This window comes from Symphalangus syndactylus, chromosome 5 (assembly GCF_028878055.3).
Source record: "Symphalangus syndactylus isolate Jambi chromosome 5, NHGRI_mSymSyn1-v2.1_pri, whole genome shotgun sequence".
NCBI lineage: Eukaryota > Metazoa > Chordata > Mammalia > Primates > Hylobatidae > Symphalangus > Symphalangus syndactylus.
Genome location: NC_072427.2, coordinates 146,831,977 through 147,109,012, shown reverse-complemented (window position 1 = coordinate 147,109,012; position 277,036 = coordinate 146,831,977). Strand labels below are relative to the sequence as shown.

General features: G+C 42.7%; 7 protein-coding genes, 1 non-coding gene and 3 pseudogenes across 27 annotated transcripts in view; 6 read left to right on the top strand and 5 right to left on the bottom strand.

Annotated features, from left to right (window-relative positions):
- Positions 1 to 79,368: 79,368 nt before the first annotated feature.
- FOXJ2 (forkhead box J2) lies at positions 79,369 to 102,876 on the top strand. Of its 4 annotated transcripts, none has more exons than XM_063639696.1 (12): positions 79,373 to 80,528; positions 80,762 to 80,872; positions 86,500 to 86,846; positions 89,972 to 90,046; positions 90,999 to 91,067; positions 91,248 to 91,388; positions 92,088 to 92,286; positions 95,205 to 95,612; positions 96,019 to 96,120; positions 96,684 to 96,893; positions 97,846 to 97,944; positions 98,510 to 100,094. In XM_063639696.1, the coding sequence occupies exons 3-12, from the start codon at positions 86,514 to 86,516 to the stop codon at positions 98,587 to 98,589; spliced, it is 1,716 nt and encodes a 571-aa protein (XP_063495766.1). In that variant the 5' UTR covers positions 79,373 to 80,528; positions 80,762 to 80,872; positions 86,500 to 86,513; the 3' UTR covers positions 98,590 to 100,094. The 4 variants fall into 4 exon arrangements, with proteins under 4 accessions (XP_055136730.1, XP_063495766.1, XP_063495765.1 ...); XM_055280756.2 differs by lacking the exon at positions 98,510 to 100,094 and adding an exon at positions 100,115 to 102,876 and having other exon boundaries at positions 79,429 to 80,528; XM_055280755.2 differs by lacking the exons at positions 80,762 to 80,872; positions 98,510 to 100,094 and adding an exon at positions 100,115 to 102,876 and having other exon boundaries at positions 79,369 to 80,528.
- A 1,243-nt stretch (positions 102,877 to 104,119) lies between these two features.
- Positions 104,120 to 113,755, bottom strand: C3AR1 (complement C3a receptor 1). The gene is made up of 2 exons (XM_055280764.2): positions 113,613 to 113,755; positions 104,120 to 107,561 (listed from the first exon to the last, which is right to left on the bottom strand). Exon 2 carries the CDS (start codon positions 107,549 to 107,551, stop codon positions 106,103 to 106,105), a length of 1,449 nt encoding a protein of 482 aa, XP_055136739.2. The 5' UTR covers positions 107,552 to 107,561; positions 113,613 to 113,755; the 3' UTR covers positions 104,120 to 106,102.
- Positions 113,756 to 130,096: 16,341 nt separating this feature from the next.
- NECAP1 (NECAP endocytosis associated 1) lies at positions 130,097 to 169,635 on the top strand. Of its 5 annotated transcripts, none has more exons than XM_063639702.1 (10): positions 130,145 to 130,277; positions 137,720 to 137,820; positions 137,980 to 138,084; positions 139,581 to 139,662; positions 140,484 to 140,592; positions 140,680 to 140,863; positions 143,093 to 143,195; positions 153,216 to 153,338; positions 160,765 to 161,100; positions 167,758 to 169,297. In XM_063639702.1, exons 1-9 carry the CDS (start codon positions 130,183 to 130,185, stop codon positions 161,081 to 161,083), a joined length of 1,221 nt encoding a protein of 406 aa, XP_063495772.1. In that variant the 5' UTR covers positions 130,145 to 130,182; the 3' UTR covers positions 161,084 to 161,100; positions 167,758 to 169,297. The 5 variants fall into 5 exon arrangements, with proteins under 5 accessions (XP_055136743.1, XP_063495772.1, XP_063495773.1 ...); XM_063639703.1 differs by having other exon boundaries at positions 160,765 to 161,103; positions 167,758 to 167,782; XM_063639705.1 differs by lacking the exon at positions 160,765 to 161,100 and having other exon boundaries at positions 167,758 to 169,635.
- Positions 157,615 to 158,556, top strand: LOC129483416 (large ribosomal subunit protein eL6-like; annotated as a pseudogene).
- Positions 169,636 to 170,772: 1,137 nt separating the features above from the next.
- CLEC4A (C-type lectin domain family 4 member A) lies at positions 170,773 to 188,938 on the top strand. Of its 7 annotated transcripts, none has more exons than XM_063639708.1 (7): positions 170,988 to 171,116; positions 172,728 to 172,844; positions 176,122 to 176,220; positions 181,105 to 181,256; positions 182,294 to 182,409; positions 183,632 to 183,751; positions 186,598 to 188,938. In XM_063639708.1, the coding sequence occupies exons 1-7, from the start codon at positions 171,035 to 171,037 to the stop codon at positions 186,650 to 186,652; spliced, it is 741 nt and encodes a 246-aa protein (XP_063495778.1). In that variant the 5' UTR covers positions 170,988 to 171,034; the 3' UTR covers positions 186,653 to 188,938. The 7 variants fall into 7 exon arrangements, with proteins under 7 accessions (XP_055136751.1, XP_055136752.1, XP_063495778.1 ...); XM_063639709.1 differs by having other exon boundaries at positions 185,963 to 188,938; XM_063639710.1 differs by having other exon boundaries at positions 186,552 to 186,731.
- A 1,598-nt stretch (positions 188,939 to 190,536) lies between these two features.
- LOC129483409 (double-strand-break repair protein rad21 homolog) lies at positions 190,537 to 192,823 on the bottom strand (annotated as a pseudogene).
- Positions 192,824 to 193,398: 575 nt separating this feature from the next.
- CLEC4D (C-type lectin domain family 4 member D) lies at positions 193,399 to 219,912 on the top strand. Of its 4 annotated transcripts, none has more exons than XM_055280779.2 (8): positions 193,399 to 193,777; positions 208,542 to 208,602; positions 210,811 to 210,911; positions 212,404 to 212,496; positions 215,130 to 215,240; positions 215,962 to 216,113; positions 217,169 to 217,284; positions 218,067 to 219,912. In XM_055280779.2, exons 3-8 carry the CDS (start codon positions 210,884 to 210,886, stop codon positions 218,212 to 218,214), a joined length of 648 nt encoding a protein of 215 aa, XP_055136754.2. In that variant the 5' UTR covers positions 193,399 to 193,777; positions 208,542 to 208,602; positions 210,811 to 210,883; the 3' UTR covers positions 218,215 to 219,912. The 4 variants fall into 4 exon arrangements, with proteins under 4 accessions (XP_055136754.2, XP_055136756.2, XP_063495782.1 ...); XM_055280781.2 differs by lacking the exon at positions 208,542 to 208,602 and adding an exon at positions 202,157 to 202,235; XM_063639712.1 differs by lacking the exon at positions 193,399 to 193,777 and having other exon boundaries at positions 208,365 to 208,602.
- Positions 209,527 to 209,881, bottom strand: LOC129483431 (transcription elongation factor SPT4-B-like; annotated as a pseudogene).
- Positions 219,913 to 232,396: 12,484 nt separating the features above from the next.
- On the bottom strand, positions 232,397 to 237,598 carry CLEC4E (C-type lectin domain family 4 member E). 2 transcript variants are annotated; one of them, XM_055280782.2, is made up of 6 exons: positions 237,562 to 237,598; positions 236,656 to 236,748; positions 236,016 to 236,105; positions 234,928 to 235,079; positions 233,901 to 234,016; positions 232,397 to 232,623 (listed from the first exon to the last, which is right to left on the bottom strand). In XM_055280782.2, exons 1-6 carry the CDS (start codon positions 237,596 to 237,598, stop codon positions 232,464 to 232,466), a joined length of 648 nt encoding a protein of 215 aa, XP_055136757.1. In that variant the 3' UTR covers positions 232,397 to 232,463. The 2 variants fall into 2 exon arrangements, with proteins under 2 accessions (XP_055136757.1, XP_063495785.1); XM_063639715.1 differs by lacking the exon at positions 234,928 to 235,079 and having other exon boundaries at positions 235,999 to 236,105.
- A 31,699-nt stretch (positions 237,599 to 269,297) lies between these two features.
- On the top strand, positions 269,298 to 269,429 carry LOC129483772 (small Cajal body-specific RNA 11). The gene has a single exon (XR_008658268.1). It is a non-coding gene; the product is annotated as a small Cajal body-specific RNA 11 (non-coding RNA).
- A 4,522-nt stretch (positions 269,430 to 273,951) lies between these two features.
- Positions 273,952 to 277,036, bottom strand: part of AICDA (activation induced cytidine deaminase) — an 11,952-nt gene continuing 8,867 nt past the window's right edge. The window contains exons 4-6 of one of the 3 annotated variants that reach the window (XM_055280772.2): positions 277,017 to 277,036; positions 276,600 to 276,715; positions 273,952 to 276,124 (exon numbers count right to left, since the gene is read on the bottom strand). The exon at positions 277,017 to 277,036 is cut by the window's right edge and continues 251 nt beyond it. In XM_055280772.2, the coding sequence (XP_055136747.2) occupies positions 276,071 to 276,124; positions 276,600 to 276,715; positions 277,017 to 277,036 (190 nt within the window). In that variant the 3' untranslated portion in view covers positions 273,952 to 276,070. The other 2 variants (XM_055280773.2, XM_055280770.2) reach the window with 2 other exon arrangements.

Sequence of the window (277,036 nt, the reverse complement as noted above, 5' to 3'; positions counted from 1 at the left end):
AAAAAATAAATCCCTTTCATTCCTGCTCATACAAATCTTTCCCATCCTTTATGGGTCAATTCTAATGCAAGATCCTTCTGGCCAAAGGACATACATTTGAAGATTATGCGTATCTTTTTTTTTTTTTTTTTTTTTTGAAGCAGTCTCACTGTATTGCCCAGGCTAAAGTACAGTGGTGTGATCTTGGCTCACTGCAACCTCTGCCTTCCGGGATCGAGCGATTCTTCTGTCTCGGCCTCCTGACTAGCTGGGATTATAGGCATGTGGCATCACACCCAAGCAAATTTTTGTAGAGAGGGGGTTTTAACATGTTGGCCAGGCTGGTCTCAAACTCCTGACCTCAGGTGATCCACCCACCTTGGCCTCCCAAAGTGCTAGGATTACCGGTGTGAGCCACTGTGCCCAGCCAAAGATTATGCATGTCTTATAATGCTATATTTTATCTTGAGTTTTAGGTATCTAGGTTGGAACTCCATGGGAGCATGATCTGGCTTAGTTGTTTTGAGCAGGCCTAGAATAGAATGGAAATCCACTACATGTTAGTTGAATCAATGAATGGTTGTATGTAGAAGTTGTAGAAGTATGTGGAAGTTGGAGGGTAGTGAAAAACCTGATGAAGACCTTCAAGGTTTTTTTTTTTTTCTTTTTTTTTGAGATGGAGTCTCGCTCTGTCGCCCAGGCTGGAGTGCAGTGGCACGATCTCAGCTCACTGCAACCTCCGCCTCCCAGGTTCATGCCATTCTCCTGCCTCAGCCTCCCGAGTAGCTGGGATTACAGGTGCCCACCAGCACGCCTGGATAATTTTTTAAATTTTTTTAGTAGAGACGGGGTTTCACCGTGTTAGCCAGGATGGTCTCAATCTCCTCACCTCGTGATCTGCCTGCCTCGGCCTCCCAAAGTGCTGGGATTACAGGCCTGAGACACCGCGCCGGGCGACCTTCAAGTTTTAAATGAAACATCATCTCTTCCAGGAACTTGATCCCTCACAACCTGTTTCTATGTCTTTTAATTTTTTTCTTTCTTGTTTTTTTTTTTGAGATGGAGTTTTGCTCTTGTTGCCTAGGCTGGAGTGCAATGGCGCACTCACTGCAACTCCCTATCCCGGGTTCAAGTGATTCTCCTGCCTCAGCCCCACAAGTAGCTGGGATTACAGCCTCCCACCACCACACTCAGCTGATTTTTTTCTATTTTTAGTAGAGTTGGGGTTTTGCCATGTTGGCCAGGCTCTCAAACTCCTGTCTTCAGGTGATCTGCCCGCCTTGGCCTCCCAAAGTGTTGGGATTACAGGCATGAGCCACCGTGCCTGGCCAGTGTCTTAATTTTCTTCTTCTTTTTAATTTAAGAGACAGCATCTAGCTATGTTACCCCAGGCTGGACTATAACTCCTGGGCTCCAGCGATTCTCCTGGGAGCTGGAACTACAGGCACACTCCATGCTCCTCAGAGTCTCACCTTAATTGTCTTCTTCATCACCCTAATTCACATGTGAATCCAAGAGCAGGGATTTTGTGTCTTCTTTCTATTCACAGGGACTTCACATAGTCCTGGACATATGCATGAATGAACTGTTGACGGAATGACATGTCGGCCTAAAGAAAGAAACTGAGGCAAATTAATATAGGTAGAGGGGTGTATTTGGGCCAAGGTTGAGGACTGTATCCTAGAAGTCACTAGGAAGTGCTCCAGAGAACAAAAGAGAGCTTGGAGATTTTAAAGAAAAAAGGATTAATCAGGAGAAGGGTGAAAACAAAACTTGCGTTTCAGGAATTCTCACGGGTTTACAGAAATAACATTGATCGGCCAGGCTCTGTGGCTCACGCCTGTAATCTTAGCACTTTCGGAGGCCGAGGCAGGCGGCTCACCTGAGGTCAAGAGTTTAAGACCAGGCCAGGTGCGCTGGCTCACGCCTGTAATCGCAACACTTTGGGAGGCTGAGGTGGGTGGATCACCTGAGGTCAAGAGTTTAAGACCAGCCTGGCCAACATGGTGAAACTCTGTCTCTACTAAAAATGCAAAAATTAGCTGGGCACGGTGGTGCGTGCCTGTAGTCCCAGCTACTCGGGAGGCTGAGGCAGGAGAATGGCTTGAAATCGGGAGGCGGAGGTTGCAGTGAGCCGAGATCATACCACTGTACTCCAGCCTGGCAACAGAGTGAAACTCTGTCTCAAAAAAAAAAAAAAAAATTGATCAGTGATTGGTTATACCTAGTTGAACTACAGGATATGAGTTATAGTGTTCAATGTACTGTATCATTCAATTAATTTTTTTTTTCTTCTAGACGGGGTCTTTCTATGTCACCCCAATCTCAAGTGATCCTCCTACATTAGACTCCTGAGTAGCTGGGATTACAGGCATGCACCACCATGCCCATGTTAATTTATAGCTGTTGATGCTGACACTCAATCTGGAGTTCATATAGAAGGCCACTTCAAAATAATTATTTGGTTCAAGCGGGGATGGGAAGTGACCGCAGTCTTATTTCAATGCCTCTCTGGACCTGGTAATTGAAAAGGGATTCAGATTCCTCAGATAAAAAAGTTTATTGTTGGCCAGGCACAGTGACTCACACCTGTAATCCCAGCACTTTGGGAGGCCAAGGCGGATGGATCACCTGAGGTCAGGAGTTGGAGACCAGCCTGGCCAACATGGGGAAACCCCATCCCTACTCAAAATACAAAAATAAGCTGGGCGTGGTGACGCATGCCTGTAATTCTATCTATCTGGGAGGCTGAAGCAGGGGAATCGCTGGAACCTGGGAGGGAGAGGTTGCAGTGAGCCTAAATCGTGCCACTGCACTCCAGCCTGGGCAACAGAGCAAGACTCCCTCTCAAAAAAAAAAAAAAGTTTCCTGTGTTTCTCAGAACAAATGAACAAACTAAAACTTATAAACACTTCAGTTCCCCCTAAAGCATTTGGTTTAGGAAGGTCATACTGTCATGCTTGCAGGCCACACAAACAGGGCATAGCTGACAGTGAAACCAAGGTTAGTGAGTACATTATTTTTATTTTTAAATTATAGAGACAGGGACTCACTATGTAGCCCATGCTGGTCTCAAACTCCTGGCCTCAAGCTATCCCCCTGTCTCAGCCTCCTGGATTGCTCAGATTATAGGTGTGAGTCACCACACTTGGCCAAGGAGTACATTAACGCATAACCAAGAATGTGAAGTTTACTTTTACTCTATTTTGTATGGTAGCCTTGAATACATAATATAGGACTTTTGGAAAACTCAAACAACAAATTCATCATGCTCATAACTGACATATTTATATCATTCCACACAGTCTGAAACTGGGACAAAATACTGAAACCAGGACTGCCTTGGAAAATCTGGGCATCTGGTCATTGTATTAATGTAGTATTCTCATCAACTCTCTGGGTAATTTTTAAACTTTTGAAATGTGTAAGTTCCTCGCACATAGAAAGGCTTAATCATTGTTGAATTAATTCCAGAGGGTATAGAAACAATCTGGATCTTTCTTCCTTTTTATAATAAATTGCAATAGGACTTCAATTCTGCCAGCCATAGGTCCTTTTGTTTTACAGTAGCCATCTTTGTCACTCATAGGTATTAAAACACGGCTTGGGGAGGCCTAGGTGGGAGCATTGCTTGAGCCCAGGAGTTCAAGACCAGCCTGGGTGATATAGTGAGACCTTGTCTCTACAAAAAATTTAAAAATTAGCTGAGCGTGGTGGTGTGTGCCTGTAGTCCTAGCTACTTGAGAGGCTGAGGTGGGAGACTTTCGAGCCCAGAAGGTCAAGGCTTGCAGTGAGCTGTGATCATGCCACTGCACTGCAGCCTGGGCAACAGAGCAAGGCCCTGTCTCAAAAAACGAAAAGAAAAACAAAAAAATCCCAAAACAAACAAAAAACCCATGGCCTGAATTTGTTAAAGTAGATACCTATTTTAATGTTGAGCAGGCTGGGCACGTTGGCTCACTCCTGTTATCTCACCACTTTGGGAGGCCAAGGCTGGTGGATCACCTGAGGTCAGGAGTTCGAAACCAGCCTGATCAACATGGCGAAATCCCATCTCTACTAAAAATACAAAATTTGCTGGGCCTGGTGGCACATGCCCATAATCCCAGCTACTTGGGAGGCTGAGGCAGGAGAATCGCTTGCTTGAACCTGGGAGGAGGAGGTTGCAGTGAGCCGAGATGGTGCCATTGCACTCCAGCCTGGGCAACAAGAGCGAAACTCCATCTCAAAAAAAAGAAGTTATCTCTTTAAATGAAATAACACCTTTAAATAAAATTTAAGAGGCTGAAATTTAAGAGACTAAAATTTAATATTACTAGTCTCTAAGACCAGGATTTGTAGTGAACTCTATTCCCAGAATAGGGCAGCAGTATTGAATTTGGGGGACACGATTCAGTCCATAACACCATGTTATTGGAGATTCACTCCTTTGTATTCTTCCATCTGGAATATTCTTTCCAATCAGCTAACTCCTGATCATACTTCAATAACCAGCATTTCTTCTCATTTGTGAAACTTTCCCAGAGAAACCTAAGATCTCATTTCTTTTGTGCCACCAACCATCTCAAACATACCCATAATTTAGTACCTATTGAATCCCATGGCGAATATTTGCTGACCTCTCTAAGCTGTGAGCACTCTAGGGGCAGAGACTTGATTTTACCTATCTCTGTATTCAGAGCGCCTAATAAATAGGTGATCAAAATGTCAAATTAGGGGAATAAAACATGTCCAAAGTATATCTTTAGGACCGCTAATATCTAAATAAGCTACAACCTAATTAGATAACATAATTATAGAAGAGATTCATTAATAAAATTATTTTTATAAGTCTCAAAAATGTCCCTTAGATAAGTAAATCCTTCTAGGAATGTAGGTAGATGGGGCATGATAACCCAATTAAGATAATACTCTTTCTTCCTTTCCTTTCCTTTTTCCTTCCCTTCCCTCCCCTCCCCCCCCTTCCTCCTTCCCTCCCCTCCCCTCCCCTCTCTTCCTTTCCTCTCCTTTCCTTTCCTCTCCTTTCCTTCTTTCCTTTCCTTTCCTTTCTTTTTGAGATAGGGTCTAACTCTGTCTCCCAGGCTGGAGTGCAGTTGTGTGGTCTCAGCTCACTGTAACCTCTGCCTCCTGGGCCCAAGCAATCATCCCACCTCAGCCTCCTGAGTAGCTTGGGCCACAGGTGTGCACCACCACACCCAGCTAATTTTTTGTAGAGACAGGCATTTACCATGTTGCCCAGGCTGGTCTGGAACTCCTGAGCTCAAGTCATCCACCCGCATCGGCCTCCCAAAGTTCTGGGATTACAGACATGAGCCACTGAGCCTAGCCATTTTATTTCCCACACATTCTTTCGTCTTTTTATTTTATTTTATTTTATTTATTTATTTTTGAGTCACAGTCTTGCTCTGTCACCCAGACTGGAGTGATCTTAGCTCACTGCCACCTCTCCCTCCCCGGTGAAGCAATTCTTGAGCCTCCACCTCCCCAGTAGTTGGGCTTACAGGCCCATGCCACCAAGCCCGGCTAATTTTTGTATTTCTAGTAGAGACGGGTTTCACCACGTTGGCCACGCTGGTCTCAAACTCCTGACCTCAAGCTATCCGCTCACCTCGGTCTTCCAAAGTCCTGGGATTACAGGTGTGAGCCACCACACCTGGCCTGGCTTGTTACTTCTAAGTAATTATTTTTATTTTTCTTTAAACAAGTACTTTTTATTTTTAGACGGAGTCTCGCTGCAGTGACGGGATCTCAGCTCACCGCAACCTGCGCCTCCCAGGTTCAAGCGATTCTCCTGCCTCAGCCTCCCGAGTAGCTGGGACTAAAGGTGAGCACCACCACACCCAGCTAATTTTTGCATTTTTAGTAGAGACGGGGTTTCACCATGTTGGCCAGGATTGTCTTGGTTTCTTGACCTCGTGATCTGCCCGCCTTGGCCTTCCAAAATGCTGGGATTATAGGCGTGAGCCACCTTTCCTGGCACAAGTACTTTTTTTTTTTTTTTGAGACTGAGTCTCGCTCTGTTGCCCAGGCTGGAGTGCAGTGGTGTGATCTTGGCTCACTGCAAGCTCTGCCTCCCGGGTTCAAGCCATTCTCCTGCCTCAGCCTCCCAAATAGCTGGGACTACAAGCACCTGCCACCATGCCCAGCTAATTTTTTGTATTTTTAGTAGAGACGGGGTTTTAATGTATTAGCCAGGATGGTCTCAATCTCCCGACCTCATCATCCACCTGCCTCAGCCTCCCAAAGTGCTGGGATTACAGGCGTGAGCCACCACACCTGGCCACAAGTACTTTTTCATACTTAGCAGAGATTAAAATGGTTCTACCACACTATAACATCACATATACTTATTGTTAAGAATCAATAATGTCTGAATATGCTCTAGTCAATATCTAGAAAGATAAGTCGATCATTATACTTGATAAAGGAAGACCTGAGAAAAAAAGGAAGAACCAGTTTACTAAAGGGGGAAGTGAATATTTATGTCACAATTACCATACAAAAAAACCACTACCTTATACAACAGCTGCCCACAATTTAGCCCCCAAATCTCCCCAATCCCTATATGCCAAACTAATTCTGAAAGACTTGCAGTGCAAAGCAAAATCTTTGTGTGTATAGACTCTCCAGTGTTTTAATAACAGTTTTTTCCCCAGGATTGGAGAAACAAGTGACACTACTTGCAGAGTATTTCAGTGCTTCCCTGAAATGACCATCTACTCTAAAGCAGAAGCTCTTTCTCTGACACCTCCCCTTGCCGATCACAACTGCCTATAACCTTGGGCAGGGCTGCACAAATATTCCCCTTACTCATTGTATATCCTCTTTAACACCCAGCAGAATGTAAAAGGTATGAGACAATCTGAGACTTGACATTATTACTTTATCTACTCCCTCTTATTGTCAATACTACAAAAAAATACGTAGGAGAGAGAATTTTTACAGTTTGGTGTAGTTGACTAAGCAGAGGTTTGGACATCAGAACAGAAAAATGTGGGCCGGGCGCGGTGGCTCACGCTTGTAATCCCAGCACTTTGGGAGGCCGAGGCGGGCGGATCACGAGGTCAGGAGATCGAGACCACGGTGAAACCCTGTCTCTACTAAAAAATACAAAAAATTAGCCGGGCGCGGTGGCGGGCGCCTGTAGTCCCAGCTACTCGGAGGCTGAGGCAGGAGAATGGCGTGAACCCGGGAGGCGGAGCTTGCAGTGAGCCGAGATTGCGCCACTGCACTCCAGCCCGGGCGACAGAGCGAGACTCTGTCTCAAAAAAAAAAAAAAAAAAAAAAGCCCAGCTCTGGAGCATGAACTACAGTTTAGATATTCAAACAAGTTTCTCTTTCTTTCTTTCTCTTTCTTTCTTTCTTTCTTTCTCTTTCTTTCTTTTTCTTTCTTTCTTTCTTTCTTTCTTTCTTTTTCTTTCTTTCTTTCTTTCTCTTTCTTTCTTTCTTTCTTTTTCTTTCTTTTCCTTCTTTCCTTCTTTCCTTTCTTTTCTTTCCTTCTTTCCTCTTTTCTTCTATCCTTCTCTCTTTCTCTCTTTCTTTGAGACAGAACCTCACTCCGTCGCCAGAGCTGAAATGCAATGGCACTATCTCGGCTCACTGCAACCTCCACCTCCAGGGTTCAAGCGATTCTCCTGCCTCAGCCTCCTGAGTAGCCAGGATTACAGGCGCCTGCCACCATGCCCAGCTAATTTTTGTATTTTTAGTACAGACGGGGTTTCTCCACGTTGGTCAGGCTGGTCTTGAACTCCTGACCTAGTGATATTTTTCATCAACTATTTATTGAATACCTACTGTTTGCTAGATACACTACTAGGCACAGACAATATAGGTTGCAGTGAGCTGAGACTGGCCATTGCCCTCCAGCCTGGGCAACAGAGCAAGACTCTGTCTCAAAAAACAAAATAAAATACTCACCTCAAAGGCCAGGCATGGTGAATCCTAGCACTTTAGGAGGCTGAGGCAGGAGGATTGCTTGAGCCCAGGAGTTTGAGACCAGCCTAGGCAACATAGTGAGATCCCATCTGTGTAAAAAATAAATAAATGAAAAAAATGCATAATGACTGACTGAAGAAATGAATATTTGTTTGGACTATAGAGTGTATCTGCCTTTTTTCCACTTACATTGTCTCATTTAATTTTTCCAATAATTTTGTGAGATGGGTATTCAAACCTCCAATTTAAATACTGAAATTGAGATTTAGAGAAAGTGACTTGTTTGAGGCTGGGCGCGGTGGCTCACGTCTGTAATCCCAGCACTTTGGGAGGCTGAGGCGGGCGGATCACCTGAGGTCAGGAATTCAAGACCAGCCTGGCTAACATGGTAAAAGCCCGTCTCTACTAAAAATACAAAAATTAGCCAGGCGTGGTGGTGTGCCCCTGTAGTCCCGGCTACTCAGGAGGCTGAGGCAGGAGAATTGCTTGAACCCGGGAGGCAGAACTTGCAGTGAGCTGAGATCGCGCCACTGCACTCCAGCCTGGGCGACAGAGCAAGACGCGGTCTCAAAAAAAAAAAAAAAAGAAAAAAGAAAATCATTTGATAAAGAAATAATGGGCTGGGCGTGGTGGCTTAGGCCTGTAATCCCAGCACTTTGGGAGGCCAAATTGGGTGGATTACCTGAGGTCAGGAGTTCAAGACCAGCCTGGCCAACATGGTGAAACCCTGTCTTTACTAAAAATACAAAAATTAGCTGGGTGTGGTGGCACGAGCCTGTAATCCCAGCTACGTGGGAGGCTGAGGCAGGAGAATCTCATGAACCTAGGAGGCAGAGGTTGCAGTGAGCCGAGATTGCGCCACTGCACCCCAGCCTGGGCAACACAGTGATACTCTGTCTCAAAAAACAAAAACAAAAAAAAATGGAATTTGCCTTGCTAGAATTTTGATTTTGAAGACCCAGGTACCCCTTTCTTCTTTCTTATTTCCCCCATTTCCCCCTTTTGCAATGGGAATGTCTAGCCTATACCTGTCCCACCATTATATTATGGAAGCACATAACTTGTCTGGTTTCCCAGGCTCAGATTGGAAAAACAAATTTGCCTTGGGATTAATCATACCTTGAGTCTCACCCATACCAAATTTAAATGATATTCAGATGAGATTTTGGATTTGGAACTGATGCTGGAATGGGTTAAGACTTTAGGGCCACCGGGCGCGGTGGCTCACGCTTGTAATCCCAGCACTTTGGGAGGCTGAGGCGGGTGGATCACGAGGTCAGGAGATCGAGACCACGGTGAAACCCCGTCTCTACTAAAAATACAAAAAAATTAGCCGGGCGTGGTGGCGGGCGCCTGTAGTCCCAGCTACTCGGAGAGGCTGAGGCAGGAGAATGGCATGAACCCGGGAGGTGGAGCTTGCAGTGAGCCGAGATCACGCTACTGCACTCCAGCCTGGGCAACAGAGCGAGACTCTGTCTCAAAAAAAAAAAAAAAAAAAAAAAAAAGACTTTAGGGCCTGCCAGGCGCGGTGGCTCAAGCCTGTAATCCCAGCACTTTGGGAGGCCGAGGGGGGTGGATCAGGAGGTCAGGAGATCGAGACCATCCTGGCTAACATAGTGAAATCCCATCTTTACTAAAAATACAAAAAAAATTATCCAGGCATGGTGGCAGGCCCCTGTAGTCCCGGCTACTCGGGAGGCTGAGACAGGAAAATGGCTTGAACCCAGGAGGCGGAGCTTGCAGTGAGCCGAGATTGCGCCACTGCATTCCAGCCTGGTCGACAGAGCGAGACTCCATCTCAAAAAAAAAAAAAAAAAAAGACTTTAGGTCCTGCTGGGATAGAGATAAATGTATTTTGGATGTGAGGACATACATTTTGGGGGGCCAGAGGGCAAAGTGTCATGGACTAAATTGTGTCCTAAAATTCATATGTTGAAGCCCTAACCCCTAGTAACTTAGAATGGAACTGTATTTGGAGATGGGGCCTTTAAGGAGGTAATTAAGGTTACATGAGGTCACTAGAGTGGGGCTCTAGTCCAATAGGACAGGTGTCCTTCTGAGAAGAGGAAGAGGCATTAGGACTGTGAATAGAGAAAAGGCCATGTGAGGACACTAAGAAGATAGCCATCTGCTACTGAAGGGGAGAGGTCTCAGGAGAAACTAACCCTGCTGGCACCTTGATCTTGGATGTCCAGCATCTACAACTATGAGAAAACAAACTCCTGTTGTTTAAGCCACCTGTTTGTGGTATTTTGTTATGGCAGCTTTAGCAGACAATAAATATATAATGTCAAGTAATAAGGGAGCATTTTGAAGAATAAAATATCAAGACAAAGTGATAAAGGGTTGGGGCTGGGGAAGATTAAGATAGAGTGGTTAGGGTTCTTCTCTCAGTAGAGATGATACTTGAACAGAAACCTGAATCACACGAGGAAGTCGCCCTTGGGAGTATCTGAAAACAGCATTTCAAACAGAAGGCGTTCCAAACGCAGACACCAAAAGAAGGACTCGTGCTTGGCAGGGTGTCAAAAGGCGGATTTGGCAGGAGTGGAGTGAAGCAGGGGCAGAATGGCAGGAGAAATGATATTGAAGACAGCTAGGAGTCTGCTCATGCAGGACGCTGTAAGCAGTCACGAACGTTCTGGTTTATATTCCGAATGTGACAGCCAGCCAGGAAGCTATGAAGCCATTTTCGTTTTTTGAGCAGAAGCATGACTTGAGTTGATTCGTGTTTTTTTTTTTTTTTCTTTTTTTTTTTTTGAGACGGAGTCTCGCTCTGTCGCCCAGGCTGGAGTGCAGTGGCACAATCTCGGCTCACTGCAAGCTCCGCCTCCTGGGTTCACGCCATTCTCCTGCCTCAGCCTCTCCAAGTAGCTGGGACTACAGGCGCCCGCCACCACGCCCGGCTAATTTTTTGTATTTTTAGTAGAGACGGGGTTTCACCATGGTCTCGATCTCCTGACCTCGTGATCCGCCCGCCTTGGCCTCCCAAAGTGCTGGGATTACAAGCGTGAGCCACCGCGCCCGGCCGATTCGTGTTTTTAAAAAAGCACGTGCTGTTGAATGGAGAAGATGCTGAAGGAGGGTGCTGTGGTTTAAATGTGTGTTCCCTCCAAAATTCACGCAGAAACTTAATCCTAATTGTGGCGATATTAAGAGGCTGGACCTTGGCCGGGCGCAGTGGCTCACGCCTGTAATCGCAGCACGTTGAGAGGACGAGGCGGGAGGATCACCTGAGGTTGGGAGTTTGCGACCAGCCTGACCAACATGGAGAAACTCCGTCTCTACTAAAAATACAAAATTGGCTGGGCGTGGTGGCACATGCCTGTAATCCCAGCTCCTCGGGAGGCTGAGGCAGGAGAATCGCTTGAACCCAGGAGGCGGAGGTTGTGGTGAGCCGAGACCGCGCCATTGCACTCCAGCCTGGGCAACAAGAGGGAAACTCCGTCTCAAAAAAAAATAAATAAATAAAGAGGTCTGACCTTTTGGGAAGTGACTGAATCATGAGGAGTCTGTCTCCATGGATGGATTCATCCCCATATAAAAGGGCTTCAGAGGCCAGGCACGGTGGCTCATGCCTGTAATCTTAACTTTCCGAGGCCAAGGCGGGCGGATTGCTTGAATGCAAAGGTGCTTATTTCCTCCTTTTGGACCAGCCTGGGAAACACGTGGAGACCCTGTCTCTACCAAAAAAAATACAAAAAATTAGCCGGGCATGGTGGTTTGCGCCTGTAGTCCCAGCTACTCGGGTGGCTGAAGTGGGAGGACCACTTGAGCCCAGGAGGTCAAGCCAGCAGTGAGTGAGCCGAGATCGCGCCACTGCACTCTAGCCTGGGTGAAAGAGCGAGACTCCGTCTCAAAAAAAAAAAAAAAAAAAAAGTCATCTTCACTTGATCTTAGCCAAAAGGCCGAGAAGGGAGAAAAGTCTTCTCTATACAAGTGCCAATATATAGGCAACACAGATAATTGCTTGCATGAAGTGAAGACAGTTGAGTTCCTTTTCTCTAGCAGTGCTCTAAAGCTATAAATGCCCTTCTTTCTCTGTGTAGCTATTAGTGGGACACTATCACCAGGCTACACCCCCCTCCCCCCACTCACAGGAAAACAGCTACGTGATGACTGAAGTGCTTAGCTGACTGACATCTACGCTTTCAAAACCAGAAGCATATGCCTGGTTTTGAATCTATGGGCACTTTTTTTTTTTTTTTTAAATTTCTTTTGAGATAGAGTTTCGCTCTGTCACCCAGGCAATGGCGTGATGTCAGCTCACAGCAACCTCCACCTCCTGGATTCCAGTGATTCTCCTGGATTACAGATGCCCACCACCACACCTGGCTAATTTTTGTATTTTTAGTAGAGATGGGGTTTCATCATGTTGGCCAGGCTGGTCTCAAACTCCTGACCTCAAGTGATTGATCCAACCACCTCGACCTCCCAAAGTGCTGGGATTACAGGCTCGAGCCACTGTGCCTGACCTATGGATACTTTTCAATACAAGGTTTCGTAATTAAAGGTCTATATTCTTTTAACAGGGCTTTTCCCTAACTTTGGTAACCCTCCAGTGCAGCAGAGCCTAACTCCCTGGAAAAGATTCACCAAGTGAATCTAGGAGGAGGAAAAAGACTACTGAAGCTCCAGGATGCTGTTTATCAAATGGGGTTCTAAAATGGACTAGGAGGTGTGGTGGCTTATGCCTATAATTACCTTGCTTTAGGAGGCTGAGATGGGAGGATGGCTTGAGGTCAGAAGTTTGAGACCAGCCTGGGGAACATAGCAAGACTTCATCTCTACAAAAAAAAAAAAACTTCAAAAATGAGCCAGGTGTGGTGGTGCCATGCCTGTAGTTCCAGCTACACGGGAGGCTGAGTAGGCAGGATCCCCGAACCCAGGAGTGCAGTGAGCCACTACCCTCCAGCCTGGGGAGCAGAGTCAGACCCTGTTCCCCCTTCATCTGCCACCCCAGCCCCCCAAGAAGGAAAGAAAAAATAACATAGACTAGGCGAATACCCCCTGAAAGTGAATGCAAATGTGTTTTAGTGTACTCTTGAGGGGCAGTGAGGTGCAAAAATCTCTTACCACAGTCTCAAAAAGGAGTACAAGACTCAGAATACAGCCAGATTGGCCTCCAGGCATTGAATGTGGTAGGAAGTGGGGGAAGTATCCACTGCAGAGGAGCCTTAGTGTGGAAACATCAGGTGTGGTCTGCTTTCAACAGAGGTTCTCCTCCCACTTTTAGGGATGGCTCCCGGTGGAATCACAAAGAGCAAGCTCTTTTCAAGCCTGAGGCCCCAATTCCTTTCTGGCAAGGTGAAGTTAAGAGAAAGTGCAGGTAACATTAGTGCCTGATTAAGGTACTTAAGCAAAATAGCACTATAATCCTCAGAACACGCCACAGTCTGAAGAGACAAAAACTCTTCACCCTCTCTTGTATAAGGGGTCACTGTAATATTTTAGCATTTGTCTTTAGCAACTTGAAGAGGAAGAGATGTGAAGTAGCAGAGGCAAAGCTCTCTTAAGTGAAAAAGACTCGTGTATTTTCCTTGTCCATACATTTCACACCACATGCATTTAACACATTTTTAACATTCAGTGGCTGTTACATACTATACAGTGTTCTAGCTATTATACTTGCAGTAATTATATGACCTGATGCAGAGTCTACTATACATACTTCATTTACAAGTGCCACACAATCTTTCTGTGTAGTGAAAAATCAGCTTCCGGGCCGGGCGCGGTGGCTCACGCCTGTAATCCCAGCACTTTGGGAGGCCGAGGCGGGCGGATCACAAGGTCAGGAAATCGAGACCGTCCTGGCTAACACGGTGAAACCCCGTCTCTACTAAAAACACAAAATATTAGCTGGGCGTGGTGGCAGGCGCCTGTAGTCCCAGCTACTCGGGAGGCTGAGGCAGGAGAATGGCGTGAACCCGGGAGGCGGAGCTTGTAGTGAGCCGAGATTGCGCCACTGCACTCCAGCCTGGGCGACAGAGGGACAATCCGTCTCAAAAAAAAAAAAAAATTAGCTTCCCTAATTTATGCATTTTTCTCACAAATAACACAGGCTGTTGACCTCTTATTTTTAGCTTCCCAGCTGAATAGGGCAGTCACAGAAATAATTGGATGAGGCGGGCCCAGAAACCAAAGAATTTCTAAATGTCTGTATCTACCCTGTAGGTTAGCCCCGCCTGCTTGCGTTTTGCTTTTGTAAAAGGCTGCGTAAGCAAGTGCAGACGTGAGTTGCAGATCGTCTTGAATCTCCGGAGCGACAAGCTCCATCACTCAAAGCGGATCAAATACTCTGGTCCCTTCTTTGTTCTTCTGTTTCTCTTCTCCTCCTATGGAATTTATCTTCCTGTTGATGCTACCGAGGGATACAGACAACATCTTTATCTCCCTCAGTGTCCTGTTTTTCTTCATCCTCTTTGGTTCTTGGTCTGTTTGGCATGAATCTGCACAATCTCATGGGAATGCAAAATCTCAAGTCCTTCTTGCATGATTCAATGCAAATTTATTGCAGCAATACTGTACCTGTTTTTAAAATGTCTGCAACAAGTGTTGACTTCAGTGGCCTGACCCTATAATCCTGTAACTGTTTAAGTGTTCGAACATGGGAAGTTGCTTTGATTACAACCACAATATTCAAAAATTAGATTCCATGTAGATTTATTTATTTTATTTATTTTTTGGAGACAGGGTCTTTCTCTGTTGCAAAAAGGAGCTGGCTGGAGTGCAGTGTCACGATCTCAGCTCACTGCAGCCTCGACCTCCTGGGCCCAAGCGATCCTCCTGCCTCAGCCTCCTGAGTAGCAGAGACTATAAGCACATGCCACCATGTTCAGCTAATGTTTGTATCATTTGTAGTGACAAGGTTTCACCATGTTCCCCAGGCTGGTCTCGAACTCCTGGGCTCAACTGATCCACCCTGGCCTCCCAAAGTGCTGGGATTAGAGGCGTGAGTGAACCCCAGGTAAATTTTAAAATCCAACTTAATTCCAATTACATGTAAGTGGCTGCCTAAGCTAATGGAAAATAAGCAAGTTTATAATTTTTAAAAAATAAAATTCAAAGTTAAGAGATAACCCATGAAATCTTATACCCTGACAAGTGGCCCTTTAAAGGCTGTGGACCTTACCCTGATATTCTCTGGCCTTCTTCCCCTAGATACTATTAATAAACAGCAGCAGCTCTCTCTCTCTCTCTCTCTCTCTCTCTCTCTCTTTCTTTCTTTCTTTCCCTCTCTGGCCCAGGCTACAATCTACTCGGCTTGCTGCTGCCCGCGCCGCGGACTGCCTGGGAGTGCCGGCGCGCGCCACCGCTGCCTGCCTTTTCTCCTTTGGATGCAGGCACGCGTTCGCCATCTTGGCCACGCTGGTCGCCAGCTCCTGACGCCCAGTGCTCTCCCCGCCTCAGCCTCCCGAGGTACTGGGACTACAGACGGAGTCTCGCTCACCCAGTGCTCGGTGTTGCCCGGGCTGGAGTGCGGTGGCGTGGTCTGGCCTCGCGGCAGCCTCTACCCCCCGGCCGCCTGCCTTGGCCTGCCAGGGTGCTGGGATTGCAGCCCCTGCCCGGCCGCCGCCCCATCTGGGAGGTGGGGAGCGCCTCTGCCCGGCCGCCCCGTCTGGGAGGTGAGGAGCACCTCTGCCTGGCCGCCCCGTCTGGGAAGTGAGGAGCGCCTCTGCCTGGCCACCCATCGTCTGGGAAGTGAGGAGCGCCTCTGCCCGGCCTCCCATCGTCTGGGAGGTGAGGAGCGCCTCTGCCCGGCCGCCCCGTCCGGGAGGAAGTGAGGAGCGCCTCTGCCCGGCCGCCCCGTCCGGGAAGAAGTGAGGAGCGCCTCTTCCCGGCCGCCCCGTCGGGAAGAAGTGAGGAGCGCCTCTGCCCGGCCGCCCCGTCCGGGAAGAAGTGAGGAGCGCCTCTGCCCGGCCGCCCCGTCCGGGAGGTGAGGAGCGCCTCTGCCCGGCCACCCATCGTCTGGGAGGTGAGGAGCGCCTCTGCCCGGCCACCCATCGTCTGGGAGGTGAGGAGCGCCTCTGCCCGGCCACCCATCGTCTGGGAAGTGGGGAGCGCCTCTGCCCGACCACCCATCGTCTGGGAAGTGAGGAGCACCTCTGCCCGGCCACCTATCGTCTGGGAAGAAGTGAGGAGCGTCTCTGCCTGGCCGCCCCGTCTGGGAAGTGAGGAGCCCCTCTGCCCGGCCGCCCCGTGTCTGGGTAGAAGTGAGGAGCTCCTCTGCCTGGCCGCTCCGTCTGGGAGGTCTACCACGGAGGCCAGAAGCAATGTGGGGGCTCGACGTGGTGGCTCACGCCTGTGGTCCCGGCACTCTGGGGGGCGAGGCGGGTTGATCACTTCAGGCTAGGAGTTCGAGACCAGTCTGGCCAACTTGGCGAAACACGAAGAATACAACAGACAAACCAACCAACCAACTCAATGACAACAAAACAGGTCTACCCTGGAGTCATACTCTAATTTTTTTCTATTTTCCTCCCTTTCTGATCCTTTATCCCACTTTCTTTTTCTTCCTCTTCCTTCTCCCTCTTCTTTGTCAAATAGAGGATTGAGTTATTATCACTGATCCATATAAAGTCCCTCTCTCATTTATTTTAACTCCCACCCCCATTTCTATTCCCCGACTTCCCATGTGCAACCTTCCTAATATGTTTGATACGCATCTTTTTGTTTGTATGTATTTTTAGAAAATGTTTATTGTTTTTGTATGCAAAAAAAATTAATAAAAATAAATAAATAAATAAATAAACAGCAGCAGACTAACATAGTGACAACAAGAGTGAATAAGAAAGACAAACGGCCTGAAAAATCCACAAGGGGATATAAGTCTGGGTTCATTTATTTATACAGATCTACTATGTTGCCAAACCCACTTTTATATTCTGAGGATACTGTGGTGTGGTAGGGGAACTCCATTTCCTGTTTGCATAGAACTGAAATTCTACCGGGATGAGGTTATGTATTCATTTTTACCTTTTATTTCTTTGTTGTTGTTGTTGTTGAGACGAAGCCTTGCTCTGTCGCTCAGGCTGGAGTGCAATGGCGCAATCTCAGTTCACTGCAACCTCCACCTCCTGGGTTCAAGGGATTCTCCTGCCTCAGCCTCCCGAGTAGCTGGGATTACAGGCGTGCACCACCATGCCCAAGTAAATTTTGTATTTTTAGTAGAGACAGGGTTTCTCCATGTTGGTCAGGCTGGTCTCAAACTCCCGACCTCAGGTGATCCACCTGCCTCAGCCTCCCAAAGTGCTGGGATTACAGGTGTGAGACACCGAGCCCCCGCCCCGCCCCGCCCCCACCACCATTCTTCTTAACGATCTAAATTTAGACTTTCCAAACATTCTCTAAGTAGGTGTGAGGAGTTAAATCATCACAGAAACATTCTTCTCTGTAGTGGTAGAAATAGGTACTTGATAAATCAAAGTGTCAGTTTCTTCTGTTACCTCATTTATAATTCATAACAATATTTAAAATTTGCTATTGTCATCCTCATTTACACCAAGAAATCTCTAAGTAATTTGCTCAAGGACCCACAGTTTGGAGCAGAACTAGTTGTCCACACTATACTATAATATACTACATTGTTGTAGATTAGGAGAAATATATCCAATGTATGTTAAGAAGAAAGAATTCGGGGCTGGGCGCGGTGGCTCAGGCATGTAATCCCACCACTTTGGGAGTCCGAGATCAGCCTGGCCAATAGGGTGAAACGCCTTCTCTACTAAAAATACAAAAATTAGCCGGGTGTGGTGGTGCGCGCTTGTAGTCCCAGCTACTCAGGAGGCAGGAGAATCGCTTGAACCCGGGAGGCGGAGGTTGCAGTGAGCCGACATGGCGCCGCCACTGCACTCCAGCCTGGACGACAAAGCGAGACTCCATCTCAAAAAAAAGAAAAGAAAAAAGAATCCGGGATAGCCACTCTTTCTCCATCCATGTCTCTCCTACCCATTTACGCCTAGAAATGGAGCCTGTTCTTGCCCCTTCTTAGGCAGCTTATCATAAACAGGAAGCATGTGTCCTGGGTGCAAGAAATCTGGAGACTGACGATAAGTGGCTGTTCAAGGGTTGTAGGAAAAGGGAGACATCCTCCCCCCGCGAGTTTAGTGAAGATTCTATTCTTGGGCTCGAGAGAGAAGGTGAAAGGAAGATGAGGATGCCAGGCAGGGAGGCTGGATAAGGGAAAGAAAGCTCTTGCTACTTATCAGTGTTTTCTCTGCCAAGAAGAAATGTCGAAGGGAAAAAAGGGGGAGTCTCCTTCAGTAATAATGGCTTTGAAGAGCTGATTACCTTTCAGTTCAGTTAGACCAGGGGTCTGAAACTATGGCACTGGGTCCAAATCCAGCCCAACACCTGTTTATCACCACACATAAACTAAGAATGATTTTTACATTTTTTTCTTTTCTTTTTTTTTTTTTTTTGAGACGGAGTCTTGCTCTGTCACCCAGGCTGGAGTACAGTGGCACGATCTCGGCTCACTGCAACCTCCGCCTCCCAGGTTCAAGCCATTCTCCTGCCTCAGCTTCCCGAGTAGCTGGGACTACAGGCGCCCGCCATCAAGCACGGCTTTTTTTTTTTTTTTTTGAAACGGAGTCTTGCTCTGTCCCCCAGGCTGGAGTGCAGTGGTGCGATCTCAGCTCACTGAAAGCTCCGCCTCCCGGGTTCATGCCATTCTCCTGCCTCAGCCTCCCGAGTAGCTGGGACTACAGGCGCCTGCCAACACGCCCGGCTAATTTTTTTTGTATTTTTAGTAGAGACGGGGTTTCACCGTGTTAGCCAGGATGGTCTCGATCTCCTGACCTCGTGATCCGCCCGCCTCGGCCTCCCAAAGTGCTGGGATTACAGGCTTGAGCCACCGCACCCGGCTGATTTTTACATTTTTAAATGATTGAGGGTGGGGGAGAATCAAAATAATTATTTTGTGGCTTGTGAAAATGATATAAAATTCAAATTTCAGTGTCCACAAATAAAGCTTTATTGAAATACATTCACATTCATTCATTTATATATTGTCAAGGGCTGCTTTTGCACTATATATCGTCAGAGTGGGTAGTTATGACAGATTGTATGGCCCACAAAGCCCAAACTATTTGCTATCTGATCCCTTACAGTAAGTAAACTTAGCCAACTTGTGATTTAGACAGCAGAGGAATCAAATGAAATAGCATCAAAAAGTTGTGGGATCATTGGGCCATTCTAACCTCAAGTCAGACGAAGAAATGGAATGGGGAGTAGAGAGTGAACAGAAAGAACAGAATACATCTGAGTGGGATGCACACACGTTGAGTAGTAAAAATCTCTGAGGACTTCTTGTTAGGGGATGCCAAAGAGTGGGCCTACCAAGAAGATATAAAAAGGCTGAGATTAGGGTGGGGTGCGGTAGCTCACACTTGTAATCCCAGCACTTGGAGAGGCTGAGGCGGGTGGATAACCTGAGATCAGGAGTTCGAGACCAGCCTGGCCAACATGGGGAAACCCCGTCTCTACTAAAATACAAAATCAGCCATGCATGATGGCGCATACCTGTAATCCCAGCTATTCAGGAGGCTGAGGAAGGAGAACCACTTAGAACCCGGGAGGCAGAGGTTGCAGTGAGCCGAGATCGTGCCATTGCACTTCAGCCTGGGCAACAGAGGGATACTCTATCTCAAAAAAAAAAAAAAAAAAAAGCTGAGATTAGGAAATAGAAATTTTTTCTCCAAATTTCTCTCATTCCATGATATAGGGAAGGGGAGATAAACTTACTGATGTTGAGAATGTCCTCTGCTTAAGGGCACTAGTTCAATAAACTGTTCCCCAGGTTCACTGAGGGCTGATAAATTCACCTGGTTCTTTTACTTATCTAGAAACATAGTACAGATATTATAATACCGAAATCCTCAGTGACGGCTTTGAACATAGTGTTACATATTACTAGAAAGAGGAAAATTCAAGACTGGATTAGAGAAATGGCTAATGAAAGATGGGCTGATGGCTAATCTTAAATTCAACTCTCCCTATCTTCCATAGCTTCATGGTCATTTTCTGTGATCCAAAAAGGTGGTGAAAGACTGCATTTGGCCGGGTGTGGTGGCTAATGCCTGTGATCCCAGCACTTTGGGAGGATGAGGCGGGTAGATCACTTGAGGTCAGGACTTCGAGACCAGCCTGGCCAACATGGTGAAATCCCATCTCTATTAAAATACAATATTAGCCGGGCATGGTGATGCATGCCTGTAATCCAAGCTACTCAGGAAGAGGCTGAGGCAGGAGAATTACTTAAACCCAGGAGGCAGAGGTTTCAGTGAGCTGAGATCAGGCCACTATACTCCAGCCTGGCAACAAGAGCGAAACTCCGTCTGAAAAAAGAAAAACAAAAAAACAAAAATTACCACCATTGTCACCCATCTACCTAATGAAGTGATGGGTGAAGAAAACAGATGTGGAGAACAGCACAGGAATAACAGTCCCTGAATAAACCATTATAAATAGAATACATTTAGCTGGGCATGGTGGCATGCACCTGTAGTCCCAGCTATTCGGGAGGCTGAGGCAGGAGAATCGCTTGAATCTGGGAGGCGGAGGTTGCAGTGAGCTGAGATCGTGCCACTGTACTCCAGCCTGGGCAACAGAGCGAGACTCCGTCTCAAAAAATAAAATAAATAGAATGCATTATTAAACATAAATTATTAACTTGTTTATTCTATACTGACTGTTATCATGGATAGATCCTGAGTCGTATTTCTAAATACATTATGGGAGCCTGTAATAAAACTCACATCCTACATGACATTTTAAAGCCCTGTGTAATTTTATAATATGATTGTTTTAGTTCGTTTATTCACGAATTCAGATTTTAGTGTGGCACAATAGGTGTGTTTAAAGCAGAACATGCTTGAACTTTGTAACGACTGTCTTTCTACAAAATGCCAGACGCTGTTCTAAAGACACATATGTCATATGGTAAACACGTCTAGGCCGGGCGCGGTGGCTCACGCTTGTAATCCCAGCACTTTGGGAGGCCGAGGCGGGCGGATCACGAGGTCAGGCGATTGAGACCACAGTGAAACCCCGTCTCTACTAAAAATACAAAAAAAATTAGCCGGGTGTGGTGGCGGGCGCCTGTAGTCCCAGCTACTCGGAGAGGCTGAGGCAGGAGAATGGCGCGAACCCGGGAGGCGGAACTTGCAGTGAGCCGAGATCGCGCCACTGCACTCCAGCCTGGGTGACAGAGCAAGACTCCGTCTCAAAAAAAAAAAAAAAAAAAAAAAAAATGTCTAAACAAAGTCCTACAAAGTTTATTTATTTATTTTTAAAATAAATATGTCTTTTGCTTTGTTTTTTTGAGACAGGGTCTCACTTTGTCACCCAGGCTGGAGTGCAGTGGTGCAATCACGGCTCACGGCAGCCTCACCTCCTGGCCTCAGGTGATCCTCCTGCCTCAGCCTCTGTATTACTCCATTTTCACACTGTTATAAAGAACTACCTGAGGCCGGCCGGGCACGGTGGCTCACACTTGTAATCCCAGCACTTTGGGAGGCCGAGGTGGGCAGATCACCTGAGGTCAGGAGTTTGAGACCAGCGTGGCCAACATGGTGAAACCCCATCTCTACTTAAAATACAAAAATTAGCCAGGCATGGTGGCAGGTGCCTATAATCCCAGCTACTCGGGAGGCTGAGGCAGGAGAATTGCTTGAACCCGGGAGGTGGAGGTTGCAGTGAGCTGAGATCGCACCATTGTACTCCAGCTTGGGGGACAAGAGCGAGACTTCGTCTGGAAAAAAAAACAACAACAAAACAACAACAACAAAGAACTACCTGAGGCCGGGTGCAGTGGCTCATGCCTGTAATCCCAGCAGTTTGGGAGGTCAAGGTGGGTGGATCACCTGAGGTCAGTTCAACACCAATCTGTCCAACACGGTAAATGAAACTCCATCTCTACTAAATATACAAAAATTAGCTGGACGTGGTGGCGCATGCTTGTAATCCTAGCTACTTGGGAGGCTGAGGCAGGAGAATAGCTTGAATCTAGGAAGTGGAGGTTGCAGTGAGCCGAGATCATGCCATGGCACTCCAGCCTGGGCAACAGAGCAAGACTCTGTCGCAAAAAAAAAAAAAATTATAATAACTACCTGAGACTGGGTAATTTATAAAGGAAAAAGCTTGGTAGGGTGTGGTGGCTCACGCCTATAATCCCAGCGATTTGGGAGGCCGAGTTGGAATGATCACGAGGTCAGGAGTTCGAGACCAGCCTGGCTAACGTGGTGAAACCCCATCTCTACTAAAAACACAAAAATTGGTGGCAAGCGTGTGTAATCACAGCTACTCTGGAGGCTGAGGCAGGAGAATTGCTTAAACCCGGGGGTGGAGGTTGCAGTGAGCTGAGATCACGCCACTGCACTCCAGCCTGGGCGACAGAGAGAGACTCTGGAAAAAAAAAAAAAAAAGCTTTAATTGACTCACAGTTCCACATGGGTGGGGATGCCTCAGGAAACTTATAATCATGGTGAAATGGGAAGCAAGGCACGCCTTACATTGCAGCAGGAGAGGTGGCAGAGGGCAGGGGGGAGACCACCATACACCCTTCAACCATCATATCTTGGCCGGGCGCGGTGGCTCACGCTTGTAATCCCAGCACTTTGGGAGGCCGAGGCGGGCGGATCACGAGGTCAGGAGATCGAGGCCATCCTGGCTAACACAGTGAAACCCCGTCTCTACCAAAAAATACAAAAAATTAGCCGGGCGTGCTGGCGGGCGCCTGTAGTCCCAGCTACTGGGGGGGCTGAGGCAGGAGAATGGCATGAACCTGGGAGGCGGAGCTTGCAGCGAGCCGAGATCATGCCACTGCACTCCAGCCTGGGCAACAGAGTAAGACTCTGTCTCAAAAAAAAAAAAAAAAAAAAAAACAACAATAAAAAAAAAAAACCATCATATCTTTTTTTTTCTTTTTTTTTTTTGAGACGGAGTCTCGCTCTGTCGGCCAGGCTGCAATGCCCGGCCGAACCATCAGATCTTGTTAGAACTCACTCATTATCACGAGAACAGCATGGAGGAAACTGTCCAAATGATCCAATCACTATCCACCATGTCCCTCCCTCAACAGGTGGGGATTACAATTTGGGATGACATTTGTGTGGGGAAATGGAGCCAAACCATATCAGCCTCCCAAGTAGCTGGGACCACAGGCCTATGCCACTTATGCCCCACTAATAATTTTTAACATTATTTGGGCTGGGCGCGGTGGCTCACGCTTGTAATCCCAGCACTTTGGGAGGCCGAGGCGGGCGGATCACGAGGTCAGGAGATCGAGGCCATCCTGGCTAACACGGTGAAACCCCATCTCTAGTAAAAATACAAAAAAATTAGCCGGGCGTGGTGGCGGGCGCCTGTAGTCCCAGCTACTTGGGAGGCTGAGGCAGGAGAATGGCGTGAACCCGGGAGGCGGAGCTTGCTGTGAGCCGAGATTGCGCCACTGCACTCCAGCTTGGGCAACAGAGCAAGACTCAGTCTCAAAAATAAAAAAAAAAAAAAAAAAAACATTATTTGTAGAGATGAGGTCTTGATACATTGTCCAGGATAGACTCGAGTTTTTTTTTTTGTTTGTTTTTTTTTTTTGAGACGGAGTCTCGCTCTGTCACCCAGGCTGGAATGCAGTGGCGCGATCTCGGCTCACTGCAAGCTCCGCCTCCCGGGTTCACGCCATTCTCCTGCCTCAGCCTCTCCGAGTAGCTGGGACTACAGGCGCCCGCCACCACGCCCGGCTAATTTTTTTGTATTTTTAGTAGAGACGGGGTTTCACCGTGGTCTCGATCTCCTGACCTCGTGATCCGCCCGCCTCGGCCTCCCAAAGTGCTGGGATTACAAGCGTGAGCCACCACGCCCAGCCCAAGACTCGAGTTCTTGAGCTCAAGTGATCCTTCCATCTCGGCCTCCCAAAGTGCTGAGATTAGAGGCTTGAGCCACCAGGCCTGGCCTATTTAATGTTTTAGTGTGGTGGCACGTGCCTGTAGTCTCAGCTGCTCGGGAGGGTGAGGCAGGACAATCGGTTGAACCCGTGAGGCGGAGGGTGCAGTGAGCCGAGATGGTGCCACTGCACTCCAGCCTGGGCAACAGAGCAAGATTCCGTCTCAAAAAAAAAAATAAATAAATAAGCCAGGAGTGGTGGTGCATGCCTGCAGTCCCAGCGACTCCGGAGGCTGAGGCAGGATAATCGATTGAACCCGGGAGGCGTAGGTTGCAGTAAGCCTAGATCGCGCTATTGCACTCCAGCCTGGGCAATAAGAGTGAAACTCCGTCTCTAAAAAATAAAAATAAAATCAAATAAAATACAAATTTAGCCCCAAGACAGTTGCGTCCATAGTCCCAGCTATTGTCCCAGGTATTCAGGAAGCTGGGACAATAGCTGGTATTCAGGAAGGTGGGAGGGTTGTTTCAACCCAGGAGTCTGAGGCTGCAGTGAAGCCCTGATCGCTCTGCTGCACTCCAGTCTGGGCAACAGGGTGAGACCCTGTGTCAAAAGAAAAAAAAACTACATAATACATAAATACAACGCCATGATATATAAATCACGTTGTTTTTTGTTTTGTTTTGCTTTTGAGACGGAGTCTCACTCTGTCTCCCAGGCTGGAGTGCAATGATGCGATCTCGGCTCACTGCAACCTCCACCTCCTGGGTTCAAGCGATTCTCCTGCCTTAGACTCCCGAGTAGCTGGGACTACAGTCGCCTGCCACCACACCCAGCTAATTTTTGTATTTTTAGTAGAGACAGGGTTTCACCATGTTGACCAGGCTGGTCTTTGAACTCGTAATCTCAAGTGATCCGCCTGCCTTGGCCTCCCAAAGTGCTGGGATTACAGGTGTGAGCCACCATGCCCAGCCAAATCACCTGTTTTTAAGCCATAGAAAAAGGAGAAGACAAATGTCAAAGCAGGACTGTATTTACAACTCAACAGTAAGGAAAATAAAGTCCTTGATTTAGACTTCCCCCTCTTTGCAGTTTTCCACTTCTTTCTCCTCTCAAGCACCTCTTCTGCCTGGCAAGAAGCGTGCAAAACAAACTCCCCATTTGCTTTTCTTCTTCTTCTTTTTTTTTTTTTTTTTTGGAAACAAAGTCTCACTCTGTCGCCCAGCCTGAAATGCAGTGGCTCGATTAACTGCAACCTCCACCTCCCGGGTTCAAGCTATTCTCCTGACTCAGCCTCCTCGGTAGCTGGGATTACAGGCGCGCGCCACCATGCCCGGCTAATTTCTGTATTTTTTAGTAGAGATGGGCTTTCGCCATTTGGACAGGTTGGTCTCGAACTCCTGACCTCAGGTGATCCACTAACCTCAGCCTCCCAAAGTGCTGGGATTACAGGCATGAGCCACCGCGCCCGACTTACAATTCTTGGACGCCTCCATTAATTCTTACTGCTCTTCCATTCCCAATCTTGTCTTTCTCGGTGTCTTGATTACTTCAAAACATCCCTTCGTCTGTTTCTCGAGAAGTGCCCCTTCCGCAACAGTATGCGCCCTCCTTTTTTTTTTTTTTCTTTTGAGGCAGCGTCTCACTCTGTTGCCCAGGCTGGAATGCAGTGACGCGATCTCGGCTCACTGCAACCTCCGCCTCCCGGGTTCAAGCGATTCTCCCGCCTCAGCCTCCCGAGTAGCTGGCATTACAGCCGCCCGCCACCAGGTCCGGCTAATTTTTTTGTATTTTTAGTAGAGACGGGGTTTCACCATGTTGGCCAGGCTGGTGTTGAACTCCTGACCTCAAGTGATCCGACCTCCTAGGCCTCCCAAAGTGCTGGGATGACAGGCGTGAGCCACCGCGGCCGGCCGCGCTCCCCCTTTCTTGCACTCGTCTTTTTCTTCTAAGCCCTCCACATGCCTTTAAACTGTCAGTCTTTTCATTTTTATTTCTTCCTCCTGGACGAATTTACCCAAATTGGCCCGAGAGAAGCTGAGAGAGCAGATACGAAAGAAAAATGTGTGTATGCGTGAGTCTTTGGGTGGGGAAGAAGGAGGAGGAGGAATGTAGCTCGGGACTCGGCCCCCGTGCTGGGATTCCGAGGGCGGGGGACAGGATGCGCTCGCGGCGGGTAGCGTGCCACACGGCACGTCCCGGCTGCTGCAGGAAGGCGGGGCTCAGGTCCCGCTGACTCCCACATGCTGGGGGACACCGGGAACGCCTCCCACTCCCACCCTGCCAGAGAGCGTTGCAATTCTCCGGAATGGGCGTCTTCTCTGGAAAGCCGCCAAAGGTTTTAAGAGGGTTTCGCCTTAAGGGCAGGTGTTTTGTGCTAGGCCAGTAATTCTCAAACGTCCGTTTTAGCCCCACTCAGCTGTGTGAGTCTCCATCCCCATCTCCTCCTCTCACCCGACCACGTTGCCTCTTTAGCTGCGGGTCTTTTTTTTTCCTCTTCTTTCCCACGTACACTCCACCTTTCACATTTCACGCTTCCACACAGCCTCCTATGTTTACAAACTCTCCCTTCATTATGCCCGAGCAGCACGCTGAGTCTTTTTTAAAGTCAATTTTTGTGTATAAAATGTACACAGTACAATTCAAACCTTTTAGGTGTGCAGGTGGACGACTTTTCTCACACACACACACCAGTGTTGCCACTACCCCAATCGGCACAGAAATTTTCATCATCTTAGAAAGCTCAGCATCCTGAATCTTGCGGCAGTTAGCCTGTCATTTTTCAGTCACGACTTACAGGTTTTCTCCCTCACGCATTCACTTTTTCATATATTGGTGAAATATTTATGTAAGTACCATGTATGAACCAAACACTACGGAAACAGAAATAACGAGGAAACTAGAGCAACTCAATGTAAAAGGGAAGGCGCATATAAGACACATACTTTTGTTTCCCCTTCACCTATGGTATTTCTGCTAATCCTTCCCCTTCATCTTTAAAAACAATTAAAAAAATTTTTTTTGTGAGTATATAGTAGGTGTGTATATTAATGGGGTCCATGATGTTTTAATGCAAGCATGCAATGGAAAATAATCACCTCATGGAGAATGGGGTATCCATCCCCTCAAGCATTTATCCTTTGAGTTACCCCCTCATCTTTTTAGACCCTCAGACAACTCAGTCAGCTGACCAATCCTTCCTGAGAAATAAATGTTCTTTTTTACCCTTTTTTATGTCTTCCTGAGGAAGGCTGAGGGTGAAAGAAGCACATTAGACTCAGAATAGCTGCTGAGTAAGAAAGCCGGTGGGAAAACGGAGAATTTCCTGGAGGCATGGGAGGGGCATGCTGTAATGAGTGGGAATGTCACAGGCACTGTTTCAAAAAGAGTGGATAAAAGCCTGAGAATGCGGCTGTAAGGGTTACTGGAAGGCTCCTCCCGCAGGGGACAGGATGTGAGCCCCTGGAATGGACTCATAAAAGAAAATGTTAGCACATGCCATTGAATTCGCTGCGACACATGAGAAAATATGGGAAAGCAGGAGAGTGGAAGAAAATGTAAAGACCCCTCTCCTCCCCAGACAGTATGCTGTGTAGTGGGGGAGAGTGGAAAATCAGTCCAAGAAAAGTAGGCAAACGGACCCAAAGATGAAGAGGAAGAAAAGAAACAGCAACACGGAAAAAAAAAAAGCCACCAGATTTGTTGCAACGTTGATGTAAACCTGGCCCTCTTCCTGAGCCAGTGACCCAGGGTTTCCACTTCCCTTTACTGTCATCTTGCTCAAGTCTAGAAGCTGAAATACCATCATCAACTCGACATGAGGGGATAAGCTCTGGGTCCACTCATCAGATGCTCATCAGACGTTCCAATTACAAAACTGCACCTCTTCGTAGTGCTGGGGCGGTTAGAATGGAAACATTTCAAGAAAAAAAACATTGTTTTCTAGTGGTGATAGAATTGAGGGTGAGTTCTTCCGTCCTTTATTTTTGTCTTTTTTTTTCTTCTTTACTGAAGTACATATACAATAAACCAGATAAAAATGCACTAATATGGAGTTTACAGTTGGGTGAATATTTATATCTGTATTCACAGGCATAACCATTAACCAGATCAAGATCTAGATTTTTTTTTTTTTTTTTCACCACCATGCCCAGCTCATTTTTTTTTTTTTTTTTGAGATGGAGTCTTGCACTGTCGCCCAGGCTGGAGTGCAATGGCGCCATCAGCTCACCGCAACCTCCGCCTCCCGGGTTCAAGTGATTGTCCTGCCTCAGCCTCCCGAGTAGCTGGGATTACAGGCACGCACCACTACGCCTGGCTAATTTTGTATTTTTAGCAGAGATGGGGGTTTCTCCATATTAGTCAGGCTGGTCTCGAACTCCTAACCTCAGGTCATCCGCCCCCCTCGGCCTCCTGAAGTGCTGGGATTACAGCTCACTCGGTGAGCCACCGAGCCTGGCAAAATCTAGATTGTTTAACATTTCTTGCTCCTCAAAAAGGCTCCTTGTGCCGGTTCCAGTCTACAGCCGCCCTTGCCAGAAGAAACCAAGATTTTTTTTTTTATTTTTCGAGACGGAGTCTTGCTCTGTCCACCCAGGCTGGAGTGCACTGGTGTGATCTCAGCTCATTACAACCTCCGCCTCCCGGGTTCAAGCCATTCTCCTGCCTCAGCCTCCCAAGCAGCTGGGATTACAGGTATGAGCCACCACTCCCAGCTAGAAATCACGATTTTAATTTCTGTCATCATCAATGAATTTTGTTGTTCTTGACCTTTAAGTGGAACCATACAGTATGTACTCTTGTGCTCAGATGTTTTTTTCACTGAGCATAGTGTCTATGAGTACTATGTAGTTGTGTTGGTCGTTCATTCCTTCTTACCGCTGAGTAGTATTCCACCTTTGGCTATGCCAGCATTTATTTGTCTATTCTCCCGCTGATGTACGCATCATTGTTTTCAGTTTTGAGCTATTATAAACATTCCTGTCATTTGCTTAATGTATGAATATTTTTCTCTTGGGTGTAAAATTAAGAATGAGATTGCTGGTTGGCCGGGCGCGGTGGCTCACGCTTGTAATCCCAGCACTTTGGGAGGCCGAGGCGGGCGGATCACGAGGTCAGGAGATCGAGACCACGGTGAAACCCCGTCTCTACTAACAATACCAAAAAAAAAATTAGCCGGGCGTGGTGGCGGGCGCCTGTAGTCCCAGCTACTCGGAGAGGCTGAGGCAGGAGAATGGTGTGAACCCAGGAGGCGGAGCTTGCAGTGAGCCGAGATTGCGCCACTGCACTCCAGCCTGGGCGACAGAGGGAGACTCCGTCTCAAAAAAAAAAAAAAATAAAAAAAAAGAATGAGATTGCTGGGCCTTTTTTTTTTTTTTTTTTTTTGAGACAGAGTCTTGCTCTGTCACCCAGGCTGGAGTGCAGTGGTGCCCATCTCAGCTCACTGCAACCTCCGCCTCCTGGGATCAAGCAATTCTTGTGCCTCAGTCTCCCAAGTAGCTGGGATTACAGGCGTCCACCACCATGCTTGGCTAATGTTTTTGAATTTTTAGTAGAGATGGGGTTTCACCATGTTGGCCAGGCTGGTGCTGAACTCCCGACCTCAGATGATCCACCAACCTCGGCCTCCCAAAGCACTGGGATTACAGGCATGAGCCACCGCGCCTGGCCTGGGTTGTTATTTTTTGGCAGTAAATAGTAAATTCTAAACAGAAACAGGTGGGCTACATCTTTGTCTTAATATGTGTACGGTATTTTAATAAAAATCTTTTAAATACATTATTTAAGTTGATCTTCAAACTTCAGTGTGAAGTAAAGTAGATAATATTATCGCCATTTTACAGGTGTAAAAACTGAAAGATAATTTAAATGGCCAATTTAAGGTCATAATATCTTGTTTTTTTTTTTCGAGATGGAGTCTCACTCTGTCACCCAGGCTGGAGTGCAGTGACACGATCTTGGCTCACTGCAAGCTCTGCCTCCTGGGTTCATGCCATTCTCCTGCCTCGGCCTCCCGAGTAGCTGGGACTACAGGTGCCCGCCACCATGCCTGGCTAATTTTTTGTATTTTTAGTAGAGACGGAGTTTTAATGTATTAGCCAGTATGGTCTCGATCTCCTGACCTCATGATCCACCTGCCTCGGCCTCCCAAAGTGCTGGGATTACAGGCATGAGCCACCGCGCCTGGCCAAGGTCATAATATTAATAAGTTGTGAATTAGGACTAGAAACTGCATTTCCTAATTCCTAGCCAAGTTCATTTATGCTCACATATTCCTTTGATTTCACTGGCCTCGATGAGTGAAGAGGTCACCCAATCATCCCGTTTGCCCAGAACTATCTCAGTTTTAGCACTGAAAGGCTCTGGACAAACCTGGAAGGTTGGTCATTTTACAAAACAAAGAAAGGGGTCAGATAGCTATCACAGCTTGGAAATGGGAGAGAAAAACAAAACCAACTTGATTTAGCTCATTCCTGCTCCTCCATTCCCAAAGGAAAGTTTTCGTTTTTTTTTTCAGACAGAGTCTTGCTTTGTCACCCAGGCTGGAGTGCTACCATATGATCTCCGCTCGTCGCAACCTCCGCCTCTGGATTCAAGCGATTCTCCTGCCTCAGCCTCCCGAGTAGCCGGGATTGCAGGCGCTCACCAACACTCCCTGCTAATTTTTTGTATTTTTAGTAGAGACAGGGTTTCACCATGTTGGCCAAGCAGGTCTCGAACTCCTGACCTCGTGATCCGCCCGCCTTGGCCTCCCAAAGTGGTGGGATTACAGGCGTGAGCCACCATGCGCAGCAGGAAAGTTATTTTTAATCAATGAACAACAAAATATCCACATATTTATGCACTATGTTTATCAACTGTATTGCTTGACTTGGAGATCATCTAGAGTAGTGCTACTGAAATTGTGGTCCATGGACCAGCAGCATCAGCATCTCCTAGGATCCTGTTAGAAATGCAAACTCGCCAGGCACGGTGGCTCACGCCTGTAATCCCAGCACTTTGGGAAGCTGAGGCGGGCGGATCAGGAGGTCAGAAGTTCAAGACCAGCTTGGCCAACATGGTGAAACCCCGTCTCTACTAAAAATACAAAAATTAGCCGGGCGTGGTAGCACACACCTGTGTTCCCAGCTACTCAGGAGGCTGAGGCAGGAGAATCGCTTGAACCCAGGAGGCGGAGGTTGCAGTGAGCCAAGATCGTGTCACTGCATTCCAGCCTGGGTGACAGAGCGAGACTCCATCTCAAAAAATAAAATAAAATAAAATAAACAGATTTCTGAACAGAATTTTTCCGTTGCTGGCCGGGCACAGTGGCTCACGCCTGTAATCCCAGCACTTTGGTAGGCTAAGGTGGGTGGATCACCTGAGGTCAGCAGTTCAGACCAGCCTGGCCAACATGGTGAAATCCCATCTCTACTAAAGGAATACAAAAATTAGCCAAGCGTGGTGGTGTGCACCTGTAATTCCAGCTACTCGGGAGGGTAGGCAGGAGAACTGCATGAACCCAGGGGGCGGAGGTGGCAGTAACCAAGATCTAGCCACTGCATTCCGCCTGGGTGACAGAGCAAGATTCCGTCTCAAAAAAAAAATTTTTTTTCCATTGCTTCAACTCATTCAGTAACCTTTCCCTACATGGAACAAATCCCATTGTTGGTAAAAAAAAAAAAAAAAAAAAAAAAAAAAGAAAAGAAAAAAAGAAAAAATAATCCTTATGAAATTATGAAATCTCTTATCTAACATTCTGATCCTAAATGAAAGTGGATAATATCATTTCACGTTGGTTTTTTTCCTTATTGTCTTTTCCTAAGGCCATTCCAAGTGTATTTCATGTACCACTCAAAGTATGGTGTCCAGAACTAATCTTAGTGAAAAAACTATAGTACATCAAAAGAAAGACCTTGTGGTTACAATGTGAATATTCATAAGTTTTAAAAGAAAATATACATGTGGCTGGTCTGAGTACAGTGGCGTTTACAACCAACTGACCACAACCAGTTATGAATTTCTTCATTCCTTTTCCACTCACACTGCTTCACTTGACCAGCTTTAAAAAGAAAAAAAGAACTATACATGCTTAAGAATCATGAGATCTGGCTGGGCACAGTGGCTCATGCCTGTAATCCCAGCACTTTGGGAGGCCGAGGCAGGTGGATGACCCGAGGTCAGGAGTTCGAGACCAGCCTGACCCACGTGGAGAAACTCTGTCTCTACTAAAAATATGAAATAAGCCAAGCATGGTGGCGCATGCTTATAATCCCAGCTACTTGGGAGGCTGAGGCAGGAGAATTGCTTGAACCTGGGAGGTGGAGGTTGCGGTGAGCCGAGATCACGCCATTGCACTCCAGCCTGGGCAACAAGAGCAAAACTCTGTCTCAAAAAAAAAAAAAAAAAATCATGAGATCTAAAAACAGAAAGAAAGAATAATCTGAATCACAGAGAAGGGGAAAATAGATGACAGGTTAATTTACAAGAGAAAGGATTTGCTGAATGAGTTTTGCCAGCAGGGACTGGATTTGGGCTCCTAATTTGTGTTTTCTTAGGGTTTTGTGTAACTTGGCTGGTATCAGTCTTCATAGTTTCTCTGTACTCTGTTCTAGGACTCAATCCAAAAGGTCACCTTCCAACTCCAATCTGGCTTCTCTTAGCCCATCTATTCTAGCTCTCTCTTTTCCTTCCCCTCATTCTTCCCCAGAGAGAGGTTGCTATGGGGATGGCATCATCATAGAAAGCCAGCTGGTAGAGAGAAGCAGTGACAGAAGCAGAAACAAAAGTGTGCAGAAAGAAAAAAGACGAAGGTAAAAACAATAGGCACAGACATAGGTGAGAACTGAGACGGTCAAGGCCAGGCGCGGTGGCTCACGCCTGTAATCCCAGCACTTTGGGAGGCCGAGGTGGGTGGATCACGAGGTCAGGAGATTGAGACCATCCTGGCTAACAGTGAAACCCCGTGTCTACTAAAAAAAAAAAAATACAAAAAATTAGCCGGGCGTGGTGGTGGGCGCCTGTAGTCCCAGCTACTTGGGAGGCTGAGGCAGGAGAATGGCATGAACCCAGGAGGCAGAGCTTGCCACCATGCACAGCTGAGATCGCGCCACTGCACTGCAGCCTGGGCATTAGAGCGAGACTCCGTCTCGAAAAAAAAAAAAAAAAGAGAATTGAGACAGTCGAAAGAGGAACTACACAGGTGATAAAATGCCATCAACACATTTACTTCTGGAAATGGATGGAGGCATTGCCCACAGTTAGAGGAACACAGCAGAAGAACCAAGGCAACAGACATGAGCAAACCCAGGGACCTGAAATAGATGTGGAGACACAGGAGGAGAGAGACACGGTCAGATGACAAACCCAATTTGCAGGATTCTGCAGAAAGCAGCTGCAGACAGAATCTAGCTAAGCATAGAGACTATTTCAAGGCAGCGTTTATTTATCCTCTTCTGCCTCCCTGAGTCATTTCTATTTCCAAGGAGTGAACCAGTGGGAGGTTATAAAGGGGTTACCTTCACTTCCTTATTGTTTTCCACTTTGTTTTCTTGCCTGTCATCTTCTGACATGCACAGAAAGGAACCTCCCTAGGACAACTAAAAGCCAGGAATATGTCCCTTAGACACAACTCTTTTTTTTTTTTTTTGAGATGGAGTCTCGCTGTGTCACCCAGTTGGAGTGCAGTGGCCCCATCTCGGCTCACTGCAAGCTCCGCCTCCCAGGTTCATGCCATTCTCCTTCCTCAGCCTCCCGAGTAGCTGGGACCACAGGCGCCCACCACCACACCCAGCTAATTTTTTGTATTTTTAGTAAAGACAAGGTTTCACCGTGTTAGCCAGGATGGTCTCCATCTCCTGATCTTGAGATCCGCCTGCCTCGGCCTCCCAAAGTGCTGGGATTACAGGCACGAGCCACTGCGCCTGGCCTAGACACAACTCTTATATCTTTTTTTTTTTTTTTTTTTTGAGACGGAGTCTTGCTCTGTCGCCCAGGTTGGAGTGCAGTGGCGCGATCTCGGCTCACTGCAAGCTCCGCCTCCCAGGTTTACGCCATTCTCCTGCCTCAGCCTCTCCGAGTAGCTGGGACTACAGGCGCCCGCCACGACGCCTGGCTAATTTTTTGTATTTTTTAGTAGAGACAGGGTTTCACCGTGGTCTCAATCTCCTGACCTTGTGATCTGCCCGCCTCGGCCTCCCAAAGTGCTAGGATCACAAGCGTGAGCCACCGTGCCCGGCCAACTGATATCTTGACTGTTCTCCTTCAATATTTGTCTTTTTGTCTTTTTTTTTTTTTTTTTTACAATTCCCTTTCTTGTTCTTTTTTTTTTCTTTTTCCATTTGCCCCAGGTAGCCACCAACTTAATGCTCCTTATGTCTATCCCATTCTCTTTTCCAGTCTCTATTACCTAGGCATCCTTATCCCTACCCCTCCTAGCCAAAAATTTTGCTTCTTCCAATTCCATTCTTTAACCGAGTTCTTACTTGGGCCTCTCAATCTTTGGACAAGACAACATCTTGATAAAAACATCCAGAGGCCAGGCGTGGTGGCTCATGTCTGTGATCGCAGCACTTTGGGAAACCAAGGTGGGAGGATTGCTTGAGTCCAGAAGTTCAAGACCAGCCTGGGCAACATGGCAAAACTTCATCTCTACAAGTAATACAAATAATTAACGAGGCATGGGGTCACCCACCTGTGGTCCTGGCTACTTGGGAGGCTGACATGGAAGTATCAGTCAAGCCCTGGAGGTCGAGGTTGCAGTGAGCTGTGATCATGCCTCTACACTCCAGCCTGGGCAAGAGAGCAAGACTGTTACATACATACACATAAATCAATCAAGAAATAAGAGCGGCTGGGCGTGGTGGCTCACACTTGTAATCCCAGCACTTTGGGAGGCCAAGGCGGGCAGATCACGAGGTCAGGAGATCGAGACCACGGTGAAACCCCGTCTCTACTAAAAATATAAAAAAATTAGCCAGGCGTGGTGGTGGGCGCCTGTAGTCCCTAGCTACTCGGAGAGGCTGAGGCAGGAGAATGGCCACTGCACTCCAGCCTGGGTGACAGAGCGAGACTCCGTCTCAAAAAAAAAGAAAAGAAAAGCTTTCGCAGATCACGAGGTCAGGAGATCGAGCCCATCCTGGCTAACACGGTGAAACCCCGTCTCTACTAAAAAAAAATACAAAAAATTAGCCGGGCGTGTTGGCGGGCGCCTGTAGTCCCAGCTACTCGGGAGGCTGAGGCAGGAGAATGGCGTGAACCCGGGAGGCGGAGCTTGCAGTGAGCCGAGATCGCGCCACTGCACTCCAGCCTGGGGGACAAAGAAAGACTCCGTCTCAAAAAAAAAAAAAAAAAAAAAAAGAAAAGCTTTCTTTTTCTTTCTTTTTATTTTTTATTTTTTTGAGACGGAGTTTTTGCTCTTCTCGCCCAGGCTGGAGTGCAGTGATGCAATCTCGGCTCACTGCAACCTCCGCCTCCTGGGTTCAAGTGATTCTCCTGCCTCAGCCTCCCGAGTAGCTGGGACTACAGGCACCCACCACCATGCCCAACTGGTTTTTGTATTTTTAGTAGATACGGGGTTTCACTGTGTTAGCCAAGATGCTCTGGATCTCCTGATCTCGTGATCCGCCCGCCTCAGCCTCCCAAAGTGCTGGGATTACAGGCGTGCGCCACCACGCCCGGCCGAAATAACAGCTTTCCAAATCCAGAAAGATTTGAATGAGACTTTTTTTTTTTTTTTTTTTTTTGAGACGGAGTCTTGCGCTGTCCCCCAGGCTAGAGTGCAGTGGCGTGATCTCGGCTCACTGCAAGCTCCGCCTCCCGGGGTTCACACCATTCTCCTGCCTCAGCCTCCCGAGTAGCTGGGACTACAGGCACCCGCCAACATGCCCGGCTAATTTTTTGTATTTTTAGTAGAGACGGGGTTTCACCGTGTTAGCCAGGATGGTCTCGATCTCCTGACCTCGTGATCCGCCCGCCTCGGCCTCCCAAAGTGCTGGGATTACAGGCTTGAGCCACCGTGCCTGGCCTGAATGAGACTTTTTTTAAAGGTGATATTGAAAAAAATTAAAATGTATATGCATACATATTGAGAAAGCCTACAAAATGCACAACGCTCTGCTGTACTAGGCAGGAAACTCAAAGTCCCTACCCTCAAGTTATAATCTGGTGCTGGGGGGCACAAGATAAGAAAATGCTAAAAAAAAAAAAAAAAAAAAAAAGCCAAGAATCATGAGATTTTATTCATGTGGAAACACCCAGAAAGGCTTCTTTTTTTTTTTTTTTTTTTTGAGACAGAGTCTTGCTCTGTCGCCCAGGCTGGAGTGAAGTGGCGCAATCTCGGCTCACTGCAAGCTCCGCCTCCCGGGTTCATGCCATTCTCCTGCCTCAGCCTCTCCGAGTAGCTGGGACTACAGGCGCCCGCCACCACGCCCGGCTAATTTTTTTTTTGTATTTTTAGTAGAGACGGGGTTTCATCGTGGTCTCGATCTCCTGACCTCGTGATCCGCCCGCCTCGGCCTCCCAAAGTGCTGGGATTACAAGCGTGAGCCACCGCGCCCGGCCCAGAAAGGCTTCTTGAAGCTAGTATTTAGAATGGATCTTGAAACATGGGTAGACTCAGAGATAAGAGATAAAGATTAGAGGGTGGGGCACGGTGGGCTCACGCCTGTAATCCCAGCACTTTGGGAGGCTGAGGTGGGTGGATCATGAGGTCAGGAGATCGAGATCATCCTGGCTAACAGGGTGAAACCCCATCTCTACTAAAAATACAAAAAAACATTAGCCGGGTGTTGTGGTGGGTGCCTGTAGTCCCAGGAGGCTGAGGCAGGAGAATGGCGTGAACGTGGGAGGCAGAGGTTGCAGTGAGCCGAGATCGCGCCACTGTACTCCAGCCTGGGTGACAGAGCGAGACTCCGTCTCAAAAAAAAAAAAAAAAAAAAATTAGAAAAGAGTATTTCGGCTGGGCGTGGTGGCTCACGCCTTTAATCCCAGCACTTTGGGATGCCAAGGCAGGCGGATTACCTGAGGTCAGGGGTTCAAGACCAGCCTGGCCAACATGGGGAAACATGTCTCTACTAAAAATATAAAAATTAGCCGGACGTGGAGGCATGGACCTGTAATCCCAGCAACTGGGAAGGCTGAGGCAGGAGAATCGCTTGAACCTGGGAAGCAGAGGTTGCAGTGAGCTGAGATCACGCCATTGTACTCCAGTCTGGGCAACAAGAGCTGAAACTACATCTCAGGAAAAAAAAAAAAAAAAAAGAGCATTTCAGTAAGGTGGAATGGCCTGGGCACATGTCTGGTGGTAGGCAGTTTGTGGGAAGGCTGGGGAATGGTGCTTAGATCAGTTTAGCTGAGGAATAAGGCACTTACAGAAGTCTAGTAAAAGACAATGCTGGAAAAGCAAGTTTGGGTATGCTGCAGCAGTCTTCGAATACCACTGGTGCTAGTTCAAGTGTAAGCCCTCAGGTGAGGAATGAACTAAATTATTTATTATTTATTTTGCATTATTATTTATTTATTTATTTATTTATTTTGAGACAGAGTCTCACTCTGTCGCCCAGGCTGGAGTGCAGTGGTGCAATCTCAGTTCACTGCAACTTCCGCCTCCTGGGTTCAAGCGATTCTCCTGCCTCAGTCTCCTGAGTAGCTGGGATTACAGGCACCCGCCACCATGCACAGCTAATTTTTGTATTATTAATAGAGATGGGGTTTCACCATGTTGGCCATGGCTGATCTCGAACTCCTGACCCATTATCAGCCCGCCTTGGCCTCCCAAAGTGCTGGGATTACAGGCATAAGCCACCACTCCTGGCCTTAGTTTTTGTATTTTGGGTAGAAACGGGGTTTCACCATGTTGGTCAGGCTGATCTCGAACTCCTGACATCAGGTGATCATCCACCTCAGCCTCCCAAGTGCTGGGATACAGGTATGAGCCACCGCACCAAGCATTCTGTGCTTTTTAAATCTCGCCTTTCTATTGCTTTCCTCGATCCCAACCCTGAATCCCAACTTGGTTGCTTCAGAGGCTTTCTTGATAGAAATGCACTTGGTACAATGGCGGAAAGCGTTTTCTGCAAGCAATCTTCTCTCACCTCTGTTTTTAGAACAAAGACAAAGTTGGAAGTTAGAAAACCTAGGTATCAGCAAAGACTGTGGTACAGACTGTGTTACAGACTTTGCAAAAACTTAAGTCATTAAACATGTGTCTCAGTTTTCTCATTCTAGAAGGTGGACTTATGGCTGAAGAAGAAGAATGCTAGCTATTTTATTCTGTGCAATCTCAAGGGTTCTACAAATGTATTGCCCAAACAAATACTTCCTGATCCATGCATGTGAAGTAGTCATTACCCCAGTAGAAAGGTGAAAAATTATATAATTGTTCTTTTTTTTTCTTTGAGATGGAGTTACACGCTTGTTGCCCAGGTTAGAGTGCAATGGCGCAATATTGGCTCACTGCAACCTCCATTTCCCGGATTCAAGTGATTCTCCTGCCTCAGCCTCTAGAGTAGCTGGGATTACAGGCACCCGCCACCATGCCCAGCTACTTTTTTATATTTTTAGTAGAGATGGGGGTTTCACCATATTGGCCAGGCTGGACTTGAACTCCCGACCTCAGGTGATCCACCCACCTCGGCTTCCCAAAGTGCTGGGATTACAGGCATGAGCCACCACGCCTGGCCAAATTATATAACATTTCAACTACTAATCAGATATTCACTTATCAGTCCTCTTTCAAATATATACTTGAAACTGCCAAGTTTTTGGAGCCTTTCCTTGGTTCATGTTTGGGTCTGGAACATATAGACATAGTGAATATATAATTGAATAAATGACTGGCTGACTGAATAAACCTCTAGCTCTAAATATAAAAGCATTGAGATCAGGAAACATCACTGTTCTCTATCTTAAACATAATGAAAACGTAATAAGTAAAAAAGCATTAGGAAAAGGTTATTTTTGCCACTAGATTCTAAGTGGTAACATAGAATTTGAAGAATCAGAAGCATGTGAAAAGAGTGACTTAGTTGTATCTGGGTATGGCTGAGAAAGAATTTTTCTCCCCTTTCATCTTTTAATCTCCATCAGACATTGCTCCTCTCAGGTAGCCTGAGAATGAAGCTATTTACTTTTGTCTCATTAGTTCTTCTTTGATCCTGACAGCTGCAGTCAATACAAAAGAAATACCACAGCCCCAGGAAAAGATTCCAATGTCCTCACGTGGAAGACGTGCAGAGAACAGCATCATTCTTTGTCTCCCACATTCTTATCTACCTGGTGACAGGACAGTGACTTCTGCCCCCATCTCTCTCACTAATAAGTAGCTAGTCAACATGATTAGTATAGCCTCATTCCAAAATAGCTACATGTCTCACTAGGGGTCCTAAAAGATAAGAACAGAGCTTCTAGTTTAAGTTGTATTGTATTTACTTGGTTTTTAGAGATGATGGAAGAAAAGCAGGATTACTTACCTCCTCAAGAGAAACCTTACAACTGTAACAAATGAATAAACGTGGGGAAGAGAAACAAAAGGCCAAAAAAGGCAATGGGATATGGTGAGAATATAATTTTTCTTTAAATAACAGTATATGAACATTGTGTCCAAATTTAATCATTGGGCACTGTTAATATTAAAAAAATTATGGAGATTGAGAATGATGACAGAAAAATATAAAGTTTTCCATTTTAAAAAGTGGAGAAAAACAGTGCTTCATTATTTTCCTACTAAAGTCTAGAAAGATTATTAACAGATGATTTGTATGCAATAAGAGAGCAGTGATAGGCCGGGCACGGTGGCTCACACCTCTAATCCCAGCAATTTGGGAGGCCGAGGCAGGCAGATCACCTGAGCAATGGAGTTCGAGACCAGCCTGAGCAACATGGAGAAACCCCATCTCTACTAAAAATACAAAATTAACTGGGTGTGGTGGCACATGCCTGTAATCCCAGCTATTTGGGAGGCTGAGGCAGGAGAATTGCTTGAACCCGGGAGGCAGAGGTTGCGGTGAGCTGAGATGGTTCCATTGCACTCCAGCCTGGGCAACAAGAGCAAAACTCTGTCTCAAAAAAAAAAAAAAAAAAAAAGAGAGAGAGCAGTGATTAGTTGGAAGCAAAATTATTTCATTAAGTTTAAAACTTTTCTAACTTTTTCCCATAAAGTTAATAAAATCAGAGAAATACCATAGTCCTAAATATGGATATTACTGACATATGGGGCCAGACAATTATTTGTTACAGAGGCTTATCCCATGCATTACAGAATGTTTAGCAGAATCCCTGGCTTCTCTCCACTAGAAGCATGTAATCCCTTTCCTGAAATCATGACAACAAAAATATCTCCAGATAGTGCCAAATGTCCACTGGGAGCAAATCACCACTGTTTGAGAACCACTGTCTTAGACAGACACCATGCACCTTGATTTCAGCAAGACATCTCAGAAAATCTCCAGTAAGATCCTGTGCAAAAGGCTGAAATACCTCACCCATCTGACACTCAACTGTTTGGGAAACTCATTTATTTTGAATATAGGCAGGAGGAAACAAGGAAAGAAAACAGGATTTTTTCTTAGAATTCAAAGCTGGAATTCAAAGCATAATTCATAGGAAGACTTTGGTTCCTCTCAGGAAGCACTTTCTGTCTCCTTTTTTTTTTTGAGATGGAGTGTTTTTTGATAAGGAGCTCTTGTCTCCCAGGCCGGAGTACAATGGCACAATCTTGGCTTACTGCACCCGCTGCCTCCGGGATTCAAGCAATTCTCCTGCCTCAGCCTCCCTTGAAGCTGGGATTACAGATGCCTGCCACCACGCCCGGCTAATTTTTGTATTTTTAGTAGAGACAGGGTTTCACCGTGTTGGCCAGTCTATTCTCCAACTCCTGACCTCAGGTGATCTCCCTGCCTCGGCCTCCCAAAGTGCTGGGATTACAGGCGTGAGCCACTGGGTCCTGCCTCTCCTTTTAAATTATTACAAAATCTCTCAAACATATAAAGCAAAATGTTAACATCGGATAGCTTAAATTGGCTATTTAATTTCCAAATCCAACAACGGATAAGAAGAGACATTGTGGCCAGGCGTGGCCTGGCGGCCAATGCCCATAATTCCAGCACATTGGGAGGCTGAGGCGGGTGGATCACCTGAGGTCAGGAGTTCAAGACCAGCCTGGCCAACATGGTGAAACCCTGTCTGTACTAAAAATACAAAAATTAGCCGGGCGTGGTGGCATATGCCAGGAATCCCAGGGACTTGGGAGGTTGAGACAGGAGAATCGCTTGAACCCCGGAGGCAGAGGTTGCAGTGAGCCAGGATTGTGCCATTGCACTCCAGCCTGGGCAACAAGAGCAAAACTCCATTAAAAAAAAAGGAGAAGAAGAGACTTTGTATGCCACAGGTAGGAACTCTGACACAATCATGAAAATAAGAAAGAAAATAGGGCCGGGCAAGGTGGCTCATGCCTGTAATCCCAGTACTTCGGGAGGCCAAGATTGGCGGAACACTGGAGGTCAGAAGTTTGAGACCAGCCTGGCCAACATGGTAAAATCCTGTCTCTATTAAAAATACAAAAATTAGCCGGGCAAGGTGGCGTGTCTCCAAAAAAGAAAAGAAAACATAAATTATAAAAGTCAACCATATTTCTGAAGGAATGGCAAATCCGAGGGATGATACTCCTACATTTTGTGTATTATTTGGCTCATGTTAGTCCTTGGCATCCTACCTGAAAAGGCATATGACCAGCCAGGATGATGACATGTCTGGAAACAGGTCCTGAAGGACAGCTGAAGAAACTAAGATTGGTTAGATTAGAAAATATAAGATATGGCCGGGCGCGGTGGCTCACGCTTGTAATCCCAGCACTTTGGGAGGCCGAGGCGGGCGGATCATGAGGTCAGGAGATCGAGACCACGGTGAAACCCTGTCTCTACTAAAAATACAAAAAATTAGCCGGGCGTGGTGGCGGGCGCCTGTAGTCCCAGCTACTCGGAGAGGCTGAGGCAGGAGAATGGCGTGAACCCGGGAGGCGGAGCTTGCAGTGAGCCGAGATCGTGCCACTGCACTCCAGCCTGGGTGAGAGAGCGAGACTCTGTCTCAAAAAAAAAAAAAAAAAAAAAAAAAAGAAAATATAAGATGTAGGCTGGGTGCGGTGGCTCACGCCTGTAATCCCAGCACTTTGGGAGGCTGACGGGGGCAGATCACCTGAGGTCGGGAGTTTGAGACCAGCCTGACCAGCATGGAGAAACCCATCTCCACTAAAAATACAAAATTAGCCGAGTGTGGTGGTGCACGCCTGTAATCCCAGCTACTCGGGAGGCTGAGGCAGGAGAATCACTTGAACCCGAGAGGCAGAAGTTGTGGTAAGCCAAGATCGCGCCATTGTACTCCAGCCTAGGCAAAAAGTGCGAAACTCCGTCTCAAAATAAATAAATAAATAAAAGATGCTGGGAGAAAATGTGATAACTCTCTTCCAATATTTGATGTGCTTAGAAAAATATGTACTTTTCAGGAACCACAGATGGAAATGGGCATCAAATTTATATAACATTTATAGTCACCTTAGTATAATGGCAAGAACTTTCTGATAACTAGAGCTATCGAAAATATAATGGGCTGTCTTGTAAGTTAAGTTTTTCACTGATGGCTTTCCGCCTGACTTCCAGAGTCATATGTCACTTGATCTTGGCCAAAAGGCTGAGAAGCGATCAGAGTCATATATATATATAGCCTGTGTTATTTGTACATGGGTGGTCAAAAAGCCTCTCAAATTAATCATAGCCAAAGGAGAAGTCCTGTTTATTTTTCAAACTCCCAAACCTTTTCCTTCTCTAGTTTTTTACATCTCAGTAAATGTCATCACTATTCACTCAATTCCAAAAGCTAGGAGTTATTTAGGATTTTTCTCTTTCCCACTCTTTCCATATCCAATCCATCAACAAAAACTGTTGTCTTGGCCGGGTGTGGTGGCTCATGCCTGTAATCCTAGCACTTTGGGAGGCTGATGCGGGTGGATCACCTGAGGTCAGGAATTTGAGACCAGCCTGGCCAACATGGTGAAAACTCGTCTCTATTAAAAAAAAAAAAAAAAAATTAGCTGGGCATTGGTGGTGGGCATCTGTAATCCCAGCTACTTGGCAGGCTAAGGCAGGAGAATTCTTTGAACCCAGGAGGCAGAGGTTACAGTGAGTTGAGATTGCGGCACTGCACTCCAGCTTGGGAAACAGAGCAAGACTTCGTCTCAAAAAAAAAAAAAAATGTAGAATAAATCAATGGTGTTGTCATACAATAAAATATTCTGTAGCCATTAAAAATAATGAAATATCACAATATGTATTGATTTGAAAACATCAAGCCAGGCATGGTGGCTCATGCCTGTAATCCCAGCACTTTGGGAGGCCGAGACAGGCAGATCACCTGAGGTCAGGAGTTCCAGACCAGCCTGACCAACATGATGAAACCCCATCTCTACTAATAATACAAAATTAGCTGGGCATGGTGGCACATGCCTGTAATCCCAGCTACTTGGGAGGCTGAGGAAGGAGAATCACTTGAACCCAGCAGGCGGAGGTTGCAGTGAGTCAAGATGGAGCCATTGTACTCCAGCCTGGGCAACAAGAGCAAAACTCTGTCTCAAAAAACAAACAAACAAAAAAACAATGTCAAGTTTTATTGTGGCTAAATATTTTGAGAATGGGCTGCGCACAGTGACTCACACCTGTAATCCCAGAATTTTGGGAGGCTGAGGCAGGAGGATCACCTGAGGCCAGGAGTTCAAGAACAGCCTGGGCAACAAAGCAAAATCTCATCTTGGGCATGGTGGAACCAGAGCTACTAGGGAGGCTGCTAGGGACGCTACTAGGGAGGATTGCTTGAGCCTTTGAGTTTGAGGTTGCAGTAAGCCATGATTGCACCACTGTACTCCACCCTAGGCAACAGAGAAAGATCTTATCTCAAATCAAAACAAAAGCAAAGGGCAGGTGTGGTGGCTCAGGCCTGTAATCCCAGCACTTTGGGAAGCCGAGGCGGGCGGATCACAAGGTCAGGAGATCGAGACCATCCTGCCTAGCACGGTTAAACCCCGTCTCTACTAAAAATACAAAAAATTAGCTGGGCGTGGTGGCAGGCGCCTGTAGTCCCAGCTACGCAGGAGGCTGAGGCAGTAGCATGCCGTGAACCCGGGAGGTGGAGCTTGCAGTGAGCCAAGACTGCGCCACTGCACTCCAGCCTGAGCGACAGAGTGAGACTCCCTCTCAAAAAAAAAAAAGCAAAAACGAAAAAACCTTTTGAGTATGTGTATACATTAGCACACATATTATGTACACACATTGTAGATGAATATAGACACATTCTATTTGACTACATGTATAATTTTACAAAAATGGCATCATATCAACACATATATCATTTCAGCATTTTGATATTTTTCTCACCCAACAATATATCATGGAAATTATTTACATCAGTACATTCAGATATGCTGCACAATGGTATGTAATATGTCTGGGAACCCCATAATTTACTGTCCTTTTAGGTTGCTTTGCTATTACAAATAATGCTGCAATAAACATACTTGTCCATTTATCCTTGTGAATTCCTTTTTGTTTATTTATTTATTTATTTACTTAGAGATGGAGTCTCACTCTGTAACCCAGGATGGAGTACAATGCTGTAATCTTGGCTCACTGCAACCTCCACCTCCCAAGTTCAAGTGATTCTCCTGCCTCAGCCTCCTGAGTAGCTGGGATTACACGTGTGCGTCACCATGCTTAGCTAATTTTTTTATTTTTAGTAGAGGCAGGGTCTCACTATGTTGCCCAGGCTAGTCTCAAACTTTCAGGCTCAAGCGATCCTCCCATGTCAGCCTCCCAAAACACTGGGATTACAGGTGTGAGCCAGTGTTCCTAGCCTCCATTTCTTTGTGAATTTCTGAGGGTATTTTGTAGAAAAAACTTGTAGATATGAAATTGCTAGTTTAAAGTTACATGTATTTTAAATTTCAAAAAGAATTGCTAAATTGACCTCTCTTGAATAACTAATTTTTATTCCTGCTATTATAATTACATAAAGAGTACCTTTTTGTTAGAGCCGCGCCCAAACTGATATTCATCTCTTTTTAATTATGCAAGCTCATAGGTGAAACAGAATACCATTTCTGTGTTGATTGTTAGCAAAGTATATTCACACACATTCATGTTTTTACTGTGGTTGATGAGATTTGCGTGGTTTGCTTTCTCATACAAGATAGCCACCATTACTTCAAAAAAGGCAGTGGCAAAAAGTACCTTTAGAATGATCTAATTTTTTTTTTTTTTTTTTTTTTTTTTTGAGATGGAGTCTCGCTTTGTTGCCCAGGCTGGAGTGCAGTGGCCCGATCTCGGCTCACTGCAAGCTCCGCCTCCCGGGCTCACACCATTCTCCTGCCTTAGCCTCCCGAGTAGCTGGGACTACAGGCGCCCGCCACCAGTCCCGGCTAATTTTTTTAGTAGATGGGGTTTCGCCGTGTTAGCCAGGATGGTCTGGATCTCCTGACCCTGTGATCCGCCCGCCTCGGCCTCCCAAAGTGCTGGATTACAGGCGTGAGCCACCGCGCCCGGACAGTTTTTTTTTTTGAGACAGGGTCTTGCTGTTACCCAGGCTGGAGTGCAGTTGCACGATCTCAGCTCACTGCAGCCTCAACTTCTTGAGCTCAAGTGATTCGCCCACCTCAGCCTCCCCAGTAGCTAGGACTACAGGTGCTCACCCTGGTCTTGAAGTGTGTGTTTTTTGTAGAGACAGTGTTTCGCTTTATTGCCCAGACTGGTCCCGAACTCTTGAGATCAAGCGATTCACCTGCCCCCGTCTTCCAAAGTGCTGGGATTATAGGCATGAGCCACTGTGCCCAGACTTAATTCCTTTTTTTTTTTCCTGAGACAGAGTCTTGCTCTATCATGCAGGCTGGAGTGCAATGGCAGGATCTCAGCTCACTGCAACCTCCACCTCCCAGTTCCAGCAATTCTAGTGCCTCTGCCTCTAAAGTAGCTGGGACTACAGATGCACACCACCACGCCTGGCTAATTTTTGTATATTTTGTAGAGATGGGGTTTTGCCGTGTTGGTCAGGCTGCTCTCAAACTCCTGATGTCAGGGGATCTGCCCACCTTGGCCTCCCAAAGTGCTGAGATTACAGGTGTGAGCCACCACACCTGGTCCCTTAATTCTTATAAATAAATGAATTATACAGAAACACATACACACACCGGGTGCGGTGGCTCACGCCTGTAATCCAACACCTTGGGAGGCTGAGGCGGGTGGATCACCTGAGGTCAAGAGTTGGAGATCAGCCTGATTAACATGGAGAAACCCTGACTCTACTAAAAATATAAAAAATTAGCTGGGCATGGTGGCGCATACGTGTAATCCCAGCTACTCGGGAGGATGAGGCAGGAGAATCGCTTGAACTCGGGAGGTGGAGGTTGCGGTGAGCCAAGATCACTCCATTGCACTCCAGCCTGGGCAATAGGAGCGAAACTCTGTCTCAAAACAAACAAAGGAACAAAAAACAGAAACACATACACACACGCACATGTGCTGCATAGGAAAAAAAAAATAGAGCATTATACCAAACTATTAATAGTGGTTAACTCTAATGAGTAGTATCATAGTAACCTTTCACTTATCTGATTTTTCTTTGAAATAATAAAAATTTAAAAATAAGCATGCTTTGTTTTATAGCAAAAAATAACACTCAGGAGAAAATACATTTAAACAGACTGGATTATGTCATTGTAGTGCTCAAAACTCTTGAATGGCTTTCTGCCAATAGACTAAAAAATTCATATTCATTAATGTAGTACTCAGAGCTTTACACAATTTATCTTAATTTCCATTTACTTATTCCTATCTAATCTGGTCACACCAGACTACCTCTGCATTCTTTTTCTTGTAATTTTCTCTGCTTGAAATATGTTATTTACCTTTTCTGTCTGTTGACACACCCTTCAAGGTCCAGCTTAAATGTTCCTCTGCTCTTGTTCTTTCCAACCCTGAGAAATAACCATGCTTTCCTGAGTATTTACTGTCCATTAGAGAGGAAGCATAGGAAACTTGTAAGACTCATAACTTCCTGTGGGGACACTGCATATGACTGTGCAGATTGCGTCTGACTGCGTGCACATTGGGGTTTATGGAACTGGTGCCGCCCAGGGTCAGGCGGTGCACAACTTCTGGTCTTGAAGCAGGGACGTGGGGAGAGACACATAATTCAGGCAAGAGGTAGTATGGGTGTGAAAGTGTCTAGGCAGACTTCCTCTTTAAGTAGTAATCACTCTAACAAAGTCAGACGGAGAGAGATAAAATTAAATAGTGTGATAGGTTGAGGGTACAGTGTAAGCATGGGCTTGAAGGAGAGTATGGTGTGTTTGTGATTTCAGCACGACTGCAGTGGAGAGTGCCAAGGGGTGAGAAGAGGCTAGGAGAGCAGGGATAATATCACAAATATCCAAGCATGCCAGGTATGACAGGTCAAGGAGTTTGGACTTTTTTTTTTTTTTTTTAAGACAGAGTCTTGCTCTCTCTGGAATGCAGTGGCATGGTCTCAGCTCACTGCAACCTCCGCCTCCCAGGTTCAAGCGATTCTCCTGCCTCAGCCTCCCAAGCAGCTGGGATTACAGGCACCTGCCACCATGCCCAGCTAATTTTTGTATTTTTAGTAGAGACGGGGTTTCACCCTATTGGCCAGGCTGGTCTTGAGCTCCTGACCTCAGGTGATCCGACCGCCTTGGCCTCCCAAAGTGTTGTGATTACAGGCCTGAGCCACCGCACCCAGCCTGGACTTTCTTCTGAGTACCCCAGAGAGCTGGTAGGTTATGCACAGTAATAACATGACTGAATTTGGATTTTAAAGAGATTACTGACTACACTATAGAAACTAGTAAGGAGGCTGTTATACAAAGAGATGACGAGTACTGAAACTGAAGTACTGGCAGTGGCTCAGAATCTCAGGTATCAAAAGTACATCTAACGCAAACTTCAGCTTCCCAGTACACTTCCTTGAGAGGCAGATCTCATGATTTCTTGTTTTATTTCATTTTTACTCAACACAGATGGGAAAAATAGGACATAGGTACAGTTATGCCAAAAAAAAAAAAAAAAAGAAGAAAGAAATAGCTATGACAAAGCAAGAAAAGTAACACAGAATCTGACCTTGGAGTTTTCATTCAACAAACATCTAATGATCAACCACCATATATTGGGCCCTCCTGGCACTGTTCTCTGTATACTCATAGAGAGATACCACATTCTTAGGTCTTAAAGCCATTGCTGCATTTCTAGATACGTGCTATCTGCTTGTATGGAAGAGCCTTTCTGAAGTCTGGTTGCCCTCGTTGTAGGAGCAAGTCTTCTAAAAAATATTTCAGCTAGTCTACGTTTCTTGCTTCACAACAGAGGCAAGAGTACGTATTCACTACAAGATCAAGTGCTGACAACTTGGCATTTGCTCCTTCTTCTTTAGCATTTGTAACCTTGAATCCTACTGGTCTTGGGATAACTATGAATAACTTTATGTCCATCCCCTGCAAGAAGGCTGTCTTGCCTTTCCCTCTTTCTGCCATGTTGGAATGAACTGTTGTTCCCCAAGCCTTTCACAGTTTTCACCAAGGGGATTTCCCCATGTCTGGGGCATGTTTATATTCATCTCTAATTGATCCATATCACTCTCCCTCTTCTGTTTGACTTTTATTGCAGACACTTTGGAGCCATAGATAAGATTTAAAGCCTAAGAAAAACAGAAGAGGTATCTGGAAGGGAGGATAGGGAAGACAAGGGGAAAACTGAAGCACGTTGACAACCCCCAGGCAGTAGGTAACAAGAATCCCTGTCTACAAAGTCCTCTATTGCCTAGAGACACCAGTTCATGCTTAAGTTTCAGAGTTAGTTTCTGGGAACACTAAGAACTAGCGATCTCTGCAAGTTCTTTCTAGTTCTATATCTAGTTCTAAAATTTTACAATTCCCATTGTAAGATATCACCAACATATCTATTCACAAGGTTCATTTGTAAAGAGACCTAAGCAATTCTTTTTTTCGTAAACAATTCTTAATTAAAATTAGGATTGAGGATTTGAGACTCATAGATACATTTGGGAATAGTAGAAGTTAAACTCCTGGAATTTATCCTATAGTTCCTTCAGTAGATTCCTATAAAAGCTATCGGGGGCCGGGCGCGGTGGCTCACGCCTGTAATCCCAGCACTTTGGGAGGCCGAGGCGGGCGGATCACGAGGTCAGGAGATCGAGACCATCCTGGCCAACATGGTGAAACCCCTTCTCTACTAAAAATAGAAAAAATTAGCCGGGCGTGGTAGCGGGCGCCTGTAGTCCCAGGTACTCGGAGAGGCTGAGGCAGGAGAATGGCGTGAACCCGGGAGGTGGAGTTTGCAGTGAGCCGAGATTGCGCCACTGCACTCCAGCCTGGGCGACAGCGAGACTCCATCTCAAAAAAAAAAAAAAAAAAAAAAGCTATCGGGGCTGGGCGCAGTGGCTCATGCCTGTAATCCCAGCACTTTGGGAGGCCGAGGTGGGCGGATCACGAGGTCAAGGGATTGAGACCATCCTGGCCAACATGGTGAAACCCTGTCTCTACTAAAATAAAATACAAAAATTAGCTGGGCATGGTGGAACGTGCCTGCAGTCCCAGTTACTCAGGAGGCCGAGGCAGGAGAATGCCTTGAATCTGGGAGGCGGAGGTTGCAGTGAGTCAATATCGCGCCACTGAACTCCAGCATGAGCAACAGAGCGAAACTCCGTCTCAAAAAAACAAAAACAAAAACAAAAACAAAAAAAACCTATCTAAAACATTGGTTCCTTTTGGTTTCTCTGACAATCTGAACATCATTAGCAAGACAAAATAATATTAGCTAGAAAATTAAAGTTGTGCGATATGTTTTGAAGGAAAGTAATTTCTTAAGATAATGGATAAAAGAAATAGGTAGAGTTACCAGATTTAGCACAAACAAACAAACAGGAGGTCCAGTTAAATCTGAATTTCAGATCAAAGATGAATACTTTTTAATGCATAAATATGTCCCATATAATGTTCGAGACATAGCTATACTAAAAAGCAAACAAACAAAACACTATTTTATCCAACAATCTTAAGCAGAGGTTGCTAAAGTTCTGTTCCACCCAATAGGCTGTTAGGAGGATTAAATTAGATAAAGTGCTACCGGGCGCGGTGGCTCACCCCTGTAATCTCAGCACTTTGGGGGGCTGAGGCGGGCGGATCATGAGGTCGGGAGATCAAGACCATCCTGGCAACACAGTGAAACCCCGTCTCTACTAAAAATACAAAAAATTAGCCAGGCGTGGTGGCGGGTGCCTGTAGTCCCAGCTACTCGGGAGGCTGAGGCAGGAGAATGGTGTGAACCTGGAGGAGGAGCTTGCAGTGAGCCAAGATTGTGTCACTGCACTCCAGCCTGGACGACACAGCGAGACTGTATCTCAAAAAAAAAAAAAAAAAAAAAAAAATAGATAAAGTGAAGAAAGTATCTAATACAATATTAATAAGTAAAAGTTTTTTTTGCCTTCTCCTCGGGCTGAGGAATATAACATTGATAATTTTCTTTTTTTTTTTTTGAGACGGAGTCTCACTCTGTTGCCCAGGCTGGAGTGCAATGGTGTGATCTCAGCTCACTGCAACCTCTGCCTCCTGGGTTCAAGCGATTCTCCTGCCTTAGCCTCCTGAATAGCTGAGATTACAGGTGCTTGCCACCATGCCTGGCTAATTTTTGTATTTTTAGTAGAGACGGGATTTCACCAAGTTGGTCAGGCTGGTCTCGAACCCCTGACCTGGTGATCCACCCGTCTTAGCCTCCTAAAGTGCAGGGATTAGAGGCGTGAGCCACCGCGCCCAGCCTGTCAATTTCAATTTCTTTTGAGGGAGGGCAGGTGAAACAGAAGTGTGCTTTTTCCATTTTTTTTTTTTTTTATTTCTTGGAGATGGGGTCTCCCTATGTTGCCCATAGGCTGGTCTCGAACTCCTGAACTCAAATGATCTTCCTGTCTCAGCCTCCCAAAGTGCTGGAATTACTAGCATGAGCCACTGTACCCAACCCTCTATTTGTTTTTTGATGACCAAACCCTTGTTCCTCAAAAGGCTGTATCAGCAATATTGGGAGCTTAAGAAGAAATCGAAACAGGTCATTACTACCCCTGCAGCTGCATATTCTCCTCAACCAGTGTGATGCCGCCCTTAACCTTGAATATTTACACATTTACTGCTGCTTCTTCCACAAATGCTCCTTCCTTTTTTTTTTTTTTTTTTTTTTGAGATGGTCTCACTCTGTTGCCAAGGTTGGAGTGCAGTGGGATGATCCTGGCTTACTGCAACCTCCGCCTCCCAGGTTCAAGCGACTACCCTGCCTCAGCCTCCGAAGTAACTGATATTACAGGCATGGACCACCATGCCCGACTAATTTTGTATTTTTAGTAGAGACAGGGTTTAGCCATGTTGTCCAGGCTGGTTTTGAACTCCTGACCTCAAGTGATCCACTCGCCTCGGCCTCCCAAAGTGCTGGGATTACAGGCATGAGCCATCGTGCCTGGCCCACAAACGCTTCCCTTCCTTCCTTCCTTCCCTTCCTTCTCTTTCTCTTTCCTTCCTTCCGTTCTTTCTTTTTCTTTCTTCTCTTTTCTTTCTTTCCTTCTTTCTTTCTCTCCCTCCCTCCTTTCTTCTTTCTCTCTTTCCTTCCTTCCCTCCCTCCCTTCTTCTCTTTCTCTCTCTCTCTTTTTTTTTTTTTTTTTTTTACTGGAGACTCACTCTGTCCCCAGGCTGGAGTGTAGCACAATGCGATCGCAGCTAACTGCAACCTCCACCTGCCGGGTTCAAGCGATTCTCCTGCCTCAGCCTCCAGAGTAGCTGGGACTACAGGCGACCGTCACCATGCCCAACTAATTTTTGTATTTTTAGCAGAGAGGGGGTCTCACCATGTTGGCCAAGATGGTCTCTGTCTCTTGGCCTCGTGATCCACCCACCTCGGCCTCCCAAACTGCTGGGATTACAGGCGTGAGCCACCACGCCTGGCCAACATGAAGTAGACTTTTAAAAAAGTTTCATAATTATTATTATTTTTGAAACGGAGTCTCGCTCTGTCGCCCAAGCTGGAGTGCAGTGGCGCGATCTCGGCTCACTGCAAGCTCCGCCTCCCGGGTTCACGCCATTCTCCTGCCTCAGCCTCCTGAATAGCTGGTGAGAGGTAACAGCTTGCTGGCAGTCCTCAGTGCGCTCGCTTGCTCTCGGTGCCTCCTCTGCCTGGGCTCCCACTTTGGCGGCACTTGAGGAGCCCTTCAGCCCACCGCTGCACTGTGGGAACCCCTTTCTGGCCTGGCCAAGGCGGGAGCCGGCTCCTTCGGCTTGCAGGGAGGTGTGGAGGGAGAGGCGTTAGCGGCAACCGCGGCTGCGCGGTGCTTGCGGGCCAGCTGGAGTTCCGGGTGGGCGTGGGTTTGGCGGGCCCCGCACTCGGAGCAGCCGGCCGGCCCTGCCGGCCCCGGGCAATGAGGGGCTTAGCACCTGGACCAGCGGCTGGGGAGGGTGTACTGGGTCCCCCAGCAGTGCCAGCCCACCGGCGCTGCGCTCAATTTCTCACCGGGCCTTAGCTACCTTCCCGCGGGGCAGGGCTCGGGACCTGCAGCCCTCCATGCCTGAGCCTCCCACCCGCTCCATGGGCTCCTATGCGGCCCAAGCCTCCCCGACGAGCACCACCCCCTGCTCCAGGACGCCCAGTCCCATCGACCACCCAAGGGCTGAAGAGTGCCAGCGCGCGGCGCAGGACTGGCGGGCAGCTCCACCTGCAGCCCGGGTGCAGGATCCACTGGGTGAAGCCAGCTGGGCTCCTGAGTCTGGTGGAGATGTGGAGAACCTTTATGTCTAGCTCAGGGATTGTAAACACACCAATCAGCACCCTGTGTCTAGCTCGAGGTTTATGGATGCACCGATCAACACTCTGTGTCTGGCTGCTCTGGCGTAGCCTTGGAAAACCTTTGTGTGGATACTCTGTATCTAACTGATCTGACGAGACGTGGCGGACTTTTTTTTTTTTTTTTTTTTTTGAGACGGAGTCTCGCTCTGTCGCCCAGGCTGGAGTGCAGTGGCATAATCTCGGCTCACTGCAAGCTCCACCTCCCGGGTTCACGCCATTCTCCTGCCTCAGCCTCTCCGAGTAGCTGGGACTACAGGCGCCCGCCACCACGCCCGGCTAATTTTTTTGTATTTTTAGTAGAGACGGGGTTTCACCATGGTCTCGATCTCCTGACCTCATGATCCACCCGCCTCGGCCTCCCAAAGTGCTGGGATTACAAGCGTGAGCCACCGCGCCCGGCCCATGGCGGACTTTTATGTCTAGCTCAGGGATGGTAAACGCACCAATCAGCGCCCTGTCAAAACAGACCACTGGGCTCTACCAATCCGCAGGATGTGGGTGGGGCCAGATAAGAGAATAAAAGCAGGCTGCGGGAGCCAGAACTGGCAACCGGCTCGGGTCGGCTTCCCCATCGTGGGAGGCTTATGCTTTCGCTTTTTGGGTCCACACTGCTTTTATGAGCTGTGACACTCACCATAAAGGTCTGTAGCTTCATTCCTGAAGCCAGTGTAGACCACGAACCCACCAGAAGGAAGAAACTCCGAACGCATCTGGACATCACAAGGAACAAACTCCACACACGCCGCGTTTAGAACTGTAACACTCACCGTGAGGGTCCGCGGCTTCATTCTTGAAGTCAGTGAGACTGAGAACCCACCAATTCTGAACACACTGGGACTACAGGCGCCCACCACCACGTCTGGCTAATTTTTTTTGTATTTTTCATAGAAACGGGGTTTCACTGTGTTAGCCAGGATGGTCTTGATCTCCTGACCTCGTAATCCACCCGCCTCAGCTATCCAAAGTGCTGGGACTACAGGCATGAGCCACTGTGCCCGGCCTTGTTTCACAATTATAAGGAGTCACCCCACATTTTGCACATTCTTACTTTTTTTTTTTTTTTTTTTTTTTTTTTTTTTTTTTGAGACAGAGTCTCGCTGTCGCCCAGGCTGGAGTGCAATGGCGTGATCTCGGCTCACTGCAGGCTCCGCCCCCCGGGGTTTACGCCATTCTCCTGCCTCAGCCTCCCGAGTAACTGGGACTACAGGCACCCACCACCTCGCCCGGCTAATTTTTTGTATTTTTAGTAGAGACGGGGTTTCACTGTGTTAGCCAGGATGGTCTCGATCTCCTGACCTCGTGATCCGCCCGCCTCGGCCTTCCAAAGTGCTGGGATTACAGGCGTGAGCCACCGCGCCCGGCACATTCTTAATATAAAACGTGATATGTAAAATTCTCACTACTTTGGTCACACGTTTTTAACAAAGTTATTTTCCAAATCTTCAGATTTTATGGGGTTTGTTTCCTAAAAACTGCGTTTTTAAGAATGTGCGTGGCCAGTCAGAGTGGTGCGTGTCTGTAATCCCAGCTAGTTGGGAAGCTGAGGGGGGAGGATCACTTGACACCAGTAGTTCTGGGCTGTAGTGCGCTTTGCCCATCAGGTTCGCACACTAAGTTTGGCATCAATATGATAATCTCCTGTGAGCGGGGCGGGGGGGGGGGCGGAGCGGGCATAGGGTTACCTAAGGAGAGGTGAACTAGCTTCTCCGCAGAGCATGGCCGATATAAGTCCCGTGCTGATCCGTAGTGGGATGGCACCTTTGAATAGCCAGTTATTGCACTCCAGCCAGAACAACATAGCAAGATCCTGTTTCAAAAAAATAATTTGCTTGGTTTGCTCATTTTTCTTTTTTACTTTTCACTACTTTCTCCTACTTTGCAAAAGAAAAACTATCTAGGCCAGGTGCGGTGGCTCATGCCTGTAATCCCAGCACTTTGGGAGGCTGAGGCAGGCGGATCACGAGGTCAGGAGATTGAGATTATCCTGACTAACACGGTGAAACCCCGTCTCTACTAAAAACACAAAAATTAGCCAGGCATTGTGGTGGGCGCCTGTAGTCCCAGCTACTCGGGAGGCTGAGGCAGGAGAATGGTGCGAACCCGGGAGGCGAAGCTTGCAGTGAGCCAAGATGGCGCCACTGCACTGCAGCCTGGGCGACAGAGAGAGACTCCGTCTTAAAAAAAAAAAAAAAAAGAAAGAAAAACTATCTCTAACGCGTCTTAAACTTTTACTAGGGTGCAAGAGGAACAATTTAAGAGTGCATAGCTGCTGAGGAAGAGCACTGTGACAGCATCGATGGAAATTATTAAATGGAGCAGAATCTTATACTCTGGAACTTTGCTTAGGGTTTGCTTACCAATTGATGCTTCTAAAATTTTAGCAGTCATTAAGAGTCACTTCAAAGGCTTCTTAATACAGATTTTCTGATCCCATTCTGCCGAGATTCTGACTCAGCAGGTCTGGGGTGGAGCTGTTAACAGCCTCCCTGATGTCATTCATCCATAGATAACCACCACACTTGAAGTAGTACTGGATTTATTTGTTTTCGAATGTTGAGGTGGCCCACGCCTGTAATCCCATCACTTTGGGAGGCCAAGGCGGGCGGATCACCTGAGGTCAGGAGTTTGAGACCAGCCTGGCCAACATGTCGAGACCCCATCTGTACTAAAAATACAAAAAGTAGCCCGGCGTGGTGGCAGCTACTTGGGAGGCTGAGACAGGAGAATCCCTTGAACCCAGGAGGCGGAGGGTGCAGTGAACTGAGATTGCACCATTGAGCTCCAGCCTGGGCAACAAGAGCAAAACTCTGTCTCAAAAAAAAAAAAAAAAAAATTAAAAAGATAATTGATATAGGGACATATATTAACATTTTTATTTGAAATAAGAAAAGAAGTCAGGCTTTTTGCTTTCAAAGCCAAAAGATTTGGCCACAGGTTTGCCCACAAACAGTAGCTTTGTCATTTAGTTTATATTTCCATAAACTGAATGATCTATGTCTGTATTCCAAGCTTTTTGTTTGTTTTTTAAGTTAAAATCTACAAAGCTTTTGTGTATGGTTTGTACAGTTTTGGGCACAAGTGAAGGGCTGAAACTTAGTTGTGCAGTTTTGTGGGATACGTAGAGGCTGAAATACAGCCTGCAATGCACTGGCCAAGCTCTCCTCCTCATCCAGGGGAATGAGCACATTTTTCTTTACACAAGAGTACTGTTCCTAGAAAACCTACTTTTTCCCAGAAGGGCACCTTTGCCTAACTTGCAGAAAGGCACTGGAAAAGCTAGCAATGGCCCTGAAAGCATGTATACCAAATACTGGACAGCAGAAATTCATCTCTGGAAGCTACTTAAACATAAAAAAAATTTTCTTAGATGTCACTTAAAAACATGTAGAAGGAATCGCTTGAACTTGGAAGGCAGAGGTTGCAGTGAGCTGCGATCGCGCCCGTGCACTCCAGCTTGGGTGACAGAGCGAGATTTCGTCCCACCCACCCCCCCCCCAAAAAAACAAACAGTGTAGAGGAAATACATAGTTTTTTTTTTTTTTAATTATTACATGAGTAAACAAACCAAAAGAAGAAGAAGACCATTGCTCCAAACTCTCTTTCAGTGTTGCTCTAGTGCCTATTCTTCACCTTGCACTGCCAATCTGCACATCTCCCCTCTCTGGTTCTTCTTTTTGGCTGCTTCTTTCTTTAAACAACTAATATTTATGAAAATAGTTGACAAGTAAGTGCAGTGGTGAGCAGTCTAAATTCCTGACTCAATACTGATGGAAGCAATCTGTTTAACAACCTTAGAAAGACTGTGTGAGTCATTTGTGGATTCTCATCTGGAAATGATCCTAAATCCTAGAACCTTCACCACAGGCGTTTTTCTTGCAGTGATTCTTGGAGTCTTGACATTCAAACTGGTCCTTCCAGCTGGGATTCTTTCCCTTAGAGCCTCTGATCCAATCAGCACACACCTTCTCCAAGGATTTCACGCTGTGGCTGGTTGGGGTAATCCTCATTCAGTGAATTGTCACCTCTGGTTCCAAGAGTGTATTTCTGGAGTTTTGTAAAGCCTAGGGCGGCGCACGTATCCCAACCAGTTCCTCAAGGAATGGCCAGGAGGACATGGCTCTCCCTCCAAGAGCCCTCTGCTGCTTTTTAGACCTCATTATACTCTTGCCCTGAGGCAATTTCCTTTCCTTTTATCTTCTCCCTGGTCTTCTCCCTAAATGTTCCCAAATTTATCCTCTTCTCTGAGGGCTTTGCTTCTTCAGGCCTAACTAAATACACAATCCAGAAGCCACTGATCTCACCTCAGCTGTACCTGTGCTAATTCTCACTTCCAGTTTTTCTCCAGGGCGGGTACTGGGAGGGATGACGCAAAGATATACACTGCCACCTGGTGGCCAACTGCTAACCAGCTCTGGTAATACCAAGGATGCGGCCGGGCGCGGTGGCTCACGCCTGTAATCCCAGCACTTTGGGAGGCAGAGGCGGGCGGATCACGAGGTCAGGAGATCGAGACCATCCTGGCTAACATGGTGAAACCCCGTCTCTACTAAAAATACAAAAAAATTAGCCGGGCGTGGTGGCGGGCGCCTGTAGTCCCAGCTACTCAGAGAGGCTGAGGCAGGAGAATGGCGTGAACCCGGGAGGCGGAGCTTGCAGTGAGCCGAGACTGAGCCACTGCACTTCAGCCTGGGCGACAGAGCGAGACTCCGTCTCAAAAAAAAAAAAAAAAAAAACCAAGGATGCTATTAGCACCACAGCAACGGGCTCTGGAGGCGGATTTGCAAAAGCACCAGGCGTGGGCAGAACAGTGTCAGCTCCTTCTTTGGTAGTAGCATCTCTCTGCCTGGAATTATCTTTCCAAATCTATTTCTCACAAAATTCTTTTCATCTTTTAAAGTGCATATAAATGCCACTTTTACCATGATCCTCTTCCTGATCCTTCAGGTTAGCGGATCTCACTTCTCCAAAAGTACTACAGGGGAGGTTCAGCATTTTGCTTGTAACTCTTATGATACTGCTCTTTGCCTACTTCAAACTGTTGCTCATCCCCTAAAAACTCAGCTCCTTTTAAGTGCATGCCATCAGGATATTGTAATAATCTGATCTCCTGGGTCACTTCCCCCACATTCCCTGAAAATTTAGAAGCTTGATTCATTCTCTTAGTTTACACCATTCCTACTGTCTCAGTCCTGGCTATTCCATGATGCATGGAGACAATTCATGGAATAGGCTGGCCCTCAGTTTCTTGTCCACTCATTTCCAATCATCTTGTTTTCTAGTACACCTCAGTCATTTATTCCCATGGTTAATACCCTAGCCCTGGTTATTTAAAATAAATGGGCTTGGCTGGGTGTGGTGGCTCATGCCTGTAATCCCAGCACTTTGGGAGGCTGAGGTGGGTGGATCAGGAAGTCAGGAGTTCAAGACCAGCCTGGCCTGGATGGTGAAATCCCATCTCTACTAAAAATAGAAAAATTAGCCGGGTGTGGTGGCGGGTGCCTGTAATCCCAGCTACTCAGGAGGCTGAGGCATAGAATTGCTTGAACCCGGGAGGCGGAGGTTGCAGTGAGCTGAGATCACACCAGTGCACTCCAGCCTGGGCAACAGAGCGAGAGTCCATCTCAAAAAAAAAAAAAAAAGGGCTGCTTGCAAAACCTGTATTATTTTGCATCTCACATTGACCTTCATTTCCTCTCTAACCATTTCTTGATAGAAGCAGAATCTCTAAACTATTAACCCTCTCAATTTTTCACTGCCCATCACTCTTCTGTTTTTACTTTCCACATCACCCGACTTAAATTCTTTGATTCATCAACCCTATACACTTCCTTGCATAAACGAGCAACTCCTGGGCACTCCTTTCCCCTGTCACATTCTCTGGTAAGAACTCAACCTTTGGCCAGGTGAGGTGGCTCACACATGAAGTCCCAGCACTTTGGGAGGTGAAGGTGGGCATATCACTTGAGGCCAGGAGATCAAGACCATCCTTGTCAACGTGGTAAAACCTCGCCTCTACTAAAAAAAGAAAAGAAAAAAATGGCATGAAAATCGCTTGAACCCAGGAGGCGGAGGTTGCAGTGAGTCGAAATCATGCCATTGGACTCCAGCCTGGGCAACAGAGTGAGACTCTATCTCAAGGTGTGCTACACTTGAAAAGAACTGTTTGAGTTCTTTAATTTATATAAACAGCCATCTGGAGAAGAGGCATGGGAACGGATATTAAGGGTATAGGATAATGGTGGAAGCAACATAGAGTTGGATCAGGCTGAATTTATTGATTTGGGCCCACTAAGTATGGACTCTGCTTTTAATGTTGCAGCTTGGAAAGTTACAAAACCTTCTAATGTTTATTTGCTTGGTTAGCTGAAACATGGATTAAAAGATGGCCCACTCTGAGCGAGCTGGAAATGCCTGATCTCCCTTGGTTTAATGTAGAGGAAGGGATCCAAAGGCTTAGGGAGATTGGGATGGTGGAGTGGGTTAGTCAGTTTAGACCTACTCATCCCAGCTGGGAAGGTCCAGAAGATACACCCTCGACCAATGCCGTGTGAAATAGATTTGCGAGGGCACTACCTGCATCTTTGAGGAGCCCTGTAATTGCTCTTCTCTGTATGTCAGATCTTTTTTTTTTTTTTTTTGAGACAGAGTCTCACTCTATCGCCCGGGCTAAGAGTACAGTGGTGCAATCTCAGCTTACTGCAACCTCAGCCTCTCAGGTTCAGGTGATTCTCCTGCTTCGGCCTCCTGAGTAGCTGGGATTACAGGCCTCCCTCCCACCACTATGCCCAGCTAATTTTTTTTTTTTTTTTGTATTTTTAGTAGAGACAGGGTTTCACCATGTTGGCCAGGCTGCTCTTGAACTCCTGACCCCGTGATTCACCTGCCTCAGCCTCCCAAAGTGCTGGGATTACAGGCATGAGCCCCCACGCCTGGCCTGTATGTCAGATCTAACAGTGGGAACCACAGTCACTCAATTACACGAATTAAACACAATGGGAATAATTGGATGCCAAGGTGGCAGGAGCCAAGCGGCAGCACTCAACCATCAAAGACAAGGTAGGTGTAGCTACTGTAACGGACAGCAGAGGCAAAGTGGCAATCAGAATAGTCTGACTCTTGTAGAGCTCTGGCATTGGCTAATTAATCGCGGTGTTCCTATAAGTGAAATTGATAGGAAGCCTACTGCATTCTTACTTAATTCATATAAGCAGAAAACTTCTAGATTGAGTGGACAAAAGATGAATTTGAATTATAAAATCAGAGAATCACTGCCACTCAATTGATTTCCAGACCTGAGCCAGTTTACAGACCCAGAACCCCTTGAATGAAGGGGAGACCAGGTCCCCTTGAGGAAGGACCCCATTACATTACCGATCATTTATGTAATGAATCTTTCTCCCATCCTTCCCCAAGGAGAACTCTGTCCTTTTTTTTTGTTTGTTTTGTTTTGTTTTCTGAGATGGAGTCTCACTCTGTCATCCAGGCTGGAGTGCAGTGGTGCGATCTTGGCTCACTGCAACCTCCGCCTCCTGAGTTCAAGCGATTCTCCTGCCTCAGTCTCCTGAGCAGCTGGGATTACAGGCATGTGCCACCACGCCCGGCTAATTTTTGTATTTTTAGTAGAGGTGGGGTTTCACCTTGTTGGTCAGGCTGGTCTCGAACTCCTGACCTTGTGATCCACCTGCCTCGGCCTCCCAAAGTGTTGGGATTACAGGTGTAAGCCACCGCGCCTGGCCAACCTCTGTCGTTTTACCAGGGTAATTGTGCACTGGGGAAGGGGAAATGATCAGACATTTTGAAGACTACTGGTCACTGGCTCTGAGCTGATTTTGATTCCAGGGGACCTAAAACATTGTGGTCCTCCGGTTAAAGTAGGGGCTTATGGAGATCAGGTAATTAATGGAGTTTTAGCTCAGGTCTGACTTACAGTGAGTCCAATGGGTCTCCGGACTCATCCTGTGGTCATTTCCTCAGTGCCAGCATGCATAATTGGCATAGACATACTTAGCAGCTGGCAGAACTCCCACAGTGGCTCCCTGACTGGTAGGGTGAGGGCTATTATGGTGGGAAAGGCCAAATGGAAGCCAACAGAGCTGTCTCTACCTAGAAAAATAGTAAATCAAAAACAATATCGCATCCCTGGAGGGATTGTGGAGATTAGTGCTATCATCAAGGACTTGAAAGACACAGAGGTGGTGATTCTCAGCACATCCCCATTCAACTCTCCCATTTGGTCTGTGCAGAAGACAGGTGGAACTTGGAGAATGACAGTGGATTATCGTACGCTTAGCCAAGTGGTGACTCCAATTGCAGCTGCTGTACCAGATGTGGTTTCATTGCTTGAGCAAATTAACACATCTCCTGGTACCTGGTATACAACCACTGACTTGGCAGATGCCTTTTTCTCCATTCCTGTCCATAAGGCCCACCAGAAGCAATTAGCCTTCAGCTGTCAAGGCCATTAATATACTTTTACTGTCCTACCTCAGGGGTTTATCAACTCTCTGGCTTTGTGTCATAATCTTATTCGGGGAGATCTTGATCACTTTTTGCTTCCACCAGATATCACACTGTTCCATTACATTGATGACATTATGCCAATTGAATCCAGTGAACAAAAAGTAGCAAACACTCTGGACTTATTGGTGAGACATTTGTATGCCAGAGGATGGGAAATAAATCTGACTAAAATTCAGGGACCTTCTACCTCAGTAACATTTCCAGGGGTCCCGTGGTGTGGGGCCTATCGAGATATTCCAATTTTTTTTTTTTTTTTTTTTTTTTTTGAGATGGAGTTTTGCTCTGTCGCCCAGGCTGGAGTGCAATGGCGTGATCTCGGGTCACTGCAACCTCTGCCTCCCAGGTTCCAGCGATTCTCCTGCCCCAGCCTCCCAGCTGGGATTACAGGCTACAGGCTACACCATGCCCGGCTAATTTTTTTATTTTTATTTTTTGAGACGGAGTTTCACTCTTGTTGCCCAGGCTGGAGTGCAATGGTACAATCTCGGCTCACTGCAACCTCTGCCTCCTAGGTTCAAGCAATTCTCCTGCCTCTGCCTCCTGAGTAGTTGAGATTACAGGAATGCAGGGCCGGGCGTGGTGGCTCACGCTTGTAATCCCAGCACTTTGGGAGGCCGAGGTGGGCGGATCATGAGGTCAGGAGATCGAGACCACGGTGAAACCCCGTCTCTACTAAAAAAAAAAAATACAAAAAAAAAATTAGCCGGGCGTGGTGGCGGGCGCCTGTAGTCCCAGCTACTTGGAGAGGCTGAGGCAGGAGAATGGCTTCAACCCGCGAGGCGGAGCTTGCAGTGAGCCGAGATCGCGCCACTGCACTCCAGCCTGGGTGACAGAGCGAGACTCCGTCTCAAAAAAAAAAAAAAATTTGCCGGGCGCGGTGGCTCACGCTTGTAATCCCAGCACTTTGGGAGGCCGAGGCGGGCGGATCACGAGGTCAGGAGATCGAGACCACGGTGAAACCCCGTCTCTACTAAAAATACCAAAAAAAATCAGCCTGGCGTGATGGCGGGCGCCTGTAGTCCTAGCTACTAGCGGAGGCTGAGGCAGGAGAATGGCGTGAACCCGGGAGGCGGAGCTTGCAGTGAGCCGAAATTGCGCCACTGCACTCCAGCCTGGGCGACAGAGCGAGACTCCGTCTCAAAAAAAAAAAAAAAAAAAAAGAGATTACAGGAATGTGCCACCATGCTTGGCTAATTTTGCATTTTTAGTAGAGATGGGGTTTCTCCATGTTGGTTAGGCTGGTCTCAAACTTCTGACCTCAAGTGTTCCACCCGCCTCGGCCTCCCAAAGTGCTCTGATTACAGGCGTGAGCCACCGCGCCTGGCCCCTTATGCCCGGCTGATTTTTGTATTTTTTAGTAGAGACAGGGTTTTGCAATAGTTGGCCAGGCTGGTCTCGAACTCCTGACCTTGTGATCCACCCATCTCGGCCTCCCAAAATGCTGGGATTACAGATGAGCCACTGCTCCCGGCTCAGATTAACTCTTCTTAAAAAAATCAATGAAGGGCCGAGCCCCGTGGCTCATGCCTGTAACCACAGCACTTTGGGAGGCCAAGGCAGGTGGATCATGAGGTCAGCAGTTCAAGACCAGCCTGGCCAAGATGGTGAAACCCCGTCTTTACTAAAAATACAAAAATCAGCCAGGCGTGGTGGCGGGCGCCTGTAATCCCAGCTACTTGGGAGGCTGAGGCAGAGAATTGCTTGAACCCGGGAGGTGGAGGTTGCAGTGAGCGGAGATCGCACCACTGCACTCCAGCCTGGGCGACAGGGCGAGACTCTGTCTCAGAAAAAACAAACAAACAAACAAAAAACAATAGAAATTCTAAATTTAGTCTCTGTGTTAAACTGGGACAAAACTAATAACAGTATTTTACCAAGGGCACTTGGCCTTACTCCCATTCTCTCACACTTCAGACATAAATCACTGAATGAATCCAGCACTGAATAAATGAATGATCCATAATTTCCTAAGACAATTCCAATTTTCATCTTGCACAAATCTGGCCCCAGGCCGCCGCCGCGCCCGGCAATGACAGCGACCGCGCCGCCGCGCTCCTGCCGGCCCTGCCCGCAGCCGCTGGGACCCACTAACTGCCTCGAAAAGCCTAGGATTCGACTTTGAATGGTCCGTTAATGCGGTCGCAAAACGTGACTCGGTTTATCGGGCGCCCTCCGTAAGCAAGACAAGCACCCACCTGGGGTCGGAGCAGGGGTCCCTCTCGCGGTCGGGGTTGCCCGGCCCCTCCCGGCTTCTCACCTGCGCACCGCACGGTCCGGCCCTGCGGGCTGCTGGGGATCCCTCCGAGCGCCCCCTCAGGCGTCTTCCTGCGACCGGAGAGAGGAACCCTTTATGGAGAAACAGGGTCCCACCACCCTTGGCGCCGCTGTTAGGAGGGTGTGAACATTTCTGCTTTAAGAGATACCCGAGCCCCTCACCGCCTGCGGCAGGGAGGTGGTGCCCCGTCTATCGCCGCGAGCTGGCCGGCTGGGCTGGGAAGAAGGCCCAGGGCGAGATCTGGTAAAAAGTTCTTTCGGACTCACGAGCTCTTTTTGGATGAAAAGCACCGCAGTTCTCTCCACCTCCTGGAAAAGACTCTCTAGAGTTTTGGGGTTTGGAGTAATAAAGATCATCCCCTGCTGCCCTATTGGTGCCATCCAGAGTAAGGCCCCTGCAGAGAGCACGAAGGTGTTTTGGAGAGATTGTTCTCTCCCGACCCAAGGGTAAGGCTTACCTTGGAATTACCTGGAGCCTCACCATGACAGCGTCGCCTTCAGTAAAGGGTTGGTAAGTCAATAGCAAACAAGGGCTATTGAAAGGGTCTATGCACTTCTCAAATGAGGATATTCCAGTCAACAATGAACACGTCAAAAACATGCAACTGAATTGGTCATCAGGGAACTTCAAATTAAAACTACATGAGATACCAGTTCTTGCCCACTAGAATGGCTAAAACAAAGGTGGGGGGGTGTGGAGAAAAAAGGAAGTGAATGCTAAACCTGAGGAATGTGGAATATTCAGAACTCTCACACATTTGTTAATGGGATATAAATTCATAAATTGTTTGGCAATATTTATTAGAACATATGCCTACTCCATGATCCAAGAATTCCACTCCTAGGTATACCCTCAACAGAAATGCATACATATGTTCACCAGAAAGTAGGTGCTAAAATGTTCATCTCAGCAGTATTCATAACAGCTCCAAACTGGAAATAATCCAAATGTCCATTAACAGGAGAAAGGAGAAATATGTTGTGGTACATTCATACAATGGACTATTTATTATGTAGCAATGAGTGAAGACGCAACTGTCGTCCCAGCTACCTGGAAGGCTAAGGTAGGAGTAACGCTTGAGCCCCAGAAATTGAGGCTACAGTGAGCTATGATCATGCCACTACACTCTAGCCCGGGCAACACAGTGAGACCCTGTCTTTATAAAATAAAATAGGCTGAGTGCGGTGGCACACGCCTCTAATCCCAGCACTTTGCGGGGCAGAGGTGGGCGGATCACAAAGTCAGGAGTTCAAGACCAGCCTGGCCAACATGGTGAAACCCTGTCTCTACTAAAATAATAAGAATTACCCAGGTGTGGTGGTGGGCACCTGTAATTCCAGTTACTTGGGAAGCTGAGGCATGAGAATTGCTTGAACCAGGAGGCAGAGGTTGCCGTGAGCTGAGATTGCGCCATTGCACTCCAGCCTGGGCGGTAGAGCGAGACTCCATCTCAAAAAATAATAATAAAATAAAATAATAAAATAGTGAGTATACTACGGCCACATGTAACCATGTGAAGAAGTCTCACAAAGTTGAAAGAAACCAGTTGCGAAAGAGAACATACTGATTTAATTTATAGAAAGGTCAAAAATAGGCACAACCGACCTATGGTGTCATAAATCTAGATTGTGATCACCTTTTCGGAGGCTGTGATGGAAAGGATGCAAGGGCTTATGGGATGTGTCGTGTGATCTGTTTGGATGCTTGTTCACTTTGTAAAAACAATCATTCAATTGAACATTTTTTGGCATATGATTTAGTTTTTTGATTAAGAAAAAAAGGCCTGAAGTGTTAATTTGTGCAAGTTTCCCCTCAATTCAACTCAACATACATTCATTTTATAATCACTGTAGGAGGAGGCACTATGGAGACTTGGAAAGATGTCTCTGCCTTCTAGGACAAGGTGGCACAAACCTAAAACCCATCAATTGGGAATAGTCTTTGATCCTATTGTGTCCAGAATTGGTGGGTTCTTGGTCTCACTGACTTCAAGAATGAAGCCACAGACCCTAGCGGTGAGTGTTACTTTTTTTTTTTTTTTTTTTTTTTTGAGACGGAGTCTCGCTCTGTCACCCAGGCTGGGGTGCAGTGGCACAATCTCGGCTCACTGCAAGCTCCACCTCCCGGGTTCACGCCATTCTCCTGCCTCAGCCTCTCCGAGTAGCTGGGACTACATGCACGTGCCACCACGCCTGGCTAATTCTTTGTATTTTTAGTAGAGACGGGGTTTCACTGTGGTCTCGATCTCCTGACCTCGGGATCCACCTGCCTCGGCCTCCCAAAGTGCTGGGATTACAAGCGTGAGCCACCGGGCCCGGCCGAGTGTTACAGTTCTAAAGACAGCGTGTCTGGGGTTTGTTCCTTCCAATGTTCAGATGTGTTTGGAGTTTCTTTCTCCTGGGGGGTTCATGGTCTCGCTGGAGTGAAGCTGCAGACCTTCGCGGTGAGTGTTGCAGCTCATAAAAGCAGTGTGGACCCAAAGGGTGAACAGTAACAAGGCTTATTACAAGGAGCAAAAGAATAAAGCCTCCACGCTGGGAAAGCGGACCGGAGCAGGTTGCCAGTGCTGACTTGGGCAGCCTGCTTTTATTCTCTTATCTGGCCACACCCACGTCCTGCTGATTGGTAGAGTCGAGTGGTCTGTTCTGACAGGGCGCTGATTGGTGCGTTTACCATCCCTGAGCTAGACATAAAAGTTCTCCACGTCAGGCCAGGCGCGGTGGCTCACACTTGTAATCCCAGCACTTTGGGAGGTCGAGGCGGGCGGATCACGAGGTCAGGAGATTGAGACCACGGTGAAACCCCGTCTCTACTAAAAATACAAAAAATTAGCCGGGCGAGGTGGCAGGCGCCTGTATTCCCAGCTACTTGGGAGGCTGAGGCAGGAGAATGGTGTGAACCCCGGGGGGCGGAGCCTGCAGTGAGCCGAGATCGCGCCACTACACTCCAGCCTGGGCAACAGCGAGACTGTCTCAAAAAAAAAAAAAAAAAAAGTTCTCCACGTCCCCATCAGATCAGTTAGATACAGAGTATCGACATAAAGGTTCTCCAAGGCCCCACCAGAGCAGCTAGATACAGAGTGTCGATTGGTGCATTCACAGGCCCTGAGCTAGACACAGGGTGTTGATTGGTGTATTTACAATCCCTGAGCTAGACATAAAGGTTCTCCACATCCCCACCAGACTCAGGAGCCCAGCTGGCTTCACCCAGTGGATCCCGCACCAGGGCTGCAGGTGGAGCTGCCCAGCAGTCCTGCACCACGCGCACCACGCGCTCGCACTCCTCAGCCCTTGGGTGGTCGATGGGACTGGGCGCCGTGGAGCAGGGGGCGGCCCTTGTCAGGGAGGCTCGGGCGGCACAGGAGCCCATGGAGGGGGTGGGAGGCTCAGGCATGGTGGGCTTCAGGTCCCGAGCCCTGCCTCGCGGGAAGGCAGCTAAGGCCCTGTGAGAAATCCAGCGCAGCGCCAGTGGGCTGGCACTGCTGGGGGACCCAGTACACCCTCTGCAGCCGCTGGCCTGGGTGCTAAGCCCCTCACTGCCCGGGGCCGGCAGGGCGGGCCGGCTGCTCTGAGTGAGGGGCCCGCCAAGCCCACGCCCACCTGGAACTCCAGCCGGCCCGCAAGCGCCGGGCGCAGCCCCGGTTCCCGCTCGCGCCTCTCCCTCCACACCTCCCCGCAAGCCGAGGGAGCCGGCTCCCGCCTTAGCCAGGCCAGAAAGGGGCTCCCACAGTGCAGCGGTGGGCTGAAGGGCTCCTCAAGTGCCGCCAAAGTGGGAGCTCAGGCAGAGGAGGCACTGAGAGCAAGCGAGGGCTGTGAGGACTGCCAGCAAGCGGTCACCTCTCACTATGCTAATTATTAGAGAAGCCCAAAAACTTATCTTGGGAGAAAGTTGTGGAAAAAAGGTATGCATCTGGCATAATTTTTTTTTTTTTTTTCTGGGACGGATTCTTGCTCTGTCGCCCAGCCTGGAGTGCAGTGGTGCGATCTCGGCTCACTACAACCTCTCCCTCCGGGATTCAAGCGATTCTCCTGCTTCAGCCTCCGGAGTAGCTGGGATTACAGACGTGCGCCACCATGCTCAGCTAATTTTTGTATTTTTTAGTAGAGACAGGGTTTCACCATGTTTGCCAGGCTGGTCTTGAACTCCTGACCTCGTGATCTGCCCGCTTCAGCCTCCCAAAGTGCTGGGATTACAGTCGTAAGCCACCGTGCCCGGCCCATAATTTCTTTGTTTGTTTGTTTGTTTGAGCGGAGTCTCGCTCTGTCACCCAGGCTGGAGTACAATGGCGTGGTCTCGGCTCACTGCACTCTCCACCTCCCGGGTTCAAGCGACTTTCCAGCCTCAGCCTCACGAGTAGCTGGGATTACAGGCGCTGCCACCACACCCGGCTTATTTTTGTATTTTTGGTAAAGACGAGGTTTCACCATCATGATCAGGCTGGACTTGAACTCCTGACCTCAGGTGATCCACCCACCTTGGCCTCCCAAAGTGCTGGGATTACAGGCATGAGCCACTGTGCCTGGCCCCTTCCCTCTTAAATACCAATATTTACTTGTAGTACTAATTTTAATTAGTTACAAATGAAGGCCCAATGGTCAAGTGACTTGTTCAAAATTGTTCAGTAAGTCCGAAGCAGGCTGGACAAGAAGCTAAGCTTTCTCTTTACTATGGCAGAGATCTCACATTACCTCAGTGGCTTCAGAACCCTGTCATACTGGCCAAAGTGTTCACTCAGAAAGGACAGGACAAAGTAGTACTTTTCTTGATGTTAAATGTATTTAGTTATTAAATGCTGAGACTGAAACTTTCCTTTTTTAATTTTAAATTTTTCTGGGGGGCGGTATGGTTCTGTCGCCCAGGCTGGAGTGCAGTGGTGTGAACTTCTGGGCTGAAGCGATCCTCCTACCCAGGTTGGCCAAGTAGCCGGAACGACAGGCATCACCACCACACCTAGCTAATTTTTTTGTTAAATTGTATTTTTTTGTAAAGACAAGTCTCGCCATGTTTCTTAGGCTGGTCTCGAATTGCTGAGCTCAAGCAATCCTCACCCTCCCAAAGTGCTGGGATTATGGGCATGAGCCACTGCACCCAGCCCTGAGACTATAACCTTCCTATCTTTCTGGTGGAAGGTTTTAATTAACATTAAAATGTTGATTCTTTTATAAAATGATGGGCATAGTAGACTGTAGTTAGTAATTAATGTCTTTACCTGAAAATATAAAAAGTTCTGTGCTCTCTCGTACTTCCCCACTGGTTTATAAAATGAAAAAGTTTAGAACAGACTTTTGCTTCATTCTTATGCTGCTTCTAGTTCAACATCCTTTTGTTTCATTCTACATTCTATTTGTTACTAAGAAAATCTGTGGGTTTTTTTTTTTTGAGACAAGACCTTGCTCTGTTGCCCAGGCTGGAGTGCAGTAGTGATCCTCCCACCTCAGCCTCCTGTGTAGCTGGGACCACACCGCTGTAAGCCACCCAGCCCGGCTTATTTATTTATTGACACAGGGTCCACTTTGTCACCCAGGGTGGAGTGCAGTGGAACATACACAGCTCCACTGCAGACTCAACCTCCCAGGCTCAAGTGATCTTCCCACTTCAGTCTTCTGAGTAGCTAGGACTACAGACATGAGCCACCATGCCCTGGAGGGAAATCTTTGGAATGCAGATCCATACATTCTTGTAGTGGATATGGGTGACCCATGTTCTATTTCCTTTATATACCTTCCTCTGCAGAGACTGGAAAACCAAAAACTATATTTTCCAGATTTTTTCACAACTAGGATTCTAGTTGTAAATTGTGGATCTATCAATAATTTGCAAACATAAGAAACTTGAAAAGTGGAAGCCAGGCTGGGGTCAGCTCTGGCCGCTTTGGCTGTTGCTGCTGGTCAGCAGAGTCATGGGATCTTGGGTTTTTCTGCAGCAGTGTTCCAATGTCTATTCACTGTTTTTTGAATGGCTGTTTTTTTTTTTTTTTTGGAGAAGGAGTCTTGCTTTGTCACCCAGGCTGGGGTGTGGAGTGCAGGGACATGATCTCGGCTCACTGCAACCTCTGCCTCTCAGGTTCAAGCGATCCTCCTGCCTCAGCCTCCCAAGTAGCTGGGATTACAGGTGCCCGCCACCACACTCAGCTAATTTTTGTATTTTTAGTGGAGACGAGGTTTTACCATGTTGGCCAGGCTGGTCTCGAACTCCTGACCTCAGGTGATCCACCTGCCTCGGCCTCCCAAAGTGCTGGGATTACAGGCGTGAGCCACTGTGCCCGGCGTTTCATGGCTGTTGAAAGGTGCCGAGGCTGTGTTAGCAACAGTAGCTGCCCAATTCCATGATCACAACTACGGCAGTAAGTTCTCCTTTTTTCTTTATTTTTAATTTTTTTTCTTTCCATACTTACGTCAGTGCAGGGGCATGTGTTCCTGAACTCAACAGCTGCAGCAATACAGCCTTGATTTCTCATCCTTCTAAAGCTTTCCTGGTGGGTGAATTTAGCAGCCTCATTCTTGGAGCCATTTCTGATATACAGCAGAAACCCCCTTTCTCCAGTACTTCCAATGATTTTGTAAGCACATTAAGCCCCAGTATTAAAGCCTTTCCTACTTAAGTGGTTTCTATTTACTGCAGCCAGCCCTGACAGATGTAATACCTGACTGAGCAGTAGCCCACTGCCCATTCCTTCTTCTTCTTCTTCTTTCCACAAATGCCAAAGGCAGTGCAACCTGGTGCTTTCATCCCTGGTCTTTTTTTTTTTTTTTTTTTTTTTTTTTTTTTTTTTTGAGACGGAGTCTTTCTCTGTCCCCCAGGCTGGAGTGCGGTGGCGCGATCTCGGCTCACTGCAACCTCCACCTCCTGGGTTCACGCCATTCTCCTGCCTCAGCCTCCCGAGTAGCTGGGACCACAGGCGCCTGCCAGCACGCCCGGCTAATTTTTTGTATTTTTTAGTAGAGACGGGGTTTCACCGTGTTAGCCGGGATGGTCTTGATCTCCTGACCTCGTGATCCACCCGCCTCGGCCTCCCAAAGTGCTGGGATTACAGGCTTGAGCCACCGCGCCCGGCATCATCCCTGGTCTTTTTGAGGCCTTGTGTTTGTTTCTTGGGCTTCCAGGGACGAAAGAAACTCATGATTACTATGTTTAAGAAGGGCAGACAGCCAGGCTTCAGGAGGAATCACAAACTGAGGATTTTTCTAAGGCCTCAGGTTCTATGTAACTCAGTATGTCATGTTCTTACCAATCAAGGTACCACCCCTTTACAAATTGGAGGGCTTACATCTATGGTTAGGAACAATACCAGTTCCTTCCTTCTTTAGACTTGGTGTGGGGCTCTAGGTTCCCCTTACTAAAAAAAATTTCTGCTTTTGCTTATTGCCCATCATCAGGGGGAAAGTGACAGTGCTGTAAGTGTATGAATTATTAGCCTAAAAATAATTTTTTGTATGTTTTTCATGATTTATTTAATATTACTAGGAACAAAGTGCACTTTTCCCTCAAACACAATTCTTGGAAATATTAACATCTCCCCTCTCTTTTGGCATAGGTAATATACACTTTATTATGCCAGAATTATTTACAGCCCAGTAATAATTTTTCCATGGCATTTTTGTTATTGCAAATATAGCTGCCTCCTGCTCCTTTCCTTGTTCCTAAACTATTGCCACAATGATACTAAACAGCCAGTATGGTGTACTCTTTTGTAAATCACCTGACCTAGAAGACCCTAGAGAATCATAAGATAGGATCTCTTTGGATAAGCAGAAAATACCTGCTGCAGAATCTTGACCAATAGCTCCTGCAGAGTCTTGGGGTGGGGATAGTTGTAATATGAAAGGGAAATTCTTGTCCTCAAGTTTAGAGCAGTTTTTAGACAATGTTAAAGCATCGCTGAGCTCTAACTATAAGAAAAACTCTGGACTAGGCTGGGTGCGGTGGCTCATGCCTGTTATCTCAGCACTTTGGGAGGCCAAGGCGGGTGGATCACGATGTCAAGAGATCGAGACTATCCTGGCCAACATGGTGAAAACCCGTCTCTACTAAAGATACAAAAAAATTAGTTGGGTGTGGTGGCGTACCCCTGTAGTCCCAGCTACTTGGGAGGCTGAGGCAGGAGAATCGCTTGAACCCGGGAGGCAGAGGTTGCAGTGAGCCAAGATCACGCCACTGCACTCCAGACAGAGCAAGACTCTGTCTGAAAAGAAAAGAAAAACTCTGGACTAGAAAAAAAGTGTACATCATGCTAAGGAAGCAAATGATTCCATAACTAACATAGTATAGATGATAACTCTCAAGCTCTCAAATAATTTCTTCCTAGTCACTTACCTCAGATTGTAGGTTAAACACTTTATGTTCCATTCACTGAATGTCGAGGACATCTTTTCACTAATCCCACCTATCTTTTCAATTTTTCCAGGAAGGTAGGTTGAGGGGAAATCTACCTAAAAATTGAAAGTATTCAAATTTTAAAGCCCTCAAAGTGTTAGGAGGAAAATAGCATTTTCCCAGGGAGGTAGCATCTCAGGTAGGTTTGTGAAGCAGATCTACTTCAAGTCTGGCATTTTTAGGATTTTTCCAGCATTATTCTTTTATTTATGAGACGGAGTCTTGCTCTGTTGCCCAGGCTGGAATGCAGTGGCACGATCTCCGCTCACCGCCCAGGCTGGAATGCAGTGGCACGATCTCCGCTCACCGCAACCTCGCCTCCCTAGTTTAAGCGATTTCCGGCTAATTTTTGCATTTTTAGCAGAGACTGGGTTTCACCATGTTGGACAGGCTGGTCTCGAAATCCTGACCTCAGGTGATCCGCCCGCCTTGGCCTCCCAAAGTGCTAGGATTACAGGCGTGAGCCACCATGCCCAGCAGTGTACTTTATAAAGGTCTTCTCCCTCTGGTTTGGTTCACATCATCAGTTGACTACCTACTATGTATCCGACACTGCCGGGCACCAGAGATAAGATGTAGTTCTGGGCAAGACGCGGTGGCTCACACCTGTAATCCTAGCATTTTGGGAGGCCGCGGTGGGCGGATCATCTGAGGTCAGGAGTTCGATACCAGCCTGGCCAACATGGTGAAACCCCGTCTCTACTAAAAATACAAAAAACATTAGCCGGGCATGGTGGCGGGCGTCTGTAGTCCCAGCTACTCAGGAGGCTGAGGCAGGAGAATCGTTTGAATCCCGGAGAGTGCAGTGAGCCGAAATCACGCTTCAGCCTGGGCAATGGAGTGAGACCCTGTCTAAAGGGGGAAAAAAAAAAAAGATGTAGTTCTCTATCAAGGAAGGCTTCTGTATGTGATTAATGCCCTTCCTTCAGAGAAATCTTTACAGCTCTCTTCACCTGCATCTACTCTCTCCAACTATTATTATACGAATGGTTTCTTTAGTAACCCAACTGCTTGAATACTGTGATCCAGGGTCAGTCTTCAGCTTTCTAGTATTAGAGAACCTCGGTTTTCCCTGTCCTTATCTAAAGGCAGGGTGAAACCCTTTTCCTTTCCTCCGTGTCATTCATTCTCTTAGGTAACGTAAACAAATGGGAAGTCTGGGACCAAAGGCTCATAAGAATTTAATGATCATGCAGATTCCAGAAAGCCAGCGTACACGCAGACTTCGGAGGCAGTAAACAGGAAACCATCGATCCCGTGCAGGAAATGACCTTGTTTGAAGGCAACGAAGGTGCCGCGGATTTCCCTCGTTTTCCTTCAGTTCCTTTCTAAACTCATTTCCACGTTTCAATCAGTTTGTTCCTTCTCTACATTAACAGAGTTCCCCCCGCCCCGAGAGAATGGCAAACAGACCCTTCCTTTTAGTGGACATTTTTATGCCTTGTTTTACATCACTGCAAATCTCAGCCAATCAGTAGTTGGGGTAGGAGGTACCAAAATAATCCTCACTTCCTCCCCGAAATACCACCCCTCGCGTGCGTCACCCTGTGATAGATTACCAATGCAGCCAATCAACAAGCGACCTTGGGCCGGGCCTACCCGAACCCCAGCCAATTAAGAGGAAGATGAGGAATTGGGGCGGAGGATGGAAAACTTGCCACCTCTTTTGGAAATGATTTGAAGAGGTGCGTCCGGAACGAAGGAAACTTACGACTTTTGCTAACGATCGCGGCTTGCTGTGTATCTCCTGTGCCAGTTCTGTCTCCCCAAGACCCCACCCCAAGATGGGCCCCATGGCCCACGTACCCGGCCCCCGGTTTCAGTAGGACGTGTCCTCATCCCTGAGGTCCTCCAGAAAGGAACCCAACCCCAATGGCCCGTGCTTCACACGCTCCTCCCCGCGCCGGTGGAGTAGGGGGAAGGAGAGACCTGCTGCCTCTGGCGCCAATCTTTCCATTCAGTGCGTCTTTCCTGCCTAGCCCACGTTCCCGGGCCGGAGCTGACACGGGGGTGGGAGGAGCCGAGTGCTTGCTCGTCTTGGGCAGAGGCGAAAGCTTCTTAAGGTGGAACAGGAATGTTGGGCTGCTGGGCCTCTACCGCTGGGATGTGCCGGCCCCTGCTTCCCAACCTCGCCTCCCAGTTTTTCATCTCTGGTTCCCTGGCTCCAGTCTAATTTTTAGGGAGTGGAAATCAAACAGGTTGGGTAGAGGATAGAAAATTAACGTAGAAAAGCCGGGCGCGGTGGCTCACGCCTGTAATCCCAGCACTTTGGGAGGCCAAGACGGGCGGATCACGAGGTCAGGAGATCGAGACCACCCTGGCTAACACGGTGAAAACCCGTCTCTACTAAAAATACAAAAAATTAGCCGGGCGTGGTGGCAGGCGCCTGTAGTCCCAGCTACTCGGGAGGCTGAGGCAGGAGAATGGCGTGAACCCGGGCGGCGGAGCTTGCAGTGAGTCGCGATCGCGCCACTGCACTCCAACCTGGGCGACAAGAGCAAAAACTCCGTCTCAAAAAAAAAAAAAGTTAACGTAGAAAACTGTAAATAATAAACAGTTATGTAAAGGAAATACAAACTATACAGATAACTTCACCTGTATGATTTAATATCTTGCGTTCTATTCCCCCCATTACTTTTTATTTATTTTTTCAATTCCCATAGAGTCAATGGTGACCCCATTATCTTTTAAAGTAGCAGTTAGAATTTTTCTGATGGTGCAAATGTAAGCTCATATTTTGTCTGATAAATATTACTAAATGAATCGTTTCTATGTTGGTTTAGTTTCTCTCTAATAGACCTGACTAGAGCCATTAAAAGAGGTCAGAACTCTGTGTCTAGTGGCTGCAGGCTACCCCCTATTCCGTTGATCACAGGTCCCCAGGAATCTGGAAAGAGTGGAGATGTGGTCTTGGCTGTGGTTCAGTTGTCTCGTTTGTAAATCGGAATAACATTTCCCCACCTCCTAGGTTTAGTGTCAATACTAAAAGACCTAGTGTAAATGAAAACATTGTAATCTGAAAGGTGTAAACAGACATTAGGTAATATTATATATATAAAGCATATAATAATAGTAAACACATGGTCCTAGCTATGTTCCAGCATTTTTAAACAGTACTTTAAATTTAATTTTTATTTTTTTAATTTTTACTTTTTGAGATGGAGTCTCCGATCTGTCGCCCAGGCTGGAGTGCAGTAGCGCGATCTCAGCTTACTGCAACCTCCGCCTCCCGGGCTCAAGCGATTCTTCTTCCTCAGCCACCCGAGTAGCTGGGGCTACAGGTGCATGCCACCACACCTGACTAATTTTTGCATTTTTAGTGAAGACAGGGGTATCACCATATTGGCCAGGCTGGTCTCGAACTCCTGACCTTGTGATCTGCCAGCCTCAGACTCCCAAAGTGTTGGGATTACAGGCGTGAACAACCACGCTCGGCTAAACAGTACTTTTTAAAAAATTGTTTATCTTGTAATAATTCAAATACATACAAAAGTAGAGAAAATGAGATTTTTTTTTTTTTTTTTGAGACAGTCTCATTCTGTCACTCAGGCTGGAGTGCAATGGCACGATCTCAGCTCACTGCAACCTCCACCTCCCGGGTTCAAGCAATTTTCCTGCCTCAGCCTCCCGAGTAGCTGGGATTGCAGGCACCCGCTATCACGCCCAACTAATTTTCATATTTTTGTAGAGACGGGGTTTCTCCATGTTGGTCAGGGTGGTCTTGAACTCCTGACCTCAGGTGATCCGCCTGCCTTGGCCTCCCAAAGTGCTGGGATTACAGGCGTGAGCCACCACGTCTGGCCCAGAGAATAGCATTTTAAAAAAACTGTTGTAAAAAGCAACATTTGTTCAATCTTTCATCTATCATCTGTACCCCTCTCCCCCATTACTTGATTATTTTGAAGCAAATTTCAGGCATTTCATGTCTAAATACTTTAGTATTCATAAATATTCATAAAATGGTAATTCCATTAGCACCTAAAGTATACAATAATTGTTTGATATCGCCCTCAGTATTGGAATTTTACCAGTTGTCTCATAATACTCATAATATTTTTTCCAGTTGCTTTGTTCTAATCAGGATCCTCCAAAAGGTCTACATATTGTATTTGATGGACATGCCTCTTGGTCCACATATATTGCATTTGGTTGATAAGCCTCTCAGTCTCTAGGTCCTTCCTCCTTCAGGCATTTAACTAAATATATTACATGTATGAAGGCACATTATCCCTTCACAACATTATGAAATAGGTACTATTATTACCCCCCTTTTACTGATGAGGAAACTGAGTCACAAAGCAGTTAAATGACTTACCTAAATTCTCACAATTATTAGGACTCAAAGTTGAGAACCACTATTTTTGTTTCATGTAATACATAGTCTCTAATAAATGCTTCCAAAATGTGCGTTGTAGCATATTAGTCACCAATTTTATAAAGAAGAGTTTTGCTCAAGGTAAATTAACACTCATGAATAATTATATAACATGTTTTATTACAAAGAAGAGTGGATCCTTACATTTTAATTTCTGCATATTTCAGTGACTTAAAAAATCCTTCTCCATATTACCGTCCTTAATAGAAAGTAAAGTGAGAATGAATGTAAGTGCTTCCCCCTGATCTTAGGGCAAAATCAGACCAAACCAGCCTTGTCAGTTTCTTTTAATTTTAAAAATTACATAAGCAAATCTACACAAACACTAATTATACATACATTAAAAAATGAAGTAAATTAAAATAATTCATAAACTCACATCTTTGGTGTGTATCCATCTTCTATGTGTCTATTGGTATGCACACAAATATATGCATGAACATATATATATTTTAAAAAGCAACTATATGATTGCATTATACAAATTTTAAAATGTTATTTTCTCACTCAAATAAGTCAGATATATGAAACAATGGTTCTTTAAAATAATGTATGCCTACTGCAAAATATCTAAATGATAAAGAACATTATAAAAATAAAACAACTCCACTCACTACCTTTCAGAGATAAATACAATTATTCTTCTAAATGCTAAATAGTACTCTGTTGTACAGATGTGCCATAATATATTTAAAATTACCCTATTTTGGATATTTAGGTCTTTTCTAATTTTCCAGTTACAAAAAATACTGCAGCTAATGTCTTGTAAAAACCAAATAATTTCTTGAGCTTTTTATTTTTCCAAATTGCCAGGAAGATTCTAATCGTTCCCTCATGTTTCCATTTTTAGTACTTCTGCCTGTCACTCAAGCCCTCCAATTTCCATACATAGGAAATGTCAAAAACGGTTGAAACATAACAAAACATCCAACACATAGCAAGAAAGATTTGCCGCCAAATTATCTGCATGTGAGAGAATTATTTAATGCCTCAAAGAGGGGAAAAATACATCTTTAAACCTGAATATAGCAAGCGTGAGGAGGAAGAACAGGCTTGGTTTGGTTTACTGCCTTTAATTTTGAGGATGACTTTAAATTGTGATCGCTCCGGACAATGGTATAGATGTCAAGAGCTGGGCACTGGAGTCATTTGGATTTAAGTCCTGACTTTGCTACTTACTAATTAAGTGAACTCACACATAGTATCTGTAAGTCACAATTTTCTCATCGGTAAAAGAAGTATAATAATAGTGTCTTAGGGAATTGCTAGAATCATCAATGTGACAACACATGCAGAATGCTCAGTGCAATGCCTGGCATATTATAAATATAATTATTAATATAATATATACATATAACTTAAGTATGTAGTCTTTTGGGGGCAATTCAAATATTTTGCAAGCAATATTTTTGTATTCGTATTATCTTTTTTTTTTTTTTTTTTTGAGACGGAGTCTTGCTCTGTCGCCCAGGCTGGAGTGCAGTGGCAAGATCTGGGCTCACTGCAACCTCCGTTTCCCGGTTTCAAGTGGTTCTCCTGCCTCAGCCTCCCAAGTAGCTGGGATCACAGGCACGCACCACCACGCCTGGCTAATTCTTTTTTTTTTTTTTTAGATGGAATCTGGCTCTGTCGCCCAGGCTGGAGTGGAGTGGCGCGGTCTTGGCTCACTGCAACCACCGCTTTCCGGGTTCAAGCGATTCTCCTGCCTTAGACAGCACTACAGCGTCTGCCACCGCGCCGGGCTAATTTTTGTATTTTTAGTAGAGACAGAGGTTTCACCACGTTGGCCAGGCTGGTCTCCAATTCCTGACTTCAAGTGATCCCCCCGCCTGGGCCTCCCAAACTGTTGGGATTACAGGCGTGAGCCACTGCGCCTGGCCTATTATCTTATGTGATATAAAGTAGAGAGTAGGCCGGGCCGCGTTTCCTGCTTGTAATCCCAGCACTTTGGAGGCCTAAAACGGGAGAATAGTTTAAACCCAGGAATTAAAGACCAGCCTGGGCAGCATACTGAGACCCCGTCTCTACTTTTAAAAAAAGAAAAAGAAAGAAAGGAAAGAAAGTAGGGTAGTTTGATAAAAGTTTAAAAAGCTGGAGTATGGGCCAGGCGCGGTGGCTCACGCCTGTAATCCCAGCACTTTGGGAGGCTGAGGAAGGCGGATCACAAGGTCAGGAGTTCGAGACCAGCCGGGCCAACATGGTGAAACCCCATCTCTACTAAAAATACAAAAATTAGCTGGGCGTGGTGGCGCGCACCTGTAATCCCACCTACTAGGGAGGCTGAGGCTGGAGAATCGCTTGAACCCGGGAGGCGTAGGTTGCAGTGGGCCGAGATCGTGCCATTGCACTCCAGCCTGGGCAATAAGAGTGAAACTCCGTCTCAGAAAAAAAAAAAAAAAAAGCCAAAATATGAAATATATAAGAATTTGCAGCAGAATAATATGACTCCAGGATGTGACAGCCGTAAAGGGTAAGCAGGCCGAGTATCAAGGTCCCTTCTTCGCTGAGCAAGATTGCAGAGAACAAGGGCCATGCACAAGTTTACGAAGCTGGAACAAGGAACAGGACCCAGATCTTCTGATGTTTATTTCACCGTTACACGCTCATTTATCATGTATCCACCCAATCAAGGAGCATTTACTGAATTCCAGGATGATATAAGGGTAACATATAAACTTCACCCCAATCTTCACCTCAATGCTCATGACCCTTTATAAATCATCTCGAGGGAAAGAGAAGCCCATCAAAGACAGTCCTGAGAAAGCTAGGGCTGTTCATCTGTATACGGAGTTTAACAGAATGAAACGCCGGAGTTGGGGTGTCAGCTGGAATTGACGGTATACGGTGCGCACGAGGGAATCTCCCGACGGGGAGCAGTGAGTTGTCATCCCGGGTAGACGGCGAGCTCCCGGAGCCACGCGGCCGCAGGTGGGCGAGGGCGGCGAGACCCCTCGCCGGAGTGAGAGCGGCCGTGGCTCTCCAGGCGGAGCGCACACCGGGCAGCGCGGCTCGCGGCTCGGCGCCGCCCGCGGCTCGGCGTCGCCCGGCTCCTCCTTAACCCGCGCCGGGAGGCGGTGGCGGCAGCGGCCGGCGGGCGGGGGAGGGGGAGGGGCGCGGAGCGCGGCGCGGAGGCCGGGGAGGAGCCGGGGCCTGCAGCGGAGCCGAGCCGAGCCCGAGCCCGCGCCGAGCCCTGACACTGTCCGTCCGCCTTCTGGCTCCCCGGGAGCCCGGACTGGTCGGAGCACGAGTGGTGGCAGCGCGGGGAGCCCCACGCGCCGAAGGGAGCGGACCGGACAGGACGGCCCTAGAGGAGGTGCTGCCGCCACAGTAGCAGGGACCGGAGTCTCGAGCCGCGGCCTCCCGGACCGTGCTGCCCAGGCCAGCTCAGGGAGAGCCGGGAGTACGAAAGCCCCACCCTCTGGAGCACCCCGGGAGCGGAGGCGGGAGCGGGGACGCGAGCAACCTCTCCCCCTGTTGGAGAGAAAAGACCCTGAGCACTCGGATGAGGGAAAGAAGAGACCCCTGGAGGGGACGCCTCTCTCCTGCCTAGAGGCGAGGAAGACCCCTGTACTGGCCGGGGAGGAGACCCCCAGAAGTGGAAAGAAGGGAGCTTTCCGTAGGGAAGCAGAGTGAGACCACCCTAGCGCGCCCCCGCCCCTCCAAACACACACTCTCAACAGTTGAGGACTTTCGAGGCAAAGAGAGACGGGGCTGTGCCTATGGAGTAGGCACCCTCGGCCCACCAGTATTCACAGGGGACAGAAGTCCTTACGTTCAGAAGCCACTCCAGGGAAAGAAGAGGAATCGGCTTTCAGCCTTCTGGAGAGGGGAAGACCTCCCCTCAACTTCCTCGTGCCTAGACAGTGGAACGGGGTAGAGCCCCTCCGCTCATATCTCCAGCAGACGGAAAGAGCCCTCCACCTCAGAAAGATCCAGTTTGGGGGGGAGGGGAACTCCCCCAAGGGGGAGGAGACAACTCCTGGTTGGGAGAGGCTCCTCCCCTCCTCCCCAGGGTGACAAGCAGGGTGTGGGGGGTGTGCCACCTTCCCCAAGTAGGACCTCCTTCTCCTCCGCCTCCCCCTCCTCCGCCCTTGACTCCTCATCCTCAGGGGACCCAGTTCCCCTCACCAACTTGGGAGGCTCAGCCAAGCACAGGAAGAGCCACTGAGGATGAGAGCCGTCACCTGCCTCTGAAGAGGGGAATCCTTCCAACCCCAAACTCCAGCACCAGGTGGTTCCCTCCCTTTGCCGGAGGAACCTTGGAGACAGGTTAGTGCTTTCTTTCATCTTCTCTCTGTCGTTGTCTGGCACTAGTGGGTGTAGGGGGTTGAGCTGGTGGATCGTGGGTTTCACTACCGGGGAAGATACAGCGGTGACTCAGAAAATCCAATGGGAACTGTGAGCCAAGGGAGCTCCTGGATTTGAACCCACATCTTGCTGCAGAAGCTCTGAGAAATGGGTTTCTTCGTGTTTGGGGACTAAAGGGATGGGATTCATTTTAGGTCCCTTGGGGAAGTGGATGTTTTCATGCTGAGGAAAAGGGTTATCAGAAAACGGCTGCATTTTGAGAACATGCATACTGTGTAGCAGTGATTTACACAACCCAACCAGTGGTAAGACTCCATACCACCCTTCACCCTTGGGCCTTTTCACCTGGAGAGTGGGCTGTCATGAAAATCACGGTGGCATCTGGGGTCCTGGCCTTGCCCAGGGCATGCCGCGGTCAGCTTAGTGTTCACCAGAGGTGTTCCCTCCAGCTTACTGCACTTACCGCTCCCTTGACAAGAAAAGCAATCTGTTCCTGCTCATCCTATCTCAGATACCAAGAGGCCTCCTCTCCTGACATTTGCATTCCTAGCTGCCCATAAAATCCAAAGGGAAAATGGGAATCCCACATGTTCTGAGGCGAGAAGAAAGTGTGCAGGGGAATGCCAACTCCTGGGTTGAAGTGCTTCCTTGATGCTGGCCCTGTACCACTGCCCCAGTCCCCTTCTCGACTCCTGTTTTTTGCTCACAATTCTTCAGGGAAAATCAGATCCTGGATACGAAGGGAGGAGGGCTGCTGCTCCGCTTCTGTCCAGACTTCCAGCTAAACAAGTTGACCACTGGAGAGATTTCACTTCTGAGGAGTATATAAAGTTTCCTTCCAGAAAAGTACCTAATAGTCTCATCCTCTCCCTTCCTGTTTCTTGTTCAGTTCTGAGTCCCCGGAACCTTGTGTGAAAGTTTTCCTTCATAAGCTAGGGAATTATCAAAGTCCAGAATCTTCAGAAAAGGCAGGAAAAGGGTTCCAGGAAATCCTTCCCTGAAACCTAGGCTGTTTTTAGGAGAGGTCACTAGCTGCTGTTTGCTTTCCTGCCTCGCCATTAGCAGATACCTTATCTTCTGTCTCACAGCAAGGACAAGTGGTGAAGGAGTCTTCATCTGACCTGGCCTTTCATATTTCCTCCTCTCTCTGGGGCATGGGTGAGGTGTACCTAAGTTCCTGAGCACATTCACTTGTCCTGGCAGCTACTGGTGGTATGTGAGATAGGGCACAGGTTTGTGTGGCTGTGCTGTAGGACAACATGTATATACTTCTTAATTCAGGTGAGTGTGGCTCTCTCTGTTTCAAGTGGGTATGTGTGTGGAGACAGGTACTTATGTGCTTTTCAAACTATACTCCAGTTACCTAGAATTGTATGTTTCTGGTGGGCCCCTAGAAGCAGGTGCCTCTGTACAAGGACATGGATAGGTGGTGGTAAGGATGCACACCTGAGGGGAAGGGCTTGGCCTCCCCCCCAGTCAGTGGGAGCCCTCGTGACAGTCTACAGGACAGTCCTTTAAGCAGCAGGGCAGCCCAGTCTCAGGTTGGGATAATATCTTCTAGGACTAATAAGAGAGCTTCATTGCGGATACCTCTGGTCTCAGAAGGATGAGGATCCTTGACTTCTAACTCCAGAACTCCCCCACCTTTTACAAAAGAGGCCACGCTGGTTAACAGCAGCCTGTTTCTTATAAAGTGCTTCACCAGATGCTGGCCTGCACCTGCCTGAATGGCTCAGGGTGAACTATATCACAACATCTCCCAGTACACCACCGCCACGCAGTTTAACTGGCCCTGCTTGGACTGAGTTCCCTAACCCTGCTTGCTTCTCTGGAATCAGTTAGAAGCAGGTGGCTACTGAGTGGGATTAACTGTGGTTTAGAGAGTGTGCTTTCCCAGACCATGTCTTATGACTACAACTAGTTCCCCCTGGAAGATAAGAGATGATAGTTCCTCATTGCTTCATCCTTGGAGTCTTCCTGATCCTAGCATTAGCCAGTACTGGGTGATATTATCTCCAAAGGAAAAGTTTGAGATTCTGACATCCTGAAAACTATTGCAGACGCAGTGCAGGCTTTGTAATGCAAACCACTGCAGGCTTGCTGCTTCCACTCCTATCTCTATAGTCTGTCAGTTTGCTAATTTTTAATTTCTAGTATTCTCTTTTTTCCCCATTTAAAAACAATAGCTACACTTATTTAGCACTTACTAAGTGCTCTAAAAATATTAACTCAAGGTAATCCTTACAACAATCAAAATAGTGGAGCTGGGATTGAAACTCAGGCAGCCTAACTCATGTGCTACACCTAGCCACTGTGCTCTTTGTTCTGGCATTCTGTATGGGGCAGGAAGTTATCACACCTTATTACCTGACATTGGCATTAGAACAAGTAGTGGCCTTTCAGATAAAATGGGAAGAAAACTGAGCCTGTTACTGTGGATCTTACATGTTTCATCCAGGATCGGTCTTTCACGCCCAGAATGTCTATGTGTCTGTTTTTCCCTGCCTTTCTCCCAGTTCTGTAGTCTTCATTAGACGTCGTGTGGATGTGATGGAGCCTGCCCTTTGGCTGCCTTTCCCAGCTTCTATGGGTATTTCCTTTCAGTCTTCCAGCACACAGAGAAGAATGTGGCCTGACTCAGGTTCTGCCCAAGCCCTGTGGCACAAGGCCCACCTGGAGAGAGAGGTCTGGGTAACTAGGTTGGTTGGACTGAGAAATGGAAGTACCTCTTGTTTGCCTTTCTAATAATAGCCCTGAACATTAGCCTCGTGCCATTATTTTGGGGAGCGTGGAATGTGTGGCAGCCACGAGCTCATTAAGTTTCATTCACTTCGCTCCAGGGACGATGCTTTGGCAGGGTTTATGGGTTCATCTCTTTTATTGAAGGGGAAAACTGAGGCATCAAGACTTCACCGGGGGCCAGGCATGGTGGCTGACACCTGTAATCCCAGCACTTTGGGAGACTGAGATGGGTAGATCACCTGAGGTGAGGAGTTCAAGACCAGCCAGGCCAACATGGTGAAACCCCACCTCTACTAAAAATACAAAAATTAGCCGGGCGTGGTGGCGTGTGCCTATAATCCCAGCTACTAGGGAGTCTGAGAAACGAAAATCGCTTGAACCTAGGAGATGGAGGTTGCAGTGAGCCGAGATCGCACCACTGTACTCTAGCCTCGGCCAAAGAGCAAGGCTTCGTCTCCAAAAAAAAAAAAAAACACTTCATCAGAGAGGCAAGGGATGGTTAGGGGGTTAGGGACAGTCCAGGAGGATTTGGAATAGAACCAAGGAACCTCAGTCTCCGAGGCTCTACATGCTGGGCTGCCCTTCACAAATGGAGAAGTGAAGAGGGTGAGGAAGTGGGATGGGTCAAAGGAGAACGGTGCTGAAAGATCAAAAGGATCAGATGCTACAAGCTGCTTGTAGCTGGTGAGATTTGAATATATTTTGAGTGCTGGGGGCTGTATTTGGAGGGCTGACTGGAAGGGGGCTGGAGAAAGGTTAAATTTAACCTCAGTGTCCTAACCTGGTGCTGGGGTAAGGGTAGGGAAGGGCGTAGAACAACTTGCAAAAGGCTGAGAGTGCTTCCCTTTCAGGAGCTCACTGTGATTGGCATGTGCCAAATGGGTTCTTCTGTAAGCCCTCTAAACACTTTAAATCCACTCTCATGCCCCTGTCCAGTGTTGGAAAAGTTGTTTCAAATGAACATCAACTGAAGGCCTCTGTGCTCTTAAGATGAAATTTCCTAGGGATCTTTAGAAGGAGATAAATAGGGAATAGGGCAGAACTACTTTAGGGACCTCCCCATCTGGGGAGGACCCAGGAGGACCCTGGTCATTGGAAACCTGCTCATTGGCATGCCACTCTTCAGCTCGGATGACCCAGCTACAAGACTGTGATCCTGCTACAAGTATACAAGTATATATGTGATCTGCTATGGCCCAGGGACTGGGGTGTTTTGACTTAGTAGTATTGGAAGGTGTGAGGTTCCTGGAATGATTAAGTGTTCCTATTAGTTTCCAAGTTTCCATGGTTAGGGCAAGGTGGTAGTGGGATGAAGAGGAAGATAGTGTGAGAGAAGCTAAGGATAAAGGGGAAACCCTTCATGACACTATTTATAAACATGCCATCCCCCGTCCCTCCGCCCCTTTTCTCCTGTCAAACAATTCTTGGGTTCCAGTTGGGTCTCTTGCTGCCCCGGCGCCTGAGGCACTAAGGTGTTTCCTTCAGCCTTGTGGAGTGAGTGTGTTGCTGGTTAGGAGCACAGGGCTGGGTACTTGTGCACACATGCAGATTGCCATCTGCGTGGGTGGGACCTTGGGGAGAGGGGAGTAAGTGAGAATGCTGACCCCTAGGAGAAAGGCTTAAGGGTCAAGGGCAGAAGAATCACTACCTAGGATAGAAGAGGGAGCTGAGACCCTGAAAGATGTGTTGGGGTCAGGAGAGAGGGGGACATGGTCCTATCTGCTGTTGAGCTTTGGCCTGCAAAGTGTGTGGATCTGTTGTATTTTATGGATACGCTTGCGCATGTATCTGGCTGTGGATTTAGAGATCACTTACATCATACTTTTCTGTTCAGGATTCTGAACTTTGAGGCAATCTAGTCCTGGCTTCTCAGGAGAAATGCCCTGGTGAGACTGAGGAAGACAATGTTAGCTGGAATCTGGCGGCTGTGCAGGCACAAACCTGTTAGGCAGCAAGTGCTTAGGGGGTTGCTGGCATCAGCTCTAGGGGAGTGCCAAATGGCTACCTAGTGGTTCCTGCCAGCCTTTCTAGACCCTGCAATACAGATATCACCCATCGTTCTTCACCTTCCCTCAGCAAGATGTCACTGTAGCTATACCTCTCTGCTGGCAAGAGCGCCCAGGCAGTGTGGGTGGCAGCAGGGCGTGCAAACATCAGGCGTAGGCGGTCTGGCAGCTCCAGGAGTTTGCATGGAGGTGCTGCGAGCGTGCCTGCCTGGCTGGGAAGGAAGGAGGGAGGAGGAGGGCGGAGAAGGGGAGCCAGCTCCGAGCCCCAGAGTGGCTATTTTTAGCCAGGCTATCTGATTGTTATCGGTAGGCACACAGCTGAGTGTCTCCCTGGCTCGGTGAAGCCCAGCAGGCTGAGAGGTGGGAGGTCCTTGTGGATGACTTCTTCCTGGTGTTGGTGTCTGTGGGTGGGAGCATGCAAGGGGTAGCTTAAAAAGTGTGAGGGCAGCTGTGTACTCAGGATGTGTTGCTTCTGTGTGTGACTTTGTGCTCTGGTGGTAATGTATGCTGTATATGTAATCGTGATCTCTGTGTATGTGCTTCACTGTTTATGTGTCTGTCTGCTGGTTGTCATATATAATTTATGCCTGGGATATATCTAATATGCCTCAGGTGCACATGTGTGTGGGATAAAAAGGGCAAGTGCTCATAATGTATCTAGTAGGAAGCATCTTTAAAAGTGTTGGTGTGTGCTTCATCTGTGTATGTTTGTATTTAGGTAGACTTTTTCTTTATATGTGCGTTCATGCCGTCCATCTGTGGATGTTGTATGAAAATATAACAGGTGTCACGTGATTGGAGAATGGACTTTAATTTTACCTGCTATCTAAGTGGGGTTTTTCTTTTTTCAAACTCATTCCTACATAGTTTAAAAATACTATGTTGTAGGGCCATAAGTAAGGTGAATTGAGGAAATAGCTCAATTTGGTGTGAAGTTTGATCTCTTTTAGTCCTACATGGAGAGGCCTCTTGGCCTTGCTCCGCAATCAGATGTAGGGTAACTAGCAGTCCATCATCTGGTAGATAGATCTGCTTGGGGATTCTGGGAACACCTGGTGGAAGGCCATGCCATGGGTGTCTTATGGGAATGAGAGTAGGAAGAAACTCTACTTCCCTCAAACAAAAGGATTTGAGTATTACTTGCCCCTAGTATTTTCGTCTCCTCTCTGTCTTCTTCTCTGCAGAACCCAGAAGTACTATGGCTTCTGACCTAGAGAGTAGCCTCACCTCCATAGACTGGCTCCCCCAGCTGACCCTCCGAGCTACCATTGAGAAGCTTGGAAGTGCCTCCCAGGCTGGGCCTCCCGGGAGCAGCCGCAAGTGTTCACCGGGCTCACCCACAGATCCTAATGCCACCCTGAGCAAAGACGAGGCAGCAGTTCACCAGGACGGCAAGCCACGATACAGCTATGCCACTCTCATCACCTATGCCATCAACTCCTCTCCAGCCAAGAAGATGACCCTCAGCGAGATTTACCGCTGGATCTGTGATAACTTCCCCTATTACAAGAATGCTGGCATTGGTTGGAAGGTGGGAATGCTTCTATAATCTTGGCTTAGGTTTAGCCTTCAACAGCCTTTTTAGAGAAAAAGGTTTTGTTTCTTCCTGTAACCTGTTCAGTTTACTCTGGTTTGTCTCAGAGATGTGAAAACTTAAAATCTCATATGTTCTGCCCTCTACTTTTTTTCAGAGTTGAACAACTTTTATAAGGTATATTAGGGAAACTCCAAGCCATTAAGTATAGTGATGGGGATGGCAGGATGCTGTTGCTCATCACACCCTCTTATCTGTTTTTTTGAGACAGAGTCTCGCACTGTCGCCCGGGCTGGAGTGCAATTCCATGGTCTCGGCTCACTGAAACCTCTACCTCCCAGGTTCAAGCGATTTTCCTGCCTCAGCTTCCTGAGTAGCTGGGATTACAGGTGCCCGCCACCGTGCCCAGCTGGTTTTTTGTATTTTTAGTAGAGACAGGGTTTTGCTATGTTGGCCAGGCTAGTCTTGAACTCCAGATTTCATGATCCACCCCCCTCAGCCTCCCAAAGTGCTGAGATTACAGGCATGAGCCACAGCACCCGGCCCACATCCTCTTGTCTTCTGATCCCTCAAAGAGGATATTCATTCATTTCACAAATGTTTATTGCCATTCTACGATGTTCAAGTCACTGTGCAAGGCATGGCATCACTCCTTCCTACCTAGAGGTAGGAGTCTAATCTAGAGCATCAGATTTCCATAACTCCATTGCACAGTCATCATCTTTTGAAAAGTTGCATTCCAAGAAAAATAATAATATAATTAGGTTCTTTTTTTTTTTTTTTTTTGAGACGGAGTCTCGCTCTGCCGCCCAGGCTGGAGTGCAGTGGCGCGATCTCGGCTCACTGTAAGCTCCGCCTCCCGGGTTCACGCCATTCTCCTGCCTCAGCCTCTCCGAGTAGCTGGGACTACAGGCGCCCGCCACCACGCCCGGCTAATTTTTTATATTTTTTTTTTTAGTAGAGACGGAGTTTCACCGTGGTCTCGATCTCCTGACCTCGTGATTCACCCGCCTCGGCCTCCCAAAGTGCTGGGATTACAAGCATGAGCCACCGCGCCCGGCCTATAATTAGGTTCTTTACCAACAGCTGGCTACCAAGCAAGTAATGAGAAGTTAAGTTGTTTGGCTGGAGATGAAGAAAGAAGGGCCTCCTCTCCCAAGCAAAGAAGGAAGGCTGATATGCTCAATTTTTTGGAGCAGTAGCTCATTTGTCAATTGTTGAGTAGGAATGGGAACTTAATATGTAGTTCTCTCACTCTATAAACCCCTAGTTGACATACAAACCATGTAGTGAGTTGGAGACGATTGAAAGCACTCAGCTTTCTTTTCTTTTCTTTTTTTTTTTTTTTTTTCGGGGGTGGGGGACAGGGTCTCACTGTCCCCAGACTGGAGTTTAGTGGCGTGATATTGGCTCACCATAACCTCCGCCTCCCAGGTGCAAGCGATTCTCCTGCCTCAGCCTCCCGAGTAGCTGGGATTACAGGTGCGCGCCACTGCTGCCTGGCTAATTTTTGTATTTTTAGTAGAGGTGGGGTTTCACCATGTTGGCCAGGCTGGTCTTGAACTCCTGACCTCAAATGATCCACCCACCTCGGCCTCCCAAAGTGCTGGCTGGGATTACAGGTGTGAGCCACTGCACCTGGCCTCTTTTTTTTTTTTTTTTTTTTTTTTTTGAGACGGAGTCTTGCTCTGTCGCCCAGGCTAGAGTGCAGTGGCGCAATCTTGGCTCACTGCAACCTCTGCCTCCCAGGTTCAAGCGATTCTCCTGCCTCAGCCTCCCTAGTAGCTGGGATTACAGGCGCCTGCCACTGCAACCAGCTAATTTTTTTTGTATTTTTAGTAGAGACGGGCTTTCACCATGTTAGCTGGGCTGGTCTCAAACTCCTGACCTCAAATGATCCACCTCCTGCCTCGGTCTCCCAAAGTGCTGGGATTATAGGTGTGAGCCACTGTACCCGGCCTTTTTTTTTTTTTTTTTTTTTTTTTTAAGACAGGGTCTTGCTCTGTCACCCAGGCTGGATTGTAGTGGTACAATCACAGCTCACTGCAGCTTGAACCTGGGCTCAAGCAATCCTCCCACCTCAGCCTCCTGAGTAGCTGGGACTACAGGCATGCACCACCATGCACAGGAACTTTTTTTTATTTTGTAGAAATGAGGTCTCACTGTGTTGCCCAGGCTGGCCTCAGGTTCCTAGACTCAAGTGATCCTCCCATCTCGGCCTCCCAAGATGCTGGAATTACAGGCGTGAGCCATTGTGCCTGGCCCATTGAGCTTTCCCTTTGTAAATATGTCCCTGCTAGCTACCATAACCCCCAATCCAATACCACCTAGCACACACGTTTTTTTTTTTTTTTTTTGAGACAGAGTTTCGCTCTTGTTGTCTAGGCTGGAGTGCAGTGGCACAATCTGGGCTCACTGCCATCTCTGCCTCCTGGGTTCAAGCGATTCTCTTGTCTCAGCCTCCTGAGTAGCTGGGATTACAGGCATGTGCCACCACGCCCGGCTAATTTTTTGTATTTTTAGCAGAGATGGGGTTTCACCATGTCGGCTAGGCTGGTGTCGAACTCCTGACCTTAGGTGATCAGCACACCTTGGCCTCCCAAAGTGTTGGGATTATAGGCGTGAGCCACCACGCCCAACCCCAACACACTTATACAGCATTTCTTTCCTCCAAATGTGAACATTCTATGGGCTATTGAGAAAATGAAGGTGATCTGTGTTTTTCTTTCACTCATAATTTGTATAAAAAGTTTTAAAACATTGTTCTTTTGCTATCAGTCGGGTAGATTGAGGAACTGGGCAGATGTGATCGTGAGGCATTTATATACTTGTCACTTGGCTGGAAAGACTGAAAAACTATATAATCAGTTTTTCAGAAGCATTAGTAATCAAATTTATAGCCATTCCCTCCCATCAGTTTAATCTCTGCATTTTTCTTATCTCATTGCTATTGCTATTTGATGCATAATTCCCTCCATCAGCGTAGTTAAGAGGTACTAAGCTTACCCTGATACTTCAACTCCATGGTGTATTACGTTTTTTTGTGTGTCCCTCTGTGTTCTATTGGAAAATTTTCTGCTCTGCATAATGCTCAGGCCTAACTTGCTTCTCTGCATCTCCAGAATTCAATACGGCACAACCTTTCTCTCAACAAGTGTTTCCGGAAGGTGCCCAGACCTCGGGATGACCCTGGGAAGGTAAGATACTACTGTAAGCATTGAAAGGAGGAGCAGGAAGGAGAGTGAAGTAGTTGACAGTCCAGAGTCTTCTGGCTGCTTTAATTACCCAGAAGAGGAAATCATGCTAATTAGAGAAGCATCTTTATTTTTCCTCAGAGGAAGCTTGGTTGTCAAGCTTGTGGGCCCCCAGTAGAATGGGTGACTAAGAAAGACTGTGAGGCTGGGCGCGTTGGCTAATGCCTGTAATCCCAACACTTTAGGAGCCTGAGGCGGGCGGATCAACTGAGGTCAGGAGTTCAAACCAGCCTAGTCAACACGGCGAAACCCCGTCTGTACTAAAAATACAAAAAATTAGCCGGGCGTGGTAGTGCATGCCTGTAATCCCAGCTACTCGGGAGGCTGAGGCAGGAGAATTGCTTGAACCTGGGAGGCAGAGGTTGCGGTGAGCTGAGATTGCGCCATTGCACTCCAGCCTGGGCAACAAGAGTGAAACTCCATCTCAAAAAAAAAAGACTGAAATCTTTTCTTTTAAAAAATAGAAATACTTAGGGTAAAGTTGACTTTCATGCTCCCCCTTTTTTGTGTGGCGCTCTTTTTTCCTAGATGTAAAAGGTAGACTTAATAACCTTTGTACAAACATCTCTATACAAAAGTCCCTGGTGTTTCCCCCATAAAAGAGAAGGGATGGATCATTCTCTCCATTTGACAGATGTGGATGCTAAAGTCCAAGCAAGTTTTGCCTCAGGTCAGAAGGGAAGGGAGAGGCTGTGTCTGGACATCTCCAGCTCTTTGAGCTAGATGCCATTGTTCTGTCCCTCCAGAACAATCGAGGCCTGTGTGTGGACCACAGGATTCCCTCTGGCATACTCCGTGAGTTTCTAGGACAGTTTGCTCTTCATTAATACCCAGAACCCTGGGAGGTTCTGAATGTAACAATTTTGTTTTCTGTGGGAATGGGATCTCCTTCCAGGGTTCCTATTGGACAATTGACACCTGCCCTGACATTTCCCGAAAGAGAAGACACCCTCCAGATGATGACGTAAGTTCCCAGCTCATGAGGAGATGCCATATCTGAGCCAGCTGCTCCTTCCACCTCCTCTTGTGGATGTTCAGTCCTTCCAGAGGCAGAGGTGGAAGGAATACAGCAGAGGGGAAACCATGGGTCTTGGGAGGATGTTGTGCCTCTGCTTATAGATTTCTTTTTCTTCACAACCCTCAGCTGTCCCAAGACTCACCAGAACAGGAGGCAAGCAAGAGCCCACGGGGAGGCGTTCCAGGGAGTGGAGAAGCCTCACTGCCTCCTGAGGGGAATCCGCAGATGTCACTTCAGAGCTCCACATCTATTGCTAGCTACAGCCAGGTAGGAAGCAGATACGGCAGGGGTCATGGGATGGGTGGTGAATAGATTCAGATGTCTCCCTGTTTATTCACAATTATGTATTGAGTATCTGTGATATATGAGGCAGATAAATTGAGAAAGAAGGGGAAAGCAAAAGAGGGAAATATAGAGATAGAGAAATAGAAAGGCATAGCAGAACTTTGAGAAACATTAGGAAAGAAAAGCTAGGCACAGTGGCTCATGCCTGTAATCTCAGCACTTTGGGAGGTCGAGGCAGGCGGATCACATGAGTCCAGGAGCTTGAGACCCGCCTATCCAACGTGCCAAAACCCCATCTCTACTAAAAATACAAAATTAGCTGGGCGTGGTGGCATACGCCTATAGTTCCTCCTACTCGGGAGGCTGAGGCATGAGAATCACTTGAACCGGGGAGGTGGAGGTTGCTGTAAGGTGAGATCACGCCACCACACTCCAGCCTGGGTGACAGAGCCAGACCCTGCCTCAGAAACAAACAAAGAAAAGAAGAAATGGAGACTGTTGAGAGAAAGAGGGTAGATTCAAGATAAGAACAAATGAGAAAAGAAGGAGAAAATGATGCTGGGTCATTGAAGAGCTAGGCGAGGATGAAGAGGACAGACAGGAGAGCCTGGTGACCATTGAAGGGTTTTATTGGTCCCTCAGCTGGGACACTGATCAGGAATTTCTTACCTGTTTTTGCAGGGCACAGGATCTGTGGATGGTGGAGCAGTGGCAGCAGGGGCTTCAGGCCGAGAAAGTGCTGAGGGTCCCCCTCCCCTCTATAACACCAACCATGACTTTAAATTCTCCTACTCAGAGATCAACTTTCAGGATCTAAGCTGGTCCTTCCGCAACCTCTATAAGTCCATGCTGGAGAAGTCCTCTTCCTCCTCTCAGCATGGTGAGTCTGGAGTTGGGATGGGTGCATAGAGACTTTTTTATCTTGTTGAACAAGTGGGGTGACATTTTCTTTTTTCCCTTTTTTTAAATTTATTTATTTTTTTGAGACAGGGTCTCACTCTGTTATCCAAGCTGGAGTGCAGTGGTGCGATCTCGGCTCACTGCAACCTCCGCCTCACGGGTTCAAGCGATTCTGTCATCTCAACTTCTCAAGTAGCTGGGAGTACAGGCACGTGCTACCACGCTTGGCTAATTTTTGTATTTTTATTTTTGTTTTTTTTTGAGACGGAGTCTCGCTCTTGTCACCCAGGCTGGTGTGTAGTGGCGCAATCTCAGCTCACTGCAACCTCCGCCTCCCGGGTTCAAGCAATTCTCCTGCCTCAGCCTCCCGAGTAGCTCGGACTACAGGCGCACGCTGCCACACCCAGCTAATTTTTGTACTTTTAGTAGAGACAGGGTTTCGCCATGTTGGCCGGGCTGGTCTTGAACTCCTGACCTCAGGTGATCCGCCTGCCTCAGCCTCCCGAAGTGTCGGGATTACAGACGTGAGTCACTGTGCCTGGCTTAAGTTTTGTATTTTTAGTAGAGACAGGGTTTCACCACGTTGGCTGGGCTGGTCTCGAACTCCTGGCCTCAAGTGATCCACCCGCCTCGGCCTTCCAAAGTGCTGGGATTACAGGTGTGAGCCACCGTGCCCGACCATATTTCTTTCTTTATTTTTTTGAGGCAGAGTTTCGTTCTTTGTTTGTCAGGCGAGAGAGCAGTGTCGCAATCTCGGCTCACTGCAACCTCCGCCTCCCAGGTTCAAGCAATTCTTCTGTCTCAGCCTCCCAATTAGCTGGGATTACAGGCTCCTGCCACCACGCCTGGCTAATTTTTATATTTTTTAGTAGAGACGGGGTTTCACCACGTTGGCCAAGCTGCTCTTGAACTCCTGACCTCAGGTGATCCACTTACCTCAGCCTCCCAAAGTGCTGGGATTACAGGCGTGAGCCACTGCGCCTGACCCATATTTCTTATTTTTAACACGAAGAGAGGTATCACTACTCAGAGGAAATATCTCATGAACTAAAACTGTTTGGAGTCAAGTGAGCTCATCCTTGTGCAAATACAGCTGTTTTAGGAGGCAAGCTAGGTTAATAGTTTCAGAAAGTGAGTTGGAGGATTGCCCCTTCCAGGACTAAGGGCAGTGATTTTAGGGCTGCAAGCGAGTCATTTGGAGGATGACCACGAGGGGGCAGCAGCAGTACCCTCTCGCGAAGAATCCCTGTGTTTCATTGTGAGAACAGTTTCTTTTTAGTGTATTTATATTTATGTTACTTTTATTGTGAAAAATTGCAAACAGATGCAAAAGTGTGGAGAATATAATAAACCCCTGTGTTCCATCACCCAACTTTAACAGTTATCAGTATTTTAGGCTTGTTTTGTTTACCACTAAGCCTTCTAAAAATTGGAGTAATTTAATGGAATTCACATATACCATGTCATTCCACTCACAAATACAACTTTGATATACATCCCTAAATGATGACTTTCTTCTGGTTATCTACCATGACATTATCATTCCTAACATAATTGATAATACATCCTTAATATCAGCTGGTATCTTGTCTGTGCACATTTTCCTGATTATCATGTGAGAATGACTTAAAGTTTTTGTTGGGAGGCGCCTTGAGAGAACATCTGGTTCGGCCCTCTGCAATATCTGTGTGTTTGTTTTTTAAATAACTTAGAGACAGTGGTGAAGTTGATTTCAGGTGAGGCATTAGACCTTCTCGTTCTGTGCAGTGGCCCTATGTTGGCAGCAGGGGCTGAATGGAATGATAAAAACTGGTTAGGAGTCACTTTTTGGAAAACTTATATTAATTTCCATGAATTTCTTCTTGTATATCCCAGGGGATCAGTTCCTAGAGTTGTGTCCAAGACTGTAGCATTTGCTCAAGAAATGAATCCAACTCAGGTGGTTGGTTGATTGGAGGTGGGAACATGAGAAACTGTCAGAAATAAAGTAAAAAATTAGATTGGGTGAGGACAGCCTAGAGTTCACTCAAGTTTTATTGTGACCAAAAGCCTCTAGCCTCAGACTTTTGTTCTTCCTGGCCTAGTCTGCTTGAGAAATAACTCCATCCTGTCTCTGCTCCTCACCCAAGCTACATTTGTTTACAGAGGATACAGGAATGACTTGGCAGTAGCAGAGTGTAGAGAAAATAAGGGGCCGGTCATGGTATCTCATGCCTGTAGTCCCAGCACTTTGGGAGGCCAAGGTGGGCGGATCTCCTGAAGTCAGGAGTTTGAGACCAACCTCAACATGGAGAAACCCCGTCTCTACTAAAAATACAAAATTAGCCAGGTGTGGTGGTACACGCCTGTAGTCTCAGCTACTCGGGAGGCTGAGGCAGGAGAATTGCTTGAACTTGGGAGGCGGAGGTTGCAGTGAGCCGAGATCGCACCATTGCACTCCAGCCTGGACAACAAGAGTGAAACTCCATCTCAAAAAAAAAGAAAGAAGAGGAGATAGTAGACAACTGATGGCTTTGTTTTGTTTCTGATTAACTTTTTTTTTTTTTCCCTAAACACTAGATGACCAGGGATGGTTTCCTTTTTAAAGTTCACCTGCTGGGAAACTGTGATTTCAGGCCTTCAGCCAAATCCCTAAAAACTAGCATTAAACGCTACACACTGACCTTTTTAGTAAGATTTCAGTGGTCTCCACACTGTCAGGGCCCTCCTCTAACCTCAGTGTCTTCCTGTCTCTTGTACCTGCCAGGAGGGCCACAGAGATCTTTGCTGCCCTAGAATGTTCTTACCCTTTTAACTCCACAGTTTTGGTCTGAGGCTTCCCATCTCAACCCAGGGAAAATCCCATTTTGTGAAAAATGCATTGCTTAAGTCACTTGCCTGCTTCCTCCCCACCTGCAGGCTTTTCTTCTCTCCTGGGGGACATCCCACCCTCGAACAACTACTACATGTATCAGCAGCAGCAGCCACCGCCACCTCAACAGCAGCAGCAGCAGCAGCAGCCGCCACAGCCACCTCCCCAGCAGTCCCAGCCACAGCAGCAGCAGGCACCTGCCCAGGGCCCCTCCGCTGTAGGGGGTGCTCCTCCACTGCACACCCCAAGCCCGGATGGTTGTACCCCACCAGGGGGAAAGCAAGCTGGGGCGGAAGGCTATGGGCCTCCCCCTGTAATGGCCATGCATCCACCCCCGCTGCAGCATGGAGGCTACCACCCTCATCAGCACCATCCCCACTCCCACCCTGCCCAGCAGCCACCGCCTCCACAGCCACAGGCACAAGGCCAGGCTCCCATCAACAACACTGGCTTTGGTGAGTAAGGAGGGTGCAGAGTGATCTAGAGGAGGGTGGGGTGATGTCCTTGTCCTAACTCCGGCATGGAGGTGCAGTTAGTTAGGAAGTTAATGATGGGTCTTTTAGGCTTCGCTCCTTCATGTGAACTAATCTGAACAAAGTTACTACTTAGAGCTCTGTCTTATAGAATTCTTGGATCAATTGAGATTGTTTTACATATTCTCCTGACTATGAGCCTGGCTGTACTTAAAGCATAGCTAGCTTTTCCAGTCCTAAACCCCCAGGGAGGGAAAGTCCAAAACTTGGAAGTGCAACTGATAATCTGTATAGATGCAAGAATCTTGCATGTAGTCAGCCTGGTGTCAGTTGACTGCTGTCTCACGCTTCACTCTATCTTATTATCCACTTTCCTTCCTCTTTACAGCCTTTCCTTCTGACTGGTGCTCTAATATTGACTCTTTAAAGGAAAGCTTCAAGATGGTGAATCGGCTCAATTGGTCCAGCATTGAGCAGTCACAATTCTCAGGTTAGTGATCAAAGGATGAAGGAAGAGAGGGATACACTGTAAGGGAAAACCCAGTAGAAACTGGAACCGGAAGGGGGTGGTTAAATGAAGTTGCAGAATTGAGGATTTCATTGTTTTTCTTTCTTTTTACACAAGATGGATAATATTTACATTACTTTCAAATTAACTCAAATTAATCTTGTCTTAACTGAAAATATGGCAGTGAATAATCCTAGTCCATTCTGTCTCTGGGAGGGAGAAGGCCCTCAGGAATTTAGAAGCCGTGGACCACTATTTTGTAGTTTTGTCACCACTTACTGACAGTGTGACCTTGGCTGAGTCACTCAGTCACATTGAAAGTTTATCTTACTCATCGGTAAGATGGAAATTATAAGAATTTGGTAAGGGATCAAATAGAATGAGAGTTTGAAAATGCAGAGCTCTGAAAGATGTAAATTGTTATTGTTAGTGCCTGTTATCAGTGGGGGTGATTGATGGTGTGTTTGAAACAGTGAGATAGGGCTGGGTCTGTTAGGGGCTTCCTACCTCTGCAAGATTTGCATTGCTCGCTTCCCTCTTTGTAGAACTGATGGAGAGTCTACGACAGGCAGAGCAGAAGAACTGGACCCTCGACCAGCATCACATTGCCAATCTGTGTGACTCCCTCAACCACTTCCTTACTCAGACTGGTCACGTGCCCCCTCAAGGGGGTACCCACCGCCCACCAGCCCCTGCCCGTATTGCTGACTCCTGTGCCCTCACCAGTGGCAAACAGGAGTCAGCCATGAGCCAAGGTACTGCACCAAGCCAGTTGCCATGGAGGTGGAGACTATGTTGAAAAGGAAGCATAGGAGAAAGGCAAAAGAGAACTGAGAGACAGGATTTTATGGGGCAGTGACCCAAATTGAGCAGTGGAACTAGTTTATCAGTTGACTGGATATCTGTTGAATCAGTGAAGTCCTAAACTGAAAAATGCAAAAGAAATAGACTGTATGATTCCTTTTTAGACCTCAGTTTGGAAGATCAGAATTACTTAAGAAAAGGGAGGAGATTTGTTAGAGAAAGGCTCTATTTTAAATTTGCGTCTCAGTAATCCCTACCGCCTGGGTGATACCAGATGAAATGGTGGTTCTATACTTACATGATGTTCAAACTAGTGAAATGAGAGAGATGTCATGATTATGTTCCTGTTTTTTGCTTTTTTTTTTTTTTTTTGGGGTCTCGCTCTGTCGCCCAGGCTCTGGAATGCAGTGGTGTGATCACAGCTCACTGCAACCTTGATCCCCTGGAGCTCAGGTGATCCTCCCACTTCAGCCTCCCGAGTAGCTGGGACTACAGGTGTGTACCACCATGCCCAGCTAATTTTTTTTTGTATTTTGTATATGGCTGGGGTTTCACCATGTCGCCCAGGCTATCTTCAAACTCTTGGACTCAAGGGATCTGTCCACCTCGGCCGCCCAAAGTGTTGGGATTACAGGCATGAGCCACCATACCTGGCCCTGTGTTTCTATATTTTTCATCCTTATATCTTTCCTATTTCACAATTGTACTATCCATTTCATTTTACCCTCAGTGGTGAGGACTGACAGCTTCTGCAGAAAGCCTTCTTGCCTGCAGGAGCTACAGAACAGGGCAGGGAAGAGAGAAAGAGGATGGGAACAAGGGTATATTTTTTTCTTCCCTGCTTTGTTGAGTACAGTAACCCCCTCCCCCCACACTCAAGTAACTCTTGTCTTGCTTTGGCAGTGAACTCTTATGGGCACCCACAAGCTCCCCACCTCTACCCTGGCCCATCACCAATGTACCCAATCCCCACCCAGGACTCAGCAGGATACAATCGCCCAGGTAAGAGCTAGGAAGCTCGTTTCAAAAGTGTTGCACTCTGGTGAGTTGTTTTGCTTTCCTTTCACTCTGAGCTGGCATTCTGTGCATTTTTACATGCATCTCACTGGAGGGAATGAGCCTTTATAATTCCCAAGGCTGGAGGATGGGCTACCTGCTAAGGAGGTATATGTCAGGGGAGACTAACGAAGACAGATGTCCCTTCCCTTTCCCTTCCCTTTTCCTTCCCTTCCCTTCCCCTTCCCTTCCCCTTCCCTTCCCCTTCCCTTTCCCTTCCCTTCCCTTTCCCTTCCCCTTCCCTTTCCCTTCCCTTCCCTTTCCCTTCCCTTTCCCCTTCTCTTCCCCTTCCACTTCCCTTCCCTTTCCCCTTCTCTTCCCCTTCCCCTCCCTTTCCCTTCCCTTTCCCTTCCCTTCCCCTTCCCTTTCCCTTCCCTTCCCCTTCCCTTCCGCTTCCCTTCTGCTTCCCTTCCCTTCCCCTTCCCCTTCCCCTTCCTCTTCCCTTCCCTTCCCTTCCCTTCCCCTTCCTTTCCCCTTCCCTTCCCTTCCCCTTTTCTTTTCTTTTCGACAGAGTCTCGCTCTGTTGCCCAGGCTGGAGTACAGTGGTGTGATCTCAGCTCCCTACAACCTCCACCTCCTGGGTTGAAATGATTCTCCTGTTTGAGCCTCTCAAGTAGCTGGGACTACAGACCCACACCACCATGCCTGGCTAATTTTTGTATTTTTAGTAGAGATGGGGTTTTGCCACGTTGGCTAGGCTTGTCTTGAACTCCTGACCACAAGTGATCCGCCTGCCTCTGCCTCCCAAAGTGCTGGGATTACAGGCATGATCCATTGCCCCCGGCTAGATGTACTTTAAAATTAGCAACTGCAATAGTAAAAGGAAGTGAAAGCATACATATAAGCAAAAGATAGCTATGTGCAACATTTATGTGTGGCTTTGGAATCTAGATGGAAGATGTGCTCAGGCAAATAAAATGAATTTGTTATCCACACATACTTGCTTTGTGCCCATGTCTGCTTTCCTATCACCTGATCTCTAGAATCAGGGGTCTGGGATTGAACTATCTCTGATAGTGGGGGTGGGTCGGGGAGACACTAAATTGCCATAGACAGAACAAAATGAACAGATCCTTCACATTTAGACACATATAGAAAAATCACTGTTATTCTGCCTAACCACACGTGTTTTCAATTTGGGGGTGAGATCTGACTCTCTCTGTTCTTTGTCCATATAATATAAATACAGATTTCTCTACTGCTATTTCATGTGACATTATCTTCTGTTTGTTTGTTTGAGTCAGAGTCTTGTTCTGTTGCCCAGGCTGGAGGGCAGTAGGCAATGGTGTGATCCTGGCTCACTGCAACCTCCGCCTCCCAGGTTCAAGTGATTCTTGAGCCTCAGCCACCCGAGCAGCTGGGATTACAGGCGCCCACCACTGTGCCTGGCTAATTTTTATTTTTTAGTAGAGACAGGGTTTCACCATGTTGGCCAGTCTGGTCTAGAACTCCTGACCTCAAGTGATTCACCCATCTCGGCCTCTCAAAGTGCTGGGATTATAGGCATGAGCCACCGTGCCCAGCCATATGATATTATCTTCTGTATGTTATCATTATCGTATGTTTTCAGAAGTATAATTTTTTTTTTTTTGAGACGGAGTCTCGCTCTGTTGCCCAGGCGACAGAGCAATGGCACAGTCTTGGCTCACTGCAACCTCCACCTCCCAGGTTCACGCCATTCTCTTGCTTCAGCCTCCCGAGTAGCTGGGACTACAGGCACATGCCACCACACCTGGCTAATTTTTTGTATTTTTAGTAGAGACGGGGTTTCTCCATGTTGGCCAGGCTGGTCTCGAACTCCTGACCTCATGATCCGCCTGCCTTGGCCTCCCAAAGTGCTGGGATAACAGGTGTGAGCAACTGTGCCTGGTGTCAGAAGTATAATTTTTAACGGCAGCATAATATTTAATTGCTGTGGAATGTAATTTACTCTAGTTTATTTCCTGAGACCTCACTGAAGTGGTGACCTGCAACCGAAATTAACTCCAGCTGATAAGGGCGATAGCTTCACAAGGCCTTCTTCATGGTGTTAGCTGGGGCTGAGCACAGTCCTTCTAAATTGAGGGAACAGCTTCCCATCCACTCTCCTTTTACTCTCTTTCTTTCTTTCTAACAGCACACCATATGGTCCCTCGGCCACCAGTGCCACCTCCTGGTGCCAATGAGGAGATCCCTGATGACTTCGACTGGGACTTGATCACTTAGTGCATCACAGAGTGTGGACATCAGCCCAGGGCCACGTGGTGAAGTCTGGCAGTGGGGAAAGAGCAACCCCAGCCCGTCCCTTCCCCCCTGTCTGTATATAGACATATATCCTCTTTTTGTTCTTTCTCTGTCAGAGAAGCCACTGCAAGATGCTGCCGAAGATAACCCCCTCTTTCCTGCCTCATTCTTCTCTCTTCCTTCCTGTTTTTTCCTAGTTCTTTTATTATTATTCTTATATTATTATTATTATTATTGGTTATATACTGTCCATAGTCTCCTGTCCCTACATCATGGATCATGTCCACCTTTTGCTAATTTAAAATCATCAGGCTGGAAGATGAAGCCATGATAGCTACAGAGAAAGGTTTTAGACTCCAGTTTACCTTTCTCTTGGAGAAACTCAATGCTAATCCTACTTTTTGGCCCTAAATTGTTTTTTGTTCCCGTCAGTTTCAGGCCAGGACTGGAGAGGCCACATTACCAAGTAGAAAGGGTCTGAAACATTACTTGGCAGCCAAAAATTTGGAGGTTTTAAAATGGTGCTAATTCTGTCCTCTGAGGTCTTCCTTGTCCCTTTATACCTTCAATCCTTACTTCTGCCAGTCTGCATTTCCTATCAAGGGTAAAAGTGATGATGGTGGTGCAGGAGGGTGACAATAAAATCCTAGTGGAATTGGAGACCATTGGAAGGGATGGAATATAAGTCAGTGTGAAACTGAGTGTACACTGCCATGTTACATCAGTGTCCATTGGCTTGTTTCGAGCCCATTCTCTAAGAAGATAGGATTGGTTTTAGCCCAAACTCTGCTTCTATGGTAGGGCATGAGGACAACTATTCAGCCTAGTTTTAGCTTCTTGGAGATGATTCCAACTTAACTATTTTGGCTTTTTAAACATAATTTTCTCTGAAAATTAACTATGGCTCTTATTTGCATTTACGAATTACCTTCCCATCCCTTTTTCCCATTCAGCAAATATTAGTTTGTCCTCCTTTAATTGTTTGCCCAAATCTTCCACCCATCTTTTTTCTTCCCCCATTTTCTGGGATTCTCAGGAAAGAAAAAGGAACCCATTATCACTCTGAGTTTCGTTGTGTCCTAAGACATGATGGGAATCTCATTCCCACCTCTCATAGCAGAACCAAACCTTTAGTGATGGTGGTAGGAGGATGGGGAGAGGAAAAGGGAGCTGGCAAAGAAATGGATAGGGAATATTTTAGTTCTTTAAATACATAGGCAGATGCTTCTCTTGGAATCCAGATCATCTGGCTGAAGCTTTTGCAAGTAGGCTTTGAGGGGTGAAGGAGATTGGTGGAGGAGAATACATAATCTAGAGGCAAGAGTTCAGTGAGGGCCAAGGGGGACCCCCAGAAAAAGGTATAGAGCTAACTCATCTCTTTTACAAGGGGTGGCCATGACTTACTGTTGCAAAGTATTCAGTGTATATTTAATGTTAATTGTTGAATTTTAGTTACGAGAGGGAAGAACAATTTTACTTCTGTCCTTATTTCACTTGCTGAAAAGCTGTGGGACAAAATGTATGGAATAGACAAGGCCACTTTCTTGGTGATTTCTGCTTTTCATGCCTATTATTTTATTTACCCATAATTTCCAAGAGATTTGGCTTTCTACTCTCCTGCTTTTTTCTTTCATTCACCCCTTTCCTTTTTTTGGAAGGGGGTTATATATGAGAGTTTATTGAAGAAGTCCAGTGAGGCTGAAGTAAAGGGGCAAGATAGGGCAGTTAACTAAAGAGCACTTTATTTCTTTGAAGCCTTCCTAAGAAAGAAATGGGGGTGTGAGTGGCTTGAATCTCCCATGATGTTGGAGGGCACTTAGTGGGGTTGAAGTATGACGTAATATTTCCCGCTGGGGAAAGGAGAATTGCTCTTAGAGGATGGCAAAATGCCTTTGCCCAGCGTCCCTACTTTAGGCATCTTTTCCTTCCTTATTCCTTCCAGTCAGGGTGTGTGCTACACAGAACTTCCCGTCAGTTCTCCTCCATATGCCCCATTTGTAAATGATCACTTCTCTTTTCTAAACCCTTTTCCTGTTCAGATCCATACAGGATTTGCAAGGGCAGGATTATACATGCAAGTGCCCCTTGTTCATCTGTGTCTTCTGCAAACTAGTCTCACGAAGAATTCTGGTGTGCAGCCAGGGTAGCTGAAGTTTGGGTCTGGGACTGGAGATTGGCCATTAGGCCTCCTGAGATTCCAGCTCCCTTCCACCAAGCCCAGTCTTGCTACATGGCACAGGGCAAACCTGACTCCCTTTGGGCCTCAGTTTCCCCTCCCCTTCATGAAATGAAAAGAATACTACTTTTTCTTGTTGGTCTAGCATTGCTGGACACAAAGTGTAGTCATTATTGTTGTATTGGGTGATGTGTGCAAAACTGCAGAAGCTCACTGCCTATAAGAGGAAATAAGAGAGAAAGTGGAGGAGAGGGACAAAAGGAGTAATTATTTGGTATAGATCTACCCATCCCAACCTTTCTCTCCTCAGTCCCTGCTCCTCATGTTTCTGGTTTGGTGAGTCCTTTGTGCCACCACCCATAATGCTTTGCATTGCTGCATCCTGAGAAGGGGGTATATGGTCTCACAAGTTGTTGTCATTGTTTTTTTGCATGCTTTCTTAATAAAAAAAAAAAAAGAATGTTTACAGTTTTATCTTACTGGTAGTGGTCTTAAGTTTCTTTTGGCCAGGGAAGGAAAAGAGAAATGTGAAAGAATTTAGTTTCAGTTGGTCTTTATTCCTCTTCCACCTTCCACCACTGGGTTGAATTAGTTGACACCGACATGTTTTGTGACCTTGGTGGGAAAGAAGAATCAAAGGTACGTCCTTAACATTCCTCTTTTCAGATGCTATCAAGTGTGATGACATATTGCGAGAGAGTCAGTCACCCCTTGTAGGTTGGTGTATGGAGTAGGCCCACCTTGCTTGCATCTTAGGATAGCTTAAAGATTTAAGATATTATACTTTGGGGCTGGGCGTGGTGGCTCATGCCTGTAATCCCAGCACTTTGGGAGGCCGAGGCAGGCAGATCACCTGAGGTCAGGAGTTCGAGGTCAGCCTGACCAACATGGTAAAACCCTGTCTCTACTAAAAACACAAAATTAGCCAGACGTGGTGGCGCATGCCTATAATCCCAGCTACTCTGGAGGCTGAGGCAGGAGAATCGCTTGAACCTGGGAGGCGGAGGTTGTAGTAAGCCAAGACTGCACCGTTGCACTCCAGCCTAGGTGACAAGAATGAAATTCTCTCTAAAAAAAAAAAAAGATATTGGTTGGGCGCGGTGGCTCACACCTGTAATCCCAGCACTTTGGGAGGCCGAGGTGGGCGGATCACAAGGTCAGCAGTTCGAGACCAGCCTGGCCAGCATGGTGAAACCTCGTCTCTACTATAAATACAAAAATTAGCCAGGTGTGGTGGCAGGCGCCTGTAATCCCAGCTACTTGGGAGGCTGAGGCAGAAGACTTGCTTGAACCCGAGAGGTGGAGGTTGCGGTGAGCTGAGATCGTGCCAAGCGTGCCACTGCGCTCTAGCCTGGGCTACAGAGTGAGACTTCATCTCAGAAAAAAAAAAAAAAGATACTATACTTTGGACAGAAGCTGTGTTCCCATCTGGGACTTCCTGGAGAAGATATGGTACAAAATAGTTACAGGTACTCACCAGGTTTTCATCAGAAATGAGGGGGCTCTAATTGTAGGAATTTCTTCAGAATACATTTCCAAAGTAAATGGAAAAGAAAAGGAGTCCAGAAATGCTGATTACTCGTTGTACATTAAATCTTTATAACTGTGTCAAGATTATTCACCTTGATATCCTATACACTAACCCCAGGAGTTTAGGTCTTATTCCCAGGGTCTTATGGGATGTGCTGGGGTTTCTGGAAGCCTGGCTAATTGCTATTATAGCAAGTCTATAGTCACTCACTAGGAGATTTATTTGCTGCATATTTAGAGATTGTGATATATTCTGAATATGAAACAAAAGGATTCATAAATCTCTGAGCCTTGCAAGGACCCATGAGAAAAAAAAGCATTCATATCAAATATATAAGCAAATTAATATATAAGCTGGAAAGGTAGCACTTCATATCTTATGTCAGACATTCTTCACAACTGAAAGAATTCCTAGTGATTTGTAATTTTTCTGCATATACTTTATAAAAAATCTGTAGTCCAGACCCTCACCTCAACCATTGAACAGATAATATCTTGCAAGTCTAAAACACATCTCATTTTCTGTTTTTAGACAACATCATTGTATTTGGTTTAGATGAGGCCATGTTGTGATACAAACAAGCCTGAAATTTCAGACGTTAAACATTTATATACACAGAAAAATGAGAAGGTGGTAGGGAGTTAGGTAATTTTGTTTTAAATGAAAGAGGGACAGAAGGAAAGCTATATAAATGGTTGGAGTGTACAGACAAAGTAGAAGAAAAATATGTGGTCATGAATGAATTAAAATATGGTTATTAATGAATGTTGGGATGCTGGATAAACAAATTAAAAATATGGGGTGCTTGGATAAACATCTTCATCTTTCAAAACAAGAAGTCATTTTATGTCTCCAGAAAAGAGCAGCATAAGCACATGATTTAGAAACATCATGATAATTATCAAAGGAAACATCTAAAATTGTGCAAGGGTTATCTCTGGGAAATGAGAGCGGGAGGAGGGAACTTCTGGGCACAGTGAAGTAGGAGACCTCGTATTTCATTATATACCTTATTAAATTCTTTTAAAACTATGTGCATGTATTACTTTGGCAAAGAAAAGGATTTAAAAAACCCAGAAGATATATTTGGTAATTTTGGCATGAAAGTTGCCTGTCGTCATGTTTTAAAATGTGATGGCAAGCCTGGTAGGGTAGTCAGTTGCAGAGAGTAGAAGTGCTGCTCCATCCTCCACCCTCTTTCTCCTTCCACTTGAAATACTTTCTTAGAAAGTATTCATTTGGAGCAAGAGGAAAGGAGTAACTAGAATCTTATGAAATTAGAGGTTGTTTGAGGCACAAAGTCTGATGTGGAAGATTTGGAGGCTGGGCAGTAATAAGGAAATTAAGGAGCTTAAGAAGAGGAGTGGAAAATAGGTGCCCAACCGGTAGGCAGTTACAATAAACAGAACGCCCCAAACCACAGCTTTCACAACATTTCATGAGTCAGTTTTTAGATGTGTTAGTCTGTTTTCACGCAATAGATGCTTATTTAGTTGTAATAGTGGAAACTCTATGTAATAGTGGAAATTTCTATGTCCTATACCCAGGGGTGTTCCCAGGGACAGGCATCATTGCATAACATTATGCTCCAGACTCAGTCTCATGGCTTCTTGTCTTCACAGGCATTTTCTTTTTGCACTTTCTTTTAATTTAAAACCATCAACACCACACGACAACAAAGCAGTAGAATATATGATCATCTTTCACTCACGTAGGAGAAGAAGAAATGGTTTTAAATGGAATCTGGAAGACTTAGACAATGCTAAGGAAAAATTTAATGATGGAAACATCGACAAATATTTAACATCAAACATTTAAAAACAGAGTAGATTCTCTTATTTCACATAGCTTAGTTTGAGATAGAAAGAGAACTAATTTTTACAATGATTCTTACATTTGGCATTAATCAGAAAAGAGGGTTTGTTAAGTGCCCTTGCTGGGTCCCAACCCCCAGAGATTCCAATTCAGCAAGTCTGGGATGCGGCTTGAGAATCTGCATTTCTAACAAGTTTCTAGGTGATGCTGACGCCAATAGTCTATGCACCCTTTGAGAACCACCGGATTGATTCTTTGACAGTTTTTGAAGTCCGCCGCTCACCATATCACTTCATCCTCTTAGAAACTTTCACTATGTGATTGCCTAAGCACCCCTGCTTGTTGGCTGCTCCACATTTTCACACAGTTGTACTACTTCTTTCTGAAAAGACATTGTTTGAGGAACAGTGGGTAGAATGTGTGAGCTCCTCACTGAAGGCTGCCTCCAGAATGCCTTGAATGGACTGCCTTGCTTTCTTCCTAAAATCTTTCCCCAAGAGGGCATAAAGGAAGGGATTAAAGCAACTATTGGCAGATGCTAGAGCAGTGGATACATGATCCCAGGACATCAGAGTTTTCCCCAAGGGAGTTTCTGGGTCAATAAGCAATGACAGGACTCCAAAAATGTGGTATGGAGTCCAGCAGACAAGAAAGACAGCCACCACCACCACGGCCACTCGAAAGGTTTTGCTCTGAGACTTGGCGAAGCGGCCCCTTTGCATTCGGAAGACAATGAAGCTATAACAGGCTATCATGATAACAGAGGGCAGCAGGAAACCCACCACTAGCCTAGTGATCGTTATTGCCACGAGGGGTGTTGGCACTTGATTGTCATCTGTGAATTGGCCTAAATCGTAATAATCCTGGAAATCTTGTGGTAGCTCAGACTCGTAGAAGGAATTGCTAGAAGCGCTAGGGAACAGCTTTAAATGAGTAGAGAGAAAAGCATCAGAGTTATCCAGTGGGCTAGTTTCATGATCTTCAATAGAAAACCCACTGGGGATTTTAGGTGAGACCACATCAGCAGGTTTAAATACATTAGAATACAGATTTTGACTTGTTAACCTAGCAGAATCCCTAGGGAGTGAATCTGCAGAAGGTCTTTGAAATGTTTTAGGTTGGAAGACAGTGGGGACTGTCCAAGGATGATCATTTGTTTGGAAAGAGGAAGGATCTAACCTATCATTCATTTCTCCAGGCAGCTGAACAATGTTTTCAAGAGACCTGTTTTCTAGTGGATCTCCATAAAAGTCTGGATAATCTAATGGGCTGGAGAGACCAAATTTGTAGCCACATCTATTATGGTTGTCTGTAGTGAAGATTTCCCGGTACACGAACATGGGTATGCACATCACAAAAGCCACCACCCAGATACATCCACAGATAGAGCAGGCTGTCCCTACATTGCGATGATTCTGACACCAGATTGGCTTGAATACCACAAGACAGCGGTCCAGGCTAATGGCAGTAAGCAGGAAGACACTGGCAAACATGTTGAGGACAATGATGGAGGGGATGAGCTTGCATAGGAACCTGCCATAGGGCCACTGTCCCTGGAGAGCCAAGTGAGCCAGCGAGAAGGGCAAGGAGAGGCAGCAGAGAAGGTCCGCCAAGGTGAGGTGGAGGAACCAAACTGTGTTCACTGTCCGCTGCATCTTCAGGCCAGCCACCCACAGCACCAGCCCATTGCCTGGCAATCCCAGTAAAAAAGTAAGGCTGAGAATGACCATGGAGAGAATTACTGGGGGCTTATTCCATGACTGTGAGAGTAGGTCAGTTGAATTGGTCTCAGCAGAGAAAGACGCCATTGCTAAACTTCTGCAAAAAGATGAAAAAAATGTTAAAACGAACAGTATCTTTTTGAAAATGCACACATATTCTTAGGATTCTAATCTTCCCACATAAAGATGTGGGATCATGAAACAAGAAGGTCCTCACGCTGTTTTAGTTTGCCTTCCTTCACCTCACACTGGACCACACAAAAGCATTCTCTGATAGACAATTGTATTTATTTATGAATTTATTAATTATTTTTCAGACAGAGTCTTCCTCTGTCGCCCAGGCTGGAGTGCAGTGGATTGATTTCAGCTCACTGTAAGCTCCGCCTCCCGGTTCAAGCGATTCTCCTGCCTCAGCCTCCAGAGTAGCTGGGATTACAGGTGTGCACCACCACGCCTGGCTAATTTTTGTATTTTTAGTAGAGACGGGGTTTTGCCATGTTGGCCAGGCTGGTCTTGAACTCCTGACCTCAGGTGATCTGCCTACCTTGGCCTCCCAAAGTGCTGGGATTATAGGCATGAACCACCATGCCCATCCTATGATAGACAATTTAAAATCTACTGTATTGATTTATGTGTGTATCAAAATCACAGCCTCATCTGGAAGTCCATATTAGTATAAATTTCTCCTCTTTCTTGTACTTTCAATCTTGGTTTTTCCACTGGCTCCTTTCCTCACCCAGTGTGTTTAAAAATAAACAAATAAGCTAAATAAGTAAACAAAAATATCCAGACTGGAGGTCTCCAACCTGAGGTCATGAAAGGGTTTTAGGAAGTTCCATCACCACCTAAAATGATATGCAAAACTTCAACTTTACATATTCTCATTGCTCCAAGGGCAGAAGCTTCATCCACTCTCCCTACCAGATTTTCAGAGGACTCGCCGCCACAGAAAGAGGTACTCTAGACTCAGCGATGTCTTTTAGATACAACTCCGTCTCCTTTTGCTATCAAATTTTCCAAGAGTTGTTGGCCCTCTGCATTGACTTCCTCACTACCTATCATTTCTTTCTTATTTATTTGTGTTTTATGACCATAACTTGGGAAAACGGCTTTATTATTACAAAAGCAAAAAATACGCATGAAGAAAATTGGAAAATATAGACAAACAAAAAAGAAAATAAAAATATACTCACTAGTCAGTGATTATTATTTTAGCACCTGAATTTATATCCTCTTGACCTTTTTTTATGTGTGTGTGTGTGCATTTATGTATACATATGCATATCTTTAGTCAGCAGGGGCTATGATGGCTAGAAGCCTTGTAATACGTGGGACGGTGCTTTATTAATTAATTATTATTATTATTATTATTTGAGACAGAATCTCCCTCCGGCATTCAGGCTGGAGTGCAGTGATACAATCTTGGCTCACTGCAGCCTCCGCCTCCCAGGTTCAACAATTATCGTGCCTCAGCCTCCTGAGTCGCTGAGACTGCAGTTGCCCGCCAACATACCAGCTAATTTTTGTATTTTTAGCAGACAGGGTTTTGCCATGTTGGCCAGGCTACTCTTGAACTGCTAGGCTCAAGTGATCCTCCCCCGTCTCCCTCCCAAAGTGCTGGGATTACAGGTGCGAGCCACCACGCCTGGCCCTAACAAAAAAATTTTAATTGCCAAATACACGTATCATAACATTTACCATCTTAACCATTTTTAAGTACACAGTTCAGTAGTGTTTACCATATTCACATTGTTGTACAACCAATTTTCAGAACTTTTTCATCTTACAAAACTGAAAATGTACTCATGAAAGAATTCCCCATTTTCTCCTTTTCTCAGCCCCTGGCAACCACCATTCTACTTTCAATTTCTATGAATTTGACTACTTTAGATATCTGATCTAAGTGGAATCATACAGTATTTGTCTTTTTGTGTCTGGTGTATTTCACTTAGCATAATGTCTTTAAGCTTCCTCCGTGTTGTGTGGCATGGGTCAGAATTTTCTTTCTTTTTAAGGCTGAATAATATTCCATTGTAGGTATATACCTCATTTTGTTTATCCAGTCATTTGACAGAGGACATTTGGATTGCTTTTACCTTTTGACTATTGTGAATTATGCATCTATGAACATGGGTGTAAATACATATTTTTAATAAAATTTTTTCTTTTTTCAATTAGCAGTCTCCACATTACACAATATGTACCATAAGGAGTGCCTGACCTTTATCTGTTTTGTTTCTGTTTGTAAAGATGGGGTCTTGCTATGTTGCTCAGGCTGGTCTCCAGCTCCTGGGCTCTAGTGATTCTTCCTCGGCCTCCCGAAGTGCTGAGATTACAGGCACGAACCACCATGCCCCCCCTTTTATATGATTATTTTTCAACTGTCCCTAAGACATCTTTTATAGCTGGCTGGTCCACAGCAATATCTATTTCAGATTGCACTTTCTTCTTAAGTCTCTTAATTTAGCATAATTTCTCTTTTTCAAGGATACTGGTTTGTTTTGGGGCCTACGCCTACTGTTCTGAACACTAACTTCTTTTTTTTTTTTTTTTTTTTGAGACGGAGTTTTGCTCTTGTTGCCCAGGCTGGAGTGCAGTGGCGCGATCTTGGCTCACTGCAACCTCCTCCTCCCGGGTTCAAGCGATTCTCCTGCCTCAGCCTCCCAGTAGCTGGGATTACAGGCATGCGCCACCATGCCTGGCTAATTTTTTTTTGTATTTTTAGTAGAGACAGGGTTTCTCCATGTTGGCCAGGATGATGTTGATTTCCTGACCTCAGGTGATCCGCCCGCCTCGGCCTCCCAAAGTATTGGGATTACAGGCGTGAGCCACCGCGCCTGGCCCTTTTTTTTTTTTTTTTTTTTTGAGATGGAGTCTTTCTCTGTCTCCCAGGCTGGAGTGCAATGGTGCGATCTCGGCTCACTACAGCCTCTGCCTCCCGGGTTTAAGCGATTCTCCTGCCTCAGCCTCCCAAGGAGCTGGGATTACAGGCGTGTACCACCACGCCCAGCTAATTTTTGTATTTTTAGTAGAGATGAGGTTTCACCATGTTGGCCAGCATGATCTTGATCTCCTGACCTCGTGATCCGCCCGCCTCGGCCTCCCAAGGTGCTGGGATTACAGATGTGAGCCACCGGGCCCGGCCAGCCACCAACTTCTTAATTCTTTGTAATGTATTCTGCTTCCATAATTCTGCTAAAATTACTTCTAAAAACCAAATCCAAACGTTTCTCAGCCACCTTCCACAATATGTGTCATTAGATATACTGACTTCTTAACACTCTCTTCTCTTGGCCTCTGTAATATTACCTTCCCCTAATTCTGAACATGCTCGTAAATGTACCCTGTTTTATAGCTTTCCTGAACAATTCACTATTCCAACTTAATGCCATTTTCCATTCCATGGCTAATGCTGTTTAATTCTATCTGGAATTATGCCCTTCACCAAGTCTTCAGCTTCTAAATTTGTGTGTGTGTGTGTGTGTGCATGTTTGAACCTTTTTTTTATATTCTATATGCAATGACACATTTTATCTTGTACGATAATTATAATGGCTGTCTAATCTATTATTCTGGATTTAAACTTTATGATGGTTAAAAGGAGTCTTATTCATAAATGCTCGTTTCACATAATTTAACACAATGCCTTATGAGACACCAAGGTTAAAGATTATGTGGACAGGCTGGGCGCAGTGGCTCATGCCTGTAATCCCAGCACTTTGGGGGGCCGAGGGGAACAGATCGCTTGGGGCCAGGAGTTCAAGACCAGCCTGGCCAACATGGCAAAATCCCATCTCTATCAAAAATACAAAAATTAGCTTGGTGTGGTAGCTCACACTTGTAATCCCAGCTACTTGGGAGGCTGAGGCACGAGAATCGCTTGAACTGGAGAGGTGGAGGTTGCAGTGAGCTGAGATTGCACCACTGCACTCCAGCCTGCATGACAAAGCGACTCTGTCTCAAAAAAAAAAAAAAAAAAAGAGAAAAAAAATTACTTGAATAGATGGATGCCCATCATTTTGGGGGTTGACTTTTTTTTTCTTTTGCAATTACATCTAAAATTCTAATTTGTATCCATGTAATCCTTACCCAGGCCTCTTCCTTAATTCCCATGCTGTCCCTTTTAACTTTCTTTTTGTGAAATTCCTAATTTTTACTGGATAAAATTACATTTTACATTTTATAGAGGCTCAAAATATTTTTGTGACTTGAAAGTAGTTCTGCTGAGTTAACCAAATATTGCCATAGGGCCTCATATAATTAGCAGAAGTTAAAATAGCGAGTCAACAAAATAATAAAAAAGAAGACATGGGCTGGGCACAGTGGCTCATGCCTGTAATCCCAGCACTTTGGGAAGCCAAGGCAGGCGGATCACCTGAGGCCAGGAGTTTGAGACCAGGCTGTCCAACATGGAGAAACTCTGTCTCTACTAAAAATACAAAATTAGCTGGGCATGGTGGCGCATGCCTGTAATCCCAGCTACTCAGGAGGCTGAGGCAGGAGAATCACTTGAACCTGGGAGGCAGAGGTTGTGGTGAGCCGAGGTCGCATCACTGCACTCCAGCCTGGGCAACAAAAGCGAAACTCCGTCTCAAAAAAAAGAAGAAATTATTCTCATTCCCCTTTCCATGGCCTTGTCTACTCAGATATTTAAATACTATCAGGTTACCCACCTAAAATGTTGAGAGAAGAATAGAGTCATAGGATGCTAGGACTGAAAGAAAACTTGGTAATCATCTCTCCTCTCCTCATTTTGTTGTTGTTGTTGTTGTTTGTTTGTTTGTAGAGATAGGGTCTCGCTATGTTGCCCAGGCTGCTCTCAAACTCCTGGACTCAAGCAATCCTCCCATGTTGGCCTCACAGTGTGCTGGGGTTACAGACGTGAGCCACTGTGCCCAGCCTACGTTTTCTCTGCTTTTATTTCTCGAGTTTGACAGTGAAACTCAGCAAATTAGATTACAATCATATAATCATTACTAGGGAGGTTCTTGGATTTCAGGTCTGATGACAGTTAGGCAAATGCTGTTTTTACTACCAAAAAAAAATCACATAAAAAAAAGGATACATGGTATTGCTAATAAAGGGGAAGCTGCCGAGAACTGCATGAACTGACGTAGCAGGGACTGCAAACAGCAAAATTTCAATAAAAATAGAGTTATCTGTCATGAGCTATATGTTAAATATTGTATATTATCTGTTTTGAAATGAAAGTATGTATGAGTCAGGGATTAAAAGTCCTTCAGAATAAGGCCAGGTGTGGTGGCTCGTGCCTGTAATCCCAGCACTTTGGGAGTCTGAGGCGGGCAGATCACCTGAGGTCAGGAGTTCGAGACCAACTTGGCCAGCATGGTGGAACCCTGTCTCTACTAAAAATACAAAAAAATTTAACTGGGTGTGGTAGCACATGCCTGTAATCCCAGCTACTCAGGAGGCTGAGGCAGGAGAATCGCTTGAACCTGGGAGGCGGAGGTTGCAGTGAGCTGAGATTGCGCTACTGTACTCCAGCCTGGGCAGCAGAGTAAGACTCTGTCTCAAAAAAAAAAAAAAAAGTCCTGCAGAACAAGATTACTTTTTACATTTCTTCAAGTTAATTTGGCTAAAAAGTACCATACCTTTATGTGTTTAAGATTAGTAGAGGATTAAAAAAATTATTACTAAGCTGACCAGCAGTAATTTAAAGGTAATTAATATCCTGAAACTGAAATTCCACTATGATAGAGAAAGAAAAGTGGACCCCAGAATCAAATTGTAGTAATAAGATAACAGTCAATAGCAATAATGAATGGGCAAAAGAACAAAAAAAAGGAAGAGGAAATGGAAAGGGAAAAAAAGTGCAATCAATGATTTGAAAAACAAATTAATGGGGACAGCTGGAATCAAAGTTCAGCATCAAATACATAGCCAATTCAAAGAGAGGAAAGAAATGACATAAAAATTCACTATTAATTCCACTATGAAAATATTAAAAGCAAAGACAAATGGAATGTGGAATAGTTAGAAAAAGGAAGTTGGACATAGAGATAAGACAAAATAATTCAAAGTCGGAGAAGGAATAGGGGACATAGAAGATAATGACCCTCAAACTCATTACCTATAATGAGCAAAACAGGCTAAGCACAAGTCATCAGGTCGATCTAGGTTTTCTTACCAAAAAACTGAGACAGTAGCTGAAGGCTTCAGCAACTGGATGTCTCCACGAGTCCTGTCTGGTCCCCACACTTGGCCACAGTGAAGTCATGAAGTATGGCAAGAAAATTTGCTGAGCTTTCTCTTCTTCTGTTCTCTCTCTGTTTCCGGCAATAAATTAAGCCTTATGCTCTAGACCACTATCTGACCTCACAGGAAGAGTTTCAAAGTGAGTCATTTCTAGATGGCTTAGAAAGGCAAAGCAGGAAAACAGAAGTAGGAGGTTATAATCCTGAGACATTTTCTGCAGCACACAGAATGGTTAGAGAGAGGGTACCTCTGTACATAGGGTTCAACTTTATAGGTTTTGTTTAGAAATGAAAAAAAATGACTCTACGAGATATGAGGGTTAGAGTGAGGAGTGGTTGGGGAGGAATGACCTGAATAAACTCATTTAATTAATCTCAAATAACATATCTTAACTGCTTGATATATGTGAAAAACGGTGCCATGCCAAAATCAGGATGAATTAAGCTATATTCTAATCTCCAGAGATTCACAATCGAGTGGGAATATGTACCCATACATATACACACAAAGCTGTAATACAACCTAGGCTATAATAATAGAAGTAACAATAGAAGTAAAATAATAGGACACTCTAGGCAGGGGTATATATAACCCAGGGCAATCTAGGAGAGTCTTAAGATAGAAATAAGATGTGGGCAAGTCCTTAAGTACCTGTAGGAATTCTAGAGACAGAAAAAGGTGGAAAGCTGCTTAGGCTATAAGTGGAGCCTAGTCAAAGGCAGGCAGGTGGGAGAGGGCAGGTAGGTGGGGAGGTAGGTGGGAGAGCTTAGTGGTCACTGGAGAACAGGCTGGAGTCTAGGTGCTGTTTCATCAGGAAGGAGTACAGAAGACTGAAGGTAATTCCTGCTTAATAAATACTATGCTGTAAATAATTCTTATATTATTCTTTTAGATATATGCATATAATCTTTTAGATATATGCATATAAAATAAAGTTGATTTGGGTCAAATGCATTTGAACACTGTTGTCTGTGATATAGGCTTCAGTCTATATTAATCAACTTGTCCAAACCATAATATCTGCTCCTCCGCTTGTTTGCAGTCAAGTCACCACGGAATATTTTTGAGGCAGAAAGACCAGAAGAAAAATGCCAAGAGTTGAGTAGTATGTATTAGTTTATCTCCATTGTCATCATCTAATTACAAAAATAGAACATACTTTGCTCTAGAAGAGATAAATTGAAATAATAACAGCAGTATAATGGGTAAAAAAAATGAAAGATTTTCTTTTCAATTCCACTGCCCGAAGTAACTATTTTTAATAGGTTAGTGTTCATTCTTCCTGATTTTTTTTTTCTGAATATAGCACACATTTTATTTGTTTGAGACAGGGCCTCAGTCTGTCGCCCAGGCTGGAGTGCAGTGGCACGATCTGGGCTCACTGCAACCTCTGCCTCCTAGGTTCAAGCAATTCTCCCACCTCATCCTCCTTAGTAGCTGGGACTACAGGCATTAGGAGTTCAAGACCAGCCTGCCCAACTGGCTAATTTTTGTATTTTTTTGGTAGAGATGGGGTTTTGCCATGTTGGGCAGGCTGGTCTTGAACTCCTTAGCTCAGGTGATCCACCTGCCTCAGCCTCCCAAAGTGCTGTGATCACCAGTGTGAGCCACCCCGCCCGGCCTAACACACATTTTTTTAAAAGGTAGTTTTGAACATAAATGGGATGGTAATTTATATGTGATTTTATGTCTTGCTTTTTTACTTAACAATATATCAAAACATATTTCCATGTTAGTACATGTAATTCTATTGATTATTTTGGGTTTTCTTTCCTGCAATATTTGGAAATATTGAATAATATAGAATATTATTCAGAAAGCATATAAAATGTAAGATTATCATATATGTACATATATATCTAATTAAAATATATTTTATAAAAGCAATTAATTCCCAATGGTGAAAATTAAATATGAGAAGATTAAAGTAAAAACTAAAATTTCCTAAACACCTAGCTATCCTTTTTCCACTTTCCAGATGTAGTCTCTCTCATAAATACATGTATTCTACTATGCATATTGTTTTGTTCTATTTTTTCCACTTATCTTTTTATATCAGGACATCTTGGCCCAAATTATACTTTTTTTTTTTCTCCTAAGACAGAGTTTTGCTCTTGTCGCCCAGGTTGGAGTGCAATGGTGCGATCTCGGCTCACTGCAACTTCTGCCTCCTGGCTTCAATCGATTCTCCTGCCTCAGCCTTCCAAGTAGCTGGGATTACAGGTGCCCACAACCACGCCTGGCTAATTTTTTGTATGTTTAGTAGAGATGGGGTTTCACCATGTTGGCCAGGCTAGTCTCAAACTCCTGATCTCAGGTGATCCGCTCACCTCGGCCTCCCAAAGTCCTGGGATTACAGGCGTGAGCCACTGCACGCGGTCCCAAATTATACTTTTTAAGTTGCTCCATATTATTCCATTTAATCAATTATTTTTTGTTGAATATTGTTTTTATCCAATTTTAAATGATTATAAACAAAACTCAATGAGCACTATTGTATTTACATGTTTTTCTGTAGAATAGAGTTTTAGAATTGGAATTGCTAAGTCTAAGAGCACACACTTTTACGTTTTGAAAGATACAGAATTTTCCACTAAAGAGACTTCACCAATCGTCACACTAAGTTCAGTACCATAAACATATAGTCTGCTCCTGCTCCTGACACAGTGTGTTGCACGCGGAAGATGGAGGAGGAATGAGAGATGTATCAGTAGGGGCTACTAGGAGGGCACAATACACCCTGGGAACATGAAACCGTAAGAGACTAATTCTCATGGAAGCAAACCCACGATGATGCACTGAAGAGGTAGCATCCGGGCCATAAGGCTGGGTAGAAATTTGTCAGGCAATAGTACTGTAAAATAATACCTTGTTTGTCTCTCTCCCCTACCATGAATTTCTTGTCTGTCTCCAGTGGCTGCTACCTTGCCTGGTATAACAGGTCTGTGGCACCAATAAGTGCATGAATGTTTCTTTGAAAAGGATGTTGACATCTGAATATAATTCAAATAATTAACTTGAGTCCTTAAAGTTGTTTCTGGTGTGAATTCAATTTTACTAATTTCTCTCTCTCTAAAGATTACACAGCAAGGTGACTGGGCGTGGTGGCTCATGCCTGTAATCCCAGCACTTCGGGAGGCCGAGGCGGGCAGATCACCTGAGGTTGGGAGTTTGAGACCAGCCTGGCCAAGATGAAGAAACCCAGTCTCTACTAAAAATACAAAAATTTAGCTGGACGTTATACAGCAATTTAAACTGGTTCAAGAGCTCCCAGCTGTGTTCCTTGGATTTTTCAGGAAGAAAATTACTACAAACACGTTGTGAATAGTGTTCCTGTTTCTGGATGACTTCTCTCTCTTCTTATACAGTGCTGGTTGTTTTGTGGTGTATTGTGGAAAGCTCTGAGGAAGTTATGTGATTCACTTCTGTTTTGTTCTATTCTGAATATCTAAATATAAATTTCTAAAAGCAGAGATCAGCCACTTTGGAAAAAAGAAAATTTGAATATATATTGCAAAGGCAGCCATATTAAAACCTTTTACCAGTCACTTGACTAATTCTACACTGTCATTGATGGAGATCTGTATTAAAGCTTGTTTGGCCAAAATAAAAATTTTAGAATCACAGAATCTCTAGCTTGTTTTCTCTGAGAGAGTTAAATACATGATAAAGTTATTGTCCTTAAAGACTTCAACAAAAAATGATTAAATCCGTTATTAGATAATTTGTAGTAACCTATGCTCTAAATTAAATATAACTAAGTGCCAAAAACTGTGGATGACACAGACAAATGCAATGGCTGGTCAGCAAAGGGTAAGATTGATTGATGGTGGCTAGAATTAGCTGGAAAATTTTTGTGGAAGAAAAGATTCATGAGGTGAATAGAGCACTAGATCAGGAATGTGGAGACATGCATTCGACTTTCAGTTTTATAATAACTACTCGACCTTGTGCTAGATACTTGACCTAGAAATTTGTTGTTGTTTTCTTAGGTGGAAAATTAAAGGTTGGATTAAATGATCTTTCAGGTTTATTTTATATCTAACAATCTATAATTCTCTCATTTGAGCAGGGAGATTGAAGCTGAGAGGGCATTTCGAGGGAAAAGCATGAGCACATATTAAGGGGGAGGTGAGCCCAACACAAATAAATAGCACAGATACATTGCGTTGGTGGGAGTAAAAAGGGTATTCTAAGGACTAAGGGAGGGCAGGTAGAAAGCCTGGGTTTAAGTCTCAGCTCTGCCACTTACTAATTGTATTACTGAAAAGAAATTGCTCACACTGTATGTTCTCGTTTTCTTATCTGCAAAACAGGAACCATGTCAGATATCATCTATCGATACTCAAGCCGTCCCCACCCTTCCTTATTATCTATTAGAAACCTATGGACTATGCCTCCTCGACCTTCTCTCCAGCTGGGTTCTGAAGAGGATCTTCCGGAAGGACATGTTCATGTGTCAATGGAAAGTAAGGAGAAAGAGGAACTATTGCCTTTAATTTCATAACTTGGTTGTGCACAGAGATTGCAAATCTATTTTAAAAGTAAAAGAGGCTGGGCGCGGTGGCTCATGCCTGTAATCCCAGCACTTTGGGAGGCCGAGGCAGGTGGATCATGAGGTCAGGAGATCGAGACCATCCTGGCTAACACAGTGAAACCCCATCTCTACTAAAAATACATAAAGAAATTCACCAGGCGTGGTGGTGGGCGCCTGTAGTCCCGGCTACTCTGGAGGCTGAGGCAGGAGAATGGCGTGAACCCGGGAGGCGGAGCTTGCAGTGAGCCGAGATTGTGCCACTGCACTCCAGCCTGGGTGACAGAGTGAGACTCCGTCTCAAAAAAAAAAAAAAAAAAAAAAAAAAAAAAGGCCGGGCGCGGTGGCTCACGCTTGTAATCCCAGCACTTTGGGAGGCCGAGGTGGGCGGATCACGAGGTCAGGAGATCGAGACCATGGTGAAACCCCGTCTCTACTAAAAATACAAAAAAAATTAGCCGGGAGTGGTGGCGGGCGCCTGTAGTCCCAGCTACTCGGAGAGGCTGAGGCAGGAGAATGGCGTGAACCCGGGAGGCGGAGCTTGCAGTGAGCCAAGATTGCGCCACTGCACTCCAGCCTGGGCGACAGAGTGAGACTCTGCCTCAAAAAAAAAAAAAAAAAAACCAAAAAGGAAAAGAAAGCGGTCATTCATGCCTGTAACCCCAGCACTTTGGGAGGCCAAGGCAGGCAGATTGCCTGAGCCAGGGGTTCAAGACCAGCCTGGGTAATATGGCAAAATCCCCCTCTACTAAAAATACAAAAAATCAGCTGGGCATGGTGGTGCACACCGGTAGACCTAGCTACTTGGGAGGCTGAGGTGGGAGGATGGCTTGAGCTTGGGAGGTTGAGGCTGCAGGGAGCTATGATAGTGCCACTGCACTCCAGCTCAGGCAACAAAGAACCTGTCTCAAAAAATAAATAAAAATAAAAATAAATAAACAAGTAAAAGAACAAACACTATAAAATAGAATAAACATTAAAATTGTTAAAACAAAAGCAATATGGGAGAAAGGGATATCATTTAGCACCTGATTTCTGCAATGGAGGGGGCAGGTGTGGCAGCAGTGGCTGCTGGCTACTGGAGGCTCCAGCGGGATTACTGGTTCCAGCAGCAAGCAGCAGGCCTGTGAGTTTAGATTCTTGTTAAGTGGCAGCAAGAACTCCCACCCTTAAAAGCAAGTGCATGCTTTCCTCTTCTAGGTAACATCCTTTTCCATTTTTTCTCTTCCAATTGTAGGGAAGCATCCTCCTGCAGTAATTGATACACAGCTAATATCATCTTCTCACTTTTTATTCCTCTATTTCTTTTGACACTTCTGTAGCCAAGTCTTGTTTTTCTTTTTCTTTTCTTTTCTTTTTTTTTTTTTTTGAGACAGGGTCTTGCTCTGTTGCCCAGGCTGGAGGGCAGTGGCTTTATTGTAGGTCACTGCAGCCTTGAACTCCTGGGCTCCAGCGATCCTCCTGCCTCAGCCTCCCGAGTGGCTGGGACAACAGGCATGCACCACCACATCCAGCTATTTTTAAAAGTTGTTTTGCAGAGATGGGGTCTTACTATGTTGCCCAGACTGGTCTTGAACTCCTGGCCTCAACTCCCAAAATGCTATGATTACAGGCGTGAACCACCATGCCTGGCCCAAGTCCTTGTCTCATATATCCCTTTTGAAGTACCTAAAGTGGTTTTAGATTTCCTGGCTGGCAAATGACTAATTCAGAGAATATTCTCTTACCTACTCTATAGGATTGCCAGGAGTAGATTAACAGACACACAAAGCTCTTAAAACAGTGCCAGCATATAAGGAGCTTAACAAATATTAGACATTATTATGTCAAAAAACTAATGTGAATTACGGTTGCTTATTAGATCAAAATTATTTTCCATCTTAGACAAGTGGCAAATAATTTACAAAATGTTCCGTTCCCAGTGTGAAATCATACCCTTTTTGTCAAGTCAAATTCTAACCTATGGCCCTCAAAGATGTAGATTAGATGTGCTCTTTCCCCCCTAGAGTATAACTGCCTAATTATCCACGTAGTTATGGTAAAGCCAAGTAGGAACACAAACTGAAGAATAAAGTTGCCCAGAAATTAAAATAATTCGGTTAAAAAGTAAATAAAATAAAAAACTGTTAACTCTACCATAGTAACAAATATCTATGCCTGGATCTTGAAAGAAATCAGCCAAATTTGGCATGATAACTCAGACAAATCTTAGTGATTTAAGCAAAATCTAACAAACTTTGCTTATTCTATCGATTTATTGGTTTTTGACTTTCTATTATAGAATGTATCTAGAATAGCCGGGTAGGAGAGGCTGAAGTGGACGTAAACTGAATGTAGGTACATGTTTCATTAACACCCTTTGTGACTTTAGTTCTATAAAGCCAAAAGTGAACAAGGAGATAAGGGAGAAGACCACCCCTCATATTGTCTTATGCCCAGTTTCTGCCTCCAAAGAAAGAAGAAGTAAAAACTAAAAGGCGGAAATGAAATCCACAAGCAGACAGCCCGGTGCCACACCATGGGCCTGGTAGTTAAAGATCGACCCCAACCTAATCAGTTATGTTATCTATAGATTACAGACATTGTATAGAAAAGCACTGTGAAAATCCCTGTCCTGTTCTGTTCCGATCTAATGACAGCGCATGCAGCCCCCAGACATGTACCCCCTGCTTGCTCAATCGATCACGACCCTCTCAGGCAGACCCCCTTAGAGTTGTGAGCCCTTAAAAAGGACAGGAATTGCTCACTCAGGGAGTTCAGTTGTTGGAGACATGAGTCTTGCCGAAGCTCCCAGCCGAATAAAGCCCTTCCTTCTTTAACTCGGCGTCTGAGGGATTTTGTCTGCAGCTTGTCCTGCTACAGAGACAAGTCTTCTGTGTATGTCCAACTGATCTAATGAGAAGTCATAGAAGCTTTTTTTTGGAGGGGAGACATATTGGAGGACTACTGAGGGGTAGATGGCTCTTGTCAATGTAGGTCAAGATATATTTTTGATACAAAAATTAGCTGGGCATGGTGACGCAAGCCTGTAGTTCCAGCTACTAGGGAGGCTGAGGCAGGAGGATTGTTTGAGCTTGGGAGGCAGAGGTTGCACTGAGCTGAGATCACGCCACGGCACTCCAGCCTGGATGACAGAGGAGACTCCGTCTCAAAAAAAAAAAAAAAAAAGAAGAAGAAAATGTGTTCTCCATTTCTTTTCTCCTTTGCTCTTTCTTCTCCATTTCATTCCCACTAAAATGCGGGCAAAAGAAGATGATGACACATAAACATTTCAGATAAAATGCTCCTTCTAAATCTCTTCAAATCATACTACACTGGGCAGATTTGTTAGCCATTAGGAGAAAAGGTGTTTTTTTTTTGTTTTTTTTTTTTGAGATGGAGTCTTGCTCTGTTGCCAGGCTGGAGTGCAGTGGCATGATCTTGGCTCACTGCAATCTCTGCCTCCCGGGTTCAAGCGATTCCCCTGCCTCAGCCTCCCGAGTGGCTGGGACAACAGGCGTGCACCACCACGCCTGGCTAATTTTTAGTATTTTAGTAGAGACCGGGTTTCACTGTGTTGGCCAGGATGGTGTCAATCTCCTGACCCTGTGATCCACCGCCTTGGCCTCCCAAAGTGCTGGGATTACAGGCGTGAGCCACTGTGCCTAGCGAGAAAAGGTTTTAAAATGGCAATTATATTTTAGTTGTTATGTTTTGTTATGTATCTTCTGAAGTGCCAAAATATCAATTGTATCATTGTTTATATTTCCCTAAACAAACATAATACTTATTTCAAATGCTAGTTAGTATTAGTAATAACGTACACAGGATGGTTTATTAACTAGGCTCTGTGCTAAGCACTTCATTGGTTGTATGCTGTTTAACTCACACAGCAACCCAATGATGAGATAGGTAACTCATTGTTAAACAGGACACTGACATGCAAAGTAGCTATTTACCTAAGTTCACACCACTATGTAAATGGCAGAGCTAGAACCAAAGAGCTGGCCTCCAGAGCTTCTGCTGTTAGCTGGAATGTTTCCCTAAATGCGAATACTCTCATTATGTGAGGCAGTCATATTTTATAAAGTCATGGGGAACACATCAAACGATCAATACTTTTTTTTTTTTGAGACTGAGTCTCGCTCTGTCTCCCAGGCTAGAGTGCAGTGGCACAGTCTTGGCTCACTGCAATCTGCACCTCCTGAGTTCAAGCGATTCTCCTGCCTCAGCCTCCTGAGTAGCTGAGATTACAGGCATCTGCCACCATGTCCGACCGATCAATACATAATCTTGTTTTATGTGTCTTTCTGTTTAAAGATGGCTTATTTATTTATTAATTATTTTTGAGACGGAGTCCTCCTCTTCTCGCCAGGCTGGAGTGCAGTGGCTTGATCTCGGCTTAAGGGAAACTCCACCTCCTGGGTTCAAGTGATTCTCCTGCCTCAGCCTCCCAAATAGCTGGGATTACAGGCGCCCGCCAGCACACCCAGCTAATTTTTGTATTTTTATTAGAGGCTCTGTTGGCCAGGCTGTCTCAAACTCCTGACCTCAGGTGATCCACCTGCCTCAGCCTCTCAAAGTCCTGGGATTACAGGCATGAGCCACCACACTCCGCCAATGGCTTATTTCATATACTTGCTGATTTATTAGCATTGACCTTTATAACGAAAGCTCTATAACTCATCCCTGAATGAAGTATAGCTAACACGCATGTTTCCTCTGTAAGGTATATCAAAGCCTTCTTATGTTTAGGAATACTAGACAGTATTTCAGCACTATGCTCAGTGAACATTTTAAATGATAAAATCATTTAAAAACAACAAAAAACCAAAAATTCAAAAAATGTGGCACTAAATAGACTGCGAAAAGGATACTTGTTGCCGGGCGCGGTGGCTCACGCTTGTAATCCCAGCACTTTGGGAGGCCGAGGCGGGTGGATCACGAGGTCAGGAGATCGAGACCACAGTGAAACCCCGTCTCTACTAAAAATACAAAAAAAATTAGCCGGGAGTGGTGGCGGGCGCCTGTAGTCCCAGCTACTCGGAGAGGCTGAGGCAGGAGAATGGCGTGAACCCGGGAGGCGGAGCTTGCAGTGAGCCGAGATCGGGCCACTGCACTCCAGCCTGGGTGATAGAGCAAGACTCCGTCTCAAAAAAAAAAAAAAAAAAAAAAAGAAAAGGATACTTGTTTATAGTATGAAAGCTAAAACAAGAAGGCAGTATCAGCTTGTTTGACAGCTGGATAAATTCTAGTAAGTACCTGATTTGCAAATACGTGATCCATAAATAACAAGTATCTACTGTAATCGCTGTAACTATTGTATATTCTGTCCATTTTATAGATGAAGAGTTTGAGGAGAGAAGGAAAACATTATTGACACAGCATTGCATACTGGTTAATGACCTGGGTTTAGAGATAATTAGATGTATGTCTGCCACTTATGGCTGTGGACAAATTATTTAATCACAATGTATCAGTTTCTTCATCTGTAGAGTGGGCATGATCACAATAGTATCTATGTCATATGATTAGTGATATAATGCATATAAGCATGTAGAACAGTACTCAGTACTTGATAAATGTTAATTATTACTATAATTTAACCAGAGGCATAGCAATGCTAGTAATACATACAAACATTTAACTATAAGTTATAGTCACCTGTTGCTTTGGTACCAGGAATTTCGGGTTCTGTTCCTGACACTTAAATATTAGATGAGCAAGTCACTGACCTTTCTGTAACTCAGCATACTTTTTATGAAAATGGGAATAACATTACCTACTCTATGAGATTGTTGTGAGAAATAAATGAGATAGTATGCATGAAAGCATTTTGTAATCTTAAAGATCTTATATAAATATTAGGTAATGTGATCGTCATTATTATTATACAGAATGTTTATTGTTAAAATCAGTATCTGAGAACTTAGTTGTTCACCATAATTTATTGTGTGTTATATCACATATTTGGAAGAATGCATATAATTAATAGATACATTCTGAATAATAAACTTACCATCCATGAGCTTACCATTCAGCATCAGAAATAGAATGCTACCATTTTCTCTCAAGCACCCTCTGCAAACTACCCTGATCTACCTCCTGCACCTCCTTACCAAGTAATCACAACTGGAAATTTTGTATTTATCATTTTCTTTTTTTTTGAGATGGAGTTTCACTCTTGTGTGCAGACTGGAGTGCAATGGCACGATCTTGGCTTACGGCAACCACTGCCTCCTGAGTTCAAGCAATTTTCCTGCCTCAGCCTCTGGAGTAGCTGGGATTACAAGCGCTTGCCACCACGCCCAGCCTGTATTTATCATTTCCTTAAATTTCATAAAATGTTTACACATCTTAGATTTGCCTTTTTAAAAGATTGTATAAATGGGACAGTTTTGTTTTTAAATTTATTTTCCCTGCTTAATATTTTATTTTTGTCATCTATCCATGTTGATGCACACAGCAAGTAGTTCATTTGTGTTCACTATTTATACTATCCCATTGTTCGTTCTAATGCTGGACATTTATTTGCAATGTCTTGCTATTATAAATAGTAAACAGCACTGCAGTGAAATTCTTGGGCATTTTTCCTACTGTATATTTGCAGGAGTTGCTCTACCTAAGTAGGGAATTCAGGGGTAATGAGGTATGAGCATATTCCATTTTACCAGATACTGCCAAAGTTCCCATTGCCCCACATCCTTACTGGCACTGGGTATTGACAGATATTTAAATTTTTGACAATCTGGAGTGTAAGAAATGTCCTCTAAGACTCTTCAATGAATAAGCTCATCACTCTGGAAATCAGCTATTTCCTTAGTAAGTCATCTGCACTCTAGTAACCATAGCAGGTAGTAGAAATTCTTTCTGCTGGGTTTCCATTTGATGGTGTAGTAGGGGGATGATGGAGTTGGGGGAAAAAGCAGGTATCTTTAGTTTTAGGGCCTGGTCCTTCTCCTAATTACACCTAGCACCTGCCAGATGCCTCACATCCTCATTAAACAGTGGAGATTCACGAAGGGTGAGTCATTGCTGTAAATCTCCCTGGGGCCAAGTTTTATTCATGTTCTGAAGCTATTATATAGCTTGGACATGTAGGAGGAAAGGATATTTCCCTTAAATCATCAGGAAACAGAATTCTAACTTAAAGTGTCTCAAGTGAGACGTATCGTTTGCTTTTCAGGCTGTAGGACCCGATATGTTTTCTTCATGAATAGTATTAATACCAAAGTAGCTTTGATCCTAAGTTCTGTAGTTACAGGATCCTCAATCTGTTTTATTTTTTCTCTCTCTAGGTTTCTAGATTATTGTCATTTAAACTACAAATATTGATCGAACACCTACCATGTGCCAGGCACTGTTCTAGGTGTTGGGGATACAGCAGTAAATAAATCAAAGTTAGAATTCATTACACCTCAGATTTGAAGATTGTCAAATTTACAAGCAAAGCCAGTTCAACCTGACACAGCAGCTACAGCACAACACTGCAGAGCAAGGAGTAGGTATGGCTAGATTTAGGTCAATGGCTGACTTTAACTACTATTTGATTAAAATATGAGATCATGGTAAGACCAATACAGTGTTTTCAACTTTAAAAAATGTTCGTTTTTTAATGGTTGAAAGTGATGGAGGGCTTACCCATCTCACGGTGGAAAGAGTGTTAGTTTGTAAATAATGAGATATGAAGTTCTAATCCTGACTGCATCACCAACTATGTCTTTGGATGAGATCTGAACTAAAAGGTTACTAAGGTCCACTCTAGCTAAAAAAATCCTGTAAACTATGATTCGAATCTCATTACAATTTTTATTACCACTGCATGTGTAGCAACTTCAGGATTTAGGAAAATTATACTTTAACAAATACCATTGATAGCATTACCCTGAGCAAAGATAAGTCAGAATTTAATCTGTGATAAATACCTTTTTGTGTGTGCGTAAAGAAGAGCTGGGAAATATGTTACTGGTAGGGATAAGTTAAGAAAACTGTTAAGTTATTTTCATGTTTAAATTACATCTAAAAGTGATCAAGATTTGAGATGGGTAAAAGGCCTCCATGAATTTCAGCAAAAGTACTTTTGTTAAACTTGGTTAAATCATATACTTACAAAACCACATACAAGAACACTAGCTTGACTTTTAGCACAGTCTACTCTCAGCCCAGAACCTGTGAGCTGTGTAGCTACTACTCCCAGGTGGTGGGCAAAGATAAGTTCAAGACAAGACATTTTTTATTTTTTATTTATTTATTTTTTGATACGGAGTCTCATTCAGTCACCCAGGCTGGAGTGCAGTGGCGTGATCTTGGCTCACTGCAACCTCCGTCTCCTGGGTTCAAGCGATTCTCCTGCCTCAGCCTCCCAAGTAGCTGGCATTACAGGCATGCACCACGATGCCCAGATAGTTTTGTATTTTCAGTAGAGACACGGTTTCAACATGTTAGCCAGGCTGGTCTTGAACTCCTGACCTCAAGTGATCGGCCTGCCTCGGCCTCCCAAGGTGCTGACGTTACAGGCATGAACCACTGTGCCGGCTCAAGACATTTTTAATTATTTTGATTGGGAAAGAACAAATCATCCCTTTTAAGGCAGGCTGAAATGATCATTCATTTAGCAAATAAACATACAGAGTTCTTACTATAGTCTGAAAACTGTGCCAGATGCTGGGAAAACACAAACCTGTTTCTTTCCCTTGGAAAACAGTATGCCAACAAGCAGTTGAATGCAATGTGTTAAGAACTAAAACAGGTGTAAAAATATTGTGGGAGCATAGAGGAGGCAGTTACCAGCTCTATTTAGAGAAGTTGAGGAAAACTTCTCAGATAAATTGATATTTAGATTAGATCTAAAGGCATCTTACCAAGGAATGAATAGGAAGAGCATTTCAATCTGTGCAAATATGTTCAGCATGAATAAAAATGGCATGTGTGGAAAATTATGGCAATGTGATCAGTTAAGCTAGAGAGGACATCGTGGGTGAGAGTGAGGAAGACTGTATTTTTTTCTGTTTCTGTTGAGATGAAGCAAGAGAAGGGAAATTTAAATTTATATGAAGAAAAAACATGGTTAAGTAAGTTTTTTTTTTTTTTTTTTTTTTTTTTTTAGGTGAAAGGACTTGAATATACTTATATGGTGAGGGAAAGGGGTGAATGGAAAATGAGTTTTAAGATACAGGAAAGAAAGGAGATAACTGATTAAGCCAGGTCCCTTAGGAGATTGGTCCCTGAGGAGAATCCAGGGCACACATAAGTGGATAGGAGAAAGAATAGATGAAGATGCAGATAGGACTATGAATAGAGTGTCATTAAGTTGAGAGAGTTCACACAAACTTTATTTTCTTAGGGAAGTTGTAAGATGTTTTACCTGTCAAGAAAGGAAAGCAGAAGACTTAGAGTTGAAGGCCTGAAAGGGCAGCAAAATTTGGAACAACCATTAAAGGGAATGAAAATAAAAACCAGCAATGGCAAATCTGGGTGTTAAGGGCAAAGCTGAGACTCAAACCCATAAACTTTTAGGGACACCAATCTTTATACTTGTGTGATTTGCTTTTGGAGAATGATGGAGGGAGATGGTTGGAATATATATGACTGGAGTCTTTTGGGTTGGCTGTGATGGAAAAACAAAGAGGAAAGGAAACTTAAGGATGCTGGCAAGAGAACTGTTGAAACAAGGAGAGGGGAGGAATAAAGAGAAGGCTAACAATGTGCAGAACATGAAGAAAAACAGGTGAGGTAGAAAAGAGAGGTAAAGATGGTTAGATTTATGTCAGGAGATTGTATGGCTAGGGAGAGTTAACTATATGCGCTTTGAAATCTCTAAAAGATTTGGGAGAAGAGGAAGAGTATAAACTAGTAAGAAGGTGAACCAGAAGCCAGAATCCTCCAAAAATGATTGCCAGTGATAACACAGACAGAGAAAAAATCGGTGTGGTGTAGTCGTATGACCTAGGCTTCAGATGAGATCATAGGGTCAGAAATATGGAACAACAAGTAATAAACCACTTTTCTGTCTTTATTTTTCTTTTAACATGTATTCAGTGACAATAATAGCTATATAAATCTTAAACAACAGAGAAATATATGGAGGAGAAAATAAGTTTCTTTCCCCCACTTAGCCCTATATCCTTTGAAAGCCTTCTCAATGCATTTACAGGCATACATATATAATTTTGGGGTGTTTCGACAAAATTTGATAATGCTGTATGTTTTTTGTAGTTGGCTTTAAAAAATCTTGGATCTCTTTCAATGGCTAACCATTTAGTTCAAAACATCTCATAGTAATAGATATGCCATTAACCATTTCCCATTGATAGATGGTCATGTTGTTTCCATTTTTTTCACTACTACAAACAATGCTGTAGTATTATTGTACATACTTTTTTGTGCATATAAGGATTTCTCTACAATACTTATTAGTGAAACTGCTAAATTGAAGATTATGTCCAATTAATATTTTGATAAATTCTGTTAATTTCCCTTTTAAAAATGCTGTGCCAATTTACATTCCTGCCAACAGTGTATGAGATTAGACTATTCCTCACGTCCTCGCCAGGGATAAATTGAAGATTATGTCCAATTAATATTTTGATAAATTCTGTTAATTTCCCTTTTAAAAATGCTGTGCCAATTTACATTCCTGCCAACAGTGTATGAGATTAGACTATTCCTCACGTCCTCGCCAGGGATAAATAATGTAATTCTTTTTGAAATTTAAGATATCACTTTCTAAGGTGGAGTAGACAAATTAGAGGCAGCTTTGCTTTTTTTTTTCTCATTAAACTTTTTTAATGGGTCTCAAAATTCTGTGACAAATTTTTGGTCAAGTTGTTTCCATTAAAAAGTACTGATTTTAAAAACTAATAACTTAAAACTGCCACACGCAAAAAAGAAAACCAAAGTGGTCCACAAAACATTCTCCTTTCCTTCTGAAGGTTTTACGATGCATTGTTATCATTAACCGGTCTTTTACTACTGAACTTAAATGGCCAATTGAAACAAACAGTTCTGAGATCGTTCTTCCACCACTGATTAAGAGTGGGGTGGCAGGTATTAGGGATAATATTCATTTAGCCTTCTGAGCTTCCTGGGCAGACTTGGTGACCTTGCCAGCTCCAGCAGCGGTGAAAACTGCTGCTGTTGTAATGAGGCAGGCTTGAGTTCCTATCTCAGTTTTGCCACTTGCTATCTGTACTAAGTCACGGTGTTGTGGTTAAGTTTACCTTTGGGGCGCAGAAAGAGCATATTTATTGTGAGAGTTCGGTAGCATTTATCATTATAATAGAACTGGGAGCTAATAGCGGCCATTAGATAGTTCACTATGCTTCCGATTTTATCAGGACTTGAGTTGATCCCATTTATAGTCTATTTAACAGGATCAAATTTTCCAAAAAGATAATCGGAATACACGCTGAAAGTGTGGCAAAACAGTTTAACAGGTGTCGTCCTGAAAAATCGGAGATAAAAGTGTCAGGCACTAAATCAAGTTGGGTGTTTTCAGCGTTTAGACTCTGGAGAGTTGAAATCCACGGTGTCTATGACCAGATCATACATCATTCTCCGTAGGTACCTCGTCTGGGATACCGGCTGGAGGTTGCCTCTTTTCTGCCAGAAGACTACAGTTAGGAAGTGACCCCTGGAAGAAAATCCGTCAGGATTTAATATGGTCCTCGTCCTCGTAGGACGCTCCAGGCACCTGCCTAGAGTAAGATGGCGATTTTCCTAAGCACCTCTCCGGGAGAGAGATTTCCATAACGAGAGTCACGCACTTGGAGGCCATCTTTGCCATTACCCAAGATGGTGAGCCGCGCAGCCTCATCGTTTCCAGGTTTCAATATGGCTTCCCGCGTCACCGAAAAGGTTAATCTCAGAAACTAACTTGAACTCGCGCGGAAGTGACGCAACAGAAGTTGTCGCGCTTTGCATCTCCGCCTCCCATGCTCCGCCCCCGATCCTACGTTTCGCCCCCGGCAGCGCGGACAGCGGAGCCAAGATGGCGGCCGAGTTGGAGTACGAGTCTGTGCTGTGTGTGAAGCCGGACGTCAGCGTCTACCGGATTCCGCCCCGGGCCTCCAACCGCGGTTACAGGTACTAACCCCGAGGCGCTGCCGCACACGCGTACTCTGTCGCAGATGACAGCTTCCTTCTCAGCTAGCACGCTGTCCGTCCCTGCCACTACTACCTCTGTATTGTCACCTTGCTAGCCTCCCTACCTGGGTTGTCATCTCCCTGACCTCCTGCTCCATCTCCACTCTGGACTGTCATCACTATATTTCTGCCGTTTTTTTTTTTTTTTTTTTTTAAATTACCACTCTGCATTATTCCACCCTGCCTTCCCCGTAACCCCCTGGGGCACCCATCTGCTCCCCATCATCCACTTTCAGTCGTGCCTGCTCCATCGCCAGTCCCCTTTCATTCGCTCTTCCCTGCGTCCTTCAGCTTATCATCCTCATCCTTTCTCACACACACACACCTTTCCAGTTCCCCATGCACATTTATGGGTAATCGTGTTGCTTGCCACTCTGGATTATCTGATTTATTTTTTGTACTGTTGTCAATTTCGTCACCAACTGTCATCATCCACCATTCGGTTTTTCCTTCAGCAGTTTTACCAGTGAGCAAAGGTTATGATCATAAGCTTTACAATGGTTGTTCATTCTGTTTCTTCTCATTGTATTTTCCTGATGATTATATAGTATTTTCTGTCTTCCTTCCCTACCTCCCTTCTTAACCTCTCCTACACCTTTTCCCTCCAAAGTTGAGGCAGCATTTTCCCTGTTGGGCCTAACTAACCACCTTGTAATCCAATGACTGTGAGGTTCTGAGAATGCTATAGGACATTATGTAGTTGAAAGACAGTTCACTGGGCTTCATGTTAAACAATATGAGTGTAAGCCCTTTCCAAGCCTCAATTTTCTCTTCTGTAAAATAGAAAAAAAAAAAAAAACCTGTTAGTGATGATACCTGCGCTCTTCTGATAATGTACTTAACAAGGGTTTTGGGGAGAGTAAAATTAAATCATATAATGGATGTGAAAGAATGTAGGAAATGCAATAAAGCAGTTGCAAATACTATTTGTTTGTTCTTTTTTTTGAGATGGAGTCTCACTTTGTTGCCCAGGCTGGAGCACAATGGCTCAATCTCAGCTCACTGCAACCTCTGCCTCCCGGGTTCAAGCAATTCTCTTGCTTCGGCTTCCTGAATAGTTGGGATTATAGGCATGCACCACCACACCTGGCTAATTTTTGTATTTTGAGTAGAGATAGGGTTTCACCAAATTGGCCAGGCTGGTCTTGAACTCCTGACCTTGTGATCTGCCCACCTTGGCCTCCCATAGTACTGGGATTACAGGCGTGACACCACGCCCAGCCGTCGTTTTTTTTTTTGTTTTTTTTTTTTTTAGAGAGGCGGGGTCTCATTCTGTCATCCAGGCTGGAGTGCAGTGGTGCAATCATAGCTCACTGCAGCTGCGAACTCCTGGGCACAAGGGATCCTCCTACCTCAGCCTCCTAAGTTGCTAGGGCTACAGGCATTGCCTCACCATGCCTGGCTAATTTTTAAATTTTTTTGTGTGGACAGGATCTTGATATATTTCCCAGGCTGGTCTCGAACTCCTGGCCTCAAGTGATTCTCCTGCCACAGCCTCCCAAAATGTTGAAATTACAGGGGTGGGCCACTGCACCTGGCCAAGATACTGTTCTTATTCTTCTCTCTGACCCACATCATCATTGTGATTTTTCCTCCTGGCGTTTATCATTACCTTGGCTGAAAAGTTACCCTCTCCTTATGTCTATTATTTTGCCTCTTACTGGAGTTTTATTCATCATTAATCAATATTTTTATGCTTGCTGACCTGTGCACTGAGTCCTGTGGATTGCACCTTTGGCAAAGAGGTAGCAGTTCTGTTTTTAATAAGCTTTTAGTTGGACCCCAAGCTGACCCTAAGTAGAAATCAACATACTTTTAGATGGTAGTTACAGGTACTATATGAGTCACTTAAACATCACCTTCTTTGGGAAGCCCTATGTGACCCTTCCATTCTGGTTTAGATATGCACCCTGTGTGCTTCCATAGCATCTTTTTCTTTTTTACTTTAAGTTCTGGGATACATGTGTAGAATGTGCAGGTTTGTTACATAGGTATGCATGTGCCATGGTGGTTTGCTGCACCCATCAACCTGTCATCCCCGCCCCTCCCCCGAGAGGCCCCAGTGTGTGTTGTTCCCCTTCCTGTGTCCATGCATTCTCACTGTTCAACTCCCACTTGTGAGTGAGAACATGTGGTGTTTGGTTTTCTGTTTCTGCGTAGCACTTTATTCTTATCTCTATTCCAGGGCTCTTCATTTTGTATTGTAATGGATTACAATGGATTGCACAATGGATTGTTTAGTGTCCCTTTTTCTCCAGACTAGACTGTGAACAACTTGAGATCTTTTTAACTTTATATTCCCAGGGTCTAGCACAGTATCTGGTACACTTTGGGCACCCTGTAAATGTTGACTGAAAGAAGAAATCAGTAGATTACACAGAGAAACCTAATCACATAAATTGGCATTGGTTGAACTGTTAAATAAGGTCAAATAGCTCATTACTTCCAACTTTAGGAATTAAGACTCCTAAAGGATATGATACATATTGAAGTGGGATTATATTCTTTTTCTCGAAGTTTTTTTTTTTTTTGAGATGGAGTCTTGCTCTGTTGCCCAGGCTGGAGTGCAGTGGCACAATCTCAGCTCGCCACAACCTCCGCCTGCCCAGTTCAAGTGATTTTCCTGCCTCAGCCTCCCAAGTAGCTGGGACTACAGGCATGTGCCACCATGCCTGGCTAATTTTTGTATTTTTAGTAGGGACGGGGTTTCACTATGTTGGCCAGGCTGGTCTCAAACTCTTGACCTCGTGATCCGCCTGCCTTGGCCTCCCAAAGTGCTGGGATTACAGGCGTGAGCCACCACACCCAGCCTACTTCAAGCTTTTTAAAACACCTCCCCTCTCTCACCCATCTGCATTCTCTATCTTCACTTCCTAGTTTTCCACAACCTTTATACTTACATCAGTTAACTGCACTGAGCCATTAAAGCAGTTTCTTAATTTTCCTCTTTTTCCCGTTACCCTTCTGTGTTTTCCATGCCTATTGGCATTTTTTATCCTCCAAGAGGCATGTTATCATCAATCACTTTTTTAGTACAGTACATGAAGAGAGCAGAATTAAGTTTGAATAACGATATTTATTTGCTGGGTTACCTTTGGCAAATCACTACTTTTGAATGTTAGTTTCTTCATTTGTAAAAATGACTATAACTATACTTACCTTGTAGGATCCTCTCACTTAATTTTCTTTCTTTCTTTTTTTTTTTTTTTTGTTGAGACAGAGTCTCGCTCTGTCACCCAGGCTGGAGTGCAGTGGTGTAATCATGGCTCACTGCAATCTCTGCCTCCCAGATTCAAGCGATTCTCGTGCCTCAGCCTCCTGAGTAGTTGAGATTACAGATGTGCGCTGCCATCCTTGGCTAATTTTTTGTATTTTTAGTAGAGATGGGGTTTCACCATGTTGGCCAGGCTGGTCTTGAACTCCTGGCCTCAGGCAGTCCACCCACCTGAACCTCCCAAAGTGCTGGGATTACAGGCATGAGCCACTGCGCCTGGCCCTCTCACTTAATTTTCACAAGAATGGGCATAATGCCCGGCACATAATAAATGCTTGATAAATGCTGGTTTTCTTTTCATTTGCATAATCTTTCTTATTTACCAGAACCCACTTTATATTATAAGCAGGATTTATTCTCTAGGCTGACATTAAAGGACAAACTGGGCCTTTTAGAAAGCAGGAGGAATTTTTCCTTTGAGTGACTGATAAGATTAAAGAGAATAATTGATTTTAATTCACCTAGTGTAAGCTGTTTGTTCCCAGACTTTGACCAGACTTCTAGACTATGAGAAGGAAAATTTGGGTTGACAAGAAACTTACCAGGCTGAGTGCAGTGGCTCATGCCTGTAATCCCAGGACTTTGGGAGGCCGAGGCGCACGGATCACTTGAGGTCAGGAGTTCCAGACCAGCCTGGCCAACATGGCGAAACCCCATCTCTACAAAAATACAAAAAACTTAGCCAGCCGTGGTGGCGCATACCTGTAGTCCCAGCTATGTGGGTGGCTGAGGCAGGAGAATTGTTTGAACTCGGGAGGCGGAGGTTGCAGTGAGCTGAGATCATGCCACTGCTCTCCAGCCTAGGCGACAGAGCAGGACTCTGTCTCAAAACAAACAAACAAAAAGGAAACTTACAAATGCTTAGAAAACAGTCTGGGCTCGGTGGCTCACTCCTGTAATCCCAGCACTTTGGGAGGCCAAGGCGGGCAGATTACCTGAAGTCAGGAGTTTGAGACAAGCCTGGCCAACTTGGTGGAACCCCGTCTTTACTAAAAGTACAAAAGAAATTAGCTGGGCATGGTGGCCTGTGCCTGTAATCTCAGCTACTCAGGAGGCTGAGGCAAGAGAATCGCTTGAACCCGAGAGGTGGAGGTTGTAGTAAGCCAAGATTGCGCCACTGCACTCCAGCCTGGGTGGAAGAGTGAGACTCTATTACACACACACACACACACACACACACACACACACAAATGGTTAGAAAACAGTTTTCCAACCTATAAAACAATTTTTTTAACAAAAATTTTCTTCACTACCCTCTTCCCTTAGCTAAATCAATATTAACCTCTATAATGTGTTTCAGTGTAATGAAAGAATAATGGACTTTGAAGTTAGGCATTATTACTTACTGTGTTATCCTGTCCATCATTTAGAGAGAAAGAGAGGTATGATAGGCTTTTCATGCCTATTTCACATATCTACTATAAGGACATATTAAAATGTACATTTGGAATCTTACTGTGAATCATCAGTGGTTTTTTATTAATATATATATAAAGTTTTATTACTAAGGCAAATGAAAATTTGTGAGGTAGGTTTAAAGTATTGTCAGAGGACAAGCAACATCTAGAGTTCTTTAGATTAGGTCTTGGAGTAGGAAAGGAACTAAGGCTCAAGGCTGAGGGAATCTGCTGCCATGAATATCCATTTACTTACAGAATTTGTTAAATATTGGACACTAGATACACAAGGTAAATAAGGAACTCATCCAAGAAAAACACATTTAATAGGCTTGTTCCTAATTTTTTGTTGTTGTTGTTGTTTTTAGAGACGGTCTCACCCTGTTGATCAGGCTGGAGTGCAGTGGGGCGATCATAGCTCACTGCAACCTCAAATTCTTGGGCTCAAGCAGTCCTCCCGCCTCGGCCTCCCAAAGTGCTGGTTACAGGCGTGAGCCACCGTGCCTGGCTGTTCCTAATATTTTTAATAGCCCATTTACATTAGCTCTTGGTGGCATGATTATAATAAGTAATGACTCATTAATATAATAGATGAAGAACTTTAGAGCTCTCTAATCTGGATCAGATTTAGGTGCTTGAGGGTCTTTGAAGGCAGGGAATCAAGAGGGAAGAGAATGGGAAGGATTTATTTTACAGATCCTGTTCAAAACCTGTGCTAATTTTCACTTTCATTTTCCTCCTTTCAGCTTTTTACCTCTCATCTTGTTAAACTCATTCTTGTTCAGATATACCTTATTGTTGCTTTTCTAGTCTTTAAGTATTAGTCTTTGATTTCTTAAAAGATGAATTATTAATAACTTTTACTTTGCTAATCTCTTTTCCATACTCCTGGCAAAACAAATCACAAATACAGTGTTTTGTAAAATTCATCATAAATAATCTTAGTTGTTGTTCAAGTTGATTATAACACGTTTTATAAATTTCTGATGTTTTCATGGACGTTTGTATCTCCAGCCCAGATGTCTTTCTTGAACTCGTCTCATATATTTTACTGCCTACTCTACATCTCTTGAAAATCTACTAGACATCTCAAACTCAGCATATTTAAAACTGAATCCCTGATACTTCTTCCTAGACGTGTTCCTCCTCATCTCAGTAATTGGCAACTCCTTTGCTCAGGCTAAACACCTTGGAGTTGTCCTTGGCTTCTGTTTTTCTCCTCTATCCCGCATCTAATCCATTAGAAAATCCTGCTGCTTTTACCCTAAATATATCTAGAATCTAGCCACTTCTGCTACCATTGTGACTTTTCTAGATTACTGCAGTAGTCCCTTAGCTAATCCCCCTGCTTCAGTTCTCTTATCCCTACAGCTTTTCTCCAGACAGCAGATGTAGTCATCTTTTTAGAATGTAAGGGAGATCATGTCACACCTCTGCTTAAAATTTGTAGTAGCTCCTTTTTCACTCAGAGTGAAAGCTGAAGTTGTTACTATGGCCCACAAGGCCCTGCATGATCTGGCCCTCTGTTACTCCCGCACCTTGTCTCTCACTCTCTTCTAACCACAGTGGCTTCCTTGTTGTCTCTCAAACATGCCAGGCATGCCCCCACCTTAGCACCTTTGGGCTAACTGTTCCCTATGTCTAGAATGCTTCCCCCCTAGACATCTGTATGGATAACTCTCTTGCTTCACATTTTAGCTCACATTTCACCTTAATGAGACCTACCCCAACCACCCTCTTGAATGCTACAACTTGTTCATTCTCCCACTGTCTTCTCAATCTTCCTAATTTGCCTCTACATTTTCTTTTTGCCTTAGAACTCACCACTTTCTAAGATACTAATTATGCTGTTTATTATGTTTCTTTTTTATTTTCTATCTTCTGTTAGAATGTAAGCCTCATGAGGGTTGGAATCTTTGTTTTGGTTGCTGTTGTATCCTAAGCGTCTAGGCCAGTGATGCCTCTGTCTTAATAAGTACTGTATAAATATTGATTGAATTCAGTGAAAGATAGTATATTTACTGATTTGGGAGGGCTCCCATTACCTAGGATATTTAATTTAGTAGACTTTGTGGTTATCTGATTAGTAAAGCATGGTTATCTAGTATACTATCTATAGTTTGAAAATAGCATCGTTATGAGAAATTTTATTTATTTATTTATTTGAGACCAAGTCTTGTTCTGTCACCCAGGCTGGAGAGCAGTGGCGCAATCTTGGCTTACTGCAACTTCCACCCCCCAGGTTCAGTTGATTCTGCCTCAGCCTCCCAAGGGATTGCAGGCGCATGCCACCATAACCAGCTGATTTTTGTATTTTTAGAAGACGGGGTTTCACCATGTTGGCCAGACTGGTCTCAAACTCCTGACCTCAAGTGATCCACCCACCTTGGTCTCCCAAAGGGCTGGGATTACAGGCTTGAGCCACCATGCTCGGCCAGAATTTTATTTTTTATTGCTTTTATTCGTGCTTTTACATCTTTTTAATGATGCTTATTGGACTCCAAAGTCCTCAAGTAGTAGCATTGTCTTTTACTTGCTTTGGACTATAAGTAACATGAGGCATCTAAATAGATCATGAATTATTCTTGTTGATTAATAGGTAGAAAGAATAGGCAATCCAGGACAGGGAAATAGAAATACAGTAAAAGATTCTGGGTAGGCTTTAGTAAATTAAGGACATGTGCCTGAGGCTTCCTCTTTTCCTGTCCTAGGGCATCTGACTGGAAATTAGACCAGCCTGATTGGACTGGTCGCCTCCGAATCACTTCAAAAGGGAAGACTGCCTATATCAAACTCGAGGATAAAGTTTCAGGTAATCTTTGCAGGTGACCCTCTAATATTAAGAATATTAATTTGGTGTGCTTTTATAAGCACCTTCAATTTGGGGACTGGAACGGAAATACTACTTGTTAATTGGAGTTCTGGATTTTGGCTTCCTTTACTCAAAAAAAGTCTTTCTCTTATCTCTCAGGGGAGCTCTTTGCTCAGGCACCAGTAGAACAATATCCTGGTATTGCTGTGGAGACAGTGACAGATTCCAGCCGCTACTTTGTAATCCGGATCCAGGATGGTACTGGTAAGAGAACTGGGATTTTGAGTGGAACGAAGTTAGGAAAACAGCTGAATGCACAGCCATGAAAAGTGTGTCCGATTACATTTATCTTTCTTTGGTTTACTTCATTGTTTCTTCCCTTTCTCTAAAGTTACTATAGTTGCTAAAGGAAAAGTATTAACATGTTATTTGTAATAGATAAGCACAAGTTCAAGATGTGGGAATTCATATGTAGACTTAAATAAATCAAAAACACGTATCTAACAAATGAATTAACACATTTTGCACTTTAGGAGGCCGAGGTGAGTGGATCACCTGAGGTCAGGAGTTCGAGGCCAGCCTGACTAATATGATGAAACCCCGTCGCTACTGAAAATACAAAAATTAGCCAGGCCTGGTGGCAGGTGCCTGTAATCCCAGCTACTCGGGTGGCTGAGACAGGAGAATCCCTTGAATTGGGGAAGTGGAGGTTGCTGAGATCGTGCCATTGCACTCCAGCCTGGGCAACAAGAGCGAAACTCCATCTCAAAAAAAGAAAAAAAGAATGAACACTTTTTGCCCGTTTATTGTTTGTGGTAGTTTTTGGTGGGACTATCTTGAATCATCTTATGTGTGGAGGAGTTATTCTCACTCTTTTCTCCATGGTCTATAACAGAGGTTGGCAAACAGACAAATAATAAATATTTTAGGTTTTGCAGGTCAAGTGGCCTCTGTTGCAGCTATTCAGTTTTGCTGTTGCAGTGTGAAAGCACTGTAGAAAATAAGTAAACACATTGATATGACTACGTCGCAATGAAACTTTTTCTACAAAACCAGGCTATGGCAGGATAAAGCCCATGGGCTCTATGTAGTTTATCAACTCTTGGTCTATGAGAAGATGTTTCACATTCAGACTTTGTCTAGTTAGGGTGACCGTTATATTTTCATTGGGCAAAATTTGCCATAGAGCAGCAGTCCTCAACCTTTTTGGCGCCAGGGACCCATTTTGTGGAAGACAGTTTTCCACAGACCGGCATTAGGGGATGGTTTCAGGATGATTCCAGTGCATCACACTTATTGTACACATTATTTCTATTATTATTACATTGTAATGTATAATGAAATAATTATACGACTCACTATAATGTAGAATCAGTGGGACCCTTGAGCTTGTTTTCCTGCAACTAGATGGGGGTGGTGGGAGACCCCCATCTGGGGGTGATGGGAGACAGTGACAGATCATCAGGCATCAGATTCTCATAGGGAGCACATAACCTAGATCCCTCACATGTGCAGTTCACAGTAGGGTTCACACCCCTCTGAGAATCTAATGCTGCCACTGATCTGACAGGAGGCAGAGCTCAGGTGGTAATGCAAGTGATGGGGAGCAGCTGTAAATACAATGAAGCTTTGCTGTCTTGTGTACAACTCTCCTCCTGCTGTATGGCCTGGTTTCTAACAGGCCGCAGACTGGTACCAGGGGTTGGGGGCTCCTGCCATAGAGGACACTTCCTAGTCGAGTCTTCCTGCCTTTTCCACAGGGCGCAGTGCTTTCATTGGCATTGGCTTCACAGATCGGGGAGATGCCTTCGACTTTAATGTCTCCTTGCAGGATCACTTCAAGTGAGTGAAGCTTGTCCTTAGTTACCAGGTTGAATGCTTATAGGAATGCTGCTTCTCACATGAATGGGCAGTATCTCTTTTCCTCCTGGTTTCTTTATTTCTTAAACTATTTCATTATGGATATAAATCTCCCCATTCACTTTTGTTTCCTTAGGTCATCTTTGTGTCTATTCTATGTTTCCTTTCCTTATAGCCTGCAATATGTTTTAGATCCCTTGTGCAGTAGTTTGAAATGATGCTCTGTCGAATGTGCCCCGTCTTTTAGGTGGTAGAGGGAGGCCTACAGTAACAGCAGGGCTTTATGTGGGGAGTTGTGTGCCACTCTTGTTACCTTATGTAGCTGACATGTTTTGTGACTTCTGCAACATTTCTTTAGCCTGCTTGATTTTGGTGCAGCTGTGGTTGACAGCGCTGTGCATACTGTCAGCTTTCTACCTCAAGAGCAAGCATGTCTCTCCTTTTCTGCCTCAGGACTCTCTGAAGTTGTAGAAGGCTAAGAGCAAGCTTTAACTTGGAAAGACTGAGAAACTAACACCCCTTCAGGAGCAGCCCTCAACTGTGGGGAATGGGAATTGGTGGCTAAATGTCATCTTTTTTGAAGGGGCGATTCTAATACGTATTCCGTGAGATTTCTCAGAGTCCCCAGTGGAATTGAACCCCAGTTGTTTTCTTTCTTGGCTTTTTTTCCTTTTGTTTCTCTTTTTTATCTCTCACTGTGTTTTCTGGAATCTCATTTCATAAAAGTACATAGACCCAAATTTGTATGTCAGACTCTGCTTTCAGGAAATCTCAAACTAAGATAACTTCCTGTGTTCCCAAAGGTGGGTAAAGCAGGAATCTGAGATTTCCAAGGAATCTCAAGAAATGGATGCTCGTCCTAAGTTGGATCTGGGCTTCAAGGAAGGACAAACCATCAAGTTGAGTATCGGGGTGAGTATGGTTTTTAAAAATTTTGTTTTCCTGTGCTTCCATAAGCCTATGACATCTTTCTCTTGCTCTTCTTTTTTTCTTTTGTAGAACATTACAAACAAGAAAGGAGGTGCTTCTAAACCCAGGACTGCAAGGGGTGGGGGCCTGAGCTTACTCCCACCCCCGCCAGGAGGCAAAGTCACTATTCCCCCACCATCCTCCTCAGTTGCCATCAGCAATCATGTCACCCCACCACCCATTCCGAAATCTAACCATGGAGGCAGTGATGCAGGTAAATCTAGTACTTCTAATTTTGAGAAATCCAATCTTATGTTTTAATTAAGTGACACCTGTTTGTCAACGAGAGTTAATGTTTTTGCTATGAAATAGCTCATGGTACTGACAAGGTGATTCTGGCAGCTTCTAGCAAGGAATCAAAACTCTTCTAGTGAACTGAGAGTCATAGTATCTCATAGGTTCTTTGGCAGAATATATTTGCTTATTAAAATGACAGTTTCCTTCATTTTTTTCTTGGTTAGATGCTTATAAGCTTTTGAGTCAGATGGACCAAGGTTTTGGTCATGGCTCTGCTACTTTATATTTGAATGTGCTTGGTAAACATTACTTAAGTTTTTTGAGTTTCAATTTCCTTATCTACAAACTGGAGATGTAAAACCACCCCAGTGGGGACTTTGGCTCACTCCTGTAATCCCAGCACTTTGGGAGGCTGAGGTGGGTGGATTGCTTAAGCTTAGGAGTTTGAGATCAGTCTGGGCAACATGATGATTGAAACCCCATCTCTACAAAAAAATACAAACATTAGTTGGATGTGGTGGTGCACGCCTGTAGACCCGGCTACTTGGGAGGCTGAGGTGGGAGGATGGCTTGAGTCTGGGAGGCTGCAGTGAACCATGATTGTGCCACTGTACTCCAGCCTGGGTGACAGAGTGAGACCTTGTCTTATAAAAAACAAAGAAACAAAAATAAATAAATAAATAGATAAAATAAAATAATTACCATCCCAAGGTCGTGAGGGTTAAATGATTTGACAGCACTTAGCATAGCACTTGGAACATAGTAGCCATTTAGTAAATGTTATTTTTTAAACCTTCCCATTTCTTCACAAGAGCAATTGGGAGAAAAGGAGAAGATATCTAAGTTTGTCCATACACTTTCATTCTTTCTTTCTGTTTGGTGGGAGAAGGAATAAATATAGTTCTATCTTCTCATTTGAAAAATGAGAGCATTGGAACTGAGAAAAGAATTTTTCTAAGATTAGAGAACTGTATCTTAGAATCTGAGAATTTTAACTTAATGTATTGGACAATGCAGATAATTTGTTGAATTGATTACTAAGGGTAAGCTTTCTCTTTATGGAATTTTTGAGGTGAAAATATTATAGCCTGCTTCTTTTGGTAAGTGTTGCCAGAAGCCACTGGGGATAGTATCTAGGATTTTTTTTAATTAAATTATTATTTTGAGATAATCGTAGATTAACATGCAGTTGTAAGAAATAATATGAAGAGATCCTGTTTACCCTTTTCCCAGCTTCCCTCAATTGGTAATATTTTGGGGAACTATTGTCAAGTATCACAAATGAAAAATTGACGTTGACACCACTTTCTCATCTTACTCAGCTTACACCATTTTACATGTTCTCATCTGTGTATATTTGTGTGGATCTGTATATTTAGTTCTATGCAGGATTTTTTGTTATTTTTTTGAGATAGGGTCTCACACTGTTGCCCAGGCTAGAGTACAGTGGTGCAGTCATAGCTCACTGCAGCCTCAAACTCCTGGGCTCAAGAGATCCTTCTGCGTCAGCCTCCCAAACATCTGGGACTACAGGTGCACACTGCCACACCAAGCTAATTTTTTAATTTTTGTAGCAACAGAGTCTCACTACGTTGCCCAGGCTGGCCTCAAACTTCTGGGCTTTAGTGATCCTCCTGCCTTGGCCCCCTAAAATGCTGGGATTACAGGTGTGAGCCACTGCATCTGGCCAGTTCTTTGCAGTTTTGTCATGTGTAGGTTCATGGATCCACCATCATTTCAGGTTATAGAACAGTTTAATCACTACGAAGATCCCCTGTGTCAACCTTACACAACCACACCCATCTCCCTCTCATCCTTTCTTCCCCCATTCCTAACGCTTGGCAATCACCAGTCTGTTCTCCATCTTTATAATTTTGTCACTTCAGGAATGTTCTATGAAAGGAATCATATAGCATATAACCTTTGGGACAGGCTTTTCCCACTCAGCATAATTCCCTTGAGATTCATTCAAGTTGTGTATATCAATAGTCTGTTTCTTTTTATTGCTGAGTAGTAGTCCATGGTATGGATATACCAGTGTGTGTAACTATTGCCCATGGAGTGACATCTAGGTTGTTTACAGTTTTTGACCATTATGAATAAAGCTGCCATGGCATTTGTGTACAGATTTTTTGTGCAAACACAAATTCTCGTTTCCAAGATTTTGATTATGTTTTTCTTTTTTCATTTCTTACCTTGTGTTTAGATATCCTTTTAGATTTGGATTCTCCTGCTCCTGTCACGACACCAGCACCAACTCCAGTTTCTGCAAGCAATGACTTGTGGGGAGACTTCAGCACTGCATCCAGGTAATGGGCATAGTGAAACTAGCATACTCTCAGTCAGGGTGTAGAAGATATGTACAGTCAATCAATCAGGTGTGGAAGATATGTACAGTCATTGAAATCTTTGATCTGGAGAAGCAATGGATATGCAGGTCACGTAGAGTCTTTTGGAGGAGTTCTAGTGAACGAAATATAGTAGTGCTGGGAATGGGGGGACAACAAAGCTGTAGGATGAGCTTTGAGTGGGATATTTCAGGCCTTGGTAAGTAGGATTGCCATGAAGTGTGGTTTTGGAAATTCTAGGCAGTGATTTCTTAGAAACTGTTAGGTAAAGAATGGAGTTGTTATCCTAATGTTATGTCTTTGGCTTTCTCTATTCTCCTGTCTTGCAGCTCTGTTCCAAACCAGGCACCACAGCCATCCAACTGGGTCCAGTTCTGAATGGCATTGGCAGGACATTAAGGACAGACTTGAGGAATAAAAATGACCTTGAGGGCACCAATCTGTGAGGGAAGTTAGGAACCCATTTGCTCCCCAGAACCAAAATGACTGGACAATCTTTTTCATTAGCTTCTCCATCACATTCAAGCTGGTTTATGTTACTCCCCTGTGTTGTTACTTGTACAGCCAAGAAAGTATCTGTTATCTCCTTCTTAGTACCAAGGTAGGGGACTAGTGGATCTTATAGTTTTGGCTGACTATGCAGGGCTCAAAAGGCCATCATCTGTTTGAGAGGGAATGACCTCTAACATCTGTAAAAGTTGTCTCATCTTTCAAATTCTTTAACTTATTTCAAAATCATCTCATGACCCTTGTGTGCCTCTTTGTGAAGCCCTATTTAGCCATTCCAGGGGAGTCAAAAACCTTGCAACTTCCTTCTCCACTAACCCAGGACTAAAAATGGACAGGCTGACCTCAGTGTTTACAAATTCAGAATTTTGATAGGGGTAGATATGGAGAAAGACCTATTTCCTGGGTCTCTGCTGTGTAGCCTCCTTCAGGCTTATTGTACTCAGTGAACATCCAGTGCTGGGTGCAGCTCCATCACCCTCTTGTGTGTTTACATATTTCTTTCTATGATAAGAGGGTTGTGTTAGTGGCACCTCCACTATTCTTTTCTGTTTGTTGAATTTGAATTGTGGAACATCTTTGACCAGTGGGTGTCTCTGTAATGAAGGAGGTTCAAGAGGCTGTGCTTTCCAAGTGATAGCCTATAGGAGTGTTTAATTTCTTGCAGCTCCATCTGGTTGCTGCATTTGAAGCATGGCATTAATTTGTATTTGCCCTGTTATTTGACCTAAAGTTGAAGGGTTTAGAGTTTTTAACCTGATCTGTAGAGCAGAGAGGTTGAAAGCACTTAACTCTTGTTTAGTATCCTCATTGCCTTGCTGCCTGGGTATCTGGCCCCTTTCCATAAACATTTCAGTTCATGTAGTTCTTTAATAGAAAGCTGCTATTATGTATATTGTCATTTGTGAAGGAAGTTGGAGAGTCACAGCTTTACTGTGACAGGTTTTGCCCAAGGCTTTGATACCTGTCACCCAGGGTATCTTAAAAGCAAGTTGTTCTCCCACTACTTTCCTTTCCCTCTGCCCTGCCATTCCTTTCACAATGCTGTGAAAAAAGTTCTGCTTCTTAGGTGAATGGGTACTTTCTATTTTGTTTCTAAATGAGCAATTTTGAGGATGAAATGGGAAGATATCATTGCTTCGTTTTTGCACCTATTGGGTATGTACACTCTGGCAGAAGGGAGTCCTTATGTTTAGTTTCAAAATATATTACTTTCCTGGATTCCCTTCTTAACTTTTTCTGACTTCGGGTCCATTTTCTTTTCATTGCCTCCTTTTCTAGGCAGCTGTATTCTTGCAGAGCCATGGCAGGACATATTAAAATTCCAATAGAAAACACTAAACGGAAAGTCTGTAGAATCACTAGTGACTAAATACTGGGAACCTATTTTCTCAATCTTCCTCCATGTTGTGTTCTTTGTATTCTCAAGATGATAATATATTATGTATTTGAATTCCTGAAAAATGGAAAATGTTTAAGATATATGTATATAAAGCATATGCTGTGTTGGTGCAATAATGGTAATTAAAAATATGAAAAAAGTGTCTCTTTTATCTTTTAATTTGCTTATTTGATTACCTTTTAAATTTAATTGACCAAATATAAGTGGACCAGTAGGTAATAAAGATATTTATATCACTCTTTATTAAGAAATAAGGCTTTTAAGAAGTTGAGACTAGACCTCTGTGCTCATGGTTCTAAAATGACAGAGCACTCTGTGTAATCAATGAATATTCATTATTTATTTTCTGGTACAGTTAATTTAATTTGCTTCAAATTATCTTCATGATCTAGGCCACCTCTTATATCTTAACTGTAATCAGCAGAAATGAAAGGGATCAGTATAAGAGAAATAACTAAGGTCAGAGCCACAGACTTTGGAAACCAGAAAAGATCTTGGGAGTTCTTGTTCAGTGATTGTCACAGGAGATAAATTAGCTAGATGTGGTGGTTTACTCCTGTAATTCCAGCACTTTGAGAGGCTAAGATGGGAAGATTGGTTGAAGCCAGTTCAAGACTAGCCTGGGCAATATAGCGAGATCTCATCTCTACAAAAAAATCTAAAAATTAGCTGGGCATGGCAGCATGTGCCTGTAGTCCTAGCTACTTGGGAGGCTGAGGTGGGAGGGTCACTTGAGCCTGGGAGGACGAGGCTGCAGTGAGCTGTGATTGTACCATGGTACTCTAGCCTGGGTGATAAAATGAGACTCTCTCAAAAGAAAAAACAAAAAACATGGATCAAGGCTGGGCACGGTGGCTCATACCTATAATGCTAGCACTTTGGGAGGCTGAGGCGGGTGGATCACCGGAAGTCAGGAGTTCAAGACCAGCCTGGCCAACATGGTGAAACCCTGTCTCTACTACAAATACAAAAATTAGCTGGGCGTAGTGGTGGGTGCCTGTAATCCCAGCTACTCTGGAGGCTGAGGCAGGAGAATCACTTGAACCTGGGAGGCAGAGGTTGCGGTGGGCTAAGATTGTACCACTGCACTCCAGCCTGGGTGACAGTGAGACTCCATCTCAAAAAAAACAAAGCCCCCCAAAAAACCCCCCAAACCGTAAAACTATAGCTACAGTAATTTGTTAGTGGATACACAGTATAAAAATATGAAAATTGGTGGCCGGGCGCGGTGGCTCACGCTTGTAATCCCAGCACTTTGGGAGGCCGAGGCGGGCGGATCACGAGGTCAGGAGATCGAGACCAAGGTGAAACCCCGTCTCTATTAAAAATACAAAAAATTAGCCGGGCGTGGTGGTGGACGCCTGTAGTCCCAGCTACTCGGAGAGGCTGAGGCAGGAGAATGGCGTGAACCCGGGAGGCGGAGCTTGCAGTGAGCGGAGATCGCACCACTGTACTCCAGCCTGGGTGAAAGAGCAAGACTCCGTCTCAAAAAAAAAAAAAAAAAAAAAAAAAAAAAAAAAAAAAAAAAAATGAAAATTGGTATCAAAAACAAAATGTGGCTGGGTGTGGTGGCTCACGCCTGTAATCCTAGCACTTTGGGAGGCTGAGGCGGGAGTATTGCTTGAGACCAGGAGTTCAGGACCACATAGTAAGACCCTGTCTCAAACAAAACGAAAAATATATATGAGAGGGAAAAGTGCAGAGTTTTTGTATGTGATTTAAATTATCAGCTTAAAATAAACTGTTAAAAAGTGTTATGTAAACCTCATGGTAACCACAAAGCAAAAACCTGTAGTAGATACACAAAAGATAAAGAGAACAATCAAAGGACTATAGAAAATCATCAAATAAAGGAATAGAGCAAGAGAGGAAGAAAGGAACAAAGGGCCCACAAAACAAAAAACAATTTAAAAAATGGCAGTAGTAAGTCCGTACCTATTAATGATTATTTTGAATGCAAAATAGATTACATTCTCCAATCAAAAGACAGAGTGGCTAAATGAATTTAAAAAATGAGACTCAACTGTATTCTGCCTACCGGAGCATCACTTCACCTTTAAGGACACATAGAGACTGAAAGTGAGGCATGGAGAAAGATATTTCATGCGAATGGAAACCAAAAGAGAGCAGGGGTAGCTATATTACTATATAGTCCCTCCTTATCTGGGGTTTTGTTTTCTGTGCGTTCAGTTACCTGCAGTCAACCATGCTTTGAAAATAACAAGTGGAAAATTTCAAAAATTATTCATAAGTTTAAAAGTGGCACACTGGGGGCTGGGCGCAGTGGCTCACCCCTATAATCCCAGCACTTTGGGAGTCTGAGGCGGGCGGATCATGAGGTCAGGAGATTGAGACCATCCTGGCTAACATGGTGAAACCCCGTCTCTACTAAAAAATAGAAAAAATTAGCCAGGCATGGTGGCGGGCACCTGTAGTCCCAGCTACTCGGGACTCGGGAGGCTGAGGCAGAATGGTGTGAAGCTGGGAGGCGGAGCTTGCAGTGAGCCGAGACTGTGCCACTGCACTCCAGCCTGGGCGACAGAGTGAGACTCCGTCTCAAAAAAAAAAAAAAAAAAAATACTGCACACTGTTTTGAGTAGTGTGATGAAATCTCACACCATATTCCTTTGCCCTGCCCTGGATGTGAATCATCCTTTTGTCCAATGTATCCATTCTGTATACATTACCTACCTATTTGACACTTAGTAGTCCTCTCGGTTATCAGATTGTTGTGGTATTGCAATGCTTGTACAAATTCATTTAACCCTTATTTTACTTAATAGTGGCCCCAAAGCACAAGAGTAGTGCTCTGGTGTATTGTTATATTTATTCTATTTTATTATTACTTATTGTTAATCTCTTGCTGTGCCTAACTTATAAATTAAACTTTATCATAGGTATATATATATAGGAGAAAACATAATGTATATAGGGTTCAGTACCATCTGTGGTTTCAGGCATCCAAGGGCGATCTTGGAATGTATTCCCTCAGGCTAAGGGGGGAATACTGTATGTATTTCAGACAAAATAGACTTTAAGTCAAAAGCTATAACAAGAGCAAGAGACACGGTCATTACATAAATGTTGAAGAGGTAAATTCTTTTTTTTTTTTTTGAGACAGAATCTCCCTCTTGCCCAGGCTGGAGTGCAGTGGTATAATCTCGGCTCACTGCAACCTCTGCCTCCTGGGTTCAAGCGATTCTCCTGCCTCAGCCTCCTGAAGCTGGGACTACAGGCACGTACCACCAGACCCGGCTAATTTTTGTATTTTTAGTAGAGATGGGGTTTCACCATGTTGGCCTCGCTGGTCTTGAACTCCAGACCTCAAGTGATCCACCCACCTCGGCCTCCCAAAGTGCTGAGATTACAGGTGTGAGCCATCGCGCCTGGCCCAAAGAGGTAAATTCATCAAGATGATTGGAGCATCAAAATATAAGCAAATAACAGATTTTTTTTAAAAGTGGAAGTTTATTAAGAAAGTAAAGGAACGAAAGAATGGCAGAACAGCCCTCTTAACAGACTTGAAGAGGGAAAGAGACAGCAATAGAATACCCCACTTTCAACAATGGATAGATCAGACAGAAAATCAAAGAGGACTCATTGAACATGAGCTGCACTTTAGACAATATGGGCCTAAGAGACATATACACAACGTTTATTCAACAGCAGCAGAATACACATGCTTCTCAAGTGCACATGGGATGTTCTCCAGTAGAAATATGTTTGGTCACAAAACAAGTCTTAACAAATTTAAGATTGAAATCATATTAAGTATCTTTTGACTATAATAGTCTGAAATTAGACATCAATAACAGGATGAAAACCAGAACATTCACAAATATGTGGAAATTAAAATGTTTCCTGAACAACCGATGGGTCAAAGAATCAAAAAAGAAAAAAATATCTTGAGACAAATTAAAGTGGAAACACAGCATATCAAAATTTATGGGATGCAGCAAAAGTAGTTCTAAAAGGGAAGTTTATACCTCCTTTAAGAAAAAAGAAAGGTCTTAAACAACCTAATGTTACACCTACAGGAACTAGCCAAAGCCCAAAGTCAGCAGAAAGAAAGAAGTAACAGGCCAGGCAAAGTGGCTCACGCTTGTAATCCCAGCACTTTGGGAAGCCGAGGCGGGTGGATCACGAGGTCAGGAGTTTGAGATGAGCCTGGCCAACATAGTGAAACCCTGTCTTTCCTAAAAATACAAAAATTAGCTGGGTGTGGTGGCACGTGCCTGTTGTCCCAGCTACTTGGGAGGCTGAGGCGGGAGAATTGCTTGAATCTGGGAGGCAGAAGTTGCACTGAGCTGAGACTGTGCCATTGCACTCCAGCCTGGGTGACAGAGTGAGATTCCCTCTCAAAAAAAAAAAGGAAAAAAAAAAAAAAAGGAAAAAAAAAAAAAAAGAAATAACTAAGATCAGAGGAGAAATAAATGAAATTTATATGCCTTTTCTGCTACATTAAAAAGAAAGAACTGATACCAATCCTTCTCAAACTCTTCCAAAAAATTGAAGAGGAGGGAATAATTTCAAACTCATTTTACAGGGTCAGCATTACCCTGATACCAAAGCCAGATAAGGACGCTACAAGAAAATTACATCCCAGTATCCCTGATAAACACAGATGCAAAATCCTGAAGAAAATACTAGCCAACTGAATTTGGCTAGTATATTTAATAGAGCCTGTTAAAAGATTATACACCATGATCAAGTGGGACTTATCCCTTGGATACAAGGATGGTTCAACACACACAAATCAAATGTGATAAACTGTCTTAACAGAACGAAGGACAAAGGCCATATCATCTCAATAGATGTGGAAAAAGCATTTAACTAAATTCAGCATTCTTTTATGATAAATACCCTACAATTTAGATACAGAAAGAACTTACTTCAACACCATAAAGGCCATATATCACAAGCCCAGAGCTAACATGATTGTCCATGGTGAAAAACTGAAAGCTTTTCCTCTAATTTAGGAAGAAGACAAGGATGCCCACTCACTACGTCTATTCAACATAGTGCTGGAAGACTTAGCCAGAGCAATTAGGCAAGAAAAAGAAATAAGAGGCATTCAAATCAGAAAGGAAGAAATAAAATTGTCTTCGTTTGCAGAAGACACTAAATGAAATAAGCCAGACAGATAAATGATGCATGATCTCACAAGTGGAATCTAGAAAAAGTCAAACTCATAGAAACAGTAGAATCATGGTTACCTAGGCTGGGAGGTCAGGGAAGAAGGGAGATAATGGTCAAAGGGTACAAAGCTTCAGCTATAAGATGAATAAGCACCGAGACCTGATGTATAGCATGGTAACTATAGTTAATAATAATGCATACCTGCAGTTTGCTAAGAGAGCAGATCTCAAGTGTTCTCACCACACACACAAGTAACTATGTGAGGTGATGGATACGTTGATTAGCCTAATTGTAATCATTTCACAATGTATACATACATTAAAATATCACATTGTATATTCTAAATATATATAATTTTTATTTGTCAACCATATCTCAATAAAGCTGGAAAAAAGATATATATATTATATATATATATGTATGTATGTGTATGTAAAAAGTAACACATAACTGCTTTCTTCAGAGATTCTGATATACCTCCTGCTTTTGCCTTCCTGTAGTAGGACTTAAGAGACTTCCTGAACTGTGTCTTTTCTTATCATTACTGAGATTTTGAGGCACTGTTATTGATAGAGGTATATCTTAGACCTTAAGTTTTTGTTTGGGAAAAAAAATGTGGACAATCAATTTTCTAGCTCAACTCCCCTTAATTATATTTGATACTACTTGTCTTGTTATAATGTGAGCCTGTATTACTCACTGCCTCCGTTCCGATAACCTCCTAGGCAGTCGGCTTGCCAATGGCTTTTTTAGTACTAATTCATTGCTGACATGTTAACCGCAAAGTAATGTTTGTGTAACAAAGCTCTGCTCATGTTTTTTACTCTCCTATTAATTGCCTTTAATAATTCTTCTTTGCTTATAAAGTCCAAAATATCATTTCATCTTCAACTCAGTTTTCCCATTGACTCACAATGTGCTTTAACAAACTTAAGCACTACTATTTGTTTTTCTTTCTTTCTGTTTTTTTTTTTTTTTTTGAGACAGAGTCTCTCTCTGTCACCCAGGCTGGAGGGCAGTGGCGCGATCTCTGCTCACACAAGCTCCGTCTCCCGGGTTCATGCCATTCTCCTGCCTCAGCCTCCCGAGTAGCTGGGACTACAGGGGCATGCCACCACACCTGGCTAATTTTTTGTATTTTTAGTAGAGACGGGGTTTCACCATGTTAGCCAGGATGGTCTCGATCTCCTGACCTCGTGATCCGCCCACCTTGGCCTCCCAAAGTGCTGGGATTACAGGAGTGAGCCACCGCGCCCGGCTACACTAGTTGTTTTTCGTATGCCACAAGTATTGAGTGCTTGCTAAATTAAAATTTCTTCTGCCTAGAATACCTTCCCTTTTATACCTGCCTGTTGAGGTCCTTCCCATTGTGTAATGCTCGCCCAAATACTACTTCATGAAATGTTTACCTGTCCTTTCAATCTGAAAGGTGATCTGTTTATTTGAGGGGGCAAAGGGTGGGGAGTGTTGCTGTTGAAATTCTCTTCCTTACTTGTTTTAAGCTCTTTGAATATAAAAACCATGTCTTCATTTTTATGTACTTGCAGTACTTCCCATACACCTTTCTAGATAGTAGATGCTCACTAAGTACTTGTGGAATTAACAGTGATTTCAGTGAGTAGGGACTAGAAGTCAGTAAGTTGAGTGTTTTCTGTCTTTTACTCATTTTCATTTGGGTTGCTCCTGGCTACATGACTTAAGCATTCCTTATATGCTTTATCATAGTTGCAGAAAATCTCATTTCTTTTTTTTTTAGGTCAGTACATTTTAGTAAGGCCAGTCCATCACCTTAAATGTTTTCTAGATGAGATACACCAGTTGTGACAAATACTTGGTCTTACATTGAATTGTAAGCCACCTCAGAATAAATTAAATTCCATTTTCCTTTTTTCATTCCAGTGCATTTTCCTCATTTTTCCTCTGTATTTAGGATGGCAAACAAGTACTTTATGCCTTGCAAATAAATTGGTTTCTGTGGTCATAATTACAAATCAAGCCAATTGGGTGCCGCTGTGCATATCAAAGCCTATGGCTTCTCCATGAATCCTAATACAGGACAGTTGATTCTCTTCAAGAAACAATCAAACCATCCCTGCCTTCTCCACCATATCTTTGATGTTTCCCTGCACCTTTTCTTTCTTTTTATGAAAAACTTCTATTTTAGATTCAGAGGTACATATGCAGGTTTATTATATAGGTAAATTGCAAGTCATGGGGGTTGGATATACAGATTATTTTGTCGCCTAGGTAATAAGCATAGTACTTGATAGGTAGTTTTTCAATCCTCTCCCTTCTCCCCCTCCCCACTCAGGGACCCAATGTCTGTTGTTCCCTTCTTTGTGTCCATACGTACTCAATGTTTAGATCTCATTCACAAGTGAGAACATGTGGTATTTGGTTTCCTATTCCCGCATTAGTTCACTTAGGTTTATGGCCTCCAGCTCTATCTATGTTGCTGCCAAGGACATGTTCTTTTTCTTTTTTTATGGCTGCATAGTATTCCATAGTGTATACATACCACATTTTCTTTATCCAGTCTACCATTGATGGGCATTTAGGTTGATTCCACAACTTTGCTATTGTGAATAGTGCTTCAGTGAACATATGTGTGTGGCATGCATGTGTCTTTATGGTAGAATGGTTTATATTCCTTTGGGTATATACCCAATAATGGGATTACTGGGTTGAATGGTAGTTCTAAGTTCTTTGAGAAATCACCATGCTACTTTCTACAATGGCTGAACTAATTTATGTTCCCACCAGCAGCATGTAAGTGTTCCCTTTTTCCGGCAGCCTCATCAACAGCTGTTATTTTGACTTTTTCATAATAGCCATTCTGACTAGTGTGAGATGGTATCTTATTGTGGTTTTGATTTGTGTTTCTCTAATGATTAGTGATGTTGAGCAATTTTCCTTTTCTTTTTTTTTTTTAGATGGAGTTTCGCTCTTGTCACCCAGGCTGGAGTGCAATGGCATGATCTCGGCTCACTGCAACATCCGCCTCCTGGGTTCAAGCAATTCTCCTGCCTCAGCCTCCCAAGTAGCTGGGACTACAGGTGTGTGCCACCATGGCTGGCTAAGTTTTTTGTATTTTTAGTAGAGACGGGGTTTCACCATCTTGGCTAGGCTGGTCTCAAACTCCTGACCTCATGATCCACCCGCCTCAGCCTCCCAAAGTGCTAGGATTACAGGCGTGAGGCACCGTGCCTGGCCGATGTTGAGCAATTTTTCATATGCTTGTTGGCCACGTGTCTTCTTTTGAAAAGTGTCTGTTCTTGTCCTTTGCCTGCTTTTTAATGGGTTGTTTGTTTTTTGCTTGTTAATTTGCTGTTTATAGATTCTGGATATTAGATCTTTGTCAGATGCATAGTTTACAAATATATTCTCCCATTCTGTTGGTTGTCTGTTTACTCTGTGAATAGTTTATTTTGCTGTGCAGAAGCCGTTTAGTTTAATTTGGTTTCATTTGTCAGTTTTTGTTTTTGTTGTAATTGGTTTTGGCATATTCTTTATGAAATCTTTGCCCATTCCTACGTCCAGAATGATATTTCCTAGGTTATCTTTCAGGGTTTTTATAGTTTTATGTTTTATATTTAAGTCTTTAATCCCTCTTGAGTTGATTTTTGTATGCATAAGGAAGGGGTCCAGTTTCAATCTTCTGCATATGGCTAGCTAGTTATCCCAGCACCATTTATTGAATAGGGAATCCTTTCCCATTGCTTGTTTTTGTCAACTTTGTCAAAGATAAGATGGTTGTAGGTGTGCAGCTTTATTTCTGGACTCTCTATTCTGTTACATTGGTCTATGTGTCTGTTTTTGTACCAGTACCATGCTGTTTTGGTTATTGTAGCCTTATAGTATAGTTTGAAGTCAGGCAACACAATGCCTCCAGCTTTGTTCTTTTTGCTCAGGATTGCCCTGGCTATCTGAGCTCTTTTTTGGTTCCATATGAATTTTAGAATAGTTTTAAAAAAATTCTGTGAAGAATGTCATTGGTAGTCTGATAGGAATAGCATCAAATCTGTAAATTGCTTTGGGCAGTATGGCCATTTTAACAATATTGATTCTTCTTATCCATGATCATGGAATATTTTTCCATTTGCTTGTGTCATCTCTGATTTCTTTGAGCAGTGTTTTGTAATACTTGTTGTAGAGATCTTTTACCTCCCTGGTTAGCTGTATTCCTAGGTATTTTATTTTATTATTTTTTGTGGCTATTTTGAATGGAATTACATTTTTGATTTGCCTCTCAGCTTGGACGTTGGATTTTTGTGCACTGATTTTCTATCTTGAAACTTTACTGAAGTTGTTTATCAGATCTAGGAGCTTTTGGGCAGAGACTGTGGGTTTTCTAGGTATAGAGTCATCTCGTCTGCAAACAGATGATTTGATTTCCTCTGTTACTATTTGGATACCTTTTATTTCTTTCTCTTGCCTGATTGTCCTGCCTGGAACTTCCAGTACTATGTTGCATAGGAATGGTGAGAGTAGGTATCCGTGTCTTGTTCCAGTTCTCAAGGAGAATGCTTCCAGCTTTTGCCCATTCAGTATGATGTTGGCTGTGGGTCTGTCATAGATGGCTCTTATTATTTTGTGGTATATTCCTTCAGTGCCTAGTATGTTGAGGGTTTTTAACATGAAGAGATGTTGAATTTTATCAAAAGCCTTTTTCGCATCTATTTAGATGATTGCGTGGCTTTTGTTTTTAGTTTTCTTTATGTGGTGAATTACATTCATGGATTTGTGTTTGTTGAGCCAACCTTGCATCCCAGAGATAAAGCCTACTTGATAATGGTGGATTAACTTTTTGATGTGCTACTGGATTTGGTTTGCTTGTATTTTGTTGATGATTTTTGTATCTATGCTCATCAAGGTTATTGACCTGGTTTCCTTTTTTCTTCTGTCTCTGCAAGGTTTTGGAATCAGGATGATACTGGCTTCATAGAGTGAGTTAGTGATGAGTCCTTCCTCCTCAAATTTTTGGAACAGTTTCAGTAGGAATAGTTCAGCAGGAACCTCTTCTTTATACATCCGGTAGAATTTGGCCGTGAATCCACCTGGTCCTGGGCCTTTTCTGGTTGGTAGGCTTTTTATTACTGATTCAGTTTCAGAACTTGTTACTGATCTGTTCAGGGATTCAATTTCTTCCTGGGTCAATCTTAGGAGGTTGCATGTTTCCAAGAATTTATCTATTTCTAGTTTTTCTAGGTTTTCTAGTTTGTGTGCATAGAGGTGTTCATAATAGTCTCTGAGGGTTTTTTGTATTTCTATGGGGCCAATGGTAATGCCCCTTTTGTCATTCTGATTCTATTTATATGGATCTTCTGCTTTTTTTTTTCCCTTTATTAGTCTAGCTAGTGGTCTATTAATCTTCTTTGTTCTTTTAAAAAACAAACTGCGGGATTTCTTGATCTCTTGTATGGCTGTTTGCTTCTCAGTTTGGTTTTGGTTATTTCTTGATTTCTGTTAGCTTTGGGATTGGTTTGCTCTTGTTTCTCTAGTTCCTCTAGGAGTGGTGTTAGGTTGTTAATTTGAGATCTTTCTAACCTTTTGATGTGGGCATTTAGCACTATAAATTTCCCTCTTAACAACTGCTTTAGCTGTGTCCCAGAGATTCTGGTATATTGTATATTTCTCATTAGTTTCAAAGAATTTCTTGATTTCCACCTTAATTTTATTGTTGACCCAAAAGTCACTCAGGAGCAGGTTGTTTAATTTCCGTGCAATTGTATGGTTTTGAGTGAAGAAAATCTCATTTTTGTGCTTCAGAGCCAGTCAATATGAGAGAGCCAAGTAAGTAGTAATGAAGACAGATTTTACTTTGGTACATAGACTTTTTGGCCTGGGGAAGGAACACCAGGTACCACATAGTAGAGTTGCTGATACATTTGGTAGTTTACTGTCTCATTTTAATTATAAGTGGCTAAAATTGCATTGTACTTTGCTCATGTTTTAGTTTTTTTGTAGCCTTTTCAAAAACCATTTTTTAAAAATTGCCTCTCAATTGTACATGAAGGAAATACATATGTGACTATAGGACTAATGTTCAGGAGTTCTCCCTCAATCACATATTCTCCATCAGTCACATATTCAAAGGAAGGAAAGAGGGAGAATTTTATTTACTTGTGGGTCTGTAGCCTGGGTTTATATAGATGGTTTTCACAGCATTTTTATGGTTTGACATTTATTTCAAAATTTTGCTAGAACTGTCATCTTCAGTTTCCTTTTCAAAGACATACAATACAGGGTGGTATATTTTCAAAAAAGCTCTGGTATACTTAAATTACCAGCATCTGAGCCAGTAGTGAAATAATTGTCCATTGTGACTTCATGTTCTGCCCCATCAATCTAAGGATAACATCATCCCTTCAATTAAACAAAATAATGCATTAAGACCCACTATGGATTTTTTTGGCTTGCTTTTCAACATTTTCTTTGTTCCTACTATATGTATTCTGCCAACGTACCTGTTATTGGAAAAAAAAAGTCATTGAAGCACTTTGTGTCAGTGCTGCATCTGGCTGCATATTAGCATGGGACCACTAGAGGGCATGCTCCGCCTAGCAACTGGAATAGTTGTAGAAATTTGCTCAGACTCCTGGTGGCAGGGGAAACATTTGTTTTTTATTTTTTATTTTCTTTTTCAACAATCTAAGATGGGACGAGAACAGGGTGAGCATTTAAAAAGAAAGAGATGAAGACTGGATGGGGGCATTTAGTCTATGGAGTCTAAGCCTGCAACTGATCCAAAGTTTGTTGAGAATGTAGAAAAATAGCTGTTTGGGCAGGCAGAAAATGAAGTACCAAATGATCCCTTCTTCATACTTTAATACTTTAATAAATACTTGAATGGGGAATATACTTAATTTTGATGACACCCCCCTCCTCCTAGCTCCACCCATAATAGAGGATGAATGGGCAGTAAAGAGTTGTGGTCAGGAACATGGATTTGGGAGAAGACAGACTACTTTGCTACAAAATTTGTCTCTGCCACTTACTGGCTTTTTGACCTTGGAAAAATTAGTTAAACTTTGTTTGCCTCAGTTTCCTCATATACAAAATGAAAATAGTACCTATAGAATATTGTGACTGTAAAGTAAATTTTAAAATTAAATTGCTTAGCTGGGCATGGTGACTCACTTCTGTAATCCCAGCACTTTAGGAGTCTACGGTGGGAGAATCGCTTGAGCCCAGGATTTTGAGGTTGCAGTGAGATATGATAGTGCCACTGCACTCCAGCTTGGGGTGACAGAGTGAGACACTGTCTCTAAAAATATACATAAAGTAATTAAAGTGCCTAGAACAGGGCCTGGAATATGGTAAGCTCCATTTAAATATTTGTTGCTGGTTTTCCCATCTTGCAAGATGGCGGGTGAAAAAGTTGAGAAGCCAGATACTAAAGAGAAGAAACCCGAAGCCAAGAAGGCTGATGCTGGTGGCAAGGTGAAAAAGGGTAACCTCAAGGCTAAAAAGCCCAAGAAGGCGAAGCCCCATTGCAGCCGCAACCCTGTCCTTGTCAGAGGAATTGGCAGGTATTCCTGATCTGCCATGTATTCCAGAAAGGCCATGTGCAAGAGGAAGTACTCAGCCGCTAAATCCAAGGTTGAAAAGAAAAAGAAGGAGAAGGTTCTTGCAACTGTTACAAAACCAGTTGGTGGTGACAAGAACGGTGGTACCCGGGTGGTTAAATTTCGCAAAATGCCTAGATATTATCCTACTGAAGATGTGCCTCGAAAGCTGTTGAGCCATGGCAACAAACCCTTCAGTCAGCACGTAGAAAACTGCGAGCCAGCATTACCCCTGGGACCATTCTGATCCTCCTCACTGGACGCCACAGGGGCAAGAGGGTGGTTTTCCTGAAGCAGCTGGCTAGTGGCTTCTTACTTGTAACTGGGCCTCTGGTCCTCAATCGAGTTCCTCTACGAAGAACACACCAGAAATTTGTCATTGCCACCTCAACCAAAATTGATATCAGCAATGTAAAAATCCCAAAACATCTTACTGATGCTTACTTCAAGAAGAAGAAGCTGCGGAAGCCCAGACACCAGGAAGGTAAGATCTTCGACACAGAAAAAGAGAAATACGAGATTACGGAGCAGCGCAAGATTGATCAGAAAGCTGTGGACTCACAAATTTTACCAAAAATCAAAGCTATTCCTCAGCTCCAGGGCTACCTGCAATCTATGTTTGCCCTGACAAATGGAATTTATCCTCACAAATTGGTGTTCTAAATATCTTAAGAACCTAATTAAATAGCTGACTACAAAAAAAAAAAAAAAATTTGTTGCTGGTACTGCTTCTAATTCTGGCTCTCCAGGTGTGTAATGGGATGGTGTAAGGGCGAAATGACAGGAGTTCTTTTTTTATTGTCTCAGAAGTGAGGTAGATGCCCAAGATTGGGGCAGGAAGTAGGAAGAGTCATCTGATAGAGGAGAAACGGGGAGTAAGGGATAACAGGAAGACATGCTTCTGAGACATGTTTCACACTGATTCCATAGTAAGGATTTAAATTCTTATTCTGTCTTTGTAATCCTGCTCAACCCCTTTTATAGCTTTTATACTATATACCTTTTCACATAAGTAAGAAACCTCAAACCAACTGTCTTCTTATCCTATATTTTTTGAGCACTGATCATTTGCTAGGGACTAGCTAAGTGCTTTATAAAGATTGTCTCATTCAATCTTCACACAAACCCCTGGGATTCTTACTTCTGGGATTTCTTAATTCTTACCCTCTGGGGTGAAATATGGTTATCCATATTTCACAGACGAGGACATAGAAGCATAGAGAGGTTAAAAAAAAAACTTTACTAATTTGTACCTAAAGTGACAACATGCTAGTGTCAAAGATAATAATTAATGAATTGATTGTGGCCTACCTCTGTACCTTCATTTTATAAAAAGGAAACCTCCATATTCGTATTAATATTCCAGCCAGACTGATCTAATTATATGCTGCACTATTTCATACTACAGTGCCTTTACATTCTCTGGTCTTTCTGCCTCAAATACTTTTTTCCCAAGTTCCTGTTCATCCACTACAGAACCTTTCCTCATAAGCTCAAGCAGAAACCATCTCTTCTTTCTCCTTTGTGCCACCACTGCACAGGGTATAACTGGGTCTTGTGCTTCTCCCATTGTATTGAAAGTATTTATTTACATGCTTCTCTATTAGACATTAGGTTTTTAAATTAGGAATCATGTCCCTTCCTTCCCGCTAGCCCTTAACTCCTAATACAGTGTTTGTCACATGATAAAGGCATGATAAAGTATATAGAACAGTGTAAGTGCCCCCCTTGCTTGCCTTTTTCTCTCCTCAGTCCCTTCTGCAAAGTAAACCATTGTCAATAATTTTGTGTGCATCTTTCTAGACATCTTTTTTTTTTTTTTTTTTTGAGATAGTGTCTCCCTCTGTCACCCAGGCTAGAGTGCAGTGGTGTGATCTCGGCTCACTACAAGCTCTGCCTCCCAGGTTCACACCATTCTCCTGCCTCAGCCTCCCGAGTAGCTGGGACTATAGGTGCCTACCACCACGCCCGGCTAATTTTTTGTATTTTTAGTAGAGATGGGGTTTCACTGTGTTAGCCAGGATGGTCTTGATCTCCTGACCTTGTGATCCACCGCCTCAGCCTCCCAAAGGGCTGGGATTACAGGCGTGAGCCACTGTGCCTGGCCCAACATCTTTTTTTTTTGAGACAGAGTCTGGCTCTGTTGCACACACTGGAGTGCAGTGGCTGATCTCAGCTCACTGCAACCTCTGCCTCCCAGGTTCAAGCAATTCTCCTGCCTCAGCCTGCCAAATAGCTGGGATTACAGGCGTGCACCACCACCTCCAGCTAATTTTTGTATTTTTAGTGGACACAGGGTTTCACCATGTTGGCCAGGCTGGCCTTGAACTCCTGACCTCAGATGGTCCACCTGCCTCAGCCTCCCAAAGTGCTGGGATTACAGGTGTAAGCCACTGCACCTGGCCTTCTAGACATTTTTTAAAGCATTCTCTCTCTGTGTGTATCTGCCTATGCAAAGATACTTTAATAAAATAAAAATTACATGTAAATTATTTATATTATCATTTTAAAAATTAATAATGTTCTGAAGTTCTTTCTTTGCCCATGCATTTGTATTTACTTATGTTTAGTTTATGTTTAGAACTATTCAGGTTCTCTAGTGTATGGAGGTACCGTAATATATTTAACCACTGTCCTCGTTGATAGTAACATTTCCGACATTTTTGACACTAAATTTTACACTGAACATCTTTTACATATAATATGTACTTAAATGAAAAATTTAAAGGATAGATTCCCCAGAAATGGACTTGGTGGGTGAAATGTGATTAATTAAAATAAAAAAAAATTCAACTTTTTTTTTAGACTCAGGGGGTACATGTGCAGGCTTGTTATGTGAGTGTATATATGTGTGTGTGTGTGTGTGTATATATATATATATATATATATATATATATATTTTTTTTTTTTTTAGACAGAGCTTTGCCCTTGTTGCCCAGGCTGGAGTGCAATTGTGCAATCTCTGCCCACCTCAGTCTCTGCTTCCTGGATTCAAGCGATTCTCCTGCCTCAGCCTCCTGAGTAGCTGGGATTACAGGCATGCACCACCACGCCCGGCTAATTTTGTATTTTTAGTAGCGATGGGGTTTCTCCATGTTGGTCAGGATGGTCTCAAACTCTTGACCTCAGGTGATCTGCCCAGCTCGGCCTCCCAAAGTGCTGGGATTACAGGCGTGAGCTACCGCACCTGGCCTACGTGGGTATATTGTGTGATGCTGAAGTTTGGGATATGACTGATCCCATCACTCAGGTAGTGAGCATAGTATCCCATAATGTTTCAACCCTTGCCTCCCTTCCTCCCTCCCCCAACATTTAAAATTTTGATAGATTTATTTCTATATTATCTCCTGCCTGATTCATATACTTAATATAAATTCTGAGGCTGTTTCTCTGTTTTGTCAACACATTATTTTAAAAATATTTAGTTAATATATTGGGTGAAAAATATATTCATTTCTCTTACTACAGCGAGATTGTGCTCTTTTCATTATTTCTGATGGAACAAAATATTGTAGACTCACCTTGTACTTTACTACAAATTTTTCTTTTTTCACCTAAAGCCCAGGGAGAAATACTCCTGTGAACTCTTTCTAGTTTCCCTTTCACTTAATTTACAGTTTTGCAAAAATTATGAATTATATAGAAGTCTCAATTCCAACTCCTTGCTTAGTGCTTGTCCAAGGCTTTGTTTCCTCATCTTTGTGTGTATTTATTTATTTATTTATTTTTTTGAGACGGAGTCTCGCTTTGTCGCCCAGGCTGGAGTGCAGTGGCGCGATCTCGGCTCACTGCAAGCTCTGCCTCCCGGGTTCACGCCATTCTCCTGCCTCAGCCTCCCGAGTAGCTGGGATTACAGGCGCCCGCCAACACGCCCGGCTAATTTTTTGTATTTTTAGTAGAGACGGGGTTTCACCGTGTTAGCCAGGATGGTCTCGATCTCCTGACCTCGTGATCCACCCGCCTCGGCCTCCCAAAGTGCTGGGATTACAGGCTTGAGCCACCGCGCCCGGCCCTTTGTGTGTATTTAAATCCAAACCCTTAGCCATTACTGCATCGAATGATTTTCTACTCCAATTAGATGACTCTGAGCTCACGAAGCTTACCTCAGGTTGAATCTTTACCTGTTGTCCCATGTTGCTGTATTCTCATTCATTGAGGACCCAAAAGCATTTCTCAAGAATAGACCGATTACTTGCTGAGAGGGAATGATTTGCTCTAAAATATCCATCCTACTGGTCTCCTTTGAATTCTCCTACCGATCTCCAGGTTGGTTTGCTTTAGGCTCCAATCTGCATGGATTTGCCAAAGAGGGTTCAAGCACCACTAGTTTATTAGGGCTAAGTGCAGACTGTCTACCTGTGGCCTGGACCACCTGAACAGCCTTTTCAGGATGTCACCAAATCCTGGAAGCTTTTCAGTTTTCTGGCAAACATGTTGGAACACCCAAATGTGAAATATATTGCCTTAAAAATCGAAAGAGGCCTATGAATCCTGCCTTTTAAAATGGCAAATTATTTGATATTTTGGAGGGGATATTTAAGTGCCCCAGACATCAATCAGAATCAACTGAAAGGCTGGTTAAAACACCAATTTTTGGGCCCCATTCTCAAAATTATGGATTCAGTACGTCTAAGGTGGAGCCTAAGAATATGCATTTCTAACAAGTTCCCAGGTGATGCTGTTTGTTTAGGACCACACTGAGAACCACTGCCTGATAGACCAAGACTTCAATGGCATGAGGCTTACCAAGGCATCTAGGGTACCATATTGTCCTGCTTTCCCTGTAGCATCTGTAGGTTATCATCAATGGAGTGAACCAGCAGGATATCCTGTACAATGGTGAGATGTTTAAGTTTTCTGCAGGATAAATAGTAGGCCAGATTGAAAGAGTTATATAGATCTGAAGAGTTATATAGGTCTGAAGATGATGAAGGTATATTGTTTCTGCTAGGAGAAAAGCAATTTGATTATGATTTTTTGCTTATTTATTAACTGGAAGAAATAATATTCACCAGATTATATACGTATATGTCACACACACACACACACACATATATATATTTAATTTTTTCTAGACAGAGTCTTGCTTTGTTGTCCAGGCCGGAGTGCAATGACACGATCACAACTCACTGCAGCCTCAACCTCCTGGGCTCAAGTGATCCTCCCACCTCAGCCTCCTAAGAAGCTGGGACTATAGGTGTGTGCTACCATGCCTGGCTAATTTTTAATATATATATATATTTTGAGACAGGGTCTCACTCTGTCACCCAGACTGGAGTGCAGTGGTGTGATCTCAGCTCACCACAACTTATTTTTTATTTTTGTAGAGGTGGGGTCTCACTATGTTGCCCAGGCTGGTCTCAAAGATCTGGACTCAAGTGACCATTCTGCCTCGGCTTCCCAAAGTGTGAGGATTTCAGGTGTGAGTCACCGTACCTGGCCATTAATAGGTATATATTAAGGGCCAAGTACTGTATTGACTTGCTGTAGACCTCGCATTTGGAAAGCAGCTAAAATTGGAGTCACACCCTAACTAAATGTATGATCATCTACTCCCATTCTTTATGACCCATCTGTATTGGCAAGATGAGTGACTTAAATCAAGAATATAACAGGAATTGCTTATGATTCAGTTTTGAATCCTTTGCTAGTGGTACTAATCTTTGTGATTTCATTATAGATGCTTTACTGCTTTTGATTTTATTTTACTAGGAAGGGGAAGTTCAGGAGCTTCAGTTTGGTTTTCCATCATAATGGAGCTTACTTCACAGGTCAGGGAGATAGTGTGGGGATTATGAACAACAGGAATTTGGGAAATAACCGGAGGGTGACTTCAGGCTCTCACTATACCTGCTGCTTTTGTGGGGATAGGAAACTTCTTGGACTTGGAGTGTTTGTGATGTTTTGGGCAATATATGGGTGTCCTCCATATATTTCTTTATCAGTTCTTGAGATCACATTTTATCACAATCAAGCCTCTCGTTTTTACTTAAGAGACATAGCAAAGCTTGAATTCAACTGGATTTGCAATTTTTAACCATTGAGTCCAACTAAAACTTTGGTTTTTGGCCTCTTCAGCCTGCAGCTATAAGCAATAAAGAATTCTTTTAATATAGTTATAGAAATTCTAGTTTTCAGGTTTACCTTGGGTCAGAATTTAGGATCTATTGAGTTTGTTACTCTCTTCCTTTGGGTTATCCAGTGCCGTAAGAAGCAACTATTCTACTCTACAGTTCTTAAATTCTTCCCCTTGGGGTTGCTTGGGCTCTTTTTTTTTTTTTTTGAAGTGGAGTCTGTTTCTGTCACGCAGGCTGGAGGGCAGTGGCACGATATCGGCTCACTGCAACTTCTGCCTCCTGGGTTCAAGTGATTCTCCTGCTTCAGCCTCTTGAGTAACTGGGATTACAGGTGCTCACCACCACACCTGGCTAATTTTTGTATTTTTAGTAGAGACAGGATTTCACCATGTTGGCCATGCTGGTCTCAAATTCCTGACCTCAGGTGATCCACCTGCCTTGGCCTCCCAAGGTGCTGGGATTACAGGTGTGAGCCACCGCACCCGGCCTGCTTGGGCTCTTAAAGGCTTGTCTCCAATGGGAACTTTTTTTTAGGTGATAATGTGTTTCAATTTGCCTATTTTGTCATTGCATGACAAGGACTACCAAGTCCCATCTGTTAATACTAGTAGTACTTCCTCTTTTCTCAACTTCAACCAGATTGGATAATAAATCTCAAATTTCCTCTATTTCACTTCTATAGCTTTCAAGTATTTATGGTACAATTTCTGAAAGCAAATGCCTGGATTTGCAGCTGTTGTAGAATATGAAGAACTCTGTTTCATAAAGTGGGAATATTCTTCAAACATAAAGAGAATTAGATGCCAAGAAGAATGACAACCATTACTTGTGTAAACCAAAAAGTGACTGAGGCAGGTCTCAATTGATTTACAGGTTTATTTTGCCAAGGTTGAGGGCATGCCCAGGAACAAAACACAAATCACAGGAGCATCTGTGATCAGTGCTTTTTCCAAAGAGGGTTTTGAGGACTTCAGTATTTTAAGGGAAAAGAGCAAGCAGGAGGGGAAGGAGGAAAGGGAAAAAAAAAAAAAGGCAAGGGAGAGTAGACAAGGAGGCAAGTGGTTACCTTCTTGTGAGGCTCTGATTAGCACTCAGTGAATCTACATTTTACATGTGAAAAGTGGGGGTAAAAGAAAAGTCATTCATGCATTCATCTGGGAGTAGACAGAGGGATGATTTCTGTCTTGTTCTTGTCTTCTACCTGTGAAGATAAGCTAATAATTTACATTGTCAGGTTGATATTCAACATACAATGGAACATTATTTGTCCATAAAAAAGAATGAATTACTGATTGCTGTGGTTTAAATGTGTCCCCCTCTGTATTAGTCTGTTCTTGCACTGCTATAAAAAAAAAACCTGAGACTAGGTAATTCATAAAGAAAAGAGATTTAATTGGCTTACAGTTCTGCAGGCTATACATAGGAAGCATAGCAGCTTCTGCTTTCTGAGGAATCTTCCAATCATGGTGGAAGGCAAAGTGGGAGCAAGGCACTTCACACAACCAGAGCAGGAGGAAGAGAGAGAGGGGTGAGGTGCCACACACTTTTAAGCAACCAGATCTCACGAGAACTCACTATGGCGAGGACAGTACCAAGGGGGAAATCTCCCCCCATGATCCAGTCACCTCCTACCAGGCCCACCTGCAACACTGAGGATTACAATTTGATGTGAGATTTGGTGGGGACACAGATCCAAACCACATCATCCTCCAAAACTCAGGTATTGCCAGTGTGATGACATTAAGAGGTGGGCCCTTTTAGAGGTGGTTAGGCCATGAGGGCTTTGTGGATGGAATTAAGGTTCCTATAAAAAAGGCATCATGCCTTGCTGGTCTATCTCTTGCCCATCTGCCTTCTGCCATGTGAAGACATGGAGTTCCTCCCCTTAGAAGATACAATCGTCACCAGATAACTGAACATGCTGGTGCCTTGATCTTGGGCTTCCCAGCCTCCAGAACTGAGAAAATAAATTTCTCTTCCTTATAAATTACCCAGTCTCAGGTATTTTGTTGTAACAACACTAATGGACTGAGAAACTGGTATGAGCTATAACATGGATGAACCTCAAAAATTCTACACTAATACCAGCTGAATTAACTAGCCTTGCTGCAAAAATGTTCTTAGTCTCATCTTTGGTGAAAATAAGATAGATTTTTTATTTGTTTGCTTTTGTTTTCTGAGACAGAGCATTGCTCCTGTTGCCCAGGCTGGAGTGCAATGGTGTGATCTCGGTTCACTGCAACCTCTGCCTCCCAAGTTCAAGTGGTTCTCCTGCCTCAGCCTCCCTAGTATCTGGGCTTACAGGCATGCACTACCACGCCTGGCTAATTTTGTATTTTTAGTAGCGATGGGGTTTCACCATGTTGGTCAGCCTGGTCTCGATCCCCTGACCTTAGGTGATCCACCCGCCTTGGCCTCCCAAAGTGCTGGGATTACAGGCATGAGCTACCATGGCTAGCCTGTGCCTTTTTATTATGAAAGAAATACATGCTTATAAAATATCAAACAGTAAAAAAACTTTAAAGTAAAAATAAAAGTGCCCTATTTACTCCATCCTTACTTCTAAATACTGAGATTACTTTCACAGTGAACAGAATGGTCACTTGCCATCATATCAATATAAATAGTCTAACAAATATCTTGTTTTCATGAAATTAACAACACTGAGCTATTAAATTGACTTCTGATATCAACTACCTGGACTGAGGCCAAATTTTACAGGTTGAGGGCATGCCCTTCGTAAGACTGCCATTACTTCAGATACCAGCCACAATTTCAGGGGGTCCCAGGGGTGTCTTCACTCCTGATCAACTGACTACAAATTTGGGGGTTCCCATGATCCCTTCAGGTTTTATGATTTATTAGAATGACTCACTGAACTCAGGATAGTGCCATGCTTATTATTGCAGTTTTATTATAGCAAAAGGATACAAATCAGAACCAGCCAGAGGGAGAGATGCATGGGGTAAGGCCTGAGAGGGTCCTAAATGGAAATTTCCATTGACCCCATCGATATATCACTTTCTTAGAACTTTAATGTGTGATAATACACAGAGTATTGCCAACCAGGGGAGCTTCAATGTCCAGAGTTTTTATTGGGGTCCATTATGTAGGCATGATTGATTGAACCATTGGTCACAAGTTGAACTCAGTCTCTAGCTTCCCTTCCCCACCTGGGCTGATATAACATGGCTCAAGGCTCCAATGCTCCAATCACATGGCTGGTCTTTCCGGCATGGCCAGCCCCATCCTGGTCACCTTCTTAGCGTAAACTATCTTGGAGCCCATCATGAGAGACCTCATTAGCATGAGATATACGGGCCCACCATGAATAACAAAGACAATCCTATTACTTGGAAAATTCCAACGATTTAAAGGCTACCTCCAGGAAGTAGGAACAAAATCCAGGCAAATTCTTTATTACCCAGGTTAACTGCAACATGAAACAATATTCAGAGAGTAAACGAACAAGTGAAGGCACACTGTCAACCTCTCAGAGCTGTGGAACTTCCAGTCTTCCCTTATAATAGGTACCATACAACACATGACATGCAATCAATACTAGTAAAGCTTATCTTCCTTAAAACTTTAAATAAATATAAATAGATGTTTTCGTGTTTTTTCTCTCTTTTGTACTGCCTAAGGTACTTGTGCCCCATTCTGGAGATCACTGCCCAAGAGATCTCTTGGATAAATAATTTAAAGGGGTAAGGGGATGGATTCTATTATTGTTTCCAAATGTCTATGTTCTCCTTTGTGAAAGGATTAAACTTTGATACCCTTGACATGTCTTTCTGTAGACAAAGTATATTTCCCTGTCTCGCTTACAGGTTTGTCCAGGTAACTTGCATTGGCCAACAGAATCAGAGCAAATACACCGTACACCTTATCTGAATAAAGGATGCTACTACATGGTTCAGCTTACGAGGAGCTATTCTGTGATCTCAGCTTCCAGAATGAGAAAAACACTTGGAGAGGAGCCAAGCAGAGCTGCAGTCAACTCCAAGGTGACCCTAAGCACAAGTGTAATGTGAGTGAGAAATACATGTTTGTTGTTGTAAGCCACTTGGATTTTGGGGTTGCTGGTGATACAGTGTAATCCAGTTACAATGTGACTTATTCCAGGGAGAGAGCTATAATTTTAGGAATATGGTTTGCTTTCTAATTATGAGCTTAGATTGTAAAGACTCTGAAAATCAATGATCATTATTTCAGGGAGTATATGTGCATGTATACCTGTCTACGTGCACGTGCTGGTTAGGCCCAATAATTAATCTGTGGAGAACTTAAAATTCCCTTATCCTTCCCTTATGCTTTGTCATTCCCCTTTCCCTTTTCTTACTAAATAATTTGATTCTAAATAAAGCAGTAGCAAGATAGGTGTCTGTGGTGAGGTGGCTGGGAGAGCAGCAGTGTCCTGGCACAGGGTGAGAGCTTTAGCAGGGTGAGAAGGGTGACTGTGCAGCAGGGTGTTGGCTTGACAGTGGTTCTGGAGCCCAAGCAGAGTGAGAAGAACATCCCGTGGGGGTGGGAAAGTGTCCTGGCGTGGAGAACCAGAGCGAGGAGATATCCACTCCTGGCAATGGCCCAGTGCAGGGTGTCAGAGGATAAGATTGAGGAGGGTGTCCATAGTAGGGGTAGCCTGATGTGAGAGGTCAGAGTCTGAGAGATAAAGAAGGCATCTATGTGGTGGGATAGTCAGGTGCAGTGAGTTGGAGTGCAAGCAGGGTGAGGAGGGCATCCATGTGTGAGGTCACCTTCTATAGGGAGTCAGAGTCGCAAATGGCTGAGCACAGTACTCTAGGGCCAGCCTGGTATGTATGTCAGCATGTGGGAGAGGTGAGGAGGACACCCATGCCTAGTGTTGGCCCAGTTGGGGTTGGGACTCAGCACTTAAGCAGGATGAGGAGAGAGAGCATCCTTGCAGAGGGTAGACCTGGTGTGGGTTTCAGAGACCAAGCATGATAAGGAGGGTGTCTATGTGGTGGGGTAGCCCAGTGAGGGCACTCAGATCCTAAGTAGGGTAAGATGGGCATTATTGCTGGCAGATGGAGGACCTGCATGGAGTGTCAGAGTCCAAGCAGGATGAAGAAAGCTTCTATGCAGAGGGTAGACTTGGTGTGCGTTTCAGAAACTTAGCAGGATAAGGAGGTGGTCCATGTGGTAGAATAGCCCAGTGAGGAAGTCAGACCCTTCCAGGGTGAGGAGGGCTTCCACCCATAGGGTGACCTTGTGTGGAGCATTAGAACCTAAGGGGGTCTAAGTGGTGACTAGGGGACCAGCATCAGGAACCAGAGTGCAAGCAGAGTGAGGAGGGCTTTCCTGCAGAGGAATGGCCTAGCATAGGGAGTCAGAGCCTTGGCAGGGTGAGGGGGATGTTTGTGGGGGGATGTTCATGGGGGTGGGGAGTGGGCTGGCCCTTTGCTGGCACTCTCAGAGTGAGGAGGGAAGGCATCAGCGCAGGAGATGGTGGCTTGGACTGGGGAGTCAGAGCCCAACTAGGAAGAGAGGGACATCTTAGCAGGTGGGAGATTGATGACATCCAGGAGATTGATCAAATAAGGAATAAGTGAAAGACAATGAAAGCAGGTTTCTTACTGTCACAGAAAGGAGTTAGGAATGTGGGAAGGGAGAAAACTAGAATGAAACCTGTGATGTTAGATTGGAATTAGAGGAATTAGTGTGAACTCATGGTGTTCAATGTATTTAGATATAGAAATAATATAAAAATATAGAGGTATGTGTTTTTGTGTGTGTGCATGCATGTATGCATGTGTGTTATGCAGAAGGAATCAGCTGGGGGAGATTAAAAGGAGGATCATTTGGGGAGAGTTGAGGGCAGAGAATCCAGGTGTGAGCTGGGAGCATGTCTGTGGAGAGATTCCACGTGAAGGATTTAATATTTGGAGTGTTTTCTTCTAGGCCTTTGGAAATAGTCATATTTAGTACTTTAAGTTTATCCCCTTCTATACTGTGATTCTATTTAATTATCCTAACTGTTAAAAAATAGTCATATATATTGGAGGTGGTGTGGGGATTAAAAGGTTGGGGAAGCATGGAATAAAGCCTGGCCTTCCCTCTGCTCCAACATCCAATAAAGGGAGCTGCTTTCTGGAGATTCTAGCAAGATGAATGCAGACTTTTGATAGAGTTAGTTACCAACAAGGAAACACAGAGAGCGTGGAGGAGCAGCTTCAGAAGGCATGGGGTTTAAACTTTGCCATCCCCACCATGCTAGAGGAAACTGATTCTTTTTTTTTTTTTTTTTTTTTTTTTTTGAGACGGAGTCTCGCTCTGTCTCCCAGGCTGGAGTGCAGTGGCGCAATCTCGGCTCACTGCAAGCTCCGCCTCCCGGGTTCACGCCATTCTCCTGCCTCAGCCTCTCCGAGTAGCTGGGACTACAGGCGCCCACTACCACGCCTGGCTAAATTTTTTTGTATTTTTAGTAGAGACGGGGTTTCACCGTGGTCTCGATCTCCTGACCTTGTGATCCACCCGCCTCGGCCTCCCAAAGTGCTGGGGATTACAAGCATAAGCCACCGCGCCCAGCCAGAAACTGATTCTTGAAGGTGGGGAGGCCAATATGTGAGTTTTGTGTCAATGATACTCTTAGAATGTGGTACTAACAAGTTGCCTGATCAGTCAAAAGTGATGAGATGAATGCAACATAAGTCTTTGTTCAGGTTGTTTGGTCAGAAGTAATTACATTTGCATGTGGAAGCACACAAATTGTATTTTTTACTGGTGAAGAACACGGTTCTCCAGAAATACTCTAATTGCTTGGTTCTTTTTTTTTCTTCCTCTTTCCACAACCCTTTGAGTTCCCACTTTTATTACATTTGCTTGCATTTGTTTCAAGGCTGTGATTCTCACTATACTGGTCCTGGGGAAAGGGCTTCTGTGAACTGCAGTTTTTAGTTTTTATTGTGGTTCTTAGTTTTCATGAGACCCCTCTTGAGGATATGTGCCTATCTGGTGCCTCTGCTCTCCACTAGTTGAGTGAAAGGAAGGAGGTAATTTACCACCATGTTTGGTTCCTATTTATAAGATGTTTTAAGAAAGATTCGAAACAGATTTTCTGAAGAAAGCAGAAGGTCTCTTCCCATTATGACTTCGGAAATCACTTACGCTGAAGTGAGGTTCAAACATGAATTCAAGTCCTCAGGCATCAACTCAGCCTCTTCTGCAGGTAAAGATCATTTTCTGGGGGTCAGGGTGAATGATGAGGTGAAGGATGAGGAGAGGGTTTTGAATAAGGCATAGGTGTTGTCAGTTGCTGGTTGTCTGATTGAGTATGTCTGGGAAACACAAGAGTCCCAGAAGATTGAGTAGCCTGCAGATACGCATTACGGGGTGTACATTTGTATTGTGGAGAAGAAAAGATTTTGTGCCACTCTTTTCAGCCTCCATTCTGCTTCCTGAAACAGAGGTGAGAGAAATCCACTCCAGTTCTGAGCTAAGGCAAGTGCTCTGATGCCCCTGTGTTTTCTGAGGCTGAGTGGGGCTGGGGTTAAGAGATTGAGTACAGCTTCCGAAACCATCAATCCAGATGCAGGGGGTCCTGATGAATTTGTGAGATTTGTTTTTTGATCAGTTAGAGGGAAAGAGTTTGGGTGGACAGTGGTGAGGGTATATTTGCTGGTAATGGATGGAAATGTAACAAAAGGCCATTGCAAATGAAAGACTAGAAAGTCTATAAAGAAAGTCTCTTAAATCTCCAGGAAACTTTTTCTGAAATCAGAGAACCTATTGCATGTTGCATCTCTGAGACAGACTCTGTTACATTTGGGAGTAGATGCAAGGTAATTTGGTTGTCATGTGTGATATCTCAGGTATAGAGCAAAAGAGAGAAAAGAATGTATATAGACTACAAGAAGCAATGGGGGAAGGGGTCAGGACTATAGTTACGCTTCCTAAAATACCTCTGTGAAGGTGTGGAGAGCACTTAGGGAAATTTTTTCTCCTTAAAAACTTTGTATAATTTCTATATTACACAAGTATTAATGTTTGTTGTAGAAAAAATTAACCAGAGGTACACAGTTACTTGAATTATAATTACTCTTATCATCTAGAGAAAATCATAATTTGCAATTTAGTGAATATCCTTCCACATACAAATACATATAATGTGCATATGTATTTTACTAAAAATGTAATCATATTATATAATACTGAAGTCTTTTCCCCCCATCATTTGACAAAATATCATAACTCTAAGAAAGCGATTCCTAACCATGAGATGGTAACTAAAAAGACTGACTTTATTCTAAACATGTGATGAGAGATGATTATAAAGATTTGTTTGCTATAGCATTATTTAAAGTAAAGTTGGAAACAATCTATTATTTAAATATATGATGAAATACTGTGCAACCATAATAAGGAGTATTAAAGAAGAAAATATAATGGTATGAAAAATGTTCATGATACAGTGTAAAGGAAAATAATAGGTCAGAAATCAGTATTTATGGTATGTCAATCATGTGGGAAAATTTGCATATATGTATATATACATTCAAAAAATTGCTAGAAAGATATATACCAAAATATTATGGTGTATTATAACTTATATGGCATAACAGTTATCCTCAATTGTAGGAATCTGTACTTTTATGTATTTTCTAAAATTTCTACAGTGAATATTATCATATCCTTTCTATTCCTATTCTCATGTGATTTCAAATGTCATACCGTTAGTAACCGTGTGTCATCCAAGAAAAGGGAGAGAAAGAGGAGGAGGAAGAAGAGGAAGTAAAGACCGAACTTATTACTGATAAAACTAATTTGGCTTCTTCTTCAGCTTCCAAGGAGAGGACTGCCCCTCACAAAAGTAATACCGGGTTTCCCAAGCTGCTTTGTGCCTCACTGTTGATACTTTTCCTGCTATTGGCAATCTCATTCTTTATTGCTTTTGTCAGTAAGTATGCCAACTGAACCAATAAGCAGTATCTGCTGTCCATGAACAGAGGGTATCCTTTAAAAACTGACTTTTGAAAATGAGCTTATCCAGAAATCTGAAATGAAGTTTTCTCTGGGGAGACATAACTCATGGGAATCCACTGTGAATTTTGCTCTTTATTTGGATTTAGTTACTGTCCTGTAAAAATAATGGCATCCATTCTCATTTAGAGAAACTGAAGCATAAATGTGGGTGTATGTATTTGTGTTGTAGAGTGAAATCTATGGGGCATCATCTCTATACTAGACACTATGTAAGTGAGGACAAATCTATATTTCCTTGGTAGCATTTATCAGGCCAGTCTGATTTGAATGCACAGACACTTATGTTTTGGGATGAGCAGGTAGACAACAAGGAGATGGGAAGAAATATTTCAGGAAGAATTCTCCACTGGCTTTTACTGTGATGTTTCCTGTCCTGCTCAAGATGTGTAGGATCTAAAAGTCAATTTAGCAAATTAGGTAGATTGCTGCGTATCTTTGGCTTTCAGCATTTGTTGAGTTTTATTCCCCCCGGCTTTGTCGCCCAGGCTGGAGTGCAGTGGTGCAATCTTGGCTCACTGCAACCTCCACCTCCCAGGTTCAAGCGATTCTCCCACCCCAGCCTCCCAAGTAGCTGGGATTACAGGTGTGTGTCACCACGCTCAGCTAATTTTTTTTTTTTTTTTTTTTTTATTTTTAGTAGAGACAGGGTTTTCTCGTGTTTCCTGGCCTTGTCCTGAACTCCTGGGCTCAAGCAATCTGCCCGCCTCAGCCTCCTAACGTGCTGGGATTACAGGCATGAGTCACTACGCCTGGCCCAAAATTTTTAAAAGGCATAAAAACCAGTATACATTTAGGTAGATTCTTTATTAATTTCTTTGGTCATTTCATAAGTATTGTCCATCTATTGTATGTCAGGCACTGTGCAGACAGAGAGTCAAGACAGAGCCACAGCCCCTGGTCTCAAGAAATTTAGAGAATGGTAAAATGAACCAGTGGTTATAACATTGTATGGTAAGTGTTGTACAGTTAAGAAGTATAATAAGTGCAAGAGGCTGAGGTAGGCTTCCTGGAGGAGGTGACATCTAGAGCTGTGTGTACCAAGAATGACCTAGAGATATGAGAGAGCATGGAATCTGGGGAAACGTAAGTATGCATGACTGGAACATACGGTGCTAAGTAAAGAACTAAGAAATGAAGTTGTAGGTGGCAGAAATAAACAGGACTCAGACCATGAAGAGTGCTATATATCATGATAAAGAGTTTGGATTTTTTCCCTCCTAAAGGTTATGTTATCAATTATCTTTTGCTGGTTAATAAGCCAATCTAAAACTTAGTGGATTAAAACAGCAACTATTTATTTAGTTCATAAATCTGTGGCTTGGCAATTGAGACTGGTGTCAGTCGGGAGATTCCTCCAGTTCTGGCTGAACTCACTCATGTATATGTGGTTGACTACTGGCCACAGATAACTTAGCTTCTGAGGAAGAGGATGTTAGATGGAATGGCAGGAGAGATTTGGCCACATTTCTCTTATCATTCATCAGGCTAGCCTGTGTTTGTTCACATGGCAACTGGCAGGCTTTTAAGACTGAGAGAGGAAGTAAGCAAGGCCTTTTGAAATCTCACCCTGGAACTAGCGCAGAGTTGCTCCTGCACATTCTATTGGCCAGAAGAAGTGTTACAGGCAGCCCAGATCCAGGCGGTGGAGAAATAGACCACATTTCTTGATTGAAGAAGCTGCAAAATCACATTGCAAAGCAGTGTAGACACAGGGAATGTTGAAAGTTGTGGCCATTTTTGCAATGTCACACTCATGGAGAAAATTGAAGAATTTTAAGCAGGGAATTGATATAATTGGATTGGACTTATAGAAATATGATTTTTACAGAGGTGTGGAAAATGGATATATGAGGACAAATTTGGAGGGAAAGAGAAGTTAGAAGGATAATTCATTAATTCAATTGAGAAATATTGTCAGACTGATCTTTGGCTAGTGTTAGTGAAAAAAGAGAAGACGAAGTAGTTTTAAATGATAAAAGGAGGTAGAAGCTTGATGAATATTCAGTTCTGGGAAATAAGGGAACCAGAGAAGTAAAGTGTGGCTCCAATATTCTGACTCTGTAAACTCAGAAATCATTAAGTTTTTCAAAGAGGTAGACAATATAGGATCAGTAGCAGGTTTGGGTTGGAAGATGGTGATTTAAGTTTTGGGCATGTTGAGTTTTATATGACTGTGAGAACCTCAAATGGACGTGTCTACTGGGAGACACGTTTGTCTGGATTTAGGGAGAGAGGTCTGAGCTTTGGAAGTCCTTCACATAGAGGTAGCAGGTGATGCCATGGGAATATGTGATATCACTCAGGGAGATAACTTAGTATGAGAAAGAGGGATAAGGATGGAACTCTGGGAAATGTTACATTTTAAAAGAGGTGGATGGAGGAAAAGGAGCTTACAGAAGAGTGTAAGAAGCAGCAGCAAGAAAGGTAAGACAAAAACAACGAAGAGTAGTGTCCCAAGAGCTGAGGGGAAACGTAGCTTGGGTCAAGCCTTTAAGGAAGTCAGATAGGAAGAGGACTAAGTAACCCTAGGCTATTACTGAGGATCCATTTTAGGGATGGTTTTAGTGAAATAGTGGAAGCAAAACCCAGAATATGATGGGTCAAGGAGCAAATGAAAGGTAGGGAGGAGAGAGAAAAAGTTCAGTTTCTAGAGGGAGAGGTGGGTTAGTTTTAAATTGGGAGAAACATGAGAGCATTGGTGTGCTGAGGAGTAAGAGCCAGTTGGGATGGAGAGAGTAATAGAGAGAAGAGGAAGAAAATAATGCCCTTTTGATCCATGGGGGGTTCTGTTTTAAATTCTCCATTCTCCAAGGTAACCCAGAACTCCTCAGAATTAATTTGACCCTCTCTCCTCCACTCCAAAGTCCCAGGGTGTGCACATCCTTAAATACAAGTGTTTATTGCCCTCCATCCCCCCACCCCCAAGAGTTAGCCTTTGCATGCATCTTATATTAAGTATTGAAGGAGATCTTTAGATCCATTATGATGGAACTGTTGTGTCCTCTTCCAACTACCGATCTTTCAGCTATTCCTAGAGATATCCATAGTTTCAAAATGGGAAATCTTTTCCCTCTACTCAAGTAATAGGGCATTTGTAAGTTTTGTTTCAATAAAGAATGCAAGAAAGTAACGACAAAGAGTAAAGTCATAATGCTACCAGGAAAATAAATGGTCTTTATTCTCTTTTGCAGTTTTCTTTCAAAAATATTCTCAGCTTCTTGAAAAAAAGACTACAAAGGGGCTGGTTCATACAACATTGGAGTGTGTGAAAAAAAATATGCCCATGGAAGGTAAAAATTAATGTGCCTAGAATTCATGTGCCTGACTATACTATGTAAGGATCCCAAATCAATATTTCCAGTAAGATTCCCAAGTAGATCATACTGAGAAGTTGAGTCTCATAATAATTTAAGCTACAAATATAGAAATATATGGGACATGCTGGGCATGGTGGCTCATGCCTGTAATCTCAGCTACTCGGGAGGCTGAGGCAGGAGAGTCGCTTGAACCCAGGAGGCAGAGGTTGCAGTGAGCCGAGTTTGCGCCACTGCACTCCACCTGGCGACAGAGCAAGATTCCACCTCAAAAAAAACCAAAAACCAAAAAACAAATATGTAGGACATAAAATTCTTTTGTTGTTGTTTTTTTGAGACAGGGTCTCACTTTGTTGCCCAGGCTAGAGTGCAGTAGTGCGAACACGGCTCACTACAGCCTCGGCCTCCCGGGCTCAAGTAATCCTCCCATTTCTGCCTCCTGAGTAGCTGAGACTACAAGCACATGCCACTACACTCAGCTAATTTTTGTATTTTTTGTAGAGATGGAGTTTCACCATGTTGCCCAGGCTGATCTTGAACTCCTAAGCTTAAGTGATCTGGCTGTCTCAGCCTCTTGAAGGGCTGGGTTTATAGGCGTGAGCCATGGTGCCTGGTCCTAAAATTCGTATATGTACTCATATATCTTTAATTTGTCTATGGAAAAAAATAGAAGGTTAATTGTGAAAAAAGTCACATTGCTTTTAGACTTCTTCAACCTTTGCTTCTTTCTGAACTTTCTATACACATTTGCTCTTTTTTGCACATATCAGTTAAAACCATGTGATGAAAATGTGATGATGTTTTTTTATGGATGTGAATTATTTAAATTCTTTAAATTAATAGATGATGATGATGATGATGATGATGATGATGATGATTTTGAGACAGGATCTCACTCCGTTTTCCAGGCTGGAATGCAGTAGTGTGACCACAGCTCACAGTAGCCTTGATCTCCTGGGTTCCAGTAATCCTCCACCTTAGCCTCCCAGTAGATGGGATCAAAGGTGCCCACTACCACACTTGGCCAATTTTATTTTTATTTTTTGAATTTTTGTAGAGAGAGGGTCTTGCCATGTTGCCCAGACTGGTCTTGAATTCCTGGCTTCAAACGATCCTCCCACCTCAGCCTCCCGGTGCTGGGATTACAGGAGTGAGCTACCGTGCCCGGCCAGTAGGTTATTTTTAAGAACAGTTTTATATTTACAGAAAAATTGAGCAGATAATGCAAAGAGATCTCATTTTACCCCTGCTCTGCACACATGCTGTCTCCTATTGTTAACATCTTACATGAATATTGTATACTTCTTCCAACTAATCAACTAATATTGGTATATTATTATTAATTAAAATTCACGATTTTCAGGTTTGCTTAGTGTTCACCTCATGTTTCTTTTCTGTAATAGGATCCCCATCCAGAACACCACATTACATTGAGTTCTCATGTCTCTTTAGGCACCTCTTGGCTGTGGTAGTTTCTCAGATTTTCCTCATATTTGTTGACCCTGACAGTTTTGAGCAATACTGGTCAGGTATATTATAGAATGTCCATCTATCAGAATTTGTCTGATGTTTTTCTAATAATTAGATTGGGATTATTGATTTTTGGGAGGAAGATCACAGATGTAAAATGCTATTTTCATTACATCATATCAAGGGCATATATTATCAAAATGATTCTTGACTATTGATGTTGACCTTGATCACTTGGCTAAGGTAGTGTTTGTCAAGTTTCTCCACTGTAAAGTTACTTTTTCCCTCCCCGCCCCTTTCCATACTACACTCTTTGGAAGGTTCAGTCCACACTTAAGGATTGGGGAGTTATGCTCTCCATTCATGAGGGTGGAGTATGGTATCAGTCATGGTCAGCAGGCTGGAGACTCAGGAGTAAGAGTTGCAGTTTGAGTCCAAAGACCATCTGCTACAGAACCTTGAAGAGCCAGTGCTGCAGATGAAGTGCAAAGGCAGTCCACTGAGTTTCCTCTTCCTCAGAGGAGGTCCTCTTTTTGTTCCATTCAGATCTTCAATTGATTAGATGAAGTCTACTTACATTATTGAGGGCAATCTGCTTTACTCAAAGTCCAGCAACTTAAATGTAAATCTCATCCAAAAACATTTTCACAGAAACATCCAGAATGTTTGACCAAATATCTGGGCACTGTGGCCCAGATAAGTTGACACATAAAATTAACCATCACAAGTATCTATATAATTTATTTGAAATTTTGTCCAGGTGATATTTGCCTCTTTTATTCCATTTATTTATTTATCCAATCATTTATTTATATCTGCATGTACTCATGGAGATATATATGTATCTTTAACTTTTAAGTTCTGGGGTACATGTGCAGGATGTGCAGGTTTGTTTCGTGGATAAACGTGTGCCATGGTGGTTTGCTACACAGACCAACCCATCACCGAGGTATCAAGCCCAGCATCCGTTAGCTATTCTTCCTGATGCTCTCCCTCCCCCGGCTTGCTCCCTCCACCACAAGCCCCAGTGTGTGTTGTTCCCCACCGTGTGTCCAACTCATGGATATTTATTTTAAATTTTGGTTTATAATCCAATACTATTTTATTTTGTAGTTCCAGCTTTGGACATTGGGAACTCTTTCATTTGACTCCTGTGACCCTTTTTTATTTATTTATTTATTTATTTTGAGACAGAGTCTCGCTCTGTCGCCCAGGCTGGAGTGCAGTGGTGCGATCTCGGCTCACTGCAAGCTGTGCCTCCCGGGTTCACGCCATTCTCCTGCCTCAGCCTCTCCGAGTAGCTGGGACTACAGGCGCCCGCCACCACGCCCGGCTAATTTTTTGTATTTTTTAGTAGAGACGGGGTTTCACCGTGGTCTCGATCTCCTGACTTCGTGATCCACCCACCTCGGTCTCCCAGAGTGCTGGGATTACAAGTGTGAGCCACTGCGCCTGGCCTCCTGTGACCCTTTAACATATCACCACAATGTGTTTTTTCTTTTGTTTTGGTTTAGCACTTCCTCACTTTCTGGGACTGTAAAATGCTTGAGACTCACATTGTACATTTCATGTCCCTATCCTAGAATCAGATATTTCTTTGAGGAACCCTAGTTCCTTTGACTGAAGAATAGTGTCCTATGAATTTTGATAATTTGTATTGTCATTTTCATTCAGTTCAATGTATTTTTAAAAATTTCCCTTTAGATATCTCCTTTGACTCATGGATTATTTAGAAGTGTGTTGTTTAGTTTCAAGTGTATGGAGATTTTCCTTTGTTATTTCTTTTATTAATTTCTGGTTTCTTTTCACTGTGTTTGGAGAAAACGATATGATTTCAGCAATTTTAAATTTGTTGATGTTATTTAATGTCCCAAGATATGGTTTGTTTCAGCATATGTTCCAGGGGCACTGGAAAAGAATGGGTATTCTGTTGTTGGGTGGAGCGTTCTATAAATGTGGATTAGATCCCTGTAGTTGATGATGTTTTTAAGTTCTACGTTCTTGCTGATTTTCTGTGTAGTTCTGTCAATTGTTGAGAGAGAGGTGTTGATGTATCCACCCATAATCCTCCTTTCAATTGTATCAGTTTTGCTTTATACATTTTGCGCTTTGTTTGGCATATACACACTTGGGGTCACTTTACAAGGCTCTGGTTTTTTTTTTTCTCTCTAGTTTTTTTGTTTGTGGTTTTTTTTTTTTTTTTTTTTCAGACGAAGTCTCGCTCTGTCTCCTAGGCTGGAGTGCAGTGGTGCGATCTCGGCTCACTGCAACCTCTGCCTCCTGGGTTCAAGGGATTCTCTTGCCTCAGCCTCTTGAGTAGCTGGGATTACAGGCATGTGCCACCATGCCCAGCTAATTTTTGTATTTTTAGTAGATATGGGGTTTCACCATGTTGGTCAGGCTGGTCTCAAACTTCTCATCTCAGGTGATCCATCCACCTCGGCCTCCCAGCCTTTTTTTGGTATTTTTAGTGGAGACAGGGTTTCGCCATGTTGGCCAGGCTGATCTAAAACTCCTGACCACAGGTGATCCGCCCACCTCAGCCTCCGAAAGGCATGAGCCACTGTGCCCAGACTTTTCTGTCTAGTTTGTTTCTGTTGTTCAGTTGACAGTTTCTGTTGTTTTGTCTTCCAATCACTAATCTCTCTATCCACTTCATTCTGCTGTTGAGTCCATCCACCATGCTTTTTATTTTGGTTATTATATTTTTCAATTATAAAATTTCCATTTGGTTTTTCTTTATATCTTCTATTTCTTTGCTGAAACTTTCTAGTTTTTCATTTGTTTCAAGCATGTTTGTATCGTCTTGTTGAAGCATTTTTTATCATGGCTGCTTTAAAATCTTTGTCAGATAATTCTAACGATTTTTTTTTTTGAGACAGGGTCTCGCTGTGTTGCCCAGGCTGGTCTTGAGCTTCTGGGCTCAAGCGATTCTCCTGCCTCAGCCTCCCAAAGTGCTGGGATTACAGATGTGAGCCACCATGCCTGGGCCCATTTTTGTTGTCTTGATTGTAGTCATCTATTGATTATCTTTTTCTATTAAATTTGAAAACTTACTGGTTCTTAGCATAATGAGTTATTTTCTATTGAACTCTGGACATTTTTGCATTATATTCTGAGAGTCTGGATCTTATTTAAACATGTTTTAGTAATAGCTGGGCTTTTCAGATAGCACTTCAGCAGGAGAAAAGGGGCCCTGCCTCATTACTGCCTGATTGAGGTAGACTTGGCTTCCTTGACACCTGAGGGGCAGGGGCTCCTGGTTACATCTGAGTGGGGAGGGGAGTTCCAGCTTCCATGTGGTCTCCCTTGCCTCTTAATTTTAATAATACACACACTTTTAAAAGTGATTATTTATATTGCACATATGTGCCCCTCTTCCCAATACAGAGACAGTCTGGAGCTGTTGCCCAAAGAATTGGAAGTCATTTAGTTCCAACTGCTACTTTATTTCTACTGAATCAGCACCTTGGCAAGAGAGTGAGAAGGACTGTGCTAGAATGGAGGCTCATCTGCTGGTGATAAACACTCAAGAAGAGCAGGTACTTTCTAATAGATAATGGGGCTGTGAGCCCTGCCTGATCTTTGTATATCTCTCTTGGCTAAGAAGGAGGTTTTGTTACTCTGGCATATTTGCGCTGTGGTGGAAGGCTTTCAATAAAATAGGTAGACAGGGCTCCTAAGCCTTTACATTCCATACCTCCTTCCTGCTTCAGTAAAACTAACCTCCCTGAAAGAATTTGTGACGTTAAAAATATATGAGGGTTGAATGGAAGGATGAAAATGTTTCAGTCTGAAATATCAATTTGTTATTTCAATATGTAAATGTTTGATACATGATTAACTACTTAACAGAGAAGAGGTATTAAGTTGAATAGAGAAAAGAAATAAAGTTAACTCATGATGAATCACAATCAACACTCAGGAATGAAAATAAAGAATCCCTGAAGTTATGAAAGGAAAATGAATCTGCCAAAATTTTCTCGTATACAACTTTGAAGAATGTAATCCCTTAGTGAAGAAAAGAGGGGAAATCTGAGATGAGAATTCATTCTGATCATAGAAATTGCTTCCATACTGGCTGGGCATGCTGGCTCATGCCTGCAATCCCAGCACTTTGGGAGGCCAAGGCGGGCAGATCACTTGAGGCCAGGAGTTCAAGACCAGCTTGGCCAAAATGGTGAAACCCAGCCTCTACTAAAAATACAAAAATTAGCCAGGCATGGTGGCACACACCTGTAGTCCCAGCTACTGAGGAGGCTGAGGCATGAGAACCGCTTAAGCCTGGGAGGCAGAGGTGCAGTGAGCCAAGATCGCACCACTGCACTCCAGCCTGGGACAGAAAGTCAGACTCCGTCTCAAAAAAAAAAAAAAAATTCCTTCCATATGTACTGAACATCATGCTCACAAGTGATGTCTTTGATTCTGCCCTGCTCAGCCAGAGACCCCCATTCCTACGTAGAGCTCCAATGCGGCTGTTGCTGGATCCTCTCCTTTTCTTCTTGTTTCTCTAAGGTATTAAGAATTCAGTTTAAGCTGAATACTGTAAAGGCTGTGACTCCTTCTTTCCCCCCTCCAGGATTTCATCTTCCAGAATCTGCAAGAAGAATCTGCTTATTTTGTGGGGCTCTCAGATCCAGAAGGTCAGCGACATTGGCAATGGGTTGATCAGACACCATATAATGAAAGTTCCACGTGAGTACAGAATGAGATAAAAGAATCTTGGGTCCTGGATCATGCAGAGAGCTTAGGGTATTCTAGCTATCAGCTATAAAAGTAGAATAGCTCACACTTCTTTTAGCTCTTGGGCACTAGGTTAAATAATTTCATTATCTCATTTAATCTGCACAAGAAGCCTATGAGGCACACATTGTTATTTTTCCCACTGTAGATATGAGGAAATTGAGCTTGGAGAGTGTAGATAATTCAGCTAAGGTCACCCAGTGGTGTCAACAATAGTTCTCAAATCGGGTAGATCTTACTGTGCTTTTAACCCGTATATTTACCTTGTCTCTACATAGTGAAAATCCATGTTGATTAAGATCATAACCAATTATTAAGATTTAATAATTTTTTTTTTCTTTTTTGAAAAAAAAAGAAAGGCTGGAGTGCAGTGGTGCAATCATGGCTCACTGCAGCCTTAAATTCCTGGGCTCAACTGATCCTCCCACCTAAGTCTTCTGAGTTGCAAGGATGACAAGTGTGTGCCACCACACCCAGTCAGGCTGAAGATTTAATGCTTCTTATGAAGCAAAAATGCTAAATTCTGATAATCTTATATCTCATATTTATGTAATTCTTTAATTATATAAATTACATACTTTACATACATTACATAAATTACATAAAATACATACTTTACTGGATTACCACCTTTGATCTTCATATCCACTGTATGAAATAAATAGTGATATTACTCTAGCCTCATTTTTTAGATAGAAAAACTGAGAATCAGGGAAGTTAAATTACTTGTCCAATAACAAGGATAAGTAGAAGATTCAAAAGATTTTACTAGTTCTCTAGACTTTAAAAACAGGACATTAAAAAAAGGAAAAAACTCTATTGATAAGTGGGACCAGGGTAAAATCTTTTCATCATACAAGGACACCCTATAGGTTGACGGACCCATAGGAACAGGACATAAGGATGGACAAATAGAAGAGAACCTCTAGAAAATCTATGGTGAGGACATTCAAAGCAGTAAGATAGAGAACATTGAGTGACATAGGCACAGTTTTCAAAGGAAATGCTGGAAATGCAGATGGAGGAGAAGCTGCATGATGAGTGGCAGAAAGGTGGATTTGGGCATATCTGACCCTATGTTCCATGAAATTCATCCCTAGCTCCTCACCCCTGTCTCTAACCCTTTTCAAAGCTCTGTTTGAAGAAATGCCCTCATCCTTTTTGTCCCTTTCAGATTCTGGCATCCACTTGAGCCCAGTGACCCCAATGAGCGCTGCGTTGTGCTAAATTTTCGTAAAGCACCCAAAAGACGGGGCTGGGGCTGGAATGATGTTAATTGTCTTGGTCCTCAAAGGTCAGTTTGTGAGATGATGAAGATCCACTTATGAACTGAACATTCTCTATGAACAGGTGGTTGGATTGGTATCTGTCATTGTAGGGATAGATAATAAGCTCTTCTTATTTATGTGTAAGGGAGTTCCATAGAATTTAGGTGGTCTGTCAACTATTCTACTTATGAGAGAATTGGTCTGTACATTGACTGATTCACTTTTTCATAAAGTGAGCATTTATTGAGCATTTTTTCATGTGCCAGAGCCTGTACTGGAGACCCCCATTGTGCATACATGGAGAGAACATGAGTCTCTCTTAATTTTTGTCTGGTTGCTAAAGAATTATTTACCAATAAAATTATATGATGTGGTTTCTCCACTGATTATTAGAGAAATGCAAATCAAAATCACAATGAGATACCATCTCATGCCAGTCAGAATGGCAAATATTTTTTTTTTTGAGACGGAGTCTCGCTCTGTCGCCCAGGCTGGAGTGCAGTGGCGCAATCTCGGCTCACTGCAAGCTCCACCTCCCGAGTTCACGCCATTCTCCTGCCTCAGCCTCTCCAAGTAGCTGGGACTACAGGCACCCGCCACCACGCCCGGCTAATATTTTTTGTATTTTTAGTAGAGACGGAGTTTCACCATGGTCTCGATCTCATGACCTCGTGATCCGCCCGCCTCGGCCTCCCAACATGCTGAGATTATAAGCGTGAGCCACCGCGCCCGGCCTCAGAATGGCAAATATTAAAAAGTCAAGAAACAACAGATTCTGGCAAGCCTGTGGAGAAATAAAAATGCTTTTACACTGTTGGTGGGAGTATAAATTAGTTCAACCATTGTGGAAGATGGTGTGGCAAGATAGCAAGTATTTTTTGGGAGGTTTGTATCAGATTTTATTGAAAGTTTAGGGAGACAGAAAAGATTTGCCAGTTTTCAAAAGAACAACCCAATGCTACTTTTAGGAAAAGGATTTGTTTCATATTGTTAGTTCACCTCTCACATCTCATTTAGAAGAGATCTGGCCAAAACAACAATTTTCACTTTGTCTCTATCTACTGGTATACTAGTGTATGCTTTTATTTTCAATCTCTAGTAGTTCCCATCTTCTCCATTGCTTGTTTTTGCATTACTCCCTGGACAGGCTCAAAGAACTTAACGTCTGTTTGGAGATGTGACCTGAGCCTGCCCACAATTCTGCTTTTGCTCTGATTTAGCATTCTCTCTCTTGATTTTGTTTTATATTATATTATATTTTATATTGGTGCATCTCCTCTTTTTGCCTTTGCTCCTACCATTTCAGCACTCTTCATTCAAAGGCATGCCACTGTAATCTAGAAATTTATACAGGACAAAGAAATGGAAAGAAGCAAAGAAAATAGAGCATAGGGTTGCTAATGGTCAAGACCAGAACATGATTAGGGGAGCATAAATAGGAGACAGATGAGAAACAAAGGACTCTTTAAACTGCTTTGCCTCCAGATAGCTAGGAGAATGTATTCTTTATTGCACCACCAAGTCATTCAATCCTTGGGTTTGTGTTTCTTTGTCTCTGACGGGAACGGAAACAAATGTTGACATCTTATAACCACTTCGTCTCCCTTGTTCTTTTATGATCAAATGCATCTCAAATTAACCACTGGGGAAGTTTTCTGAGCTTTTATCCTGTTACTCAATGTCTATTTCATCATTCGCTATAGCTATAACTGTCTTGTCACTTTAAAAATCCCTGTTCAGTTTAAAACCATTGTTGAGAGTTTTTATGGAGGCTCTATTATGAAGGCATGTTTGGTTACATCATTAGCCATTGGTGATTGAACTCAATCTCCAGGCCTTTTTCTTCCCTGGAGGAGTGGGGCTGAAAGTTTCCATCCTCTAGTCACATGGTTGGTTCCTCTGGCAACCAGCCCCTATCCTGAAGCAGTCTTGGGGAACATCAAGAGTTACCTCAGGAGCATAGACACCTGGCTTGGTTAAAGGGTCTTGTTATGAATAATAAAAGACACTCTTTTCTTTTTTTTTTTTATTTTATTTATTTATTTATTTTTTTTTTTTGACACTCTTTTCATCTTAAAAATTTTTTAATGTTCAGCTAGGTAACTATTGTTTTTTTTTTGTTGTTGTTAATTTTTTTCTTTCATCTTTTATTGCCCTGGAGCTATTTCAGAAACTTGGAACCAAAAAAAAAAAAAAATAGATAACATAAGATGTTTCTTGCACCTTTATTACTCTAGAACACGGTTGAGAAGCTGAGGACAAAACCCAAGCATTATAACCAAAGATGCTCTTATCATTTCTATCAACCAGGAAGTTTTAGGGTTTCAGAAGTTCTGTGATAAACAAAAATGAAATATATATGTTTCTCATAATATCACAAGTTCAATATTCATAGTAGATTTTCTTGTATACAAGGTTGCTCACTTGAGAATGTGGAGCTGTTTGTGATGTTAATAGAATGGTCTACATTTTAGAGACTGCATGTGAATGATTAAGTATTTCAAAGCCCTTGGGTAATCATTGGAGGAAACCAAAATAACCTACTCTAAGATGACTTCATATTGTTGAGCTGAAAAAGGTGGCAATGTAGGAGAACATTCTTCCCCTCCTTCTTCTTGCCTGTTGGCAGAACAACAATTTACAAAGATGAAGGTCTTCCTGCCCTCCTTTCTACTTTTCCCAGCTAAGGATTAGCTCCTTTATGATACTTGTAAAAGGATTTAGAAGCAGATTTTACTCTTCCTGTTAAAATACCTTCCTGTATTTCATTTCCTTTTGGAATCCTGAAGATACTCCCTTCTTTGTCTTTTCACTATCATCCTAAAGGAAGTAGCTGAAGCCACATTAATATAGAGAGTTTATTTGGGCCCAGGTTGAGGATCGCTACCCAGGAAAACACTTCCAGGTTGCCTTGGGAAATGGTCTAGAGAACAAAGGAAAGACTGAAGATTTTAAAGAAAAAAGAATGAATCTGCAAAATCGTGGAGCCACCCCAAATGCTTATCAATCAATGAGTGGATAAAGAAACTGTGGTGTAGATATACAATGGAATACTACTCAGTCATAAGAAGGAATGTATTAACATCATTTGCACTGACCTGGATGAGACTGGAGACTATTATTCTAAGTGAAGTGACTCAGGAATGGAAAACCAAACATCATATGTTCTCAATGATATGGGGAGCTAAGCTATGAGGATGCAAAAGGCATAAGAATGGTACAATGGACTTTGGGGACTTGGGGGGAAGAATGGGATGGGGACGAGGGATAAAAGACTACAAATATGGTGCAGGGTATACTGCTTGGGTGATGGGTGCATAAAAATCTCACAAATCACCACTAAAAACGTTACTCATGTAAACAAATACCACCTGTACCCCAATAAATTATGGAAAAATTAAAATTAAAAAAAGAATGAATCAGGAGAGGGAGTGAATTAAAAAGTTACTAATCAGTAAATTATCATTGGCTTACAGAAACCACATTGATTAGTAATTAGCTGTATACTGTTAAACTGTAGGGTTCAGTTAGTCTAGAACCTACATAGCAAATGGCTTCAAGAGGTAAATTTAGCTCAAGGTGGGAGTGAGGCATGACTCCTGTCATGTCTCTCTCATGAGTCCACTCTGGACTTGATGGTTTCAAGGCACTCACATTCCTCAAATAAAAGTTTTTTTTTTTTTTTTTTCATTCTCACCACTCCATAAGATTTATGGCTCTTTGTTAACATACTATTTAAGCAAGGCCTGTAAGCTACTGCCTTAAAAGAGATAAATACATTTGAACTGAGTTCTCTCCTGAGTGATGGGTATAGCACACATTGATAAACTGCTGTTTTTTTCTCTTGTTTCTCTGACTTTTGTTTTCAGCAGAGTGTCTCTACTAAGGATCTATGAGGACAAGAAAACAAATCATATTTTCTGTGCTACAATATAAAATTCACGAAGCCTGTTTCTGATTTTATATCACTTCAGGCTCCCTTTTGCCTAATCAGGGAGATTATAAAATATCACTGACATCTGCCCAATGTTAGTCTGGATGCAGTAAGAGTGTTTCATCACCTTTGCAGACTGATTTCAGAATGTTTCATTTTGCAATCACATTCCTTAACAATGTTCATGGGTTTTGTTATTTACTGTGTTACCCTTCATATCTAAACCATATCCATTCAATCACATTTTTGCTTACTTCCTAGGACACTGTTTAGCACATGGATTAAGGCTTGCATAAAATAAGTAACCAATGTAAAGTTTAGTTAGGGAGCACTTAATTTAACCAAGGTCTCTAAATAGATTTCTTTTAGGAGATACAAAATTTTCTATTTTGCATGCCAGAATGAATAGGAAACAGACAGAGAAATTTTATGTTAGGAACTGAAGAAATGATCTAAGTATTCTTGTCAAAGTTCTCATGAATGGTTTTCAATATGTTTCTCAATTCCTCTTATTTTTTATTTTTTCCCCACGTATCGAAATCACTGGAAACTTTAGTTGTAACTGTGACTTCTTCTTTTGAGGTACACTTAATGTTGGAAGTCTCTTAGTACTATGAGAGTGTGTAGCAGTTTGTCCCTGAGCTCTACCTTCTTTAAATGAAGCTGGGTCTCTGGGCAACATCTTTAGGGAGAGAGGTACAAAAGGTTCCTTGACCTTCTTAACACAGGGAGCCTGCCTAATGATGCAAGAACGGCAACCTCAAGGTACAAGTGAGTATTTCCTCAGTTTCAGAGGAAAGTGGAAGTGTATGATGAAATAAGATCACCTGGAGAGAAGAAGTAGACAAAGAACAGATTGAAGAGCTAGTGATTGGACCAATATAGTAGACTCAAAGGAATTTGAAAGAAAGAGTAATTCTTCCGAGCCAGAGCCATAAGCACTTGAAAGAATAAGAAAGCAAGTATTTTTTGGGAGGTTTGTATCAGATTTTATTGAAAGTTTAGGGAGACAGAAAAGATTTACATGATAGAACGTAAACAGGGAAATAACTGATTATTAGATATCTGCTCTTAAAAGTCTTTTGACTAATTTTGAAATCCAGGCAGCAGTATTCTTTCCAATTACCCTGAGTTTTTTTTGTACTTGCTTTTCTAATTTTTTTGTAAGGAAAAGCTTCCCATTTTTAATGCATGAAAATTTGACTTTAGCTTCAACCCTTTGCATGTCCATCAATAATGTTTTAAAAGATTTTTATTAAAATTTTTTAAGGATACAAAATAGTCGTGCATGTTTATGGGTTCCATGTGATATTTTGATACAAGAACATGATGTGTAATGATAAAGTCTGGAAAATTAGATTATCCATCACCTCAAATATTTATCATGTCTTTGTGTTTGGAACATTCCAAATCTACTCTTCTAGCTATTTTGAAATATACAATAAATTATTATTGGGCCAGGCTCAGTGGCCCACACCTGTAATCTCAGCACTTTGGGAGGCTGAGGTGGGTGGATCACTTGAGGTCAGGAGTTCGAGACCAGCCTGGCCAACATGGTGAAATCCCGTCTCTACTAAAAAGACAAAACTAAGCTGGGCATGGTGGCATGCGCCTGTAATCCTAGCCACTCAGGAGGCTGAGGCAGGAGAATCACTTGAACCCAGGAGGTGGAGGTTGCAGTGAGCCAAGATTGCCTCATTGTGCTCCTGCCTGGGTGACAGAGTCTTTACACATGAATACCTATGTAACAAATCGCCGTGTTCTGCACATATACCCCAGAACTTAAAGTATAATAATAATAAAACATAACAAAGCCTTTATTTGGATGTGTTTTTCTTTAATTAAATTATAGGAAACTGGATATAGGATTTTGTTGCAAAGCTATTAAAGTTCCGAACACAGGAGTGTGCAGCACTGGAAAAGGAGATCAGTACTAAAACTTATAAGAAATATCAGAGAAACCATTAGCTTTTACAGCATTGTCTGTTTAAAGGTTAAGTTGACCAGGTGTATAATTTCCCATCAGTCTGTTCTTACAGTAGGCAGGGCAATTTCTATTTTCATGATCTGAATACTCAAATATATCCAAACATCTTTTTAAAGCTTTGATTTATAGCTCCTAGAAAGTTATATTTTTTAATAGTCACTCTACTCTAATGAAGCCTATTTCTGCTCATTTTGGAGCCTCACTAAAATAACAGATTTCAGGATAGCCAAGTTCATCAGAAAGACTCAAATGGAATGATTTACAAAATAGAACACTTTAAACCAAGTCAGTCCTATCTTTTTGTAGCTGAAGGGTATCAGTCACAACACAGTTTCACGTACACCTCTGCTCATTATGGAATTACACTTAAAGCGAATCTCAAGAGGGTGACCTTTGTTGTTTCAGATGCCATCCCTAAGGAGAATGGCAAACAAGAAGATTGCCACTGTTACTGATGGAAAGGCTTTTTTTTTTCTTGCCAAAGACTCATACCATTGTTATAAATTAAACTGTCAGGCATTTTCCTAGACAGGTTTTCCTTTTTAATGTAGTGATGAAGAACTAAGATAAAAATCGTGACTTTTGATTGCTACTCAACATTATTACTTGCACCAATATTGCACACATCTGTTCTGAACTGTTAAAATAATCTTCTGAGTCCTTGGGGTGCTGTTTTCTCCCTTAGAACACAAACACAACTTATCTAATCAGCTTCCCTCAAAGATGAAATTGACAAAGTTAATATACTGGAAAAAAATGAAGAAAGAAAAAGGCAAAGACTTTGTACAGACAAAAGTCTAAGTTTTCTCAAAGGGTTCTGTGTCCCCTACACATGGGGGCAATTTGTAAGCACTAGTGAAATGAATACTAGCTGTAATGCCTCTAATTCCTCATATAATACAGAACCTTGGTCCTGGTGTTGCGATGATGTCACTGTATGGTTCTTCCTGTGTCAGCTCAATAGCTTGCTGCTTTTTAAGAACCAAGAAGCTGTAGAACTTCGTGACAGCTTGTTTTCTGTTCGTGTTTTGACATAGCTCAAGCAAACTGATAGATTCAGCTCCAGTTTTGGCAAGAGCTCGCTGAAGACCACGAAGCATCTGCTGAGTCCTTTTGTTCCATCTTCTTTCTTCCTGATCTTGATCATCACCTGAAGCAGCTTCATCCTCTTCATCATTTTCTTTTTCCTTCTCTTTCTCCATCTTTTTTTCTGGCAGAAGTTCTAACTCTGGTAGTAGCTGACATATTTTGTAGGTTCTTCTGGGGGAAGCTCTACAGGTGGTATTTCCATCTGCTCCACCTGCTGAGGAAGCATCACAGGCTCTGGGTCACTTTATCCAGCTTTTCGCTTAACTCCCTGAGGTGGTGGTGGAGCCGTAGTTGACTCATCCAGGTTTGTTCTGCTGGCCTCCATCACTGACTCCTGGAGGTGGCTTGGCTCTTCCAAAATGGGCTCATTGAAAACATCACGCTGCTGATGCCGCTGTTGCTGGCCCTCTCTAGGAAACTCTGGATTTTCAAATTCTTTGAGGAACTCATCTAAATTATCTGCCTCTTCTCCATTCCTCCTTTTTCTAAGGTCTTCTGGTACAAGCAGTGTAAAACAGCATGTAAAAAGCTTCCGTGGTGTATTATTCCACAAAGGCTGAGCAGGTAAATAAAACAGTTTTTCTATTCCTCCTGTCTCTTTCCACATCATCAATTTCTTGGTGGGCGGTGCCACATCCAAAGTAGTAACAGTATCAGAGTAACACTAAGTTGGGCTCTAATTGTGTTGCTTTCCAACTCTTTGACACTGTCAACAATTAGTTTCCTCTTCCTCTTGGCTTTTGTTTCTTTAACAGTTATGTCAACAGGTTCCAATGCAAATGCTTCTTCCTCATTTGGAACAGGTGTTGTTTGATCAGTCATAGTTGGCATTTGCTCAATGGATCCACTGAATTAGGGCTATCAGGCCCACCCATTGATACATTATCCTCACCCACATCATCACGTGCAGGCTGCTCTGGCAACATCACCCGTGCCTCAGAGAAGGCAGGGGGATCATCAAAGATACTACCATCATTATTCCTAATAAGTTTGTCATCTAATATTCCACCATCATTTCCTTCTCCAAAATTATCATCCTTATATTGGTCTTCATATTCTAAATGGTTAATGTTCTCATTCAGATTGCTGGTGCTCTGTTCAGACTCTAATAGGAGGTTAGAAGCAGCAGCGCTTACCAATACGTGCTCATCGTCAAAAGCACTGCCTTCTCCCATTATCTAACAATCATCCTTTCCAAAATCACCAAAATCATTTTCTTGTAAAATACTGATGTTCTCAGTTTCTTCTGTCATGGTTATCTCTACCACTCTACTCTGGTTCAAGCTGAACTGCTGGGCCACATCGATGTCATCTAAGTCAGGCAGTAGCTGATCAAAGTCATGAAATTCTTCAGGTAAATAATAACATTATAAGCTGCTTCCCGATTGTCCTCAGGCAGATTAACAACACCTGACGGAAAAGACATCTTTATCTTTTTTTTTTTTTTTTGAGACGGAGTCTTGCTCTGTCGCCCAGGCTGGAGTGCAGTGGCGCAATCTCGGCTCACTGCAAGCTCTGCCTCCCGGGTTCACACCGTTCTCCTGCCTCAGCCTCTCCGAGTAGCTGGGACTACAGGCGCCCGCCACCACGCCCGGCTAATTTTTTTTGTATTTTTAGTAGAGACGGGGTTTCACCATGGTCTCGATCTCCTGACCTCGTGATCCACCCGCCTCGGCCTCCCAAAGTGCTGGGATTACAAGCGTGAGCCACCGCGCCCGGCCAAGACATCTTTATCTTAATGAATGCTTCATTACAGTCTGCAAGAAGGTATTTAGCTTTCCTGTGACAGATTTGAACTACTCCCAGTAAGAGGTGTCCTGATGTCCGTAATGCCGTTTTCACCTTTGGTGAGGTGATACTTTCCATGCTGCTCTCTAAATTACACTCAAACACATGGGCTTTGGTTAGCTTCTTATCCCAATGGGCCGCTAGCCAAATTTTGGTCAGAGACCCTCTTTTACTGAGGACAAAATATGCGTAGAACATTGCTGTGGTTGGCTATGAAAACAGAAGGAAACCTCGCTCTCCGCTGGGAGTTGGGCGGGCTGGGTGGCCCGGGGAGGGGAAAAGGGTCGGGGGAGGGGACAGGGAAAGAGGGGAGCCCTTGTGAGGTGTAGCTTGGAAGCAGCTCTCACTGCCACCACAGCCGCTGCCTCCTTTCCGATTCACTCAAACAAGCAAGATGGTTTGCTACAACGTATTTTATGTTCCTTTTTTCCTTCTTGCTGCCTTGGCTTCCTTTAGATTGATTACTTAAAAAATTGTTACTTTCCTCCTTTGTCATTTTGGGAGTCACATGCTTATTGACTACTCATAGTGGTTACTCTAGAAATTACAACATGCAACAATGACCTATCAAATCTAATGGTAACTGATGCTTTGGCTGTCCTCCTGAACAATATGAGAACCTTAGAGCACTGCTCCATTTGCCACTTCTCTCTCTTATAAGCTAAGGTTGCTATGTATTTTAACACTATATTTTCTTTACACTTAATACAAGTTTTATACAGTCAATGTTCATACAAATTTATCTACATATTTATAATTTTTGTTTCTCTTCATTGATTCCAGAATCTCAGGTCTTAAAGAGTTATTTTCTTTCTTTCTTTTTTTCTTTTTTAGAGATGGAGTCTCGCTCTGTCGCTCAGGCTGGAGTCTCGCCCTGTAGTCCAGGCTGGAGTGCAGTGGTGCCATCTCTGCTCACTGCAAGCTCCACCTCCCGGGTTCACGCCATTCTCCTGCCTCAGCCTCCCGAGTAGCTGGGACTACAGGTGCCCACCACCACACCCGGCTAACGTTTTGTCTGAATAATAGTCTTTATATTTTTATTTAGGGTCAATCTTCTCATGACAAATTTTCTCAAAGTTTGTTTGCTTGAAAATGTTATGATTTTACATTTATTCTTGAAGACAGTGTTTGCTGAGTATCGAATTCTCTGTTGATGGTGAGTTTCAGCTCAAGGAAATTATCATTCCACATCTTCTGGCCTCTGTAATTGTGCTAAACAAGCTAGCAATTCAACTACATTTTGCTTCTCTGAAGGTAATTTCTCTTTTTCTCTGGCTACTTTAAAGATTTTCTTTGTCCCTTTTTTTTTAAATTTTATCAATTTTTATTATTGAATTAATTAATTTATTTATTTTTATTATACTTTAAGTCCTAGGATACATGTGGTTTGTTACACAGGTATACATGCAGGTTTGTTACATAGGTATACACATGCCATGGTAGTTTGCTGCATCCATCAACCCATAATCTACATTAGGTATTTCTCCTAATGCTATCCCTCCCCTTGCCCCCCAGCCCCCATCAGGCCCCAGTGTGTGATGTTCCCCTCCCTGTGTCCGTGTGTTCTCATTGTTCAACACCCACTTATGAGTGAGAACACGTGGTGTTTGGTTTTCTGTTCTTGTATTAGTTTGCTGAGAATGATGGTTTCCATCTTCATCCATGTCCCTGCAAAGGACATGAACACATTCTTCTTTATGGCTGCATAGTATTCCATGGTGTATATGTGCTACATTTTCTTTAACCAGTCTATCATTGATGGGCATTTTGGTTGGTTCCAAGTCTTTGCCACTGTGAACAGTGCCACAATAAACATACGAGTGCATGTGTCTTTATGGTAGAATAATTTGTAATCCTTTAGGTACATACCCAGTAATGGGATTGCTGGGTCAAATGGTATTTCTGGTTCTAGATCCTTGTCACACTGTCTTCCACAATGGTTGGACTAATTTACACTCCCACTAAAAGTGCAAAAGCATTCCTATTTCTCCACCTACTCTCCAGCATCTGTTGTGTCCCATTGATGATTGCCATTCTAACTGGTGTGAGACGGTATCTCATTGTGCTTTAGATTCACATTTCTCTAATGACCAGTGATGATGAGCTTTTTGTCATATGTTTGTTGGCTGCATAAATGTCTTCTTTTGAGAAGTGTCTGTTCACATCCCTTGGCCACTTTTTGATGGGATTGTTCATTTTTTTCTTGTAAATTTGTTTAAGTTCTTTGCACATTCTGGATATTAGCCCTTTGTCAGATGGATAGATTGCAAAAATTTTCTCCCATTCTGTAGGTTGCCTATTCACTCTGATGATAGTTTCTTTTGTTGTGCAGAAGCTCTTTAGCTTAATTAGATCCCATTTGTCAATTTTGTCTTTTGTTGCAATTGCTTTTGGTGTTTTAGTCATGAAGTCTTTGCCCATGACTATGTCCTGAATGGTATTGCCTAGGTTTTCCTTAGGGTTTTTATGGTTTTAGGTCTTATGTTTAAGTCTTTAATTCATCTTGAGTTAAATTTTGTATAAGGTGTAAAGAAGGGGTCCAGTTTCAGTTTGTGCATATGGCTAGCCAGTTTCCCAACACCATTTATTAAATAAGGAATCCTTTCCCCATTGCTTGTTTTTGTCAGGTTCATCAAAGACCAGATGGTTGTAGATGTGTGGTGTTATTTCTAGGGCCTCTGTTCTGTTCCATTGGTCTATATATCTATTTTGGTCCCAGTACCATGCGTTTTGGTTACTGTAGCCTTATAATATAGTTTGAAGTCAGGTAGCGTGATGCCTCCAGCTTTGTTCTTTTTGCTTAGGATTTTCTTGGCTATGCAGGTCTTTTTTGGTTCCATATGAAATTTAAAGTAGTTTTTTTCCAATTCTGCAAAGAAAGTCATTGGTAGCTTGATGGGGATAGCATTGAATCTATAAATTGCTTTGGGCAATATGGCCATTTTGACAATATTGATTCTTCCTATCCATGAGCATGGAATGTTTTTACATTTATTTGTGTCCTCTCTTATTTTCTTGAAATCGGTTTGTAGTTCTCCTTGAAGAGGTCCTCGAAGAGTCACATCCCTTGTGAGTTGTATTCCTAGGTATTTTATTCTCTTTGTAGCAATTCTGAATGGGAGTTCACTCATGATTTGGCTCTCTGTGTTATTGGTTTATAGGAATGCTTGTGATTTTTGCACATTGAGTTTGTATCCTGAGACTTTGTTGAAGTTGCTTATCAGCTTAAGGAGATTTTGGGCTGTAATGGTAGGTTTGTCTAAATATACAGTCATGTCATCTGCAAACAGAGACAATTTGACTTCCTCTTTTCCTATTTGAATTTATTTCTTTCTCTTGCCTGATTACCCTGGCCATAACTTCTAATACTGTGTTAAATAGGAGTGGTGAGAGAGGGCATCCTTGTGTTGTGCCGATTTTCGTGGGGAATGCTTCCAGCTTTTGCCCATTCAGTATGATATTGGCTGTGGGTTTTTCATAAATAGCTCTTACTATTTTGAGATACATTCCATCAATGCCTAGTTTATTGAGAGGTTTTAGCATGAAGTTGTGTTGAATTTTGTTGAAGGCCTTTTCTACATATATTGAGATAATCATCTGGTTTTTGTCTTTGGTTCTGTTTATGTGATGGATTACGTTTATTGATTTGCCTATATTGAACCATCCTTGCATCCTAGGGATGAAGCCAACTTGATCATGTGGATAAGCTTTTTGAAGTGCTGCTAGATTCGGTTTGCCAGTATTTTATTGAGGATTTTTGCATCGATGTTCATCAGGGATATTGGCCTGAAATTTTCTTTTCTTGTTGTGTTTCTGCCAGGCTTTGGTATCAGGATGATGCTGGCCTCATAAAATGAGTTAGGGAGGATTCCCTCTTTTTCTATTGTTTGGAATAGTTTCAGAAGGAATGGTAGCAGCTCCTCTTTGTACCTCTGGTAGAATTCGGCTGTGAATCTTTCTGGTCCTGGGTTGATAGTCTATTAATTTGGTTGATAGGCTATTTTTTTGATTGATAGGCTATTGATTACTGCCTCAATTTCAGAACTTGTTATTGGTCCAGCCAGGGATTCGACTTCTTCCTGGTTGAGATTTGGGAAGGTGTATGTGTCCTGGAATTTATCCATTTCTTGTAGATTTTGTAGTTTATTTGCATAGAGTTGTTTATAGTATTCTCTGATGGTAGTCTGTATTTCTGTGGGATCAGTGGTGATATCCCCTTTACCATTTTTTATTGTGTCAGTTTGATTCTTCTCTCTTTTCTTCTTTATTAGTCTGGCTAGTGGTCTATCTATTTTGTTAATCTTTTCAAAAAACCACTCCTGGATTCACTAATTTTTTGAAGGGTTTTTTGTGTCTCCATCTCCTTCAGTTCTGCTCTGATCTTAGTTATTTCATATCTTCTGCTAGCTTTTGGGTTTGTTTGCTCTTGCTTCTCCAGTTCTTTTAATTGTGATGTTAGAGTGTCAGTTTAGATCTTTCTGGATTTCTGATGTGGGCATTTAGTGCTATAAATTTCCCTCTAAACACTTTTTAGCTCTGTCCCAGGGATTCTGGTATGTTGAGTCTTTGCTCTCATTGGTTTCAAAGAACTTCTTTATTTCTGCCTTAATGGTTATTTACGCAGTAGTCATTCAGGAGCAGGTTGTTCAGTTTCCATGTAGTTGTGTGGTTTTGAGTGAGTTTCTTAATCCTGAGTTCTAATATGATTGTACTGTGGTCTGAGAAACTTGTTTGTTACTATTTCCATCCTTTTGCATTTGCTGAGGAGTGCTTTACTTCCAATTATGTGGTCAATTTTAGAATAAGCGTGATGTGGTGCTGAGAAGAATGTATATTCTGTTGATTTGAGGTGGAGAGTTCTGTAGATGTCTATTAGGTTTGCTTGGTCCAGAGCTGAGTTCAAGTCCTGGATACCCTTGTTAATTTTCTGTCTCATTGATCTGACTAATATTGACAGTGTGGTGTTAAAGTCTCTCAGTATTATTGTGTGGGAGTCTAAATCTCTCTGTAGGTCTCTAAGAACTTGCTTTATGAATCTGGGTGCTCCTGTATTGGGTGCATATATATTTAGGATAGTTAGCTCTTCTTGTTGCATTGATCCCTTTACCATTATGTAATGCCCTTCTTTGTCCTATAAATCTTTGTTGGTTTAAAGTCTGTTTTATCAGTGACTAGGATTGCAACCCCTGCTTTTTTTTTGCTTTCCATTTGCTTGGTAAATATTCTTCCATCCCCTTATTTTGAACCTATGTTTGTCTTTGCACATGAGATGGGTCTCCTGAATACAGCACACCAATAGGTCTTGACTTTCCATCCAATTTGCCAGCCTGTGTCTTTTAATTGGGACATTCAGCCCATTTACATTTAAAGTTAACATTGTCATGTGTAAATTTGATCCTGTCATTATGATGCTAGTTGGTTATTTTGCACATTAGTTGATGCAGTTTCTTCATAGTGTTGATGGTATGCTTTTGCAGTGGCTGGTACCGGTTTTTCCTTTCCATATTCAGTGCTTCCTTAGTAGCTCTTGTAAGGCAGGACTGGTAGTGACAAAATCCTTTATCATTTGCAAGTGTGGGAAGGATTTTATTTCTCCTTTGCTTGTGAAACTTAGTTTGGCTGGATATGATATTCCAGGTTGAAAATTCTTTTCTTTAGAAATGTTGAATATTGGCCCTCACTCTCTTCTGGTTTGTAGGTTTCTGCAGAGAGATCTGATGTTATTCTGATGGGCTTCCTTTTGTGGGTAACCTGACCTTTCTCTCTGACTGCTCTTAACATTTTTTCTTTCATTTCAACCTTTGTGAATCTGACGAATATCTCTCTTGGGGTTGCTCTTGCAGAGTATCTTTGTGGTGTTCTCTGCATTTCCTGAATTTGAATGTTGGCCTGCCTTGTTAGGTTGGGGAAGTTCTCCTGGATAATACCCTGAAGTAGTTTTCCAACTTAGTTCCATTCTCCCCATCACTTTCAGCTGCACCAATCAAACATAGGTTTGGTCTTTTCACATAGTCCCATATTTCTTGGAGGCTTTTTTCATTCCTTTGCATTCTTTTTTCTCTAATCTTGTGTTCACACTTTATTTTATTAAATTGATCTTCAATCTCTGATATCCTTTTTTTCCACTTGATAGATTTGGCTATTGATACTTGTGTATGCTTCACGAAGTTCTTGTGCTGTGTTTTTCAGCTCCATTTAGTCATTTATGTTCTGGCTTTGTGGAGCTGTGATGGGCTTCACCCAGTTCCAAATTCCTGGTGGCTTTGTTTACATTGTGAGGGAAAACTGCCTACTCGAGCCTCAGTAATGGCAGACACCCTTTTCCCCCCCAGTGAAGCTCAAGCGTCCCAGGTCAACTTCAGACTGCTGTGCTGGCGGGTTGAATTTCAAGCCAGTGGATCTTAGCTTGCTGGGCTCCATGGGGATGGGACCCACTGATGAGACCACTTGGCTCTCTGGCTTCAGCCCCATTTCCAGGGGAGTGAGTGGTTCTGTCTTGCTGGCATTCCAGGTGCCACTGGGGTACAAAAACAAAACAAAACAAAACCCAAAGACTTCTGTAGCTACCTTGGTGTCTGCCCAAATGGCCGCCCAGTTTTGCACTCAAAACCCAGGGTCCTGGTGGTGTAGGCACCTGAGGGAATCTCCTGGTCTGTGGGTTGTGAATACCATGGGAAAAGCGTAGTATCTGGGCCTGATAGCACTGTTCTTCATGGCACAGTCCCTCATGGCTTCCCCTGGCTAGGGGAGGGACTTCCCCAATCCCTGTGCTTCCTGGGTGAGGCAACACCCCACCTTGCTTCTGCTCACCCTCCATAGGCTGCACCCACTGTCTAACTAGTCCCAATGAGATGAGCCGGGTGCCTCGGTTGGAAATGCAGAAATCACCCGCTTTCTCTGTTGGTCTCACTGGGAGCTGCAGACCGGAGCTGTTACTATTCGGCCATCTTGCCAGCCCTCTCTTATGTTTCTCCTTAAGACATTAACTTATTAACACAACTTCCAATGACTACTTATCATTAAGAAAAGTATATAAAAATAGCAATAGATATTTGTGATATTGAATACTTGTTTATATTTTGAAGGCATATAAACAAATTATCTTTATGCCATTTAAATGCTTGTTTTTTGCATAATCTACCATGATAATCAAAAAGAGAAACTTCACATAAAACATCATGAGAATTATTTGAACATATTTGGAGAGTCAACATTCTTTAAATTTTTGAATGTTCTTTTGCTTGTATTTTTGTCAAGATAAAGAATAAGATTTGAGCTTCAAAGAAACCCACACAAGTGGTTCCTGTCTGCCTCACTTTGGAGTTGTACACGCAGTGATTCTAGAAGAATAACCACAAAGTGGACATGAGAACTGTTTTTCTTTTTAGTTACAGGGAGGAGATTAAAAGTAAAACCGAGAATGGAAGATTAGGAATTGATGTTAATTCTAAGACTGATTTTTTTTTTTAAGTAAGCAAATGAACAAAGTGGAAGAATTGTAAAGTTAGATAATCTTAGGACTGAAATAGAGGTTGAAACAAGATAATAGGTTAGAAAATGATGAAATTAGGAAAATAAGTCACACTTAAGGGCAACTGAGAGGAGAAGAAAAACTTACAAATTTGGGAGTGGAAAAATTGGAGAAAATAGTAAAAATTGGGGAAAGTTAGGGTATCAAAGGGAGGATGCTCTTGAAGAAAAAAGATAATAGTAAGCTGAGGCTGCTTTGCATTGCCTAAGTTTATATTTGGCCGTTTGATCACACGATGTTTCTAGGATTCTTCTAGCTTAAATTTTCCCCAATATTATTAATCTTAGGTTATTAGTCATCATTTTCTATACTCTAGACTCCTAAGTAACTGGTCTCCCAAGTCTTTTGACTGAGAAAAGTATAAACCTCTGCTTTTGGTCTTGCATATTTGATAGAAGGAGCTTGTAGACCCAGGAGAAGCCCCAGAGAGTATCCCTATGGTTTCCACCCAACTTCTCAGTGGCTGTTTCATTGTAGTTGACTTTGTAAATTCTCACTTGAAATGGAACTATCTTTTCATCACTTATGATATAGCTTTTTAAACAAATGTCCCTCAAAATATTTCTCTTTTTCTTAATGTGCCAATCTCTAATTAAAAAAAAAAACAGATTTCAAATATGTATTATAGACTTGATTATTTTTCTTCTTTGACCTTAAAAGTACTAAAATATGCTTTTTGATAATTGGCTCTCAGTTTTAGTTTATTTGCCTGAGTCTAGCTGTATTTTCCCAATTTTGGTTCTGAACTCATCCATGCATGTGTAGCAATGGTACTCACTAAACTAATTGCTACTACCAATCCTAGGGTTGCCAATGCTTAAATGGATCAAAAAGTCATACTCAAAGTAATTAGCATCTTCCATCATTATAATATCTAGACTAGTGTCTTTAATATTAATGTGAGAGTTTTTTATGCCATTAGAGAAAAATGTGTTCAAAGAATAATTTCATCAAGGAATATGGCAGTGAAATATATCTTTTGTTTCCTGCACCACCAAATTAATATCTAAGGTTTGCTATTGTGACAGGCTTTAAAGATCTCCCATTTCTCTGCTTTATTATTTTTCTGATTTAAACAATAGGTCTACTTTCTGATATGGTGATAAAAAACAGATAATAAGAGTCCGTGGGAGAGTAATCTAAGGTGCTATCTTATGTAAATTGGAAACATGACAATTTAGATACATGAAAATTTTTTTGGATATTAAAAAAAGAATATCACAGACTTTAGGATGTTAGAAAGAAACAGTATTATCACCCAAGTTAGCTCCAATTTCATTTTTTAAGATCAAGTGCTAGAGAGAATTGAGTTTAAGAATAAATCATTAATTAAGGGGAAGTAGATTAGGAAACTCATGTTTAGACTAAGAAAAATGAATAGTAATTAAATTGGGTTGAGTCTTCAAAAATCACAAAAAAATGAATTAAAGGAGTAAAGAGATGTAGTGGAAAACAAAGATATCAGTGCACGTTCTCGCCAAAAACATAAAGATAGTTTTTATTGTGAGATGTTTAAGATACATCAAAACATTAAAACCTTCCCTCGTTTAGTTAAAAATTACTTCTTATTTAAAAAAAATAGGTAGTAACAGTCAGAAAACTTCAGAAATTCCAAAAAGGCCCATGAGTTTTCTTCAGAAATAATAAAACACAGAGACACAGGCAGCCAGTGAGTCAACAAATTTTTATTGGGTAATTAGTATTTTCCTGGTATTAGGGGAACAATGAGGCATGTAACAGAGTTCCTGCTCTGAACTGTATCTTTTACATTTTAATATGATGGACACTGAAAAGATATGTAAATCTATAAACAGATAAAATAAACAAATATAAGCAAGCTCTGAGATAGCAAAGTTTTCTTTCTTGGCTTGGATATGTAGAAGAGCGAGAATATTCAAGAGGACTGGAGAGAATTGACATTGAGTCAGAATCATGATGCCAGTTTTAATCTTAAAACACATGAGAGAGAATAAGGGTAACATAACAGGGTTAAGCTGCTCTGTGAGAGGGTTGTGTTCTGAAGGATTTTAAGAACATGAAGCTCTTTAGCTTGACAGACATAATGAAGTCTAAGGGAACTAATCCACCTTCCTCTTTTCCAGTGACTCGTCAAAAATCTGCATAATGGAAAATTGCAAGGGGTTTTTCCTGATCTACGTTGAAATGCAATTCCGCTTAAAGGTATGACTTTGCCATGAGTAATCAGACTTCCTGTTCTAATGTCCACATTCCTATTCAGCTTGTTCTCTGTTATGAATTCCATGTACGCCCTGCTGCTTCAACTGGAGACCCTAAATAAGCATTTCAAACTTAATAGGCTGAAATGACACTGTAGTCTGAATTCTAAGTAAATTATGAAATAGACAAAAGAATCAGGAAGCAATCTAAACACTCACTTTATTACTGGCAAAGCTGTACTGAAACATGTGAATTGGATTTAAAGCCAAAAGGGTTTCCTACTATGCCCAAACCCAAGTCTAAAATAGAAACCCTTTTTGGGAGAATTGTATAGGCTGCCTGAGGGGGAAAAAAAAGTCCTTCCTCTCACTTCCTTGAGAAAAGCAACACTTGAATACTGGCCTTTGATTAATTAATTCTCTCCAGTGGAAATAATGAGAACATTTGACCCTATATAAAGTTGGATATTGTGAGAAATGAAGAAATAGGAAACATGTTGGACTTGTTAGTGAAAGTTCCTTCTGGGTGAATTGAAGGAGTATAGGGAGAAGAGAAAATGGTTTCTATCGTGCTCATTGCCTTCTTTTTGAATCAGTTGAAGTAAAATTTGTATACCACAAAAGATATCCATTTAAGTAAACATTTCAATGAGTTTGACAAGTTTTTATACTTGTAAACTGTGAAATGTTGACCTAAAAGGAAAGGGCTGAGACACAAATTATAATTAGAGTTTTCTTGAGCCAGAGTGAGGGCAGAAGCCAGGAAGAACAGACCCAAGTACTCTTGGCTGTTAGCTTCCTCTGGCCTTTGTTACAGGCAGGTTTTTAAAGGCAAAAGAGGGAGACAGGGAGTGGGTTGGTACAAAATTGTTTGTCAGGAATTCTCATTGGTTCACAGAAATAACACTGATTAGTGATTGGCTATAAATCATTAACTATAGATCATGGATTATAGTGTCCAGTGTGACATCATTAAGTTAATTTGTAATCACTCCTGGCAATAGCAAGCAGTTTTAAGACATGAATACATAGCTCAAAGAAAGGGAGTAGGATGTGATTGCTCTCATTTTAATGTTTCTCTAGGCCTGAAAATTTAAAACGAACCTCATTTTTCAGATAATTTTTCTTTCTTTTTTAAAATGCAATCAAGCTGAACATTTTTATTACCGCAAAGTTCTCTAAACCCCTTCTTAGTCAGTCCTGCTTCCATCCAACCCCAAACAACCATTGATCTGTTCTAAATGTGGATTATATTTTTCTTTTCTAGAGTTTCATGCAAACAAAACTATACAGTATGTTCTCTTTTGTGTCTGGCTTCTTTTGTTTAGCATACTGTTTTTGAGATTTATCTATATTATTTTTGCTGCCAGTAGTTAATTTCCTTCTACTAGTGAGTAGTATTTCATTGTATAGAAGCAACATACATATAAATATCTATACATTTTCCTATTGATGGAAATTTGTTTTTTTCCTGGATCTGGCCTTTAAGAAAATCTGTTATAAATATTTATGTGGAAGTATTTTTGTAAATATTTTTTCCCTTCTCTTGAATAAGTTTCTAGAAATAAAATTGATGAGTCAAATGGTAATTGTAAGTGTATCTATATAAATATGCCAAACATCTGATGAAATGTCTTGGGTTTTTCTTTACGTTTTTTTCTCGGGATATGATATATTTCCTTTCTCTGACTACTTTTAAGATTTTTCACTATTGATTTTTATTTTCTAAAATTTTCTGTAGGTTGCTGTGGTACGGGTAGTATTTGGTGATTTGTGAGATTTTGGTGCACCCATCTCCCGAGCAGTGTACACTGCAACCTATTTGTAGCCTTTTATCCTTTGTCCCCCCCACCCTTCCCTCCAAGTACCCAAAGTCCATTGTATCATTCTTATGCCTTGTGTTCTCCTGGCTTAGCTCCCACATATCAGTAAGCACATATGATGTTTAGTTTTCCATTCCTGAGTTACTTCACTTAGAATAATAGTCTCCAGTCTCATCCACATCCCTGCAAATGCCATTATTTCATTCATTTTTATGGCTGAGTAGTATTCCATGATATAAATATAAATACCACATTTTCTTTATCCACTTGTTGATTGACAGGCATTTGGGCTGGTTCCATGATTTTGCAATTATGAATTGTGCTGCTATTAACATGCATGTGCAAGTATCTTTTTTGTATAATGACTTCTTTTTCTATGGGTGGATATCCAGTAGTGAGATTGCTGGATCAAATTATAGTTCTACTTTTAGTTCTTTAAGGAATCTTCACACTTTTTTCCATAGTGACCGTACATTCCCACCAGCAGTGTAGAAGTGTTCCCTGATCACTGCATCCATGTCAACATCTACTGTTTTTTGACTTTTTCTTTATGGCCATTCTTTCAGGAGTAAGGTCGTATCACACTGTGGTTTTGATTTGCATTTCCCTGATCAGTAGTGATGTTGAGGATTTTTTTTCATCTGTTTGTTGGCCATTTGTATATCTTCTTTTGAGAATTGTCTATTCATGTCTTTAGCCCACTTTTTGATGGTATTGTTTGTTCTTTTCTTTTTTGTTTGTTCTTTTCTTACTGATTTGTTTGAGTTCGTTGTAGATTCTGGATATTAGTCCTTTGTTGGATGTGTAGACTGTGAAGATTTTCTCCCAGTCTCCGGGCTGTTTACTCTACTGACTGTTCCTTTTGCCATGCAAAAGTTCTTTAGTTTAATTAAGTCCCAGGTATTTATCTTTGTTTTTATTGCATTTGCTTTTGGGTTCTTGGTCATGAAATCCTTGCCTAAGCCAATGTCTAGAAGGGTTTTTTCAATATTATTTTCTAGAATTTTTATGGTTTCAGGTCTTAGATTTAAGTCTGTAATCCATCTTGAGTTGATTTTTTTATAAAGTGAAAGATGGGGATCTAGTTTCATTCTCCTACATGTGGCTAGCCAATTATCCCAGCACCATTTGTTGAAAAGGGTGTTCTTTCCCCACTTTATGTTTTCGTTTGCTTTGTCTGGTCTCTCCTCTGCAGTGTGACTGTGGCATTATGAAGATGTAAGCATTCAGGCTCTTTGTTCCTTCCCCAGCCTAGTGGCAGCATGGGTAGATACCACTGCAGTGGTAGTGGCAGAGGGGCTGTCAGTTGCTTTTGGGAACTCCACCCCAGAGAGAAACAGGGCTGCTGCCAGTAGGAATGTCCAGCTGGAGATGGGGTGGCTACGCTATGGGCCCACGCCCAGGGCCCTGCCTAGTGAAGAGCAGGGGGTCAGGGGCTCACAGGAAGGAGAGACTGGCTCACCTCTGTATGGTGGCTGTGTGTACTGGAGGTGCCAGCAAAGCAATCAGAGTCTGCGTTCTGTGTTCGTTCCCTAGCCCAAGGGCAGCAAGGGCGGTACCACTGTAGTGACAGTGGCAAAGTGGCTGTCAGTGGCCTCTGAGAACTCCACCCCAGAGGGATACAGAGCCACTGCCAATGGGAATGCTCAGCTGGGGGTGGGGATACCATGCTGTGGGCCCAAGATGGGGGCCCTTCCTGGTAAAGAGTGGGGGGCAAGGGATTCACAGGGAAGAAAGACTCGGCTCCTCCTCATATGGTGGCTGTAGCATGCTGGAGGTGCCAGGAAAGCAATCAGTCTCTTCGTTCCTTCCCTAGCCTGAGAGCAGCAAGACTAGTATGCTGCCATGGCAATGTAGAGAACCTGTGGTTTGTCTCTGGGATTTCCTCCCCAGAGAAATGCAGAGCTGCCACCACCTGAAGTGCCTAGGTCGGGGCAGGGCAGCTGTGCTGGGGGCTCAGGTGGGGAGGCCCTGCCTAGTGAGCAGTAGCAGGCACATGACCTTGCATGGAAAACAGTGTGGCCACTTTTCTGTAAGGCAGTTGTTCTATGCTGGAGGCCTGTGATAGTCCTTAGGCTCTTCACCCTCTTCCCAGCCTGAAGGCAATAGGGGCGGTGGCTATGGAAGTGGCAAAAAAAATGGTGCTCCTGTTGTGTTACCTCTGGGAGCTCCATCCCATAGAAATGCAGAGCTGCTACCAGCCCAAGTCCTCAGGCAGGGGCGGAGTGGCTGTGCTGGGGGCCCAGGCCAGTGGGCTTTGCCTGGCAAGGTTTAGCGGAGGCCTGCAGTCTGTCTGCTCCTCAGCACCATGAATTCGACCCAATGCAGTCTCCCTGTAAGTGCAGGCCTGGTGGAGGGCAGGGCTTGGGGGAGTGTCAGGGGGATCTCCTGTGCCCAGGATTGTACAGGTTCATGGCAAAAGTGTGGGTCCCTGGGGACTGTCACTCACTTATCATTTCCCTGTTGTGGGGAGCCTCCCTTGGCTCCATGCCAATCCCAGGTGGGCAGCTGTTCTGTGTCGCTCTTCTTTGCTCTCTGTGGGTCATGTTACTTCCGTGATGAATCCCAAAGTGTCCTCCTTCAAATTTTGTAAACTTGTTCTTGCGGTCCTGTCAAATTAACCACTTTACCTTTTACCTGTGATAAAGATTGTGTCTTTACTACAGAATCTCTCTCTCTCTCTTTTTTTTTTTTTTTTTTTGCCTTAATGAGCCTGATTTCTATTATCTAGGAAGATCTTAGGATTTAATTAACAGCTCTGTCATGTCTTCTTCAACTCAAAAATAAAGGTTAATAGAGGTTTTGCTCATTGTTCATATTGTCTTTTTGTAATCTTAACTGTCTTGGACACAGCTTTTCATTCATCTCTGAGAAGTTTCTAGAGTAGGGTTTCCCTCATATTTTTAAAATTATAGTCACTTTCTGAGAACAACAGAATGTACCAGACCTATTCTATTTTTTTCCTGTTCTAAGCAGGATTTATGTATTCTCTAGGAGTCCCAGGTCCTTTTGATAGAAATAAATATTACTTTAGCCAAAAATCTAGTTTCCAGGGTTGCATATCAGAGTTTGTGGGTTAGTGCTATTGTTGCTATCAGAATGCGTCTTGTAGTGACTGACAGTGCCAGAAAATATATGGATTGCCAAATTTATAATTTTACCTCCTCCCATCCCCAATTCAATGTAGTAAAGTAGTATTTCACTCAAGATCACTGACTATATATACACATATATAATTAAAGTAATATTGTTTAGGGAAGAATTCAGGGAAAGGGCTATATTCTGGAAATTGTAGAGATCTTTCTTTTTTTTTTATTTTTGAGACGGAGTCTCGCTCTGTCACCCAGGCTGGAGTGCAGTGGCGCAATCTCGGCTCACTGCAAGCTCCGCCTCCCGGGTTCACGCCATTCTCCTGCCTCAGCCTCTCCGAGTAGCTGGGACTACAGGCGCCCGCCACCACGCCCGGCTAATTTTTTTTGTATTTTTAGTAGAGACGGGGTTTCACTGTGGTCTCGATCTCCTGACCTCGTGATCCGCCCGCCTCGGCCTCCCAAAGTGCTGGGATTACAAGCGTGAGCCACCGTGCACGGCCCGAGATCTCTCTTAAAGGATCTCTAAGCTGTTATGTACTTGTCTTAGTGAGCTTGGGCCACTATAACAGAATACCATAGACTGGTTGGTATGAAAGAGAGACATTTATTTCTCACAGTTCTAATAGCTGGAAGTTTCAGATCAGAGTGCCAGCATGGCAGAAGTGTGGGTCCCTGGGGACTGTCACTCATCATTTCCCCATTGTGGGGGGCCTCCCTTGGCTCCATGCCAATCCTGGGTAGGCAGCTGTCCTGTCTTACTCTTCTTTGCTCTCTGTGGGTCATGTTGCTTCTGTGATGAATCCCAAAGTGTCCTCCTTCAAATTATGTAAATTTGTTCTTGGAGTCCTGTCAAAGTAACCACTTTACCAGTGAGGGCTTTCTACTAGCCTTGCGGATGGCTGCCTTCTGGAGAACTCTTTCATCTCTCTTTTTTTTTCTCTCTCTCTTTATTTTTTAATTATTTTTTTAAATTTTTTTATTATACTTTAAGCTTTAGGGTACATGTGCACAACGTGCAGGTTTGTTACATATGGATACATGTGCCATGCTGGTGTGCTGCACCCATTAACTCGTCATTTACATTAGGTATATCTCCTAATGCTGTCCCTCCCCCCTCCCCCCACCCCACAACAGGCCCTGGTGTGTGATGTTCCCCTTCCTGTGTCCATGTGTTCTCATTGTTCAGTCCCCACCTATGAGTGAGAACATGCGATGTTTGGTTTTCTGTCCTTGTGATAGTTTGCTGAGAATGATGGTTTCCAGCTTCATCCATGTCCCTACAAAGGACATGAACTCCTCATTTTTTATGGCTGCATAATTTTCACATAGCTTCATTTCTACAATCACAACATTCCTGAGGTAAACAGGCAAGGTGTAATCATTCTCTTTTTACAGAGGGAGAACAAGGAACTTAGGGAAATCAAAATGGGGACACTAACAGGATTTCTGTGGAAATGTAAGTAAATGAGAATTTGTAGTAAATTTTGTATCCTAAAACAAATAACTCACCTTGGCCGCAAAATGGGATGTTACCCAAGGTCCCCTACTGGGCCGGTGGAGAAAAGGACCTACCTCCTACAGGGGCACAAACAAGGCAGACTAGGACCCAGCAGCTGGCCACGGCCCAAGGGTCTCCAGTCAGGAAAATGTAAAATGTGAGTGTGTGAGACTGGCCTAAGGTACGGAAAGAGCAGTAAAGAGAAGAAAACAGACGAGCAGAGGGGGAAAAGAATTATTAAACATGGTCAAGGAGCAAGGAGCACTACAAAGCCTCAGGATTTCTTCAAGGGATACTGCTGTGCCAGGTCTCGAGGGCAGAAGGATACAAGTGCAAGACACCAGGGCCACCAAGCTGATGGGGTTACTGAGCCTCTGGACAGCACCTTCTGATAGGAAGCAAGGAAGCACACTAGAAAGGCTGCAATCCTGGAGGCTGAGACAGTCAAGAGGGAGTAGAAGGAGCTCTGCTGCTCTGGGAAGGTATCTTATAGGGCAAAGAAGCTCTTACTGTGCCTAAGAGAAAGGAAGACGAAGGCAAGGCAGGTGTCATGGCCTTAAGAACTTTCTAGAGGTTTATATTTATTGACATTTGGCCTAGACCTTTGCATGAGCAAGGCGCAGCCTTGGGCCACAGGTAGGAAAATCAGCATCCTACTCTCTCCTCAATTCCATCTGTTAATCCACCAACCCAATCCCTCCCACCTCTACCTGTAGTCCAAATAAGGTAGAATGATAAAATGATGTGCTGCTCTCTCAATAGTTGGCTGAGTCTGAATTGGAGGGTAGGAAGCATTTGAAGCTCTGCCCATTTAGTTCCAGAACAAAAAAATAAGCAGAGGCAGGAGGTGGAGAGCAAAGATGCTGGCAGCCCTGCATCTTGCTAGGTCTTTATAGCTGTGTCTTTGGATTTGTAGGCCACTCCTCGACTTTTCAGCTCCTGCACGGTTCCTTGGGGCAAGCCACCAGTGGCTGACACCGCATATACACCTGGCTTAAAGTTATTGACTCACTGCCAGTTGAGACCCCGCTGTCCTTTGGACTCATCATCACGGTGATTCCATCAAAGGAGGGGCTGGTGCAGCCATATAGCATCTCTCAGTTACCCTTCATCTGTAGATATGCATCACAATAGTCACAACCATCATATTCAAACTGGTCTACAGTACCTTGAACAGTGAACACAGCAAACAGGCCCACAGATGCCGCAGGTCCTTCAGCACCATCTCCAGGGCCATCTTCTCCACTGAGAAGAGCAACAGCAAGGAAGACGGCTACAGCCTGCGCACCCGCAGGAAGTAAACAGCTAGTTAGCCAGGTCTCTTCTTCTAATTCCATCATGAGGACCCCATTCTCATGACCTTGTACTAAACCTAATTACCTCCCAAACTTTTGACCTCCAAATGCCATTACATTGGAGGGTAGGGCTTCCATAAATGAATTTTGAGGAGATACAAACATTCACTCCCTAACAGTGCTATAAATGAAGTCAGGGACTCTGATGGTGTCTTTATCACAGAATTTTACATTTTCTTTGTCTTTACCTTAACACAACTCTTTTTGCTCACCTAGAAAGTTCTTGGGATTTAATTAACAGCTCTATCATCTCTTCCTCAACTCTAAAACAAAGGTTGCTGTGTCTTCACATACAATGTACACACAATGTGTACTTTAAAAGTTTTTGTTCATCATTCACATTGTCTTTTGCTCTCTTAAACTCAACTTTTTATTCAGTCCAGAGAACTTTTTAGTATAGAACTCACGCCAAGAATATAACTGCCTTTGATAATATAATATTCACAAAAAGAATAAAAAAATAGGGGATATTTACTAAATTTGTATTGGGCATAACAATGATTTCTTTTAGGGCTTTGCTAAATTTTTTGTCTAAATGAAAAAAAAAACAAATTGAGAAATTCCACATTACACACTGATCTAGTGATCTCAACATACCTGTGGGTTTCTACTAACTGTTGTTTGGTATTGCTTTCTCAATTTCCTTTTTTTTTTTGCCTCATCTCCCGGAATGAATCAAAGGAAACCACTATCTTTGAAAAAGACTTCTTTTGAGTTAACTTTCTTATATTGGTACCTTTCTAATCTCACTACAATATGTAACATTGGTGTTCGATCTCAAGTATTTCTGAATATATTCCTCTATCCACAGAAATATACTCTGGGGGAAAAAATTAGAACAAGTTCTTGCCCTCCTGACCATTGAACAAGAGACTAATTAGACAATGGGGCTAGAAAAACCTCAAAGTAAACGTGAGTACTTCTCTCCTTTCAATTTCAAAGAAGCAGATGGAATTATAACTAATTTAAAAGATATGAATTGATGGTAGTTTTAAAGATTGTTGATGATGATGGGGAGGAGGAGGTGGAGGGAAATAAAAATGACGTTGGTGAAGAGGAAGGACATAGAGTGAAATAAGTTGGATAACAGAAACTTCTTTATAAAATGTGTATTGGACCAAGAGGGGAGATAAAATATATAAAAGAGAAATAAGATGAAAAGAAAGAGAGTAATATGAGAATATTCTTTTAAAGAAAAAATAGAAAAGGAAGATGTAGAAAACACACTTAGGCTTATGCTGTATCAGAGGCTCTAATTGTCCCATTTTATGTTTGACTTAAGTGACACCAGTGGATTTGTATTGTGGTAATATTCAATAATATTTTTGTTAGATATATAGAACAAATGTGGAAATGTTTAAATTAAAATTAAAGTTTTACTTTATCTCATTACCATACCATGGCAAACTGTAATCACAGTGTGATCCTACTGAATTACCTAAAAATATTGTTACCTTTTTAGGTAACAATATTTCTTAGAGATTGTTTGCATCAATATATACTGATTACATGCTTATTTAATTACTATATAGAATATCATTGTGTGAAGTGACCATAATTTAGAATTTCTACTATTGATAATACACGTGTAAATATTAGATTACAGTATGTTTTTTCTATTTTGAGAAGTACTGCAATGAATATCTTTTAACATAAACAGGCTCAATTATTTCTATAGAATAGATACCTATAATTGAAATTATTGTGGCAAATGAAATGCATTTAAAAATGGATAAATGCTACTAAATTGATCCTTCTAAAATGCATTCTTAATTTTCCAGTCCAGGCAGCAGCATTTATTTTCTCACTAAGAGCACTTATTTCCCCTCAGCCTTGCCAACACAGCATGTATTTAATTGACCTAAAAAATCTGATGTGTGAAAAGTTATACCACGATCTTTTAGTTTACAGTTCCCTGATTGGACATATTTTTGTTTGATTAGTGGCTATTTATAACTTTAGCAAATTAAAATTTCAGCAAATTTCCTGCTCAGAGTTTTGCTCAGTTTTCTAGTTGATTTTGAAATACTTTATACAGTGTGGATATTAATATTATGATAAAACTTTCCTTTCATACATTCCTTGACTCTAACATTGCTTGTGTTATATAGAAGTTTTAATTTTTATGTACTCAAATTATCTATTCTAATAGCTTTTGGGTTTTGTATCTTACTTATAAAATTCTTTTCATTTCAAAAATTACCAAGAAATTTTACATTTTTCTTTCTTATTTATTTATTCATCAATAAGTTCTAAAATTGATTTATTTGGAGAAAATATTTATGCTTTTCTCTAGATCTGAAATATTTTGTTTGCTCTCATTTTTAGATTGCTCCTTGGTAGAATTAGCTTTCCTAGCTTGTAGCTGAGAGGAGGTTCATCTCTATTTTTCTTTTGGTCCTAGTGGAAGGAGGCGTGCATTCCCAGCTGATCTCTTGGGTTATTGCTGTGGTTTTCATCTTACTTCTCGGTGTCTGTTTTATTGCAAGTTGTTTGGGTAAGTCATTAGCCAAAGTAGAACTCTTCTTGAATTATTATTTCCGAACAACTTTTCTGAAGTTGCTCTAAGCCTTTTGGTATCTTGATTTTTCCTAGCATAACCTATCTATAATATCTTCAGGGTCTTGCACTGAATATTCAGAGCTACATTCTTGACCTTCTGTCTTTCGATGCTGGTACCTTGTGATAGAGATTGAATGATGGAATTTAGACCATTTTCTGTACATGTAAAAGTTGGTTACTATAGTAAACTTCCCCCCATTTTGGACTGGGATTACAAAGGGATACATCTTATGAGTAAAGAGTAAGCAGAAGAAAAATAACGTTCAGATAGACTGGCTTTGAAAAGAACAAGATTGGAAGAATTGTTCTCTCTCTTTCTCTCTCTTTTTTTTTCCTTTCTTTCAACCTCTTTATTGGTGTACAATTGACATATAAAAACCTGTGCATATTTAATGTATACATCTCAATTTGGGGGTTAGTATACACCCGTGAAACCATCACCACCATTAAAAAAATTCTTTCTGATATCAAACCTAAAATAATTATAATTAAAGTAATATGAAATAGGTGCAAGACAAATAGACTAGAGGAAAATAAAGGAGAGCTAGGTTACAGATCCTGCATGTATATAAGACTCTTTATATAAAACAGAAGAAGATATCTCAGATATACGGGAAAAGGACAGTTTTGTTCAATTAACGTTGCAGAGCCCATTGATTATTTATACTTAAAAGATGAAATTGGTCTCCTGCATCACACTGTACACAAAAACAAACCTAGAGTGGATTATTGTCCAACATGTGAAAAGTAAATCAATGAAGTTTTAAGAAGATAAATGGAGAATATCCTCATGACCTTGGGGTAGAGAACGATTTCTTAAACAAGCCGCAAAATGCACTAGAAAATAAACATTGACAAATTATACTACATTAAAATGAGTCACTGTACAACAAAACATACCGGTAACAGTGAAAATAAAAAGCCATAGAAGATACTTGTAATGCATGTAATTAATAAATAATTCACATGTAGATTATATACAAATTTTTTCAAACCAGTAGGAAAAATACAGTAAAAAAAGTGGTCAAAGTCTTAACAGGTACTAAAACAAAGAGAAAAATGAAATGTCTAATAAACACACAAAAGTGCCAGCCTCATTAATTATCAGGGAAATGCAAATGCAACTCACAGTGAGACACCTTTGCAAACATAACAGGATGGCAACCATAAAAAGTCTGGCACTACTAAATATTGATGATGCCATGGAGCAAATGGACCTCTAATGAATTGCTTCTGGTGGAGTTTAAGCGTTACAACCACTCTGGAAAAGTTTACCACTATCGTAGTTCACAATATTCATACCCTATTGCCTGCAGTTCCACTCCTACATACGTGCTCTACAGAAACGCATGCTTGTGTGCTCGAAATGCATGGTTGAAAATGCTCAGAAGATCATAGTTCACAGCAGCCAAACACTGGAAACAATGCACACATCTAATAGGAGTAGAATAGATCAATATATTTTATTTCATGAAGACAATAGTTCACTTTACAGCAATGAAAATGGATGAATTATAGCGGGCACGTAACAAAATAGATGAATTTCAGAAACAATTCTCAACAAAAGAATCAGAATACATACTGTATGACTGCCATTCAAAAACAGGCAAATCTGATCTATAGGGGACATGTAAGTGATAAAATTGTGAAGCAAAGCACAGTGGTTACTTTAAAAGCCAAGAATGGTTACCTGTAAAGGAGAGTGGTTACCTGTAAAGGAGAGTGGTTACCTTTAAAGGAGAGGGAGTGAGTTGCCTTTAAGATGTGAAGGCTATATGGGGTTTTGGCAATATTCTGTTTCTTGAGCTGAGTAGTTGTTACCTGGAGTGTTCACCTTACAACAATTTGCTAAACTGTTTTCCACTTTTTTACATTTGTTTATATATTTCAAGGTGAAAGTATTTTAGAAAGGCATAAGGTTCATACAACCCAGCGCACACCAAAAACCCCTATTCTAACACAAATTTTGATAGAAAAACATGCTTACAAGCATGTGCACGTAGAAGTTTGCAAAACTTCTCCCATAAAGCACAAAATGGGCTGGGCGCGGTGGCTCACGCCTGTAATCCCAGCACTTTGGGAGGCCGAGGCAGGCGGATCACAAGGTCAGGAGATCAAGACCATCCTGGCTAACACGGTGAAACCCCGTCTCTACTAAAAATACAGAAAATTAGCCGGGCGTGGTGGCAGGCGCCTGTAGTCCCAGCAACTCGGGAGGCTGAGGCAGGAGAATGGTGTGAACCCGGGAGGCGGAGCTTGCAGTGAGCTGAGATCGTGCCACTGCTCTCCAGCCTGGGCGACAGAGCGAGACTCCTTCTCAAAAAACAAACAAACAAACAAAAAAAACAAAAAGCACAAATAGGACAATATAATAATAAAAATATTAATTCTCAACAATTGCTTTCAACCAATTCACCTGGAGCTGAAACAAACAAGCTGCATAGACAGAAAAGATAATATGAGGGCCTTAATTATTAGGATAAGAGAAAGGTTAGGGAGGTCATCCCCTATTTCCCTAGTTAGTGGTTATATAGAAAAAGAAACCTAACTTGCTTTTATCCTTGACAGTGACTCATCACAACTTTTCACGCTGTAAGAGAGGCACAGGAGTGCACAAGTTAGAGCACCATGCAAAGCTCAAATGCATCAAAGAGAAATCAGAACTGAAAAGTGCTGAAGGTACAGAGTGTAAGATAATTTCTTTTTTAATTTCCATTTTCGTTCAAATTCATAATCTGACTTAAGGAATGTCAGTAGTGAACCAGGAAAGATTAAAATAGCATAAGATGAGAATCTGGCATCGGAGTAAATAACAATACCTTAAGATAGAATTATTTCTCATTACTGTAATGGAGAATATGGCTTAACAGATCGATGGGTTATTTTTGACATCCAAAATGTAACATTAATCAAATTCAATTTTCCCTTGATTCAGACATATCATAAAGACAGTTTCCTCCTAGAATATACAGCTTTGCTGACATGTCTTTATTTATTTTATTATTGTGGAATTTGTCATCTCATTTGGGAGAATGGGGCAGTGCTTAAGTTTTAGTAGGTTCTTTACCCCCTTTAGGTAAAATATCCTGCAAAAGCTTCGTAATGGAAACACTTTAAATGTGCAAGTCAAGAGATGTAGGAACATTGAACAACAGTCATGCCTTCTAAGATAATATTTTGTAATTTTCTCGTAGTCATTATGTGGTGTCCAGTACTTATGTTTAGAAAATATTTTGGAATGTAGTTTTCAGGATCTTTTGGTAGGAGAACAGAATAATTTTGGTGATCTTGATATTATTCTCACAAATATTAATTGGATATAGGTAGTAGAATAGTTATGCAATCTGTTACAGATGAAATGCTATTTTGTTACCAATTTCCATTTTAATTTTCACTTGAGGGAGCACCTGGAACTGTTGTCCTATTGACTGGAGAGCCTTCCAGTCCAACTGCTATTTTCCTCTTACTGACAACAAGACATGGGCTGAGAGTGAAAGGAACTGTTCAGGGATGGGGGCCCATCTGACGACCATCAGCACGGAAGCTGAGCAGGTGTGTTGGGAGGATCACATGAGTTTCTCTGCTGCTTTGAATCTCGATCCAGAAAAGAGGAATTTCTCTGTCCTGTTATGCCTCTGTCTGTTTTCATCTGCTCCATCTACCTGGAAAGCCGTTTCTTCCTCCAACTTTTTGTCACATGGCCAACCTCTTTTGGTCTTTCTATATTTGATTCGTATGTTATTTCCTCCAGAAAGCTACCCTAACTACCTTCCTCATTCTAGCTCTCCCTGTTCTAAGTGGGAGGTATTTCTGTGGGACTTTGTGCACAATGAGATCATGGCATTTACTCCACTCCACTATAATTGTCTGTTCACTGCTCCATCTCTTCCAGTGACTTTTACTACGTGGAGGGCTGGAACCATGCTCTACTCACCTTTGCGTTTCCAATGTCCTGTGCAGTGTAAGGCACGCTGGATAGGTCTTGATAAATGTTTGGTTAGTAGGTGAATAAATGAATGGTTAATCAGGACTGAACTAGCTTCTCAGGATAAAGTATAGGAAAACTAATTCAGATGTATGGATCTAATGATAAGTAAAGAAATTTTAGGGTAAATTCTTTAAAGGCTAAAATTTATTTCCTCGTGTAATATGTTTCCATTTATGTACCATGACTCAGATTCTAACTTTTTCTTGGTTAATAGTTTCCTCAAGGATTTTGTCTCCATAGGTTTACAATCCATAGGTTCGGTGATATGGAATTTAATGAAATATGCACACAATTAAAGAAGGTCATATTAAAAACAAAACCTCCTAAAAAATCTAATCCTATTAAGCATTGTACTAAAAGGGTTGCAAGTCTGACCTCACTTAATCTTCATAGTAACTCTATAAAGTAGTGGAGCTGTCCCTTCTGAAGACCAGAGCACTGGGGTTTTGGTAAGATTGAAGCACTTACTAACATTACAGGCAGGATTTGAAAACAGATCTATCTGATGCCAGAGCTTTTGTGCTTAACCAGTAATCTAGTTGACGTATTTCCTCTTTTTCCAACATCATAGCCATCACTTGATTCATGCAACTATATTAAAATTTATATTTTTATGCAGAACTTTATTATTCAGTTTCTGGATAGACGGCTTTCCTATTTCCTTGGACTTAGAGATGAGAACGCCAAAGGTCAGTGGCGCTGGGTGGACCAGATGCCATTTAACCCACGCAGAGTGTAAGTATATTGAGTGGGCTAAGGGGATTTATAAGCAAAGGTTAGAAGATGGTAGCAAGAAACATTCATTTTAAAGTGGAGTACATTGATATCAAAATGGTAGGAGAGACCACTGTAGGTTGAGTAATCTCCATATGCTATGTCCCAGTTCCAGAATGGTCCTATAATTTCCAAGAAATTGTCAGTATTCTTTTTTGTACAATGTCAATAATGAAAGAATGAATAGCATAGAAATGATATAAAATTTGTTTTAGGCCTGACATTTAGATAAACAACATAAGCGATAAAAATTTTCTTTGAAAGAGAATCAAAATCTTGTCATTTTCTTTCTTGAAGCCAATATCATTTAGTAAGAATATAATGCAAAGCTACATGTGCAATTTAAAATTTTTTGTTAGCTATATTAAGAAAGTAAAAAGAAGCAAGTGAAATGTATTTTAATAATGTATTAATAATGTATTTAACCCAATATATCCAAATCTTATCATTTCAACATGTGATCATTATAAAATTATTACTGAGATCTTTGACATTCTTTATTGGCACTAAGTCTTCAAAATACAGCACTTAAGACTTAAAGCACGTTTCAATTCGGAGAAGCCACATTTCAAGTGCTCAGTAGCTACACGTGTCTAGTGAGTATAGTATTAGTGCAGTTCTAAACTGTTCACTAGGGACAGTTCTCTGAATTGTCTCCTAATATATCTATATCTAATCTACACCTATAATCTACATTATCTATATATACATATAAATCTCTATCTATGTTGTTTTTCTTTCAGATTCTGGCATAAGAATGAACCCGACAACTCTCAGGGAGAAAACTGTGTTGTTCTTGTTTATAACCAAGATAAATGGGCCTGGAATGATGTTCCTTGTAACTCTGAGGCAAGTAGGATTTGTAAAATACCTGGAACAACATTGAACTAGAAACCCACAAAGTGGTCCTTGTGATGAAAAGAGAAAAGAAGAACCAATTAGAATAGGGCAGAATGTACATGCGTCATTGGAACACAGAAAACATGCTGGGTCATACAGCGTTTTTAGTCATGATGGTCTTTTTTATTTTGTTTGATTCATTCGAGACAATGTGTGTGTGTGTGTGTGTGTGTGTGTAGATAATGTGGTTTTTTTATGGTGTTTGATGGAAGGAATAATCTTTCTTTGCTTTCTTAGTAGTATTTCAAGGTGTTTACTTTTCAATTGGTGTGCACTGAATGCATGTATGGAAGAATAGCGTGAATAATGCAATCTCTTTGTCATTTTTCCCTTGCTCAGGTTCTTAGCTCTTAAAATTCAAAGATGGGATATTCTAACTGGTAGTGGTGCATCATTTTTAACCCAAATATTGCAAGCACTTTAAAGATTTTAAACCACATTTTTATTGTTTGATGCTTCATTTTCAGACTTTTTAATGTCAGTCATTACATTTACATTGCATGAGGAAAATTTTTCCAGAACGACAGTGTGGAATAGTTCTGAATTATGCTATTCTACAGATAGAAAAAAAGTCCAAATACCTTTAAAAATGTACTTCTTACTCCACCCAACATGTTTTTGCAAAGCAAGAAGTTTTTGTAAGACACCTTAAACAAAGTCCTTCAATTCTATAGCAGACGAAATAAAATCCCCAGAAGCCAAAGGGCTCACCTTCACGTTGCTAGTTCATGACAGACCCAGGTGTGCTTCATTAGAGATAAAATACATTCCCTTTGGTATCAGGGGAAGTTACTGGGGATGACTTGACCTCATTACTTAGCTAATGACTGGATAAAATTTCTTAATTATTTGAAGTAACATTGTATTTGTGTTTGCATTATTAATTTGAATAGAAAATAATCACATTTTCAACCCATTTATATAAATTGTTAATGTTTCTTTGGAGCTGTATAACTATAGTTTGAACTAGAAAGGAAGTCATTGTTGTGACAACCAGAAATTATGCTTTTCTGGTGCATGTAGCATTAATTGCAAAGGGCAGTCACATCCAACTTTAATAAAATATGGTGGTCTTTCTTAAAATTTTCAATTTGCTAATTTTTCCTGGATCTAAGCTGAAAAATTCCAAGCAACGGCTTTTTAACTTAACTTTCCTACTACTACTTTTAAAAACAGTATTTATTTTGTAAATTAGCTATTGATTTTTTGGGTTTGAAATACTGGTGTTCGATTATGTGTGGTGGTGGCGGTGTTGGATGTGTGTAGCTGTGTTAAAAGCTGATACTTTTAGCTGAAATGGTGCTAACTAAATTTGATTGTGTTTACCATATTCACTAAATTATGTAGCATGAAAACTATGAAACTTGTTGAAGTAACTTTATGTAAATGCTAGTGGGCTTTGTATAGTTAATATTATCCATTTTTAATTTGCAGAGAACTATACGTAAGTTGAGCTTCAGTTGTCAATAAGTCATGAAGTTTTTGCCCATGCCTATGTCCTGAATGGTATTACCTAGGTTTTCTTCTAGGGTTTTTATGGTTTTGGGTTTTACATTTAAGTCTTTAATCCATCTTTTGTTAATTTTTGTATAAGGTGTAAGGGAAGAGCCCAGTTTCAGTTTTCTGCATATGGCTAGCCAGTTTTCCCAGAACCATTTACTGAACAGGAGATCCTTTCCCCATTGCTTGTTTTTGCCAGACTTTTTGAAGATCAGATGGTTGTAGATGTATGGTGTTATTGCTGAAGTCTCTGTTCTGCTCCATTGGTCTATATGGCTGTTTTGGGACCAGTACCATACTGTTTTGGTTACTGTAGCCTTATAGTATAGTTTGAAGTCAGGTAGCATGATGCCCCCAGCTTTGTTCTTTTTGCTTAGGATTGTCTGGGCTATACAAGATCTTCTTTGATTCCATATGAAATTTAAAATAGTTTTTTCTAATTCTGTGAAGAATGTCAACATTAGTTTGATGGGAACAGCATTGAATCTATAAATTGCTTTGGGCAGTATGACCGTTTTCACAATATTGATTCTTCCTATCCATGAAGATGGAATGTTTTTCCATTTGTTTGTGTCCTGTCTTATTTCTTTGAGTAGTGGTTTGTAGTTCTCCTTGAAGAGGTCCTTCACATTCCTTGTTAGCTGTATTCCTAGGTATTCTATTCTCATTGTAGCAATGGTGAATGGGAGTTCATTTATAATTTGGCTCTCTGCTTGCCTATTGTTTGTGTAAAGGAATCCTTGTGATTTTTGCACACTGATTTTGTATCCTGAGACTTTGGTGAAGTTGCTTATCAGTTCAAAAAGTTTTTGGGCTGGGATGATGGGGTTTTCTAAATATAAAATAATGTTGTCTGCAAACAGAGACATTCTGACTTCCTCTCTTCCTATTTGAATACCGTTTATTTCTTTCTCTTGCCTGATTGCCCTGGCCAGAACTTTCAGTACTATGTTGAACAGTAGTGGTGAGAGAGGGCATCCTTGTCTTGTACCAGTTTTCAAAGAAAATGCTTCCAGCTTTTGCCCATTCAATATGATATTGGCTGTGCATTCATCATAAATAACTCTTATTATTTGAGATACATTCCATCAATACCTAGTTTATTGAGAGTTTTTAATATGAAGGGATGTTGAATTTCATCAAAGGCCTTTTCTGCTTCTATTGAGATAATCATGTGGTTTTTACCTTTGATTCTGTTTACATGTGATGGATTATGTTTATTGATTTGCATATGTTGAACCAACCTTGCTTCCCAGGGATGAAGCTGACTTGATTGTCGTGGGCAAGTTTTTGATGTGCTGCTGGATTCAGTTTGCCGGTATTTTATTGAGGATTTTCACATCAACGTTCATCAGGGATATTGGCCTGAAGTTTTCTTTTTTGGTTGTGTCTCTTCCCACTTTTGGTATCAGGATGATGCTGGCTTCATAAAATGAGTTAGGGAGAAGTCCCTCCTTTTCAATTGTTTGGAATAGTTTCAGAAGGAATGGTACCAGCTCTTCTTTGTATTTCTGGTAGAATTCAGCTGTGAATCCGTCTGGTCCTTGGCTTTTTGTTTGTTTGTTTGGCAGTCTATTAATTGCTGCCTCTATTCCAGAGCTTGTTATTGTCTATTCAGGGATTCAACTTCTTCCTGGTTTAGTCCTGGTAGGGTGTATGCATCCAGGAATTTATCCATTTCTTGTAGATTTCCTAGTTTATTTGCTGAGAGGTATTTATAGTATTCTCTGATGGGGGTTTGTATTTCTGTGGAATCAGTGGTGATATCCCCTTTATCATTTTTTATTGTGTCTATTTGATTCTTCTCTCTCTTCTTTATTAATCTAGTTAGTTGTCTATCTACTTTGTTAATTTTTTCATAAAACCAGCTCCAGGATTCGTTGATTTTTTTGGAGGGTTTTTCATGTCTCTATCGCCTTCAGTTCTTCTCTGATCTTAGTTATTTCTTGTCTTCTGCTAGCTTTTGGATTAGTTTGCTGTTGCTTCTCTAGTCCTTTTAACTGTGATGTTACAGTGTCAATCTGAGCTCTTTCCAGCTTTCTGATGTGAGCATTTAGTGCTATAAATTTCCCTCTTAATACTCCTTTAGCTGTGTGCCAGAGATTCTGGTACATTATCTCTTTGTTCTCATTGGTTTCAAAGAACTTCTCGATTTCTGCCTTAATTTCGTTATTTACTCAGCTGCCATTCAGGAGCAGGTTGTTCAATTTTCATGAAATTGTGTGTTTTTGAGTGATTTTCTTAATCTTGAATTCTAATTTGATTGCAGTGTGATCCGAGAGACTGTTTATTATGATTTCGCATTTGCTGAGAAGTGTTTTACTTCCAATAAGGAGGTCGATTTTAGAATAAGTGCCATGTGACACTGAGAAGAATGTATATTCTGTTGATTTGGGGTAGAGAGTTCTGTAGACATCTGCTAGGTCCGCTTGAGCTGAGTTCAAGTCCTGAATATCCTTGTTAATTTTCTGTCTCATCGATCTGTTTAATATTGACAATGGGGTGTTAAAGTCTCCCACTATTATTGTGTGGGAGTGTAAGTCTCTTTGTAGGTCTCTAAGGACTTGCTTTATGAATCTGGGTGCTCCTTGTATTGGGTGCATATGCATTTAGAATAGATAGCTCTTGCTGAACTGTTTCCTTTACCCTTATGTAATGCCATTCTTTGTCTTTTTTAACCCTTAGTCTATTTTGTCAGAGACTAAGATTGCAACTCCTGCTTTTTTGTTTCTTTCCATTTGCTTGGCAAATTTCCCTCCATCCCTTTATTTTGATCCTTTGTGTGTCTTTGCATGTAAGATGGGTATCCTGAATACAGCACAGCGATGGGTCTTGACTCCTTATCCAATTTGCCAGCCTGTGTCTTTTAATTGGGGTATTTGCCCATTTACGTTTAAGATTAGTATTGTTATGTGCGAATTTGATCCCATCATCATGATGCTATTTGGTTTTTTTTGCACTTTAGTTGATGCAGTTTCTTCATAGTGTCATTGGTCTTTATATTTTGGTCTGTTTTTGCAGTGGCTGGTACCAGTTTTTACTTTCCATATTTAGTGCTTTTTTCAGAAGCTCTTGCAAGGCAGGCCTGGTGGTAACAAAATCCCACAGCATTTGCTTGTCTGGAAAGGATTTTATTTCTCCTTCGCTTATGAAGCTTAGTTTGGCTGGATATGAAATTCCAGGTTGAAAATTCTTTTATTTAAGTATGTTGAGTATTGGCCCCCAATCTCTTCTGGCTGGTAGAGTTTCTGCTGAGGGGTCTGCTGTTAATCTGATAGGCTTCTTTTTGTAGGTACCTGGCCTTTCTCTCTGGCTGCCCTTAACAGTTTTTCCTTCATTTTGACGTTGGAGAATCTGATGATTATGTGTCTTGGAGTTGATCTTCTTGTGGAGTATCTTAACGGTGTTCTCTGTATTTTCTGAAGTTGAATGTTGGCCTGTGTTGCTAGGTTGGGGAAGTTCTCTTGGATAATATCCTGAAGTGTGTTTTCCAGCTTGTTTCCATTCTCCCCATCTATTTCTGGTACCCCAGTCAATCATAGGTTTGGTTTTTTTATGAAGTCCCGTATTTCTTGGAGGATTTGTTTATTCCTTTTCATTCTTTTTTCTCTATTCTTGTCTGCATGACTTATTTCAGTAAAGTGGTCTTCTAACTCTGATATCCTTTCTTCCACTTGGTCAATTTGGCTGTTGATACTTTATGCATCATGAAGTTTTCATGCTGTGTTTTTCAGCTCCATCAGATCGTTTATCTTCCTCTCTAAACTGGTTATTGTAATTAGCAATTCATCTAACCTTTTATCAAGGTTCTTAGCTTCTTTGCATTGGGTTAGAACATGCTCCTTTAGCTTATCATAGTTTTTTGTTACCCATCTTCTATAGCTTACTTCTATCAATTCATCCATCTGATCCTCTGTCCAGTTCTGCACTTTTTTTTTAATCTTTTTTTTTTTATTATACTTTAGGTTTTAGGGTACATGTGCACAATGTGCAGGTTTGTTACATATGTATCCATGTGCCATGTTGATTTCCTGCACCCATTAACTCGTCATTTAGCATTAGGTATATCTCCTAATGCTGTCCCTCCCCCCTCCCCCCACCCCACAACAGTCCCCAGAGTGTGATGTTCCCCTTCCTGTGTCCATGAGTTCTCATTGTTTAATTCCCACCTATGAGTGAGAACATGTGGTGTTTGGTTTTTTGTCCCTGCGATAGTTTACTGAGAACAGTTCTGCACTCTTGATGGAGAGATGCTGCGATCATTTGGAGGAGAAGAGGCATTCTGGTCTTTTGGGTTTTCAGCATTTTTTCAATGATTGTTTTTCATCTTTGTGAGTTTGTCTAGTTTCAGTCTTTGAGGCTGCTGACCCTTAGCTGGGGTTTTTGTGGGGGCCCTTTTGTTGTTGTTGTTGATGCTGTTGTTGTCACTTTGTTTGTTTGTTTTTCTTTCAATGGTCAGGTCCCTCTTCTGTAGGGCTGCTGCAGTTTGCTGGGGGTTCACTTCAGGCCCTGTTAATCTGATTCACTCCTGTGCCTGGAGATGTCGCTCAAGGAGGCTGGAGAGCAGCAAAGATGGGTGCCTGCTCCTTCCTCTGGGACCTCTGACCTTCAGGAGCACCAACCTGATGCTAGTAGGATCATTCCTGTATAGGGTGTCTGACAACCCCTGTTGGAGGGTCTCACCCAGTTGGGTGGCACAGGGAGTAGGACCTGGTTAATGAAGCACTTTGTTCCTTGGAGAGGGTGTGTTTTGCTGGAGGGAAACCCACTCATCTGGGCTGCCCGGATTCCTCAGAACTACCAGGAGGAGAGGCTAAGTCTGCTGATCTGCAGAGACTGTAGCCACCCCTCCCCCTAGGGGCGCAGGCCCACGGAGAACCAAATTCTGTCCCTGAGCCTGTGGCTGGAGTTTTTGGAGATCCTGCAGGGAAGTCCTGCCCCCTGAGGAAGGATGGGTGAAGGTTAGGTTTGAAGAGGCACTCTGGCCGCAGACTGCCACAGCCGGGGTGTTGGGCTGTGGGGACAAATCTTGGGACCAAGCTCTGCAGCCTCCCTGGCTCCTCAGGGGAAAAGCACAGCCTGAAGCTACAGAAATGGGTGCTTCCCTTCCCCCGCCCAGGGAGCTTTGCGTGTTAGGCAGCTGTGAGTCCCAGTGCTGGCTGCTGCCCCTCCCTCAAGGAGCTCAAACGCTTAGACAGCAGGCAGCCACAGCCAGTGCTGGTCGCCCTCCGCCCGCGCCCCCCAACCCCCGGAGTTCAGTAGGCCTTGGCACATTCCGGCTGAGAGCAGGTGAGAGTCGCGCAGTCCCGGGTTGGGAAGCTAGGCCCCGGTGGCGTGGGTTTGTGCGTGGGATCTTCCAATCCGTAAGTTACACAGTTCGGTGGAAAAAGCACAGTCTCCCTGGCTGGGTAGTGTGCTCACCGACTGCCTCCCTTGGCTCGGGGGAGGGGGTTCCCCTTCCCCATGTGGCTCTCAGGTGGGCCGCTGCAGCACACTGCTCTTTCTTCTCTCCGTGGGTCACACCAGCCTTCTAGTCAATTATGATGAGACAGCCTGGATATCTTGGTTGCCGGTGAAGGATCCACTCACTTATTACAGTTTTTTTCCATGAGAGCCTCAGAACACCACTACCTGAGAGGTGGGGCATTTAAGAGGCGATCCGATCATGAGAGTTCTATCCTCATGAATGAATTAACTCCCAGTTATAGAATAGTGGATTAATGGGTTGATGTATTAATGGGTTATCATAGGCAGAAAACTGGTGGCATTATAAAAAGAGGAAGAGGGACCTGAACTAGCATGTTAGCACACGCAGCACCCTCACTGTGTGATCCCTGTACCACCTTGAGACTCTTTAGAGAGTCCCTACCAGCAAGAAGGCCCTCACCAGACACAGCTTTTTGACCTTGGACTTCTCAGCCTCCGTCACTATAAGAAATAAATTTCTTTTCCTTATAAATGTCTAGTCTCAGCTATCGTGTTATAAGCAGCAGAAAATGAACTAATACACATCCATAGTCTCTTTCAGTCTATTCTGAACTCTCATGGCACCTCATCACAGTCTCTTCCAGACAAAGACAGTAATTTCATAAAAATAGGTTCTAATTACTTTAATACATTATGGTAGTCCTAGAAGCTTAAAATTTTTAAAAATTTCCAACAGTGTTTTCGTTTTTGTTTTTTGTTTCTTTTTTTTTCTTTGAGACGGAGTCTCGCTCTTTCACCCAGGCTGGAGTGCAGTGGCGCGACCTTGGCTCACTGCAAGCTCCGCCTCGGGGGTTCACGCCATTCTCCTGCCTCAGCCTCCCGAGTAGCTGGGACTACAGGCACCCGCCACCACGCCCGGCTAATTTTTTGTATTTTTAGTAGAGATGGGGTTTCACCGTGTTAGCCAGGATGGTCTCGATCTCCTGACCTCATGATCTGCCCGTCTCGGCCTCCCAAAGTGCTGGGATTACAGGTGTGAGCCACCGCGCCCGGCTTGTGTTTTCGTTTTTGCAACAGTAATATATGTGTGTTAAAAAGGCAAACTGTAAAAACATTAGTAAAAGTATAAGATAAATAAATCTTCTAACCTGAACTCTAGTTACTGAAATGCCTCTTCAGAGTAACTATGATTATCAGTTTCTTACTTACATTTGCATAAATGGTTATACTATATGTACTACATATAGAGTATATAAGAATACATACTATATATAAACTACATACTATACATAATAAACATATATAATTACATACATATGTTATATACTAAACATATATAGACATATAATCCACATTTTAAATATGAATAGAAATATAATCTACATATTCTTAAACATTTGCATTTTTTTTTTTTTTATTTTTTTTTTTTTGAGACGGAGTCTTGCTCTGTCCCCCAGGCTGGAGTGCAGTGGCGCGATCTCGGCTCACTGCAAGCTCCGCCTCCCGGGGTTCACGCCATTCTCCTGCCTAAGCCTCCCGAGTAGCTGGGACTACAGGCGCCCGCCAACACGCCCTGCTAATTTTTTGTATTTTTAGTAGAGACGGGGTTTCACCGTGTTAGCCAGGATGGTCTCGATCTCCTGACCTCGTGATCCGCCCGCCTCGGCCTCCCAAAGTGCTGGGATTACAGGCTTGAGCCACCGCGCCCGGCCTACATTTGCATTTTTTACTTAACAATATAGTTTGGAAATTGTTTTATATCTTGTTCTTGTAAGTGAATAGCATTTATATTGTATTGTTGCATCATAATTTGAAATAACCTTAAAATTACAAAATATTTTCTTTTTAAATAACACTTAACAAAATAATGGCTGTGAAGCAAATCACCAGAGCAATCTCGGTTCAAATTGGGAAAGGAAGGAAATTTTCCAAGAAAGATTTTTTTCCCTACAAAATTATGGGATAGATAGAATGCATTTGAATGAATTGAGAAGTGATATACATTTCTGGAGAGTTAAAAGATGAATTATGTCAGTATGTAGAAAGCTAGATAAATATAAAAAAATGGGTGCTGTGTGGTGGCTCAAGCCTGTAATCCCAGCACTTTGGGAGGCCAAGGTGGGAAGATTACTTGAGGCCAGCAGTTTGAGACCAGCCTGGGCAACATAGTGAGACCCTGTCTCTACAAAAAGATTAAAAATTAGCTGTGTTTGGTGGTGTGCACCTGTAGTCCTAACTACTTGGGAAGCTGAGATGGGAGGATTGCTTGAGCCCAGGAAGTCGAGGCTCCAGTGAAGCCATGGTTGTGCCACTGTACCCTGGCCTGGTGACAGAGTGAGATTCTGTCTCCAAAAAAGAAAAGATGTCAATATAACTCCATAAAAAGCAAAATGTAATTAAAAATATGTAATAAGAATACAGTAAATGGTTCAGCTATGAATAATATTTGCATATACCAATGCAAATGTTGAATATTGATTTTTAAATAAATGATTATATAGTGATAGCAGGGGGATGGGAAAGAGAGAGAGAAAGAAGACTATTCTTGTTTTCATTAGTATGGAGCTCATAAACTGAAAAAAATCAACGAATTATAGCATAAACTTTTGATAGAAATAGAAACATGGAACTCAATAGAAAAGAAGCATCTAAAGAGTTGAATACGATTGCTGCTCAGGTGTGGGAATCAGAAGTGGGCAGGAAACAGCTATTTTTAATTAAAGTCCTCTAGAAGAATTTGGTTTTTTAAACAATGTGCATATATGGACATAGTGTGCAAATCTATTAATGTAATTAATCTCATCAACATTTTAAAAGAGATGCTTAAGCATCATCTAGTAAAATCAATAAACCACTTAGCATTAAAACATTTAACAAATAAGAAATGAAAGGAATTTTCTGCAGGGTGTCTACCCCAAACCTGTAGCAACTATTATATTTAATGGTAAGCCATTAGAAGCATTTTCTTTAAGTTTAAGAACAAAACTATAGCAGCTTTATGCAACAATATATTGGCGTTCCTAGCCAGCTCAATATGACCAAAAGAACTGGAAAGGAGTTTTAAAAACCCAACTATCATTATTTCTAGACCAGAACTGTCCAAGTGAAATATAGTGAAAGGCAAAAATGTGAGTTGCATATGTCTAAATTTTCCAGTAATTATATCAAGAAAAAAAAAAGCACAAACAGGTGAAATTAATTCTAACAACTTATTTTATTTAAATAAACATATCTAGAATATTATCATTTTAACATGTAATCCATATAAAATTCTTAGTGACATATTTCATATTCTTTTTGCAAATTATCAAAAAAACTAGTGTGTATTTTACACTTACAGAATATCTCAATTAGGATAGTGCTTAATAGCCTACTGTGGCTGCTGGCACTGTACTGGATAGCTCAGTTTTTTAGACAGTATAATTATCTACACAGAAAATAAAAGGGAATGTATGGACAAAATGTTTTAAAAAATTAGGAAAGTTAAACAGTGTTTCTGAATAAATTATTATTATACAAAATTCAACAATATAATACTCTACAAAATGTAGAAAATAAATATTACACTTACAATGGCAATAAAATTCTAAGATACTGAAGAGTAAACTGCGAAATTTTAAAGTTGGTTGCAAGACATATATGCTGACCCGCTCAGGCTCTACCTCTCCATCCTGTGTTGAATGACCTGTGTGTGCCCTGTGGCCCTCCTAGACAGTCTTCCTGCTTCGGCTCAGACACCTTTGCTCAATCACCCCCACGTGTGGGCGTCCTCCTCACTCCAGCTCAGGCTTTGAGACTTTGGGCCAGTCCAACCCCCACCAGGATGCCCTGCTGAACCCACTGGCATTCCCATATCCTTACTCTCTCCTCCTTCCCCCACAATCTCCCCTTTACACTGTCTAGGATCTAACTCTCTGAGGGGTAGTCATGCACCCCTCTCCCCCTTCCGCATATACATGCACACACGTATAAAGGCCACCTTGCTCTGCTCCACCCACCTGGCAATGATTTTAGGAGTCATTATCAGGAAACGGAAAGGCAGAAAAGGGGATTGGGAAACAGAAGAGCTAAAATTTGACTTAATGGTTGATTGTTTATAATTTTTGGTTTTTGTTTTTTACTTCAGAGGGACCTTCTGGAAAATAACTTTTTTTCATAATCTATAAATGCTATAACATTCTTGAACTCAGTAATTCTTCAATTTCACTTCAATTTTTTAAACTTTTGGGTAATGAATGTGCTAATTACCCTGATTTGATTAATAGAGAGCATACACATGTATTGAAACATCGCATCGTATCCCACAAATGTGTACAATTATTATGTATCAATTAAAACCAAAATAAAATTTAAAAAATTAAAGTATTATGTTGTATAATTCCTTTCGAAAAGTGTGTCAATGCATGTGTGTATGTGTGTATACTTAGAAATATATATATATTTGTTTTTTTAACTCTTTGTTTTTCCATCTTTTCATCTAACTCTTGAAGTCATAGAGGAGAAAAAGTAGTATCTTTTTCTCACCAATTGCAAGGTTCGTGGCTGAGGCCCTTATAACAAAACACAGATTAACAAGACAAAACCATACAGATGTATTTAATATGTTTTACATGACATGAGAGCCTTCGGAAATGAATACTCAAAAAACAGAGAAATCTATGTAAATTTTGTGCTAAGCCTCATGAAGTGGATAGTTGTGAAAAAAAACATGGTTAGACAAAAAGCAATATGATCTAATGACAATAACCTAAGGAGACTTAGCAAGGCCTGTTTGTTCAGATTCTTCTTGGCTTCCCTGTATGACATTCTTTCCTTTTGGGTATAGAGCAGGACACCTGTCATAGGAGAGTGTTCAGAGGAGAAAGGAGGAAGAAGGTCAGAGATGACCTTCCTAGATGCTATGGCCTGCTTCCGGTAAGGAGGGCAAGAGAAAGATGAGAGTGGACTTCCCGCTTTTGCGGTTTTCTCAATTCCCAAGGTGCCATATTTTGAGGTAGCATTTCCTGCACCCCATTAAAGGCATAAAAAGTTTCCTGGAGTGACGTTCATGATAATTATCACTGCAACTTGGAATTGGAATTTTAAAAATTTTCATCTTTCTATAATTGTGATCTGTAGGAATTTTTGGTAATGAACATGTATCATTTTTACAAAAAATAGTAGAGTAATTTTTCTTTAAAAAAATTGGGGATCCATATAGTAGTATGTAAATCTTAACAGTAGTTTATTTTGGGAATATGCTCTTAAGAATATGTATCATTAATTAATCTACTATTCTTTGAAAATTTCTGGGTTTTCTGGTGCCTAAGGTGGTAAAGTGTTTGTGTAACCCCACTTATAAAATATTATATTTTAAAACAATTTCAACTGGATGATCTACTTCTCAAAAAATAATTTTCCTAATAGATAATTTATGTTCTAGTAATCTTTAACCACTAAACCCTTAGCAATTCTTTCTTTTCTTGGCAAACTGTAAAGACAAGTTTAGATTTATAAACTTGTCTTTAAAACTTGTCTTTAAACTTAAATCTAAATATATATGGAGAAATAATATAGAATAATATTTCCATATGTCTTTCAATCTAGAAATAAAACTTGAATTATAGCCACCTTCAGGCAAACACCAATGAACAAAAAAAGTCTTTCAACATCTCTTTATTGATGTTCATGATTTTAAAAAAAGGAATTAGAAAGTTGAAAGTATGTTTAAAATTACTTTTAGGTTAAATAATGTTTGGCTTAAAGATGTGTTGATTTCAAAACCAGATTGTCACAATGCCTAAGAGAAATAAACTTTTGTAATGAAAGCTAATGTGTTATATTCACTTGTCCAGTTGAATTTTCTCATTCAGTGATTACAAGTGGTGTCCAGTGATTGAATTTTGAGGGTCTCCTCATGGTACTTTGTGCAAGAAACATGGTTATGAAAGCTGCCACGTTATTGATGTACTCTTTAATAGCGTCATTAGTATTGGTAGAATTTTACGCAATAAATGAATGGGCTATTACTGGATACATACTCAGAGAAATATAAATCTTTCTACCATGAAGACACATGCACACGAATGTTCATTGCAGCACTATTCACAATAGCAAAAACATGGAATCAATCTAAATGTGAGTTAATAATAGATTGGATAGAGAAAATGTGATACATAGATACCATGGAATACTATGCAGCCATAAAAAAGAAGATTATGTCTTTTGTGGGAACATCGATAGAACTGGAGACTATCATCCTTAGCAAACACAGGAACAGAAAACCAAATACTGCATGTTCTCACTTATAAGTGGGAGCTAAATGATGAGAACTCATAAACACAAAGAAGGGAATAACAGACACTGGAGTCTACTTGAGGGCGGAAGGTAGGAGGAGGGAGAGGAGCAGAAAAAAACAATATTGGGCACTGGGCTTAATACCTGGGTGATGAAATAATCTGTACAACAAACCTCCATGACATGAATTTGCCTATATAAAAAGCCTTTAACATGTACCCCTGAAACCTAAAATAAAAGTTAAAAAATAATGGATGGGCTTGAGACAGGAAAGTGTGGAGATGAATGTGCGCTTAGAATAATTTGACTATTGGACTTGGGTCCTAGCTGAGCAACAGATACAAAATCTGGTGAGATCCATTCAGTCAATTGAAAATAAGGCAGAGCAAAGGAAGCCCCAGGGTTGGGTGGACTTGGTTACAGCCTGTTTGGAGCTGATGGCTGGCATGCCCTTCCCTAAGAAGGTGCAGTGGAGGCCTGTAGCCAGAAAGGCCACACCAGTATTCCGAGCAGGAATAAGTGCCATGACTTGAAGAAGCTTCTTACTCATTATATAGGGGAGTACGGAGACGATATATGCTTGGGCAGGAGATAAGAACGGTATGAAACCAAGGAGAGAAGACAGACTTGTCAGAAGCTAGAAAGAAGAAGACCTGCTACAGAGCCCGGATTCAGGCGATTGTTGGAAGGCACCTTCCAAAATCCTCTTCTTTGCTAGACTCTGTCTTGGCTCCGTGTCCCTGTACTTTCATACAAATACTCAAAAATGAGGCAAATGTAGCAAAAGGTAGTGAATTGCTTTGTGAATTCTGAGAAGAGGACCTGAGACTAATGTAGAGAGAAAATGCACTTCAGCCAGCAACATGAATTATAACATTTAAAACTACTTATTTTTATTTATATCAGAGTAACAAATATTTATGAAGTCCTTTGAAGTTCAGCGCACAAATTTCTCCTGTGGGGTGGTGGGTGTAGCCATGTTCTTGTTCTTCCTTCTTTATACATTTAAGTTGTGCCTTCTGTTCTTAAAGAGATTTTCATTTGTTCAAAAGATTTATTCCTACCATTTCACAAATCCGAAAATAATTGAGGAAACAGGTTACATCATTCCAATTTTGCCTTGGGTTTGAAGAGTCCCTCATGGTGGCACAGTCCTCCAGGGTAGCTATGTTGTTGGGCTCCCCTGCATCCCAGAAGCTGAAAAAGAATGACATAGGAGACTTAAAATCCCAGCAAAAAGAGGCAAAGTAACCTAATATGCTAGGCAAATTACATTTGTGTTATTTAACCTCACAACAATTTTGCGAGGTAGGTATTATAATGTCCATTTTATTGAAGAAAAAAGGAACCTCAGGAAAGCTGAACTATTTGTCTTAAGTCACAGTTTGTGAGTACTGAAGCTGAACCGGATCTTTCTGACTTTCTATTCTGTCCTGTTCCTTTGTTCCTTTTCTATTCTGTCCTGTTCCTTAGCTACAGAATGAGAAGTTATGGGGAAGATTGATATTCTGATAGATTTGTTTTCTTCACACTCATATCTCATATCGGCTTGGCTCTCTTTATTCTGCACAGAGTGTGTACTAACTTAGGTGCACCCTGCAGTGGTGTTACAGTGTGATAGTGAAGCAGCATTTCTAACGTGTCAGAGTATCTGTGTTGTAATCTTAGAACTGCTTATTAGCTAAGTCACTTAACTCCTCTGTGTTTTAGTTTCCTCAAATGCTAAATAAAGATTAATAATACTGATACATTCCAAGAAAGTGTAATTTAGGTAAAATGAAATAATAAATGAGAAAAAAAACTTAAAAATGCTATGCTCTATCAGGAAGAATACCTAATGGATGCTGGACTTCATATCCGGGTCATGGGATGATTTGTGCAGCAAACCACCACGGCACACGTTTACCTATGTAACCTGCACATCCTGCACATGTACTCTGGAACTTAAAATAAAAGTTGAAGAAAAGAAAAAAGAAAAAAAAACTTACTCCCTAACAAATCATGAGAATCAACATATATAGCAAAACATTTTATATATCCATTAACCAATCTAACAAAAAAAGCATATCCACAATAAAAAATGCTATGTTCTAATGATGTGAGGCTATTATTAAGGAGAAAAGAGACATTATCAAGAGATTCTCATTTTTCACTGCATAAGAACTTGCTGGCTTTCTCAATTTACTATTTTTTTCCTTATTTCCTTCAGTTTTGGGGAATAAGACTCTTAATTCCACCTCTTGTCTCCTTTGCATTCTCAGTGAATGATTCTTCAGTTCCTTTTCATTTATTATTTCCCCTTTATTCTTGAGACAATCCCAGGAAAGGAGAGAAGTGGGTGCTTGTACTTCTCCTTCATCTTTTCTACCTTAGCTCTTCTCTTTCCTGCATTTAGTACCACCAATAATGGACCTGATCTATTGCAGGTAACAGAAGGAGGTTTCAAGAACTCCTCTCAATAGGAGGGTAATTACCTCAGAGACTTTGTCAAAGGTGTGCCATCCACCCACTGCCACTGACCCTCGACAACCTGGTCTGACAGTCCAATAAAAAACTCTCTCATTTTAGGTTTCTTGTAGGAAAGGAATTCCTATGGAAGATACAAAATAAAAAGAGATCAGTTATTTCAGTTTTGAATAAACGTTGCTGGTAATTGTTATTAAAAGAGGTAAGAATCTGGATGAGATCCTGGCACTTTGGGAGGCCGAGGCGGGTGGATCACCTGAGGTCAGGAGTTCGAGACCAGCTTGACCAACACGGCGAAACCCTGTCTCTACTAAAAGTATAAAAAAATTTGCCAGGCATGGTGGCGGGTGCCTGTAGTCCCAGCTACTTGGGAGGCTGAGGCAGGAGAATTGCTTGAATCTGGGAGGCAGAGGTTGCAGTGAGCCGAGATTGTGCCACTGCACTCCAGCCTGGGCAACACAGCAAGACTCCGTCTCAAAAAATAAAAAAGAATCTGGACACGAAATAACAGATAAATGAAACTGTAAGATCATGAGGATTATCTACTGATTTTTTTTGTGGTAAAATATACATAACATAAAATTAAACTGACAAAAAATAACCTTCAACAGAAAAGGAGATCCTCAATAATTCTTTCAAAGTTTATCTACTGATATTGGTGGCCAAATTTATTGAATATATCTAGCGTAAAATATTATTAATCACAGCTTAAAGAAAACAGACAATATTTGCTTCCCTTCTTTCATATAATATGTTCATAAACATAATGATTCGTCTAAAATTAACACTTCCAACCCTCTTTTTTCCCCTTGCCTAACTAAAGGAACTCCACGTGGAAATTCCCTTTTTCTTAGGTTCTTCCAGGAAGGAAAATAAATTAAGGTAGGCAGTGACTTTACTGAAATAGTAAGAACAGCATGCATGTTAGTACATTCATTAACAATAGTCATTGGGGGTCAAGCACTGTGCATATGTATGAAAAGAGAGGTGGACCATGTGAGGAATATTACATTGGCATCAGAGGACTCCAGCTACCTGCTCCTCCTGTGAGTTGATAATCACCAGGTGAGCCCCCATGGCTGAGCAGTTCTTTAAACTTAACGCCCAGGAAGTGGTGTCAGTAGAAAAGAAGTAGCAGCTGGATTGAAAATATTCCCAGTTCAATGGACAACAATTCTTGACTGAACCTAGGATGAGAGATGTTTCAGTGAGTGTCCCAGGTGAACCGAATAAGAAAACCCAAAGCTTCATCTGGCCGCCTGGAGTCCTCATTTAAGTCAGAAGCCTTGGAATCACTTGTTCATACCGCACATCTTAGTATCTAAGACTTTAGATAATTCCAATGTCAAGAAACATAAACAGAATTTTTTTGGTCTTTTGAACATAATTCTGATTCTCTGGATGTCAGTGCCAGGAAATGCAACTATATATGCAAACTATCTTAGTTATGCTATTGATATAGAACCTTATTATCTGTTCTTAGACTACTAATGTCAGAGAAATGTATGCATTTTATTTGGGTGACCTCCAAAGAGCCATCTCTTATGTTACCTAAACAATGTATCCTCAATCAAATCTCCATACTGTAGTATATAGATGGGTGAGATTTCTTAGAATTACAGAACTTTTGCCTTTGAGGTCTATTATAAATAATTCTTCTAACTTCTCTCAATTTAATGGTGAGAAAATTATAGCTCAGAGAAGGAAGTCACTTTTTTAGTGTCATGTAGCATTTTGCTAAGACTTGCAACAGGATGACATAGAAGAGCATAGACAGTATATTTGTGAGATATTTATAAATTCTCTACTCCATACGTTTTTTCTCTTTCATCTCATTTTGGAAGTAGATGAATGAAAAAAAAAGTACACTCCTGGGAGTGATACCTTCCACTTCCGGATTTACTCTTCAGACATATACCTCAAATTTATTCTAAAAGTTTACTATAATGTCCCCAAGACCTTCTGCCCCAATGCTAATTGCATCTCCAAATTTCTAGGATTTTACATTTTGCTGTTGGAAAATAAGACCTAATCCAACTATATTTCAGCTGTCCCAAAGTCAATCTAGAAGCCAGAAAATGTTGCTATGTAAATTTTGGTGTTCACCTTTGGGACTATTATACCTGATCCATAATTGTAGCAGGAGAGCTCTGTGAAATTCTCACGTAGCTGAAACTTTTTCTTATCACAGGTTTGAAAGATGCGATATGTCACTGTAAACGAAAGGGCATAATATTTGTTAGTCTTATTTTGGTTAAAAAAATCAGTTCCCTCAGTTTTGTATTTATAACAAAAGTGCCAATAATTATCATGTTTTTTCTTACAATCTGCTTTTTCTTACAACCCAGAGAAAACAGATATGCTTGCACTACCTCTTATGCCAAGTCCAACTCTCTCTACCCTTCCTTCCAAAAGTAATTAGTCATATCTCTGGTGCCGACCAGTAGTTCAAGCTCTAAGGCAGAATCTCCTAGAGAAGGTTACACTAATGACAGAGGCTGAAAGAGGAGGACTCAGGACTGCCAAGGAAGTGAAAAATGTCTAGCATGAAAAGTAAGTCACAGGTGATTAAAATTTGGAAACAGTTCCCAGCTTGTTGAGGTTTCTGGTTTGAGAAATAACCAAGAGATTAATAGAAAAAAAAAAAAAAGAGTGAAATAGAAAGACCTTTTGAGGGAAAAGAGAATCTACAGGCAGCATGGAAGAGTTTTCTCCTAATATGCACCAGGAAGAATTAAATTGAATTTGACCTTCAGAACCCACCAACACATCTGGTGATGAAACAGGCACTGAGAAATAGGATGGGGACCCCAGCAACAGTCCATAAGAACATTTGGGAAGAGAAGCATCCTCTCTCTGTAGAAAGAAAGACACAAACATGATCAATCTTCCCTAAGCAAGGTACAAAAGAGATAGAAGAGATTCTTATTCACCCTTACTTATTTCCTTCTACTTCCATTGTTTGCATTGAGTAATTCCCAAATTTCAGCATGCTTCAGAATCACTTGGAGGGCTTATTGAAACACAGATTGCTGACCCTTACCCCCAGAGTTAGCAATTCAGCAGAGCTTGTATGGAACCAACAAGTTCCCAGGGGCTACTGCTGCTGCTGGTCTGAGGACCACACGTTTAGCACCCCTAGAGTAAGACTCTGACTCATGAACTCAAATATACAATTTTTCCTTTCTAAGTCTCTCAGTTAATTTTTTTTTCAATATTTTCTAAGGCCCCCTTCTTTCTTTTCCTTTCTTTTCCTTTTTCTCGTCTTTGCTTTTCTTGTCTTTCTCCTGATCTTTTTTTTTCTGTGTCTCACTTTTCAAGCTCTTTGTAAATTAGGTAAAATATTAACAGTTATCCAGTAGTTCCTCTCTTCCTCCCATTACACATTTTACAAAGAGAGTTCCAGAGAAGTGAAGTGTCTTGCCAAAAGGGACACAATGTATTGCAGAAAGGGTGGAAACAGTGTAATATCTCTCCCTTAACTAAAGTCCAGCAGGCTTTCTGGTATAAGAAATAGTCTTTCAATCTCTCTCTCTCTCTCTTCCTCTGTTCCCCCCCCCTTTTTTTTTAACTTCAGTGAATACTTTTCTATTGTCCTGTCTTTCACCATATTTGTCACTTGTTCCAGAAAGAGATCTATGGAAGAAAAGGAAGAGCTGCAAATTTTACCTGTGCATTGTGATTCAGATGATTTAGATGAATTCATTTTTCCTCTCTCTTTGGTTTTTTGTTTCTCTCTCTCTCTCTCTTTTCTCTCCCTCCCTGTCTTTCTTTCTCCTCAGGGGTGTTTTGTTGGTAAGATTCAGGGAGAATGAATCTTGAAAGATAAACACTTTGTCTTTTAGGAAGTTCATCTCCGATAGATGTAGAATATTACCTTGTTCTGTGGCTATGCATTAAGTCAGGATTTCCTTTCTTGCATAAGGAGGACGAGGAAGTTTATTGGATAGCATGTCAGTTCTCTTCACTCCATGTACCAACAAAATGAGGAAATTGTGAAATGATAAGTATCAACACAAATAGGCTGACCATGGGGAAATAGGAGAGTTTTTTAAAAAATGTTGTTTCGTTTTGTTGGACCAAATGTCTCTAGTTTCTTCAAGGCATAACTCATCCCTCAGCTTTTCCTTGACAATATGGAGCTCGCCTCTGCATTCTCAATTTCACTTTGGATCTGTACCATCCACATATTTGGTAACTGAAAAGAAGACTTAGACAACATAGCCAGATACTTGGGAGGCTGAGGCAGGAGAATAGCTTGATCCTGGGAGGCAGAGGTTGCAGTGAGCCAAAATTGCACCACTGCACTCCAGCCTGGGTGACAGAGCGAGACTCTGTCTCAAAAAAAAAAAAAAAAGATTTTAATGCTTCTCTGGGAGAATAGTTAGATATGTGCCTTCTCCTTACTTAAAGATACTTAAGAATAAGATCACACTGGTCTCAGTCGATTTAAGTTCACGAATCAGGAGGCATATGTATGATGTACATGACTTGGTAATCCCCACATCCAGTGACTCACGAATTTTCCATGTGTGAGAAAATATTCTTGTTCTCAAAGGGACTTTTTATTACTTCAATGTGCTGGTCAATTTTCTCTGCATTCTCTGTTTTATAGTAATACAATTTTTAAAATATCTTTAAATTATATATGTATATATTATAGAATATACCCATATTTAATATGTGTATTCTCAGCAAATGGCTTTTGATCAGTAGAAAAAGAGAAACTATTTAGTGGATGAGCTATATGAATTATAAAATGATGAACATAATTACCACAGTTCATCTTTTATTAATTACAATGAACCAGCAACCATCAATATTACTAAACAATTGTATGTTAATTTGTATCAATATACAATTAAACAGAAATCAATAAATTAATAATTTTTCCAGCCAAAATTTTTTTATGTCTTTTGTTTCATTGATTTTCCCCAAATTATACAAGTAATATGTTTTATGATTAATAATATGAAAAGCATGTGACAAGTAAAAGCCTTCCTAACTATACTTAGTGCATTTTTCTAAAGTTGACCATGCTTAATGATTTCTTTTTTTGGGGGGGGGGATTAATTTTTATTTATTTTTATTTATTTATTTTTTATTATACTTTAAGTTTTAGGGTACATGTGCACAACTTGCAGGTTTGTTACATATGCATACATGTGGCATGTTGGTATGCTGCACCCATTAACTCCTCATTTACATTAGGTGTATCTCCTAGTGCTATCCCTCTCCCCTCCCCCGACCCCACCACAGGCCCTGGTGTGTGATGGTCCCCTTCCTGTGTCCAAGTGTTCTCATTGTTCAATTCCCACCTATGAGTGAGAACATGCGGTGTTTGGTTTTTTGTCCTTGCGATAGTTTGCTGAGAATGATGGTTTCCAACTTCATCCACGTCCCTACAAAGGACATGAACTCATCATTTTTTATGGCTGCATGGTATTCCATGTGTGCCACATTTTCTTAATCTAGTCTATTGTTGTTGGACATTTGGGTTGGTTCCAAGTCTTTGCTATTGTGAATAGTGCTGCAATAAACATACGTGTGCATGTGTCTTTATAGCAGCATGATTTATAATCCTTTTGGTATATACCCAGTAATGGGATGGCTGGGTCAAACGGTATTTTCCATGTGTGAGAAAATATTCTTGTTCTAGATCCCTGAGGAATCGCCACACTGACTTCCACAATGGTTGAACTAGTTTACAGTCCCACCAACAGTGTAAAAGTGTTCCTATTTCTCCACATCCTCTCCAGCACCTGTTGTTTCCTGACTTTTTAATGATCACCACTCTAATTGGTGTGAGATGGTATCTCATTGTGGTTTTGATAACCATTTCTCTGATGGCCAGTGATGATGAGCATTTTTTCATGTGTCTTTTTGCTGCATAAATGTCTTCTTTTGAGAAGTGTCTGTTCATATCCTTCACCCACTTGTTGATGGGGTTGTTTGTTTTTTTCTTGTAAATTTATTTGAGTTATTTGTAGATTCTGGATATTAGCCCTTTGTCAGATGAGTAGATTGCAAAAATTTTCTCCTATTCCGTAGGTTGCCTGTTCACTCTGATGGTACTTTCTTTTGCTGTGCAGAAGCTCTTTAGTTTAACTAGATCCCATTTGTCAATTCTGGCTTTTGTTGCCATTGCTTTTTGTGTTTTAGACATGAAGTCCTTGCCCATGCCTGAATGGTATTGCCTAGGTTTTCTTCTAGGGTTTTTATGGTTTTAGGTCTAACATGTAAGTCTTTAATCCATCTTCAATTAATTTTTGTATAAGATGTAAGGAAGGGATCCAGTTTCAACTTTCTACATATGGCTAGCCAGTTTTCCCAGCACCATTTATTAAATAGGGAATCCTTTCCCTATTTTGTGTTTTTGTCAGGTTTGTCAAAGAGCAGATGGTTGTAGATATGTGGCATTATTTCTGAGGGCTCTGTTCTGTTCCATTGGTCTATATCTCTGTTTTGGTACCAGTACCATGCTGTTTTGGTTACTGTAGCCTTGTAGTATAGTTTGAAGTCAGGTAGCGTGATGCCTCCAGCTTTGTTCTTTTGGCTTAGGATTGACTTGGCAATGTGGGCTCTTTTTTGGTTCCATATGAACTTTAAAGTATTTTTTTCCAATTCTGTGAAGAAAGTCATTGGTAGCTTGATGGGGATGGCCTTGAATCTATAAATTACCTTGGGCAGTATGGCCATTTTCACAATATTGATTCTTCCTACTCATGAGCATGAAATGTTCTTATTTGTTTGTATCCTCTTTTATTTCGTTGAGCAGTGGTTTGTAGTTCTCCTTGAAGAGGTCCTTCACATCCCTTGTAAGTTGGATTCCTAGGTATTTTATTCTCTTTGGAGCAATTGTGAATGGGAGTTCACTCATGATTTGGCTCTTTGCTTGTCTGTTATTGGTGCATAAGAATGCTTGTGATTTTTGCACATTGATTTTGTATCCTGAGACTTTGCTGAAGTTGCTTATCAGCTTGAGGAGATTTTGGGCTGAGACGATGGGGTTTTCTAGATATACAATCATGTCATCTGCAAACAGGGACAATCTGACTTCCTCTTTTCCTAATTGAATACCCTTTATTTCCTTCTCGTGCCTGATTGCCCTGGTCAGAACTTCCAACACTATGTTGAATAGGAGTGGTGAGAGAGGGCATCCCTGTCTTGTGCCAGTTTTCAGAGGGAATGCTTCCAGTTTTTGCCCATTCAGTATGATATTGGCTGTGGGTTTGTGGTAGATAGCTCTTATTATTTTGAGATACGTCTCATCAATACCTAATTTATTGAGAGTTTTCAGCATGAAGGGTGTTGAATTTTGTCAAAGGCCTTTTCTGCATCTATTGAGATAATCATGTGGTTTTTGTTGTTGGTTCTGTTTATATGCTGGATTACATTTATTGATTTGCATATGTTGAACCAGCCTTGCATCCCAGGGATGAAGCCCACTTGATCATGGTGGATAAGCTTGTTGATGTGCTGCTGGATTCAGTTTGCCAGTATTTTATTGAGGATTTTTGCATTGATGTTCATCAGGAATATTGGTCTAAAATTCTCTTTCTTTGTTGTGTCTCTGCCAGGCTTTGGTATCAGGATGCTACTGGCTTCATAAAATGAGTTAGGGAGGATTCCCTCTTTTTCTATTGACTGGAAGTTTCAGAAGGAATGGTACCAGCTCCTCCTTGTACCTCTGGTAGAATTCGGCTGTGAATCCGTGTGGTCCTGGACTTATTTTGGTTGGTAAGCTATTAATTATTGCCTCAATTTCAGAGTCTGTTATTGGTCTATTCAGAGATTCAACTTCTTCCTGGTTTAGTCTTGGGAGAGTGTATGTGTCCAGAAATTTATCCATTTCTTCTAGATTTTCAAGTTTATTTGTGTAGAGGTGTTTATAGTACTCTCTGATGGTAGTTTGTAGTTCTGTGGGATCGGTGGTGATATCCCCTTTATCATTTTTTATTGCATCTATTTGATTCTTCTCTCTTTTCTTCTTTATTAGTCTTGCTAGTGGTCTATCAATTTTGTTGATCTTTTAAAAAAATCAGCTCCTGGATTCATTGATTTTTTGAAGGGTTTTTTGTGTCTCTATCTCCTTCAGCTCTGCTCTGATCTTAGTTATTTCTTGCCTTCTCCTAGTTTTGAATGTGTTTGCTCTTGCTTCTCTAGTTCTTTTAATTGTGATGTTAGGGTGCCAATTTTAGATCTTTCCTGCTTTCTCTTGTGGGCATTTAGTGCTATAAATTTCCCTCTACACGTTGCTTTAAACGTGCCCCAGAGATTCTGGTATGTTGTGTCTTTGTTCTCATTGGTTTCAAAGAACATCTTTATTTCTGCCTTCATTTCGTTATGTACCCAGTATTCATTCAGGAGCAGGTTGTTCAGTTTCCATGTAGTTGAGCAGTTTTGAGTGAGTTTCTTAATCCTGAGTTCTAGTTTGATTGCCCTGTGGTCTGAGAGACAGTTTGTTATAATTTCTGTTATTTTACATTTGCTGAGGAGTGCTTTACTTCCAACTATGTGGTCAATTTTTGAGTAAGTGTGATGTGGTGCTGAGAAGAATGTATATTCTGTTGATTTGGGGTGGAGAGTTCTGTAGATGTCTATTAGGTCTGCTTGGTGCAGAGCTGAGTTCACTTCCTGGATATCCTTGTTAACTTTCTGTCTCGTTGATCTGTCTAATGTTGACAGTGGGGTGTTAAAGTCTCCCATTATTAATGTGTGGGAGTCTAAGTCTCTTTGTAGATCTCTAAGGACTTGCTTTATGGATCTGGGTGCTCCTGTATTGGGTGCATATATATTTAGGATAGTTAGCTCTTCTTGTTGAATTGATCCCTTTACCATTATGTAATGGCCTTCTTTGTCTCTTTTGATCTTTGTTGGTTTAAAGTCTGTTTTGTCAGAGACTAGGATTGCAACCCCTGTCTTTTTTTGTTTTCCATTTGCTTGGTAGATCTTCCTCCATCCCTTTATTTTGAGCCTATGTGTGTCTCTGCACGTGCGATGGGTCTCCTGAATACAGCACGCTGATCGGTCTTGACTCTTTATCCAATTTGCCAGTCTGTGTCTTTTAATTGGAGCACTTAGCCCACTTACATTTAAGGTTAATATTGTTATGTGTGAATTTGATGCTGTCATTATGATGTTAGCTGGTTATTTTGCCCGTTAGTTGATGCGGTTTCTTCCTAGCATTGATGGTCTTCACAATTTGGCATGTTTTTGCAGTGGCTGGTACTGGTTGTTCCTTTCCATGTTTAGTGCTTCCTTCAGGAGCTCTTGCAGGGCAGGTCTGGTGGTGACAAAATCTCTCAGCATTTGCTTGTCTGTAAAGGATTTTATTTCTCTTTCACTTATGAAGCTTAGTTTGGCTGGATATGAAATTCTAGGTTGAAAATTCTTTTCTTTAAGAATGTTGAATATTGGCCCCCACTCTCTTCTGGCTTGTAGAGTTTCTGCTGAGAGACCAGCTGTTAGTCTGATTGGCTTCCCTTTGTGGGTAACTCGACCTTTCTCTCTGGCTGCCTTAACATTTTTTCCTTCATTTCAACTTTGGTGAATCTGACAATTATGTTTCTTGGAGTTGCTCTTCTCGAGGAATATCTTTGTGGTGTTCTCTGTATTTCTTGAATTTCAATGTTAGCCTGCCTTGCTAGGTTGGGGAAGTTCTCCTGGATAATATCCTCAAGAGTGTTTTCCAACTTGGTTCCATTCTCCCCATCACTTTCAGGTAAACCAATGAGACATAGATTTGGTCTTTTCACATAGTCCCATATTTCTTAGAGGCTTTGTTCATTTCTTTTTATTCTATTTTCTCTAAACTTCTCTTCTCGCTTCATTTCATTCATTTGATCTTCAATCACTGTTACCCTTTCTTCCAGTTGATCGAATCAGCTACTGAAGCTTGTGCGTTCGTCACGTAGTTCTCGTGCCACAGTTTTCAGCTCCATCAGGTCATTTAAGGAGTTCTCTACACTGTTTATTCTAGTTAGCCATTTGTCTAATCTTTTTTCAAGGTTTTTAGCTTCTTTGCAATGGGTTTGAACTTCCTCCTTTAGCTCGGAGAAGTTTGATCATCTGAAGCCTTCTTCTCTCAACTCGTCAAAGTTATTCTCTGTCCAGCTTTGTTCCATTGCTGGCGAGGAACTTCATTCCTTTGGAAGGGGAGAGGCACTCTGATTTTTAGAATTTTCAGCTTTTATGCTCTGTTTTTTCCCCATCTTTGTGGTTTTGTCCAACTTTGGTCTTTGATGATGGTGATGTACAGATGGGGTTTTGGTGTGGATGTCCTTTCTGTTTGTTAGTTTTCCTTCTAACAGTCAGGACCCTCAGCTGCAGGTCTGTTGGAGTTGGCTGGAGGTCCACTCCAGACCCTGTTTGCCTGGGTATCAGCAGCAGAGGCTGCAGAACAGCGAATATTGCTGAACAGCAAATGTTGCTGCCTGATCGTTCCTCTGGAAGCTTCGTCTCAGAGGGGTACCCAGCTGGGTGAGGTGTCAGTCTACCCCTACTGGCGGGTGCCTCCCAGTTAGGCTACTCGGGGGTCAGGGACCCACTTAAGGAGGCAGTCTGTCCATTCTCAGATCTCAGACTCTGTGCTGGGAGAACCACTACTGTCTTCCAAGCTGTCATACAGGGACATTTAAGTCTGCAGAGGTTTCTGCTGCCTTTTGTTCGGCTATGCCCTAACCCCAGAGGTGGAGTCTACAGAGGCAGGCAGGCCTCCTTGAGCTGCAGTGGGCTCCACCCAGTTCGAGCTTCCCAGACACTTTGTTTACCTACTCAAGCCTCAGCAATGGCAGACGTCCCTCCCCCAGCCTCGCTGCCGCCTTGCAGTTTGATCTCAGACTGCTGTGCTAGCAATGAGTGAGGCTCCGTGGGCATGGGACCCTCTGAGCCAGGTGCAGGATATAATCTCCTGGTGTGCCATTTGCTAAGACTATTGGAAAAACGCAGTATTAGGGTGGGAGTGACCTGATTTTCCAAGTGCCATCCGTCACCACTTCCCTTGGCTAGGAAAGGGAATTCCCTGACCCCTTGCACTTCCCGGGTGAAGCAACGCCTCGCCTTGCTTCGGCTCATGCTCAGTGGGCTGCACCCACTGTCCTGCCCCCACTGTCTGACAAGCCCCAGTGAGATGAACCCGGTACCTCAGTTGGAAATGCAGAAATCACCCATCTTCTGCGTCGCTCACTCTGAGAGCTGTAGGCTGGAGCTGTTTCTATTTGGCCATCTTCGAGATGTTTAACTTTCTAAATTCTTTTATAAATCTTTTCCCTTTCAATGCTTGTGCCATTCCTATGAGGTGGCAATTATATATATTTTATAAATATGGAAATTGAATTATATTTATTAAGAATGCTCAACTGGATAATGACAGAAATTTTAACAAGAGTCTTAATGTCTAGGCTGCTTGGTCAGCACATCACTATCACCTAGCTTGACATACTCAAAAGTCAGATTTGAATACAAAAAGACTTGACTTTACAACAGTTCTTTGTTTTTCCATTTCCCCTCTGTTGTGGCAATTAGCAGTACTACTTCCAATTATTTTTTATAAAAAAATTCTTTTATAGCAGAAACGTTTTTTCCAGAACCTTATCACATTCTAACATTTAAAAATACAGTTTAATTTCACCGGGTGTGAGAACAATATTCTCAAATCCCCATAATAGGATTCATCCCTCCTTTGTCCACAAATTGTTTCAAAGACTCTGGATAAATTGTAAAGCAGGTAACTTTTTCCTTTTTCCTCCTTTCAGTCCCTCTTATTTATTTTTTGAGATGCCTAGTTACTTTGTGATGTCCTGACTTCTTTTATAATCAAAATGATCACCGTTGTACCTTTCCCAACTACACTTTCTTCATGAGAGTTAATTTTCTAACAGTAAACTTGTAGCCCTTTGGACTCTGAGAATGCATGAATGTCTGCTGGAACTTATATTTTGAAGGACTGGGAAAAAACGGACTGTCTCATTTAACAGTTTTGTTTTTTCAAAGAGAAAGAGAATTTGTGTTTTTATCAATCTGTGCTTCCAGAATGGTTCAACTGAAATAGTATCTGAAAATATTTTTCTGTTTGAAATAAATTTACCAGTCAGTAAAGATGAATAGTTTAGTCTAAAAAGTATTTGCCTAGTTTTGTTTTTGTTTTTCTCTTCTACAGGATTGACCCTATTTTTGACTGAATTTACAAAATGAGTCCATGGCTTTGGCTTGGTGAGTCCAAGTTTTTAGCCTTTAACTTTTACTTTGTGACCTTTTGACTTTATTCAGCATCAACCTCCAGGCAGCAATTTGAAACTTTAGGCATCGCCCAGACAAGACTTGCCGCTTGGGAGAAGAGGCTGGAATTCCCCATTCACAACTCTCCCTGGGCCTCCTACTTGCCAGAGGCAGCTGCCTCCCTCTAGGGGTCTGGCACATTCCAAACATGCTTGTCATCCACTGTCTCCATTCTAATTGAGGGCAGGTGCAGAGCCTCACGACAGTAACTTCTTAAAGACTATAATTTTTGTCTGAAGTTGAAGGGAGGAAAAAAAAGAGAGTAAAGTTAATGAAGTAATTAAAAGTTTTCACCAAGAACAGTGGAAGTCACAGACCCCATAGGAAGCAGCGGCTCTTGCATCCGTTTTCAATAGTGCTATAAATTCTCAGAGGAGGCCATTCCTAGGTGCAATTATGAAATTGCTGAAGTGTGCTTTAGCAGTAAACATTACTTTGTCACTGTTCCCTGTTTGTTAGAAACTTGGATGGAGACTTTGTTTCTGTTCGATGCCTTTCTAATGCCTCATAGATGTGCAGCCCCTGCCTTTTGGGGCAACACTCCCTGGTCCAGTCCTCCACATCACTGTAAGAGCCTTTAAATCAGAACCTACTGGTTGCATGTTCTGTTTCTTCCTGGCCTACATCCACTGACTAAGCTGAGGTGTCCTTCACTGTTACAGACACACAAAGTTATGTATGCCCCATTTACTACAGGACCTCAAAAGGCCAAAACAAAATTGCAGAAATGTCAGCCACACCAATAGGTAGGTAGAATGTAAGGATTTCTCTAGCGAAACCTGCTATGGCACAAACTAACTCATATTCCTTTGGCTGAAGGCTGCTGCCCTTACACAGGGTGTTTCTCTCTCCCCACGTGCTCTGAACTGGATATAAACTGACTTGCAGTAACTGATTTTCTACGAACCTGTAGACATTTCTGCTTCTAAAGAGATATTCCTATGAATAAAAGACTGAAAGTAAAATAAATACGAATCATGTGTAATGTGTCATCATTTATTGCTTCTTTTTTATGAAATATACTGTTACTGAGACTTCTAATTATGTTTCTTTCCACAAACCACTGCAATTCTGGGTGCAGGGAAATGATTTATTAAACTGGGGAGAACTGAAAGAGAGCTTTACCAGGATATAGATTTCTCTTTGGAAAAAAACAACAATATTTATTAAAAAGACACACACAGAGATTTTTCTTGTACCTTTCAATGTTCTTTTCATGAAAGCTTAAAGTCTAAATGTAAAAAAGAAGTATCTTTATAGCACCTTGAGACTGTGTGATAGAGTGTGAATTTAGTGAAGAAGCATGCCTGGAGAAAGAAAAGAAAATGAATTTTAAAATATGAGATAAGACACAATAAAGTAAAAAAATGCACTTATCCTTTTCATAAATTGAGTTGAAAGCAACAATAAATAAAGTCATGAAAACTAAATTATTTTGTAAGCCTTGTTAATAGCCAGATGTGCAGATGTAAGTAACCTAATATTTGAGTTCATATTTTTTCTTAGGAAAGTATTACTAGTCTTATTTTACAGATTAAGAAATTGAAGCTTAGAGAAATTAGATTATTTGACTAATATCACAGACTTTGTTGGAATTGCCCAGATTCCTCTCAGGTAACCTTATTTCTTTCCTTCCTTCTCAGCTGTCTATAGTGGAACATAGGGTAAGTGACTTTGTCTTTTGGGGAGTTAGGGTTTTTCACACAGAAAATGAATCTTCAGATATGTTATTCTAAATTCCCTCCAAGCCAAACATTTTATAATTGTATTAAATATCCCTTTATAGAGAAATGACTCCACTTGCCATTAATAGAAATAATCCTATTTCTAAATGGGATGGTCATCTATTCAACTGGCAGCTGAGGGGCTAACACAGAAACCCAGATGCCAGAGAAATATTACTCAAGCAGGAATCAGTAAGCACTGACATAGAACTTCCTTCCTTCCTTCCTTCCTTCCTTCCTTCCTTCCTTCCTTCCTTCCTAGATGCTATGGAGAGCTTGGTATGAAATGATGCTCTTTACTTATAAATGGCGCATGCAGAAAAGAACCTGGCAATAGGTATATAAGCAATGTTAGTTTCCCCTTCCTTGGGTTCTTATCAGATCAACAGGATGCTGGTGATTACTATGTGAGAAATACAAAAAGAATATTAAGGGTAGCAGCTCAACAATTCACATATAACCAAGGTAGAAAAGATAAGACCTGCTCTAGGTATTCGAGTTTGTACATGATAGAAGCAGAATTTAAATCCAGATTTTCTGCTTTTTTTCAGATATGCTCTCTCTATTATCCTATACTGTAAGGTTCCAAAGAAGTAGTACATATAGTTATGAGGACAAAGAACAAGATTGCCATAGTAAGTTAAGATTTCCTGGAAGAAGCAAGACTTGAACTCGGCCCACAATAAATCATAGGCTTTTGATAGAAGAAGAGCTATTCCACATGGGATAATCTAAGGTAAGATCCTTAGTGACCTGGAGGAAAATAGACCCAGTGAGGAGACAGGCATATGAAAATAGCATCTAGGCTAAAGAAATCAAGGGTAGGAATGAGGAAATGTCAACAATTCCTTCTTCCTCCCTGCAATACCCACATAGGTGTCCTTCCTCCCTCACACTGAAAGTTAATGTACATTCATTCATAGACAAAGGCCCTTTCTCTTAGGTCACAGAACTTACAACCAACTCATTCTCCTTATCCTGTATCTTTTCCAAACCATTTAAAACTACATTCAAAATGTACATATTAAACATACCTTCTATTTGACAATCTAAGCCCCAAGTGGATGCTAAACACTTTCACACATTATCTCATTTACCATCCTTCACAAAATCTCTATGAAGCAGGCATTTAATTTCCATTTTTAAAATAAGGAAATTCAGATTCTTTAGAGAATTCCTAAGTCTTTTGCTATCATTAAAGTTTATATATTCTAATTACAAGTCTTATAATAAATTGTAGCTAGTGTTAAGAAACATTTAAATTTAGGAATTTGATCTTTAAGGACAGAAGATAGTAAAGCTATTGAAGTATCCTAGATACAGGGGATCAGTAATATCAGAAGAAAGGGACAGAACTTATTTCCCTCCCTCCTTAGCTATTAGCAGCTTCCTACCTGAGAGTCAGCTGTTAAAATAGTGAGTTGTGAATAGCTCATAACATTTCCTGAGTTTGGCGTGTGTATAACATTGGAGATATCTTTTAGACTGTATGAGAAGTATGTTAATTAATTTAGATATATTAGTTTGTAAAGAGTTAAACATGAACATCTAAACCAGCCAACATATTCTGGCAAGACTTGACATTTCCATGCTATCAAAAATTGCTAGAGGTGAAAAATACATGCAGGCTAAATCGCCCCGGGAAGGCTTTGTGGAAGATGTGCAGATTGAACTAGGCAGTTCTAGAGTGGTGTAAGGATGAGGTCAGCGAGAAAATGGGACAACATGAGACCAGCTACAGGGCCAGAGAGAGACTGAACCCAGTCCCTCACATTCAGACAAAGACAACGTTAGAGCAAAATCGAGTCCAGGGTAACTGCCTTAAATTGCCTTGGGGAATGATCAGCATATCTACATTAGGATATGAGCCTGTAGCATCTTGGCTGAGTCGGATTAAAGAGCCCAAAACAGAATATATATATTTTTTCTGTTTTTTTTAATGTGTGCACATGAATATACACACAAAGATTATACATTTATGCTTTTATTACAGTTTTAAATAATGTTAACCTGAATAACTTCATGAATATGGATGTATTGTTCTTAAAATTTTATATATATATATATATATATATATTTTTTTTTTTTTTTGAGACTGGGTTTCACTCTGTCACTCAAGCTGGAGTGCAGTGGCACAATCGTAGCTCACTGCAGCCTCCAACTCCAGGGCCCAAGCGATCTTCCTGCCTCAGCCTCACGAGTAACTAAAATTACAGGAGCACCACCATGGCCACCTAATCTAGAATTTCTTGTAGAGATGAAATCTCATCATTTTTTAAATAACTGATTTTAAATTTATTTTATTAGATTGTCTACTTTTGTAGGTTACAAAATGAACCTACTTTTGGAGAATGAATAAAATATAAAATATTTGTTATTTACCTGGGTGGTCTTTTATTATTTCCTTTTGTTTTTTCTAAATCTTGATGGTCTTATTTTTACAAATAGAGCAAATAAATACAAATAGAGTAAATAAGACACCTTCTTAACAAGGTATCTTTAGCTATCAAGTTCTGGCTGAAAAGTGTTAATAAGATACATATTTTGGTCTCACAAGTATTAGCAAGAGAAACAGAAAAGAAAATACCTTGGACAACATGGGTTAAATGGACATGATACAGAACAAAACATATCAATCCAATGAACAGTTCCATACCTTTATTAATTATAGGGAAAGAATACAGTTTTTGAGTATATTTTAGTGATGAAAATCAAGGACAAGACTTCCATATCTGGTTATGATAGACTAACGGGATCAGATTTACCCTCATACCTTACCCGAATTAACAACCTGACAAAACAAATAAAAACAACAGTTTTTGGACATTAGACAGCATAGGGCAGTGTTCCCTGAAAGAAGAGAAACAGATGAGGTGAGTCCTGTGATCACCCCTATTTACTGTCTGGTTGGAGGTTCCAGGTGGCTGCATGGAAAGAAAGAATCAAAACAGGGCCCTGCAGTCTCCCTAAGACAGAACTGAGCATTCAGAGTACAAGGCAGACAGAGTTCACAGAGCAGGCAGCAGAGAGATATTGTACACAGGGAAAGCTCTGAAGATCCACAGAAGATTGACCTCAAATCCTCAGCTGAGTACTGATCAGCACATGTGTGTGAAAAAACTACCTATAGACAGGGTGAAATTCATCAGGATCCATCAGAGCTTGCAGAACAGTTTTCGGATATCACGCAGGGCAAGGAATGGGTCATGTTTCCAATAGCTAGAATGAAGAAACCTCATTATTCACAGGAAACTGGGTAAAGTACTCAGAAATGCACTGCCTCAATGGTGGGGACAAATTAGCTCTAGAATAAGGGCTACTCTGTTCTCATCTGACAAAGCTTTAAAAGAGCCTTAAAAAGATCAAGCTGTTTCCAAGTAACTTAACTGAATCTCAAACAAAGGTCAGAATTATTTAAAGAAATACAAAAAAAACTCAACGTTTAAGAATACAAAATTTAAAATGTCTTGCATCCAATAAAAATTTACGAGGCGTACAAAGTAACAGGTACATACAATCCATAATAAGGAAAAAAATTAATAGAAGTGGACCCAGAAATGACACAGATTATAGAATTAGTAGACAGACACTAAAACAAAAATTCTCTATTACATATGTTCAAAAAGATAAAATAAAAACATGTAAATAAGGTATACAAAAAATATAAAAGACATTAATTTTTAGGGATGAAAAATACAATGTGTGAGATGAACAATACACTGAATAAGGTTATCAGGAGATTAGATTGGACACTACAGAAGGAGAGATTAGTGAAATTGAAGGCACAGCAACAGAAACTATCCAAGTTTAATGTTAGACTTATTTCCTCCAGTTACCGGACATGCAATCCCAAATTCAGTATGAGTATCTCTCTTGACTACCCGGTCAACGCCTATTATTATCCACCCAGAGCTGTGAGTAATGGGCCAATGCAATCCCTCTGCTATCTATGGGATCCTCAAATCCTCCCGGTTTGTGGCCCATGGACATTTTTAGTTCTGATATTCCTGTTAACAAGTAGAACAATTGTATAACATTTTGAGCTTCTGAAGGTAATAATGACATACATGCTTTTTCTGCCCATTGTTTCATTAGCTGCTTGAGTGCCTTCTTGGCAACTCATTTTATGTACCTAGGAAACCTCTTCCAAAGAGTTAGCAAGGACATCTGCTTTTTGATTCCAGTGTTCTTGAGAATTTGCAAGGGAGTCCTTTTGATGGGCGTCAACAAGCGCCACTTTAATTTTCCCCTCTCAAGTATACAAAGTTTTCTGCTGAGGCAGAAGAATCACTTGAGTCCAGGAGGCGGAGGTTGCAATGAGCCGAGATCGCGCCACTGCACTCCAGCCTGGGTGACAAAGCTAGACTCCATCTCAAAAAAAACAAAAGAAAAGAAACTTTGAGAAGTTGTCGGCCAGGCACAGTGGCTCACTCTTGTAATCCCGGAGGATTGCTTGAATCTAGAAGTTCCAGACCAGCCTTGGAAGGATCACTTGAGCCTGAGAATTTGAGACCACTAGCCTGGACAACGTAGTGAGACTCTGTCTCTGCAAAAAATTTTTTAAAAATTAGCCGACTGTGGTGGTGTATGCCTGTAGTCTCAGCTACTTGAGATCTGAGGCGAGAGGATCAATTGAGCCCCAGAGTTTGAGGCTGCAGTGATCCCTGATCACGCCACTGTACTCCAGACTGGATGACAGAACAAACCCTGTCTCAAAATAAATAAATAAATGAATAATAAATAAATAAATACACTTATTCATCTCCATCTCCAGCTACTTGGGGCGGGGATAGTGAGTTGACAAGATAAATAGAGCAGATTTTGTTTGTTTGTTTCTTTGTTTGAGACAGAGCCTTGCTCTGTCGTCCAGGCTGGAGTCCAGTGGTGCAATCTCAGCTCACTGCAACCTCTGCCTGCTGGGTTCAAGCGATTCTCCTGCTTCAGCCTCCAGAGTAGCTAGGATTACAGGCACATGCCCAGCTAATTTTTGCATTTTTAGTAAAGATGGAGTTTCACCATATTGGCCAGGCTGGTCTCAAACCCCTAACCTCAAGTGATCCACCTGCCTTGGCCTCCCAAAGTGCTGAGATTACTGCGCCTGGCCTAGAGCAGATTTACTATACTATAGAGTTATAAGAGCCCGTTTGGGATTTTGGTTATAAGTTTATAGTGCTCATAGTTTGTATTTTTTTTTAAGAGATGGATCTCACTCTGTTGCCCAGGGTGGAGTGCAGTGATGCAATCATAGCTCACTGCAGCCTCAACCCCTTGAGGGATACTCTTGCCTCAGCTCCCAAGTAGATGGGGCCAGGTATGCACCTGGATAATTTTTTGTTGTTGTTGTTGTCCAGGCTGGTCTCAAACTCCTATCCTCAAGCAATTCTCCTGTCTTGGCTTCCCAAAGTGTTAGGATTGCAGGAGTGAGCCTATAGTGGTTATAATTTTATAGTCTCTGATCTATTGTGTGACTGTCTCTAGTGCTCAGCTGCTCAGGTGCAGGCATGGAGAATGCTGATGGTTAGGGCTAACCAGGTGTAGAATTTTGGCAGGTGGAATCAATGAAAAGACTGACAGGAAAGCAGCTTCAGGTAGGAAGGAGTCTCTGAGCTGGATAAGAAGGAAAATGGAGAAAGGTGGTTTGGGAAACGCCAGAAAGGTAATGAACCAGCCATCTTGATAAGGTCAACAAATAAGTGGAGTGTGTGTGCTTAAACATACAAGCTAAAGAATAGTATGTTATTAGAGGCTGGGCATGGTGTCTCACACTTGTAATCTCAACACTTTGGGAGGCTGAGGCGGGCAGATCACGAGGTCAGGAGTTCAAGACCATCCTGGCTAACATGGTGAAACTCCGTCTCTACTAAAAATACAAAAAATTAGCCGGGCACAATGGCACACACCTGTAATCCCAGCTACTCGGGACGCTGAGGTACGAGAATCACTTGAACCCAGGAAGTGGAGGTTGCAGTGAGCCAAGATCATGCCACTGCACGCCAGCCTGGGAAACAGAGCAAGACTCCGTCTCAAAAACAAAACAAAACAAAAAAAGTATGTTATTGTCAGACACAGGATGGATTAACTATTTTGAAAGCAAAGTAGTTACAATTGATAACAATGCAAATGTGTGACCAAGGGAGTCCCAGCTGAGGTAGAGGAGAAACACAGAAATGAGGAGGCCGAGTAACGAAAAGGTAAGCCCCATCATTGGTCTTCTGTTACAGAATTTTTTTGTGTTCTACATGTTTCTTCTATCAGATGAACTTTAGAATAATTTTGTGGGGTTCCTAAGATCTATTAGAATTTTCAAACTGTTACTAATGGAACTTTAAAAACCAGATGAAAAAGACCATCTTCCCTCTATCCTCCAGGTATGTGTTACTCACATATGTCCTTTTCTTTTTTTTTTTTTTTTTTTTTTTGAGACGGAGTCTCGCTGTGTCACCCAGGCTGGAGTGCAGTGGCGCAATCTCGGCTCACTGCAAGCTCCGCCTCCCGGGTTCACGCCATTCTCCTGCCTCAGCCTCTCCGAGTAGCTGGGACTACAGGTGCCGCCACCACGCCCGGCTAGTTTTTTGTATTTTTAGTAGAGACGGGGTTTCACCGTTGTCTCAATCTCCTGACCTCGTGATCCGCCCGCCTCGGCCTCCCAGAGTGCTGGGATTACAAGCGTGAGCCACCGCGCCCGGCCACATGTGTCCTTTTCTATTGTTTTGTTGGTTTTTTTTTGAGAGAGTCTTGCTGTCGCCCAGGCTGGAGTGCAGTGGTGCGATCACAGTTCACTGTGGCCTCGACCTCCTGGGCTCAAGTGATCCTCCCACCTCAGCCTCCTGAGTAGCTAGGACCACAGGAGTGCATCACCACACCCAGCTAATTTAAAAAAATTTTATTTTTAGAGAGAGGGTCTCCTCCATGTTGTCCAGAATGTTCTCGAACTCCTGGGCTCAAGCAATCTGCCTGCCTCAGCCTCCCAAAGTGCTGGGATTACAGGGGTGAGCCACTGTGCCTGGCACATGTGTTCTTTTCTTCTCTGCCACGTTTCTCAAAAATAATAGTGTATACTCTTTAGTCTATGTCCTTATCTTCTGCTCCTCACTCCTTTGGAAATCCTTTGCTAAGGACACTCATGGACTCTTTTCTATCATTATCTTCCTTTACCTATTTGTAGCATCCACATGTTTGACCACACTATTCTTCTTTTCTTTATTTTATTTTATTTTTTGAGATAGAGTTTCACTCTTCTCGCCCAGGCTGGAGTGCAATAGCGCGATCTCAGCTCACTGCAACCTCCGCCTCCTAAGTTCAAAAGATTCTCCTGCCTCAGCCTCCCAAGTAGCTGGGATTACAGGCATGCACCACTATGCCCTGCTAATTTTGTACTTTTAGTAGAGACAGGGTTTCACTATGTTGGCCAGGCTGGTCTTGAATTCCTAACCTCAGGTGATCCGCCTGCCTTGACCTCCCAAAGTACTGGGATTACAGACATGAGCCACCGCGCCTGGCCCACATTATTCTTAAAACTCCTTGACATGCATAACATATATTGTCCTCTATCTTGTCTTCTTATTTTTCTTCTCTAGGCTTCTTGTACTCTGTCCAGCCCTAAATAGAGATGTTTTACAAGGTTATCATCTGTTAATCATTCATTCAGTCAATAGATTGAGTAAAAACAGTCTTTTCTAGGAACTGAGAATATGGAAGGGGAAAAAAAAACACTATCTTTGCTTTCTTGGTGCTTAAATATTAGTTTACTTATAAATACACTTCCCAGGAGAGTTCATTTATTTCCACAGCTTCAACCTATAATCAGGAGTAATAATCATAATCTAACAACTGATACCATCCAAGCACCAACTAAATCAGAACGGGGTGTCAACCAAATAGACAACCAGTCTGGTCACACTCTGTTGCACTGGCTGAATATCAGCCCACCCTATAAAACATCAATATTATGATAATATAATGACATCTTTGAGTGCAGATCAGAGCCACAGGGCCGCTCAAATTCTAGCTCTGTGGCATCCTGCTTGTGTGACCTTGGGCAGTTACTTCACCTGTTTTCCTCTACAAAATGAGCATAATAAAGTAACTCATCATCAGGGTTGTTATGAAAATCGAGTGAGATAATATATGTGAAGCATTTAGAACTGCTTGGCATATGATAAGTATTCAATAAATGACAGCTATTATTATTTATTATTCCAGAGCTATGTCTCTAATCCTATCTTTTTCTTCCTGAGCAGCAAAGTTATAGATTGTTTATTCCTCCAAATATACCGTATACTGTGTCCAGTGCTTATTCCTACAAGGAACTCTCAGTATAATTAGTGGAGGTAGACTTCTAAACAAACGGGAACAATAAATTTTATATATACTTGATTATATGTACTGAGTCAGATGGTAGAAATAATAAAAACAGAAAACACATATAGGGTCCTCACCATGTACCAGGTACTACTAAGTGTTCATATGTGTGAACTCGTATGATCTTAACAGCTGCCCCACCAAGCAAGTACTATTATTATCCTCACTTTATAGATCAGAAAACCGAGGCACAAAAGGTTCGAGTGATTTGACCAAGGGAACATAGCTACTAAGTTTTAAGCCACTCTGCCTCCAGAGCTTACGTTTCTTGTCACACCACTGTACCATCTCACCAAAGAGGAAGCAGTCTTTTGTGACGAAAGGAGCATTTCTTACAACTTTCTTTACATATCACATCTATTTTTTTTTCAGATTTTACAATTCAAAATATCCCCTGGAGGAAACAAGCTGTGGACTCCTATTCTGCCAGTTAATGTAAAGCAATGCATCCTTTCTATACTTGGAATCGACACCCTAGTGGTGACTTGTTTTCTGATTTTCTATTTTTAAACATCTGATCCTCCATCATGAAAGATATATGTCTCACTTTAAATTATAAAACGAATTTTCTGGAACAAAATAAGCTCTTTGAGCCTGAACAGTCCTCCTTCCTTGCCTAATTACTAAAGAGCAAACAAATGCAATAGGAGCCAGAGACAGATGAACTGGAGTCATTTCCTAAATACCTACCTCATCCCCAGGACTCAGGGCAAGTGAACACATAGATGTGCACATCTGTGTACAGACTTGGATGCTGGACTTTGATCTGCCTGTAGAAAGTCTATTCTTCCTACAGACTATAATAAGAAGGGTGCTACTTCTGTGTCCAGTGTCAAGGATAATCACTTAGCTTCACTGAGACCCTGTACTTGCTGAGAACTGGCATCTTCTGAAACTGGCCAAGGCAGTGTTTCTCAAATGTAGGTTCTTAAATTCTCAGAGGACACTACAACCTTTCACACACTGGTTCATCTGGAATCACTGTTTCATAACTGATAGTTGCCAATGTTCAGGGAAGCCCGAATGAGAACACTGGCACGGTTTCAAAGAAAGATTCGTGGTAGCTTCATAAAATTAAAACTATGGGACAGGCCAGGCGCGGTGGCTCACGCCTGTAATCCCAGCACTTTGGGAGGCTGAGGCGGGTGGATCAGGAGGTCAGGAGATCGAGACCATCCTGGTTAACACGGTGAAACCCCGTCTCTACTAAAAATACAAAAAAATTAGCCGGACGTGGTGGTGGGCGCCTGTAGTCCCAGCTACTCAGGAAGCTGAGGCAGGAGAATGGCGTGAACCTGGGAGGCGGAGCTTGTAGTGAGCCGAGATCATGCCACTGCACTCCAGCCTGGGCGACAGAGCGAGACTCCTTTAAAAAAAAAAAAAAAAAAAAAAAAACTATGGGACAACTGAGGCATCCTGGGATGTAAAATGGAATTTTAAGCTCAAGTTTCCATTGCTGTATAAGTTACTGCCATATTTATTATGTGGTACATATTTATGAAATCTCATCTTTGTGTGAATCAATGTGACACATCTTACTAGAAATAGTCACTGAAACCTTCTTAGGAAAAGATAAGTGTGGGGGTTTGTAATACAAGTAGATGATCACCACAGGTTCCTTCTAATTTTATTATTTTATCATTGATTTTTTTCCCCTAAGACTGGTTCAACTTCATAGATCTTTGTTAATGTCTTTGCGAATTTCTGTAATTCACAGATTTCAATGTACTCTATCTCTTTTGGCTTAATTTTGTATCTAGATCTCATCTATGATAAAGGATACATGAAGCCTCTGCAGGATTTCAGTTAGAAGGAAAAAGAAGCCAAATTTCATGGACCATGACAACTTTAAAACCCTAGGGGCAGATTTGATTTTATTAGCAATCAAAGGTGGTTACTTCTGCTATGCAGATTTCATGGTTCAAAGATTACAACAGCTTGCTATGCATCAAGCTAGCCAGTCTTTATGCCTATCTCCCTGATGACATGTGACTTCAGACAAGTTCCCAAGGTGGCCCCCTCACTACAGTCAACACCTCCTGATCCTGGTAATCACACCTTCCCCAGGCTTCTCAAGCAAAGGGATGGGACAGCTCGTGAGCTGTTGCTAGCCCCAAGATACTTCACTCTTTCTTTTTGGTTCCTTTAAGCTTCACTTTTGCAAACATTGTTTTATTAAACACCTCTCAAGTTTCCTAGGTAAAGTGTGCCATCTGTTCCTGCCAGGATTCTGACTGCTTTTATGAAATCAATAGGAGATACATCCTTACTTTCCCCAGATTTTGTAGGCATTGATAATATTTGGTGATTGTCTTTATGGGCCAGGATGTGGATGCATGAGTTATTATGGTTTACAGAACTAGCAATAAAGCAGACGTGAATACCTAAATAGACTAGAATATAGGCACATCTCTTGTACACTCAACTACAGAATGCAAGTACCCAGAACCTGTCTTTGGGCCACATGCCCTTCCCCACTGCATCAAGTATTAGACACGGCCAAGAACTCAGAGGAAGGCCAGTATTTCAAGTATCTACTCTTTTTTTCATCTTTACTGGGGCTGGATGCTGGTTTGTGAACTAGAAGAGCCAGGAAGGGCGTATCTGAATGGAGAGGGATTGTTGGAGAGGAAATCTAATGAGTTCATTACTTCCATCACTTTAGGTAGCTTTAAAAAAGAGAGAAAATAGGCCGGGTGCGGTGGCTTACACCTGTAATCCCAACACTTTGGAAGGCCGAGATGGGTGGATCACCTGAGGTCAGGAGTTTGAGACCAGCCTGGCCAACATGGTGAAATCCCACCTCTACTAAAAATATAAAAATTAGCTGGGAGTAGTGGCATGTGCCTGTAATCCCAGCTACTTGGGAGGCTGAGGCAGGAGAACTGCTTGAACCTGGGAGGCGGAGGTGGCAGTGAGCCGAGATCACGCCACTGCACTCCAGCCTGGGTAACAGAGCAAGACTCCATCTCAAAAAAAAAAAGAGAGAAAATAATAGGTTGTTAATTTGTCCATTCTTGTATCTAGACATATATGCATAAAATAGCTATTTTGTAATATTAAACTTTAAAAATAATTTCTATCATCATACAATCTATCTTTCTGCTTATTTTTCTTTCTACCTAACAGCCTTTAACCAGACAATAGCTATTAACCTTTTAACCAGGTAAAATGTATTAATAAATACTTTTGCATTGGTCATTTTGTAGAAAAAAAAAAAAGAAGAAAGGAAAAAGAAAAGAAAGTAACGGGACAGTCTTCTAGTCTGCTTAAGTTTCTTTCTACCTAACAACCTTTAAACAAACAATAGCTATTAACCTTTTAACCAGATAAAATGTATTAATAAATACTTTTGCATTGGTCATTTTGAAGGAAAAAAAAAGAAGGAAAGAAAGAAAAGGGGCAGTCTTCTAATTTATGGAACTATAATAGGTCTTTCCCCAATGCACATGGCAAGTCAATGCACCAAGATACCAAGTTGCAGCAAAGAAAGAGGTTTAATGGCAGGGCTGCCTGACAAGGAAATAGGAGGAAACCTCACACCTCTCTCCCCAAGTAATTTGGGGCTAAGGATTTTAAAGGTTTTGGAGTGAGCCAAAGTGTGGAGATCATTGATGGATCAGAGTTCAGGGTGAAGTCATGGGACACAGGAAGAAACTGCATTCTCAGGCTGATTTGGCTCTTCTGGGGGTAGGGGAGTGGTCTTCAAACTGGTTAGCTCAGCTATTTCCCCGGAATTTGGGGTCTGAAAAACATCTTAAGCAATTCTTGAACAAAAGCCTTATGATTCTAATGTCAGGGACTCTATCTGTAGGAACAATGGGGATGTAAATAGTCAGTGTCTAATGCTACTGACTGTCGATTACAAGGAAGGGGGCCAAAGAGCAGCCTGATTAATGATTATTTATATTTCTGTCCAGAATTCCTCTTAACTCTGTGAGGACAGCTTCATTTGGGCTGAAATAGGTAGGAAAGACATAATAAGAAGCAAACCGGCCGGGCACGGTGGCTCAAGCCTGTAATCCCAGCGCTTTGTGGGCCAAGGCAGGCAGATAACTTGAGGCCAGGAGTTTGGGACCAGCCTGGCCAACATGATGCAACTCCATCTCTACTAAAAATACAAAAATTAGTTGGGCCTGGTGGCAGTCGTTTGTAGTCTCAGCTACTAGGGAGGCTGAGGCACGAGAATTGCTTGGACCCTGGAGACGGAGGTTGCAGTGAACAGAGATGGCACCATTGCACTCCAGTCTGGGCAACAGAGTAAGACTCTGTCTCAAAAAAAAAAAGCAAATCAGTCAACATATTTGGCTTGGATTGTCTCTTGGTGCTTGATGCTTTCACTTTATGCTACAATTTATCAGTATACTGAGTATCTTATAAAATTTGGTGGATGGCCGGGCATGGTGGCTAACACCTGTAATCCCAGCACTTTGGGAGGCCAAGGCAGGTGGATCACCTGAGGTCAGGAGTTCGAGACCAGCCTGACCAACATGGTGAAACCCGTCTCTACTAAAAATACAAAAATTAGCCCAGTGTGAGCCGGGCGCGGTGGCTCACGCTTGTAATCCCAGCACTTTGGGAGGCTGAGGCGGGCGGATCACGAAGTCAGGAGATCGAGACCACGGTGAAACCCCGTCTCTACTAAAAATACAAAAAATTAGCCGGGCGTGGTGGCGGGCGCCTGTAGTCCCAGCTACTCGGAGAGGCTGAGGCAGGAGAATGGCGTGAACCCAGGAGGCGCAGCTTGCAGTGAGCCGAGATTGCACCACTGCACTCCAGCCTGGGCGACAGAGCGAGACTCCATCTCAAAAAAAAAAAAAAAAAAATTAGCCCAGTGTGGTGGCAAGCACCTGTAATCGCAGCTACTCTGGAGGCTGAGGCAGGAGAATTACTTGAACCCGGGAGGCGGAGGTTGCAGCGAGCCGAGATTGCGCCACTGCACTCCAGCCTGGGGAACAAGAGTGAAACTCCGTCTAAAAAAAAAAAAATTTAGTGGATAGTTTGCAGCTCTTGCTGTGCTTGTGACAGAAGTATAAGCCAGTTGCTTAGAATAAAGCCAGAGCTTCTACACCATGGCATACTCTTGGTAGACAAGCGAATTACTCTACGGGATTTCTGAAGGCAAGATTGGTGGACCAATCATATTCTCTGACAGATCAATTACATATATTTTCTCCCAGGTTCTGATTGGCCATTAAGTAGAGGATTTGAACAGTGATTTTTGTAATGATGATATAAAATGAAAGCTTGGGTCCAGGCACAGTAGTTCATGCCTGTAATCCCAGCACTTTGGGAGGCCAAGGCGAAAGGATTGTTTGAGGCCAAGAGTTCAAGACCAGCCTGGGCAACATAGCAAAACCCTGTCTGTAAAAAAAAATAATAATAGTAAGAGCTATGGTAGGCGCAGTGGCTCATGCTTGTAATCCCAGCACTTTGGGAGGCCGAGGTGGGCAGATCACTTGAGGTCAGGAGTTCAAGACCAGCCTGGCCAACACGGTGAAACCCCATCTCTACTAAAAATACAAAAATTAGCCAGGCATGGTGGCTACTTGGGAGGCTGAGGTGGGAAGCCTTGAGCCCGGGCGGTAGAGATTGCAGTTAAGCTGAGATCATGCCATGACACTCCAGCATGGGTGACAGAGCCAGGCCCTGTCTCAAAAACAAAAGTCTAAAACAACAGAGACGAGAATTGAGGTATTTCCATGGGACTAGAGTTTAGAATACAGACCTAACAGAGCTCATCAGAGCACAGATAGGACAGAAAGAAGGCAAAAGTGCCCTGGAGTGATGGTGAGAAACATAAGCTGGTATTTGGGCTTTGCGTTTAAGTGCTGTTAGGTACATGTTTGTGAGTCATTCTGGCTTATGGGACCAGGGACAGGAGAGACAGCCAGTTAGGCAAGGAATTACAGCCACTGGGTAAGACCCAGGCTCAGATGCAATATGTCCTTTGAGTATAACTGTTAACAAGGAGCAAAGCTCCAGTCAGTGTAGAAAATGGTGGTTTGCTTTTAATTCACTTTCCTTTTGCAACTTTCATATCTAGTCATTCACTTCTTTAATTCTTCATAAACTGTTTTATAGCTGTCATTCTAATTGTCACTACTACCACCTTAGTATCAACATTCTTCATGGTGAAAAGATGAGTAGAGACCATGCTATTGACCCTCTTTGGGGAATTTGAGGGGAAAAAAATGCCCAGTAGCCATAGGATTAAGAATATAAAATAGAAAGTGAAGAAAGGGGCAGGTATGATGGATTGCATGCAAGTTAAAATCCTATAGAACAGAAACTGAGTAAGCCAGGAATTCAGCTGACAAGGGAGGCCAGCAGAGGAAACCCTTAGAAAAGGAGATATTCAGAGAGACAGAGGCCGTGAGGTCCCTGAAAAACAAAAAGAAAAAGTAGCCAATCACTACAGCCATGTCAGTTATTCAATCCAACACAAATGTAGGTGTTGCTCTGAGGCATTTTGTAGATATGTCTAAAGTTCATAATCCATTGATTTTAGGTATGGAAGATGATTCTAGATCATTGGGTGTGCCTGACTGAATTAGCTGAAAGAAGGTAAGAACAGAAGTGAGGCTTCCCTGAAGAAGAAATTCCACCTATGGAATATAGCATTGTTCACGTACTAGAGTTCTAGCCTGCCCTTCCGACAGCCTCCCCTGCAGATCTGGGACTTCCCTTGCCATCCCCCATAACCACCTACCAACCCACCACCAGCATAGCTCCACCCACAGTCCTCTTTCTCCGGTTTAACCCTGACTGTTAAACTCTTTCCTACAGATTGCTCAACCCTCAAAAACTGTTTTGTAAGTCGTTGTTGGAACAAGGACTTGAGCGCTCGAGGCCATCCTTTCCAGGTTGATCCCGTTGCTGTGGAATGTTACAGCACAGGGGTCCTACAGACGCAGCTTTGTGATCACTGTCCCAGGCTATTACATGTGGAAGGACAGTTTTTAGACACTCAGAGAACCATGCCATCTCCTCTGCTAGATTTCAATTTTACTGAAATTTTCTTAACTCCTTAAAGCTGTGAAATATTCTATAGGGTAATAAGAAAATGCTGCAGAATATAGAATAATGAAATTCATATTGCTTCCTAAGTTTAAAATAGTATTTCTATTCTTTAATTTTAATTATTAAGGATATCCGGTGCTTCTTTCTCTCATCTATTCTGTCTTCCTGGAGATAACCACAGCTAATAGGTTGGAGTTTCTCTTTAGCCTTTTTGCTAAGCATATGTATATATGTATGTATATGTTTGAAAAGAAGGCTATATGTGTCTGTGTGTGTTATCTATCTACATACACACACATGTTAAAACATAAATGAGATCAAGCTATGCAAATTATTTGTCCAGTTTTTTTTTTTTTTTTGAGACAGGGTGTCACTGTGTCACGCAGGCTGAGTACAGTGGCGCAATCACAGCTCATTGCAGCCTCAATTTCTCAGGCTCAGGTAATCCTCCGCCATCAGCCTGAGTAGCTAGGACTACAAGCACATGTCAGCACACCTGGCTACTTCTTTTTTTTTTTTTTAAGACAAGAGTCTCACTCTGTTGCCCAGGCTGGAGGTCTGTGGTGAGATCTTGGCTCACAGCAACCTCTGCCTCTTGGGTTCAAGCAATTCTCATGCCTCAGCCTCCTGAGTAGCTGGGATTATAGGCACCCACCACCAAACCTGGCTAATTTTTGTATTTTTAGTAGAGACAGAGTTTCACCATGTTGGCCAGGCTGTTCTTAAACTCCAGACCTCAAGTGATCCTCCCGCCGCAGTCTCCCAAAGGGCTGATATTACAGGCATGAGTCACTGCACCTGGCTGAATCTGATCTTTTAGATGTTGACATTTTAAGATGAAAAGTTTGGCTGATCCAAAGGTAGCAAGTTACCTCAATTGACTGTTCACAGTTACAGATGAAACTCCTTGTTCTATTCTTTCCCTACCTTCCCACTGCTGCACTTAACTATCTTTAAGAAGAAGTCCTTAAAATGGGCCAGGCTTGGTGGCTTATGCCTGTAATCCCAGCACTTTGGGAGGCTGAAGCAGGAGGATCACCTAAGGTCAGGAGTTCGAGACCAGCTGGTCAATATGGTGACACCCTCTCTCTACTAAAAATACAAAAATTAGCCGGGCATGCTGGTGGGTGCCTGTAATCCCAGCTACTAGGGAGGCTGAGGCAGGAGAATCGCTTGAACCCAGGAGGCGGAGGTTGCAGTGAACCTAGACTGTGTCATTGCACTCCACCCTGGGCAACAAGAGCAAAACTCCGTCTCAAAAAATAAAATAAAATGAACAAAAATGATGAAACATCTGAGAAAATTTGATTAGATCTGTTAACATCATTGAGATATTTAGGATATTTAAGAAAACTTATTTTGCCATTTTGTAGGTTTAATTTATTAGATTTACTTGCAAATCTGCCATGTAAAGCATTTAAGCTGGTTAAAACAGTTTATGTTAATATGCATGATGTAATTTAAAACATTAAAAGTAGTGTAAGCTGGGTGCTGTCGTGCGTGCCTGTAGTTCCTGCTACTGGGGAGGCTGTGGCAGGAGGATCACTTGAGCCTAGTGGTTTGAGTCCAGCCTGGGCAACATAGCAAGACTCCAGGAAAGAAAAGAAAAGGAAAGGAAAGAAAAAAAGAAGAGAAGAGAAGAGACGGGAAGGGAAGGGAAGGGAGAAAGGAGGGAGGGAGGGAGGGAAGGAAGAAAGGAAAGAAGGAAGGAAGGAAGGAAGGAAGGAAGGAAGGAAGGAAGGAAGGAAGGAAGGAAGGAAATAGTGTAATCAAATTTGCCAATAGGATTTTTTAGCCAGATGTGGCAGCCCAGGCTTGTAATCCCAGTGTTCTGGGAGGCTGAGGCAAGAGGATCCTTTGAGGCCAGGAGTTTGAGACCAGCTTGGTCAACATAACAAGTGTCCATCTCTACAAATAACATTTTATTTATTTTATTATTTTTTAATTAATTTTTTTTCTATATAGAGACGAGGTGTCACTGTGTTGCCCAGGCTGGCCTCAAACTTCTGGGCTCAAATGATCCTCCTGCCTCGGCCTCCCAAAGTGCTGGGATTATAGGCGTGCACCACAGTGCCTGGCCCTCTACAAATTATGTATTTACTTATTTTGAGACGGGCTCGCTCTGTCACTGGGGCTGGAGTGCAGTGGTGCGACCACGGCTCACTGCAACCTCTGCCTCCTGGGCTCAAGCACTCCTCCCATCTCAGCCTCCCCAGTAGCTGGCAATACAGATGCGCGCCACCACGCCTGGCTAATTTTTTGTATTTTTAGTAGAGATGGAGTTTTACCATGTTGCCCAGGCTGGTCTCGAAATCCTGAGCTCAAGCCATCCTCCCGCCTCAGCCTCCCAAAGTGCTGGGTTTACAGGCATGAGCCACTACGACCGACCTCTACAAATAATATTTTTTTAAAAAGTAGTCGGGCATGGTGGTATATGCTTGTAGTCCCAGCTACTTGAAAGACTGAGGTAGGAAGATTGCTTGACCCTAGGAGTTTGGGACTGCACAGTGAGCTATGACCATACCATTGCATTCTAGCCTTGGTGATAGAATGCCGGATCTGTCCCACAGACCCTGGCCGAGCCACGGATGAAAGGAATACTCAGACACAGGTATGCAGTGTAAGAGCCGCTAAGGGACTGCTGGCAGAGCAGGCACTCTCGAGTAGCTGGAGCTGCTTGCATTTATTTAGTATAAACATAATGCGAAAGCCTGGAGCAAACACAATCTGCAGGTAATTAACATTGTTCCCCCTTACCTGGAGCAGTCACTCGGGGTTGGCCAAAGATGGTTTCTGGGCAACATGGGTAAACAAGCCTATTTAGATAAATTCCCCTATACTTCCTTGTACCTATTTCTTTTTTTTTTTTTTTTGAGACGGAATCTCGCTCTGTCGCCCAGGCTGGAGTGCATTTTGCCCTCTGCCTCAGCATAAGAGAACAGGTGCCTCCAGCTTATTCTCCCCAGAAGCTTTGCAGAGCCTTCTGACCTTTCAAAAGGCCTGCTTCTTTCCCTATAGCTTCTTCCACCACTCTGACCTATCTCCCACAACAAAGCAAGATTCAGTCTCAAAAAAAATAATAATTCTGTTTTTAAAAATATAATCTCTATCTTGAGTTGCTCCAATATTAAAGAACAAGTGAAAGTGGTTGTCATTTAATGCAAAAAATTAGATTTGTAAGTCATATAACACAATTTTTAAGTTTGAAATAGGACCAGCCATGGTGGCTCACACCTGTAATCCCAGCACTTTGGGAGGCCAAGGCAGGCGGATCACTTGAGGTCAGGAGTTCGAGACCAGCCTGGCCAACATGGCAAAACCCTGTGTCTACCAAAAATACAAAAATTAGCCAGGCATGGTGGTACATGCCTGTAATCCCAGCTACTCAGGAGGCAACAGAATTGCTTGACCAGCGGGGAGGCAGAGGTTGCAGTGAGCCAAGATCATGCCACTGCACTCCAGCCTGAGCAACAGAGCAAGCCTCCATCTCAAAGAAGAAAAAAAAAGTTTGAAATAAAGGCTTAAAATTCCAAACTACTATAAATAATGCTTTCTGTGATGAAAAGTTTTTTTGTTTTTTGGTTTTTTTTTGAGATGGAGTTTCACTCTTGTTGCCCAGGCTGGAGTGCAGTGGCATGATCTTGGCTCACTACAACCTCCGCCTCCTGGGTTCAAGTGATTCTCCTGCCTCAGCCTCCCAAGTAGCTGGGATTACAGGCGCCCGCCACCAAGCCCAGCTAATTTTTGTATTTTTAGTAGAGACAGAGTTTCATCATATTGGTCAGGCTGGTCTCGAACTCCTGACCTCAGGTGATCCACCCACCTCGGCCTCCCAAAGTGCTGGGATTACAGGTGTCAGCCACTGTGCCTGGCTGCCAACTTTCATTTTAAAACTTCATATAATATTTTATCCATGTACATGGATTGCCAAAGCTTATTGAAGGCAGAGACTTTTTTTAATTAAAAGTTTTCTTCATATATCTTCATGATGTCACAATGCTATGCACATAGTAGAGTTAATCAGCAAATATTTGGAAGAATAAATAAATAATTAACAAACTCTATTTCTCGTGAAATCTTAAAAATAATTATTGTCGGCTGGGCATGGTGGCTCATGCTTGTAATCCCAACACTTTGGGAGGCCAAGGTGGGTGGATTACTTGAGATCAGGAGTTCGAGACCAGCCTGGCCAACATGGCTAAACCCCATCTCTATGAAAAACACAAAAAATTAGGGCGTTGTGGTACATGCCTATAGTTCCAGCTACTCAGGAGGCTGAGGCAGGGGAATCACTTGAACCCAGGAGGCAGAAGTTGCAGTGAGCCGAGATCACGCCACTGCACTCCAGCCTGAGCGACAGAGCAAGACTCTGTCTCAAAAAATAATAATAATAATAATGATAGTCATTGTCTCTATTACAAAGTGATTCTCAGTAATGTATAAGAAATAGTGAACATTACAGGCTATTGCAATAGACTAAGCAAAAGCTATTGATGGCTTGAACTAAAGTGTGTCAATGGCTTCCAGCCAAAAGGCACCAGGAGCTCACCTAGAGTTGAACAAATTGGGTCTATTACTCACTGCAGTGAGGGGAGAACACACATCATGGGGAGACATGAGCTATGAGTTGTCTCAGTAAGAGGGTGTTAAAAAGAATGAGTAATAGAAGTTGGACTTTGGTGAGTGTATAGAGCACCCTTCATGTAACTAACTCCAGCTGGGCGTGGTGGCTCATGCCTGTAATCCCAGCACTTTGGGAGGCCAAGGCAGGAGGATCACTGGAAGTCAGAAGTTCGAGACCAGCCTGGCCAATATGGAGAAACCCCGTCTCTACTAAAAAAAAAAAAAAAAAATTAGCTGAGTGTGGTGGTGCGTGCCTGTAATCCCAGCTACTAAGGAAGCTGAGGTGGGAGAATCGCTTGAACCCAGAAGCCAGATGTTGCAGTGAGCAGAGATCACGCTATCACACTCCAACAGAGTGAGACTCCATCTCAAAAAAAAAAAAAACAACAAAAAGACATAACTAACTCCATCTTATTAAAAAAGATGCCATTTTACATTTCATAGGGCACTTTGCCAATAAGAATAGCATGTTTCGTTTAATAAATAAATTTTTTTAAAAGGCTGCACACAACCAGATAAAAACACAAACACACTCTTCCACTATCAGTTCTCACCAAATACTCTATGAATATGAAAAAGATTAGGCCTTCAGCAACTCCAAATAGCCATCCTAAGTGACACCTTCTTGCAGTCACTCATGATAAAAACCTGGCATCTGCCACCAAAGGCTCTGCCACCTCCCAGTTTTCCTTACACGACCAGCAAACCACCCACGCCAGACCCGGACTCCTTTTATCATCTGCACTCCCACTAAACTAGTTCATTAACCCTTTCTCCTAGCTCGCTCTCTCTCTTTTTTTTAATGTTAAATGTTACTTTGTTTATTGTAAAATACTTAACCTATAATATTTATATATTAATTTAATATACTATAATAATGTATGGTTTCCAATATTGACTGACTTATAAAGTGACTTGAGCCCGTGTCTCTGCGGCTCTGACTACCAAAGAAACAAAAAGTACTTTAAAAAAATGGCCTCCTTAAGAACTCCATATAATCTGTAACTTTTGTGATTAAAATAACATCGATAAAATCCTAACATTGTAAAAACACACAAACATACATAGACTTGGTCATTTCTAACCTTACACCACTCATGGCTGTCGGGTGATTTGCGGGGAGGGTCAAATAAAATGAAGATTAGCTTTGGATTAGATGTCGTTAGGGAATCGGGTCAATTCTGTAATTGGGTATGTGAATAGATACTATCTCAGGGAGGGCAGATTAGAACAAGGATAAAGCTGTAATTGGTAAAGAAGTAGCAGCCACTTGTCCTGGACTAGGCCATTTCTGCTCCCCTGAGCTCAGTCACTGGATATGTGAATGGATATTATCTCAGGGAGGGCAGATTAGAACAAGGATAAAGCTGTAATTGGTAAAGAAGTAACAGTCACTTGTCCTGGCCTAGGCCATTTCTGCTCCCCTGCGCTCGGTCCTAACAGGGTAGTCTGGCAGGACACACAGCAATCTCCCTCTCAGTTTAGGAGGGCCGTCTCCTGAGAATAGGGCTGGCAGGAAAGGACAATTTAAGATTAAAAAAGAAAATGTAGCAGTCATTCATTTTTAGCCAAGAGAGGGGATGTTTGATATTTTGTGTTTGATATTTTGTGGGTGGCACAGTGAACTTGTTTGTTTGTTCGTTTTCTGTATTTAGACAAAATTATGAAGAGGCTTTGCTTTCTCTTATTTTATCATAGTCTTAGAGTAACTTTTTCTGAGGTTGGGAGACTGTTATGTCCAATAGGAAAACAATTTGTCTTAGCTGTGGGTATCAAGCCAGCTTTCAACCGTCAGGGGCTGCTTTCTTTTCCTCTTTCTCAGGGTATAGTAGAGGAGATAGAGAAACGTAAATTCAAGAGATAGTTAGAAAACAAAATTTATACAACTAGCCATGGGGGCAGAGGGTGAGATCGGGGGTAATTTCTGAGTTTCTGGCTTGCAAACAGAAAGGATGGCGGTGCCATTCATGGAGACAGCATCAGCTTTCTATTATTGTCTAATTTAATACTTACCAAAAATAATAATAATAATAATATTATTATTATTATTATTTCGAGACAGGATCTCACTCTGTCATCCAGGCTGGTGTGCATGGTGTGATCATGGCTCACTGCAACCTCTGCCCCCTGGGCTCAAGCAGTCCTCCCACCCGAGCCCTCCTGAGTAGCTGGAACTACAAGTGCACACTACCAAGCCCAGCTAATTTTTGTAATTTTTGTACAGATAAGGTTTCACTCTGTTGCCCTGGTTGGTCTTGAACTCCTGGGCTCAAGCGATGCACCCTCCTCAGCCTCCCAAAGTGCTGAGATACAGGCAAGAGCCAAAGATACATGAAATGTTAATATTAATGGACCCATTTTACAGAGAGGAAAGAAATTAAGGCTTTACAGAGATTAAATATCTAACCCATTGTCATATGGAACCAGAACTCTAATTTAGGTTTGCTTGACTTCAAAGTCATACTGACAGGCCTGGCACGGTAGCTCACTCCTGTAATCTCAGCACTTTGGGAAGCTGAGGCAGGCAGATCACTTGAGGCCAAGAGTTTGAGACCAGCTGGCCAACATCGTGAAACCCTGTCTCTACTAAAAATACAAAAATTAGCCAGGTGTGGTGGCACGTACCTGTAATTTAAGCTACTCAGGAGTCTGAGGCACAAGAATCACTTGAGCCCAGGAGGCAGAGGTTGCAGTGAGCCAAGATCATGCCACTATACTCCAGCCTAGGTGACAGAGTAAGACTCTATCTCAAAAAAAAAAAAAAAAAAAGTCATACTGACTTAAAAAAATGTATAAAATTCTACTATCTAATCCCAGGCTATTTTCATCACCCTTAAAAGAAAAATCTCATACCCATTAAGTAGACACTCCTCATTTCCCCCTCCCTCCAGTCCATGACAACTACAGATCTTTCTGTCTCTATGGATTTTCCTATTCTGGACATTTTATATAAGTGGAATCATACAATGAGTGACTTTTTGCATCTAAATTCTTTCACATAGCACAATGTTTGCAAGGTTTATCCATGTTGTAGCACGCATCAGCACTTCATTCATTTTTATGGCTGAATAAAATTCCATTGTATAAATATACCACCTTTTGTTTATTTATTCATTAGTTGACAGTATGTCTACTCTTTGGCCATTATGAATATGCTTTTTTGAACATTCCTGTACAAGTTTTTGTTTGAACACCTGTCCCTAATTCTCTTAGATATATACCCAGGAGTAGAATTTCTGGGTCATATGGTAATTCTATGTTTAACTTTAGAGGAACTGCCAAACTGTTTTCCACAACTGCTGCACCATTTTATATTTTCACCAGCCAATATATAGGGGTTCCGATTTCTACAGTACTCGTTATTGAGTTTTTTTTGTTTCTTTGTTTATAGCCACCCTAGTGGGTATAAAATAGTATTTCATTGTGGTTTTAATTTGCATGTCCCTCGTGACTAATGATATTGAGCATCTTTTCATGTGCTTATTGGCCATTTGTAAATATTTGGAGAAATGTCTACTTAAGTCTTTTAAGTGGCCATTTGGCCATTTTTAAATGAGGTTGTTTGTCTTTTGTTGTTGAATTTTAATAGTTTTCTTCTCTCTCTCTCTCTCTCTTTTTTTTTTTTGAGACAGAATCTTGCTCTGTCACCCAGGATAGAGTGCAGTGGTGTAAACATGGCTCACTGTAGCCTTGGCTTGCTGGGCTCAAGAGATCATCTGCCTCTGCCTTCCATGTATCTGGCACCACAGGCTCACAGCACTCTGTCCAGCTAATTTCTTTAAATTTTTTATAGAGATTGGGTCTCACCATGTTTCCCAGGCTAGTCTTGAATTCCTGGGCTCAAGCTCTCCTCCCTCCTCAGCCTCCCAAAGTTCTGGGATTACAGACGTTAGCCACCGTGTCCAACCTAAGAGTTCTTTATATGTTCTGGATACTAGACTCTTGAGTAGAAAGAATACATAAACTGTTTTTCCCTCTGTTCTCATACTACAGCAACAATCAACACAGAACACTTCTGTAACCAATGCAAGCAATCTATTCTGCAGCAGGCACAAACTGGGTATCCTCCAGTTCAGTTCAGACACTATCTACCTGGACATAGTTTCAGATCCCACAGGTTGAGTGTTCAGTCCCACAAGATCATCCCCACCCTCCCACCAGTCACAAGTCCAGGCCTCTGGAACTTCTGACCAGTTACTTCGAGTTGGGGTTCCCATGACCTTTGTTGGGTTTGATGAATTCATTAGGACTGCCCACAGAACTCAGGAAAATACTTATGTTTACTGGTTTATTACAAAGGATAATGACATAAATAAACAGCCAGATGAAGAGATACACAGGGTGAGGTCTAGAAGGGTCCTGAGCACAGAAGCTTCCGTCCCCCCAGAGTTGTGGTACGCCACTGTCCCAGGACACAGATGAGTCTGAATGCTTTTGTTTTTGTTTTTGTATTTTTCTGTAGACCTGCACTGTAGACGTGGGTGAGTTTTGTTTACCTTCTTGTGTTTAGCTCTCTGTAAGCTCCCTAAACCCTGTCCTCTTGGGCTTTATGGAGACTTCATTGGATAGGCATGACTGAAGCGTGGACAACCAGGTAAAATTGTGGTTAGAAAAAAGGGTATGATCAAGGCCAGCCACAGTGGCTCACGCCTGTAATCCCAGCACTTTCGGAGGCCGAGGTGGGCAGATTACCCGAGGTCAGGAGTTCGAGACCAGCTTAACCAATTTGGTGAAACCCTGTCTCTACTAAAAATACAAAAATTAGCCAGGCATGGTGGCAGGCGCCTGTAAGTCCCAACTACTCTGGAGGCTGAGGCAGTAGAATTGCTTGAGCCCAGGAGGCAGAGATTGCAGTGAGCCGAGATCGCGCCACTGCGCTCTAGCCTGGGTGACAGAGCTAGACTCTGTCTCAAAAAAGAAAAAGAAAAAAGGATACGATCTAATGCTAATAGACTGCGGAAACCCAGCAAGGTGTGTCTGTTCAGATTCTTCTTGGCCTCTCTGTGCAGCATTCTTTCACCCAGGATATGGGCAGGACCCTGTCTGGAATGAGGGTCTCGTGATCTACAATCCAACAAGATAGGTCACTTTTTTGTTTGTTTTCTTTTTGTTTTTGAGACAGCCTCCAGAGTAGCTGGGACTACAGATTTGTGCTACCTTGCCTGGCTAAGTTTTGTAGAGATGGGGTCTCACTGTGTTGCCCAGGCTGGTCTTGAACTCCAAGGCTCAGGCTACCTGCCCGCCTCAGCCTCCCATAATGCTGGGATTACAGGCATGAGCCATCATGCCCAGTCAGATTATTTCCTTACAGCCAGTGTTTATATGGCAAGGAGGGGGAATTAGAGTAATATTTTTAGGTTTTATGACTGGTCTGGGGGAAAGGAGGTGCTGGTTTCTTTGACCGCCTTGTGGAAGAGAGATTCTAGTTTTTATGGATGGCCTCAGGGAAGAATGAGGGGCCAGAGACAGGAGGGTCAGAGAAGGTCAGAGAGAGTTTTGCTTCTGAGGCCTAAACCATCCAACCTTATAACAAATGACTGTAACAAGGGTGAGGGGGGTTATAAGCCAGGAACTATGGGCAAAAACTAATATATATATCATAATATCACAACCCTTATCAGATATATGATTTGCAAGTGTTTTCTCCCACTTCTGTGGGTTGTCTTTTCATTTTCTTACTAAGTGTCCTTTGATGCACAAAGATTTTTAATTTTGATGAAGTCCAACTTTTTATTTTTGTCTTTGGTTGCTTGTGCTTTTGGTGTCATAATTAAGAAGCTGTTGCCTAATCTAAAGTCATAAAAATTCTTACCTATGTTTCTCTCTAAGGTTTATAATTTAGGCTCTAATATTTAGGTACTTGATGATTTTTAGTTAATGTTTGTGTATGGTGTGTAGTAGAGACTCAAATTCATTCCTTTGCATGTAATATCCGATTAGCTCAGCACCATTTGTTGAGAAGATCATTTTTTCTCCATTGAATGGTCCTTACACCCTTGTGAGAAATTAGTTGACTACAGATGTATGGGGTAACTTCTGGACTCTCAAGTTTATTCCATCATACTGATTTTTTATTTTAACTTCATATAAATCACTTTTGTATTATTTCATTTGGTATTTTATCTTCAAAACATCCAAAATTATTTGTCATTTATTTAATTGATTGAAAGTGAGACAGAAGCAAATTTGCTGTCATAAAAGTTTACTAAAAATCAAGAGAAATGGCTTCATAGCACCATTACTAAAATGTTACAATTACATACATTGTTATTAGAATCATTTCTAAAGTTATAAATTTATGAAGCTTTGAGAATCCATTTCAATATATCAGAAAAGGAAATCATGTTAATAAAAATATCTTTAGACACAAAATAATATAAAATATAAATGAATACATGAAGTAACAATTTTTAACTATTTCACAAACTTACATACAATGAGATTAAAATAAGACAGTTGTTCATACAAGTTTTCCTGTGGATCTGTTCATCTTCATTGCAAGGGTTGCTAGGTAATAACTGCACAGGGATATGGTTATTCTGAATATTTTTCTCACTATCAAAGACAGTTGTTAGGGACAAATAGACACCAATAGAGACAAATAGGGATCCCTTATTGGCTCCTTACATTTTGTTGGATAAAGCACAATTTCCTTGCAATGCTTTCCCATCCTTCTCTCCCAAATATTGTTCTCTTTCTCTTTCTCTCTTTTTTTTTTTTTTTTTTTTTTTCCTGAGACAGAATCTTGCTCTTGTCGCCCAGGCTGGAGTGCAACAGCACGATCTTGGCTCACTGCAACCTCCACCTCCTGGGTTCAAGCGATTCTCCTGCCTCAGCCTCCCAAGTAGCTGGGATTACAGGTACCTGCTACCACGCCTGGATAATTTTTGTATTTTTAGTACAGATGGGGTTTTGCCATGTTGGCCTGGCTGGTCTCAAACTCCTGACCACAGGTGATCTGCCCGGCTCAGCCTCCCAAAGTGATGGGATTACAGGCATGAGCCACCATGCCTGGCCCTCTTTCTCTCTCTTTTTTTTTTTTTTTTGAGAGACAGGGTCTTGCTATGTTGCCCAGGCTGGCCTTGAATACCTGTGTTCAAGCTATCCTCCCTCCTCAACCTCCCAAGCAGCTGGAACTATAAGCGTGTGCCACGGTTTGCAGCTTTATCATTCTGTTTTGTCACAACTCTCTTATATAGTTAATCTACCTTTGGGAGAAGCATCATACACATACAAAAAGTAGCAAACCTTGACCTGATTGGCATTTCTGAGATGAAGAGACCCATGAGAGCCAATAGATTTTCCTCTTCCCAACATTCAAGCAACTTCCTTCCAATTGTTTGCTAATTATGATATGTGAAGTTTGTGGATGTTTCTAAATTAGGGACTTCCTTAAAAGAGTTTGTGTTTCCAGAAGATTTGCTACTTCAGACATCAACCCATTATTAGGGTGTCTTGTTCACAGTCCTCCTGCCCATTTTAAGATCCTTTATTAAAATAGCTTGAAGGTGACCATGCATGGTCTATACCTCCATCCCCACCCATAACAATCTTCTTTTGTACAAACATAAAAACATGCTTCTGCTGATTAAAACGTGCAGCACATGACTGGATATTAATGCTTTGGAGAGATGGTTTGGGGTCACAATCACCCAGATACTCTCATTAGGAGGTCCTATAGATCATGGCCTGATGGAAGAGTTTGTGTTACTTGAAAGTAAACGTCAAGGGAAAAGAATAGAAAAATCTATCACTAACACCATTGTTAACTCAAATGAATCAAATAATAAAGGATGTTGACATAAAAACGTTTGATCCTCTCACCATGCTTTTTAGGATATACCTTTTGCTCTCATCCTTCCTAAAAGTCATAGAAAAACGTTGACACTTTAGGATGCTTCCAGGTCCTGCAGTTCTGTTATTCCCAGTAGGGGACAATGTTGCATTCAAAACTGCACCAATTGCAGCATGTCCCTGGCCAGGCCTGTGTTCCTTCTCTATTTTCAAGACATAGATCTTTTTAAAGAGTCGTATATAAATATTTTTTCTCTAAACTCTAAGAAAGTGAGAATTGAAGAAGAAAAACAGAGAAGACTTGAAGGACTGTTTTTTATCCACTGTCTTCAGCAGAGATATTTCATCGTGTGTGACATTCCTGGAAGTTGCTATCAAAGTCCCAAAGTACGAAACGCGTCTCGTAAGTCATCAACCTCATACAGGGGCTGTAGAGAAAGAGAGAAGCAAATTGAGTGAATGACTTCAAAACTGGGTTGGCGGTCGGTGGGGCCGGAGAGGCTTCTAACCTGAGTGGATGACTTTGTAACATTTTGGAAGAAAGTAAATTGGGAAAGAGTTTTTTTGGGTTTTTTGTTTGTTTGTTTGTTTGTTTGTTTGTTTGTTTGTTTAAAAAAAAAAAAAGGAGAAAAGAATTCTGACCAGGAACGAAAGGCAACCCTGGGGAGAGACAGAAATTTAAAGATGTGAAACAACAAAAGAAAGAAAAGAGAGGGAAAAGGAACCATCGCAGAGGGCTCTGAATGGTGAAACAGCAGAAGAAAAAGCTGATGTGGAGGAGAAATAAAGTTTTCATCAGATGAAAACTGAGAGTGATTAAACAATAAGAAAATATAAGAAATATACGAAACTCCAAAAAAGACTATAGAGAAAGAAAATTTAAAAAGCAAGGAAGCCCCTTACCAAAAGGATGCGCCGAAGCTGTCTGGAGAGACGAACTGAATTTTCATGCAGCCCTTCCCAGGCTTGGAAAGTTCTTTCATGGTTTTCTACAAAAGTATTCCAGCAGTAAAAATAATCTTTAAAAAAAAAAAAAAAAAGGAAAGAAAAAAAGGCGGGGATATGGGGGTAGAAGACAGTTCAGGTTCCAAATCGAGGGGAAAGAAAGCAACCCTGGACCCATTTTCTCACTTCCTCGGGGCCTTGTCTCTGAGCCATTCACTCTTTTCTCTGCTTCTAATCTTTAATTTCGGCTTCAAAGGTGAACCAGGATCCCCGCCCACTTCTTCCCCTGGAGCTTCCCCACTAACTCATTCATTCTGCATCGCAATCCCGAATGCGGGCTGCTGCACTGCGCCTGCGCGGAAGGCCGTTTCGCACCTTTGAAGGTCATGATGGCT

What these genes read in the sequence shown, in the direction of transcription:
- CLEC4E (XM_055280782.2), bottom strand. Translation starts at nt 237,598, where the DNA reads ATGAATTCATCTAAATCATCTGAATCACAATGCACAG. An exon ending in TTTCATCACCAGATGTGTTG is followed by an intron (nt 236,106 to 236,655) that starts GTGGGTTCTGAA and finishes TTTCGTTTACAG; the next exon opens with TGACATATCGCATCTTTCAA. An exon ending in CTGCTACAATTATGGATCAG is followed by an intron (nt 235,080 to 236,015) that starts GTATAATAGTCC and finishes CTCTCATCCTAG; the next exon opens with GTTCAGTCAAGAATTGTTGT.
- NECAP1 (XM_063639702.1), top strand. Translation starts at nt 130,183, where the DNA reads ATGGCGGCCGAGTTGGAGTACGAGTCTGTGCTGTGTGTGAAGCCGGAC. An exon ending in CCATCAAGTTGAGTATCGGG is followed by an intron (nt 140,593 to 140,679) that starts GTGAGTATGGTT and finishes TTTCTTTTGTAG; the next exon opens with AACATTACAAACAAGAAAGG. An exon ending in GACTTCAGCACTGCATCCAG is followed by an intron (nt 143,196 to 153,215) that starts GTAATGGGCATA and finishes TTTTTTTTTTAG; the next exon opens with ATGGAGTTTCGCTCTTGTCA.
- CLEC4A (XM_063639708.1), top strand. Translation starts at nt 171,035, where the DNA reads ATGACTTCGGAAATCACTTACGCTGAAGTGAGGTTCAAACATGAATTC. An exon ending in AAAAAATATGCCCATGGAAG is followed by an intron (nt 176,221 to 181,104) that starts GTAAAAATTAAT and finishes TTCCCAATACAG; the next exon opens with AGACAGTCTGGAGCTGTTGC. An exon ending in AATTGTCTTGGTCCTCAAAG is followed by an intron (nt 183,752 to 186,597) that starts GTCAGTTTGTGA and finishes ATTTGGGCCCAG; the next exon opens with GTTGAGGATCGCTACCCAGG.
- FOXJ2 (XM_055280755.2), top strand. Translation starts at nt 86,514, where the DNA reads ATGGCTTCTGACCTAGAGAGTAGCCTCACCTCCATAGACTGGCTCCCC. An exon ending in ATGCTGGCATTGGTTGGAAG is followed by an intron (nt 86,847 to 89,971) that starts GTGGGAATGCTT and finishes CTGCATCTCCAG; the next exon opens with AATTCAATACGGCACAACCT. An exon ending in CTCGGGATGACCCTGGGAAG is followed by an intron (nt 90,047 to 90,998) that starts GTAAGATACTAC and finishes ATCTCCTTCCAG; the next exon opens with GGTTCCTATTGGACAATTGA.
- C3AR1 (XM_055280764.2), bottom strand. Translation starts at nt 107,551, where the DNA reads ATGGCGTCTTTCTCTGCTGAGACCAATTCAACTGACCTACTCTCACAG.
- CLEC4D (XM_055280779.2), top strand. Translation starts at nt 210,884, where the DNA reads ATGGGGCTAGAAAAACCTCAAAGTAAAC. An exon ending in AGAACTGAAAAGTGCTGAAG is followed by an intron (nt 215,241 to 215,961) that starts GTACAGAGTGTA and finishes TTTTCACTTGAG; the next exon opens with GGAGCACCTGGAACTGTTGT. An exon ending in CCATTTAACCCACGCAGAGT is followed by an intron (nt 217,285 to 218,066) that starts GTAAGTATATTG and finishes TTTTTCTTTCAG; the next exon opens with ATTCTGGCATAAGAATGAAC.